Source organism: Musca autumnalis, unplaced genomic scaffold (genome assembly GCF_047663935.1).
Source record: "Musca autumnalis isolate F117 unplaced genomic scaffold, ASM4766393v1 scaffold_5, whole genome shotgun sequence".
Classification (NCBI taxonomy): domain Eukaryota; kingdom Metazoa; phylum Arthropoda; class Insecta; order Diptera; family Muscidae; genus Musca; species Musca autumnalis.
In genome coordinates this window covers 160,614,587-160,902,944 of record NW_027412088.1, presented here as the reverse complement: position 1 = coordinate 160,902,944, position 288,358 = coordinate 160,614,587, and positions in this window count along the sequence as shown.

Sequence of the window (288,358 nt, the reverse complement as noted above, 5' to 3'; positions counted from 1 at the left end):
GGGGCCCACCTGACTAAAATTTTGAAAGTTCATGTTAGCGAAAATTTCTTATTTAGCAAAGACGTAAACCATATTTTAGACTTATATTACTGAAATAATGTTCATTACTGTATTTTAATTAAAATGATGTAAGACTTCTTGGCCAATGTCCCTTGTTTTTGACAATATATCCGAGTTAATATATGTTCAAAACAGTGGATATATTAATAATCGCATATATTTTTGGGTGTATCATTTATCAAATAACTCACAGTGATATCACTTCGGTAAGACCAAAAGAAAGAGTATACAATCGGAAAACCTTAGAAATATCTTAACATTTAATTTTGTTGTTTACATGGAATGTTTAAGACCTTTCCTTTGTTTCCTACATCACAAAAGTTCAAAATCACGGCTTCAACTTTCCACTCCAATTCTATTGAGCAATTTATGGAAGGAAAATGAGATTAGCAGAGAATTGATTTATGCAGAGGGAACGTTGGCATACCATGGCGTTATCCAGTAGTATTTTTATATTTACAGGTATATTTAGGAGCTATATAAATAAAGGGAAAACGCCGAGACACGTGTCTTCTTTTTTGTCTTTTATCACGCTGCCGTGTCAGAATATGGTCAAATTCGCAAATTCAATCGTTGTAATTGTCATAAAGAAACTAATTGTAGTTTTTTCCCTAAGTATATTTTGGTGTCCAATCGTAGATCTTATCGCAAAGAATTTCTGAAGGCTGATAGTGGTTTTCTTGATAGAGAACTAATGCTGAGCAATAGTGAGTATATCCATGATGAAATTCTAGCACCCAATCGCGGGACCATCGTCGGACTTCTCTTATAGAAATTCTGGTTTCCTATCGTGGATCTTCTCATAAGTTGATCAGGAACTAGGAAAACTATGGCAACCTGTCTTGATTTCTTTTAAAATGAAATTCTGGTCTATACATGTATACATTCTTTTAGCAAAAATATATAAGCACAATTTTTCCCAATCTAAATTTTTTATACTCTCAGCCTTAAGTCAAAATGTGCCTCATCGAAATAATGGTTTTAAGGCCAAAAAGTGGAAGAAATCTGTTTCAGAAAATTTGGAGTCGACTTAGCTATGTTCGTCCATCTGGGTGGCTGCCTGGAGAGCACGATAATTCTCGAACAGATCAACCGATTCGGTACAAAATTTGGCCTTCGTGATATTTTGTCCAAATTTTGAACAACTTCGAATATGGACAATATTGATCCACTCTTTTGGGAACCTTCCACAGAGTACATATTTCAAAATTTTCAGAGAAGTTCAGTTTAAGACCTCTATGTATAAATAGTATCTCTCTGTATAATATACCTGTGTAAGCTTACGACTTCAGTAGTAGCTTCACTTCCTTTATGCTACTAATTTAATTATAAGTAAAAATATGAAATAAATAAATTAATAAACAAAAATACCTCTCAGGAAACGCTTTGCTTTTTTGCAACAAGCGTTCTTGGGTCCCCTATTTCTACAGTACAAATTTTTTCAGGGGCAAGTCCATACTTCCAGAGAAAATGGCCCGAAAGCTGTAAAGAACACCTACGGCAATCGTGTGTAGTGGTTGGTGCGCACGGCAACTTTCGAACCGGATACTGCGTTGGTCCAAACTTTATTTATCGCAATATTTCTGCCAGCCTTATATAAAGTTCGAAGATGATGATTTTCGGTCTACTCCTTCTGGTATTTTCACCCCCAAATGTCAAAAATGTTAGCTAAAGCGGTATATGCGATTTTTCTTGAATGGAGCAACAGATTTGGTCCATTTGGATTTAGTAATATTTTGTCCAAGCTTACTTTAGCTCGAAAATGGACCACATTGGGTACATCCCTCACAAATCTTCACAATAGTTGTTTAATACAGTTTAAGGTCTGTTCGAAGAACCTTAGAAATTTTTACTGAAGGTATTTCCTGTGTTTAGAGCGGCATTATGTTTTTCGTGGTCAAGTCCATATTTCCTGAAAAACGCTGAAAATAATACTGTGAAAAACTGAAATGACTGGTGGGCGCAATATCTATTAAGAGGAATGACTCGCGAAACAATATCTACTTCCAAAATAAACAATGTTGGTCCGGTCCATTTCTTCAGGTACCTTCTCCGCAACACTTGTTCATACGTCCGAAAATGGTTACACAATTCTGAGCTTTGGGTTAAGGGATTTTGGTTGTGTAGCCGTTGTTCGATCCGTCCATAGATGAAAGTTTCAGTTCAAACAGGCTCAGTGTATATTCCTGTCCGCAAAGCCGACTGATACTTGTTAAGATTTTGAAGAAGAAGAATCTGTTTCCGACCAGTTTTTTTTTTTAATTTCGTTTGTCGTCACAAAGTCCTTTTCCGAAGAAGGAAAAAGGAACATTTCTAGAAATGTGCATCCATTGAAAGTACTTCCCAAAATACAATTCCATGAGTAAACGACAAAAAACCATGAAGATGAAATTCAATGTAATTACGAAATATTGGAAATAATATGCAATAAATAAAATATAAGCTTTGACCTCAATCTCAATAATATTGATTTTATTATCATTTGAAAAGTCGAACAAAACATAAAGATACGACAGAAAAATCCTTTTTTGTACAATAGGCATTTACTAATTTGTAGCAAGAGACCAGTTTCAAATAATTTCAACGGGCGACACTACGTTGGAACAGAATTATATCATAAACAAGTGGGAAAAGCGTTAAGTTCGGTCGGGCCGAACTTTTTATACCCTCCACCACAAATTTCAGCCATTTCGGTGGATTAATGTGGCCACAACCTTCAAAATACCGAAAATCGGAAGTTACCGTTCTATGGAGGCTATATGATGGCGCGGACCTATACCTACAAATTTCTGGGGGGAAGTTTTATATCCCCAACGAAGACTAAATACCAAATTTCAGCCATCTCGGTGTGATAATGAGGCCAAGACCTTCAAAATACCGAAAATCGGGAGATATCGTCCTATGGGGGCTATATCAAAACGTGGACCTATATAAACATTTTATGGCAGAAATGTTTCTTAGCCTCTGGAAATGCAAAATACAAAGTTACAACCGATTCTGTTGTCAAATGGAACTAATATATTCAAAATATATTAAAATGACGCGTACTTTATATGGTGCGTTATATGGGGGTAATACCAAAACGTGGACCTATATAAACCAACTTTGGTAGGAATGTTTTTTGGCCTCTGGAGACACACAATACCAAATTACAACCAATTCGGTGGTAAAATGGGACAAATATCTTAAAAATTCCTTAAAACGACGACGCGTCACGCGTCATTTTGTATGGGGGCTATACGAAAGCGTGGACCTACATATCCCGCTTTCAATACCAAAAGTCCTACGTACATATAATAGATTTTCCCAAAATTTCATCCACCTACGTCAATCCGTTCGGACGCTAGAGTGATTTCCACAGACGGACAGACGGACGGACATGGCTATATCGATGTAGAATTGCACGCTGATCAAGAATATATATAGTTTGTGGGGTCTACAATGATTATTTCGAGTAGTTACAAACGTAGTGACAAACTTAATATACCCCCATCCTATGGTGGAGGATATAAAAAATATATAGGAACATCGTTGAACACTTCTCCTTAGTTGTGAAACAAAACACATTTTCTCCAAAGTATAAATCGTCAGCGGGAAATCGGAATGTATATGAAAAATGTACCAATATTTAATGCGATTTCTTCCTTGTCCAATAAAATATTCCCATTCACTTTTTGATTAAATTATAAAATGCCCAATTATAAAATGTATTGGACATTTAATTTACTAAAACGCACCAAAAACACTGATTAATTCACTCACTTTACCGTCTTTACTCAACGATTGTATTTAGAAAAATGAAGAAAAAAGAACAAAATAATTCATACCATTTTTTCTTTTCCTCTTCGCTTGCTACGTTGGTTAGCAACAACAAAGCAAAAAACAAACTTTTTTACCTACTCGTCTTCACTTTTGCGTCTTCTATTACATCATACACACAGCTCGTTATTATAAAACATTATAAAAAATCCTCTCTCCACCCATAAAAAATATGTTCTATCATAAAAAATATACTGGTACCCAAACAAATAAAATTGAGATTTGTTACAAAATGTTGCAAACATATATTTGTTTGGACACAAACATATTTCTAACATATATTTTTTGCGTGTATTGACAGATGATTCCCTGCGAAGGCAAACTGTTCCGACATTTCGACCAAAGATTTTGACCTCTCCATTTATGACATTGTAATCGTTTAGAGTAATTTTAATATCATGGTCAGGAAGTCAGTGATGTGATTTCTAGCCAGTTTAGGTAGTGGTATATGTAGGTGCAAATAAGATAGATGTCGACCAATTCAGCTTTTATGTGGCTTATCTATAGCATGACCTTGAGGTGATGTTGTGTCGCAATTAGATCGGCCAATATGTAAAATGGACCTTCTTTTTTAAGAGTCCGCACATTCAGGATGCTAATTGTATATTACTCCCCTGAAATCGATATTAGGGACGTTCTTGATTCGTGTTATTCATTTCCAACTTATAAACGCGTGACTTTTAACGTTATCACAGGTGCCTCGTAGGTGAGATCATCCAAAAAATAATTGGCACTCCAACATTTACTTCTAGACTATCCCTTCTGGTCCGCTGAAGTGCCTTGGCTGTTTATGAATTCGAAACTATCCACTATACCTACTTTGCATTCACTGGTACTCATATGTGATTTTCCATAGGGCCAGGAACGATACATTGAACGCAAATATTTTTAACGTTTCCCTTAATGAACGGTATGCTGAATTCGAACGTCCATGTCTAACGTAAGCTTTAATAACACAACCAATTTAATTTCTTCCACTGTCCAACTTTATGTTTTACGAATTATACGATAGCTTTTTTCTGTGTGGAACCCATTGATTTGTTCGCCCGCTTGTACGGGCTAGTTTCATTTTTATCTTTCTGGCTCTTTGAAACACTTTTGTGGCTCTACATTTCATTGAGGAACTTTACAAAAGAATGAACAAGAGAGAAGAAAGGAAAAAACACATTTCGCTTTTTTGTGAGTTTTTGTGCAGCAGCAGCAACAGTAACTGTTGGAGCTGGTAAAATGCAAAAGTCTGCTAGCAAAACCAAAGCGAATCAGATCAATAAACTATTGGTTTCAATAAAGAAACCAAAAAATGTAGCAACAGAAAAAATGAAAATCAAGAGAAAAAACTACGGAACAACAACTTCTTGGTGAATTGTACAAAAGATTTACTTTCTTATGGGGGTCATATACCAGAGCAATGAAACTATGGGCCGTATGGTATATTTGTGCATGTGTGTTGCACTTTTTATTTCATTTGTACGATTTTCTTTTCGTTTTCTTTTTTTTTTGCCAAGAAAACGAAATTGCTTTATAATTACTGAACGCCACCGAAAGTGCATCGTTTTGGAAATCTTTACTTAGTTCTTCTGCTGGCCAATTTAAAAAGAAATCGTTCCAATGGCAAATAAACCACAAGTCACACAAACCAAAACAAAAAAACATTTTTTTTTTCAAAAAAATCTAAAAAGGAAATTCGTGTGAATTACACGTGAATTTGCAATGTTCTGCTCCTACTTCGTTTTCGGCAATTTCGATTTCGATTGCATTCAAAGTTCTGCAGCAAAAATCACAGCAATTTGTGCACCAATTGTTACACAGGTGGAAATTTATGTTGATGGTAAAAACTGATAATGCCAAAAGCCATTTTTTGTGTGTACTGCTGCACAACTTCCAAATAAATCGCCGTCCCCTCGCATTCATACATCCGTCCATCGAATTGCCACCTTCAACTCCTCATCATTTAAAGAATCTCTTCTTTTTTTTGGTGTGTTTGTTGGCTGCCAACAATGTGTGTTATGTGCTGCATGTGCAATGTTCGGAAAAAAATTGGCAAAATAAACACTTTAAGAATTTCCTCTTAAACAAAATACTAATTAATTCTGCAATAAATCACTTTGTGGATACATTTTTGGACAGCAAATGGGAAATCGAACCAATTTTTTCTTGGTATTTTTAAATAAGTTTCTATTTTTAAATAAGGAGATCTTGACAAGACTCATTGTTGAATTGGAAAGGTAAGGGACAGTTAATGGGGATATATGTAGGCATTTCGTCATGCATTCGAGGTGCAAATAATCCTTCTATAAATATTAGGCAACGACGATAGCGGGTTTTTTTTATAGATATTTTTTCTTATTTTTTGGATAGATACGTAATCGATATCTGTGAACAGACGTGCAAAAATTTCAGTTTTATGAGGGCTTATATAGGTCATAAATATCCACAATGTATGTATATCTTTGCTTGCGAATGTGGCGAAGCCCCAAATACCGCATCAGTGTGCTTATCTATTTACTGTTTTCCCTACTTAAGTTTATTCTCAATATTTTGCTAAAAATACATTTGCCCTGCACATCTGTTCCATTTTATTTTCATTAGTGCCAACGAACACACTTCACTCATCAAATTCTCTTTTCGAACTTTTATTCTGTTTTATTTGAAGAAATGATGTATCATCACTTTTCAGCAATTCGGAAGAAAGATGCCACAAAGACACCTTTTTACAAGAAAATTTACAAACAACAGACGGACGGAAACTTATTTATGGCATGCAACAAAACATGCATGAAAGTACCACATGAAGTATTTAAAGGGGGGCAAATGGGACACAGTGTGTCGATATAGAAAAAGGATTTATGAAAAACAACCTGACATATTTCCCATGATCAGACCTTTCTGCATTTATTCGAAGATAGTTTCTATGAAAAACATATCCTAGGGGTGTTTAGGAGAGAATAAGCATGTGTCCGCTGTCCTGACCATGATAGTCAGGAAGTTTGAAAGTTTGAATGCTAAATCGGAGTTGAAAATATATGTTTTGCCCTGTGGCCGGAGGAAACAGCAAATAATGTTCTGATTTTGGGAGAGAAAACACATCAGAGTAGCGAATATCAATTCGAGAAGTCTCAGTGCGGCAACCAGGTCCCCACAACAGGCGCATCACCTTGAATGTGACATCTATTGCCGACGTAAAAATGCGAAAACGTCGTCATGCATCCAGGATGGATGTAAAAACGTAAAAGCTGTTGTTGTACCAGCCCAACTGCCGTTACAGAATGGACTGAGAATGGGACTCGGTCGTTTAGTACCAAACTTACAAGTTATCAACAGTGTTGTCTGCCAAAATTTTATCGCAATGATATTTTGAACTTTTATTTGTACTCTTTGGCTGTCACTGGGGTGTAATGATATGCACGCCCGCCTTGCACTCTGAAAATCCAAGTTCGATTCCCAGACCAGACAACATCACGTTTTCAACGGATAGGTTGTTCCAGTTTATTTTTCAGGTATATTTTGTCGACTGATTATCAGTTTCTGTGTGTACTCTATTTAAGGAGAAATTCAGAGACATAAATTAGAGAGAGACATAAATATGGGATATCTCAATCAGATACCACAACACACAGTGTTGCCGCGTGGACAAAAATCAAAAAATGTGATGTTTACTTTTACATATCGTCGGTGTCATGCTTAAGTGTTCCATACGCCATTTTTGACTTTTTGAGATACAAGTGGTTTCTACGGTTTTCCGGTATGGTCTTTCTGAATTTCTAGTCGGCTTTCTCCTATCTGCTCTAGTTTCCGAGATATCCACGCCTCGACGGAAAAGCATAAACTTTTTTCAGTTATGAAATTAATATTTTAAAAACTTAGAAGTTTAAAAACACACTTCAAAAATCAGAATTTTAATTTTGGATTTAGAAGTATTTAGTTTATTGAGGCAAATATGGAAATTTTTTTTGTCACTTTGTTCCATTTGATTTACAATATTTCACATTTGTGTCATAAGTGCGGATGTGGAACAAATCGACAAAAATTCGTTTTTTTAGAAAATCTCTATAACTTTTATATTCCAATACATATTCCTTTTAAATTTTTGCATATATTTTCTATATACTATTATTGATATTTCAAGTCAAAAATATAAATATTTGCTTTAGTCAGCTCCACACAGTTGTGACGCAAAACATTAAAATGCGATTATCTCAAAACGGGCAAATGGCGCATGGAACACTTAAGCATGACACCGACGATATGTTTATGTTTTTTTCTTACAGTAAACACATTCGATACAAAGAATCTGAAAGAATTTTGTCGATATGTGCATCCATAATGAAGTTATAGGTCTTTAAATATGAAAAATATTTCCCAGGTAATCTAAGGCGATAATCATATGAAAATTTGACGACATTTAAAATATCATTTTCTGAAAAATTTGTTGATAATACTAAAAGTTTTGGATGGGATTTGTTGAGTGGGCTATAAATATAACGTTTTAGTACAAAAAGTTGACATTAACTGCACATGGGCAATGTACCGTTATCAATAATTCAAAATTTAAATTTGATAAAAAAATTCAAAATTCTTAATATTTAGTAGAGCAGAACTTTTGATTGCCACCTATTGCCACCTTGGCTCCTGTTTTCCGTTAATTGGACATCTCTTCCAAATCAAAATATGTAAAAACATTCTGCCCATCACTGCAACCTTCTGAGATATATCGGTTCAGATTTTATATAGCCACCATATATATCTTTTCCCGATTTTGCTACAACTCGTAAAATTTTGATCGAATAGCCTTCAAATTTAGTATGTGTTATTTTCATAGGCTCCTGAGTAGCTACACCGATTTTTACAACAATCGGATCAGATTTAGATATAGCCCCTATATATATCTTTCCCCGATTTTGCTATAATTCGCTTAATTTTTGATAAATAGCCTTCAAATTTAACATGGGATTCCCCTGTTCATTTTTACCGTTGACCAGGGTTGATGAATGTTTGCACAGGCATATGCCCAAGGAAACATCCCATGTTAAATTTGAAGGCTATTTTTCAAAAATTGGCCGACTTATAGCAAAATCGGTGAAAGATATATATGGAGGCTATATCCAAATCTATACCGATTTTGGCGAAATCAAATAAAAATCGGTAAAACTGAACAGGGGCCTGGGGAATCGTCCCATATTAAATTTGAAGACTATTCATCGAAAATTGAGCGATTTATAGCAAAATCGCGGAAAGATATATATAGGAACTATATCCAACCCTGAACCGATTTTTACGAAAATCGGTGAAACTACTCATTAGCCTAAGAATCGATTAAAATTGACCGAGTTATAGCAAAATCGGGGAAATATATATGGGGGCTATATCCAAATCTGAACCGATATGGACCAAAGTTTATATTTTTCATTCTTGTGCCCTCATAAGTACTTGTGCAAAAATTTATCAACCTAGGTCAACGCCTTCTATTTTTGTCCACATTTGTATGAAAGCGGCAACACTGTGCAACATTGTATACCCTCCACCATAGTATGGAGGGTATATTAAGTTTTTTCTGTTTGTAACACATCGAACTAATCATTTGCGACCATATAAAGTATATATATTCTTGATCAGTATAAAATTCTAAGACGATCTAGCCATTTCCGTCTGTGTGGCTGTCCGTCTGTTGTAATCACTCTAGCGTTCGCAATAATTGAGCTAGAGCGCTATATTTTTGCACCCGAATGTCTTTTTTCCATAGGCCCCATATTAAGGTACCTCCCGATTTTCGGTATTTTGGGGATTTTAGCTACATTTTTGGCCCTGTAATTTCACGTTTTGGGTTCCCAGTGGTCAAAAAATATCTTCACTAAAAACCTTCAACATTGGTCCATGATTTGGTATAGCCCCCATATAGCGGTACCTCCCGATGTTCGGTATTTTGAGGATTTTAGCTACAATGTTTGACCAAACTACCTGTAATTAGACAGTTAAGGTACCTAGTAATCACAAAACATCTCCACCTAAAAGTGTCAACATAGGTCCAGTTTTGGTATAGCCCCCATATAACGGAACCTCCCGATTTTTGGTATTTTGAGGATTTTAGCTAAAATTTTTCATCGAACTACCTGTAATTTGACAGTTGAGGTTCCTAGTTAACACAAAACATCTCCACTAAACACTGTCAACAGAGGACCATGTTTTGGTATAGCCCCGGTATCTCCCGATTTTTGGTATTTTGAGTATTTTAGCAAATATTTTTTACCGAACTACAAAATATCACCTTCAAAAACTGTAAACAGAGGTCCACGTCTAACGTTACCTCCCGATTTTCGGCACCAATAACAATAGGTGTCTATTCTGGCCTGCATCCGACCTCCATGTAAATTTCGGTATCTCCCGATTTTTGTTATTTTGAGTATTTTAGCAAATATTTTTTACCGAACTACAAAATATCACCTTCAAAAACTGTAAACAGAGGTCCACGTCTAACGTTTCCTCCCGATTTTCGGCACCAATAACAATAGGTGTCTATTCTGGCCTGCATCCTACCTCCATATAAAATTTCGTGACGATCGGTCCATTATTGCGGCCTGGAGTTTGATTACAATTTATAATGGACAGACGGACGGACGAACGGACGGACACACATCTCAAAATCGCCTTATCTCGTCGATATATGAAGATTGGTGTACTACATTGGGGGTCTCCGACGAATATTTCTCGGTGTTACATTAATTTTTGCCAGAACAAACTTATAATACCCTTTGCACATAGTGGAATTAATTAAAATTATCCTAAAGCCTTTAGAAATCCTTGTCTGTGCGGAAACTTTTTTTCACAGAATCGAACTTAGAAACCCGATTCGTTATCGTTATTGGGATATAGCACTAATGTACAATTTAGTGCTAAGAGATTTTGTACTCCTAGGGTTGGCCAAGTGCCATGTTTCAGCATTTTCTAGAGGAAACGGTGGGTAAATCCTTACCAATGGCCATGTAGTAAAGGGGCCAATAAGGACCGTTTTTTTGTTTTCCAGTTCCAATCTTATCACGATGAATTTCACTGTACTAAACTGGGGACATAAGAAAGCTTTCTAGGCTTACTGTCCTTCATGTATGTGGTTTAGTAACCTCTGTTGTCCAAACTCTTTACTTCGTTTTCGTAAAAGTAGGGCGTCTACTTCGATCTGAGTTATTGAGAGATCTGAGCCGATGCTGTCGTCCATTGTATAATATGTTTGTCTGACATTTAATCAGCTTAGAATCCTCCACTCTATCTTGCCAACGAAACTCTGTATGAGGTCTCTCCAGACTTTCTGGCCTGTAATCAGCCTTAGGCCGATTTTGTCCTAAGGATCGCTGCTAGTTTTAGCTATGCGTTTTTTTCAGGAATCCCTTTGAGTTCTTCTCAATGCATAACTTAGTCAACCTGAAACCACGATGCGGACATTGTTTTCTCCATCCGGGATCGTTCTCTCTTGGAAGTAGGCGACCTTCGATTTGTGTGATTTAGGCTTTCTTATAAATTCATAAACTTGTCTGCATTATTCCGTTTATGCACTGTACTGTGCCGAAATTAGCAGGAGCAGTGACGGTTTGCGCAGACTGGGCTACAATAAGTGGGGCTAATAACGACTAGACTACTTTAGACACTTTTCAGCTATTCAGATTCTCAATATGACTCCTTAACCACCTTGATCTTAAAAGTGTAAATATATGTCGTTCTTCCCAAAAGTATACAGTGATTAAACCGCCAACTTCCTTGGTTCGCGACCAGATCCCTTAGGTTTTTCAACCGGGCTTGGGACAGGATATGGCGGATTAAAAAAAGCATAGTAGGGTAAGTGCTGTTTTACATAATTACGAAAAAATAACATAACTTTCTGAATTCGAAGTTCGGATTTCCTTCAAGGAACGCTGTTTTCTGACTGTAAGTATTATACTTGACAGTTTGGGTTCGTTTTACGGTTTTGATAGTTTTGTGAGGACCTCACACCCATCATCCAAACCCACGACTTTTAGCGATAGTAATAAAAGCTAAACACTGTTCAGCTAGTTTCCCCCCATATGGTAGATATAATGATGCTGCTACTTCTCATGGTGATGACGACAATGCCATTCATTGTTAGTTGGGTGTTAGATGGCTTTTTGTTATGGTGACATATCGCAGTAATGTCAAAGCCAAATACTTTGGAAGTTTTACTCAAATTTCAAATTAATTTTTTTCTCTTCATGCAACTTTAAAAAAAGCTGAACTTATACGGAGAGAGAAGTGGGTACTAAAATAATAATAAAAGCATGCAACAAGAAAGTGACAGCAGGCAACAGAGCATCATTCTCATCATTGTTGTCATCATTTTACACGAATGCATGCATGAGGATTGTTATTGTAGTTCCCAGGCAACCTGTTGTTGTTGGTGGTGCTCCTGCAGCTACCTTTCTTTATGCGGATCCTCTTAAACATTTGGCATGTGTTGCAAGTACATGCATGTATATTTTTGGAGGGGTTTTTCGTTGCTGTTGTTGTTGTTGTCTACTTTTAAGGTTTATGTCACTGTCATTTTATCAAGCAGGGAGATTTTTGGGGCTTTTTCATTCATTCAACATTTAACTTTAGCTAACTAGATGGCTGGCAGTCTGCGGCTGAGTTTGGAGTTGATGGTTGTTTGGCTGGCGCTGACTTGGCGACTGGATGACTGCGTCACTTGCTGACTGGCAAGTGCATATATTGCCCTTTTGCTAATTCACTTGAAGAGAATGAGAGAGATGGCGACAATGCAAGAGGGAAAGGTATCAGATACCCCAACAAATGCATCATGCCTTGCTGTGTTTTTTATTACTTTTCCTTATTGTTGTTATGGCAATAGCTGATGTTTTCCTGGGTAGATCTTTGGCATTATGCCCAAATACATATTGAATGAGTTGTTTACACCATGCAACAAACAACCAACGTTCAGTTCAACACGGCCATATGATGTTGATATTTGCTGTTTGATACTTTTGCATGCAGCAGCAAACAGTAATAGTAGCTGCCGCCGCAGCAGGGTCTAGCTGTGCAAGTAAAGCCATTGCAGCAACAACGGGATGAAAAAGACAAAAACCTTAATTAATTGGATATTGTGAAATTTATTTTAATGAAGTACATATACAAATGATTACATATGTATGTAGGTACGTATGTGTTTGCGTTCATTTTATGGTGTCATGCATATGCATTAATATGTATGTATGTAAAAACATATGTGTATTATGTATGTAATGATTGTAAATATGTACATATCAATTGCCACATTCCCTCAAAAGCTTTCAACGAGGGGACACGAAATACATACCTGTCCTATTTGGTTTGTTGTTGCTATTTGCTGCATACGACAGCATGTGGTGTTTGCAATATGATATCCGCTAAGGGGCACAGCGAAATTCATTTCAAAAATTTAGTCTAATTAGTTTGGCAAAGAGATGTTATATATATTAGGGTTTATCGTCAATAGTGCTTTGGATTGAGGAAGAGTAATGATCGGTTATTGGAGCAAGCCTCTAAAAAGCAGTCAGTAGCTGAAAATATTATGTAATAATACAGGAAAGATTTTCAAATATCCCTTAAAAAATATGGAAGTCTACTGAAAGTACAAGACAACACAGCTGAAAATTTGGAGCAGTAATAGGCAACAATTTTTTAACTCATTACAAAGTAATAAGTGAAGCCGTCATAGGGTGAGTGTGTGAGTTCGATATTGGCCGTCGAAAAACAATTTTTTTTGTTAACAAAAATATGATGAGTTTTTGATGCAGATATATGCCTGCAAATGTTCATGTTCTGAATTGTGGGGAAGTGAGTTGTTGTCGGATCCACCCAATTATGTTAATTCGTGTATTATTTCGGTTATCAGGTACTGGTTCCTCTGTACCCACACTCAAAACCTGGACTGATTTCGTCCATAAAGAATCAGGAGTCAGGTGGATGGGGTTAGGTGGACAGCTAAATAAATGAAGAGTGTCGTTTGGCCCCGATTCACATGCCGGGCAGGGCCCAATACGAATTGATGCGGCTGCATCATCCGGAGCTTAACTGGGCTAAAACCATACGTGTTTTCAGCTGGCCTTCTTCTACAGCGATGAGTGGGGGGTAGTCCCCAAGTACGCCATTCACACTGTATCTCTGCACTGCCTGCGACACTGTATCAGTGAGAATACAGTCCAAGCCTGCCTAATAGGCTCGTTTTTATAAAGGTTCTTGTTTATACCTTTGGCCTTTTCTCTCTCTCTCTCTAGATCATTAAGATCTCTTCTGATGTACATGGCTGGGGAAGTCTGTCCATTAAATCGTGATATCCATATCTTGCTCACTGCGATAACACCCAGTTGTGCTGATGCACCGGTATAACATTCATCTCGTCATAAAGATGATTCACTGGTGTCATGAGGACACACACACACATCCAGTTGTGCTGAAACAAGTTTTTGATGCAGATATATGCCATAAACATGCTATCGAATGTTACACCCAATACGTTGGGTTGGTTAGTGATCGGATCCAGTACACCATCGACCAATGTGTTCATTGGGAGCCTCATTTCAGACTTCCATGTGGTGAACAGCGTGGCAATGATTTTAGCGGCGGATATTTTATACATATTCCGTGCAACATGCTATTTTAAAACAAGTAAGAACGGCGTTAAGTTTGGCCGGGCCGAACTTGTTATACCCTCCACCATGAGTTGTATTGAAGGAAAATGGAACAATTAATTTAATTTCGTTTATATAGAAGAAGGCGAAAATCGTGGCGTACCGTTCTATGGGGGCTATATCGAAACATGGACCTATACTCACAAATTTCATTCGGAAAGGTTTTCTCGTGGAAAGTTTTATACCCTCAACGAAGACTAAATACCAAATTTCAGCCATTTTGGTGTAGTTTGAAGCCATAACCTTCAAAATACCGAAAATCGGGAGGTACCATTCTATGGGGGCTACATGAAGGCGTGGACCTATACCGATAAATTGAGGGGGGAAGTTTAATACCCCCAACTAAGAGTAAATACCAAATTTCAGCCATTTCGGTGGGTTATTGTAGCCACAACCTTCAAAATATCGAAAATCGGAAGGTACCGCCCTATGGTGGCTATATGAAGGCGGGGACCTGTACCGACAAATTTCTGGTGGAAATTTGTATACCCTTAAGGAGTACTAAATACCAAATTTCAGCCATTTCAGAGGAATATTAATTAAGGCCACAACGCCCAAAATACCTAATATCGGGAGGTACCGTTCTATGGGGCTATATAAAGGCGTGGACGTATACCGATAAATTTCAGGTAGAAAGTTTAGTATACCCAAAGATAACTGCACACCAAATATCAGCCATTTCGGTGGTTATTGTGGCCACAACCTTCATAATACCGAAAATTGGAAGCTACCGTTCAATGGGGACTATATGAAGGCGTGGGCCTATACAGATAAATTCAGGGAGGAAAGTTAATTACCCCCAACGAAGACTAAATATCAAATTTCAGCCATTTCGGTGGGTTATTGTGGCCACAATCTTCAAAATACCGAAAATCGGAAGATACCGCTCTATGATGGCTATATGAAGGCGTGAACCTGTATCGACAAATATTTGGCGGAAATTTGAATACCCTTATGGAAGACTAAATACCAAATTTCAGCCATTTCAGAGGAATATTAAGGGCACAACGTACAAAATACCGAATATCGGGAGGTACCGTTCTATGGGGGGTATATGAAGGCGTGGACCTAACGACAATTTTCAGGTACAAAGTTTAGTATCCCCAAAGAAGACTGCACACCAAATTTCAGCCATTTCGGTGAGATAATGAGGCCACAAGCTTCAAAATACCGAATATCGGGAGGTACCGTTCGATGGGGCTATATGAAGGCGTGGAGGTATACCGATAAATTTCAGGTAGAGGGTTTAGTATACCCAAAGAAGACTGCACACCAAATTTCAGCCATTCCGGTGGTTAGTGTGGCCACAACTTTCATAATACCGAAAACCCGAAGGTACCGTTCCATGGGGGCCATACGAAGGCGTGGACCTATACCAATAAATTCAGGGAGGAAAGTTTAGTATCCCCAAAGAAGACTGCACACCAAATTTCAGCCATTTCTGTGAGATAATGAGGCCACAAGCTTCAAAATACCGAATATCGGGAGGTACCGTTCTATGGGGCTATATGAAGGCGTGGAGGTATACCGATAAATTTCAGGTAGAGAGTTTAGTATACCCAAAGAAGACTGCACACCAAATTTCAGCCATTCCGGTGGTTAGTGTGGCCACAACTTTCATAATACCGAAAACCCGAAGGTACCGTTCCATGGGGGCTATATGGAGGCGTGGACCTATACCCATAAATTCAGGGAGGAAAGTTTAATACCCCAGCGAAGACTAAATACCAAATTTCAGCCATTTCGTTGGGTTATTGTGGCCACAACGTTCAAAATACCGAATATCGGGAGCTACCGTTCTATGGGCTATGGCTATATGAAGGCGTGGACCAATACCAACAAAATTCTGGAAAGTTGTGTACCACCAACGAAGACTAAGTACGACATTTCAAAATACCGAAAATCAGGTGGTACCGCTCTATGGGGGGTATATCAAAACGTTCCCCGATATAGCCCATTTGCAATACCAAACATCCTAGGAGTAATAGAAACTTCTGTACCAAATGATAAAACTCTATCTTTAAATTTGCGAGCTGTATCTTGATTTCAACAGACGGACGGACAGACGGACATTGTTATATCGACTTAGAATTTTACCCTGATCTTGAATATATATACTTTATTGGGTCTCCGATGAATATTTCGATGTGTTACAAACGGAATGACAAATTTAATTATACCCCCCATATTATGGTGGAGGATGAAAAAATGGGTCAGTAGACTGATATGAACCCTTTATTTGGTATAGGCATTTTTTGCTAGGAGTTTGCAGTTTCAACCTAATGTTCCTTACATATATTATTATTACACCAACACCAACCAGCAAACTAAACGAAAAACACGACAATCATGCATGATATAGTAAATTTTAATTATACTTTAATTAAGATAAAGTACCACTGCAGAAGAAAATTTGTACAAAAATTAAACATATTGTAAGCGATGAACTCTGAGATTATATAATTAATGGATTAGTGACGTACGAAATATTTAAAAGTTAATTTCATAAACAAGTGTGGGAACAAAACAGAAAAATATTTTGACAACAACCAATTACGCTATGATCTACTACAGGATTTAAGTTTTGGAGGAAATCAAATCGGACACATACTAAATGTGAATAAAATGTAAAAAAATATATAATATTCAATTTGGAGTAAGTACTTTCTTGGGAAATCCATATCCATTGGCATAAGGTAGTAGTATTTTTTCTTAAGTGTATACCTTTTTTATGGGTGACGTAGGGGATGGAAGATACCAAGCAACGGTCCTGACCGGTTTTAGCATGGCAAAGCCCAGGATTTATCTTGGTCCCTCTTTCATCCCAAGTGGACACTGACCTCCCCGTGGTGTCACCTGGGGAACTGCCTTTAACACCCGTTAAAGGTAGTGAGCTAACATGTGCCGCGCGTTCACCCATAAGAACGTTAAAAACTTGGGTTTGGGCGTCGGTTTAGTAACCCTCCCCTATAAAAAAACAGCCTACTATGAAAAAACGAAAGAAAAGAAAAACAAACCCCTCTAAAGTTGAGGAACCCCGCAAACGTTTTAAGGACCATGATCTGCGAATCTGCACCTGGAATGTTTGCACTCTTTATAGAGAAGGTGCAGTCTTCGTTGGCAGACGTACTTGAAAAGTACAAGACCGATATTACTGCCATACAGGAAATACGATGGATTGGGAAAGGCGTCACAACAACACCTAAAGGTGACGCACTGTATTATATCTGCCATGACGTAAAGCATGAGTTTGGTTGTGGATTCGTAGTTAGTCGAATACTAAAACATCTGGTATCCAGCTTCACCCCAGTGAATGAAAGACTTGCTGCAATTCGAATAAAAGCTATATTCTTCAACATCAGCTTTATTTGCGCTCATGCTCCCACTGAAGAAAAGGACGAACAGACCAAAGATATATTTTATGAGCGCTTAGAAGAAACATATGACCGTTGCCCTGCCCATGACATTAAAATCATTCTAGGCGATTTTAATGCCAAAATTGGAAAGGAGAATATCTTTGGCCCAACAGTCGGGAAATTCAGTCTCCACAGTGAAACATCTGACAATGGTATGAGGCTGATAGACTTTGCAGCTGCAAAAAACATGGTAGTTAGCAGCAACAGATTTCAACATCTCGACATCCATAAGGGCACCCGACTGTCTCCAGATCAGAAAACAAGAAACCAAATTGATCATGTTGTGATAGATGGAAGACATTCATCGAGCGTGTTGGATGTACGATCGTTCCGAGGCGCAAACATTGATTCGGACCACTACCTTGTTGCAGCAAAGTTACGCACCCGCTTAAACGTAGCAAACAAAGTACGAACAGATACAACACGAAAGTTGGACATCGGTAAGCTGCAATTACAACAGATAGCCACAGCATATTCCACTCAACTAGCCCAATTGCTTAATCAAAGCACTCCTCATCACGATAACATATCAGCGCAATGGCAAAGCATTGCCCACTCCATGCAAACAGCCGCAAAATCCATACTTGGATACCAGAGACCTCCGCCAAGAAATCCATGGTATGATGAGGAGTGTCGTGCTGCCACCGAAGAGAAAAATGCGGCATATGCGTAGCGCACGAGAGAGATACAGGGAGAAAAGGAGAGAGGAGAAACGTCTTTTCCGCAGGAAAAAGAGAGAGATGGAAAAGCGGGAGTGTGAAAAAATCGAGATGTACAGGAGCCAGAATGAAGTCCAAAAATTCTACCAAAGAGTCAAGCATCAAACTGATGGCTTTGGAACAGGCACATCCTCCTGTAGAGACCAGCAAGGTAATTTGGTAACTGATACAGATAGTGTACTCAGGATATGGAAAGAACATTTTTCAAATCTGTTGGTATCCAATAGCAGCGAAGACGTCGAAGATACCACAGTCCCAATCCCAGAAGATGGTATTGAATGTTACCGCCCAGCCAACATGAGGTAAAGACAGCAATAAATTGGCTGAAGAATAATAAGGCAGCAGGGGCCGATGGCTTACCAGCCGAGCTGTTCAAAACCGGAGGCGACACGCTGATAAGGTGTATTCATCAGCTAGTTAGCACAATCTGGCAGGAAGAACGAGTACCCGACGATTGGAACCTGAGTATCCTGTGCCCCGTCCACAAGAAGGGAGATAAGACTGTATGCTCTAACTATAGGGGCATAAGTCTACTCCCTATTGCCTACAATATCGTGTCAGGGATATTGTGCGAACGACTAAAGCCTATGGTCAACGAGATAATTGGACCATACCAATGCGGCTTTAGACCTGGCAAGTCCACCATTGACCAGATATTTACCCTGCGGCAAATCCTGGAGAAGACCCAAGAGATGCAGATCGACACCTACCACCTTTTTGTCGATTATAAAGCAGCCTTCGACAGCCCGCTGCGTTCAAAAGTTTTGCCAAGCCATGTCTGAATTTGGTATCCCCGCAAAGCTCATCCGGCTTTGTGAAATGACTTTAACTGACACGAGGTCCTCAGTTAAAATAGGAAAGAACCTCTCCGAAGAGTTTGGTACCAAAAGAGGTTTCAGACAAGGAGACAGCCTTTCGTGTGACCTCTTCAACATCCTGCTAGAAAAGGTTATACGAGAGGCAAACGTCAAAAGAAGTGGCACAATCTACACCAATATTCATATGTTACTTGCTTATGCTGATGATATAGACATCATGGGCCGATCAGTAAAAGAAGTAACTGATACCTTTATAAAGGTCGAAGGAGAATCTGCTAAAGTGGGTCTGGCGGTAAACGGTGAGAAGACCAAGTTGATGGTGTCGACGCGCAATGCATCCATTGAGCTCGGACCGACTGTGGATGTTGGTTCCTATAATATTGAGGTAGTAAAAGACTTCGTCTACCTCGGCACCTCCGTAAACACAACAAACGACATCAGTTGTGAAATAAAAAGAAGAATTGTATTGGCCAACAGATGCTACTTTAGCTTAAGTAAGCGCTTTAAAAACAAAGCCACAACTCGTCAAACAAAAATAACGCTTTACATAACACTGATACTACCCGTGCTGATGTATGGTTCCGAAGCCTGGGTACTAGCGCAAACAGACATGGCAGTGCTTGGTGTGTTTGAGAGAAAAATTCTTCGAAAGATCTACGGACCAATCTGCGTTGACGGCGAATATCGACGTCGCATGAACCACGAGCTGTATCTGCTATACAACGACATCAATATAGTTAAACGTATCGAGATGCAGCGATTGCGTTGGCTAGGCCATATCATAAGAATGAGCGATGACGAACCCGCTAAAAAGGCGTATGAATATATGCCACATGGCGGTGCACGCAGAATTGGCAGGCCAAGGAATAGATGGCGCAAACAAGTGGATGATGAGATGAGTGCAAAGCAACAAATAGAGAGGAATGGAGATCTCTTCTTAGTTCTGCCTATAGAACAAATGTTCTGTAATGGGCCAGCTATGTAAGTAAGTATACCTTTTTTATTCACTTATCCATCTTCAACGAGGTGTTGAAAAGATCATGCGATCACCAGATTTGTACTGATCTCAAAGTAGGTTTTTCCTAGTTTAACTGAGTTAATGCCATCTTGAACTGTCAACTCTGCATTACTGAAACGAAAAAATGAGTACAATTGTAATGTTTTCACCAAAGCGGTCTTTGATCAACTGTAATTATTGTCAGTAATCCGAAGTTCTCATATCTGAAAGCACTTTCATTTATCAAAAGTGTGAGATATTAAACTAAAACTGCAAATGCCAAAAAAATTATTTCTGTTATCTTATATTTTTCAGTAAGCGATTTTGAGGTAGGGTTTGAAACGGTCCTGACCGGCTTTCACATTGCAAAGCCCAGGACTTATCTTAGTCCCTCTCACCACGGGAACTGCCTTTACCACCAGTTGAAGGCAGTGAGCTAAAATGCTCTTTGCGTTCAAGGATAAAAACTTGGGTTGAGCCTACTATGAAAAAAAAAAACAAAGAAGATGGTATTGAATTGGTATTGAATGTATACGCCCGACCAAGATGAGGTAAAAACGGCAATAAATCGGCAGAAGAATAATACGGCAGCAGGAGCCGATGGCTCACCAGCCGAACTGTTCAAAACCGGAGGCGACACGCTGATATAATATATGCATCAGCTAGTTAGCACCATCTGGCAGGAAGAGCACATATCCGACGATTTTAATCTGAGCACGCAGGATCACAGGACGTCCGTCCACACGAGAGGATGTAAGACTGTTTGCTCTAACTAAAGGGGCATAAGTCTTCTTCCTATTGCCTACAAAATAGTGTCAGGGATATTGTGCGAACGTCAACGAAATAATGCGGCTTTAGACCCGGCAAGTCCACCATTGGCCATATATTTAGCCTGCGACAAATCCTAGAGAAGACCCTAGGGATGCAGGTCGACACCTACCATCTTTTTGTCGATATAAAACAGCCTTCGAAAGCCCCTACGTTCAAAGGTATTGCAAGGCATGTCTGAATTTGGTATCCCCGCAAAGCTCATACGGCTTTGTAAAATGACTTTAACTGACACTCGATCTTCAGTTAAAATAGGAAAGAATCTCTCCAAACAGTTTTATACTAAAAGAGGTTTCAGAAAAGGAGACAGCCTTTCGTGTGATCTCTTCATAATACTGTTGGAAAAGGTTATACGAGAGGCAAACGTTAAAACAAATGGCACAATCTACACCAATAGCCACATGTTACTTGCTTATGCTGACGATATAGACATCATAGGACGATCAGTAAAAGAATTGACTGAAGATCGAAGGAGAATCTGCTAAAGTGGATATGGCGGTAAAAGGCGAGAAGACCAAGTTGATGGTGTCGACGCAGAATGCGTCCATAGAGCTCGGACCAACTGTTGAAGTTGGCTCCTATAATTTTGAGGTAGTAAAAGACTTCGTCTACCTCTGCACCACCGTAAACACAACAAACAACATCAGTTGTGAAATAAAAAGAAGAATTATATAGGAAGAAAAAATGAAAAGGCGCGGTATTCCAGAGATCGAAGCAACAAATAGAGAGAATCGGAGATCTTTTCTTAGTTCGGCTTATAGAACAAATGTTCTGTAATGGGCCAGCTAAGTAAGTTTGCGCTTAAATACGTTGTATCTAGAATAGGTATTACAATCATATAAATAACGTTTTATCGTGGAAAGACTCACGATTGAACAATGTTTGCAAATCGTTCAACTTTATAACGAAAATTCGCTTTCATTGAGGAATGTGTTTCCAGCCAAATTTTGTTCAGCGATGAGGCCCATTTCTGGTTTAATAGGTATGTAAACAAGGAAATTAGCCGCATTTGGGTTAAAAGCAAGCTGAAGAGATTCAAGAGGTGTCACTACATCCAGAAAAAACGACGGTTACGTGTGGTTTGTCCGCTGGTAGAACCATCAGCCCATATTTCTTCAAAAATGATGTCGGTGAGAACGTAACCTTAATGACGACAATGAAAGCCGATTATTTGATGCTTAAAAATGAACCTCGTGATCTCGGCTAAATTTTGGTTTCAACAAGACGCCGCTTCTTCCCCACATGACATCAATCAATAAATTTATTAAGAGAACACTGCGATGAGCAGACAGTTTCAGGTGTTGAGACGATCAATTGACCACCAAGATAGTGTGATATTACCCCGTAGACTTTTTCTGTGGGGACATGTAAAGTCAAAAGTGTATGCGGACAACCCAGCTTCAATTCAGGCCTTGGTCAAAAAATTACGCGTATCATTCATCAGTTACCAGTCGAAATGTTCGAACGATTCAGCTAGAATTGGACTCTACGGACAAACAGTCTAAAACGTAGACGTGGCCAACATTTGATAGGCATAAACTTAAAAAAATAAATGCCAAAGAATGTTCTTTCAAATGATAAAAAACATTTCACATTCAGTTAGAATTTTCTGTGTTTTTTTTTTTCTTTAAAAAAGTTAGGAACCTCTAGTTGGATCAGCCTTTATTTGGTCAATTCGTTCTACTTAATAGTTATTTATTAAAGAATTCAAAACAGTCTGTTTGTTTTTTTAGAGCGACATTTGTGGAACTGCATCAGATTTACAGTAGTTGATGCGTTATTTTTTTATTAGTTTCTTTCTGACAAAGTACACACACCCAAAACAATGACCTTCAGTACGATCACACTTTTACCACACAAATCCTCTTTGGGAATCTTGAAATCAATTGCATTTCAAGTACATGTAAAAACAATCGCAAATCATAGTTGTGGGTCATTCAATCATATTTGGAGTTAATGCATTTTTAAATATCCCCCCGTTTTACGGCAATGAAAGGAAATATGAAAGACACAGCAGCCAATCACAATAAAGTCATTTTTCAATTGAAAGCAGCTGAACAATAACACATTTAGCTGGCAGAAAAACTACTGAAAAATGGGTGTATCTTTTAAATGAAATCTAAAGTCATTTCTAATGGTGATTGTTTCCTTTATTTGAGGTTTGATTTTGGTTGTGGTACAGCAAACGGTTGGTGCTGCTGTTGTTGATATTACTGGTGCTGGTGCTGCTGTTAAAGAAACGATATTGTTCGTCATATCAATACAATTTGTGTAACGACGAAATTCCAAATAAAAGTAATGAAAAAAGTAGCCTTTTGCATGTTTTGGTAATCAATCTTTTTTCGGCTTTGTTGTAGCTTTTTTTGTTTGAGTTATACCATGTAAATGAAACGCCAAAACTTGTCTAAGAAGTTGAAACAAAAAAACAACACGCGTGCGCGTATTTCTATTGTACGGAGAGAAAAATAAATTTCAATGGTATCAAACACCAACTCAATAGCGGCCACATGAACAACAACACCAACTGGCAATCAAATGATAACAGCCATAGAAAAAAGCATTTGGCGTTGTCTGAAAACAATTTAAACGGCCTAAAGCCCCACATAGTAGTCTAACATATTTTGTATGCCGCGGCCTGAATGAACAATGAATGAAAACGCAAAGAAAACAAGTTGAGCTGTGCGTTGTATTTATTTTGCTTTTTATTTGGTACCCTATACTTGGCTGCGATGTATAGAAAAAGTTATTTCAGTCAAATTGTGAGGTTCTAGCACGGTACTCCGATGCAACCAGAAATGAAACCGTATAAATTATGCGCTTATATATTGTTTGGTCCCTTAAAGTCGACGAATAAGTAGTTAAATAAAATACATATGTATGTAGTTACTACTTTTAGTAGTCAAAGGTAACTACAGTTGAGTTATAGCGAAAGTCAAGAGACCGACGACGACCGACGGTTGTGAAAGGCGTGAATAAAGTGTAAGATGCTGTATTAGAAATTCAATATAGTAAATACGGAACAATAAGTGCGACCTAACTGTCATAGTGACACTTGACCTATCGAACGCCTTAGATAAAGTCAACAATGCCAAGCTGTTCGAGAATACAGAGAAGACTACTCTCCAGTCGCGTTTGAAGCCATGGCTAATCAACTATATGTGAGGACGCCAGTCGTTTGTGAAATTCAGAAACAAAACCCGAGGAGCGAAACAGGGAATTCGCCGAGGCGGGGTGATATCTCCGGAACAGTATAACCTCTACCTTTCTAAAATTCCATCAACACAACAGGATGTTAATGATGCAGTTACTACTTGTAGTGTTATCACAGTGAACATCCCTGTCACGATTTAGTGGACAGGCCTCTCCCAACCAGGCAGCCGCCTAAATTCGTATTGAGCCCAAAATGATTCCACGATACGTGCTGCATTTGGTTAGCTCCCAAGTAGCTCCACTTACCTGTCTCTTGATTCTTTATGAACGCAACCAGTCCAAGTTGCAGAATTTTTGAGTCTGGATACAGAGGAACCAGCACCTTATATCTGAAATAATACAAGAACGAACATATTTGAGTTGCTAAAACTACAATATGGAATTAACAGAGGACATTAAAGTTTCCCCTTAAGGAAGTGGGCTGCTATGACTGAAAGTGGCAATAGTGAATCAGGTGTGAGGTTAGTTGGATTAGCAGGGCATGCGAAGAGATTTCTTGTGATGTGGGGTAATTAACCACATTTTGAACATGTATATGAGATGTTAGGGTTTAAAAAAAATATACATAGGTAGCTAGTTAGATACCTGGAGATACCAAATCGGATTTGTGATAAGACCGATCTAGGTACAATCTTCTTATCGTCGCTAAATGTGCCAACCAATGCCGAAGTAACCATAAATTCCTCCTGATTTCATAAAATTATTTAAAAACGAAGTTATGACCGTATTCCACGAAGACATTTTATATATGATAATTATTTAAACTTTTTAATATAGACATGTAAATATTATTTTTTTTCGGTTTGCAAAGTATTTGCATATTTTTACAAAAATTTTGCATTTTCTTTAATTGTGAAAATATTTGTTAATACGCCAGATCGGCTTAACCACCCGTGAAACGTAGCGTAATGGTTGGATGCGTGGGACTTCGTTAGACTCCTAATTTGTCAATGTATATCTAAGGTCTAACAGCTCAACTCGAAAGAGAATTAATTAAATTTCACTATAAATGACCTTCGCCTTAATAAGGCAAAAATAAAAAATAATTTCAGCATGAGCCAGGCAGAGATTCGAACCTGGGTCTCCGACAACTGAGTGTCAAGGTTGCCGGCGTCTTAGCGTTCTGAGCCACCATCAACTTGTCAAAACTTTAGTAGACAATAATTGATGATCAAAAACAAATCTTCTGATAAAGAGGAGCAATTACTAATGACGTAGGAATAAAACTTACCATAGTATTTGTGAACATTGATAAATGGGTTTACCAAGCAGGACTATAGGAAAAGTTTGGAGTTTCAATTAACTGACATAATTTCGCATATGCATTTATCTAATGAAGTGCGATATATATACTAGTTTCCAAGCTTTGCCTTCGTCTGCCACAACAACAACATCCTAATACACCTGAAGATCGGCTTTACCACCCGTGAAACGTAGTGTAATGGTTGGATGCGTGGGACTTCGGTAGACTCCTAATTTTTCAATCTATATCTAAGGTCTAACAGCTCAACTCGAAAGAGAATTAATTAAATATCGAGCGATTTTTGTCCCAAATACTTTCGACTTAAATATTGAAAATATTTTTGTAAAAACTCGCGCAATTTTTTTTTATATTATTCTCGCCAGCGCACAGTGCGAAATTTGGGAAGTTTAGTGGAACTTTAAGGGATTTTCAAAGTACATGAAATTAATTAACTTTTATTGAATTCGTTAGCTAAGTACTCCACTGCAAATGGTCCATACTCAGTTTGCCGATTTACTCCACGAAACGACTAAAAAATGCACTTAAAGTTGCACTTTTGTTTAATAATTTTTTTTTTTTTTGTAAGAAATTTATTTTTGATTCATTAAAAAAATGAAGTGGCGCGGACAAATGGTAAGTCAGTATGCAATGATTTATTTTTCTTAATATTTTACAAAACTATTATGATATTTTACACCTTTAAAAAATGCAAAAAACCCTTACTGTTTTCGTGCAATTTTAGTCGGAAAGAAGTGATTTTTTGAAGTTTTCAAAATTATAATTTTTTATTTTCCGTGAACATTTCAAAAGTGAGTTCCGTACATTCACGTGTTAAGATATATATAATCTAAAAGATTAGATTCTCCTCTGTTCGTAAAGCTATAAAACTGCTGCGGTATCGCGCGGTCTTTGGAAATATTCAGGATTTTCTAAAAAGACTTCGGGAATTTCATTCAGTTGCATTTTCCAAAAGTGGAAGGTACCCGCGACAATGAACGCTATTGTTGACTGTGTTTTGAAGAAATGGACTCACTAATTCTAACAATGATAATTTCTGTAAAATTAAGAAACCTCTCGCAGTTTTTCATAGTTTTGACCTCTAAATGTCGGTGATTTACATATAGTGCAACATATTTAGATGCTGCGGTGCAAATACCAAAATACGTTAAAAATTGTAATGCAGTGCAGACCTGAACTTGATCTGAAAGACATTATTAACAAAATTAATGGTACAGACCTCCTGAATGGACCAATAAACATTATAGATACAAATGAAAACAAAAAATATTTACATTTGACTCCTTAATAGATGTGTAGGGTTGGGGGCCTTCACCCAGAAGTGGACCTATGTTGACAGCTTTTGTGTGAGGAGGTTTTTTATTCGCTAACATCTTAAAATTTACATTTGCATCAAAATCGGCTGCAATTTTTGTCTTTATCCTTTAAAATACCCAATATGGGGGAACCCGGCATGTGGGGGCTATTCCAAAACGCGATCCTATATTGAAAATATTTTGTACATAAGTTTTCTATCCGCTGAAAACTCAATATACCAATTTGCATTAAAATCTATTGAAAAATGAACGTAAAACGTAAAAACGGCAGCCACCGTTACATGAGCGCTACAGGAAACCGCGGGTCTATGTGGCCCAATTTGAGCCCCACACTGTCCACTAACATAAGAAACATTTGTGCAAAATTTTAGGAATCTACACCTTTTCCTTTAAAAGTTATTAGTAAAGTTCCGCTAAAGTGCTTATATATCGCACTGTGCAGCGGCGCTTTTCATTTTTAAGAAAGTATTTGAATAATTTACCAACATTTTATATTCTTAAATTGTGTAAATATTTTTGTAAAAAATCGCGAAATTTTATCAAAAACTTTTCATTTCGTTAAATATTGAACATATTTTTGTAAAAAAGCGATCGTTTTTTTGAAAAATATTTTCGCCTGCGCCGCTTTTCTTTTTTCAGAAAGTATTTGCAAATTTTAACAAAAACTTCTTATATTTGGAATAAAAATTGTATTTAAATAATCACTTTAACTTTAAAAACGGACATAAATCCCATTGGGACTTATGTCCGCTATGGGGGATCGGACATAGCTCCCAAAAATTGTTTCAACCTTGTAAAACTTCTCTACAAGTGGAGTCTTAAGACATACTACTCGGACTCGGCTATAAAAAGAATGCCCCGTATAATTGGGCTATTAGGTATATATCAGATAGTGTCAAAGGTTACTTACTTACTATATTATGGGTTATTCGCTTAATATGGCTACCAAGTATGATGGGTCCACCAAAACAATAGCGTGCTGTAGAGTATCAAAAGCAAAATTAAACTGGTCTGGTCTGCACACAATCAAATTGTAGTGTTTTGATTTTGTAATATGTGATTTATTTGACTTATCAATCGGCACTAGACGCACATTTCCCCACAATCCGTACAACTGTTCCATGTTCCAACAAAAACACCAACAAATCAACATTCCATTTGAACGTTATGAGCATGCAAAAGCGAAACAACGAATTCAAACAATAATCATGGATTATTGAACTGTTTTTTGCTTTCTTCAAGAAGCCGATTGTTTTAAATGTAAATGAAGAAAAAACAACAACATTATCCGCATTTTAATTGTAATAGATTCCAATTGGAATTTTTTTATTGTGTTTGTTACAATTTCAATTTTTCGCTTTTCATTACAAGATTATTACTTAAAAGCCACACAAGAGCAATTGCAACAACAACAACAGTTGCACAAGTGGATGTTGTGTGCAGAGGAAAAAATTAAACGAATGGAAACATATGAATATCGGAAGAACCCCCCCTCTTGGCTTATTGATTTGCATTTCCACCTTCTTTTGTGTGGTTCCATTGCCCAAAACGCATTTGAACTTCAATTGTAGTTTGGTAACACTTTTACTTTTTTGCTTATTTTCCGTTGGTAATGATAATACCCTCTCCCCCCTAAATCGTTCAGCTCAACTTTGCTTTCATTTCAATGTTGGATATAATGAAATATTGCCACAAAATCGAAAGTAAATGTTTTTGTTTGTATTTTCTTCGTCCATTTCGTTTTGTGGTCAATTGTTTTTGATATTACTTTTCCATTGATTTGTTTTTTTTTCTATGGTTGCAATTGATTTTCTATTTACCCGACCCAATAAAGGGCAATAGTAAACTGGTCATGGTGCTGCTGCTGCTGAGTGGCCATACTGTTGTCGTCATCGTCGCGCCGTCGTCTACCACAATCCAATGACAGTTGATATGCTATTTTTATGATTTCTTACACCCGTAGTAAATAAATCAAGATTAATGTCACTTGAAGTAGCCCTGGTCATTCAATCACTTGATAGATTGGCTTTAAACGTTCTAAAAGTGGAAAGGTAACCAAACAACCAACCAACCTGGTATTTATGAAATGCTGAACAGTGGTTTATGATCATTGTAAATGAAATAGTTCATATTTTATGGTGAGATAAACAACATTTGAAGTACTCAATGGCGTTGTAATATTTAATAAATCACGATTTCTGAAGTAATGCCAAGAGAAATAATTAAGAATGATAATCAACCAACGAGTACAAATGGAAACTTTTAAAAATATTTAATGAGAAATCTGGATGAAGCATAAACTTGGCTTATACACTAAATACCTTATATCACACAAATTCGTTATATTAGAATGCTGAATTAAATTGTCTATTTTATTGAAGGAAGTTTTCTACATGTGCATAACTTACTCCCTCTCTTGTATGGCTTTATATTCTAACTGAAATGTGTTGTTCCATAAGCCGAACTAAGAACAGATTTCCAAATGTGTTGGCTTACTTACTTAGCTGGCCCATTCCAGAACATTTGTTCCATAGACCGAACTAAGAAAAGGTCTCCAATTCTCTGTTTAGTGCTTCGCTTTCTGGAATACCGCGCCTTGTCATCTCTTCATCCACTTGTATGCGCCATCTATTCTTTGGCTTGCCAATTCTGCCTGCACCGGCATGTGGCCCGATTTTATAAGCCTTTTTAGCGGGTTCATGATCGCTCATTTTTATTATATGGCCTATCCAACGCAATCGCTGCATCTCGATACGTTTAATTAAATTGATGTCGTTGTATAGCAGATACAGCTCGTGGTTCATACGACGTCGATATTCACCGTCAACGCAGATTGGTCGTAGATCTTTCGAAGAATTTTTCTCTCAAACATACCAAGCACTGCCATGTCTGCTTGCGCAAGTACCCAGGCTTCGGAGCCATACATCAGCACGGGTAGTATCAGTGCTTTGTAGAGCGTTATTTTTATTTGACGAGTTCTGGTTTTGTTTTTGAAGTGCTTACTTAGCCAAAGTAGCATCTTTTGGCCAATACAATTCTTCTTTTTATTTTACAACTGATGTCGTTTGTTGTGTTTGCGGCGGTACCGAGGTATACGAAGTCTTTTACTACCTCAAAATTATAAGAACCAACTTCAACAGTTGGTCCGATATAAATGGACGCATTGCGCGTCGACACCATCAACTTGGTCTTCTCGCCGTTTACCGCCAGACCCGCTTTAACAGATTCTCCTTCGACCTTCATAGAGGTTACTTCTTTTACTGATCGTCCCATGATGTCTATATCATCAGCATAAGCAAGTATCATGTGGCTATTGGTGTAGACTGTGCCACTTCTTCTGACGTTAACCTTTTCTAGCAGGATGTTGAAAAGATCACACGAAAGGCTGTCTCCTTGCCTGAAACCTCTTTTGGTACAAAACTCTTCGGAGAGGTTCTTTCCTATTTTAACTAAAGATCTTGTGTCAGTTAGAGTCATTTCACAAAGCCGAATGAGCGGGGATACCAAATTCAGACATGGCTTGGAATACCTTTGAAAGTAGCTGGCTGTAGAAGGCTGCTGGTGTCGAGGTGTCGAGCTGCATCTCTTGAGTCTTCTTTTTGCCGCAGGGTAAATATTTGGTAAATGGTGGACTTGCCAGGTCTAAAGCCGCATTGGTATGATCCAATTATTTCGTTGACCATGGGCTTTAGTCGTTCGCACAATATCCCTGACACTATCTTATAGGCGATAGGGAAAAGACTTATGCCCCTACAGTTGGTACATAAAGTCGTATCTCCTTTCTTATGGACGGGACACAGGATGCTCAGGTTCCAATCGTCGGGTACGCGTTCTTCCTGACAGATGGAGCTAACTAGTTGATGCATACACCTTATCAGCGTGTTGCCTCCGGTTTTAAACAGCTCGGCTGGTAGGCCATCAGCTCCTGCTGCCTTATTTTTCTTCAGCCGGTTTATTGTTGTTTTTACCTAATCTTGGCCGGGTGGTACACATTCAATAACATCTTCTGGGATTGGATCTGTGGTATCTTCGTCGACTTCGCTACTATTGGATACCAACAGTTTGGAAAGATGCTCTTTCCATATCCTTAGCACACTATCTGTATCAGTTACCAAATTACCTTGCTGGTCTCTACAGGAGGACGTACCTGTACCAAAGCCATCAGTTTGATGGTTCACTATTTGGTAGAACTTTCGGTCTTCATTCTGGGTCCTGTACAGGTCGATTTTTTCACACTTCCGTTTTTCCATTTCTCCATTTTTCCTGCGGAAAAGATGTGTCTCCTCCCTCTCTCGTGCGCTACGCGTTGCTACTGATTGTAAAATTGCCCTATATGCCGCATTTTTTCTCTTCAGTAGCAACACGACACTCCTGGTTAAACATGGGTTGCTTGGTTTAGATCTCTGGTATCCAAGTATGGCAACATTTTGCCATTGTGCTGATATGTTATCGAGACGAATGCTTTGATTAAGCAATTGGACGTGTTGAGTGGAATATGCTGTGGCTATCTGTTGTGATTGCAGCGTATCAATGTCCAGCATGAGCGCTAAAAAGCTGGTGTTGAAAAATTTAGCTTTTATCAGAAGTCGTTCATTCACTGGCGCAAATCTAGTAACTCATCCCTTTTTAGAGGGATGAGTTACTAGCCCAACCCAAGTTTTAACGTTCTTGTGGGTGTACGCATGGCACATGTTAGCTCACTACATTTAATGGATGTTAAAGGCAGGTAGCGGTACCTTCTGATGTTAGATATTTCGAGGACAGAACTACTTGTTATTTGTCGTTTGAGGTTCTTAGAACTTATCCCTCAAAAATTATCAACATGGGTTCATGCTTTGGTATAGTCACCACATAACGGTACCTCCTGATTTTCGGTATTCTGAGAATTTTAGCTAAATAGTGGTATCTTGACATTTGAGGTTCCATTGGTCGCAAAATTTCTCCACCTAAAATTTTGGACAGAAAAGGATACTAATTATTCCATTTTAATTCGGAATATGGAATATGGTGCAAGGTATAAAAAGTTCCGCCCGCCCGAACCTAACGATTTTTACTTGTTTCTCTTGCAAATGCGAGATTTTGCGGCAGTTTGAGGAGAGTGGGCTATTCTTTCGCATTGCGCTTCCGCATTATCCTGACCTGGAGAGTCGGTTGTAGCAAGTTCAGCAGAGTAGGCTTGTGTTATCAGTTGTGTTTGCAGCTTTGTGACACACAGCTTCCGTTCTGCGCACTTTTGTTGCAACATTAAGACGATTGTGTGCCATGGCTGGTGCAAGGAAATGGTCTTAATGGATCTTCGCTCCTCGAATCGACCGGTAATCTAGCATATTGGAAAAGTGACGTCCGTCTAGCAGAACATGCGTATGAAACATTCAATTATTTGGGTACAAAAATAGATACATGGACCAAAACAAAAATTTTATCAGATTTTTAAACTACGTTGTAAATAAAAGTCCGATCAGCGAAATTTTATTTAAGGTTTGAGTTTATGACAAGCTTGAAATTTAAAGTGTTGCTGGTATAAAATTTTCCGAATTAAATTTACCTGGAATACGCATTCCGAAAAAGTAAGTTTGACCTTTCAAAACTTTTTAATTTCCGAAAAAGGACGATGCCACAGAGCCAATCCCAGAATATATTGAATGCAAACATCCTAATCAGAATGGGTTGGAAGTTCAGTCATCTCCCTTTCGGTGTTCTGGTGTATCCTGTTTTAAATTATCGGGAACATGATGATTAGTCTTTTGAGTATAGGCAATTAGTAGAACACCGGGAACACTATGCTTGGGTGCAGGAAATTCGTTAATACATGATTGAAATAATCGGGAAATCGAACAGGAACATTAAGTGTGTAGGGCGGGGGTACATACCATCGCACTAACGTGGCATACCGATTTGGAATACCAGCTTATATTAGGTGATAGTTATCGATCTACATCTGTCGACTCTTCCTCAGATTTTGCCGTAAAGGGAATATCTGTCCGATGGTGGATTTAAACAGTTTCATGTTTAACGTTTTGGTATAGTTTTATACATAATTTTAACTCATGTATATCTCGATCTCTTTAAGCTCGTGGTTTTCCATTTCTGTCTTTTCATGCAGAGAAGACGTCCCCTACCTTCTTTTCACTCGATAGCTGTCTCTTCAGTTATGCTTTGCAACTACCCAGCAAAATTTTATGGAAGTGGTTCCATGAGATGCCATGATTTCACTGGATCTTTTGCATTGGTTCAAATGAAGTCGTGAAAGATCCGATATTTTCATCAGCATTTGAACCCATTCGAAGGAAGTCGTGAAAGATCCGATCGTTTCATCAGCATTTGAACAATTTCAAAGGAAGTCGTGATAGATCCGATCTTTTCCTTAGCATTTGAACCCATTCCATCGATCCAATAGAGATGAATTTTGTGTTTTTATTTTTACACATGTATATATTCTTTTATTTATCTAAATATGTAAATTTAAAGCAATGTAAGATTTATTATGCTAGGAAGTCCCAATCATTGAAACCTTGCCTGCTCAAGAGCAAGGGTAGGCATTGTGACTCACAAGAGAGCCCATGAGCTCTAAGTGAGCGTAAATTTGTTATCGCTCACAGCCTGTTGTGAACAACAACAAATTTACGCTCATTGAGAGCACAAGAGAGACCCAAAAATTTTCTCTGCCTCACTCTGCTCTAGAGAACCCTTGTCAACAAGTCCAGTTGTAGATCCCTACAAAACAACAAACATTTCCAAAACGTTGTAAAATAAAATAGTAATCTGCAGTTGGAGTCAATGTCGAAATCTGCACTGCACTGATGGGAAGTAAAATCCTTTTGTAAGATGAATCAAAACCTGCTGCGGAGGAAGTAAACTCTGTTGCGTGCAGCGGCGGTGTTTAGACTGCAACAGCTGGGACGGCCGGAAGTCAAGTTTCTCACTTAAATTTACAACCTGTCGCTTGCCAAACACATCGTTCCCGATGTCTGGAAAATAGGCCAGCTACTGAAGCCCGAAAAGGATGCCAGCAAAGGTGAATCTTACAAACCGATTTCGTTTTTGTCGCCCGTAGCAAAAGGACCCTTGTTCTTCCAGCATCAGAAATAACTTTCCAGTTGCCGATCAATAGCATGGGATCCGTAAGCAGCACAACAACTGCGCTGAAGGCCATATCCACACATATTAGCCGAGGACTCACTCAGAGCAAGCCGTGCTCATAATCTAGAAAAAGAAGTCTAAAGTTACAAGAGAGAACCTCTAGATCAACAAGCCTTTCAACCAGGTTTAAGTAGCATTCACACGAATGCAGTCGCAGATGCAGTAAACAGTTATCGTGTGAATGCGGTCCTTGGAGAACATCCACCATCTATCGCAGCTGAGAAGCGCCAGCTGTCAGGACAAACCAGAGTAGTTTAATGTCAATACGCTCGGGATGGTGCAGCCGTCAAAATTCCTATAGGGCAAGTACTGATGACACCGTGGAAAACATCTGCCCAGCATACAGCACAGGCCCCCACGACACACTGCTCCTTTTCAATTGCCCTACCAATCCTGCTAAGAAACTTAAGTTTGCAGCTTTGTGGTTACAAACCATATAAATAGCGAAATAGCCACATTCTTACGACTGATAGACCCAGAGTCAGATTAAGCAGAAATATGAGAATACAAACATACATATTAACTACTGTTACAATAACGAGAACAAACTGCAATTATAGATGTAAACTTTATGATGATAAATAAATTATAGTTATTTCATTAATTCCTTTGAATTAATAAAATAAAAAAATGAAAATCATTTTTCAATACAGCATTTTCCATTTTCCGAACAAGACGTGAAAATTACATGCCATAGGGTTGGTGAAAATGACATGCCAAAGATTAGTGAAAGTGCTATTCTTGGGAATTGGTTAAGATGGCATGCCAAAGGATTGGTATAGATGCCATGCCAAAGAATTGTTGAAGATGCCATTCCATCGAGTTAGTAAAGATGACATGCTTAGGATCTGAAAATGAATTGCATCTTTTGGGGGTCACGCTCTTGTAAAAAGAATGAGTGAAGATGCTGAAAAAATGACATTCCATTTCACTTGCACCCATTCTTGAATAGCATCTTTGGCATCGAACATTTTGCTGGGTAATTGTAGCGTGAACCTACATGCATATTCTTCTCCTTATAAACAATTCCACATTCCTGTTCATATCATGTTTCTTTGATGGAGGTCTCTGGTATTCCATTACGGATTTTTGCGGCTGTTTGCATGTAATACATTGCCATTGTGCTGATCTATTATCGGGACAAGAAGTGGAGTATACAGAAGTAATGTTGTTGTGGTTTTTTCCGATGTCTAATTTCCTTGTTGTATCTGCTCGTATTTTCGTCTAATCCGGCGCTACAAGGTATTGGTTCAAGTCTGTGTTTGCTGCTGGGATCGAACGAACATCGAAGAGTGTCTCGATCACAACGAATCAATTTGTTTTCGCTAAATTTTGATCGAATGACAGGAATGTGGCTTTATGTAGGTCGTGTTTAAGTTCTGTTAACTACCATGTGATTTGCCAAGACAGCCGGTTCTATGCACCGCAATTACTCTGAGAAATTTTCGATCAGGGGTCGTCACCTTCGTGTTTGAGAATTCTTCACCATGGGAGCAGCAATATTTCCCGAAATCTATCACATGTCAACATCGGTAAGATGTAATGGAGGCACTTCCGAGGCTGCTCCAGTCTTAGCCACCTCCAGTGAGTTGAATACACACCACCAGATTCGTCGTCGGAATACGAGACAATTCACTTGTAAAGGCCTCCGCGGGGATACCAAATTCAGACATTGCTTGGAATACCTTTGAACGTAGCGGGCTGTCGAAGGCTGCTATATAATCGACAAAAATGATTTGCCGCAGGGTAAATATCTGGTCAATGGTGGACTTGCCGCATTGATATGGTCCAATAATATCGTTGACCATGGACTTTAGTCGTTCGCACAATATCCCTGACACTATCTTGTAGGCGATAGGGAGAAGACTTATGCCGCTATAGTTGGAGCTTAAAGTCGTATCTCCTTTCTTATGGACGGGTCACAGAATGCTCAGGTTCCAATCGACGGGTACGCGTTCTTCCTGCCAGATGGAGCTAACTAGCTGATGCATATACCTTATCGGCGTGTCGCCTCCGGTTTTAAACAGCTCGGCTTGTAGGCCATCAGCTCCTGCTGCCTTATTATTCTTCAGCCGGTTTATTGCTGTCTTTACCTCATCTTGGCCGGGTGGTATACATTCAATACCATCTTCTGGGATTGGATCTGTAGTATCTTCGTCGACTTCGCTACTATTGGATACCAACAGTTTGGAAAAATTCTCTATCCATATCCTTAGCACACTATCTGTATCAGTTACAAGATTACCTTGTTGGTCTCTACAGGAGGATGTGCCAGTTCGAAAGCCATCAGTTTGATGTTTCACTCTTTGGTAGAATTTTCGGACTTCATTCTGTCTCCTGTACATCTCGATTTGTTCACACTCCCGCTTTTCCATCTCTCTCTTTTCCCTGCGGAAAAGACGTTTCTCCTCTCTCCTTTTCTCCCGATACCTCTCTCGTGCGCTACGCGTTACTACTGATTGTAAAGTAGCCCTATATGCCGCAGTTTTCTCTTCGGTAGCAGCACGACACTTCTGGTCATACCATGGATTCCTTGGTGGAGGTGTCTGGTATCCAAGTACTGATTTTGCGGCTGTTTGCATGGAGTGGACAATGTTTTGCCATTGTCCTGATATGTTATCGGGACGAGGAGTGCTTTGATTAAGCAGTTGGGTCAGTTGAATGGAATACGCTGTGGCTATCTGTTGTGATTGCAGCTAACCGATGTTCAACTTCCGTGTTGTGTCTGTTCGCACTTTGTTTGCTACGTTTAATATGGTACGTACCTTTGCTGCAACAAGGTAGTGGTCCGAGTCTATGTTTGCACCTCGGAACGATCGTACATACAACACGCTTGATTTTGTTCTTTGATCTGGCGACAGTCAGGTGCCCCGACTGCTGGGCCAAAGATATTCTCCTTTCCAATTTTGGCATTAAAATCGCCTAGTATAATTTTAATGTCATGGGCAGGGCAATGGTCATAAGTTTCTTCTAAGCGCTCGTAAAATATATCTTTGGTCTGTTCGTCCTTTTCTTCAGTGGGAGCATGAGCGCAAATAAAGCTGATGTTGAAGAATTTTGCTTTTAATCGAATTGCAGCGAGTCTTTCATTCACTGGGGTGAAGCTGGAGACCAGATGTTTTAACTTCCGACCAACTACAAATCCGCAACCAAACTCATGCTTTGTGTCATGGCAGCTATAATACAGTGCGTCACCTTTAGGTGTTGCTGTGACGCCTTTCCCGTTCCATCGTATTTCCCTTATGGCAGTAATGTCGGCCTTGTACTTTTCAAGTACATCTGAAAATGCGTAAACTGCACCTTCTCTATAAAGAGTGCGAACATTCCAAGTGCAGATTCACAGACCATGGTCCTTAAAACGTTTGCGGGGTTCGTCAACTTTAGAGGGGTTTGTTTTTCTTTTCTTTTGTTCTTTCATAGTAGGCTGTTTTTTCTAGGGGAGGGTTACTAACCCGACGTCCAAACCCAAGTTTTTAACGTTCTTATGGGTGAACGAGCGGCAGATGTTAGCTCACTACTTTTATAATTGTTCCACAAACATCCCAGGCGGGACAGGGGAGACTTCTCTCATATCAATGAGTGCACCCCGATTCATATTAGCTTAATGATATGGGACCTACTGTTTATCGCCGAGTCCGAACGGCGTGTCTAAGACACCACTTGTAGAGAAGTTGTACAAGGCTGAAATACTCAGAAAATGTCGCCAACATTACTGAGGGGTATTTTGCCACCGTTGAAAAGTGTTTGATGTTGACTGGCCGGGGAATCGAACCCACAACCTTTAGCGTGCAAGGCGGGTGTGCATACCATTGCACCACGGTGGCGCCCAACGGGTGTTAAAGGCAGTTCCCCAGGTGACACCACGGGGAGGTCAGTATCCTCTTGAGATGAAAGAGGGACCAAGATAAATCCTGGGCTTTGCCATGTTAAAGCCGGTCAGGACCGTTCCTTGGTATCTTCCATCCCCTACGTCAAATTTCATTGATACAACGTAATTTTCTTTCAGTGAACCATCTGGTGCTAAGGGGCATCAACGCTCATCAAGAGCTTTGGCATCCCGGCGGTGAACGAAGACGAGGTTAAGGGATGCATGGCAGATATCTCCATTAAGGCATTGGGTCTGATAAATGACTGAGCGCCTCCGTGTTTTGCTGTGTCACTATAAAGAGTCCACTCAATATTTGATTATTGAATCGTTTTTGGGATGGATGAAACTTAATAACGGGGACAATTGTCAGCGGATCAACCAGAGTCCAATTCATTTGAGTATATCGAGATGTTGAAATCTGGTACTGCGGATTATCATGCTACTGACGCACCCCTTGAATAGCAAAAGTTGTGATTTTGAGAATACATCTAAATTGCATCTGAGTTTTTTGTCAACATAAACTTTTGACATAAATTGTAATAGGGCTGCAGTCCTTGAAATAAAGAAAAGTTTCTCATTGTCCCGTTTGGGATGGCCGTGGGAAATACTTTTAGTAGCTGTTGAGGTTATTGCGGAAACGGATTACTCCATCATATCACCACTTATCACTACCATGCCATATAAATGCCAATATCCTATCTGATATCCAATTCTTAAATATGCTACCATTTTCATAATTATTTAAAACCAGGTGCAAATTAGGTAACCATTTCACACTTCCAAGCACCTGATCAACAACTGGGCAATAACATCCCTGCGGTACAGGTATGTTTTGTTGGCTGGTTGACATGTAATAAATTCTTAACGTCTTTGTCTTCTTCTGCTTCAAGTCCGAAAATGCAATGTAATTTTCCATAAAATGTCAAAGTAATTCACAGTCAACATTATTCATTTAAAATTAATCTTCGAATGGGTAAAAGCTTTACATGTTTGCTCAAGGATGGACATTTCCGCTCAAACTAAAAGTATAAAGCGGAACCTAAGAAAGACGACATAGATTGTTTATGTGTGTGTCCGTGTGTATGTGTGTCGCATATGCACAGCTTGGAATAAATACCATACAACAGAGTGGTCGTGCGTTCTTCGTTGGTTGGTTACTGATGCTGTTTCTGTGCTTCTGTCATACCATGGACCTTATTTTATCACTAAAGTCTTAATAAGTCTTATATTTTTGCCATAGCTGGTTCTGTTGCACTCTGTGTGTATATTGTTGTTGTTGCTGTTGCCATTGTTAAATGACAATTTAATTGTTGTTTGTATGTATTTCTGCTTGCATATGTCACTTGCAATGACAAAATAATTTAATTATGTCAACTAAGATTTACCTTGAAGCAGTTCGGCGGCTTGGCTTCTCTTTACTTCAATGCAATGGTTTCTATGGTCATGACTATGATGGGGCCAAGCTAAGCCACCGCCGTTTACCATTAGCACTGTCACCACCATTCTTGGGTCTGGATGTTTGATCATAAAATCCCATAACAACAAGCACAACAATAACAATAATCAAGGCAAATGTCCGGACTGCGTTAAGAATGAGTTTTACTGAAAAAAAAGAAAAATACATCGCCAGCAGCCAACATTAGCCACTTCAGAAATTAACGCTTTTACATAGGTGGAACATATTCTGAGACCCTCGAACTTACTTACATCATTGTAAATGCATCAAGAGCATAATGTTGCATGTCAGTTGGTAGGCAGGCTGGCTAGCTGGTCACATTGATGTATTATATAAATGAATTTTTATTTTCCAGTTGCTAAGTTTCATTTTCAATTTTTTTGCTCCTTTTCCCTCCTCCTCCTCCTGGCTTTATGGGTTTTGCCTTTACAACATTCATTACTTAAGTCAGTTATTTGTTGTTGTTATTGCTCTTTTATTTTCCATCCTTCTTAGAAGTTAAACTTAAATTGTCATGGCATGCAATACACTTTTGTTATGCTCTTAAATGCCGCCACCACCACCACTACAATTAAACAACAACATCAAGGCTTGGTAAAGGGGAGTGGTTTTATAAGTATCGTAGAAAATATATTTGTAAAATCAGCTAAAAAATTTCAGACGGTACATCCCTATTTCGAGTTTTTTGAAATTATTAGCCCCAGGGTTTCGGAGTCGAGGTATTTTTGGCTCGACTCCGACTCCGACTCCAGACGAGTTTTTTTCACGACTCCGACTCCGGGTCGACTCCGAGGGTGAATTCCTGTACCACTAAAAATAAATAAAATGTGCAAACATTTTTAACTTTTTCCTATATTTTGGCCTAGATAGGCTAATGTGTTAGTTTTTCTTTACATATTCATTAGAAAGGGCATTCGTTCGAATACATTCGAAAATAGCAAATTTAGAAAGTTTTTTTTTGAAAATTTTGCCTTTTTAGGCGAAGATCATTTTTAGTGAGCTTAATGATCAATAATGCATCTGAAAAAGGAAAGCCGAGGACTCGAAAGTTTTTGTCGGTTTTCATTTTTTTCACGAGTATATTCTGGACGGAATTCCTCCGCGTGAGAAAATCTTTAAGCTTTCAAATCATAAGGACTACATGAAATAAAAATTATAATCAATTCGAACTGGATGTAACCCAACATTTTAGTGCGCTTAGCCATAAAAGGAGACCCCTAGTTGTAAAGCTCAATAAAAGCCATTTTTCATGATTTTTTCCGAGAAAACTACGTAACTTTTTGCGTGATTTTTTTCTTCATCTGAAAGCGAAAAATATTAGGAAGGTTTGAGACCTACGAAACCCTGTTTTTATTAAAGCATTTTGCGGTGCCAACCAACTCTACCTCGAAAACTGATAAGCCAATTGTCATATATTTTTGTGGTCGATTTCAAGAAAAACACAGTTTATTTGCTGCATACAAAATAAAATAAATTGTTCACATCCAACGCTTATACTATGGCAATATTGTTCCTATAGACTTAAAAAAATTGATCACATATTCTATGCTATGCTATTTATACTAAAATTCAGGACTCACATTTTGAACTTTTGTGTGGAGTGGATAATTTAATTGAAATATTTGTGATATATTGTGTAAACAACCCATCACGTAGGCAGACAGATGTTTTCTGGAACTGAAAAATTAGCACACGAAAAAATTAGCATGAAAATATTCTACAAAAATGTTGGTGGGAAAATTTTATATAGGGTCGGTCCACTAAGACAAGAAATCGATATTGTCATGTTTCCATTGTCCTTTATCACTTTTACCCGATACTTTATCATGAAAACTCTATGGTTATGTATTTCATTGCATTTCGTATATGCTATTGATTGTGTAGATAACTCGGATACACATGAACTATGTCTGTTCCTGGCGGACAGATCCGGTTATTTGAATGTCTACATCTAATGCCCTCATTGAGTACATAAAGAATCCTAGAAGAAAGATTCGCCGTTTGTCAGACTTCTGAGTTATGGCGGGATGAATCTGTCGTTGTCAAACAACGAATTTAATCAGAATTTCATATATAGTTAATAGATTATGCGAAATTTACCGAAATGCATAGAGACCACAATATCTTTAATAGAGGACAAGGATGATTTCTCATATAAAAAAACAGGATGAGAATACCAACATACCTTTGTGAGAAGACCAGTAAGACTTCTGACTAAAGAGCTTTGTCATTGTCATAGAACTTTACTTTTGTTTGCAAAAATTTAATGAATCATTTGAATCAACAAAATAGGGATGAATAGACTACCCTTCAGAGGATAGTAAATATCCTTTGAAGTGTCCTTTAAATTAGTATAAAATACCGTTTGCATATATGTTTTCTTATATTTTTTTTAAATAAATAATGATTTAATAAAAAAATTTTCTTGTTCCAAATGTTCATAGATGATAAAAAACAAAAAAAAAATCGCCGGAGCGCTTTTTAAATAAATCGCGATTCAAGTTGACATTTTTAGGGGTTGTTTAGGTTTTTGCGGTTGTGCTTGGAAACCGCCAGTCGTATAAAAATGGGACTAAAAAATGTTGTAGCTATCAAAATTCTCTACAAGAGTGATCTGTGTGGTATTCTCGTCGGTTTTACCGTTTTTGAGATATAGAAGTTCAAATTGGGACAATTAAAATTCAATTCAATTCTGTATCGCCCCCTTATAAAACAATGTCATGACTGCAAATTCCAAAATTAAACTTATATATCTAAAAAATGGTACAACCTAGAATAAATTACTTAAGCCAGTCTTGTAGAGAATTTTCACAGCTTTAAGATATGCTCAGGTCCCATATCGATAAGACTTGCCGTAGTTAAGCAAAATCGCGAAACCCTAACAAAAAAAACTTAAAATGTAAACTGAGCTTCTTTATCTCAATAATGGTACAGTCTGGGAACAAATCATAAACGTCAATACTCCAGAGAATATTCACAGCTACAACATTTTCTTTAGCTCCATTTCGATTGGACTTGCGGTTTTTAAGCAAAATCGTGAAAACCTAAAAAACACCTAAAAATGTGAATTTTGACCGCGATTTATTTCAAAATCCCTACAGCGATTTTTTTCTTGTTTTTGGATTTTTCTCATCTATGAACATTGCTGTTTCAGAATTCAGAAAAATGTCCCCTGTGTAAGCGTTTTTCATTAAAAGTTAGTTAAGGCGCACCCTTCATGACATTGTTTTCTAAGGGGGCGATACAGAATTGAATTGAATTTTAATTGTCCCAATTTGAACTTCTATATCTCAAAAACGCCAAAACCGAGGAGAATACCATACAGGTCAATCTTATAGAGAATTTTGATAGCTACAACTTTTTTTTAGTTCCATTTTTATAGGACTTGCGGTTTCCAAGCAACATCGCAAAAACCTAAACAACCCCTAAAAATGTCAACTTGAATCGCGATTTATTTAAGAAGCGCTCCGGCGATTTTTTCGTTTTTTGATTTTTCTCATCTACCAACAATGTAGTTTCAAAATCTACAAAAACTTCCCAGGTGTAAGCACCTTCCATTTAAATCTGCTTCAAGAGCACCGTGTGGTATAATTAAATTTGTCATTCCGTTTGTAAGACATCGAAATATTCATCGTAGATCCTATAAAGTATATATATATTCTTGATCAGGGTAAAATTTTAAGTCGATATAACGATGCCCGTCTGTCCGTCCGCCCGTCTGTTGAAATCAAGATACAGCTCGCAATTTTTTATATAGAGCTTTCTAATTTGGTATAAAAGTTTCTGTTACTCCTAAGATGTTTGGTATTGCAAATGGGCTATACCGGTCCACGTTTTGATATAGCTCCCATAGAACGGTACCACCCGATATTCGGTATTTTGAAGGTTTTAACCGAAATGGCTAAAATTTGGTACTTGGCCTTCGTTGGGGGTATAAAACTTTCCCCCAGAAACTTGTCGGTACAGGTCCACGCCTTAGTATAGCCTCCATAGAACGGTACCCCCCTATTTCCGGTATTTTGACGGTGGTGGCCTCAATATTCCACCGAAATGTCTGAAATTTGGTATTTGGCCTTAATTTGGCTTACTAAATGTTCCATACAGTTCCTCGGTATAGGTCCACGCCATAGTATAGCCCCTCTAGAACGGTACCTCCCTATTTCCGGTATTTTGAAGGTTGTGGCCTCAATATTCCACCTAAATGGTTGAAATTTGGTATTTGGTCTTCATTCGTTCCATATGATATGGCTGGAATTTGGTACATAGTCTTCGTTTGGGGTACAAAACTTTTTCCCACGCCTTCATATAGCCCCCTAGAACGGAACCTCCCGAATTTCGGTATTTTGCAGGTTGTGGCCACAGCAACTCATTGAAATGGTTGAAATTTGGTATTTAGTCTTTGTTGGATGTAAAAGCCTTTCTGACTGAAATTCGTCGGTATAGGTCCATGTTTCGAGATAGTGCCCATAGAATGGTACCTCCCGATTTTCGTAATTCTGAAGGTTGTGAAGTCAATATCCCACCGAATGACTGAAATTTGTTATTTAGTCTTCCATGGGGTTATAAAATATTCCAGAAGAGAATTATCAGTATAGGTCCGCGGGTTCCTGTGTCCCCCATAGAATCGTATCTCTTGATTTTCGTTATTTTGAAGGTTTTACCGAAATATAGGAAATTTCGTATTTAGCCTTCTTTGAGTCTAGAATCTTTCCGCCAGAAATTTATAGGTATAGATCGAGATTTTGATATAGCCCCATGGAACGGTACCTCCCGAATTTCGGTATTTTGAAGGTTAGCCACATTGTTATACCGAACTTGCTGAAATTTGGTATTTAGTCTTCTTCATAAAGAAAGGAAAATAATTGTTCCGTTTTACTTCAATACAACTCGTGGTGGTCGGTCTGGCCGAACTTAACGCCGTTCTTACTTGTTTAACTTGCTTTGGTGTCCGTGTAGTTAAAATCTCAATTTTAACAAAGTAACTCAATTTTAACAAAGTTGCGGTTGACCAATCGAACTGAAACTTTGCACTCTTTTCAGATTTGGATGACAATACATGAATATGAAACCAAAACAAATATAGGTCTATTTTTATACCCTATACCACAATGTGGAAAAGGGTATTATAAGTTTGTTTTGGTAAAAATTCACGTAACACCGCGAAATATTCGTCGGAGACCCCCAATGTGGTATACCAATCTTCATATCTCGACGAGATAAAGCGATTTTGTGATGTGTGTCCGTTCGTCCGTCTGTCCATTATAAATTGTAAACACGCTCCAGGCCGCAATTATGGACCGATCGTCACGAAATTTGGTATGGAGGTCGAGTTCAGATCAGAATAGATCCCTATTCTTATTGGTGATGATCGTGAAATATTTAGCGGGTGAAATGGACCAAAAACATAATATTTATCCAATTTTCTAGCGGCTCTGTAGGTCTCAATAATAGTCCGATCAACGCGTAATTTCAAATAAGGTAAGAGTATATCACAAAGGAGAAGCTTGCAATTTAAGATGGCGATCGGATAATATTTAGAGGGTTAAATGGACCAAAACTTTTGTGTGAAAATTGTGAAAATTTTTAATATACAGCTTATATCTTAATTCCTGGAAGTGACATTCCAGACAAGTGAGATATACTTGAAAGTGGAACACTTGACCTTTCAATTGATGCCAATTATGTTGGTATACATGATCAGATAACAGAGTTACAGCCTAATATATTCCGTTATTTGTTTGTAGTGTAATAATAAACTCGCTAGAAGTCGCAATTATACATCAATAGTCACGAAATTTTGCATCGGGTAAGAGTATAGGTCGAAAAAGATGCCTACAATTTTGAATGATGATCTGATATTCTTTAGCAGGTGAAATGGACCATTACTTTTGTATGAAAAATATAAAAATTTTATTTTTGGTCGATATTTTAACTCCTTGAGGACATATATAATGGGTTCTGTGTAGAGAACCACATTTTTATCCCATGCAACATATTGTCTCTCCAAAAGTTTATGTAACACCACCAAATATTCGTCCTAGACCCCTTATTTGGTATGCCAAAGTTCATATCTCGACGAGATAAAGCGATTTAGCGATGTGTGTCCGTCCATTAAAAATTGTAAACAAGCTTAAGGCCGCAATTATGGACCGATTGTTACGAATTTTTTTAAGGAGGTTGGGTTAGGGCCAGAATGGAAATGATTAGTTTTTGGTGATGATCGTGAAATGTTCAGGGGATGAAATGGACCAAAAACAAAATTTTAACCAATTTTGTAGCGGCTCTGTAGGTCAAAATAATAACCCGCAAAATTTTAAACAAAGTTTGAGTTTATGATGAAGAAGAAGCGTAAAAACCAAAGTAAAGATCAGATAATACTAGTACTTAGCGGGTTAAATGGACTGAAACTTTTGTTTGAAATTGGTAAAAATTTCAATAACGTAGCGGTTAAACAACGGAAGTAGTAGTACTACATAAGTGGGTTTCATTACATTTTAGTTTGTGTGAACTAAATTTTCCTTTCCTGGTACAAAAATGTCTTTGTCATACTATATAACTTTTTGGTTTTGGTCATAAGTATTATACATTACATCTCTGATATTTGATAATTAAATTTTCACAATCATTGAAAAGAAGTTCCGTGGAGAGCAATTGTCCAGGGATAGTGGTATAGGGTATCCCATGGTCGGCTCCGTCCGACTATAGACTTTTCTTACTTGTTTCCTATAGCCCCCATATAGCGGTACGTCCTGATTTCAAGTGTTTCAAGGATTTATCTTCATTTTTAGGCCGAATTGGCTGTAACTTTGCATTTGGAGTTCCCAATGGTACGGAAAATTGTGGACATAGGTCCAGGTTTTGGTATAGCCCCTATAAACGGTACCCCCCGATTTCAGGCATTTTAAAGTTTGTATCTACATTTTTGGCCTAAATTGACTGTAACTTGGTTATGGTCAAAGAAATGTCTTTACTAAAAAGTTAAAAATAAAAATAATTTAAAAACAAAATAAGTTACAGTGTTTTATTTATAAATGCACTGAAAACTTCGCTTAGCTACAATATGTTTATTCTTCTTCATGATGGAATCTCTCATATAAAACGCTTGCATTTAAATTAAAAATGGTGGCAAAATTAAACGGCAAGCGTCATGAGAAGAGTATACACATTGAAGCTAAGCGAAAAATTATTTTATAGTTTTCAATGCATTTATAAATAAAACACTGTAACTTAATTTTTTTTTAATTATTTTTATTTAATTATTAGGTACAATGAACGTAATTTTTCATTAATAGGCAATATTAATTCCCGCGACTGGAAACCTTTTCTTGAGAAAAAAATTTCAAAAAGTCATAAATCTAACACCATCGCTTAATAGATATTAGCCACCGTACTGTGTTAACGATTAACGCCTTTAACCTTGGGCTATATTTTGCGAATTTAAAAGAGCCAAATCCCCCACTTTACATATTTACACCTTGCGATAAATTCTATGTTCATTATGCCGTTTGTATTCGGCGATAAAAAGGAAAATTTCCATGACTTCCCAATCCAAAACAAAACTCAAACCACAAATTTTTGGACGCATGCCACCAATATTGTCATTATCCGTGGCTGTTATTTCCTACCACCACTACTAATTCTACTACTGTTCCATTCCCGAATGCAGCAACAATAACAACAACATCACTCATTCATCTGTTTATATGCATTTAACTTGTTTTAATGTAATTTATCAAATGCATTGACATTTTCATGAAGTTTGAGTACATGAAAATGAAAAAATAACAGCAAAGAAGAAAAGAAAAACAACAAGAAACGAAACAAAACTCTAAAGAACTGAGCTGAAACTGAAATAAAATAAAAAATGAAAACAACGAAATGTTTCTCAACCAAAAGTATTACTGGCGGTATTTAGCGTTTCCTTTCATTTATATATAGGACGGACAACATGCCACAAATAACAACATTACCAATTGTCAATAACAAATACAATACGAAGAAAAAACACAAAATAAAACAACAACACTGACTGAAAATATAGTTAACTTTAGAAAATAATAAAACTTTTTTGCTGTTGCACAATGACTGCTGCGGTTGCTGCTGAAAGAAAATTCCAACTAGAAAACAATTACGTTGTGAAAATGAGAGCACATATCGAACGAAGTTTGGTTTCAAAGCAAAAAAGTGTTAGTTGGAAATTGTTAACTCAATTTACTTAATTTGAGCTACATAACAATGTAAAAAAGAAAACGGATTTTTTGCAAGCTATATAACCAGACGTGGGGTGATTTGTTTTAACACACATACTTAGAAGACTGTTAAATGCATTTTCCATTTCCTATACACAGAGATTGACTCATTTTACTAAGCACTTTGCTTATCTAACAGATCACTTTTTTAAATTTTACCCAATCTTAATAAGAGACTTTAACGGAATATTTATGACAGTAGTTATAAATTATAATACATACCGAGTTTGAAGATATTCTCCATATCGTGATTCTATAAACAAAATTTCATTTCATTTTCAAATTACGTTTTCCTCGTTCTCATTTTAACTAATTTAACTTTTTTGGTTACCCCACCTTTAGCTAATTTTACCAGCTTAAGACTTTCGTATAAACGACCCCGTAAGATTCAACGCCATTGTTACTTTTTATATTATATACAAAAATTGTTACACAGTATCTTATTTCATAGGTCTTGTTTTGTAAACCAATTGTCTTCAAGATTTCAACAACAATGTTTCAACTCAATCAAAAACAATAAGCTTTCAAATTAATGCATATTTAAGCCAGTTTAATTCTTTTGGCACTCCTTAGCATTAAAGTAGCATTTTGTGTAAAGTTCATTATTTGCTGTTGTTGTTCTTGTTGTTTGTATGTACATTGTTTAAAATATTTCAGTATAATTACTGAATAGATGAATAGTTTTTCACACTAAATTACCTTTTGTGGTTTTGTTATTCATAATTGTTTTGAACTGCTGTATTCGTATTAAATAATATCAAATTTCTATTTGAAGCGGATGTTATGGTTCTCGAAAATATAAAAGCACAGTGGGATCTATGAAGTAAGGTAAACGTAAATAATGTTGCATTAAAGTGGATTTTTAAAATCTTTGAACAACATAAGGGGACGGCAAGTGATAACTAGACAGCGGAATCCTATACAAATGCATATACGGTTAGGATGGTCGTAGAGAAAATCTGATTAGACAGAAACTCGTTTTATCACAAAATGAAACGAATTAGGCCCAGAAATTTTTGCATATTTTGCATATTTTGACATATTTTTACATATTTGCATAAAATGAGCATATGCAAAAATATATACAAGGATTTGTAGTCTAAAAATCCCACCGAAATGGCTGAAATGTGGTATTAAGTCTTCGTTAGGGGTATGAAACGTTACCCCTGAAATTTCTGGTATTTTGAAGGTTGTGGCCTCAATATAACACCAAAAAGGCTGAAATTTGGTATTTAGTCTTCACTGGCGGTATAAAACTTTCCACCTGAAATTTGTCGGTATAGGTCCACGTCTTTATATAGCCCCAATAGAACGGTACCTCCGGATTTCTGGTATTTAGAAGGTTGTGGCCTCAATATCCCTCCGAAATGGGTGAAATTTGGTATTAATTCTTCATTGAGGGTATAAAACTTTGCACCTGGAATTTGTCGGTATAGGTTCACATCTTCGTATAGCCACCATAGTACGGTACCAAGAGATTTCTGGTATTTTGAAGGTTGTGGCCTCAATATCCCGCCAAAATGGCTGAAATTTTGTATTAAGTCTTCCTTGGAGGTAAACAACTTTCCACCTAAAGTTTGTTGGTTTAGGCTCAGGTCTTCATATAGCCCCCATAGAACGATACCTCCCGATTTTCGGTATTTTGAAGGTTGAGGCTGTGGTCATACATTTCTCTAGTTTATTGACTTGTCTGAAAGATTTTTAAACAGCAAAATTGTACATACATATTATTGAAATCTTTGTTGCATAAGAAAATTTATGCATTTTGCATAGTTTTGCATATGTTACATGTTTCGATTGCCATTGAATCAGAAGCCAAAAAATAGGCCCAGTTCCAAAATTTGACATGAATCGGACCAAAAATAGGGGTTGCATAAAATTCCGCTGTCTAGTGATAACACTGTCCATCTCTCTTTGCTAAGCCTTTGTGAATAGGATAAATGTCGATAAATCTCGTCAGGTTTGCTTTTGTGCCTACACACCCAACTGAGATCATACTTTCCGGTACCTGTAATAATCCATATCTTAATTTATTTACTTACTTACTCATTCTAAAGAGAACGTTTTGTCTATAAGCTGAACTAAAAATACATTTCCAAACGCACCGATCTTTAACTTTTTAACAAAAATAACATTTTCACGAAAATTGTCTAAAGGACACATCGATGAAATCGATGAAAAAATTTCAATTGATTCTTGGGAATCCTACAAAAATTTTTCTAAATCGGACCAGATTTTGATGTAGCTATATATGGTAGGTGTTCCGAAAAATGTGTGTTTTGGGTCACAATAATTTTATATCTTCTCATTTGCAGAATACGTTCACATACATATATTTGATATGTGATGCGAAAGAGACGCTTATTTTATACACTCCACCATAATATGGAGGGAATAATTAAATTTGTCATTCCGTTTGTAACACATCGAAATATTAATCGGAGTGCCCATACACACCGCAGGAATGGTCAAATAAACATGGTTAGACTTTTCCATTTTGGCTTATTTTGTATTTGTTTTACATTGTTGACATCCCAAATGTTAATTCATTAACAGAAATGTGACAATTTGTTTTAAATTACAATTTGTTTTAAAATGTTTACACTAACAATATAAATCGCCTTTAAATTTTTTGTTCAAAAATATAGGATTGTGGAAGAAAAAGGACAATAAAAATATTTTTAGTTGAGTTTAGGACCAAAATTGTCAATATTTTAGTTATTAGTAGCGAATCCAATAGATTTGTAGGCTGTTTGAAAACAAAAAAGGCCTTTGGATGTGGCCACAAACAGGCAGCTATTTTTCCCATAAATTGAGCACTTATTGGGAAATTCGATGGATTTTATAAACAAAACCTTTATTGATTAGAGTTGTTTAACACTCTAGCTGTTACCTAGAACAATACATAATGATTGGTATCCCATAAATTTGTGTATTTTGATCCTTTAGCCAAGTTTTAGCCAGTTTCCATTGGACCTTTTCGTAAGGATCGACCAAAAAAGCGTATCTATAAGGCATTAATTGGATGATTGGCAGATATGAGCCATTTTTCTACACGCTTTGTTTAAAAGCAAACTTTATAGAAATACTTTTGAAGTTGCCCTACGAATATCTTTATTAGGTTTTGAATCGTATAAAACTCAGTTTTCCATGGGAACTAATTTAAATTAAGTATTTTTGAAAGAAAAACGAGAGGTTATGTAGAAAAATATAGTACGGTGTATACCAACCATAGTGTAATCAAAACCGGATCATCACAAAATGGTGTAAAAAAAAGGCTTCAACCGTTCACGCTTTAAAAAATTTTTGAGTAGAAGTGAAATTGATTGTATACCCAAAGTTAACATCCTGAGTACCTCATTATATTATTTTGTCGGGGAATATATGCTTTATAGATGCGGTTTTTTGACCGATCCTTTCATAAAGGATTAATGGAAACTGGCTGAAACTTGGCTCATAAATAAAAATACACTTATTTATGGGATACTAATCATTATATTTTGTTTAAGGTAACAGCCAGAGTGTTAAACAACCCCAGCAAAATTTGAAGGAAGGGGTTCAATGCGATGAAGTGATTTCATGACATCTCTTGCATTGGTTCAAACGAAGCCGTGAAAGATCCGATCTTTTCATTAGCATTTAAACCAATGGAAAGGAAGTCGTGAAAGATCTGATCTTTGTATGAGCATTTGAACCCATGAAAAGGAAGTCGTGAAAGATCCGATCTTTTCATCAGCATTTGGACCCATACCATCGATCCAATAGAGATGAATTTTGTGTTTTTAGTTATACACATTTTTCTAAATATATATAATTAATTAATTACAATAGGCTTGATGTTGTCGGAGACTCGAAATCACAACCAACGTTGTTAAACTCTCGTCGTAATGTTAATGTCATTGCAAAGGGTTGGTGAAAATGACATGCCAAGGCATTGGTGAAAATTACATGTCAAAGCATTGGTGTAAATGACGTGTTTTGGATCCAAAAATGAATAGCATCTTTTGGGGTCCACGCTCATATAAAATTCATCGATGAAGATGCTAAAAAGATGACATGCCAGATCACTTGCACCCATGATTGAATGGCATCTTTGGCATCGAATATTTTGCTGGGACTCTAATCAATAAAGGTTTTGTTTATAAAATCCACTGAATTGCCCAATAAGTGCATAATTTATGGGAAAAATAGCCACAAGGACAATAGCCTGTTTTTAGATACTACCAAAGGACTTGTGTTTTCAAACAAACTTCAAATGTATGGGATTTAGTACTATCAACTAAAATATTTACAGTCTTGGACGTAAATTCAACTAAAAATATTTTTTTGCTCCTTTTTCTTTCACACTCCTATTTTTTTGAACAACATATTTGGAGACGATTTATAGTGTAGGTAAAAACAGTAAATAATTTAAAACAAATTTCCACATTTCTGTTAATGAGTTAACAGTTGGGATGCGCACAACGTTAAATAAATACAAACAAGTAAGCAAATCCTATAGTCGGACGGGGCCGAACATGTGATACCCTACACCACTACACCTGTAATTAACTACTAGCACAGCAAAATTCCTTTATTTAACAAATAAATTTATTGTAAGAAATAACTTTGTCGATTCTACAGTGTCCTAAGGCTCCACATGTAAAGTAGTTGTTCATGGCTACAAATACTCAGGAAATGTCGCCAACATTACTGAGGGGTATTTTGCCACCATTAAAAATTTTATGTTGCCTGGCCGGAAAAATTCATATTCAATTATACTTCAGGAAGCTGTGGGCCAAAATTAATATTAAAAAACTTTAGCGACAGCTACACAGAGCAGATTTTGCAAAAAGTGGCTAAGCGACCCCATGCTGCAATATATGTATAAAAATCCAATTGGACAATTAATGCGCTGAGGCTCCACGTAATTCGCAATAATACCAGAACTTGGAATTTCTCTGTCATGATAGAGACAATTTGTAGCATGGGAGGAAACTGCGGCTCTCTACAAAAAACCCACTATATATTAGGGAGTAGGCCCGTTATCTAGAAGATACATTATCGCAATTTGCATCAGGGGAAGCGTCAGTAGCTCTTTTTTCATATGTAGGCTACTTTGCCGGTATACGAGGGGCACTAAAAAACCTTCAGGCCTAGGCAACACGCAGTGTCTCCTGGTGTTATTTGACATTTTTTTTTGGAAGTTTGACAGTTTTTAGCCTAAGCGTACTCAGGACAGTGTGACATACTACCATGTGTTGTGTTGTTTACTGTGACTTGAAAAAATCACTTTGCCAAAAAATGGAATTTACTTGTGAACATTTTCGTCCTATAATTTTTCTCAAATTTCGGCATGGATAATCACAGCAAGAGTGCATCGATCAAATTAAATCTGTGTATGTTGATAAAGGGCTATCCTATATCACTATGAAAAACTGGCTCAATGAATTCAATCGTGGCCGACACTCGCAAAAAAACGAGGGTCGTGAGGGTCGCCCAAAATCGGCCGTTGTGCCAGAAAAAAATTAATTAAATGAACGGATAATGCAAGATCGCCATGTTATATACCGTGAGATAGAGGCATCCTTGGGTATTTCTTCCTTGTGGATTTGTGGAAAGAAATTGTGTATAAAAGCGATCGCGGTGCTTCAAACGACATTTATAAGATCGTCACAGACAACGAATCTTGGATCCATGCTTAGGAGCCCGAAACAAAACAGGAATTGACCATTTGGGTCTTAGAAAGCGAGCCCAATCCAACGAAAGTTGCTCATGGGAGAAGACCTTCGAAGCAAATGGTCCACTGTTTCTTCGGCAAAATTGACCCTGTGGCGACTATACGGCTTGAGATATGTAGGACAGTTAATTCTGAGTATTACACTACAATATGCTTGAAGTCTCCTTAGAAATTCGTAAAACGAAATAGAGAAGTCGAATGGTTCTGTACCATGACAATGCGAGCTCTCACACATCGATTCGAACCAGCACATCAAGAAAAAAAGTCGTGGTCAACGATTTTCGTCGCCATAAGATGTTGTAAAAGCATTAAAAAACCATGTTTTAGAGGTGTCTCAATTAAGCCACTGAAAACAACCAACACATGGTCGCATGTCAAACTGTCCTAAGTATGCTTAGGCTAACAACTGTCAATCTTTCCAAAAATAAAAAATGTCAAATGAAGCCTGGCGACACTGCGTGTTGCCTAGAACCGAAGGTTTTTTAGAGCCCCTCGTATGCCCCTCAGGAATTAAAATATGGACGAAAATTAAATGTTTATATCTTTCATACAAAAGTAATTGTCAATTCACTCGCTAAATAATATCAGAGCATCTTACTCGACCTAAACTCTTACCTCGTGCAAAATTTCGTGACTATTGAGATATATTTGCGAGCTCTAGCGTCTTTATGATTACACTACAAACAAATAAATAACTGTATATATTAGGCTGTAGCTCTGTTATCTATCCTCGTACATCGACATAATTGGCATCAATGGAAAGGTCGTCCGTCTTCCAAATATAACTCACGTGGGCGAAATGTAATTTTTCAAAAATAAAGATGAAAGAAAGAAGAAGAAGAAATGTATTTTTCAAAAATAAAGATTAAAGTTGCGTATTAAAAATTTTCACAATTTTCACACAAAAGTTGTGGTCCATTTAACCCTCTAAATATTATCTGATCATCATCTCAATTTGCAAGCTTCTTCTTTGTCATATACTCTTACCTTATTTAAAATTTCGAGGCGATCGGGCTATTATTGTGACCTACATAACCACTACAAAATTGGATAAAAATTATGTTTTTGGTCCATTTCACCCGCTAAATATTTCACGATCATCACCAATAACAATAGGTGTCTATTCTGGTCTCAACCCGACCTCGTGACGATCGGTCCATAATTGCGGCCTGGAGTTTGATTGCAATTTATAAAGGACAGACAGACGGACGGACACACATCTCAAAATAGCTTTATCTCGTCGAGATATGAAGATTGGTATACCACATTGGGGGTCTCCGACCAATATTTCGCGGTGTTACATGATTTTTTCCCAAAACAAACTTATAATACCCTTTCCACATAGTGGTGTAGGGTATAAATAGACCAAAATGGAGAAGTTTAACCATGTTTTTTGGACCATTCCCTATGGTGTATGGGCACTCCTATTATTTTGGAGATAACCTATGTCTGGAAGAAATATTACGAAATGAAAAGTTTGCCCTAATCGGTTATTCACGTCGAAACTTATGGTTCGAACCATTTTAGAGACACTGTTTTAACATTTTTTTTGGAAGGTGACCGTAGGAGTTGACGGATATGGCTTATTTTCGAACTTATTATAAGGTTGGACAAACTATTACGAGATTTGGAGCAAATGAGGTTATATCTATGTGGGTATAGTTGACTGATACTTTCTTACTTATTCTCGTTAAGAAAAAAATAATTAGCAGCATCTTCGGAAAATCTACTTGTTGTGACACCGCGATTATTCTTAAAAATCCGCGTTTTGTGTTGCGAGAATCCCTTAAAACATTTTCTTTAGAACATCTTTAAAATATCGATGTTTTTGTTGAAAGGACCCCTGAAAAGATTTTCTTTAAAAATCCACGTTTTTTTGTTGTGAGATTTTCTTTAAAAATCCACGTTTTTTTTTTTGTTGTGAGGTCCCCCGAAAAGATTTTCTTTAAAAATCACGTTTTCTTCTTGCGACTTTCTTTAAAAATTCACGTTTTGTGTTGTGACGACCCCTGAAAAGATTTTCTTTAAAAATCCACGTTTTTTTGTTGTAAGGACACCTGAAAAGATTTTCTTTAAAAATCCACGTTTTTTGTTGTAAGGACACCTAAAAAGATTTTCTTTAAAAATCCACGTTTTTTTGTTGTAAGGACCCCTGAAAAGAATTTCTTTAAAAATCCACGGTTTTTCTTGTAAGGACCCCTGAAAACATTTTCTGTTAAAAGGACACCTGAAAAGATTTTCTTTAAAAATCCACGTTTTTTGTTGTAAGGACACCTGAAAAGATTTTACTTAAAAATCCACGTTTTTTTTTTGAAAAAAATTTTCTTTAAAAATCCAAGTTTTTTTTTGTTGTGAGGACCCCTGAAAAGTTTTTTTTTTTTAAATCCACGTTTTTTGTTGTGAGGACCCTGAATTTTTTTTTTTAAAATCACGTTATCTTCTTGATATTTTCTTTGAAAATCGACGTTTTTTGTTGTGAGGACCCCTGAAAAGATTTAAAAATCCTCGTTTTTTTGTTGTGAGGACCCCTTTCTTCAAAAATAGAAGTTTTTTTGTTGTAAGGACACCTGAAAAGATTTTCTTTAAAAATCCACTTTTTTTGTTGTGAGGACTCCTGAAAAGATTTTCTTTAAAAACTCGCTTTGTTTGTTGTGATGACCCCTGAAAAGAATTTCTTTAAAAATCCACGTTTTTTTGTTGCGAGGACTCCTGAAAAGATTTTCTTTAAAAATTCGCTTTGTTTGTTGTGATGACCCCTGAAAAGAATTTCTTTAAAAATCCACGTTTTTTTGTTGCAAGGACCCCTTAAAAGATTGTTTTTTAAAAATCCCTGTTTTTGTTGTGAGGACCCCTGAAAAGATTTTCTTTAAAAATCCACTTTTTTTGTTGTGAGGTCCTCTGAAAAGATTTTCTTTATAAATTTCCTTTTTTTGTTTTGAGGACCCCTGAAAAGATTTTCTTAAAAAAACACTTTTTATACCCAACACCACTATGTGGGGAGGGTATTATAAGTTGGTTTTGGCCAAAAAGTTTGTAACTTATCGAAATAATGGTCGTAGACCCATACATATATATTCCAAAATATATGTCTCGACGAGCTATGTGTGTCCGCCCGTCTGTCTGGGTGTTTATGAGGGTCCCGGAGGGGAAGAAGCCTATTGATTTTGGTGATGGTCGGATAATATTCAGGGGTCGGAATGGGAAAAAACTTATTTGGAGAAAAAGCCAACATTTTTTTACAAAACGAATATCTCAGCTTCTATAAGAGGTATACCGGAAGCAAAACCTGACAATGAAAGTAGAAAATATCACCTTTCTAAAGATGTGAAGTAAAGTAATGGTCGCTAATGAAACCCGACTTTTCATTTTTGATTATAATGACGAATATTACAGCTTTGGTTGGGGATCTTCCAAAAACAAAGCATGACTATGAAAGCAGAAAATCCCATCTTTACAATCATGGAAAGTAGGTTGGCGTAGGTGGCCAAATAACGGAGATATCGCCATAGTCGGTTATACATCCCATTTTTCCATTTTTTTGTTTATCACGCTACAGGTCGCAATTTTGATCGGATCGTCACGAAATGTTGAGGGTTAATGGGGGTCTCATAGAGGAAGAAGCCTATTTTCGTGATAGTCGGATAATACTCAAGAGTCGGAATGGGCAAAAAAATTATGCGGACAAAAATTCAAAACTTTATTCTTATTTTATTCGTATTCCAAAAGGAAAGCCCGTCAATGGATGAGGAAAATATCACCTTTATTTGAATTGTACTGACGAGTATCTCAGCTTTGGTTGGATGTGTTTCAATAATGAATACATTCTGAACTTTAAAATGTTCTCAATTGCGTTACCAAAATTGGTGAAGTGCTTGTGATGCTGAATATTCCAGTCTCCTATTAATGGAATTTTATTTCCATGTCAGATATTTCTACTTCTGTTGGACATATTCCAAGCAGTGAGCTTGATAGTGAAACTAACCCATCTGAGCTTTAAATCAACACAAAATGTGGCATTTATGGTAAAATATCAGAGTTATTGCAAAATGCGCTAAGCTATCACAATTTTAATGTTTTGAAGTTTTTACTTTAATGGCCTATGCTTGTATTTGGTTTATTGATGACATGTAAAATGATAATCAAGAAGACCAGCAAAGCTTTCAATCAGTACCAAGTAGATGTCGAAAATTGTCAAATATAAAATTAAATATTAATTATTTTGGTTCAGTTCGCCTTAAGACATTTGGCATAAAAGCCACATAGGTGAAAACTTTAGTATCTCCCTAAAGGAAATATTTAGGAGTGAAAAGCTTATGTACATGAGTAGTGGCTCACTTGTTTTGAAAAGATTTTCTTTAAAAATCCACGTCTTATCTTAAGAGGGGTTATGAGGTAATTTTCATTAAAAAATCACGTTTTGAGTACCTAAGATAATTTTTTTTAAATCACGTTCCAAATTTTATGTTGCAAGGGTCCGGACCCTGGGAAATTTTTTTTTTTAAATCCACATTTTAGTTGTGTTAAGCTATTAAAGAATATAACAAATGTACTATGATTCTGCGATATAAAATCCTCGCCATAAAATTGCATCTCCCTTTAGATTGCTCTTCTGCTTCTGACATACATTGTAGTCCATTTGTTTATTACTATTATCGTTATTACAAAGTCTTGTTCTTTTTCCCCCAACTAATTTAGCAAATATTTAACAAGTAATTTAAATGAAATCACAACAAATTTGTTATTGGTGGGCTAAGTCGTACTCTCGGTCATGTTGGCTAAATTACCTTAGCTTGAAACTGCAAACGATATACTAGCCTTCATACAAGAATTAGCCAAGCAAATAACAATTTAAAAATTCTCTTCTTAATAGACATTTCATGGCAACAATTAGCCCCATTTTGAGTGTATTTAGTTAACGATTATTAATGTTTCCCAAGCACACTAACACCACAACCGTCATCACCACCACTAGACGGCCTTAATCGAAAAACCGAGGGAAAATATAACATAAACGAATTCGAATGCGCGGCGGCGTGCAATAGCAAATGATTGTGATCATCATCGCCAGCTACATCTTCAGCAAAATGCAATTGTGGCAACAAAGCTAACTCGATTGCTGCTGCTGCAGCCTTTCCACTTTAATAAGTGAATGTAAACACAAAGTGATCCCTGTTTGCTTCTCTGCATCCTGGCGCTCTATAGTGAGTGCAGCAGTGATTTCTTGTCTAGCGCAACAAACCCTTTACAAGCGACATTTAATACTTTAACTCGATACAAAATCTTTACTGAATGCTTAAACATTTCAACACGATTATCATTTAACTCTTCTTCTTTCTGTTTAGTTTTTTTTTCTTTCTCGTTGAGCTTTATTGAAATGAGTGCTTAGTCGTTTAGACTGCAGCTGGAAAATATTTTTATGTTTAATCTAATCAAACACGCAAAAATTTACGTGTGCTCTTGTGGAAGACGGAAAAAGAAGAAGTTAACAAAATGCCCACCGAAATACTTACATATCAGATTTGTTGTGTTGCAATGTGTTTTGCCTACCAAGTTAAGTCTGTTCTGCTATGATCTTCATAACTTGTCTTAATAACCCAACCAAGTTTCACTTGGGTTAAATTGTAAATAGAACTAAGTGACAGGATCATTAGATTGCAGCATAAAAATGCATGCATGGATTTTTTGCAGAATGGGTTGTAGCGAATCATGAGACCCCCTACAACTAAAATTTATATGTATATAGAATAGAGGTTATATTTTTGGTAGCAATACTGATCTTTATAGGCAGATCCTCAGATGAAATTACTAAATGTCTTCAACCATAAAAATGTCAACTGGTCTAACTGCAGACAGTTCACCAATCACCGCTTCAAGGACGCCTAGTTCTTCACTACGGGATCCACACAAAACGTGTTAATTGGATAGTCGAATTGAGGCATGTCAAATTGACAGTTATTTCACCACCACTTTTGTGAAATCTGTCCTGTGGCCAGTCTGGTCTCCGACCACGCTTCTAGAGATCTAGAGACACAAAGCACCAACAACTTGCACTATATCTTAAAAGGTAGAAAATTGCCAACACCCTTAACTAATGCAGAATGTATTCTGACTTCGAATCCATACACGAAGTCAAGTAACCTTACTATAGCTTAAAGACCCTTTTGCTAACTTCTTTAGATATCTTTACCATCCGCACATTGTTTGTCACAAACCATCCCATTAACATCATATAACAATCTTTTTCTTAAACACTTCATCCATGGAGAGAGTAATCTATATATATTTTTTTGCTTCATTTTTTTCTTCTTATTTGTGACGTCCCCTACTTCATTCAAAGCGCTAAGTGCGTTTATAATGTCTGTTTAGATATAATATTTAAGATAAATATAAAGATCGTGATTCCAATTTAAGCTTGTATACATTTAATCTTTTGCTATAATCCTCATACTGAAAACTGGCAACAATAACAACAACTTAGCGTAGAAAAGTTAGGATGGCAGCTAGGCTGGCTACAACGAAACAAACAACAACAAAAATACAACACAGTGACCATTTGTTACTCACAAGCAAAGAAGATATCCTTCGCGTTACGACGAACTATGGTATGTTTTTTTTTTTGTTTGTCTCAAGTTTAATGCATAAAGCCATGATCTTCACATAACGAGCAAAGAAATATTTGACACTCGAGGAAAAAATGTGGGTTTTAATAAATTTCTCGTCAGAATCGAGCTTAATCGATAAATTTTTTAATTAAATAACAGATATTTTTGCAAGTTAAAACGGAAAGCCGAAGATTCGAACCCACACAATCACCATTATGTGACCTAGTTTCGCTGTTGGTAGCAACTCGTCAGACATATCGGCTGTGGAGTGGATTCTCTGCCATCGAACTTTTCAATTCTTACATGCAATGTGTTTTTTACAGTGATGAGCTTTGACAAAAGCCCCTCGAAATACGCAAAATTGGGTAGTTAGACAAAAAATTTTATACCCCCAACGAAGACTAAATACCAAATTTCAGGCATTTCGGTGTGATGTTAAGGCCACAACCTTCAAAATACCGAAAATCGAGAGGTACCGTTCTATGGGGGCTATATGAAGACGACAAATTTCTGGTGGAAAGTTGTACACCCCCAACGAAGACTAAATACCAAATTTCAGCAATTTCGGTGGAATATTGAAGAAACAATCTTCAAAGTACCGAAAATCGGGAGATACCGTTCGATGGGGGCTATATGAAGACGTGGACTTATACCGACAAATTTCAGGTGGAAAGTTTAATGCCCCCCACGAAGATAAAAAACCAAAATTCAGACATTTCGGTGGGATGTTGAGGCCACAACCTTCAAAATACCGAAAATCGAAAGGTACGTTCTATGGGGGCTATATGAACGTGGACCCATGCTGACAAATTTCAAGTGGAAGGTTTTATACTCTCAACGAAGACTAAAAAATAAATTTCAGTTTTTCGGTGGTATATTGAGGCTAAAACCTTGAAAACACCTTTATTCGGGAAGTACCGTTCTATGTGGGCTATATGAAGACGTGGACCTATACCGACGAAGTTCAGGTGGAAAGATTAATACCCAAAGCGAAGACTAAATATCGAATTTCAGGCATTTCGGTTGGATATTGAGGCTAAAACCTTTATAATACCGTAAATTGGGATATACCGTTGAAGGTTTTCTACTCCAAACGAAGACTTAAAACTAAATTTCAGCTATTTCGGTGGTATATTGAGGCTTAAACCTTGAAAATACCTTAAATCGGGAAGTTCCGTTCTATGTGGGCTATATGAAGACGTGGACCTATACCGACGAAGTTCAGGTGGAAAGATTAATACCCAAAGCGAAGACTAAATATCGAATTTCAAGCATTTCGGTTGGATATTGAGGCTAAAACCTTTATAATACCGTAAATTTGGATATACCGTTCTATATGAAGACGTTGACCTATACCGGGTGCTTTATACTCCCCACCAACGTCTAAGAACCAAATTTCAGTCATTTCGGTGTGATAATGAGGCTTAAACCTTCAAAATACCGAAAATCGGAAGGTAACGTTCTATGGAGGCTATATCAAAATGTGGACCGATATTGGCCATTTTCAATACCATACATTCTAGGAAAAATATAAACATCTGTAATTATAAAAATTGCGAGTTGTATCTTGATTTTAAGAGACTGACAGACAGATGAACATTGCTAATTCGACTTAGAATTTTATGCTGATCAAGAATATAAATACTTTATAGGGTCTTAGACGAATTTTTCGATATGTTACAAACGGAATGACAAACTTAATTACACCCTCCATATTATGGTGGAGGGTATAAAAATTTAGTTTTTTTTGTAGAGTTCGGTAGTATCGGATCTACATAGTTCCTCTACCAGAAAAACGAGATTTCTTATATATCAACTACGAAGATCAGAAAGAGGAAAACGTGTGAAAACTCAAAAAGAACTGTGAATTGAAAGATTAATTTAATTATGTCGGTCTGGGAAGTATTTTTAAGGAAAGAAAAACGAAAATTGTATTAGTGTCGAAATTCTCTGGATTTGTCCAACTCTAGTTATTTTTGCCTTATTAAGGCGAAAGTCATTTATAGTGAATTTTTTATTTAATTAATTAATTCTTTTTCGAGTTGAGCATCCAACCATTACGCATCCCCATTACGCTACATTTCACGGGTGGTTAAGCCGATCTTCAGGCGTATTAGGATGCTGTTTTTGTGGCAACAAAAGGCAAAACATAAGCATGAGCCAGGCTGGGATTCGACCCTGGGTCCCCGACAACTGAGTGTCAAGGTTGCCGGCGTCTTAGCGTTCTGAGTCACCATCAACTTGTCAAAACTCTAGTGGACAATAATTGATGATCAAAAATCTTCTGATATAGAAGAACAATTATTAATGACGTAGGAATAAAACTTACCATAGTATTTGTGAACATTGAAAAAATGGGATTACCAAGCAGGACTATAGGAAAAGTTTGGAGTTTCAATTAACTGGCATAATTTCGCATATGCAGTTATCTAATGAAGTGCGATATATATACTAGTTACCAAGCTTTGTCTTCGTCTGCCACAAAAACAACATCCTAATTCGCCTGAAGATCGGCTTAACCACCCGTGAAACGTAGCGTAATGATTGGATGCGTGGGACTTCGGTAGACTCCTAATTTTTCAATGTATCTCTTGGGTCCTGAAAAGCTCAAATCGAAAGAGAATTAATTAATAAAATAAAATATTTTTTTGTAATATTTACTACACGTCGATGATTATACCCTACACCACTATGTGGGGAGGGTATTATAAGTTGGTTTTGCCCAAAAAGTTTGTAACGCATCGAAATAATGGTCGTAGACCCATACTTATATATACCAAAATGAATGTCTCGACGAGCTGAGTCGATCTGGCTATGTGTGTCCGTCCGTTCGTCTGTCCATCTAAACCTTGTAATCACGCTACAGGTCGCAATTTTGATCATATCGTCACGAAATTTTGGGTGTTGATGGGGGTCCCGGAAGGGAAGTAGCCTATTGATTTTGGTGATGGTTGGATAATATTTAGGGGTCGGAATGAGCTAAAAAGTTATTTGGAGAAAAAGTCTACATTTTATTCCAAAGCAAATATCTCAGCGTCTATCAGGGGTAGAAAATATCACCTTGGAAACGATGTAACGTAGGTTGTCGTAGGTGGTCGCACAACGAAGATATCGCAATAGTCGCTAATAGAACCCAAATTTTCATTTTTGCGATTTTAATAATAATGACGGATATCACACCTTTGGTTGGGGACCTTCTAAAAGCAAAGCCTGGCTATGAAAGTAGAAAATCCCATCTTTACAATGATGCAAACTAGGTTGGCGTAGGTGGCCAAATAACGGATATATCGCAATAGTCGGTAATACATCCCTTTTTTTTTTTTTGTAATCACGCTATAGGTCGCAATTTTGATCGGATCGTCACGAAATGTTGGTGGTTATTGGGGGTCCTACAGAGGAAGAAGTCTATTGATTTTGGTGATGGTCGGATAATATTCAGGGGTCGAAATGGGCAAAAAAGTTATTTGGAGAAAAAGTCTATGTTTTATTTCAAAGCGAATTTCTCCGCTTCTTTAAGGGGTATATCAAAAACAAAACCTGCTAACGAAAGTAGAATTATCACATTTGCAACGATGTAACGTATGTTGTCGTTGGGTTCAAATAACGAAGATATCGCAATAGCCGCTAATAGAACACAACTTTTCATTTTAGCGATTTTAATAATAATGACGAATATCACAGCTTTGGTTGAGGACTTTCCAAAAGCAAAGTCTGACTATGAAAGTAGAAAATCCCACCTTTACAATGATGTAAAGCAGGTTGGCAATACATCCCGTTTTTTAATTGTTTTGTAATCACGCTACACGTCGCAATTTTGATTGGATCGTCACGAAGTTTTGGGTGTTAGTGGGGGTCCCACAGAGGAAAAAATCTATTGATTTTGGTAATGGTCGGATATTATTCAGGGTTGGGAATTTGAAAAAAAAAACTTATTTGAGAAGATGCCAACGTTTTATTTCAAAGCAAATATCTCTCTTCTGTAAGAGGTATATCAAAAGCAAAACCTGGCAAGAAAAGTAGAAAATATCACCTTTACAACGATGTGAAGTAGGTTGTCATAGGTGGTCAAACAACAGAGATATCGCAATAGTCGGTAATGCATCCCTTTTTAATTTTTTGTGCAATCACAATACAGGACGGAATTTTGATCGGATCCTCGAGAAATTTTTAGGGTTGATGGGGGTCTCACAGAGAAAGAAGCCTATTGATAGTTGGCGTACATCCCACTTTTGCATTTTTTATTTAAGTTGTACTGACGATGTATTTCAATGCGTTTCAACAAAATTGACCTGTATTAATGAAGACATTCAGAGCAAAGGCGCTAAGCTATCCCAATTTTAATATTTTGAATTTTACCAGTGAAAAGCTTATGCACGGGAGTAGTGGTGTAGGGTATCACATAGTCGGTCCCGACCCGACTATAGCCTTGGTTCACTTGTTTTGTATTGGCTTTTTCAAATATATTCATAGAGCATGCCAAGGACAATCATTAGGAATATAAATGTTTCAAATTTTTTATAAATGTATTTTTTATTAAATTTTTTTAAAACGTATCTTTGCGTGTGAGTTTTTTTTTGTGCAAAACTGCACATTTATACTTATGTTGTTTTCAATAAAAAAAGAACGGAGGAAAATTTGAAATACATGTCCACACACGACACCGTATATTACAATAAAGACGAATCTTAAGAAGATAAAATGGACCTAATAAAGACATCACATATTGAATATTTGAGTTCTTTGAGCGTTATTGCTTACCCGCCCATTTTTCGGGACTCCATAGGTTGACATAAGTTTTTTTTATATACCCTATGTAATATTAGCATCCATAAGGCGACCTTCCCCATGTGATAAGATCTTATCCCGTAGGCACGTTGTAAACCACTCTTGCCTAGTTTGACAATTTTAAATCCGACAATATTAGATTTTGTAGTTTGGTCCTATGGGTTACTTCCCCCCCAACCCCCCCCCACCCCCATGGCCATCCACATTTTTGATCATGATGGGTTCCACCATAACTTTATGAGTTTAAAGCCTTTAAAGCTTATGATGATTAAAAATGATGGTATTTGATATTAGCAGCTCAAAAGGGAGAGATGTCCATTCCTGACCCCACCCCGCTTGTTTTGTAAGAGATTACGTCTACTTACTTCCCAATAATTTTTACAAAGTTTCGATACTATATATATGTTATCATTCTATAGATATTCGCATAAAATATTAAAACAGACGATATTTTGTATTACCAACTCAAAGGGAGGAGCTGCTACCCCTGACTTGAACCGTTTATTCTGTAAGAGGTGACGTGTACTTACTTCCCACTAAGTTTGACAGAATTTGGAGTTTATATATGTTACCATTCTATAGATTTTCGAAAACAAAATTAAAATAGATGATATCTGATATTAGTAGCTCAAAGGAGAAAACTCTTCCCCTTGACCCCACCGCGCTTATTTTGTAAGACATGACGTGTACTTACTTCCCACTTATTGTGACAACATTTGGAGGCTATATCTGTTATCATTCTATAGATATTCTCATACAAAATCTACACTTTTTGGAGGTACCTCCGATTCTGATGCTATATCTCCAGATCAATGCGGAATTTCAAAAATTAATATAGCCTATTTTCATTTCTGGTGATGCTGTAATATAAAATTTTCGGGAGATCTGTTCAGCGGTTTTTGAGTCTATAAGGCACAAACAAACGTGCAAACAAACATTTTTCTATTTTATAATATAGATGTCGGCTTGTGTTATTTTTATGAATATGTTCGCGATTTACTGCTGCTTATGTTGCTTTAATAAGTTTTTGTGACAATTACTTTAAAAAAGAGCTCACTTACGTAGTTTTGCCAACAAATATATCAGTAACGGTACATTTTTTCAAAAACACAATGGTGATATGGAAAACTCTCACAACGTACAACTACGTGGTACAAATAACTCAAAATTTACATAAGTAGTCTTATGTAGTTTTGTTTGAAAACAAGATAGTTGTTTGGTCTTCTGTAAAGATACACCGAATACTTATGGGTGAATATACGTAGGATAAAAGATTATCTATAAATCAAATATTGATAGAAGTAATTCTGTACATGTGAATGACCAGGTCTATGTAGGGTTAAACGGAGTTCTCTAAAGACGAGATGTAGTCTTTAGAGAACTCCACTCGATTTACCTGTGGTTCATACCGAATTGGCTTTAATACTATACTCGTGTGTTCGCGCTTATTCTTATTTGGGCTTTATCTCCATCTCGTAGTTTAAAAGTAACACCACATATGTTGGATTTGTCAATGATAAAAGAGTAGTTAGCTGAGTTGGATTGGCTGGGAAGGTGTTCTGCGTTAAGCCATTAATCCTGGCCCAAAAGAAATTAAAGAGGTTGCATCAAGCCGATCTTAATTGCACCAAAACGAGACTCCTTTGTCGAGTCAGCTATTGCTCATATCTTGCCACGGATGATGGATGATTTCCGAGGGGCGGTATTCATAGAATTCGCTCTTATAGCGTAAGTGACTGCATCCGTAGGAATATTACTCAAACCAACTTGACATGCCTGTTGATCTACGTTGATCTCTCTTGTTTATGAAAAATTGTTTGCGGCATGCCTGGGTATGGGGTACCTACACACTAGACAGTGATTTGGATGGTTTTGACTATAGCAGTCAAACAGATTATGCGAGAGGCAAACGTCAAAAGAAGTGGCACTATCTACACCAACAGCCACGTGTTACTTGTTTATGCTGGTGATATAGACATCACGGGACGATCAGTAAAAGAAGTAACTGATACCTGTGAAGGTCGAAGGAGAATCTGCTAAAGTGGGTCTGGCTGTAAACGGCGGGAATATCAAGTTGATGGTGTCGACGCGCAATGCGTCCATTGAGCTGTTGAAGTTGGTTCCTGTATTTTTGAGGTAGTAAAAGACTTCGACTACCTCGGCACCGCCGTAAACACAACAAACGACATCAGTTGTGAAATAAAAAGAAGAATTGTATTGACCAAAAGATGCTACTTCGGCTTATGTAAGCAGTTTAAAAACAAAGCCACATCTCGTCAAACAAAAATAACGCTTTACAAAACACTGATACTACCCGTGCTGATGTATGTTTCCGAAGCCTGGGTACTTACGCAAGCGGATAAGGCCGTGATTGGCGTGTTTGAGAGAAAAATTCTTCGAATGATCTACGGACTAATCTCCGTTAACGGTGAATATCGACGTCGCATGAACCACGAGCTATATCTGCTATACAACGTATCGAGATGTAGCGATTGCGTTGGCTAGGCCATATAATAAGAATGAGCGATGATGAGCCCGCTAAAAATGCGTATAAATACGGGCCTCTTGGCGTTGCACGCAGAATTGCCAGGCCACCGAATAGATGGCGCAAAACAAGTTAATGACGAGATGAAAAGGCGCGAAGCAATAAACAGAGGAATGGAGATCTTTTCTTAGTTCGGCCTATGAAACAAATGTTCTGTAATGGGTCAGCTCAGCAAGTCAAACAGATACTGTGCCAACGCACGACAAGTTCATAACATCCTCATTTAAGTAATCCATCGAAGAAATGGGGAAACGCCCTTTTCTAGATCTCAGGGCCAGCGTACGTAAAAATACTTTAAATAACATTTCCAATCGTTTCGTATTTTCCATAGGAACAATACAAAACGAAACACAACCCACGTTGGCCGAGCTCGCTGTTTAGTTTTGTTTACATTCGTGAGTGCAAACAAAACGAAAAGCGAAAAGTACTCAACTCCACAAGAGCAGATAGAAAACGGAATAGTACTAAAAACATGTGAAAAAATCAAAAACGTTTGGTGCTTGATAAAATTCACTGTGGTATGCTGATTGGTGGTTGATAAAATTCACTGTGGTATGCTGATGCTAACTTATAGGGTTGTTAAGCAATCACACGTGTGTGTGTACTGAGTGTGTCATTGACAATACACATGCCAAACGTTTCCCAAAAATACTTTTTGTTTCGGTGGTGAATGAAACAACTCGGCAAAGCGTAGCCGAAGTTACAATTCAGCAATCGTACGGTTTCTATCTTTTTACATTGAAAAGTTTGTGTTTATTTTTTGGGGCATTTTCTTTTAATTTATTTCTGTAAATGACAGCTAGTGGTTAACTCGCAGCTAAGTTTTGTCCTCATGGTAGTTGATAGTGAAGTAGATATAAGATATACTATAAGTATTTCAGATCGCCATTCCTGTTGTATTGTTAAATGTATCCAAATAAATATGGTCTTTGGCAAAAATTGAATTGAAATTGAAAGTTTGTGTTTTTGTTATGGTTGTGAGAATGAAACGATTCAGAGAAGCTGAAAAGTTTGTGGCTTTGTGTGATTGGTACGGGAATCGTTTTGTTTGTTTCCGTTCATTGCTCAGGGCTGCATTCTGGCCAGTTAGCAAGTTCTTCTATTGTGATTTACTTAAATTGTCAAGCCAAACGGGCAAAGCATATCGACGGTATCGCGTTGCAGGTCGTTAAGAAGGTTGTTTTATTTATCTGAAGACCCTGTTCCTACTTCTCAACTTATCACAGATATCTATTGCATGCGCTATAGAATGTGACCCCCAGAGTTTTTGGGTAATTAAAACCATTGTATGGAATTTGAGGAAGAGAATTGAAATTACTGGAAAGCTATTTAAGAAACAAATTGTGGAAATTAATGGCGTTAAAGGAAATGTTGGATTTGTTGAACACGGTGTACCACTCGGAAGTGTATTGGGCCCCTTATTGTTTACAATTTTCCTGAATGATATATCCAATTTGAAACTATATGGGAAACTTATTATGTACGCCAACGATATAGCACTAATTTATCCATATAACCATGAAATGGTATTGAAATGTCAAATGGAACATAATGCTAATGTTATTATGGAATACTGCCGTCTAAATCGACTTGTTATCAACTCAAAACGAAAATCATCCGATTCCGTCCAACAGTCAACGTTTTATATTGAAATTGGGGATGAACCTATTTTTGAAAACCAATCTCTTAAATATTTGGGCATACATTTACAAAACAATTTAACGTGGGATATACATATCGATGATTTAAAAAAGAAAATTTCTCCAGCTATAGGAATTCTACATAAGTTTAGATACAAATACAACGTAAAAACAAAACGTCTTCTATACAACTCTTTAGTCCAGAGTCACCTAAACTACTTGGTACTAGTATACGCCTATAAGAAAACGATTCACTTGAAGTCATTACAAAGATACCAAAACAAATCTCTTAAAATTGTGTTTAACCTGCCTGGTCTATACCCTACTTATGAACTTTATGAGACACAGCGAGAAATATCTTACCCTGTATGGAATTTATTAGATACAACTCCTCACATACATGTACAAAGCCATTAATAATATTGGTCCACAGTAAATTCAGTTCGATGTTAACCAAACATTAATTAATACAAGGAACTCTTCAAACTTACGGATAAAAAGATGCAGATTAGAAGTATCAAAACAGCGTATAGAACACAATGGTTGCTTGCAATTTAACCATGTTCCCAAAGATTTCAACATTTAAAAAAGAATTGAAATCATTTTTATCAAGTGAGGTCGGAATGTTTCTGATGTAATTTCAATATGTTTTCTTTCTTGATTTTTTTATATTTTTTGAAATTTTAAAATAATACCGTTCGTATAAGATTTTGTAAAACAGTTAGCCCCTATAAAGTCTTAAAGACGCTGGGGCAACATAATAAACTGTAATGAATTTTTTATGAATTAAATAAAAATAATAAAAAAAGTCAGAATTATTACCCATCGACCTGCACATTCAGTGGAAATTTCGCCAACGCAGTCCATGTGTGTAAGATCGTGCGCTCATAAAGTCAGATCATATGTATCATTGGTAACATATGTATCATTGATCTTGTTGAGTTGTTCCACGCAAGGAATATGGAAATATCCGCCACTAAGTCAACAGTTACATAGACTTAGTGGCTGACCAGGCAAGTCCACCAGAGGTTAAGATGGGCAGAAAACGGTTGCATTCAACCAGTGTATTACTTACGGTATGACTCCCCAGATTTTGCCAATGAAATTAACATTATAGGTTTCCCACACGCAGAGAAAAAATATGATTCATGCCACCATATTTTGAAACAAAAATATATATTATAGATATATGGTAAGCTCTATCATATTTTAATAATACAATTTTTGAAATATTTTAAAATGGTGTGGTAAGCGCCGAAACATGTTGTGGTTGGCTGTAATAAGTAGTATGTTTATTGGAATTATACTGTACCTTTGTGATTAATTGCCCATTAAAAGATTTTTCTAGATATTTTAAATAAAAGTTTTATTTATTTAAGAAAACTTTGGATATAATAGAATAAATAAGTATAATATATAATACACTTATACTTTATAACATTAAAAAACACTATGCAGTTTTCTCTGTTGTCTCTACGGTTGTTCCATACCTATACCGAAGACATGTTTATGTTAGAGAACATTACGGAACAACAACAGATGTTTATGTTATACATACATTCTTTTTCTTGTTATTTCGATCACTTGCATACGATTTTTATTAATTATTAGTACAAAATGAAATAATGCACACACTTTGCACGAAACATTCGGAGATTCCTTTTATTTAACAAGTGAAAGAAAATGAAACACAACTCAGGCACTGATATCATTTTGTCACTTTTTGATTTTTCTTTCTACACATTTTCATATCTTCATTCACAAATAAATTGTTTTCATTAATACCGTCAACAAATACTCGAACTATTTCATTTTTTGTTTGGAATCTGTTTTTACTAATTTTATACCATTCTATTAAATGAAAATTAAACAAAATTTACAACCTTTTTACTCAGCGACAGAACAACTAATGAGAGAATATGTATTTGCTTTTGGCAGTGAACAGCTGTTGCTAGTTTTTGACACTTCATAAGTCAAAATGAGAAAGTTAAGCAGATTGTGGTTGGATTGCCCATTAGATAATTATGAAAATATTACCATATATCAAGATTTTGTGATTTGTTGTTGTTTTATATGGTGAACAGAATCAAAATTGGCAATATACATTATCGCCTTCAAAATAATATGTGCTCCACAAAAATTATTTGGTGCCAGCCAAAATAAAATTATGCCCACCACCAGTTAAAAAAATATTTTTTCTCTGCGTGCAATCGGAATTGAGTATCGTCTTGCCGGTTTTATTATATGACTTCCTAGGTACTATTTGTTCGGATAGATGATTATGAGGGGAGTTTTGGTAAGGACATCCACAAACTCTCTCTCTCTCTCTCTCTCTCAACTTCTTTCACTATTGTTTTCAAACAGTTTTGAAGCCGCAAAGTATAAATATTTGTAAAAGTATAATCCTGTTATTCGAGTTTTCGATATTGGTGAGGGTTGCGCATAGATATTATTTTAACTTTTAAATTATTTTTAGATAATTTAATAGGTCATCTAAAGATTAAATTGGAATTTCTTCTAGACTTTTTATTCAAATCTGACCGATTGCATGTTAAGAAAGATTGAAGATTCATACTTTAGTCTGGGAAAATAAATTTTTCATTAAAGTGACAATTTTCAAACATATGTACGTATTTTTGAGTGTATACTAGCCATTTGTATGCGCTTACCACACAATCAATACGGCCTTGCCCCAAACGTATATTAGGTCTCATACAGTATCTTTCTGGTAGATTGTGTCGTTGGTGTTGTTGTTGTTTTTGGTTCAGCATCAACAGACCAAAAAGTAACAGCAAAACAGATAACAAACAATATCAGTGGAAAACAAATGATGATCATCATCTCTAGCGTACAGACAAAGCAACATAGTAGGTTTTGGCAGGGCATAACATATGCTATGAGTTACATAGCTAGCTAGCTGTTGCCACCACTCTCTCCCCATGTTGTCTGTTTGGTTGTTAGTGTGGCATATTCTTATGCCAACAAAACTGGCCAGATAGATAGTGAGTTACAAACGTACGATCGATCTAATTAAGCGTAACTTATCGCTGGTCTTCATCTATTTACAAAATATCTTTTATTCCTTTCAATTCGCCTGCCACAACCAGTGAACCAGCAGAGGTTGGCTGGCTAGATATACATTTTCTATAGATTATATGAAATTTTTGAAAGACAAAAAGAAAAAAATAATATTTTTTAAACTGACATCATTTGGAAGGGGTATTGAGGAAACAAAAAAGCTGGAGGAGTTGCTTTGTTTTCCCTCCACAATGGCATCAACGACAGCAGCCGTATCATAAACAGTGGCAACAAACTCCCAGAAAAACCCAAAGAAAAGACTCTTTGTTTTATTGTTTTCCTTGAGATTTTTTTCGAGGGGATTAAACCAACCAGCCAACGTTCCCAACCACAAAAAAGCAGGTTAATTGGGGTGTATTCCGTTAAAATGCTACCTGAAAGTCTATGCTGTACGACCAAAGTGTGATCAATTTCATAATTTAATCATAATTAAGTCAAAGCGTTCACTATTCTGCAGTTTCAAGATTTATTAGACTACGACAAAGAAGAAGATGAAGAGAATTATTGCATTAATCCTCTGTGGGCTGTAGCATTGTTTTTAGAAAAAACACATTTCCATAATTTATCAATAATTTCTAACTGAACTGAAATCAAAACTAAATTATTAGAGAAGTAGTGAAATCTCAAAATGCTACTGCCGTACGCAACTAAGGAGAAGATGGGTATTAAATCAAAGGTATTAAATGTAAATCAATGAATATGGTCTTTTAAGGTATTAAGTTCATTGATTTAGTCAGCTGTTTGGAATTTTATTTAATTATAACATTTTATCAAATTAGGTGTTTACTTTCACAAGGTTATTGTAATATTTACCAAATTATGCTAATCCTTTCCAAGAGAGACCACATCTGGTTTGGGTAATAAAATTCATTATAAATGAACTTTGAAAATTATTTCCTAATTTAAATTGGTTTATGAGACCAGTTTTACGCAAGCCTAATTCGATAAAATTTAATTGCTCTAAATTTGCATTAAGCTTCTTAGGTAGCTGGAATGAAAAGAGCTATAAGACTTGTAGATTACATCACAACTTTGTAACCACACTAATGTTCGCATATTTATGGACTTTTGGGAGTATAATATGAGATTTTTAAAGAAAACTTCGCATGTTTCCAAAAATGAATTTTTAGGAACGTGCGACATAGGCTTTTTCTAGCAGTCTGAAAAATTAGCTGAAAACGTAAAAATATTTGAAAACTGATGGCATCATTATATGGGGGCTGTAACAAAGCGTGGGTATATGTCCATAATTTTTTGTAAAAGTGTGTTTGGATCCTATGTTTTAAATTATAGCTAATTCGGCTAGATAATGTAGATAAGAACGTCCAAATATCTGAAATCGGGTACGCTATATGGGGACTATGTCAGAATGTGATTTAGCTACCTAGGGCCCAAAATACCCAAAATTGACCAAATATGCGTTTTGGATATATATCAAAATCCGATCCGAGTTTCATAAATTTTTGTAGGATTCGTTTTTTAGCTACAACAATGAACTGGTAAAGTTTTTTCATTGATTGAACCATAACTGCGACCTATAGAGGATTTTCGTGAAAATGTATTTTGACCTTATACAAATGACTATGGAAACAAAGATCGCTCAGGTGACACTGGTTAACGTTAACCGATCGCCATAAAATTTCACATATATATTTTTTGGACCAAACGAAAAAAAGGGGTAGGAGTTCAATTTTTTTTTTTTTTGGATCGCCCTAATGTAAATACTCTATAGAGTCGCAAATGATTATTTCAGTGCGTTACAAAGATACATTTTGTGTTTGTACAAACTTTTACAAAATGCTGTTCGATAACAAACCTGTTCAATAAAAAAAAAATGAGAAGCAGTTGCAAGTACTTGCAAGAACTTCGAAATACTTTTTACTTTCGATGTTATCGAACAGACCCGTATTTTTTATTTTATAGTAACAAATTTTTGGAAATGTTAACACGTTTCTCGGTTTTTGTGGGGATCTACTAACCGAATTGCTTGTAGGGACCTCTAAGCAAGTGCTAATAAAATGTAACGACAAATGGATGTAATTCCTTGGATTGCATTCAAATGCGGTTAAAATGTGAGGAATGGAGTACCTTTTTCACGACTCCGTTTTAACTGCATCAAAACTTGCCGTGAAAGAAATAGTCCACATTGCACTACTTCCAATTTATTTTGGTATCTATCTGGTAGAGTGTTATATTTTAAATTACTTAGACCATACTTACTACTTAGACCAGATGCTACTTTTGGCCAAGATTATTGTCCTCTCCTTTTCAAAACTGATATTGTTTGTTTTATTTATGACAGTGCCGAGGTAAATAAAGTCAGTATATACTTCTAAATTGTAATTTTCAACGTCCACAATTAGTCCAAGACTACTGGACGTGGTCTCATCGCAGTTTATCTCCAGACCGAAGATATGCCTATTTGAACTACTGATCTTATGTCAATTCCGCAGGAATACCAAACTCAGACATGGCCTTTGACCTTATTGGGCTGTTCCAGGCGGCTATATAGTCGACGAATAGGTGGTATGTGTCAATCCGTTTTTCATGGTTCTTCTCAAGGTTTTACAGTCGAGGGAAGATTTGGTCAGTTGTAGATTTCCCACGAGTAAAACCGTATTGGTATGACCGATTATTCCATTGTCCATACACGCAGAGAAAAAATATTTTCGCGCTTTTGTTGGAACAAAAATATTTGTTTTGGTTCCAAAATGTATTTGTTTTGTTCAAACATTGTAATCCAAATCCAAAAATACCATCTTTTGTTCCAAACATAGAAAACAAAAAAACTTTCGAATTTCCGCAATATTGTAAAAATCGTTAACAATACCGATTGTAATTTTGTTTACAAAAAGTATTGTCAACCCAGAAAACCAGCCCAGAAATTTTTGATTTGAGTGTATATACTTCTCATATACACTTTTCACATAACTGGATGCCACAAGCATCCACCACAACATAAGGAATAATTAAACAAACACCATAACAAACTCCGGTATAACACCAAACCTCAAAGCACAATGAAGATAGAAGAATGAAACAAAACAGAAACAAATAAAAACAAGAGTCTCATTGTTGGTATACATACACACAAAAACAAAGATAAATACATCATGTCATACAAACAAAACTCACCATAATTGTTTTTTTCAACACGGCATCGAATAGCGAGAGAAGAGAAAAACTTGTCGAAGAAAAGAGAGAACTATTGTCCAGTTGACAAAAACTATTTATGGATTTAACAAAACCCAATTGTTGGAATCACAATACTACATTTGGAATTTAACAATATCTTTACAATACATATTTTGCTCTTCGAATATTGTTGGATCAATCATATTTTTTCTCTGCGTGTAGGCTTCCGCCATTCATATGATAAGCGTCACAGCACTTTATATGTGATGGACATCACATTATAAATATCAGAAAATCGAAAAAAAACTTACTGGCTTATTTTAAAGTATAAATAGCATAGGATATGATGTAAAATTTTCCAGTTGATCGTGACAATATATTATCGTTGGATATCGTTATATTATCGTTGGAAAACAAATTTCTTGTGTTTTTATGTGGGATAGAAACTACGTGTTTTTCTCGTAATAACATTTTGAAACCCTGGCTCGAAATCCTATTTACTTAGATTGCCTATTACAGAACATTTGTCCTATAGCCGAACCAAGAAAAAATGTACATTCCTCTCTGTTTGTTGCTTTGCTTTTTGGAATACCGCGTCTTTCCATCTCTTCCTGCCAGCTCTGCGTGTACCGCCATGTGACATGTATTTATACTAGAGTTGGGCAATATAGTTCCTGGAGCGGATCGATCTTTCTAGTTCCTTTTGCCAAAAGGAACTAGTTCCTTAATATAGTTCCATAGTTCCGAGAGCGATATAGTTCAATGAATCTTTCTCTTTAATCGTTCTGTCTATTTCCTTCGTTCCAAATAGTTCCGAGACCGATATAGTTCAATGAATCTTTCTCGTTCCTCGTTCTTTTTATTACAAACAGTTCCGAGAGTGAAGTACTTTAACGAAACTTTTTTTTGTTTTCATCTTTTGGTGGATGAATTGACAAAAAATAAATAAATTGCATTGGTGTAACGAGTATGTGATTTACGTTTATTTAACAATGTGGCCGAATCTGAATGATGAAGGAACCGATCGTGAAAGATCGAAGTGAGTGTGGAATTAAATAAAGAAAATTAATTATATAAATGAAAGGAATTATATGCACGGCTGGAACTATATGAACTATATAGTTCATAGTTCCAATAGTTCCTTGTCCGGAATAGTTCCTTGGAACTAGTTCGTTCCGGAACTAAACAACTCTAATTTATACGCCTTTTTAGAGGGTTCATCATCGCTCATTATATCATAGCCTAGCCAACGCATTCGTTGTATCTCGATACGTTTAACTATACTGATTTTGTTGTATAGCAGATACAGTTCGTGGTTCATACAACGTCTATATTAACTGTCAACGCAGATTTGCCCGGATATCTCTCGAAAAAATTTTCTCTAAAACGCACCAAGCTCAACATAATCCTTCTTATTTCACATCTGATGTTGTTTGTTGTGTTTATGGATGTGCAAAGGTAGACGAAGTCTTTTCCTACCTCAAAATTATAGGAACCGACTTCCACTGTTGGTACGTTGGACTGTTGGACGCATTGCGCGTCAAAAACAACAAAAACTTGGTCTTCTCGCCGTTTACCGCCAGACCGACTTTAGCAGATTCTCCTTCGACCTTCTTAAAGGTATCAGTTACTTGTTTTACTGATCGGTCCATGATGTCTATATCGTCAGCATAAACAAATAAAATGGGGCTAGCGTAAATTGTGCCATATCTTTTAACATCTGCATCTCGTATAACCTTTTCCAGTAGAATGTTCATAAAGACACACAAAAGGCTGTATCCTCGTCTGAAACCTCTTTTGTTACTACACTTTTCTTATTTTAACTGAGGGCCGAATATCAGTTAATGTAATTTTACAAAGCCGAAAGAGCTTTGCGGGGATATCAAATGCAGACATGGCCTGGAATACGTTTGAACGTAGGGGGCTGTCGAAGGCGACTTTATAATCGACAATAAGGTGGTAGGTGTCGATCTGCATCTCTTGCATCTCTTTGCCAGTTCAAAAGCCGCATTGGTATGACCCAATTATTTCGTTGACCATAGGCTTTAGTCGTTCGCACAATATCCCTGACACTATCTTGTAGGCAAAAGGGAGAAGACTTATACCCCTATAGTTAGAGCATATAGTGTTATTTTCTTTCTTGGGGACTGGGCACAGGAAGCTCAAGTTGCAATCGTCGGGTACTCGTTCTTCCTGCCAGATGGAGCTAATCAGCTGATGGGTAAAACTTTATCAGCTTGTCGCCACCGGTTTTGAACAGCTGGGCTGGTAAAGCTTGTTTATTGCTGTCTTTGAGGTATACATTAAATACCAACTTCTGGGATTGGATCTGTGGTATATTCGTCGTATTCGCTCTTTCCATATTTTGAGCACACTATCTGTATCAGTTACCAAGTTACCTGGTATCTACAGGAGAATGTGCGTGTACCATAGCCATCAGTTTGATTTTTCACTTTTTGGTAGAACTTTCGAACATCATTCTGGCTCCTGTACATCTGGCTTGTTTCACACTCTCGCTTTTCGATTTCTCCTTCTTCCTGCGGAATAGACGTTCCTCCTCTCTCCTTATTTCCCGATACCTCTATCGATCGCTTCGCGTTGGTACTGTTTCTGTCAACTACGGATTTTGCGGGCGTTTGCATGGAGTGGGCAGTACTTTGCCATTATGCTGATATATTATCGGGACAAAGAGCGCTTTGATTAAGCAATTGGGCCAGTTGAATGAAATATGCTGCTCTATATCTTGTGATTGCAGCTCACCGATGCCTTAGTTTCGTGTTGTGTCCGTTCGTACTTTATTTGCTACGGGTACGTACCTTTGCTGCAACAAGGTGGTGGTCAGAGTCTACGTTTGCTCCTCGGAAGGAACGTACATCCAACACGCTTCATAAATGTCTAACATTTATCACAACGTGATCAATTTGATTTCTGATCCGGAGACAAGCAGGTGCGCTTATGAATGTCGAGATGCTTAAATCTGGTGCTGCTATCAGCCTTGGCATTAAAATCGCCTAGAATAATTTTAATGTCATGGGCAGGGCAACGGTCATATGTTTCTTCTAAGCGCTCGTAAAATATATTTGGTCTGTTAGTCCTTTTCTTCCGTGTATGCATTAGCGCAAATAAAGCTGATGTTGAAGAATTTTTCTTTTATTTGAATTGTAGCATGTCTTTCATTAACTTGGGTGAAGCTGGAGACCAGATGTTTTAACCTCCGACCAACTACAAATCCGCAACCAAACTCATCATTTATGTCATGACAGCTATAATACAGTGCGTCTCCTTTAGGTATTGTTGTGACGCCTTTCCCAATCCATCAGTAATCCCGGTCAGTGTCCACTTGAGATGAAAGAGGAACCAAAATAAGTCCTGGGCTTTGCCATGTTAAAGCCGGTCAGGACCGTTGGTTGGTATCTTTCATCCCCTACGTCTTTGCCTGGATCGACAACTAGGATATACAAATCTAGTCCTTTATCCATCGTTTTTATTTTAATTTTTTTTGTCTGTTGTATGACCAGAAAACGTCAGATTTTTAAGCCAAAAATTAAAATTCCACCTAATATTTTTTAAAAAGTCAATCGATGAAGTACTAGAGTCGTACAATATATTCTCGGTCTTTAATTAATTCTCTTTCGAGTTGAGCTGTTAGGCCTTTAGAGATACATTGAAAAATTAGGAGTCTACCGAAGTCCCACGCATCCTACCATTACACTACGTTTCACGGGTGGTAAAGCCGATCTTCAGGTGTATTAGGATGTTGTTGTTATGGCAGACGAAGGCAAAGCTTGGAAACTACTATATATATCGCACTTCATTAGATAAATGTATATGCGAAATTATGTCAGTTAATTGAAACTCCAAACTTTTCCTATAGTCCTGCTTGGTCTGTTCATCTTTTTGTCGGACGGGACAAGGGAGCAGATCAGACCGATGTTAAAAACACGTTGCTCATCAACCGGAGTTAATCTCAAGACGAGATTTTTAAGCCTCCGATTTAATATAAATCCAACTCCTATCTCATGTTTTCTTTACGTATGCCTGTGATCTTTACGTATGCCTGATTCCATTGCACTTCCGTAAGCCGATAATATCAGCTTGGTACTTACCATGTACATTCGCCAGTGTGCAAACTGTACTTACTCTGTAGGGAGTCCGAACACCCCAGATCATGGTCCTTAAAACATTTGCGGGGTCATCAAATTTCGAGGGATTTGTTTTTCTTATTTTTCTTTGTTTTTTTATATTTTTTTTGTCAAGATTCAGTTTAAGGGCATTTCTAAGATCATTTAAAATATTTTTGCAGCTGTTTGTCATCACAGCCTCTATTACGACGGTATAAAACAAAAACTAAAATTGCTAGTGCGCAGGAACTTCCGAAATGAGTAAACAATTTGCTCCATTCTATGCACTTTGTAGTAATTCTATTATCGGTCCACTAGTTCTGTTACCTTACCCACAAATGTTCAAATATTTTGAATTTATTGCAGGCTGTTCGCGGATAAATATTATAGTTTATTTTTGATACTTCTCGCTGTTCTTATAACAACATTATAAAATTGTTCTTAGGACAGTCCATACTTCCAGAGATACTGGATCGATAGTACCAAAACTGCTATAGCTATAAACCATAGTGATGTTACTCTATACCCTTAACCTTATGGCAACTTTAAGTACAAATTCGGTCCGGACAAACTTCACGCTTTGGCTACTTGTTGAATTCATATAGTTATATATTTTAGACACTCTTTAAAATTTAAAATTAAATACCAAATACCAAGAATAAATAAATTATTTTTCATTGATCCGCATGAATAATAAATATTCCTACACATCTTAAACACATACATTTACACCTTGTCTTATTGTTCTAAATTGGCAATTTTGTTTTCTTGCAAATAACTCAAGTGAAAATAAATAAATAAAACTTTAATTGTTTAATTTTCACATACTTTAAAGTCAAATAAGCAGCAGCACCACCACCAGTAGCAACAGCTGGAGATACAGTAATATAATTAAGTCTCAGCATGAGATTGCAATAATCATTGTTCTTAGTAATAATGAAGACATTTCGGGTGAAATTTTTTGGCTATAAAAACTTAAAGGTACTACCAACAATTGTTTGTACACAGCCACAAGTCATTTATATTGACACAATGTTATCGGTAAATTGTTTAGATGAATGTCTTCTTAAGAAATCAACTCAAGGCAAAAAATTGGTAAGTAGCAAATAAACACTTAATTGGACAAATGGAAAATAATGGCCATGATAGCAGGGTGCAGAGTAAGTGATATACTTAGAAAATGTTGTTATACAAAATAACAGGAAATATTCAAAATTACAAACAAATGTAATACAGGGGAGACTACAACAAATGAAAGATCTCATGTTATCTTTTCTTATCGCAATATTTTCCTTTACTATACCAGAACTTGACAATTCATTCTTGTGTCTGTTAAGTTTGTGTGGAGAAGTTATGAACCTCTGTTGCAGAAGTTTTTCTTACTTTTTGTAGTTAATATTTTAGATACTGCTAATATTGCTAACACTTTTTAAGAGGTCTCACTGTATTTTCCAAAAAAGATTTATGTTCTTAATTTTGTTTTATAAGATAAATAATCTTCAAAAGGCCTTACTACAATCATTCAGTAGCTTTTGGTTGTTGAAAATTAAAATTTAAAAATACCAACTCCATCTAACCACAACCCTTGGGCTCTCGCATTTTATTCTTTTTTCCCTGCTGGGACACACACTGTATCTCACAGTTTGTTATTCTGTGTGTAAACATATGTTTATCTACTGAGAGCATTTTTTATTCGGTTGGTATATATATTTTTTTAATTACTTCAACTAAACAACAATTCTTGTGGCATTTTAATTACTTTTACAACATTAAAGTTGAAATCAAAGCAAGCAAACAGAAGAAGCTACAAATAACAAAACAACAACAAAAACATTCAAATTATCACATAGACCAAAAGCATAAGCAAATACATTTCGTTTGTAGTTTCATTCATACATTCATTCATCTATGCCTTGACCATGGTGGCTATCTCTGACATTACAACCATCCATCCATCCGTCATCTGGCTGGCCTTAGTCGTGCATCCTAACCTCCCAAACAAAATTCAATTTCATTTCGAATTGCCATCCATATCATAGTCCCGCCAAGAGTTTGTTGTAAGTTTATTTTACTTATTCATCTCATACATCAACTAAACCATTGAGATCACGACATGAGGCGATTCGACCCACCTATCTACCAATCTATCGAATGTGTGATATGAGTATGTTTAAAATGAAAATAACCGAATCATGCGTAGATTTTTTTCTCCTAAATGCTTTGTTGTTTATTTGGTAATAAAACAAAGTCAAATGGTAAAGTGAGTAAAAGCTAATACTGTTATAGAGGCTTACATTGAGGTCTCATCGGACTCCACATACCCTACACACCTGGAAAGTTCAGTCACTATGGAAGGAATTAAAGATTAGGTTCTATCTCAAAAGTAAGGAGGCAAGCCATGCTAGAGATTTAATCTTGTTGGTTATTTTTTACTGGCTTTTGCGCTTATGTACTCAGTTATATCGTCAGCATATGGTACGATTGCAGATTCTATGATCCGATTTTTATCGGCGAAAATATTGACGTGCTAACAAAAATATATTTAATTTTAAATAGTTTTTGGTTTTGGTGCATACCGGGATGGACAGAAAACCCCGATATATAATAGATGCGATTTCGATATATTTAATTTTAAATAGTTTTGTTGCATACCGAGATGGACAGAAAACACCGATATATAATGTATGCAATTTCGAAATTGATCCTGTTTGAGTGCTTTCAATGATAATGTGACAGTAGACATAATGGCCGCAACACAAATACTTCTCACCACTGTCGTCATACCAGACATCACTACTGTCTCATCAACCGCAACACCCGACACCAATAGCTTTAACGTTTTTCGTACAAAAAGCTTGGCTAGGAACTTACCTCCGTTCTTGTCATTCAGTATAATGTGTACTACCGTTTAACATCTGCGACTTTTATTATATGCGCTTTATTAGCTCGCTTTTGTGAAAGGGCTGGCTAACTATCAAGAATTGGGCTCTTATCGGCCACTAAATCATATATTTTTTATATGATGCCTTTATGTTTCAATTAACATTGCTGTTGCCAATTTTTTCATATTCAATTTCCAAACAAATTTAAATTTTTCTTTTCGCGCTACATCAACGATTTCTGGTACATAGTTTTGTGAAAATATTTATGCGGACAAGAATTATGACTGTTTTATTTATGATTTTAAGAAAAAATATTACAAAAATGCTAGTTGTTTTAATGAACCCAATTCTTACTAGAGTTGTACAATCTAGTTCAATTGAAAGATCTAGTTCAATAGCTCAGCTCTTTAAACTGAACTAGGTCAGTAATCTAGTTCATAGTTCACTGTCCAGTTCAATCATTCGGATCAAAATCGTTCACCGGCTCTTAATCGGTCGTTTGATGAAAACGCATACATACACCAAATACAAACACAAGACTAATATAATTCAACTACTCCATAACAAAAATATTACATTTACATAGTTTTTTTATTGCATTCTTAAATAAAGATTAATTAATTTTAGAAAAAACATCCTTCATTTAGGTGGCAGGCAAAAATCTTATGTTGTGTGTGTAGAAATTGTTATTGCGAAAAAGCTTTGTGCGTGTGTGTTTCTTTTTTATTTTTTTCCTTTTTCTATCCATAAAGTAAACAAACTGATCACATTACGAAGGCATCCCTTAACATAGACGACGCCGTCACATTATGTATTTGTGAACGACATGTTGAACTAGATTGTGAATCGTTCGTTGATCGTACGGTCACCGACTGATTATAGTTCAGTGAACTATAATGAACTATATCGACTGATCTAGTTCATACGCTCTTTTCAATGAATCGTTCAATTGAACTAGTTCGTTCATGAACTATACAACTCTAATTCTTACTACGATCACGAAGTGACCTCAGTCAGTAGATTGTATAATATTTGTAAAATGTTACGGAGTGTTCGAAGAATTTACAACAAATTGAAAAATGTTTAAATGTAACCCAACTTTGTACATAAAAATATGTTTTGAATCAAAACTTCACGGCGAATCTAAATTAACCAAAATTATAATGATTGGTGTCGTAGTTTGGTTGTTATAGCTAAACATATTCGGGACAAAAAATATTTGTTGATTATAAAAATAGTTTTTACATGCAGTTTAGAGTAGGAAACATTAGAAATACTCTAGAGGAGTACTTCTTTTATTTTTCTTGATTCTCCCAAGTAAATGGTCGAATTTTGCTTTATCTCCACATCTTCTTCTATACTTATAAAAGAGTTGAGTAATGATGATTGGCTCACTGATTCACTGACTGACTGATAATCAACGCCCAGGCTAAACGGCTTAAGCTGGAATATTGAAATTATGGTTGAGGGTCACTCTTGGTCAGATGGTGTCAGATAAGGCTAGGTTTTTAGATATTCGAACCAGAAGGGTACGAAAAGTACTAAAAGGTACTAAATATAGTACCATTTGTATTTGGCGAACCGGTAAAGTTATAACTCTGAAATTTTATAATGAGGGTCACTGATGGAATATAGGATAGACGTACAGAACGGTTTTTATACCCTCCACCATAATATGGAAAGTATAATTAAATTTGTTATTCCGTTTCTAACACATCGAAATATTCATCGGAGACCCTATAAAGTATATGAGGAAAAGTCAAAATTTTTTAGTTTCCATGAAGCCAAGGTTTGCACTATTATAATACGCGAACTATTGTAGTTTACCAGTAACTATGACTATTGCTGGATTAATTTAGATGTTTTTGTACAAAGCTCAAAAATTTAGCAAAAAAATTTAATTTACGTGGTAGTTACGACCGCGTAAAGGAAAAAACATAGGTAAAAACACGTTGAAGCTAAACAGGTTTTTTACATTGCTATTCAATTTCTGATTAAACCATTCAAATGACGGACATCTGTCCAAAGTAAAAGTAGGAGAATACAAAATGAAGATTACACTTCTAAAGTATCAATTTCCAAAATTTCGACTGCATCCACCTTTAATGGATGCTGACATTTTGAAGCCGAATTTCAGGTGTTTTTTGTATTTTTATGTAACTGGGACGCGCATTGGGATATTTAGAAAAACCAATTATAGGATTAAAGAACTCGCGATTTCGCATAATCTGATATGTATATTGAGTATGTAGCCCACACAGCAGCAGAGTAATCTATTGCCAAAGGCCAAAATTTAGTGCGATATTTTTTCTAAAAAAACTATTTTTTGGGTACAGTATTTACAATATCGTTTTGAGTGTGCTGGTACCCCGCGATATTTTAGTTTTTCGACGATCCGGATCATATGAATCACAGATCGTAAAAATCCATCTACTAGAACGGCGAAAACAGTAACTGCAAAAATTGAAAAATTTGCGAAAAATGTTTTTCAAAATATCGCTGACTAATTCGCGTTTTATGTGGATCGTTTCCATTTCAACGAAGAAAGTGAATCACCACTCGCGCTTGTGCGAAAACAGCGGTTTGAAAAATTTAGTGGCATGGGAGCTGTATCCGATTTATCCAAAAAATACTGTGTGATGCTACATCCACGGTTCTTGATGGATTTTATTGAAATATGTTTAGATCGATGTATTTTTTCACGGTTGATAGTGAAATCGGATGCGCATAAAAAGTGTATGGTAATATTCAAAAAAGTTTTACAATCGTTGAAGTTGAGGTTCACCATTTAATAAGTCGCGAACTGTTAATATATTTTATAAAATATGAATACATTTATATATATTGAAGTGTTTTAGCCACGATCTCATAATATGGACCATAACAAATAATTTTCGTGGAAGCTGCGCTGGTGGTAATATAAAAAAATGGGAAAAATGTGTTGAAGTTTACAAGTTTTATTGTGTTCTATCTTGATGTCTGGCCAAACCACGGAAAATTCAAACCTATGCTCAAAGAAAGAACTAAAGAATACCCCTTAGGCAATATGGATCTAGTGTATGACTTTTCGATATATACACTGTATCCCCCTAAAATCGATGCTGACATTTTGAAGTTTTGATTTCAGTGTTTTTCGAATTTTTCTTATAATTAGATGGTGCAACTAGATAATAATCGAAACTAGTTTATAGGATTGTAGAACTCGCGATTCCACATCGCTCGATGTAGTTCTCATGAGTGTGCTCCGTACAGCTTCCTAGTAATAGAAGTCCAAAAGCGAAAATTTGGTCCGTAAATTTTCTGAAAAAACCTATTTTTTGGCTTTAAAATTTACAACTGTCGTACAGGTACCCCTGAACCCCGCGTGATTTTAGTTTTTTTACGTGCCGGATCTAATGAGCTCTTCCGCGGTCAAATCCATCCACTAAAACGCCGGATATAGATACCTTGAAAGTAGGAAAATCTGCAAAAATATATTTTGACAATTCCGCGAATTGAACCGCGATTTTCTTTGATTATTTTTACATAAATGTAATCCTTTATACGCGATTATTATATTTGCCAAAAAGGTGTGTCACAAATTACAAAGATTCGGGAGTAATATCCCTATTTATCCCAAAATAGAATGTGGTGGCACATCCGCAGTTCTTGACGAATCTGTCTAAAATAATTTATATTGACGTATTTTTAATAGGGGGCCATTGAAATCGGATGCACCTTATAATCATATGCACATCGCGTAATTTTTGCCCACTTGAAGGTTTTTTGAATAGTAAGATGCAACTGATGGCACACTTTGGCCGCTGAATGAAACATGGGAAAATCCATGCATATTGATAGACATGGACTCCCTGTATCCGAAAAGCACATGCACCCCAACTGATTTCAACGGATTCGCGAATTACACGCCTTTTAATTTTTGTGTTTTTTCTTTGGTTGTAATTTCAATATTACTCTCTACTTCTTATTTCTATAGCTTATCACAGAAAGCAAATATACTTTCACGATGACTAATTACTATTCTCGTAGAAGTTTAAGCAAAATACTTCAGGATTTGGATCGAAATTTAGCGAAATAATAGAATAACTCCCAACATTTATTTTTCAAATTTTTCGTATTTAACCAAAAATATATTTTTGAAATAATTTCCAACAATAAGTTTCCGTTGTTTGTTGTTGCTGTAATATGCAAGTTATAAACGCGATCTTTATAATTTTGGTCTCACATTTTTCTACGCGTTGTCTAGATTCTGTACGTATTTTTAAATTATTTTTTTAGAGATTTTTTAGACTTTGATTTAGAATAAATAAAATTTATTCCAAGATTTCTTCAATATTTTTTGATTTACCGCGAAAATAAAAAAAAAATTTAGCAACTATTTTAGCATCTACGGATAGATATCACATTCTGCTAACGATTCATATATACATGTTCTTATTACAACTCAATAGGAATTTTTAAATATTTTTTCTTTACAAGAGAGTAAAACCGCATATAACTTTTGAGTGCAGCATCCAATTTTGTGAACGCGAACAGATTTGAAACCACGATTTTTTTCTTAACCCATGTACCAAAAATGGCGGATGTGCTCGCCAAAAAAGTTTTTAATTTTTTTTCTATGTAATTGTAAAGGAAATTTGAAATTTACCGTATGCACTTTGTGCAAATTATAAGCATTATACAGTTTTTTGCACACTACGCTGTAGGCGATGCTACATCTTAACCGCCAAATTAAATCCTGGCACATGTGTACAGATTAAAAGAGAAGAATTCTCCGTATTGATAAACCGCATGCGCATCAAGTGATTTTGAGGATTTCGCGATTTACACGCATTTCAAAATGAACATTACCCGATACAGTTTTATTTGAAGATTATACCCCATTCAAAGGAAACCAAAATTTATTATAACGTTGTTCATATCTTCCGCTAGATGTTAGCGTGTACTCGAGAAGTGATTAGAATAAAAAATGTGATTTTTTGCGTGAAATTTAACTGAAATAGGAGAATAACTCCGACATAATTTTACTACATTTTCTTCAACTAACTCACAAAATAAATTTGAAAAAATATTTTCTCTTACAAAAATTTTATAAATTCTCTCAATATTTTTTTTGTTTTTGCTATAATATGCAAACCGCTAAACAGATTTGTATATTTTTGGTTTCATTTGAATCTTCGCGATGTTTAGATTACGTACATATTTTTAAAATATTTTTCCGATGCATAAACAGCTTAATTTTTATTAAAACAATTGGCAAGCCAGCAAATTTTTTTAACTCTTTCTCAATTTCCGCGAAAACTTAAAACTTTTTCACAAATGTTATGTGGCCTCAGTAATCATATATTACGTAGGGAGCCCCTAATTAAGAGAGTTTCTCAATATAATGATTAGAGTCTTTTAAAGATTTTTTTCTTTTTATCAGAATTGAAACCGCCATAACTTTTGCGCGCAACAACCAAAATTAGTATCTCGAACAGATTTAAGAATGGGATTTTTTCCCAATCTATGTACCAAAAATCTTTCATGTAGCTTAAAAAAAATTTTTAATTTTTTTTTTTATGGAAAACTAAAAAATTTTGTCTTTTCTTCATATACATATGTATATTCTTGATCAGGGTAAAACTCTATGTCGATACAACCATGTCTGTCTGTTCGTCCTCACATCCGTCTGTTGAAATCAAGATAATAATAATAATTGTTCCACAAAAATCCCAGATGGGACAAGGGAGACTTCTCTCATATCAATGAGTGCACCCCGATTCATATTAGTTCAATGATATGGGACCTACTGTTTATCGCCGAGTCCGAACTCAGGAAATGTCGCCAACATTACTGAGGGGTATTTTGCCACCGTTGAAAATTGTTTGATGTTGCTTGGCCGGGGAATCGAACCCACGACCTTCACCGTGCAAGGCGGGTGTGCATACCATTGCACCACGGTGGCACCCGTTGAGATCAAAATACAGCTCGCAATTCTTAAGGAATATCTTTGTAATATAATTTAGAAGTTTCTATTACTCCTAGGATGTTTGGTATACTAAGTCTTCGTTGAGGAATAAAACGTTCCCTCAGAAATTTGTCGGTATAGGTCCATGCCATCATATAGCCCCCATGCAACGGTACCCCTGATTTTCGGTATTTTGAAGGCTGTGTCCTCTATATTCCACCGAAAAGGATGAAAATTGGTATTTAGTCTTCATTTGGGATATAAAACTTTCCATATGAAATTTGTTGATATAAGTCCACACCTTCATATAGACCCCATAGAACAGTATCTCCCGGCATTTTGAAGATTGTGGTCACAAAAAACCATCAAAATGGCTCAAATTTGGTATTTAGTCGTTGGAGGCAAAAACCTTTCCGACTGACACTCGTCGTTTTGATATAGCCCCCTTAGAACGGTACCTCCCGAGTTTCGGCATTTTAAAGGTTGTGGCCTCAATACTCCTACGAAATGACTGAAATTTGGTATTTAGTCGTCGTTGGTGGTATAAAAATTTCCCCCAGAAGTTTGTCGGTACAGCTAAACGTCTTCATATAGCCTCCATAGAACGGTACCTCCCGATTATTGGTATTTTGAAGGTTGTGGCCACAACAACCCACCAAAATGGCTGAAATTTGGTATTTAGTCTAACTTTACGACTGAAATTCGAAGGTATAGGTCCACGTTTAGATATAGCCCACAGAGAACGATACCTCCCAATTTTCGTAATTCTGAAGGTTGTGACGTCAATATCTTACCGATATGTCGGAAATTTGATATTTAGTCTTCTTTGAGTCTGAGAACTTTCCGACGTTTTGATATAGCACCATTGAACGGTACCTCCCGAATTTCGGTATTTTAAAGGTTGAACACATTGTCCGTATGTCCGTCGTCCGCTCGTCTGTTGAAATCAGAATACAGCTCGCAATTTTTAAGATAGAGCCATAAATGGTATAGAGGTTTTGTATTTTGTATTTTAAAAAGCTATATCGATTTATGGTTTGATGTAGTCCCCATAGAAGTTGTAGCCTCAATATATCACTTAAATGGCTGAAATTTGGTATTTAGTCTTCGTTGTGGCTGTAAAACTTTCCACCTGAAAGTAGAAAGTTGCGTCCACGCCTTCTTATAGCCACAATAGAACGGTACCCCTATTTTCGGCATTTTGAAGGTTGTGGCTCAATAATATTGTCTGTTGCCAGGAGTTCAAAATCTCAATTCGGAAAATTGTTAATATTGATCCCTGTTTTGCACATTGGGCCCAATGACAGGTTTTTGAGGCAACAAGTCACTGGAAGCAGCTAGAGCTACCAAATTTCGTTCCAATGTTTTTAATGGGCATAAAAGTACTTCTGCAAAATTTGGTAAGAATCGGTTCAGATATAGATATAGTTTTCATGTATATGTTTCATCCGATTTAATCCGATTTTATATTTAAGCCCCACAAAGGTCACAATTTGCATCCGATCGCCTTAAAATTTGATATGGTAAATCCTGTTCAGGTTAGAATCAGGTCCTGAAAATTTGGCTCTGATCGGTTCAGATATATATCTACATATATATAGAAACCTTTTCAGGTATACAATGATGTTCGAAATATAAATCTTCTGAAATGGCTGGACCGAATTTGATGAAATTTTGTTTGTAGATTCATAAGGTCTGAGAATAGATCGTAAGGTACTTTTTATACCGAAAAATGGAGGGGGTGGGGGACCTCCCCCACAACAAGTTTTAGCCAAACGCGAAATCTCAGAGATTATTAGACGCATTGGTATACAAAACAATCGTAATTGTGACCTCTATCATTAATTTATGTTTTGGAAGTAGAAAACCGCGATCGCGTCCGTTATTTGAAAACTTTATAATTACAGGATAAGACCTTGAAATTTAGTACGTGTTTGTAGTACCAGTTATTAAATTTAAAGATCTAGAATATTGAAGATTTCAATGCTTGGTGTAACTCGGATAAGATTACTATAAAATTTGGCGACTTGTGTCATATTGAGCATCGTCCAGTCCCAACCCAATCTAATAAATTAAAATATCCACATTTTTAAGTGTCACGCTATCTGTAAGTAATTTTCTATAAGTATTCGGATCCATACGGACATGAAATTTTTTTACACATATAGTACTCACTATTACCTTCTATCAGATATATATAGTTTCGACAATACGTCGCAATACCGCGAGTTTTATTCCAAAAACTATTTAAACTACAATACGAACTACACAAAAAATACACCACAAGTCTACTTCAAATATTCCTTACCAAATCTAACTTCTTTTATTTCTTAATCAGAATATTAATTTATATACCTTTACACGTTTTATCCATTAAAAAAACTGTTTATTAAATCAGCGGTTTTTAATTGCCGAGCGAAACAAATTTGTTCTTCGTTGGATAAATTTTTATAAAATTTTACAAAGTAACATGCAATATCTTTGACAGCTCGGTATGTGACCACGAAGCGTTGCCAGGTTGAAATGATTTTGTTTCTAAGTGGCTCAAAGTGTTAAGAATCTAATCCCGTTACTAATTTATACAAATATATGACTTCAAAACTAGACTTTTTGCCTCAGAAACCTGCCATTGGGCCCAATGTGTTTTGGAAAGAACTACAATGACGCCCTATACTACACCTGCAATAAAAGAAGGAGCTTAGTACGTTCATAAACGAAAGGAAACTCATTGCTCTTATTCACTTCAATACATAGAGATGGACAGTGGATAAATACCCAATGGGTAAATACCCGGTAAATTGGGTAAATACCCATTTGTGGGTATTTATTTGGGTATTTACTATATTGAATCGTCAATACAACTTCTTACACCCAATTCCAGGGTTTAGGTTGTGAAATCGTTTTAAAATAGAGAGTTTCACAATACTTTAAACATGCGGGTAAATACTTGGGTAAATACCCGAGTTTTTACCAAATGTTGGGTAAAAACTCTATAACTCCCGAACCAATTAACGTAGGGTGCCAAAATTTGTCTGAAATCTTTTTTTATATCAAGTGAACTCCTGCCATTGAAATGGGGTCTCTGGGTACATGTTTTGACAAGCCCCCATAGTACCGTACCTCCCGATTTAAGGTGTTTTTTACTTATTTGCCTTATTTTACAATCTTATTGGCTGTAATTTGGCACAGTGAGTTCTCAATCTGTATAATATATACACGTCAATTGTTTCGGCAGATAAATAGTTTTTACCCAATACTTGGGTGAATACTCGAAATCGGGGTACCCTTATATGGGGGCTATAAGAAAGCGTGGACATCACTTGGCAGATTTTTGCGAGGATATTTTATACACATTGAGAACTCACTGTGCCAAATTACAGCCAAAAAGATTGCAATATTTGGCTAATAGATAAAAAACTCCTTAAATCGGGTGGTACGGTTATATGGGGCTATATCAAAACATGGACCAATAGACCCCATTTTCAATACCAGAAGTTCAGTTGGTTATTTCTTAATTTAAATTTTAAAGTTTAAAACTCAACCCTCTCCTCTATCTCTTCCTATCTGCCAGTCTTACACACATATCTTTAAATGTCAAATTTCTATAGTCTTGCTTATGCCAACTGTAGGGAATCCTTACCAATGTTTTAACATAGTCAGATCTTACAATGTGTGGAATTTAAAACTCCAAATGATTATTCGCATCACAAAACACATTCGTGGGCTAACTTACTACGCGGAGCAACAAACATACTACGTCCGTTTTCTCCTGAAACATGTTAAATGTTCAGTTAAGACTTTACGCAGTACCACCATAGAATGTGGGCACTGATACCAGTCTACTGTCTAGCTGACGACTACGACGATCATTCATCGGAATTGAAGATGCCATTTGTATAGATTTTATTTAATGTTCATTTCCATCTTTGTTTCATTTATGTGGTCAGTATTGGTCTTAGGGCTTAGTGGTTTCTTTTGCCATTATCGTTGTTGTTGGTGCTGTGTGTTACTGTTTGACTGATGTGTTTATCGTGCGCCAGACATTTGGCAAATGATTGTCGATCGCGACCTATTGATCTTAAACGTCAGATTCAATGAATGAATGGTTACGATTTATTTTATTTGTAGTTGTTGTTGGTGGTGTTGCTTTTTTATTGTGGTTTCCTCAATTTTAGTAAGTTGTATTGTTAGTCTGGAAGTAGTTTTGATTGGCCGGCCGGCCAAATGATTGACTGACAATGAATACAATTTCAGGGTCATTTTAAAGGCGTAATTCGTATTTAGTTGATGTAATAAAGTAATTAATGGAATCAATAAAATACGCATTTTAATCTTTTTCTTTGATTTCAAATTAAACGAACAATAGATCAAGAAATAGACAAAAGAGAAACCAAGTTTGCTACATATAAAGAGGAGGCCATAAATTGGAAGCTAATAGCTATTTAGCAAATAGCTATAAAATGTTAGATTCGAGGAAGCTTATTATGGTAGATAAAAGTTTTTAATTCACTTACCTTAGGGACGAGTATTACTTATGTTCATAGGAAAAACTTGAACGCATTCAGAAGAAAAAGACTTTGGGCGATTTCTATATTAGAGTTTAATGTTATCCATTAAAGACCACACCATTGTTACTTTTGAGTTTTTTTATATGAAACGCACTATATTTCGTGGAAGCTATGTTTTCTATTGACCTATGTTCTACCGCGAGAGAATTTGTTGCAAAATCTTGTTTTGTATGCCCTTGTGGATCTACAACTATTTTATTTCAGACTATTTTTTATCCCTTCAGGTTGTAATACAAACATGTATATAATAAAGACATCTATAATTTTTATACTGACCAAAATTAATTAATGATAAGTTATCCAAATTACCTATGCTATGTTTTAAACCAATGTTTTCAGTTCAAAATTAATGATTGTAAAAATGAGATTGATTGTCAATACCATCTAAACCCAATTTCAATTTTTTATTTATTTAAAAACAAATTAATTTTAATATTTTTCATAACACAATATTAAATAATTATTTGTGCAAAACATAGCGTCCGACACAAACTTGTAGTGAAAAGATCTCACATTGACATGCCGGCTACTAGACATGCAATCCACGCATAAGTCTATTATCAAAGACAATTTCTTGCCAATGTTTTAACATTGTTTTGGCCAGCTACTTATTAATCTCTGCCACAAATGGCCAACAACTTTCGCAATAACATACCAAAAGGCAGGTAGGTTAAGAAATAGCAATCGAAAACCAGCTTGACCGCTGTCAGCAATGGACTAATCTGACTTTGTGATATGATAATTATTTTGTTTCTAAGCTTTGCTCTTCAGAAAATCATAAACAGAGGATTTCCATTATCCGCTTAATAAATTTTCCAAATCCCCATGATATTATTGCCGCACACTAAGTTATTAAAGCAACGAACTGCACAGCGATATAAACATAGTCGTAAAGCGTTTCCTCTATGACTGGGTGCGGAAATAAAGTGAATGTGGAAAAGTGTTTTTGCTAAGTTTGTAGAGAAATCGGCAGATACTCTATTTCTATACTACTCAAGCAGAGCGGGAAGGTAGGGTATTTATGGTATGCTATTTGGTATCGAAATCTTATGGGGTCAAAATTGGAATGTTATTCTAATTTAAAATCGTGGAATAGATGAAAACTCATTACAAGATTTGCTAAATCGAGACCAAGGGCACTTGTACTGATGCAACTGCATCCACGGCTTCAAACTTTTTGGTGGGCAGTAATGGGAACTGATGCAGCTCCCTGTATAGTAATTAGCTTGGATAGGTTAAAATTATTGCTCAGGACATGCCACCAGACCATTGTTATACCCTACACCATTATGTGGAACAGGTATTATAAGTTTGTTTTGGTAAAAATGGATGTAACACCGCGAAATATTCGTCGGAGACCCCCAATGTGGTATACCAATTTTCATATCTCGACTAGATAAAGCGATTTTGAGATGTGTGTCCGTCCGTTCGTCTGCCCATTATAAATTGTAATCAAACTCCAGGCCGCAGTTATGGACCGATGGTCACGATATTTTGTATAGAGATCGGGTTCAGGCAGAAAAGATCCCTATTTTTATTGGTGATGATCGTGAAATATTTAGCGGGTGAAATGAACCAAAAACATAATTTTTAGCCAACTTTGTAGCGGCTCTGTAGGTCGCAATAAAAGTCCGATCAAATTTTAAATAAGGTTAGAGTATATGACATAAAAGAAGATTGTAATTTAGGATGGTGATCAGATAATATTTAGGGGGTTAAATGGACCACAACTTTTGTGTGAAAATTTTGAAAAATTTTAGTATACAGCTTAATCTATACTTGGAAGAGGAACGCTTGACCTTTCTATTGATGTCAATATAACCAGTATTTTCGTTTGTAGTGTAATCATAAACACGCTAGAGGTCGCAATTATAGCTCAATAATCACGACCTTTTGCACGAGGTAAGAGTTTAGGTAGAAGAAGATGCCTGGATGATGATCTGATATTATTTAGCGGGTGAAATGGACCACTACTTTTGTATAATAAATAAAAAAAATATTTTAGATCTATATTTTATGTGGAGGGCATATACCGGCCTACTTATGAACTACTGACCTTTCCTCCTGATGCAAATTGCAATAACGTGTCTGCTAGATAACGGGCCTTCTGCTTAATATATAAGCTTTGATCCAGAACTAAAAAGTTTTTACAATTTTTACGACTTTTACACATTTTACTCGAAAAAGCGTTCCCGTACACAAAAAAGTTGTAAAATGATCACTTCTCTTTAAACAAAAATGGCGCTGAATGACGCTCTCTTTAAAAACTTCTTACACGACAAATTTGGGCGAGTAAAAGAATAGTAACATGGTTGCCGGCGTCTGATTGGCTGATAAGCCGACTTTGACATTTGTTCCAGTCTTTTTGACGTATTTTCCATTTTTCCGTTCCCGAACTATTTCAAAAAACTTGTGTGTGAGAACAAATTTTTTGCAGTTCTCTCTTTTACGAGTTTTACCATTAAAAAGTATGGGAACGAAGCTATAATGGGTGTTGTATAGAGAACCACATTTTCCCTTTCCAGTTTTTTTATTACTGCAAATTACAAAGTGCCCTAGCATATTAATTATCCAATTGGATTTTTATACATACATTGCAACATGGGTCGCTTTGCCACCATTTTTCAAAACGATTCCCCAGCCATTCAACTTCAAATTTTCAACGGAAGCAAAATACCCTTCAGTAATGTTGGCGACATTTTCTTAGTATTTCAGCTATGTAAAACTCTACAAGTGGTGTCTTAGGACACGCCGTTCGGACTCGGAGATAAGCTGTTGATGTTGTTGTAGCAGTGCTTGTTATTATGTTTGTATGTTCGTTCTTCTGTTCAATCTGGCTCTGGGTCTATCTCCAGTTCCAGGAAAGTGGTGGGTTCGATGGGATGTAACCACAGATCCACTGGAGTTAGATGAGTAGGTTTGGCTGGGCAGTTGAAAAGGTGTTTTGTGTCGTGCGGGCCCATGCCACATACTGGGCAGATGTCTTGCACGGCGCGGTCGATTTCCGCCCAATAAGAATTTAAAACATTGTTCCACAACATCCCATACGGGACAAGGGGGACTTCTCTCAATAAGAATTTAGGCGACTGCAATATCCCGAGCGTAGTTGAGCCAAAACTACTCTGGTTTGTCGTGGCAGTTGACGCTCCTCAGCTGCAATAGATGGGGGATATATTTCGAGGACTTTATTCACACTATAATTGCTTAAGGCCTTGGCAACTGCATCCGTGTGAATACTATTTAAACTTGCTTGATATGCTTGTTGATCTAGGGGTTCTCTCCTGTATCGTCGGACCTCTCCCTCTAGAGCATGGACATCCTTCCTGATCTGCCTGAATGTGTCGGGCCTACCCACAAGATGGTGAATGGGATGGCTCACACGGTAACATCCAAGCAGGTACTGCAACGAAAGCATCTCATTGTGTTGCTTTACTGGAAGAGTCTTTGCCTCCTCATGTAGATGGTCCACTGAAGATTTGAGGAGGCACCCTGTTTGCTGTTCTCAGGGCGGCATTCTGGCAAGTTTGAATCTTTTTCCAAATCGTATCACATAATCTCGGGGACCAGACTGGCGCCGCATAGCTTACCACAGACCGACCTATCGCGTTATATGTGGTCAACAAGGTTTCTTCATCTGCACCCCAAGTACTGCCGGCTAGGGACTTGAGGACCTTGTTCCTACTTTTCTGTTTGTCACAGATAGCTGTGGCGTGCGCGCACGACGTGAAAGTAGTGTCGAATGTGACCCCTAAAATTTTGGGGCAGTTTGTGGTCGGAATTCTGCTACCGTCGACCACGACATTGAATTCTCTTCCAAACTGCGCTGTCCATGTGGTCAACAGAGTGGCTGTTGATTTTGTGGCGGAAATCTGCATATTCTTTGAATGGAAAAAGGTGGTAAGATCGGTTAAATAGTTGTTCAGTCTCTCACATTTGCCATCAGGATCCGCACCCGACGCCAGGATCGTGCAATCATCCGCATACGTTACGATCTAGATGCCGTTTGGGGGACAAATATGTGTGGTAATGGCGTGCAGCGCAGTTGTCGTGCTGTGCTGCTTACGGAATCCATGCTGATGATCGGCAACTTGATAGCTATTTCTGATACTGGGGAGGACTAAGGCCTCAAGGGTCTTTGCTACGGGCGACAAAAGCGAAAGCGGCTTGTATGATTAACTTTTGCTGGCATCCTTGCCGGGCTTCCGTAGTGGGACCACCCTGCCCATTTTTCAGACTTCGGGAACAATGAGGGTGGATAGCGACAAGTTGAGAACTTTAGTGAGATACTCCACTCCCGGCTCATCCAGCTGCTTCAGCATTACCATGGAGATTCCATCAGGGCCCAACGCGTTGGATGATTCAGCGTTCCTGATGGCATTGGCAACATCATCCATTGTAAACTGTGGTGGTTCCTCCTCGGCATGAAGAGATCTGATGCGACGTAATACTCTTCTCTTCGCCCTGTCACTCTCGGGGTGCTCGACAAACTGTCGATTGAAATAACTTGCGCACCTCTTCGGGTCAGTCAACGTAACGCCGCCAAACGTGACTGAGGTCCTATCTTCCATTCTTCCAGGGTTCGAGAGTGACTTAACCGTTGCCCACAATTCACCTATACCGGCTCCGATGTTGCAACTCTTCAGATGATTTAACCACTTGTTCCGCTTATGCTCGCCGAGCAGCCTGTTAACTTCCAGTGTCAGCTCCCTGACTCTGGGGTCATTGCGGTTGGTTCGGCGAAGCTCATCACGCTCATTTGCTAATCCCGTCGCCTCTGCTGGGAAGTTTGTTCATACTTCGGGTATTCGACCAGCAGGGATATAACGAGCGGCTGCAGCGGTGATGATGTCTCGGAACGTCCTTTCCGAACATCAAAAGGATTGGGCAGTTCTCTGAAGCGGTGATTGGTGAACTCTCGGAAACCCGGCCAATCAGCTTTCTTATGATTGACGAATGTGCGGCGTTCAGAGGTAATGAAATCGGGTGGTCTGCTAATGGAGACAATTATGGGGAGATGGTCTGATCCAAGGGAAATGACGGGTTGCCAAGTAACGTCATTTGTCAGACCAGGTGACACGATGGTTATGTCTGGCGAGCTGTGACACTCTCCTCTAATTTTGGTAGGGGCGTTCTCATTGACCGTTCAAAACGTAGAGCTGTCAATCTGCTCAGCCATCGCTGTATACCGAATACCACATCTCATGATGCGCATTAAAGTCCCCCAAGACCAGACGATTATGACCTTCCAAAAGCGGGCTAATGTTAGGCACGTAATCTGAGATACAGCTATTTCTCGGCGGGATATATACGTTCAGCAACTCTATCTCGACAGTTCCACACCTGACTGCTACCCCCATACATTCCATTTACGCGTAATTAGAGACAGACTCAAGCGAGATAGGTCTGTATTGGACAGACTGGTGCAATAGGAAAGCTAATGCCCCACCTCCACTTCTGGTGCGATCTTTCCTTAGCACATTGTAACCATCACAATTTTGTAAGATTCAATTGTTGTTGAGCTTGTTTTCTTGCACCGCAGCGACCTTGATGTTCTTCCGACTCATGAAATCTACTATTTCCTCGATCTTACATCGGAGTCCATTGCAATTAAATTGCAAAAAGGATGTACTCTGGGATTGGGACAACAGCGGCTGGTGTTAAAGGCTGCGTGTGCGGTTGTTGTCGAGGGGACTGCGGGGGAGTTTCGTAGTCAGACGACGAGGGAGTTTCGTAATCCGACGACGACTCACTGGGGACTGTGTTCACGCAGCATGCAGCAACATAGTCCCTGACGTAGTGACAAACTGAGCACAGATATATTGATCCTGGGTTTTCCTCCGTCCCGGCACGGACCAAAAGAATTCGGAGCAGGCATTTCGGGATATGCTGCTCCCAACACAGAAAAACGAAACAAATACAAATATATGTACACTGAGTTGGCAGCCGCTGGCCGGAATGATGATTTTTTCTTTTTCCGGGTCAATCCGGTACGTGGGATTGGCTGTGGGTACCATATCATTGAGCGAATATGAATCGGGGTACTCTCACACTTGAATATGAGAGAAGTCTTCCTTGTCCCTTCTTAGATGTTTGTGAAACAATTATTATATTATTATTTAAGCTTATACCGTGCCAGAATCCCCAAAGGTATTTCTTACAAAAAGTTTATTTGTTCCTTAAATAAATTTTGATTTGTTGAAAGCTAATTCCCTGGGGTAGTAGTGTAGGGTATCACATGGTCGTCCCCGTCCGACTATAGCCTTGGCTTACTTGTTTTACATAGTTCAGGTAGGAATATAGCGCAATCACACCAAAGTACTTGGCTTCCGTAGAAATATGCAATTGCACACCATCCAGTACTGGTGACATGAAGTCAACAAGATATCTTTTCCTGTTGACTGGTCTGCCCCATGCTAGATTTTTACTAAAGCATTTTGTATTTGGTCTGACAACTTAGACAGAAATTTTCCAACCCCTTTTCCAAAAGTTTCCCAATTCCCTGAGTATACCTACTTGAGGCTATATTGCCGTACAGTTTTAAAACCTGATCTTATGTGGTATTAAATCACTCACATTTTTTTCTTATCACACAATTATTTACCTCAAAATACGCCAACAATAAATAACTGCACGAATCATCTTCCAACGCCTAACTGTAACTTACATCATAATTGTCACAAACATTGTGATGATCCATATATACACCCATAATAAATCTTCAGATAATTCCTATAAAATCGAGAATTAGACATGCCAAACATTTCGCCATGTCGCCTATACCACAACAACAGCAACAGCTAACATCAACAGTGTTTCAAGTTCTAAACTGTTGGGGAGCAAGACATTGTTGCAGAACAGAACATTTATATCACTTGTATTTCGGTCTTGCGATGGCGACCAAATGATTGAAAAGTAGTAACTTCGTATTTACAACAAAGCCTGAAACTAATGCTTAAATCTACATAAATCAATTTTCATTTCCTGCAATTTTTAGACACACTTAAGACATACTCACTCTGCTGCTGCTGCAATCATAAAGCCATAGCTAACAGGCCCAACTCATGGTTAAGTAACACTACTATGAAAACAGCAACAAGAATGAAGAACAGTTCCCCCTTCAAAGTTAATGCAAATCTATTTGGTCTGGTTGGTTCGTTTGTTGCTTGGCCAGCTAGTTGAAGCGTTAAACATGCGCATGCGCATGCTAACTGCTGCTGCTGCAGCCGTTGTAACAACCAACATCAAAACTCTACACAGTTTAGTTTTTGAGTGTTGTATTGCGGAGTGGCTGAGGGTAAGCTGTGATTCTACAATATGCCTCAGTGCATATGAAAACCCACTTATCTAATTGTGATTCCGGGAACTGGTTCTCCTTGATACATTTCTATGTCCATTATTGTTTCATAGCTGCTGATGACGTTGTTGTTATTGTTGCTATTCTTGCCATTATGTCGAACATTCGCTGTTGCTTATATTGTTGTTGTTGCAATGTATACACAACTCATTAGAACTTAATCATAACCTGATGTTTGGCCAAGACTGAAAAAATCAACTCTCAACAACTAGCTTTAGGTCTTAAACGACGCCTGATCAAGCTGGAATACACACACAAACAAACATATTAGACTGTGGCGCGTCGCCTAATATTACCAACCAACTTACAGACCATTCAGAATATAGCATTGTTGTTGCTAAACAAATATAGTTAAAGTTAGTTATTTCTGTGATTTTATGTGTTTGCCTTGGAGGCATTGCAAATTAGTAGCTCGGCTGTATTTAAATGTTACACTTTGTGGTGCATATATTTTTTTGGGATTGGTTCATATCTTTGATATGATGTCTTAAATCTAGAGAAGTGGGTTAGATTAGTGAACTTCGGAGAGATTTGTTTTGCAGTATATGAGCCATACAAGCATTCCAATGTCATTTATGATACAGTCACCAGTGTAACTGGTAGTACTTTTTGAATAATTTGCCAATTCAACGAAGACGAAAGAAATGCATATCGGAATAAAACTATTATTTAATAATGTGATGGTAAGCATGTCCGTTAGGGCGGCACAAACAAGGACAAATGTTTTGTTTTGAAACGCCTACCCCCTAAATTGTTTCCATTTGATCCTAAATTGTATCCATTACGATGATTCCGTGCCCCCAGGTTATCGTTAACCGATCATCGTAAATTTTTGTAAAAATCGTTTTTTAGCCAAAGCAATGAACTGGTAAATTTTTTTCATTGGACCATAAATACGGTCTTTAGAAAAATTCACCTTTGGTCCCATAAAAATTACTATGGAAACAAAGATCGCTCGTACAAATTTGTACAAACTTTTACAAAATGCTGTTCGACAACAAGCTTGTTCAGTAAAAGAGAAATGAGAAGTACTTGCAAGTAGTTGCAAATACTTTTTACTTGCGAAGTAATCGAACAGCTCATAAAATCGGTCCATGCGTTTTCGAGCTTTAGTCGACACCGCAAACGCTTTGTTAAATAAGGGGGAAACCCCTTAATGAGGTGGTCACTGAAAAAGATAAATAACATGTTCGCCTGCAGCTGACATCTTTATACATTTGAAGTACTCACTTCCTACAACTCAAACAGCAATTAGACTTTTATACAAACATTTTCCCACTCCACTAATTTTAAAATTTGAAGAACAAAATTTATGAACTAAGAATTACAAGCTTGAGTAACTGTAAACGCCATATGATTCACAAACAAATGTTTAGTCAAGTATATTACATCCAAAGCACTCTAACAAATCAGTTTTATAAAGACCGTTACTTTAAATATTATAATATTTGTAGATAATAAAAGTTGTTAATTTTGGGAAAATATGTAGAAAAATTCACATTGCCAACAATTATCGGATTTCAACCCCCATACTACTTGACGCATCAATGCCAACATTGAAAATTCTTATAATTGGAATGTTTTCTATCGACTCCTATTAGTATATTTGTACTCCGAGGTACATGGTTTTGATAAGTTTTGGCCGCTGTCGTGACATTGTGCGCCGTGACAACACTTTTCATATTTTTCGGCATGTATATCGGGGATATCAAAGGCCTGTACCTTTCATCTTTACCGTTGTGATGTGACCTCTGCTGTAATTAGACAAGCGAATTAAATTAATGTTCTTTTTAACAAAAGAACTCTTACCTTGTCCCCATTCGAGACGGAGAATACAGTTTAGATCTTGCCACTTGGTCCGCGCACCTTGTTTTTATAAAAATAATGCCTGGGCGAGATATGAAAATCGAGAGGTTACATAATTTTTGAGCATAACGTTGTAGTGTAGGGTATAAAGAAATCTATCAAATACTTACGCTCAAATAAACAAAATTATTAAAATACGTTTTGATAAAGTCATTCTCTATTTCGTCGTTCAATGGCAAAATAACAAATTCCAAGTAATACACATCGTAGGAACACTTCTCTGTTATCCAAAGTTATTCTATTCTGTAGGCCAGTAGTTTACAAAGACAAAACCAGAGTTCGAAAATAAACAGTACACTAACATAGTGTACCGCTCCGAGTACAGTATCACTAAAATATTTTTAGCGTTAGTGTTCCGGAACACAAACACTAAAAAATATTTTAGTGATACTGTTCCGGAGCACAACGATAAACGTAGTGTACCACATTTTGGTACACTAAAAACGTTGGGTACCGCAGTCGGAACACTAAAAATCGTAGTGCTCCGCAGTCGGAGCACTAAAAATCGTAGTGCTCCACAGTCGGAACACTAAAAATCGTAGTGCTCCGCAGTCGGAACACTAAAAATCGTAGTGCTCCGTAGTCGGAGAACTAAAAATCGTAGTGTTCCGCAGTTGGAGCACTAAAAAATCGTTGTGTACCACATGTCGGAACACTAAAAAATAACGTAATAATAATGTACCACACACGAGTTTAAAATGATTTTCGAGTAAAATTAAATATTTATAATTGTTGAGATAATTACAAATTAAGACATAAAAACTCAGATACACCTCTTAAATCCAGGTATGTATACATATTTATTAATAGACATCGGATTTTTGCATGTTTTTTTTATTTATCATCCGATTGGACTCAAACTTTGGATCTAGGCGTTTTAAGGGTAAATTCTTTGATATTTGGGGTCATATCAAAAACATGCAAAAAATATGCAAAAAAATATGCAAAATATATGCAAAAAATATGCAAAAAATATGCCAAAAAATATGCAAAATATGCAAAAAATATGCAAAATATGCAAAAAATATGCAAAATATGCAAAAAAATATGCAGAATATGCAAAAAATATGCAAAATATGCAAACAGATTTTGGCCGAAAATCGTCATAAAAAGTCGTAAAATTGCCATTTAAAGTTGGAAAAACATCAAAAAATTCATAACAGTGTTCCAAACTAAAACTGTTGACCGTTTAACGTCGATTTTTTCAGCAGATTATTATGTTATTGACACCATTTACGACAGTGTGGTGTAGGGTATAAAAATATGGTATCGTAATACCATTTTTTTATTATTAAACTATGTAGAAATAGAATATTTGATAAAATATCAAACGTTCTATGTAAAATTCAATATTTTCTTTGCCATAATTTGTAGCATTGGGCTGGTTATTGTTCAAAGGGAACAAATCGATGTCGGATCTTTTAGGGCGGCACCCGCATAAAGTTTTTAGTTTGGTCAGATTTTAAGTCTGTCAAAGTTTGAGCACAATTGGAATATGTTAACACGTGCCACTGAGGCCTGAAGTTATGAAAATCTAGATTTGTTGGCTATTTATCTACTTCGGTGACCCATTTCTCTGGAATGGTTAAAACTTTTTGTCCATATTAAGCATTAAATTAAAGGCCATTCTGTTCTTAACATTTCTTGCTGAACAACTAACTACGTAAGTATTACTGAAAGCCTTTGTGCGAAAATGGAGTCAATTAAAAAACATCTTCTTCCTTTTTTCAATTTTTGGAATGAAAACAAATGTCTTTTACATTTTGTTCTAATTTAAATTTATTCAAGAGTCAGACATCATATGGTTTTTGAAACTATCTGGGTACAGCTAAGTACTTGAAGAACGTTCTGCTATGTACTTCGCAACTTTCTAGTTGTTTAGCATCCTTTGCGCCTCCTGGAAATTCGGAGTTAATGTTTAATCCCTTGAACAGCACAAATTATGCCAGACCCTTTTCTAGGAATTTCGGCAGTTGCTCTTTTAGAAGTTTGGATCGAATATTTCTGAACAAATTGATTTTTGTCGCCTTTTGGCTCTTTACGGCGTTTTGCACCGTTGGATCAAACAATACCAGGTCAGCAAGTTCAGGACTAAGATACCACAGATTATTAATCATGTTGTTATTTCCTTGTTCTGAAATTTGTGTGTCAATGTTTTCATATTTCAATAGATTTTCAATGAGGTCTATGCCTTGTTTTGATGCTAAACGTATCGTAGAATCTGAAGAACCATCTGTCCCGAAAACAATCAAGCGTGGCTTCAAGAAAATCGTAACTATGAAATTGTCATTGGTGCTGGACCCCTGTAAGGTGTATAGGAACGTTGCTAGTATCATTTTTGCTACAGTTGAAGCTATCGGAGAGGATCCCTACAAATATAAGATCTCTAGAAGCTTTATCCGTGAACAGCGGAGAGTAAACGGTGAAAAATACACGCAACAGCTTCAAGGAAAGAGGCTATTTGCGTGCACTGGCATGGAAAACTATTACCAGATGTTCTCAAAACAGGGAAGAAAAAACGGGTTGCTGTTCTGGTATCACATGGTGGTAAAGAACAACTCCTAGGCGTTCGTGAAACTGACAGTAGCTCATAGGAGAAACAAAAAAACAAATGCCTAGAATAATGGGGTCTCGCCAGCTCGAGCAGATATTAGGTCGAGAGCTTCTGTACCACTGTACAAACTTGTTAGAAAAATTGTTGAGAGGGATTTTTGACTGAAAGTTTTGAAGCACATCCGTACATCAACCAAACATATTTAAGCGATTTCTATAAGAATAGTCGGCGAGTGACAAATCCAAGTTCGAAGTAGGCGAGAGTGTTTTAAAACTACTGCCTAGCTCACTTTCCACGAACAAGCACCTTGCGTTTAAATTGTTCGAGACTTTTTTAACGTCCCCAGAATGTTTTTTAGTGTTATAAGTGAGAGTTTCGGTTATTGATTTTACAAAACGTATAATGAACAAGATAATGTTTATATAGATATAATATAGGATATATTGGGTAAACATTATCAATAGGTTGCAAAGAAATAGAGACAATACATTGAGTTTAAACAAAAAATAGTGAAAACGATATTCAGAAATATTTTTAGGTCCAAAACAAGACCTAAACCGCATTGAAGATTTACTTAATACGAAAGGCGTTCACAAACAAATAAAGGAAATAATAAAATGATAAATCATATGTGGTACCTTAGTCCTGAACTTATTGGTCTGGCATTGTTTGATCTGATAGTGCAAAACACTGTAAAGATCCAAAAGACGACAAAAATCTTAACAAAGCAAATATATAAATTTCTCCAGAAATATTCGATACAAACTTACAAAAATCAACTGCCAAAATTCCTAGAAAAAGGTTTACCAGGCATAATTACAAGTGAGACTTAATTGTTGTTCAAGAGATTAAACTTTAACTCCGAATTTCTTGAAAAAGATCCTGCAACTTGATCACAGAACATCAATTACCAGGAGGGGTAAACAACTTGAAAATTGTGAGCGACATAGCAAGGAGTCGAGTTCATCACCAAGTTCCAAACCCACAAAACCACATTATGTCAGTCCCTTATGTAAATTTAAATATGTATGAACAAAATGTAAGCGTTTGTTATTGAAGCCATACAATCAATGTACAAATTGTAAAAACAAAATTGCATTTGGAAAAGGAAATGTTTGATGGATAGCGAAGCCATTCCACGGCCGATATGTCTGATGAGTCTCTTCGGCTTTCCTTTTTCACTTGCAAACATCATCGGTCTTTAAGCTCGACTCCAACGAGAAATTAATTAAAATTAAAATAAATTTTCGGGTACCTCCCACACAAAATTTCGATTGAGTTCAGTTTAGGACCTGCTCTCGAATCGCTTTGATTTTTGTTGTAACAACTTGTATTCACTGCCCTCCATACGACGGTACAAGTTTTATCAGGGGCACGTCCATACTTCCTGAGAAAATAGCCTGAAAGTTGCAATAAATCCCTATGACACCGTGTGAGGTGTTTGGAGCGCAAGGTAACTCTCGAGCGGATCTGCCGATTCGGTCCAAAATTTGGCCTTCGTAATATTTTGTCCAAACTTAGTTTAAGTTCGAAGAGAAGCCATATCGGTACACTCCTTCAGGTACCTCCCCCACAAAAGTTCAAAAATGTTCGGAAAAATTGCGCGCACAATAACTCTTGAAGATAGTGACCGATGTGGTCTATACATTGCACATTCTACTATATCTACAATATATAGATTATGTTCAAATATGGACTATATTTATCCACTCCTACGGGTACCGCCCCCACAGAATTTTGGAAAGGTTCACTTTAAGACTTCCTCTTGAATCACTTTGATTTTTTTGGAGCAACTTCCTGTCGCTACCTCCATTACGACGGTAAAAGTTTTTTCAGATGCAAGTCCATACTTCTTGAGAAAACAGCCCGAGAAGTGTAAAAAAAACCCTATGTCACCATACGTAGCGGCCGTAAAGCACGATAACTCTCGAACTGTTCAACCGATTTGGACCAAAACTTTTGTCATATTTTGTCCAAACTTAGTTTCTGTTCCAAACTTAGTTTCTGTTCCAAACTTAGTTGGTCCAAACTTAGTTTCAAATGTCCAAAGGGTGCCACAAAATTCTGAAAAGACACTAAATAAATTCGATCTGTTTTATATGATAGTTTCAATTCACATTGGCTGAGGGTATATCTGTGTCGGCAAAGCAAGAAATGTTGTTCAGCAAGAAATGTTAAGAACAGAATGGCTTTAATTGAATGCATAGCTTTAACCGTTCCACATGGGTCGTCTAAGTCGGCAAATAGCAAAAAATCTAGATTTTCATAACTTCGAGGCCCCAGTAGCACGTGTTAACATATTCCAATTGTGCTCAAACTTTGGCAATCTTAAAATCTAACAATAACTGAAAGTTTAGGCGGCTCCCCGGCTAAAAAAAATCCGTCTTCGATTTGTTCCCTTTGAACAATAACCAGCCCAATGCTACAAATTAAGACAAAGAAAATATTGAATTTCACATAGAACGTTTGATATTTTATCAAATATTCTATTTCTACATAGTTTAATAATAAAAAAATGGTATTACGATACCATATTTTTATACCCTGCACCACACTGTCGTAAAAGGTGTCAATAACATAACAATCTGCTGAAAAAATCGACGTTAAAAGGTCAACAGTTTTAGTTTAGAACACTGGTATGTATTTTTTTGATGTTTTTTCCAACTTTAAATGGCAATTTTACGACTTTTATGACGATTTTCGGCCAAAATCTGTTTGCATATTTTGCATATTTTTTGCATATTCTGCATATTTTTTGCATATTTTGCATATTTTTTGCATATTTTGCATATTTTTTGCATATTTTGTGCATATGCAAAATATGCAAATATGCAAAATAAATACAAAATATGACCCTGCCATTTAATTCAGTTTTCTTTGAAACGAATTTTGGTCCAATCAGAATCTTCGTATCTTTAATATTAAAAAATATGCAAATATGCAAAATCCGATGTCTATTTATTAATAACGTTGGGAACTTAACTAAAAAACATGAAAAACATTGATTCGGTTGTTGTACAATGGCGCACTACAAATTGTAGTGTTCTGACTCTAGATACATGAGTTTATTATGATTTGTGAGGAAAATTAAATATTTTATAATTTTTTTTTAATAAATACAAATTAAAAAATAAAGTTTAATAGAACGCGTGAAAAACGCCTGATTTGATTTTTGGACAATGGATCAATAAAAATCGTAGTGTTTGGCTGCAGAGTACTAAAAATCGTAGTGTTCCGACTGGCGGATCACTAAAAATCGTAGTGTTTCGACTGCCGGATCACTAAAAATTATAGTGTTCCGACTGCCGGATCTCTAAAAATCGAAACAATGGAACAATAAAAATCGTAGTGTTCGGCTGCGGAGCACTAAAAATCGTAGTGTTCCGACTGCCGGATCACTAAAAATCGTAGTGTTCCGACTGCCGGATCTCTAAAAATCGAAACAATGGAACAATAAAAATCGTAGTGTTCGGCTGCGGAGCACTAAAAATCGTAGTGTTCCGACTGCCGGATCACTAAAAATTATAGTGTTCCGACTGCCGGATCTCTAAAAATCGAAACAATGGAACAATAAAAATCGTAGTGTTCGGCTGCGGAGCACTAAAATCGTAGTGCTCCGACTGCCGGATCACTAAAAATCGTAGTGCTCCGACTGCCGGATCACTAAAAATTTTAGTGTTCCGACTGTCGGATCTCTAAAAATCGAAAAATACATCTTGTCATATTTTCTACTGACATTCTCAAATTTTGTAACTAACTAATAAACTAAGTACATGGATATAACATGCTCATCTTAATTTGTATTTATTAACTTTTTACTTGACCCAAAAGCCATCAAATATTTAATTTTCCTCATTAATCACAATAAACAGATGATTACCTAAACGTCGAACAGTACAATTTTTACTGCTCCATTGTCCAAAAACCAGTCAGATGTTTTTCACATTTCCTACTAATTTTTCTTTCTTAATTTGTATTTATTAAAAAAAAAACATAAAATACTAAATTTTCCTCACAAATCATAATAAACTCATGTGTGGTACATTACCTTATTGTATTGCACGTGGTACACTACGATTTTTAGTGCTCCATTGTCCAAACACCAAATCAGATGTTTTTCACATTTTCTTTTAATTTTTATTTATTAAAAAAATATATAAAATATTTTATTTCCTCAGAAATCATAATAAATTCATGTATGGTTCATTACCTTATAGTTTCAAAACGTGGTACAATACGATTTTTAGTGCTCCGGCACGACGATTTTTGTGCTTCATTCCACAAAAACTAAATATTGTTTTTTCATAATTTTGACCAAATTTCTCAATGTGTTTAACTAATTTAAACATACATGGATGTAACAGTTTATATTAATTTTTATTTTATCAAATTTAACCAAATATTTAATTTTCCTAAGAAAACATAATACCTTTATTGTTTTTTAGTGTTCCAACACGTGGTGCACTATGATTTTTAGTGATACGGCGGTCGGAACACTACAATTTTTAGTCCTCCGCAGTCGGAGAACTAAAATTTTTAGTGCTCCGCAGTCGGAGCACTACGATTTTTAGTGCTCCTGCAGTCGGAACACTAACATTTTTAGTGCTCCGCAGTCGGAACACTACGATTTTAGTCCTCCGCGGTCGGAGCACTACAATTTTTAGTGCTCCGGCATGCGGTACACTACGATTATCGTTGTGTTCCGGTACAGTATCACTAAAATATTTTTTAGTGTTTGTGTTCCGGAGCGGTACACTATCGTAGTGTACCTATCCACCTTGGTACGGTACAGAACGGTACGGTACGATACCATAGTGTTTATTTTCGAACACTGGACAAAACACAAATTCTCCATGAACTCACTCAGCCACGTAATGTGGTGGTTGTTGCTTTGTTAACCCTACATTTAACATTCTATATTTACAATCACAAACATACATACTCCTACAAGCATTCATCTGGAATAAATGATCATTTGGTCGCTTGATCGTTCGGTCAGCTGTAAGTAACAATGTTACTACCACCAGTCATTGAATGGGAGAGTTGTTGAGACTTATTCTAGCCAACTAGAACTAGACCACAGAGAGGCTGAGGTAATCATATATGTATGGATGGATGGATAGGCAGATAGATGTATGAAGTAAACCAATCAATTGGCCTTGATATATGCCAAACAGCAGCAGTAACCAGTTGGTAATTTGTTTAATACTCGAAAGATTGTTTTCAAATATTGTTGCACAGAAAAAAATTGAATAGAATTTCATGTAAAGAATGATTGAAAAAGAAATTTTCTCCTCACAGATCATCTTACTTACTTAGTAGGCCTTATAAAGCGAACTAAGAGAGATTTCCATTCCTCTCTATTTGATGCGTTGCTTTTTCCAATTTTGAATACCGCGTTCTTCGCGAATTCGCCTTCCACTTGTTCGCTCCATCGAAGCCTTGGCCTCCAGTTCTGCGTGTACTGCCATGCGGCCCGTATTTATACGGCTTTTTAGCGGGTTCATCATCGCTCATTCATATGACATGACCTAGTCAACGCAATCGTTGTATTTCGATAAGTTTGACTTTACTGTAGTTCGATTCTCTAACACATTTCTGGAGTTATCGATAAAAATCGGTAAAATTAAAATGCTTATAATTTGGGTAATTAACGATGTTATTCGGTAAGTTTGCGACCAATAAAAAGTAGTCGTAAATTTCTACCAACAGCACAGTGTTGGCAACTTTTATTTGAACTTTTCATTCATAATTTTGCGTTTTAAAGTTACCGATTTTTGTCGGTAACTCAGAAAATGAGTTAAAGAATCGCACTACTGATGTCGTTGTATAGCAGATACAGCTCTTAGTTCATACACGGAGGTAAAAACCACTCTCTAAAATATGTCCAGAACATATTTTGAAGCAAACATATATATGTTTGCAACAGTCCCAAACATAACATATGTTTGGCTCCTGCCAAACAAATATTTGTTTAGATGAAATATAAATACAAACCCAAAATCCTCAAAAACATACACATACACACATATATAAATGGTGGTGGTTTTTATACCCTCCACTATAATATGGAAAGTATAATTAAATTTGTCATTCCGTTTATAATACATCCAAATATTCATCTAAGACCCTATAAGGTATATACATACGTATATTCTTGATCAGGGTAAAATTCTAATATATATAACAATGTCCGTTTCCCCGTCCGTCTATTGAAATCGAGATACAGCTCGCAATTTTTAAGATTGAGCTTTGTAATTTTGTATAGAAATTTCTATTACTCCAAGATTGGTACTGCAAATGAGCTATATCGGTCTACGTTTTGATATAGCCCCTATAGAGCGGTACCACCAGATTTTCGGTATTTTCAAGGTTTTAGCTTCATATATCACACTGAAAATTGGTACTTTGTCTTCGTTGGGGTATAAAACATTTCCCCGGAATTTTGTCGGTATTGGTCCACGCTTTCATATTGCCCCTATAGAAGTGTATCTCGCGATTCAGTATTCCACTAAAATGGCTGAAATTTAGTATTTAGTCTTCATTGGGGGTATTCAACTTTCCCCTCTAAATTTGTCGGTATAGTCTGTCTTCGTTTTGAAAGTTAGCTACATTGTTTTACCGAAATTTCTGGAATTTGGTATATAGTCTCCTTTATAAACGAGAGGAAACTAATCGTTTAGTTTTACGTCAATAAAACTCGTGGTGGAAGGTATAACAAGTTCGGCCGGGCCGAACTTAACGCCGTTCTTACTTGTTCTTTTATTGAAATGCATAGAATACCGAACACAAAAGCAACAACAGACGTGTAGATACATAAAAAATTCCAAATACTTTTAGAAAAAAAAACAAATAATAACTATTAATTATAAAATATAGGAACATCGTTTAATGCTTCTCATTAGTTGTGAAAAAAACACATTCTCCTCAGAATTGAAATCATCAACGAGAAATCTGCATTTGAAATCAAACCGTCCGACAAATCTCAAAAAACTGCGTTACACATGAACCGGACTACCTCTGAAACTATAGGAAAAATTGAGTAAAATGACACTTAATATTTTTCGTTTTCTCATCCTGTTGACCTTTAAAGGGACTTTCAAATTTTAAAGGATTTTAAATACTTGTACTCATCGCACAATGCTGGTGTTGGTGTCATGTTAAAGAGGAGAATATTGGCTTTATACAATCATTTTCATTTGTTGCATTCAAGGATAACAGGGACATCAAAAATGTCCTTGAAAAATTAAATACTAAAAATCCTTTGAAAACATCATGCAATTTTTTCATAATAATATATGTTATTATCCTTTGTGTAGTGCAACACTTCCCGAAATCTCAATATCCTAGCTTTGTAAGTTATTTTTATACCCTCAGCATTTATGCTAACGAGGGTATATACACTTTCATACGGGTAAAATGTGCCTCATCGAAATAATGGTTTTAGACCCCAAGTATGTTTGGACGAAATGTGTTTCAGACAATTTGGGTTGATTTAGCCATGTCCGTCCGTCTGTCTGTCTGGCTGGAGTGCACGATAACTCTCGAACGGATCAACCGATTCGGTCCGAAATTCGCTTTCGTAATGTTTTACCCAAACCACCCCATCCGGTACCTCCCCCACAAAAGTTCGCAAATGTTCGGAAAAATTTGTGCGCACTATAACCCTTGAAGGGAGTAACCGATTTGACCGATAGCTTGTATATCGTGAAATTTCTACCAGACTTAAATGAGGTTCCAATATGGACTCAATCGGTCCACTCCTTCGGGTATCTCCCACACAGAAGTTCGGAAAAGTTCAGTTTAGGACCTGCCATCTAATCGCTTTGATTTTGTAACAACTTGTATTCGCTTTCCCCCATACGACGGTACAAGTTTCATCAGGGGCAAGTTCATACTTCCTGAGAAAATAGCCTGAAAGGTGCAAAAAACCCTATGACAGCGTGTGTAGTGGTTGAAGCGCAAGATAAATCTCGAACGGATCTGCCAATTAGGTCCAAAATTTGGCTTTCGTAATATTTTGTCCAAAAATAGTTTAAGTTCGAAGATAAACCATATTGGTCCACTCCTTCAGGTACCTCCCTCACAAAAGCTCAAAAATGTTCGGACAAATTGTGCGCTCGATAACTCTTGAAGGGAGTGACCGATGTAATCCATACTCTGCAAATCCTAATATATCTACCAGATATATAGATCAGGTTCGAATATGGACTATATTTGTTTACTCCCTCTGGTACCTCCCACACAAAATGTCGGATAAATTCACTTTAAGACCTACACTCGAATCATTTTGATTTTTTTGAAGCGATTTGCATTCGCTTCCTCTATTACGACGGTAAAAGTTTTTTCAGGGGCATGTCCATATTTCTTAGGAAAACAGCCCGGAAAGTGTAAAAACCCTTATGTCACCATATGTAGCTGACCACGATTACTCTCGAACTATTTTACCAATTTGGTCCAATATTTGGTCTTCGTCATATTTTATCCAAACTTTGATTCATTGGGAGCCACCGTGGTGCAGTGGTTAGCACGTCCGCCTTGCACTCAGAAGGTCTGCGGTTCGAATCCCAGGCCAAGCAATATCAAAATTTTTAACGGTGGCAAAATTCCCCCTCAGTAATGCTGGCGACATTTCCTGAGTATTTAAGCCATGAAAAACTTCTCTACAAGTGGTATCGTAAGACACGCCGTTCGGACTCGGCAATAAAAAGTAGGTCCCATATCATTGAGCCAATATGAATCGGCGTGCACTCATTTATATGAGAGAAGTCTCCCTTGTCCCTTCTGGGATGTTGTGTGTGTGTAGATTCATGGGGCAATACCGGTCCACAACTGCCGGTACTTGTCCCCAATATTTAAAAAATGTCACTAAAATGCTACGACGATATCACAAGGGGCAACCAATTTGGTCCAAACTTTGGATCTCATAATATTTTGTCAAAATTTAGTTTAAGTTCTAAAATGGTCCATATCGGTCCTCCCTAAGGGTACCTCACCCACAAAAGTTCAAAATTTGTGTCTTTGTGCAGTTAATTCCTAATCCACATTTTTGTCGGCAAGTTCAAATGTTCAAAAAGGGCCACAAAATTCTGAAGAGATCCTAAGAATTTTAATTTGCTCTCGCAGACCAAGTTGTAGCTCTTGTCTTAAAAAACTAATTCCGGACACATAAAATCCACCAAACCACATCTTCAAGGTCAAAATCGGTAAGGTAAAATTTCCTTTACAAAATTTCTAATTCTAAAATGTATTGGGCCTTTAGTTTACTAAAAAACACCATTTCATGAAGAAAACACAAAACACTGATTTGTTCACTCACTTTATCGCCTTTACTCAACGACTGCCTTGGAGAAAATGAAGAAAAAATGCAGTCTGTCTTTCTCGCAAAAAGAACAAAAATAATTCATATTATTTTTTTCTCTTCCTCTTCGCTTGCTAGGTTGGTTAACTGTTACAGAAATAATGAATTCTTGTAGATGAATAAATCGCAACCACAACAACAAAGATCGGAACACACGTGCTTGGCACGCATTTCGCATATACACCACCAAAGCAAAAACAAATTTTTTTAACCTCCCGTCGTCGCTTCTACGTCTTCTATTGCACCACATACACTGATCTTTATTATGAAATAAGCGAGAGCCTATTGTTACGCCCTTTGACAAAAATCATCTCTCCACCCATAAAAATATGTTCTAACATAACAAATATGTTGGTACCCAAACAAATAAAATTCAGATATGCTACAAAATGTTGCAAACATATATTTGTTTGTACTCAAACATATATTCGTATGCAACCAGTCCCAAACATATATTTGTTTGGATCCAAACATACATACATATTTCTAACATATTTTTTCTGCGTCTTCGACGTCGATCTTCACGGTCAACGCAGATTGGACCTTAGATCTTTCGAAGAATTTTTCTCGCAAGTACCCATGTTTCTGAACCATACATTAATACGGGCAGTACCAGTGTTTTGTAAACGAGATGAAGCTTTGTTTTTAAACTGATCACTTAATTCAATTCAATTCAATTTTTTTTTATTGAGTCTTTTCGAAAAATATTAATAAGTTCACAATTGCATAAAAAATAATAACTTAAAACTATTACGTGTTGTTTTAATTACAATATGTGAATGTAAAATAATCATTACAGCAACTAGCTTATTTTATAAACTGGGGAAACATGTTAAATAGAAACTGTAATGGTATACCGAGCTTGCTCCCGGCTCTTTCATATCTGATCACTTAAGTCAAAGTAGCATCTGTTGGCCAATACAATTACTTTTCTTATTTTACAATGGAAGTTGTTTGTTGTGTCTGTGGCAGTACCGAGGTAGACGAAGTATTTAACTACCTTCATCCACTACCGATCGACCCACGATGTTTATATCGTCTGCATAAGCAAGAAACATGTGGCTATTGGTGTAAAGTGGGCCATTTCTTTTGACGATTGTATCTTGTATAACTTTTTCCAGCAGGATGTTGCAGAGACAACAATGAAGGCTGTATCCGTGTCTGATACCTTTTTTGGTACTGAACTATTCGGAGAGGTTCTTCTCTATTTTAACTGAGGACCGAGTATCCGTTAAACTCATTTTACAAATGACTGAAATGAAATGTATTTAGTCTTTGTTGGAGATGAAAAAGTGACCAAGATAAATCCTGGTCTTTTCCATGTTTTGCCTTTCATACTCTACATCAGCCTCACCTCACAGATCATCACAAAATATTATAGGAGATTCTGTGTACATTACGAAACTTCTAAAACATTCTTTGGGAGAAGTCTTAAATATTATATGGATATTTTTTATTCAAAGAGTATAGTTCGTTCTAATTTCTTTTCATTGCTCAAAGAATAATATCTTTAAAAACAAAAGGAGTTCCCTCAAATTCTCTAGCTGTCCGTCGACACTTCTAATATTTCGTTAGTTCAACAAATTCATGAAGATCTGCCTTTAATGTTGCTAGTTTTTTGTGCTAGCATTGACCATTGCTTGGTGGTATTGTTTCAGATTTTCGGTTCAGTTTGATTTGGTTTTAACATTTATTCGTTTTGCGGTTCGTTTTATTATTCGAACATTTGTGGCGTTGGTCATAATATTCATACATATGTACATTCATAGACATTCATAAATATATTGGTGGTTCTTTGAATTCTTTGACCATATAACCTCCCTTCTGCCATTTGCAACAGATGGGAATGGCGGCGAATAGCAACGATGATGATGATGACGATGATTAATCAATTTCATTTATAAAATTTTTCTGTTGAATTTCTATGGTTTTTGGTCAGTTTGTGTTGTTGTCTGTGCGGGCTATATGCCATACATTTCTTTCCATATGCTTGCTAGATTGGAGAAAATGTCTGCTTGTTTTTGCTTGCTACGCTGAGAGATGGAATATATGCTAATGTGGAAACCACATTTAAAATGATTAAACCCTTTGGCTATTTGGAAGATCAAACAGCAACAACAAGACACAAAAAATCTACTACGCTATGCCATGTTATGCTGAAAAACTTTGTGAATGCTAAACAAACAACAAATTGAGATTTACAATATTCTGATTTGGGGATCCAATACATCTCCCTGGGCACCCTACAGAGATCATATTTATTGCTGTTTTATTTAATATTGTAAATAAACCTGTAATAAACTTTTACGAAGCCACACAACTTTTTTACCACAAGCAATAATGCAATATCTGTTAAATTACATCCAAGTTATCTCCTTCAAAATACTTGAAATCGAAAAGTGTCATTACGCAAATAGCCAACAACTGATAGAAAATGCTTCAAGAGGATTGAAATCTGAAGATACCTTTCAATGGCGAAGTACTCAAAAACGTGCACTTATGTCCAATTTTTATACCCTACACCACTATGTTTAGAGGTTTGTAACGCATCGAAATAATGGTCGTAGACCCATACATATATATACCAAGATTAATGTCTCGACGAGCTGAGTCGATCTGGCTCTGTGTGTCTGTCTATCCATCTAAACCTTGAAACCTCGCTACAGGTCGCAATTTTAATCCGGTCGTCACCAAATTTTGGGTGTTGATGAAGGTCCCGGAGGGATGGCCGGATAATATTTAGGGGTCGGAGATCGTTTGCGAACATCCCACTTTTCCATGTTTTATTTGAGTTGCACTGACGAATCACTTAAATGCGTTTCAACAAAATTGACCTGTATTAAGTAAGACATTCAGAGCAAAGGCGCTAAGCTATCCCAATTTCAATAGTTTGAATTTTACCAGTCAAAAGCTTATGCACAGAGGTAGTGGTGTAGGGTATCACATAGTCGGCCTGACCCGACTATTGTCTTGGCTCACTCTTTTTTTTTAGAAGTTTTTTAAACCCTTAATATCAAAAAAAAAAAATACAGAATTTAGCCATAATTAATAGCAAAAATTTTATTTGATTGTTTTTAAGTCTGGAGTATTACCCCAATGGCTTAAACGTCATCAATACTTTCTGTTACGGAGAGTAATTTTTTTCAAAACGAACTGACAGTGTTGCAAAATTTTACTGATCGCTACCAATATCATGATTTTATCCCGGCGAAGGGAATTATCAATTGGCTTTTCAGCTTTTTGAAATGATGCAACTTGCCAGGACATATCAACTAAGAATTCATCGAATTCTGTGAGTGGTCTAGAAATAAATGTGCCAAATTATATCGAAATCGGTTCAGATTTGGATATAACTCCCATATACAAATATTTTCGCCCGACTTCCTATTTTATGCACCAAATTCGCTATATATGTCCAATTTCAATGAAATTTGGAATGTGTGACGGAATTTGTTCCAGAAATAAATGTGCCAAATTATGTCGTAACCGATTCAGATTCGAATATAGCTCCCATATATATTTTCGGCCGATTTCCGGTATTTTATGCACCAAAAACCCTATGTATGTTCAATTTCTACGTAATTTAGAATGTGTGACGGAATTTGGTCTAGACATAAATATGCCAAATTATATCAAGATCGGTTCATATTGGAATATAGCTACCTTATATATTTTCGGTCGATTTCATGTTTTTGTTACGTTTGTCCAATTTTAATGAAATTTTGAAAATACTTAGAAGTCATCATTATATATGTACACAAGTACTTATAGTTGGGAAGAAATTGAAGAAGGTTACAGCTATTAAGCTATTAGAGAACACCTTCATATCTCAAATATTAATACGTTAAAATATTTAAAAAAAAGTTAATTTAATTATAATGAAATTTTGAAAATACTTAGAAGTCATCATTATATATGTACACAAGTACTTATAGTTGGGAAGAAATTGAAGAAGGCTACAGCTATTAAATATCATATCTTTGAGAGACTTCTTAAGAATAATGTTTTATTACGATATATCTAAATGATTATTTGACTAAGAATCATCAATACAATTGGGAGTTTTCCTAAGAATAATTTAAGATATCACAATACGATAATATGTATATGACCTGGAAAAAATAAGTCCCATGTATAAACCATAAACTATTCTCAGGGTTCTTAAGGTTCTCAAACCTGGTTGTATTCTTAATTTAAGTCACTAAGTAGATCTAAATCCAATCTGTAGAAATAAAGAGAAATTAATAGTGTGAAAGTATATAACCTACGTAGAAATACTTATAGTCAAAAGAGTGTCACCTCCTGAAACATACAAAAATACCACAGTAGCTCCATAACAGCCCTGAATGGGTAGAGAACACCTTCATATCTCAAATATTAATACGTTAAAATATTAAAAAAAAAGTTAATTTAATTATAGCATTCCATTATATTTTATCTTAGTCGGGGTTGCAAAGCGCACCGGGTTCAACTAGTTCCATAAAGTTCGGTATATTTTAGAGTTCGTTCCGGACGAACTAAATGCTTTTTTACTTGTTTAATATCTATCTATATACATATATAAAAGAGTAGTGAGGTGAGTGACTGATTGACTGACTGATTCATCAGCGCCCAGACGAAACCGCTAAAGCTAGAAAGTTGAAATTTTGGGTGTATGTTGCTGTTGGTGTGTAGGGGTGAGATAAGGCTGGGTTTTTGGAAATTCGACCTAGAAGTGTACGAAAAGTACTAAAAGGTACTAAATATGGTACCCTTTGTGTTAGGCAAACGGTAAGAGCTAGAATTCTGAAATTTGGAATGAGGGCAACTGATGGAGAGCTAGAAAGATGTACCAAAGGGTTTTTAGAAATTCGAACTATAAGTGTACGAAAAGTACAAAAGGTTACTAAATTTAGTACAATTGAGATTTGGGTGAACAGATAGGGCAGTAATCCTGAAATTTGGAATGAAGGTCACTGATGAAGAGTAACGATAAAAGGTTTTTGGAAATTCGAACTATAAGGGTACGAAAAGTACTAAATGGTACTAGATTTAGTACAATTTGGATTTCGGTAAACGGATAGAGATGGAATCCTGAAATTTGAAATGAGAGTCGCTGATGAAGAATAACGATGAAAGGTTTTTGGAAATTCAAACTATAAGGGTACGAAAAGTACTAAATGGTACTAAATTTAGTACAATTTGGATTTGGGTGAACGGATAGAGCTGGAATCCTGAAATTTGAAATGGGAGTTACTAACGGAGAGTAACAAAGAAAGGTTTTTGGAAATTCTACCTATTAGTGTACGAAAAGTACTAAATGGTAATCAATTTAGTACTATTTGGATTTAGGTGAACGGATAGAGCTGGAATCTTGAAATTTGGAATGAGGGTCACTGATGAAGAGAAGCGATGAAAGGTTTTGGAAATTCGAACTATAAGAGTACGAAAAGTACTAAGTGGTACTAAATTTAGTACAATTTGGATTTCGGTGAACGGATTGAGCTGGAATCCTGAAATTTTGAATGAGGGCCACTGATGAAGAGTAACAAGGAAAAGTTTTTGGAAATTCGAACTATATGTGCACGAAAATTACTAAATTTAGTACAATTTGGATTTGGGTGAATGGATAGAGGTGGAATCCTGAAATTTGAAATGAGAGTCGCTGATGAAGAATAACGATTAAAGGTTTTTGGAAATTCCAACTATAAGGGTACGAAAAGTACTAAATGGTACTAAATTTAGTGCAATTTGAATTTGGGTGAACGGATAGAGCTGGAATTCTGAAATTTGGAATGAAGGCCACTGATAAAAAGTAACAATCAAAGATTTTTGGGAAGTCTAACTATTAGTGTACGAAAAGTACTAAATGGTACTAAATGGTACTAAATTTAGTACAATTTGGATTTGGGTGAACGGATTGAGCTGGAATCCTAAACTTTGGAATGAGGGTCACTGGTGGAGAGTAACAAAGAATATTTTTTGGAAATTCGAACTGTAAGTGCACGAAAAGTACTAAATTTAGTACAATTTGGATTTGGGTGAACGATAGAGCTGGAATACTGAAATTTGGAATGAAGGTCACTGATGAAAAGTAACAATGAAAGGTTTTTGGAATGTCGACCTATTAGTGTACGAAAAGTACTAAATGGTACTACATTTAGTACAATTTGGATTTGGGTGAACGGATTGAGATGGAATCCTGAAACGTGGAATGAGGGGTCACCGATGGAGATTAACAAAAGTACTAAATGGTACTAAATTTAGAACAATTTGAACTCGGGTGAACGGATAGAGCTGGAATCCTGAAATTTGGAATAAGGGTCACTGGTGGAGAGTAACAAAGAAAAGTTTTTGGAAAAGTTTTATAAGTGCACGAAAAGTACTAAATTTAGTACAATTTGGATTTGGGTGAACGGATTGAAATTTGGAATGAGGGGTCACTTATGGAGATTAACAAAAGTACTAAGTGGTACTAAATTTAGTACAATTTGGATTCGGGTGAACGGATAGAGCTGGAATCCTGATATTTGGAATGAAGGGTCACTGATGGAGAGTAACAAAGAAAGTTTTTTGGAAATTCGAACTATAAGCGTACGAAAAGTACTAAATATAGTACAATTTGGATTTGAATTAACGAATAGTGCTGACATTTGGAATAAGGGTCACTGATAAAGAGTAAGAAAGGTACACCTTTCGAAAAAGTCCTAAATGGAAGTGAGTTTAATATGATTTGGATTTGGGTGAAGATAGAGCTGGAATCGTGAAACTTGGAATTAAGATTATTGTTAGAATGTAGAATTGAGATATGGAGGTAACTTTAGAAAATCATCAGATTACTGTTGGAGTGTAGGATTGCGGTTACTTTGGAAATTCGTACTTATGAAAAAGTGCTAAATGAAAGTACATTGCTTTCAGCGGATCATATCAAGCTGGAAAAGTGAACTGCGGTCGGGATATATGTTGGGTAAAAGGAAGAAAGCTTTGAAACGTTTAATTATGTGTACGAAAAGTTTGGTAACATGTTGGTATCAAAACCATTTTGGTATTGTGTAAGCTTTAATATCCTCTGAGTATTCAAAGCACTATGCGCCCACGACTTGGCGTAAAAGCAATAAATGATGATGATGATGATTCAAGGTCCAAATGTAAAGAAAACTGGACAGTATAGATTTGTTCTATTTTTAAAAACACTAAGTCGTGGGTACCGTTATATGGGGATATATTCCAACAATTTTACGAACCAATACGGGTTCTTGGCGAAACCGCTGAAGCTAGCACCTTGAATTGTGAAAGTGCGTTATTGTTGTTGTGAAGGGGTGAGATAAAGTTTAGTGTTTGGAAATTCGTATTGGGAGGGAAGTAAGTGAAGGAGTAAAACCAGAAGTCAAGTCCGAAATTTGCAATATTAACGCTGTTGGTGTATGTCTGTGATATGAGGTCGTAGTTTTGGAAATCCGAAATAAAAAATATGGTAGCTGTGTAGGGGTGCTATACGGCAGATATGTTTCTTTGGAATTAGAGGAATTAAATCGATTAAATGTAGGTAATAAAAATAGGTTTTAATTCACCACTTCCACATTAAATATTGTTCATATATATTTTATATCCTTTCCGCACACGAAGTAGCGGGCATTTGCTAGTTTAAATTTAATAAAAGTTATTATAGGCTCGTTGTTGGTTTTTATGCACAGTCATAGGCTGAGGGTATTTAGGAGTAGGCCGAACTGACTGATTCTTTTTTATGCTTTTCTTATAGAGTACTCATAAGTCTGAATTGCCAAAACAATTTTTTGTATTCAAATTTTCATTTATTGATATTTTTCTCAATCCGCAATACAATTTAAATAATTTCCTCACCAAAGTGTTTTTTTTCCTCTCCTTAATATAAGCATCAGGACACACACAATTATTCTGTGGTTAAAGAGTTTAAATCGATGCCAATAATTCGAAAAACATTTGCGTAAATTGATTTCATATTTTTTTGTGTTAAAACCAATGATATGCATTTTTGAATTGCTTATTGAGATTTAACATTTTTGTTAAATATGCTTTCAATAGAGTTTCTAAAATTTTATGTTAAATTTTGTAACATTGTAAATTATAGATATTCAGAGGAGAAATTTTGTAAAATTACAAATATAACCGAAAAAAAAAGAGAAAACTGCTTAAAATGACTGCTAATATTTTGTAAAGATTTGTGCCAAAAATCTGACTCTGGTAGTTGAAGATTGTTTTGGTTTTTTTTTTCATGCTTACCTAGTTTACAGGTTACGGTAGTTATGTCGGTAGGTACATAACATAGCTTCATACATATATTTATTTCTAAAGGAAATTGATTTTAAACTGATGTTTTATGAACCTCTTTCTAAGAGGAACACGCCTTGCAAAATATGTTGCCGGGCTATGTTTCGTGTTGTTGCGACGACGGCTGCTGTCGTTGTTACTAATCTTGTGGCATGCAACAGAACAAATTGAAAATTAGAACTTGTTGTTGGTTGTTTGGTTTTCTTTAACTAACCCGGCACACAGAGTTTCTGTGCCAAGTAGCTGTGGTTTTGGGGCACTTGAAAATAAAATATGTTTTTAAATAAGTTTTTTTTTGCTTATCGTTTTTTGTTATTTTTGTTGTTGTCGTTTTAAAGTTTAAAGGAAACTACAAATATTTACGATTTAAAACTAACTGTTCATAGGAAAATGCCTCAAAGAGGAAAAACGCGGTAATTTTTGTGAAAGGTTTTTATTTTGGTGGGAATAATTTTGCAAACCTTAAACAGCAATTATTATATGGGACTTTTACAAGTGGATTTTTTACACTCCACGGTTATGCTTGTTTGCATAAAGGTGTTCCATAAATATCAACAAAAAGCGTATCTAAAAGATTTTAATCACGCAAGGTTTCGTAATAGTAACTTTTTAGAGAATTTTTATATTTTAGGGTATAAAGGCATATAATTAGACTTCATCATGCTATATATTACTAAGACCTGCGCCTGGCTTCTTGTCCATGAAAATGTGATATGAAAAGTTTTACAATGTCTAAATAAGAATGTCTATATAGCCTACATGATCATTTGTAGATTTCCACGATTTGATATAGTACCCATAGAACGGTGCCTCCCGATTTTTGTCATTTTAAAGAATTAGCTATATAACACTGTGCAGCTTTTAAAGGTAATTTTGTGCAAACAACTTCTATGATTTTATGAAAGGACAGATCCAGTCGATAAGAACCCTATTTGGGGTTTGTGTTGTTAGATCGGGTTTAGATTTATGGCCCATCTAAACTTGGCTAAATATTGACTTGTTAGAGCAAATCGTGGCAACATTTGTGAAACCCATTCGAATCTTGATTAAACCTCTGAAGCAAACTTGTAGATAAGAGCATGATGAAAATTTGGTATCAAAACAATTCTGTTATTTTGTATATTTCGCCCCACATCTTCAAAACTATTACATTTTTCGTTGACATTTCATTGGAGAAAAATATCCGCTGGATTGTAATACACAACTTTTCAGGACATTCCATTCTTATACAATGTCTCTATCACGCTATATCTAGCATATTTATACCCTACACCACCTTGTGGTAAGGGGTATTATGTCTTTGTGCATTAGTTTGTAACATGCAAAAGGAAACGAGATAGACCCATAGTTCCTTTTAGGGATATACATAGAATCACTTTCTGAGTCGATTTACGCATATCCGTCTTTCTGTCCATCTGTCCACCTGACCGTCTGTCCGTCTGTCCATGTATTTTTGTAAACAAAGTACAGGTCGCATTTATTGTCCGATTCGCATGAAAATTGGGGAAGATAGTTTTTTTTGGCCAAAGGACGAACGCTATTTATTTTGGTAAAAATCGGTTCAGATTTGGATATAGCCCCCATATATATCTTCGCCCGATTTAAGGCATTTGGTGCACGAAACACGCTATATATGTCCGATTTCAATGAAATTTGGAATGTGCGACTGTATTTAGTCTAGAAATAAGTGTGCCAAACTATATAGAAATCGGTTCAGATTTGGATATAGCCCCCATATATATTTTCGCCCGATTTAAGGAATTTTGTGCACGAGACATGCTATATATGTCCGATTTCAAGTAAATTTGGAATGTGCGACTGTATTTAGTCTAGAAATAAGTGTACCATATTATATAGAAATCTGTTCAAATTTGGTTATAGCTTCTATATATATATTCTCGGCCGATTTTAGGTATTTGATGCACGAAACGCGCTATATATGTACGATTTTAATAAAATTTGGAATGTTTGCCGGGATTTGGCCTAGAAATAAGTGTGCCAAATTATATCGAAATCGGTTCAGATTTGGATATAGCTCTCATATATGTTTTAGGCAGATTTGAGGTATTTGATGCACGAAACACGCTATATTTGTCCGATTTCAATGAAATTTGGAATGTGTGACGGTGGTTATATATAGTCGGCCACGCCCGACTTTGATCCTTTCCTTACTGGTTTTCAAAGTAAATTTGATAAAAATATGAACAATGCATAGAAAGTATGTTATGAAATACAGCCTAAACAACATGAAATAAGTATTTAAGGATGTTCTGAAGAATTTCCGAGCATATTGTTGGAAAATTTTTGAGAATGGTTACTCTATATGGATGCTCTATATGCAGTTTTGCCTAGTTCTTCAGTTTGACATGTACACGGAGGAAAAAACGACTCTCTAACATATTTGTTTGCAAACAGTCCCAAACATAACATATGTTTGGGTCCTTTTTTGTTGCAAACAAATTATATGTTTGGGTGCAAACAATTACAAACGCAAAAGCCACAAAAAACAAACACATGCACCAGAGGGCGATTTCTAAGAGCAAGGGAGTGTAAATTTCAATGTGAAACACATTGAAATGTATGCTCACTTGCTCTCAGTAAGCGCTCACTGGCTATATCAAACATTTACACACATTTATAAATGGTGGTGGTTTATTGAAAGGTATAGAAAAAAGCAAAAGCAACAACAGACACATAGGTACATACAAATTCCAATGAAATACATAACAGACTTTAATAAAAGAAAAACTGAATTTATAAAAAGTCGCACTTTTAAAAAGAAAAAAAATATATAGAAACATCGTTGAACGCTTCACCATAGTTGTGAAATAAAACAAATGTATCTGGAATCAAATAATTATATAATGTACTAAATAGGTACATCCATATTTCAAATATACATACACTGCGGTTCATCTGAATAGAACCAACCAATATTTGCCTACAAATATCGTTATATCTGGCGATAGGAGAGTAATTGTAAATTATATTTTTGTGGACATGTAGAGTATATAGTAGCCGATATTTTTAATACCAAACATGGTTCACATATGTGTTATAACGGTACTTTTTACTCGCTTTATGAAAAATGTAAAAATATTAGCATGTTTTAGTGGTTCACCAGGATAGAACCAATGCACAAATCCTTTGACAGATGAGAAAAACTTTTACAAAAAAACTACTTATAAGTAAAAATAAAGACCGTAAGTGTTGATTGTCAACAAATATTGTGCAAAAAAATTGTTATAGGGTCTTGTAATTTGATGAAAATCGATGCTTAGAGCTGCAACAAATATTCATATGAAGAAATCGGTAGAAACAATTTATAGAGTCAAAATTTTATACTGCATTATGTTTAAAATTTTCTAGACTGAAATAAAATTACCTTTCCAATCCAAAAATTGATATTTTATCAAAGGAAAGTGAATGCAAATCGATTGATTTGCACTTTTTTAAATTTTTTCCCACTCCAATAATTTTAAAATTTGGTTCACAAAATCAATGTACTAAGTACCAGAGACTTGGGTAGCTGTAAACACCATATGAACACTATTTACTTCCAAACAAAATTAAATCCATGTTTATTACATCCAAAGCAACTTTAAAAATTTAATTTAGAACGATAAATTGCTTTAAATATTAAAATTTTGGAGCATAATAAAAGTTATTAATTTTAGTCAAATAAGGACAAAAATACATATTTCCAACACTTGTTTAGGGGGTCAAAACATTCTACTTGAAATTTGTCTGTATAGGTCCATGTCTTCATATAGCCCCTATAGAACCGTACCTCCCGATTTTTGGTATTTTGAAGGTTCCGCCCTCAATATACCAACGAAATGACTGCAATTTGGTAGTTAGTCTTCGTTGGGGGTATAAAACTTTCCACCTGAAATTTGTCGGAATAGGCCCACGACCTTCATATAGCGTCCATAGAACGGTTCCTCCCGACTTTCGGTATTTTGAAAGTTTTAGCTTCAATATCCCACCGATATAGATGAAAATTGGTACTTAGTATTAGTTGTTGGAGCAAAACTTTCTGTCTGAAATTTGTCGGTATAGGGCCACGTTTTGTTATAGCCCCCATAGAAATGTTCCTCCAGATTTTCGGTATTTTGAAGATTGTGACGTAGGGGATGGAAGATACCAAGGAACGGTCCTGACCGGTTTTAACATGGCAAAGCCCAGGATTTATCTTGGTCCCTCTTTCATCTCACGTGGACACTGACCTCCCCGTGGTGAAGTTCTTCAACATCAGCTTTATTTGCGCTCATGCTCCCACTGAAGATAAGGACGAACTGACCAAAGATATATTTTACGAGCGCTTAGAAGAAACATATGACCGTTGCCCTGCCCATGACATTAAAATCATTCTAGGCGATTTTAATGCCAAAATTGGAAAGGAGAATATCTTTGGCCCAACAGTCGGGAAATTCAGTCTCCACAGTGAAACATCTGACAATGGTATGAGGCTGATAGACTTTGCAGCTGCAAAAAACATGGTAGTTCGCAGTACCAGATTTAATCATCTCGATATTCATAAGGGCACCTGGCTGTCTCCAGATCGAAGAACAAGTAATCAAATTGATCATGTTGTGATAGATGGAAGACATTCATCCAGCGTGTTGGATGTACGATCGTTCCGAGGCGCAAACATTGATTCGGACCACTATCTTGTTGCAGAAAAAGTACGTACCCGTCTAAACGTTGCAAATAAAGCACGAACAGACACAACGCGGAATTTGGACATCGATAGGCTGCAAACACAACAGATAGCCACAGCATATTCCACTCAACTAGCCCAATTGCTTAACGCGAGCACTCCTTGTCCCGATAACATAACAACACAATGGCAAAATATTGCCCACTCCATGCAAACAGCCGCAAAATCCATACTTGGATTCCAGAGACCTCCACAAAGGAATTCATGGTATGACCAGTAGTGTCGTGCTGCTACCGAAGAGAAAAATGCGGCATATAGGGCTACTTTACAATCAGTAGCAACGCGTAGCGCACGAGAGAGATATCGGGAGAAAAGGAGAGAAGAGAAACGTCTTTTCCGCAAGAAAAAGAGAGAAATGGAAAAGCGGGAGTGTGAAAAAATCGAGATGTACAGGGGCCAGAATGAAGTCCTAAATTCTACAAAAGAGTGAAACAAACAGATGGCTTTGGCACAGGAACATCCTCCTGTAGAGACCAGCAAGGTAATCTGTTAACAGATACAGATTGCGCGCTCAGGATATGGAAGGAACATTTCTCCAATCTGCTGGTATCCAATAGTAGCGAAGACGATGATATCACATATCCAACCCCAGAAAATGGTGTAGAATGTATACCGGCCGGCCAAGATGAGGTAAAAACAGCAATCAACCGGCTGAAGAATAATAAAGCAGCAGGAGCCGATGGCGTACCAGCCGAGCTGTTTAAAACCGGAGGCGACGCGCTGATAAGGTGTATGCATCAGCTAGTTAGCACCATCTGGCAGGAAGAATGCGTACCCGACGATTGGAACCTGAGCATCCTATGTCCCGTCCACAAGAAAGGAGATAAGACTGTATGCTCCAACTATAGGGGCATAAGTCTTCTCCTTATAGCCTATAAGATAGTGTCAGGGATATTGTGCGAACGACTAAAGCCAATGGTCAACGAAATAATTGGACCATACCAATGTGGCTTTAGACCTGGCAAGTCCACCATTGACCATATATTTACCCAGCGGCAAATCCTAGAGAAGACCCAAGAGATGCAGATCGACACATATCACCTTTTTGTCGATTATAAAGCAGCATTCGACAGTCCCCTACGATCAAAGGTATTCCATGCAATGTCTGAATTTGGTATCCCCGCAAAGCTCATCCGGCTTTGTAAGATGACTTTAACTGGAAAGAACAAAAATTGGAAAGAACATCTCCGAAGAATTTTGTACCAAAAGAGGTTTCAGACAAGGATACAGCCTTTCGTGTGACCTATCCAACATTTTGCTGGAAAAGGTAATACGAGATGCAAATGTCAAAAGAAATGGCACAAATTACACAAATAGTCACATGTTACTTGCTTATGCTGATGACATAGACATCATGGGATGATCAGTAAAGGAAGTAACTGATACCTTTTGGAAGGTCGAAGCAGAATCTCGAAAGTGGATCTGGCGGTAAACGGCAAAAAGACCAAATTGATGGCGTCGACGCGCAAAGCGTCCATAGAGCTCAGACCAACTGTGGAAGTTGGTACCTACAATTTTGAGGTAGTTAAAGACTTCGTCTACCTCGGCGCTGCCATAAACACAACAAACAACATCAGTTGTGAAATAAGAAGAAGAATTGTAGTGGCCAACAGATGCTACTATGGTTTAAGTAAGAAATTTAAAAACAAAGCCACATCTCGTCAAACAAAAATAACACTATACAAAACGCTGATACTACCCGTGCTAATGTATGGCTCCGAAGCATGGGTACTTGCGCAAGCAGATAAGGCAGTGCTTGGTGTATTTGAGAGGAAAATTCTTCGAAAGATCTACGGGCCGATTTGCGTTGGCGGTGAATATCGACGTCATATGAACCACGAGCTATATAAGCTATACAAAGACATGAATATAGTTAAACGTATCGAGATGCAACGATTGCGTTGGCTAGGCCATATCATAAGAATGAGCTATGATGAACCCGCTAAAAAGGCGTATGAATACATGCCACATGGCGGTGCACGCAGAATCGGCAGGCCTAAAAAAAATTTTTGTAGGACTACTTGTTTAGCCACTACAAAGAACTGGTAAATTATTTTCATCGATTGGACAATAAATGTGGTATATAGAGTGATTTTGTGAAAATTAGCCTTTGGTCCCATACAAATTTGTATAGGGCCAAAGGCGAATTTTAAAGAAATCGCTCTACAGGCCACATTTATTGTCCAAACGATGAAAACAGTTAACCAGTTCTTTGTAGTGGCTAAAAAAGTGGTCCTACAAAAAATTTTGAAAATCGGGTCAGATTTTAATTTTAGCTATATAAAGGGCCCATGGAAACTTTGAGGCCCCAGTAGCAAGTGTTAACATATTGCGATTGAGCTCAAATCTTAATTTTTAACAAAACTAAAAATTTTAGGAGGGTGCCGCACAAAAAAATCCGACATTGATTTTTTAAAACCACTCTAGAATAGGTACACGCCTTTATATAGCGCCCATAAAGGAAGCACCCATATCCACCGAAATAGTTTAAATTTGGTATTTAGTCTTCGTTGGGGCATACAACACCGATTTCGGTGTTTTGAAAGTTTTAGACGCATTATTTAACCGGAATAACTGAATTTTGGTATTTAGTCTTCGCTAAAGGTTTAGTACATTAAGACATTTATACAGATAAAAACCAACCCTTGCAAAACATGAGACAGTGTAGGTTCAAGTTTTGGTATAGCCCTCATATAAGCAGAGTCACCATTTAAGGTTTTTTGAAGATCTTAGTCACATTTTTCTACCGAATCAGTCGTTAATTGGATTTTTGTGTTGCCCAATTTTATATATTTCGAGGGTTTTTTTGCCACATTTTCGAACAGAGATTGCTGTAATTAATATTGTGTATTGCCAGGAGTTCAAGAGCTTAATTCGGAAAATGGTAAATATTGGTCCAAGTTTTGGAAAGAATGGCGCCTCATATGAGCTCTTTTGAAGAGAGTATTATAAGTTGGGATATACTTAGGGTTTTGGGTAGTGAAATCCCGCACCGGGAATTCCCGGGAGTTCTCGGTTTTTTGTCTATGGGATTTTCCCGGGAAACAAAATCATATTCGGGAGATATATTTTTACATTTATCACAATTAACATTGAATGAATGAATAAACTATGCCCGTCTCTTTTAACCGTAGAATTAATATTCGACTTGATTTTACAGAATCAGGAAATTACAAAACAGTTGGAAATAACTTTAATCTACAAAAGTGTTTTCAAGGAAAAGTTATAAGACCCGCGCCAAAAACATGGACTATAACGACGGATTTTTATTAAGAATATTTTCTATTTAAAGTCCCATTTTTAAAAGGTTTTATTTAGCTCACCCCGTTTGTTTTATATATTCTTGGGTCAAATTTAGTAATCCAAATTTCACCCTCTTCCTGTCAACCGATTAATCTCAAATTTTGTATACACTTTGGATTTTGGTGACAATACAATTATGTTTATTCATTACCATTATAAATTCAAGATGGCGGCCGCTACAAAATGGCGGATAACGTAGGTTTTATCACTCCCATCAATATGGGTATCAAATGAAAGGGCTCAACAAGCAGAATACAATATACTATAAAAAATTGAAATCCAAGATGGCGGCCGCTACAAAATGGCGGATAACGTAGGTTTTATCAATCCCATCAATATGGGTATCAAATGAAAGGGCTCAACAAGCAGAATACAAAATACTATAAAAAATTGAAATCCAAGATGGCGGCCGCTATAAAATAGCGGATAACGTAGGTTTTATCAATCCCATCAATATGGGTATCAAATGAAAGGGCTCAACAAGCAGAATACAATATACTATAAAAATTGAAATCCAAGATGGCGGCCGCTACAAAATGGCGGATAACGTAGGTTGTATCAATCCCATCAATATGGGTATCAAATGAAAGGGCTCAACAAGCAGAATACAATATACTATAAAAAATTGAAATCCAAGATGGCGGACGCTACAAAATGGCTAACAACAATTTTTTAACAATCCCTCCAATATGGGTATCAAATAAAAGGGCTTGACAAGAAGAATACAGTGCACTATACAGTACATTTTATACACCCGAAAGCCATACAGTTTCTAGCTAAGTACAATTACGGGACGGCTGAAAGAAGAATGTTGCCTTTAATACTATCATGGGCTTCTACAATACATAAAATGCAGGGCAGCACTGTGGACCACGCAGTCGTATACTTAGGTGCGAAACTGTTTGAAGAAGGTCAAGCCTACGTGGCTCTTAGTAGAGTAAGATCTTTGCAGGGACTACGTATAGAGGAGTTGGACTGCAATAAACTAACGGGCAAGAAACCTTGCAATAATGAAGCACTAAATGAATTAAGCAGAATGCGAAATAAAAACTAAAAACTAGAAAATAAAAATAGGTAAAAAAACTTTTTATGTTAAACATACATTGCAATGTTTAAGATAAATGTACTAAAAACCAAAAAATAATAAAATAGATACAGTCGTGGGAATTATAAACATGTGCATAGACTAGACTAAAATAAAACCGTGGGGCACGTCAATTGTCTACAATCGTTGATTAAAATGTTTGTTTTGTAATGTTACACTATAATTAGGCAGTTGTTCAACCGACAACGATGGACGTGTGATAAGTAGGGCTAGAATGTGGAAACAAGCTAGCAAGCTCGATTATAAGCGAGTTTTAGGGTTTCATAGTGGTGAGCGAGTAGTACTTTGTCGATTAAAGACAAACTACGAGCAGTGAAACACTTCCTCGCCAGGCAGCAGTGTGAATGTCCAACGATAAACTAGTTGAAACATCTCTTTTATTTACATGGAGTGTATAACTATTGGAATTTCCATGAGCAAGAAATAGTAAGTAATTTCCTCACCGTCTGCGGGCCAACTGCCTAACGACGAATTAAACGATTCTTCTATCGCACATTAAGTCGATAATTTGTAGACAATTGACGTGCCCCACGGTTTTATTTTAGTCTAGTCTATGCATATGTTTATAATTCCCACGACTGTATCTATTTTATTATTTTTTGGTTTTTAGTACATTTATCTTAAACATTGCAATGTATGTTTAACATAAAACCGTTTAACTTAAAAAGTTTTTTTACCTATTTTTATTATACCCTCAGTCTCTGTTCCGTCCGACAGGGTGGATTAGTTTAAGTTCGAAGATGGGCCATATCGGTGGCCCACTATTTCAGGTACCTACCTCACAAAAGTTCAACAATTATCGCTAAAATGGTGCGTATGACAACTCTCAAAGGGAGTAACAGAATCGGTCATAATTTTGCATATGGTAATATTAGTTGGGTGCCACCGTGGTGCAATGGTATGCACACCCGCCTTGCACGCTAAAGGTCGTGGGTTCGATTCCCAGGCCAGGCAACATCAAAAAATTTTCAATGGTGGCAAAACACCCCTCAGTGATGCTGGCGACATTTCCTGAGTATTGCAGCCATGAAAAACTTCTCTACAAGTGGTGTCTTAGGACACGCCGTTCGGACTCGGCAATAAACAGTAGGTCCCATATCATTGAGCTAATATGAATCGGGGTGCACTCATTGATATGAGAGATGTCTCCCTTGTCCCATCTGGGATGTTTGTGGAACAATTATTATTATTATACTAGGGGACCCGGCGAACTTCGTCTCGCAGTTTCTTAAGTACAGAACTTGATGGCTTTGGTTCAAACCTATAATACTATTATTGCTATCACCTTGTTCAATGGCAAATATTTCCTTGTTTTGAACTGTTTAGGACGATCTTTGAAGCAGATGCACATTAGACAATTGTACTTTCGACAATTGTCAGTTTGACGAAGAGAGAAGGTACTGAGAGGCAAAGTGTTTATATTTTCCTTGACTCTCTCTCTCTCTCTCCTATAAACTGATAATAGCCGCGAAAAATTAGGCAACTGTAAATCGGGACTAAAATATACTTTTTAAGCAAATAACACGTTTTGCGATGTAAATAAAAATATTTGGTAGCACAGTTGAAACAAAATAATATAATAACGCCCCTATTCGTTTCATCATTTGTATGGTTTTCTGTAATTCTTGTTTACAACACTGAATGCGATATTTCACTCAAGCAATTGAATACGAAGGAAGGAATGCGATCGTAGGAATTTGAAATTAATGCTGAATATAGCGCTTATTAAAATTTGCGTTTTAATCAATTAACATATTGTGAGCAGAGGGATCCGATCGTTATCAGGTAACCACCTTCGTCTGTTTTTTTCTGACTTCTCTGTTTAACGTGATCTCACGAATTCTACTTGCATTGCAAGTTCGGAATTAGATACAATGGCTCTGGTAACACGGACAAATGCGGTAATTGAATTTTGACTGAGACTGTACTATCTAGTACTTGGTACATTGAACTTGTTAGCAGAGCTATTCTATTAGTTGTCGCTCTTTGTGTGTTTCGGATGCTTGAAGACTTGTCACATTAACACGCGACTGTTGTCGATTACTTGGTCACCCTATATTTAATAGCATAGTAAAATTAATATCAAAAACTAATTAACGTTTAATAAGTATTAACCTACTTATGTCGCCCGATAAAGAATATTTGTCAGATAATTAGACCAAAAATCTCCAGTACCTCCGATTTCTTGTTTTTTTTTCTTTCCAATTTTGAATATCGTCCTTTTTCGATGTACACACATACAGTATACCAACATACCAGTGTACATATGTATGTATTTGGCCATTTGTAATTGCCTTCCAGCTCTGCGGGAACTAAACCGATTGAATTCATACTCCTTTTCAGTGGGATAGGTGTAATTTTTTTAGTATCATGACAGGATCTGAACAGTATCAATATATATCTTGTACAGCTTAAATTTTACACCGCATCAATCTTAAGTTGATCTTTCGAAGATGTTTTCACTTACATTTTAAAAGTATACAAATATGCCACAACCTCACTTGTATTAAAATTACCTCGGAGCTCTTGATTTTTCAAATAACCCACCAATTTTGTAGATCAATACTGTGGAAACCAATTTCGGCGTTGTCATCTTCATCTTTTCAATCGGAAGCTGACCAAAACCACCACTAATCGTTACAAACTGTAAGCTAAGCTTATCCTTTTAAAAAATGTTCGCTATTAATTTCCTAAAAAGACGCTTGAAAATTAATGAAAATCGATTTGATTGTGAATAAAAAATTCTATACAACTTTCAAAAATTGACAAAACAGAGGCGTACAATGGACCCTCACAGTTGGTGCATATACAATTTTCACCAAAAACTGTCCAAATGAGTGTCAAGGTATACTCCAAACGCGAAGCTAGATAGAAATTTGTGGAAAAATTGACTTTCTTGAAAAATAATTTTTGCAAATTTTTCGCAAATTTTCGCGATTTTTTTAGGTTTTATCCTTTTCTGCCATGAGACCATTCCGAATTGGTGCGAATTGTCAAAATCTGTTCAGCCGTTCTTGAGTTATAAGCGTAGTAACTAATATCATCCTTTTTTATATATCGACACCTCCAAATAATAGTATGCTAAGTCTAAAAAGTGAGTTTTGCAGGAGAAGCTCTCAATGTGTGGAAATTTTTTTGAACTTCAGTACTATGCTAAGTTAATATTTGCTTATAACTTCTGTTCGGATTGACCGATCATTACCAAAATTTGACAGAATTTAAGTTAAAAGACGTTCGACACCTCCAAATAATAGTTTGCTAATTCTGAACAGTGAGTTTTGCAGGACAAGCTCTAAAAGTTTGGAAATTTCTTTGACCTTTAGTACTATGCTAAGTAAATATTTGTTTATAACTTCTGTTCGGATTGTCCGATTATTACCAAAATTTGACAGAATTTAAGTTAAAGGACGTTAAATATAAAAATGTAAAGAACTTGAAAACATGCTAAGTCGACTTAGCATACTATTGTTTGGAGGCGTCGATATATAGATTATTATAATATTAGTTTCTGGCATAGAACGGGTTCCAATAAGGGCTATATCGAGTCCACTACTGCGTGTACCGCCCACACAAAATTCGGAAAAATCGAAGTTTAAGAGATCCTCTCGGATCGATTTGTAATTTGTTTCAGCGGATTGTCTTCACGGCCCCATTTACGACGATACAAATTTTGTCGGAGGCTAGTCCATACTTCCTGAGATAATGTCTTACAAGCTCCAAGAAACCTTGACGGCAACAATTAAAATGGAAAATTTGCAACATAATTCCCGCATGAAGTTTCTGATAGGTCCAAACTTTGCACATCGTATTATTTCATTTAGGCATGTATCAGGTAGGTAGGTACCAGCCCTTCGGGTACCTCCAACACAAAATTTAGAAAAAGTGCAGTTTATTTCGGATAGTTTTGAAAATTTTTCCAAATAATTCTATTTGAAGGCCTTGTTACGACGGCGGAACTTTTTTGGGAGTGCAAGTCCAGTCTTCCTGAGGTAAAAGCCCAAAATCTCAGAAAAGCCTTTCGGTACCAACCACATTGGGTAGTACGAAGGATAACCGTCGAAGGGAGAAATCTCCCACACCATCCCTTTTAAATATTTGGCAACATGTTTTGTATGCGGCCCTAGTTAAAACGGTACACATTTGTTCGTTTGTTTTCGGGTCAAATCCATACTTCCCACGAAATTGGCTCAAAAACTCAAAAAGCCCGTAGAAACGTCAGAAGTATTGTGTTTGCTTCTTTTCTTTAGGTCCGAGGCTGAGGGTATAAGAATAGAATAAATAAAACATTAGGTTTTCGAGGTCCATAAAATTAATCAATAACTTCATTGTTTGATCCAAATCACTTTCCATCGAGCGATTTCCGTAGCTTTGAATAATGGAAATGGTCAGTGTGGGCAAAATCCGTCAGTAGCTGAGGCGCAAGTTCGAAATCCAATCCATTCTATGAATTTATCCATATTTTTTCGTTTTTAATCGATAGAGCGAAAACGTGTCATCCATTTTTGCGCCCGGAACTTTTTGGAAATATTATATTTAATATAAGTTACTTTGGGAAGATGAAAAAACACGGAAATATTGATTCACTCTCGTATTTTAAAATTTCCCGGCAAATCCCGGGAATAATAAAAACCGGGAAAACCCAAAACCCTAGATATACTACTCCTGCAGTAAGAGGAAGAGCTTAGTACTTTCAAAAACGAAAGGAAAATATTTTTTCTTATTAACCTCAATACAGTTTGTGGTGGACGGTATTGACGATGACGGTATTGGACGATCGAACTTAACGCCTTTCTTACTTGCTTTTTTGCTATTTTTTTGCTAAATTGCTACTTTTTTATTTTATATAAATAAATGTATAAATTTCGGAGAGCCTAATAAGTTTAAATATATATTCCCACGTTCTTCCTCATTTAAAATTCACTTTATAGAATTTGTAGAAAATTTGCCAAACTTCCCAACTGCTAACTTCATATGTCCACTTAATTAAAAATATTAATAGTTATGGCAAACCCCCTAATGGCGACTCTTAGTTCCTTTAATTAATCATATTTAAAAAGCCCCTTAATTACTTTATCACAACTAATTGAAATGTTTATTAATTGATTTGACAAATTTAAAAAAACCCCCCCAACACAAAAGAGTCGAGCCGAGTAACGTTACAGTAGAATTATGAAAATGAAAGAGTAGCAATTTACCGACTAAGTGTTGTTGAACTTTTTTCCTATGAGCGGTGGCATATAATTTGTAAGCATCACCACCAGCATTATTCAATGAATCGATGATGATAGTCACCTTGGATTTGTCTAGCTTAAGTACATAGGAAGGCAGGTATAAAATCCCCATTAACATGTGGTTGTGATTGGAAATCTGATATGTAAGACGTCGTCAGTCATTCATTAGCAAAAGGTAAGCAAAGAAGGGGACAATTTCTATTGCCACAAATGTGGTACGCACCGGAAGCCATTCAAAATGCTAAATGACATTGGGCTTAATATCCAAAGACACACACACACACATCTTGGTGGGTTTGGGTACCTGCATCTACACATAGATTTCAGGTTGATGATATGGTCTGCTTGGAGCTTTATGGGTGAGGTGTGTTACTTAGACATTGGCATTGTCTCTATTTAGTTTTATCACAATCTCAAGATAGAAATTCATCAAGATTTTGCAACACTTTCTACTTCATTACAAGAGCAAGTTAATCAAGTTTGCAACTCCCAGCAGTGTGTGATTATTTGTTTATTGTTTTTCTTGTTTTCAATTCATCTATTTTGCGTTTCTAACTCTTGCTGTTTCTTCTGTAGATGTTATATACAATTGCTTGTTGTTGGCTATGTTTGTATCAGCTATCAAATTATGGGAAATTTATTATTGTTGCACTGCGTTTGTTTGATGCCGAGCGGCTGGCGTTGCATTTATCTCTACCCCCAAAGAAAAAACAAAGTTCAATAAATGACCGACTGACTCTGTTTTGACTGAAAATTTAACTAAATGATTTTACAGCATTTAATCGTTTAAGCTTTGATTTATGTTTATGTAATTGTAGCGACAGTGCTTTTAATGAGATTTTTTGTTGGTTGGTCGGCATCAAAGTGTCTTTTTTTTTGTAGAGCACACATATGAATCAAATTCCCATCGCTTATCTGAAGTTTTCATGTTAACAAATGATTAATTGTTGCTGGCAAAGTCCATGAACATGAATTTTACAAGATTTTTTTGTTTGTTTTAAATCAATGGAATTAGTTTATGTAATTTTCATAGTGAAAGTTTTTAGATTTTCTATTTTGTTTATTTATATTTTGTTTGTAAAAAGCGGAACATAAATCTAGTTTATTAGTTGAAACATAAATTTTAAATTTAACCCATTAATTCTCAATGTAGTACATCGTCAGTAAGGGCAATAATTCTTAACTAGCGATTACAATTATAATTTTTGTTTTAAAACGTGTATGGATGAGGGTTGGGTCACAAAACAAATAGAGAAGGGTAATATTTTTTTTGTTATACCCTCCACCATAGCATGGAGGGTATATTAAGTTTGTTTTTCTGTTTGTAACGCATTGAAGTATTAACTTGCGACCCTATAAAGTATATATATATATATATATTGTTGATCAGGATAAAATTCTGAATCGATCTAGCTATGTCCGTCTTTCAGTCCGTCCGTCTGTTGTAATCACTCTAGCGTCCGCAAAAATTGAGCTAGAGCGCTAGATTTTTGCACCCGAGTATTTTTCTTCCATAGGCAGGCGAAGATGGGCTATATCGCACCATGTTTTGGTATAGCTCCCATACAACGGTACCTCCCGAGTTTCGGTATTTTGAGGGTTTTAAGTACGATTCTTAACGGAACTAGCTGTATTTTGACGATCTGTAGGTATAGCCCCATATAACGGTTCCTCCTGATTCCCGGTACATTAAGGGTTTTAACTACAATTTTAGCCGAACTAGCTATCATTTTCAACATACGTCCCTGTTTAGGTATAGCCCCCATATAACGGTACCTCCAGATTTTAGGTATTTTGAGAATTTTAACTACATGAAATTTCTTTACAAAAAATTTTCAACATAGGTCAATGTTTTGGAATAGCCCCCATATAACCGTACAGCGCGATTTTTGGTATTTTTAGGGTTCAGCTAAAATTTTTAACCGAAAAAACTGTAATTTGACATTTCATATTCGTGTGGGTCACAGAACTAGCTGAAATTTGACGTTTGAGGTTCTTAGGGGTCACAACACATCTTCATCAAAATTGTCAACACAGGTCCATGGTATTTTGAGGATTTTAGCTAAAATGTTGAACCGAACTAGTTGTAATTTGGCGAATGAGGTTCTAAGTGGTCACGAAAGCACTGCATCAAAAATCGTTAACGTACCTACATAGGTCCATGTTTTGGTATAGCCCCCGAAGGTACCTCCCGATTTTCCGTATTTTGAGGGTTTTAGCTGCATTGTTTGGCAGAACTACCCGTAATTTGACGTCTAAGATTCACAGCAGTCACAAAACGTTCTCACTAAAATTTTCAATATAGTTCCACTTTTTGGTATATGCCCCGTTTACGCGTTGTGACGGAAAAAACCGTAATTTGGCGTTTTAAGTTGCATGCAATCACAAAACTTGCCCACAAAAAAAATTTGGGTTATCCGTGGTCGAAAAATTTTTGCACCTAAAATTGTGGGCAGGGAATAAAACAATTTTTTCCACTTTAGTTAAGTGTATTTTATGGTGGAGGGTAAAAAAGTTCGGCCAGGCCGAACTTAACTTACTTGTTTCAAATTAGATTAGATAATTTAGACATTTTGGGTATCCGAGGTCAAAAAAAATGTTGCACCTAAAATTGTGGGAGGTGCAGAAGAATATTCATTATTCCATTTTAGTTAAGAATAGTTTATGGCCCGGCCGAATTTAACGATTTTCTACTTGTTGATGTTGTAGCAACGCAAATATGTTCGATGGTGTATTATTTCAGTTATCATGTTCTGGTTCCTCTGTATCCAGACTCAAAAATTGTGCAACTTCGACTGGTTATGTCCATAAAGAATCAGGAGATAGGTGGGTGTGATTAGTTGGGCAGCCTAAACATGTGTTGGGTATCGTGGCATCAATTTGGGCCTAATACGAAATGAGGCAGCTGAATCGTCCGGATCTTAACTGGGCTAAAACCACTCGTGTTTGCCCTGGCAGCTGACGTTCCCCTGCTGCGATGTATGGAGGGTGATCCCCAATTACGGCATTATCACTGTATATCTGTACAGCCTGCGCAACTACTTCAGTTTGAATGCTATCCAAGCCTGCCTGATTGGCTCGTTGATCTAGGGGTTCCTATTTATATTTTTGGACCTCTCTCTCTAGATCATGAAGATCTGTCATGACGTGCATGGGTGACAGGATTGCTCACTACGATAACACACAAGCTGGTACCTAATCGACAACACATTGTTGTGTTGATGCGCAACTAGAACCTTCGTCTCCTCATGAAGATGGTTTAACCCACATAAAGCCACTGGTCAAAAAAAATGGTTGCAAAAATTTACGTAAATCTCTGGTTTTTTTGAATAACTTTGTGGTGTTTTTTTTTGCATTTTGTTATAGTATTGTCTTTCATCTGTCATTTCATGCTTATAAAGCATCATTTGACCTATGCATTTCCACGCAATTGTCCTTAAATCCAAGCTATTCAAAAAATCGAATTTTTTGTAATTTTCGACTTTTGATGAAAAATTTAAATTTGCGATAAGAAATTTAATCGTAAATGTTAGATTCATATAAAGTCAGGTATTTGTTAGGAATCTAATAAGAGTATTTTCTCACTCAAAAACCAAGGGATTGGCATATAAGAATACACCTATATTACCCTCTAAAGTTTTCTGCACTTTTAAAGGAAGGCCCGATTTCAGGAAAACTATAAGTTCTGGAAAAAAAGTAATTTATTAAAAAAAAAAAAAAACTTAAAAGTCTCAAAAGTCTGGCGCCGCATAGCTTATCACAGACTGTCTATTGCTTTGTAAGAGGTCAACAATATTTCTTTGTCAGCACCCCAAGTGCTGCTGGCCAGCGGCTTGAGGACCATGTTCCTACTGCTGATTTTATCGCAAATAGCTGTGGATTGCGCGGACGACTTATAAGATGCTATCGAGGTAGTTAGTGGTTGGAATCAGTACACCACCAACCAATATGTTCCAAGTGATGAACAGTGTGGCAAGGGATTTAGCGGCGACTTTAGTCAGCTAGGTAGACATTTAACCTTTCACATATGTACGTACATATATCATCGACGATAGGACCCGATACCAAGATCGTACAATAATCCGCATACGATCTCTATGCCGTCTGGAGGGTATGGAATTGCACAAAGCTAGAGGTTAATCAGTTCCGGAGATATCACGCCGCCTTGGAGAACTGCCCGTTTCACTCTACTGGTTTTGGACTTTTTGTTTCTCAATTCCATAAACAACTGGCATCCGCACATATAGTTAATTATCAAACGTCTCAAACACAACTGGAGAGTAATCTTTCCTATATCCTCGAATAGCTTGGCATAGTTGACGGTATCGAAGGCCCACCATGACTGTTCGGTCGCACGGCCTATTCTGGTTCAGTCCTCTACTGATGTGTGTGGATATGGCGTGTAATGCTGTTGTAGTACTATGAATTTTCCGGAATCCATGTTGGTGTTGTGCAACTCGAACGTGGCGACAGGAGAGAAATCGGCCTGTACGATTCACCTCTGGCTGGCATCATTGTCAGGCTTCAGTAACGGGACCACGCTGTCAACTTTCCTGGCAATGGGTGGCTAACGATAGACTAAGGACACTTGTTAAATACTCAACTCCGGGTTCATTCAGTTACTTAAGCATTACCATTGATATTTCGTGTGAGCCTACCATTTTGGATGATTTCGCATTTCGGATGACGACAGCAACATCGCTCACCGTAAATTATGGGGGTACCTCCTCTCCTCAGCTGCAACAGTGATGATGTTCCGAAAAATTTTCTCAGCTACTCTAGGATCTGAGGGAATAGACAACTCTCTCTTTCCCATTGGTCAGAAAAATACGGCGTTCAGAGGTAATAATGTCGAGTGGGCTGTTTACCGAGATGATGATAGGAAGGTGGTCTGAGGTTACGTCATTTATCAGACGAGGTGACACGATGGTTATGTCTGGCGAACTGTGACACTCTCCGCTAATTCTGGTAGTGGCGTCCTCATTGACCATGCAAAACGTAGATAGAGCTATCAATTTGCTCAGCCACCACTATTCCCCTCTGGTCGTTTTCGAGGACAGAATATCACAACACATGATGATCATTAAAGTACCCCAAGATCAGATATTTATCGGCAGGATGTGTACGTTCAGCAACTCTACCTCGGCACCTCCACACCTTACGTGCGTAATCATTAGGGCCAGGCTTAGGCGAGATAGGTCTGTGTTAAACAGACTGGAGCAATAGGAAACCTAATCCCCTACCTCCACTTCTGGTGCGATCCTTCCTCAGTACGTTTTAACCATCCCCAGCAAAAATACTCATTACAAATTGGCCTACTTTCTCATTATTTTAACACGGGCATGTCATAGGGAGTAAGTACTTCTTTTTTGGCACATAAAAGTAAATAAAAAAGTACTTAAATAAGTAGTTACGACTTGAAGTAACCAGGGAGTAACTACTTATTTATCTACTTTTTAGTGACCAAAAAATAAGTACTTACTCCCTATGACATGCCCGTGTTAAAATAATGAGAAAGTATGCCAATTTGTAATGAGTATTTTTGCTGGGTCACAACGCTGCAAACTGCAATTGATGTTGTCGCGACTAAATCATTCTTCCGACTCACGAAATCCACTATTTCCTCGATCTTATCCTGGAGTCCATTGCAATTAATTACAAAAAAATACGCATTTTCAGGGATTGGAGTAACAACGGCTGGTGTTAAGTGCCGAGTGTACGGCTGCAGTTGAGAGGATATGCTTATTGATTACTAGGTTACCCAGTCAAATTATACGTACATCGGCCTTAAAAAATGTAAAAGTAGCTGAAAAATGGGGGGGGGCGGGTGTAGGTTATACATAAACGTGGACCTATGTCCACAATTTTTGGTAAAGAAGTTTCTTGACCACTTCGAACCTTAAATGCTAAAATATAAGCAATTGGACCAGAAAATGTAGCTATAAACGTCAAAATACCTGAAATCGGATGGTACTATTATATGGAGGCTATTCCGAAACGTAGACTTATGTCCACGATTTTTGTTGGAGATGGTTCTTGATTACTAGAAGCTCTAACTGCTAAATTATAGCTAATTCGTGGACCTATGTCCACAATTTTTGGTAAAGAAGTTTCTTGACCACTTCGAACCTTAAATGCTAAAATATAAGCAATTGGACCAGAAAATGTAGCTATAAACGTCAAAATACCTGAAATCGGATGGTACTATTATATGGAGGCTATTCCGAAACGTAGACTTATGTATGTCCACGATTTTTGTTGGAGATGGTTCTTGATTACTAGAAGCTCTAACTGCTAAATTATAGCTAATTCGGCCTTAAAAACATCAAAATAACCGAAATCGGCCGGTACCGTTATATGGGGGCTATACCTAAACGTGCACCTAAGCCCATAATTTTTGGTGGTACCGTTATATGGACACTATTCCAAAGCGTGGACTTCTGTCCATAATTTTTGTTGTAGAAGTTCGTTGAAGCGTCCTATTTTAACTTGTTTGAAAGCTAGAGTGAATAACACAGACTGACGGGCGGACATGTATAGATCGACTCAACATTTTGCTGTGATGAAGAATATATGTATATTAGGGCGGCCCAAAAAAGACAATTTTTTTGAAACTGAAATTTTTGTAGGATTCGTTTTTTAGCCACAACAATAAAATGGTCATTCATCGATTGGACCATAAATGCGGATTTTAGAGAATTTTCGTGAAAATTCTCCTTTGGCCCCATAAAAATTACTATGGGAACAAAGATCCCTCTGGTGGCATGGGTTAACGTTGACCTATCGCCATAGAATTACATATATAAGGTTTTTGGGTCAAATGGAAAAAAATGAGCCGCCCTAATGTATATACTTATAAGGTCAAAAATAATTATTTCAATGCATTACAAACGGTAAAAAAGTTATATACCGTGTGAAATCATGCCATCGCATGGAACCATTTCCAATAAATTTTGCTGGGTATTTATTAATGAATTTTTCCACTTTTAATTGACGACAACACTTCGAGTGCATCATTACAAATTCATTGGTTACACATTATTATGCATTAATAACATTAAATTAGAGTATTTCTTAACATTATGTCTTATGGTTTTCAAACGAAAGCCAAGTCAAAGCAATTGTTTTTAGGCATGTGAAAAAAATACAGTAAAAACGATTGAAGTTTATATTTTTTTGTCTTTGTCTTCTTTATCATCGTCAATTTTCCACAACAAGAAAACTAATACCCTGTAAACTAGAAAACCGCAGGAAAAAGTGAAAACTATTGTGGTAAATATGTTGCTTTTAGTTGTTTGTTTTGTTGTTGCTGTTACTCTTGTTTTTGTTAGCTTAGTTGCTATTGCAACTGCAATTGCCACTACATACGTGTGTATGTAAGTATGTACGGCATATACATTACCTCTGACTGCCTGTTAAGCAATTTAGTTTGCAATTTAAAGGAAGCGGTAAAAAAACGTACGAAACGACAATAAAAAACAACAACAACTGTAATATTGAAGTAAACAATTGAAGTTGTAGATTGTGGTATTTTTAGTATTGGTTTTATTTTGGGATTTTTTTCTCATGGAAGACAGTGGTGGGGAAAGTTTTTTGGCGGAAGGATATTTCGGATGCTGTGAAAAATGCACCTACGTTTAAAAAGGGATAGTAATAAAATGATTTGGGATAAATTTGAGGTTATTTCAAAAGTTTAGGTTCACTCGGCTACCTTAAGGTCCTATAGAGTGTCTCTGTTTCTTCTTCATCTTCGCACAGCCCGCAGTAGTTAGCAATTTCAACATAGATCTGTTTCTGCAGTAACTCCTAATTATCCCTACTGCTAGTTTCAGGTCGGACACTTGCAAAGTAGGGAGGTGGTTCTGTTTTTGAGACGATTGGCAAGTTTGCCTCGGAAAACTTTCCGTTGAGTTCGTTGTGCCAAATCTGGCTAGCCTTATTACTGTAAATTGTTCTAACGCATGAAGTAACATAGGGGTCGCTTCATCGTGTTTTTGATTATAACATCTATGTTGCAATGACCCGTCACCCAACACAAAGTTATGATTGATTTTTGTTCCCCCACGGCTTTCTTGCAATCCAAAACTTGATGATGTAGGTCCTGGCCGATAAGGGGTTCGCTTAATTATCGACGTGATAGTCTACGGTTCAACTATGCCCTTTTTCATATAGCTTATAAGTTCTGAAGCACTTTTGATTGAAAAGTTTTTGGCTTGGAATACACTACAATTTTCATTCAACTTATATGAGAGTTGTAGATTGAGGGTATTGCTATAAAAGCCTGCTCCTGTTTCCACCTTAGAGCCGTCGATGTAAATCTCTATACCATCTATAGATGGAGAGTTCTGTCTCCAGCATCTCTTTGAGGCAATTATATATTTATTGACTGATTTCCTACCAGCTCAGTTTTATATCAGAGCTGAGCCATAAATTTAGCTCCTTGAGCCGAAGTACAGTCTTGGAGTAGCAGATCCAACACTACAAGATCTAGATAATGGATATGCCGATCTTTCGGCGTTCTTTAGTTTTCCGATACAAAGCATTCCACCACATTAGAGCTTCATAGACAAGAATTATAGATGACCTGTGATCAGGTCTTTTAGATGCAATATAAGACTTCTTAAGAGCTTCTACAGGCTGAAAAAGACCTATTGATGTCTTCTTGTGGAAAGAGAAGACCTCTTCAGGTCCTCTAGAGGCAACAGAAAAACTTTTGAGGTCTTTTAGAGTCAACGGAAGACCTGTTGAATGCTTCTAGAGACAAGAAAAGACCTCTTAGGGTCTTCTCGAGGCAACAGAAGGTGCCTTAAGGTCTTCTCGAAACAGCAAAAACCTGTTGAGGCCTTCTAAAGACAACAGAAGAGGTCTTGAAGTCTTCTAGAGACAACAGAAGACGTCTTGAAGTCATCTAGAGACCACAGCAGACGTCTTGAGGACTTTTAGAGTAAAGAGAAGACCAGTTGATGTCTTTTAGAGGCAACAGAAGATTTCTTGGCGTCTTCTTGAGATAATAGAAGACGTCTTGAGATCTTCTAGAGACAACGAAAGACGCTTTTAGATCTTCTAGGGACAACAGAAGAACCTCTGAGGTCTTCTAGAGACAACAGAAGACGTCTTGAAGTCATCTAGAGACAGCAGAAGGTCTTTAGAGGAGAGAGAAGATCAGTCGATTTATTTTAGAGGTAACAGAAGACCTGCTGAGATCTTTTACAGAAATAGAAGACCCCTTGACGGCTTCTTGAGACAATAGAAGACGTCTTGAGTTCTTCTAGAGACAACGGAAGACGTTTTTAGATCTTCTAGGGACAACAGAAGACCCTCTGAGGTCTTCTAGAGATAAGAGAAGACGTCTTGAGGACTTCCAGGGGAAAGAGAAGACATCTTGGGATCTTCTAGAGGCAACAGAAGACCACTTGATGTCTTTTAGAGGCAACACATGGCCTACTCAAGTCTGCTAGAGGCAACAGAGGACATGTTGAAGTCTTTTAGAGGGAACAGAAGCCCTGGTGATGTCGTTTAAATGCATTTAAATGCAAATGAAAACGTCTTTAGTTCTTCTAGAGACAACAGAAACAAGACATCTTCTAGAGGAAAGAGAAGACCTCTTTAGATCTTCTAGGGGCATCGGTAGACCATTTGAAGTCTTTTAGAGACAACAGAAGAAATCTTTTGGTCTTCTAAAGGCAACAGAAGAGGTCTTCTATTGCTTTAAGTATCCTATAGACAACAGTACATGTCTTACAATATCCAGAGACAGCAGAAGATGTCTTGAAGTCATCTAGAGACAATAGAAGGCCTTTTAGAGGAAAGAGAAGGTCAGTTGATGTCCTTTAGAGGCAACTTTACAGTTTCTTGAGACAATAGAAGACGCCTTAAGTTCTTCTAGAGATAACAGAAGACGGATTTCTAGAGGAAAGAGAATAACTCTTGAGGTCTTCTAGATGCAACAGAAGAACTCTTGGGGTATTTTACAGGCAACAGAATGCTTACTGAAATCTGCTAGAGGCAACAGAAGACATGTTGAAGTGGTTTAGAGGGAACTGAAGACCTCGTGAGGTCGTTTAGATGCATCAGTGAACCTCTTGTGTTCTTCTTGAGACAACAGAGGACGTCTTGAGGTCTTCTAGAGGAAAGAGAAGACCTCTTGAGACCATATAGAGGCAATAGAAGACCTTTTGAGGTCTTTTAGAGGTAACAGAAGGCCTATTGAAGTCTGCTAGAGGCAACTGAGGACATGTTGAAGTCTTTTAGAGGGAACAGAAAACGTCTTGAGTTCTTCTAGTGACAACAGAAGCAAGACGTCTTCTAGAGGAAAGAGAAGACCTCTTGAGATCTTCTAGGGGCAACGGAAGACCATTTGAAGTCTTTTAGAGACAACAGAAGAAATCTTTAGGTATCCTATAGACAACAGAACACGTCTTAAAATACCTAGAGACAACAGAAGATGGCTTGAAGTCATCTAGAGACAACAGAAGGTTTTTTAGAGGAAAGAGAAGACCAGGTTATGTCTTTTACAGGAACAGAAGACCTCTTGACGGCCTCTTGAGGCAATAGAAGACGCCTTGAGTTATCCTAGAGTTAACAGAAGACGTCTTGACGATTTCTAGAAGAAAGAGAAGAACTCTTGAGGTCTTCTAGAGGCAACAAAAGACCTGTTGAGGTCTTCTAGAAGCAATAGGAGACATGTTGAAGTCTTTTAGAGGGAACAGAAGACCTCGAGAGGTCGTTTAGATGCATCAGATAACTTCGTGAGTTCTTCTAGAGACAACAGACAACCCCTTGAGGTTTTCTGAAAACAACAGATGGCGAATTGACGCCTTCTAGAGGCAAAAGAAGACCTGTTGAGGTCTTTAATAGGCAAGAGAAGAACTCTTGAGATCTTCTAGAGGCAACAAAAGAACTGTTGAGGCCTTCTAGAGGCAGTAGAAGACATGTTGAAGTCTTTTAGAGGGAACAGAAGACCTCGTGAGGTCATATAGATGCATCAGAAAACCTCTTGAGTTCTTCTAGAGACAACAGACAACCCCTTGAGGTCTTCTGAAAACAACAGATGGCGTATTGAGGCCTTCTAGAGGCAAAGGAAGACCTGTTGAAGTCTTTAAGAGGAAAGAGAAGGCATCTTGAGGTCGGCTAGATGCAACAGATGATTTCTTGAGATCTTCTAAAGACAACAAAGATGTCTTGAGATATTTTAGATTCAACAGAAAACATCTTGATATCATCCAGAGACAACAGAAGACTTCTTGAGGTTTATGATTGACAAGAAAATATCTTTTGAGGTTTTCTATAGACAATAGAATACATCTAGAAGTTTTTACTTGACAGAAGAATATCTCTTAAGGCCTTCTTTACGCAACAGAAGGTCCCTTGAAGTCTTCCATATCTTTTATAGACAATAGAACACCTCTCTAGGTCGAGAGGTCTTCTATAGACACCAGAAGACGTTTTGAGGTCTTCCATAGACAACAAAAGACCTGCTATTGATTTTTTTCTTGCTCGTAAACAGATCCAGCTCTGTTTTCATAGATTCAAGACCAGTTTTGTGTGTTCATCTCGATAATTTGACAAATTGACCAGTTTGGAGGAAGCCCCTTCTATGTCCAGAAAGACTGCTAACATGTAAATTGAGCACATTACATTTCTCTCTATAACGACCTCACTCAGTGATGTTTCTACCGATTTAATTTTGTTGCATGCATGCTGGTTTTAATAGAAAATAAGACAGACTGATCAGTCTATATAGTTGGGAATATATGTCAACATGACTGTGAGGGCGGCTTCAAAAAGTCTTCAGCCTGATATTGTCTTATATTTCATGAACATTTTTCAGTCAAGTAAATCTTCTCCCCAAATGATCTCATTAGATACCTCACTGTATGTCAACATGACTGTGAGGGCGGCTTCAAAAAGTCTTCAGCCTGATATTGTCTTATATTTCATGAACATTTTTCGGTCAAGTAAATCTTCTCCCCAAATGATCTCATTAGATACCTCACTCGGAATTGATCATACATATTTTGTGCCATTATAGAGTTTCACACAAAACATATGATTGCTAAAATAATATATATTTTTAACTATTTACAATAGCCTATTTTGAGGTCAGCAATTTTCCTTCTCTGCGTATGGAACTACACGCAGAGAAAAAATATGTTTGATCCAACAATATTCCAAGAGCAAAATATGTATTGTTAACATATTGTTGGATTCCTCATGTAGTATTGTAAATCCAAAAATAGTTTGTGTCAACTGAACAATATTTCTCTCTTTTCTTCGAAAATTTGTTTTTCTTCTCTCGCTATTCGATGCCGTGTTGAAAAAACAATTTTGGTGAGTTGTGGTGTGTTTGTATGACATGCTGCCTTTACCTTTGTTTTTGTGTGTATGTACTTGTGAGACTCTTGTTTTTATTTGTTTCTGTTTTGTTTCATTCTTCTTTCCTTTTCATGTTTGTTATGGTGTTTAATTATTCCTTATGTTGTGGTGGCTGCTTGTGACTTTTTGTTTGTCTTTGTTGTCAACTAAAGTAGCAAACCATGTATTGCGTTCATCAATGCTCGTAATATTATACGCGATATTTACATCAAAGTTGTGTGGAAAGTGTATATGAGAAGTATATACACTCAAATCAAAAAATTTAGTATCTGGTTTTCAGGGCTGACAATATGTTTTGTAAAAAATTTAGATTATGATTTTTCCTACAATCGGTATTGTTAACGATTTTTACAATATTTCGGAAATTCGAAAGTTGTTTTTGTTTTCTATGTTCGGAACAAAAGATGGTATTTTTGGATTTGGATTACAATATTTGTACAAAACAAACACATTTTTGGAACCAAAATAAATATTTTTGTTCCAAAAAAACCGAAAAATATTTTTTCTCTGCGTGTAGAAAAGTTGAATTACAAAAAAATCGAAATCCCACCTTTCACACTTTTCACCCACTGTACCTTGTTTATGAAATACTAATGGAGTTTTATTTGCCAGCACTTACTGTTTACAAAGTTATACGTCTTTTTTTGGTGAATTGTTACCGTTTTTTCTTTCATCTCTACGATTTATTTGCCTACATTGCTGCAACAAGAAGCAGCAACAGCAGCAGCTTGCGGGAAATGTTGCTATAAAAAATTTAATTAAGTCCCCAAGATATAGAGTAACAATCTCGATGCCTTATGCTAAACTTTAAACATTTGTTGTTTTTTTGGTAACATTCGTTCAGCTTTTTCTTTTGTTTGTTGTCCTGGCTTCTTAATGCCTAGAGAAAAATAAAAGTTACCAAAAAAATCCCATACTTTGAAACTATGGGGATTTGGCACAAAAAGCAAACATAGAAATGTTGAAAACAATAAAAGTGTTTGCAAACATGTTTTACGTTTCTTTTCATTCATACATCTCTACAAATAAACTTTAACAAAAACTTCCAAAAAAACCCATACGAACATATGCAATTTTACTCTTCAAACAAAAGAAAACTAAAAAAAGTCTTTACAAAGTGAATCTGTTCAGGTGAGTGAGGAGGTGTGCAGGAATAATACCCAAGCAACAGATAGTTCAGTGTCTGTCTACTTTGTTAGACGCTGTCTGACAGAGAAAGAGATTTTGTTTTTTTTTTTTTAATTTTTAATGTGGAAATTTCATTTTCTCTGTTTAAATTTTTGAAGGACTCTCATGGATACAGTTACAAACTTTTTAAAAAAAGTATTTGTAAGGTAGCAACCGGATAATTGGAAACAATTTAATACGCAAGTAGAATAATCGTAAACTTTTAAAGAATCATCTTTAAAGGATTTTTAGAAATTTTAAGGAAAATTTTGGAAGATACGGCATTAACATTAATCACAGATTATAGGCTTAAAAGTTTATACCATTTTTCGTAGCCTTCCACCTTCCACAGAAGATATTCACAAACTATTCCTTGTAATAAACCCTCAAAATTATTTACCAATCATCACCACATGTCAACAAATTTAACATCTTAATTTAGTCTCGTATATCCGTTTCTATTAAATAAAGGTGATTTAACACCATGTTATTATCTCACTTTTCGTCCAAATGCCCGTCTTTTTGCTACCATTCACTTTAAACAACGCTTAATATACATAAAATACACATTCCGCACAAAATTAACAATGCACAATAAAATATTTTTATTTCATTCAAAAACGAAATTTATCACCGAACATTTACATATTCACATAAACAGCGAAATAATACAAATTAGCGGCATTATTAACCAAAAATGTGATTTTTATTTTATTTTGCATAATTTCACAAACAATCGACGAAAATTAATTTTATATTGCCCATAATGTTGATTTTATTCGACGATCTCAATGAAACACTTCATATATAACAAGTACAAAAACCAGGGCATGATGAAGTCTGGTCGATTCAAGAGATCTCTACGTTACTATTAAAAGAAGTTTTAAATTGTTAAAATGACGTAGGAGATAACTGATTCCAATAAGGAGACCTGATTGGCTATAACAGTGCAACGATTAGAGGTTATTATTTTTTTGTTTTATTTAAGATTTGTTTCAAAAATATTTCCGCTTGCGGCGCATTTTGTTTAAAGAAATATAAAAACTTCCTATTTTCTCAAATAGTGAAAATATGAACAGGCGACGACGATGATAGTGAATCGTATCATTGTTTTTTTAAGTTAACTTGACTTTAGAATTTTTACATTCCCTGAGGATGCAATTTATACAATTGCGAAATATTGGAAATATAACAAAATATACCAGCAAGGAATGGATCAAAGTCGGTCGTGGCCGAATATATGACACCCTACACTAATGTGAATATATAAAATAATTTTGGAGTTATATCCAAATCTTGACCAATTCGGCCGAGAATATATATGGGAGCTATATCCAAATCTGTACCGATTTCCACCAAAAGCAATAGCGTTCTTACTATGACGAAAAAAGTTATATTCCCCAATTTTCAGCTGAATCGGATTATAAATGCGTCCTGCACTTTGCGAACAAAAATACGAGGACAGACGAACATGTATAAATCGACTCAGAAGGTGATTCTATGTATATCCCTAAAAGGAACTATGCACAAAGATATAATACCCCTTACCACAACCTTTAAATTAAAAAAATAGTATTCACAAACTACAAAATAAGTTATTTTATTTGCCATCTCGTTTTCCATAATTTATTTAGTTATTTCTTCCCTTTTTATCTTGTAATTATTTTAATAACCAAATGTTTGGTTATGTTTTTTTTTTGCCAAGAATTGCAAAGTCCGCCACAAAACATTCGAATTTAAATTGAATTTTGCTTGCAAAAACTTGTAAGTTCTCAGCTGGAATGCCAACTGTTCCGAGGTAAAAATCGATACAGCCACACGCAGAAAAAAACGGCCTCTCTAACATATGTCCCAAACATATTTTGCAGCAAACAAATATATGTTTGCAACAGTCCCAAACATAACATATGTTTGGGCCCTGCAAAGAAATATATGTTTGGGTGCAAACAATTTAAATGTTTGGGTGCAAACAAATACAAACCCAAAAGCCACAAAAAAAACAAAAACATGCACCAGTGGGCGATTACTGAGAGCAAGGGAGCGTAAATTTCAATGTAAAACACTTTGAAATGTATGCTCTCTTGCTCTCAGTAAGACCTCACTTGATATCTCTATAATATACACACAAATGGTGGTGTTTTTGTTTATTGAAAGGCACAACAACAACAGACACATAGGTACACACAAAATTCCAAAGAAATACATAACACACTTTAATAAAAAAAAAACTGATTGAAATAATTTGAAAATAGTCACACTTTTAAAAAGAAAAATATATAGAAACGTAGTTAAACGCTTCTCCTTAGTTGTGAAATAAAACAAATTTTACTCAAAGTTGACATCATCAGTGGGGAATCGGCATCTGGAATCAAATGATTATGTGATAAATAAATATGGATATACCATATTTCAAATATACATATGTATGTAATTACCAATATTAAATGCGATTTCTTCCTTGTCCAATAAAATAATTCCATTCAACTTTTCGATTCAATTATATAATGTACTAGCTGAACCCGGTGCGCTTTGCTGCCCCGACTACGATAAAATATAATGGAATAGCGGAATTATTTTAACGTTTTTAATATTTTAACGAATAAATATAGGAGATATGAAGGCGATATATACCTATTCAGGGTTGTTATGGAGCTACTATGGTATTTTTGTATGTTTCAGGAGGTAACACTCCTCCGAAAGCCTTTCCGCCTATAAGTATTCCTAATGATTTAGATATATCATAATAAAACATAAATCTTAAGAAGTCTCTCAAAGACATTATACTTAATAGCTGTAGCCTTGATCAATTCCTTCCTGACTATAAGTACTTCTGACTGCTAAGTCTTCAAAATTTCATTGAAATGGAACATACGTAACAAAAACATGAAATCGACCTAAAATATATATGAGTAGCTATGTATATTCCTATATGAACCGCTCTCGATATACATAATTTGTCAAATTTATTTTTAGACCAAATCCCGTCTCACATTCACATTTTGTGCATAAAATACAGAAAATCAGCCGAAAATATATATAGGAGCTATATTCTGTCTATTGTCTCATTTATTTCTAGAACGAATTGCGTCACGCTTTCCAAATTTCAGTGAAATTGGACATATGTAGTGTGTCCAAATCTGAACCGGTCTCGATATAATTTGGAACATTTATATTTGGAATAAATTTAGTCAGACATCCCAAATTTCAGAGACATTGGACACATATAGCGTGTTTAGAGCATCAAATACAGAAAATCGGCCTAAAATATAGATAGGAGCAATATCCAAATCTGAAGCGATTTCGATATGATTTGGACCAAATCCCGTTACGCATTCCAAATTTCACCGAAATTGGACATAAATAGCGAGTTTGGTTCATAAAATACAGGAAATCGGCCGAAAATATATACAGGAGCTATATCCAAATCTGAACCGATTTCGATATAATTTGGCACATTTATTTCTAGACCTAGTTCTGTAACACATTCCAAATTTCAGCGACATTGGACATATATAGCGTGCTTGGTGCATAAAATACAGGAAATCGGCCGAAAATATATATGGGAGCTATATTCAAATATGAACCGATCTCTATATAAGTTAGCACATTTATTTCTGGAACAAATATCGTCAGACCCTCCAAATTTCAGCGAAATTGAACATATACAGCGTGTTTGGTGCATAAAATATGGAAAATCGGCCGAAAATATATATTGGAGCTATATCCAAATCTGAACCGTTTTCGATATAATTCGGCACATTTATGCCTAGACCAAATTCCGTTACACATTTCAAATTTCAGCAAAATTGGACATATATAGCGTGCTTGGTGCATAAAATACAGGAAATCGGCGAAAATATATATGGGAGCTATATTCAAATCTGAACCGATCTCTATATAATTAAGCACGTTTATTTCTAGAACAAATTTCGTCAGACCCTCCAAATTTCAGCGAAATTGGACATATATAGCGTGTTTGGTGCATAAAATAAGGAAATCGGCGGAAAATATATGTGTATGGGAGCTATATCCAAATCTGAACCAATCTCAATATAATCTGGCATATTTATTTCTAGAATAAGTTTCGTGAGAAATTCAAAATTTCAGCGAAATTGGACATATGTAGCTTGTTTGGTGCATCAAATAAGGAAGTCGGCCGAAAATATATGTGTATGGGAGCTATATCCAAATCTGAACCGATTTTGATATAATTTGGCACGTTTATTTCCAGACCAAGTTCCGTCATACATTCCAAATTTCATCGAAATTGGACATAAATACCATGTTTGGTACTTAAAATAAGGATTTGGGCCGAAAATATATGTATGTGGGAGCTATACCGAAATCTGAACCGATTTGAATATAATTTGGTAAATTTATTTCTACATCAAATTCCGTCACGCATACGAAATTTGGAGATTGTATCTGTAATAGTTCTAATGATATTTGCATACAAAATCTAAATTTTTTTGAGGTACCTCCGGTTTTGATGCTATATCTCCAGATCAACGCGAAATTTCAAAAAATGAAATAGCCTATTTTCATTCCAGGCCATGTAGCAATGTACCCTAAACATTTCAGTAAGATCTGTTCAGCGGTTTTCGAGTCTATAAGGCACAAACAAACAAACAAACAGACAGACAAACAAATTTCAATTTTATATATATAGATTGGGCATTTAATTTACTATAAACACAATTTCTTTAAGAAAACACAAAACACTGATTTATTCACTCACTTTACCGTCATGACGCTACGCTGGCAACTAAAACACTGAAGAAAGAAACCAGTAAAAAGTCGTTAAGTTCGGTCGGGCCGAACTTTTTATACCCTCCACCATAAAATAGTCTTAACTAAAATGGGATAATTAGGGTCCTATCACAATTTTAGGTGTAACAACTTTTCGACAATGGATAGACTCCTACTGCCTTCCAATATTGCTTAAATTACACTGTGAACACAAATGTTGGGGCAGATATAATTCCTTTTGGAGATGAACGCCCTTGGTGTGTGTATATTAAAAACCCCGAAGGACAGATGCGCCGTGAGTCGAACTTCCGCGTTATGGCGTGATGAAGTTTTTGCAAAGGAACCCTGTAAGCCATCATGAATTAGCATTACACTATGCAACACTGAAAATGCAAACAACTTCTAGTATGCATTTTTTGAAAGTACATATTTAGACTATAAAAACCCTAGTTGGTTTTTGTCCTGTCAGATCCAGTTCGGATTTTATGGCCTCATCTAAACCGGGCTAAATCTACACTTTTTTGCCTTTATCAGGCCTTTATCTCAGAAACGAATAGGAATTTGGCCTTGCTGTCTTTAGCAATATTGTAGCCCTGAACTAGTAGAACTTATCTTTCGAAAAAAACCAAATAAGAAAAACTCAATCTATGGCATCAAAATCTATAAAGTATAGAACATTTTACATAATTGCTGAAATTCTGGTCAGTATCGGCTAAACTATTGGGAGTTGAACCAGGTAACCTTTTGCAAAAATCTTCCAAATAAAGTTCTCAACAATTCTTTAGAACATTCTGAAACTCTAAAATGCTTACTTGATGTTGTTTCAGCGGAATTTTGCATCATATCTTTTACAACACGTATTTCAAACACAGTTCACACCAACAGTTTATTCTCGCATTTCGGATTTCACTACATTATTGACATTTTTATTAAATCGTCGTTGAAAACTGTACTGAAATCAACGGCATAGAGGCAATGTACAACAATGACATGTTCTGAAGAGTTGTGTATTACATTCCTGGGAATATTTTTCCAAAAGAAAATATTCAGAAAAAATTAACGGTTTTGGAGATACGGTGCGAAATGTATAAAAATTGTGTAATTTTTGCATATATTTTGAAATTTGAGGCAATAAATGTAGTTTTTTTAGTTCATTAATTCTCCAAATATGTTATCATTGTCCTTATCTACAAATTTGCTTCAGAGGTCAGAAGAAGATTCGCATTGGTTTCAGAGATATAGCCTCGAATTTCTTTAAAAACTCAATATTTAACAATGTTTAGATGGGGCCATAAATTCCGAGCTGGATCTGACACAACAAAACCAGACTAGGGTTTCTTGTCGTTTGGGTCTGTACTTTCAAAAAATCCTGAGTTCGAATTGTTTGCACAAGATCACCTTAAAAAGGTTGCACAGTGTTATATCTTTGTTTGTTGTTTTTGTAGAGCACTTAAGCAACAGTGTACAAAGATATAACGCTAATTCCTGATGGCCCACAGGGTCTCTAACAAAAATTTCATCACACCATAACGCGGAAGTTCGACTTACGGCGGGTCTGTCCTTCGGGGTTCATAATATACTCACCAAGGCCTTTCTTCCCCAAGAGGAATTTTCCGTTCCCCAGACTTTCACCTCCATTTTGTTGCACAGTGTTATCTAATCTAATCTAAAAAATGTGTTCAGCTAGGTGAAAGGTACCACCTACGGGGTTATATCAAAGAGTCAACCTATCTTTAAGTTTTTTGGCGGACAAGTTTTATAGCTGCAGGGAACTTCAATAGTCAAATTGAGGGTAGTTCCATCAAAACAATGTAGACCCTCAAAAATGGACCCATGTTGACGAATTTTAGTGAAGAAATTTCGTGACCACTGAAAATGCCCGAAAATCGGGAGGTACAGTTATATGGGGGGATATACAAAAACATGGACCTATTGTAGCTAAAATTCTCAAAATGCCGATCATTACAGCTAGTTCGGTTAAAAATTGCAGCTAAAATTCTCAAAATACCGAAAATCGGGAGATACCGTTATATGGGGGCTATTCCAAAACAAAGACCTATGTTGACGATGTTCCGTTGGAGATTTTTTATGAGCACTGAGAACTTCAAATGTCAAATTACAGCTATTTCGGTTAAAAACTGAAGCTAAAATTCTCAAAATACCGAAAATCGGGAGGTACCATTATATGGGGGCTATACCAAAACATGGACCTATGTTGACGATGTTTGGTGGAGATGTTTCATGACCACTGAGAACCTCAAATGGGAAATTACAGCTAGTTCGGTTAAAAATTGTAGCTAAAATTCTCAAAATACCGAAAATCGGGAGGTACCGATATATGGGGGCTATACCAAAACATTGACCTATGTTGACGATGTTTCGTAGAAATGTTTCATGACCACTGAGAACCTCATATGTCAAATCGCAGGTAGTTTGGTTAAAAATTTTAACAAAAATGCTCAAAATACCGAAAATCGGGAGGTACGGTTATAAGGGGGTCATACCAAAACATGGACCTATGTTGACGATGTTTGGTGGAGATGTTTCATGACCACTGAGAACCTCAAATGTCAAATTGCAGATAGTTCTGTTACAAGTTGTGGCTAAAATTCTCAAAATACCGAAAATCGGGAGGTACCGTTACTGGGGGCTATACCAAAACATGGACCTATGTTGACGATGTTTCGTGGAGATATCTCATGACCACTGAGAATCTCAAATGTCAAACTGCAGATAGTTCGGTTACAAATTGTGGCTAAAATTCTCAAAATACCGAAAATCGGGAGGTACCGTTATATGGGGGCTATACCAAAACATGGACCTATGTTGACGATGTTTGATGGAGATATTTCATGACCACTGAGAACCTCAAATGGCAAATTGCAGCTAGTTCGGTTAAAAATTGTAGCTAAAATTCTCAAATACCGAAAATCGGGAGGTACCGATATATCGGGACTATACCAAAACATGGACCTATGTTGACGATGTTTCGTGGAGATGTTTCATGACCACTGAGAACCTCAAATGTCAAATTGCAGATAGTTCGGTTAAAAATTGTGGCTAAAATTTTGTTTTTTTCAAAATAGTCTGGCTTAATCCCATTGTTGTTGTTTTAATATTTTAAAACAACTATTTTATTAGTGGAAAAGATTTGGCATTGCTCGCCAAGGGGTAAGGCAGGGAATACTATAGTTTCGATCCACGCCACTGGATCTCATCAGTTCCCTTGTTTCTTGTTTGTGGATATTCTCCACCGAAGTTATTTTTCAATAACTTCTTCAACAAGAAACTTTGTATACCCAAACATCAATCGTCAGCTCGAAGTATAAAGGTAAGCAAAGAAAAAAGTTCAATGAGAAGTTTTTCCTTGGCAACCTCATACAACTCCGACGAAAGTGTCTGCGAAAACAATTCAAACCTCTTCCACTTGTATGTGTCGTCGAGTTTCGACGAATGCACACACCAAAATTTTCGTACCAGTGTCTTCAATTTGAAGCATTGTGGCGTTTGTGGTACGACGTGTGTTGTTTTTGCTGTAAAGCAGACCAACCAAATTTTGGTGTGTGCATTCGTCGAAACTCGACGACACATACAAGTGGAAGAGGTTTGCATTGTTTTCGCAGACACTTTCGTCGGAGTTGTATGAGGTTGCCAAGGAAAAACTTCTCATTGAACTTTTTTCTTTGCTTACCTTTATACTTCGAGCTGACGATTGATGTTTGGGTATACAAAGTTTCTTGTTGAAGAAGTTATTGAAAAATAACTTCGGTGGAGAATATCCACAAACAAGAAACAAGGGAACTGATGAGATCCAGTGGCGTGGATCGAAACTATAGTATTCCCTGCCTTACCCCTTGGCGAGCAATGCCAAATCTTTTCCACTAATAAAATAGTTGTTTTAAAATATTAAAACAACAACAAGGGGATTAAGCCAGACTATTTTGAAAAAAAACAAAATTGCAAACGCTATCCCAATAAAAAAACGCCACAATGCTTCAAATTGTGGCTAAAATTCTCAAAATACCGAAAATCGGGAGATACCGTTATAAGGGGGCTATACCAAAACATGGACCTATGCCCATATCCTTTGGGATATAAGTTTGTTGATCGCTAGGAACCCTAAGTGCCAAATTATAGCTAATTCGGTCTGCACATGTGGCGAAGAACGTCAAAATACCTCAAATCCGGAGGTACCGTTATATGGGGGCTATACCAAAGAGTGGACCGATATAGCCCACCTTCGAACTTGACCTGCCTATGGAAAAAAGACCCTCGGATGCAAAATTTCAGCACTCTATCTCAATTATTGCGGACGCTAGAGTGATTACAACAGACGGACATGGCTAGATCGTCTTAGAATTTTATCCTGATCAAGAATATATATACTTTATAGGGTCGCAAATGATTAGTTCGATGTGTTACAAACGGAATGACAAACTTAATATACCCTCCATACTATGGTGGAGGGTATAAAAACAAAATAATTCATACCATTTCTTCTTATCCTCTTCGCCTGCTACGTTGGTTAACAACAACAAAACAAGAAACACACGAGTTTGACGCATAGACACATACACACACAACCTTTATCATAAAACAGCATTCCGCAGCCGCGAGAGCACTGTTATTACTCTCGTTGACAAACAACCTCTCTCCACCCATGAATAAGATGTTCTAACATAACAAAATATGTTTTACCCAAACATATCAAATTGAGATATGTTACAAAATGTTGCAAACATATATTTGTTTGCAACAGGTCCCAAACATATATTTGTTTGGATCCAAACATATTTCTAACATAAATTTTTCTGCGTGCACATACGCACCATAGGTCTGTAGCGATTTTTACCTCGAAACAGTTGACAAAAATCACCACAAGCAAGGGGGAAAACCGCTAACTTGGCACCCCTGGTTCTCAGTAACAAAAATCTCCAAAACTCCCAAAAATTTTCTCACAATTTTCTCTCAATTCGGTCTCTTTTACTTTACAAGTTTGTTATCAAACAGCATTTTGTAAAAGTTTGTACAAATTTGTACAAAATTTGGGTTATCAAACAGACCTAATATTTGTATATTTTTACAAACATTTTTATTCTCTCAAGTAGTAGCGCAATTTTTAGCCTGTAGCGCTTTTTCACTTCCCGACACCAATTAGCTTCATAAGCTGACAGTATTTTATTTTTACATGTATACGAATTTAATGTTAGTTTTTAATTTTCTTATACAGTTGACTTAAAATCTTGACTTAGAATCAATAAATTAAATGTTAAAACGGACATAACTCCCATGATTTGCGGAGTTATGTCTGTTGGGAGTTATGTCACGGCACCAAGAATATATATGGGGACTTCTAAGTGAAATCGGACACTTTTTCAAAAAGAGGTTTTTGATTTCCTTTGTTTTTTGCCGTGGTGATGCTCCTCATCAGCAAAACATTTTAGTATACTTTCAGATTTTTTTTACTAACGGCTCCAGAGATATCGCGCCATGAAAAAGTCGAATTCTGTAAAAACGATATGCATAACTTATTTAATATTGGTCCAATTTGAAAAAATCTTTTTTTTGTATTTTTTGTTGTTTTATCTGATATTAAATACAAAATAGAAAACTTTTTGCACAATTGGCTTGGATGCAGTTTTCGCAGCTACAACATGTTCTTTAGCTCCATTTCGATAGGACTTGTGGTTTCCAAGCAAAATCGCAAAAACCTAAAAATGTAAACTTTGACCGCGATTTATTTAAAAATCCCACCAGTGATTTTTTCTTGTGTTTGTATTTTTCTCATCTATGATTACTGCTATTTCAGAATCAGTAAAAACTTTCCAGGTGTGAAAATTCACAGCAGAGCCCGGCTGCCGCGGCTGAGGTTTGAACCTGGGACAACAAGCCGACAATGTTGCTGACGTCTTATCGTTCTAAGCCACTGTCAATCTATCAAACTTCCGAACTCGAAGCCATTACAATTCATGAAAGAAAAACACCTTCGATTGTATATATGTATGTGTGTATTGAAGAATGTTTCTAGGTAGAAGTTGACTGCAAATTTGCAATCAGTTTAGTATATATACAAGTTTTCAAACTCAGCCTTTGTCTAGCACGACGTCTGATATGCCTGACGAGCTAAATTAAACCACCAGCGAAAAGATCGTAGCATATTGGTTGGATGTGTGTGGACTTCGCTAGATATCAGTTTTTCAATACAAATTCCGTAGGTCATGATAGCTCAATTAATTCATATAAATAAAACTTTCACAAGTAAATGATCTTCGTCCTAATAAGACAACAATAAGTAAGCGGTTTTCATTTAAAGTTAGTTAAGATGCACCGTACATAACATTGTTTTATATGGAGACGATACAGTCAGTCCATTGTCCCGATTTGAACTTCTATATCTCAAAAATGATAAAACCTAGGAAAATATCATACCGGACATTCATGTAGAGAATTTTTATTGCTACAACATTTTCTTTAGTCCCATATCCATAGGACATGCGGTTTCCACGCAAAATCGTGAAAATCTAAAAAACCCTAAAAATATGAACTTCGACCGCGATTCTTTTATTTTTCTCATTTATGAACATTGTAGTTTCAGAATCCGCAAAAACTTACCAGGTGTAAGCTCCTTTCATTTAAAGTTGGTTGAAGAGCACCGTGTCCACTCAAGGGCAGCGGACCGACGCGTACTAAGTTTGTATCGACTGTAAGGCTGTATTTAAAGATCAAAGGTTTTAGTTTCCGAATTAAATTTTTGTACACAAAATTCCATCCGAAAATGTAACAGAAAAGCGCAAAATACAGCAAATCAGACGGTATCGTTGTATACGTGCTATATTAAATCCTGGATCTATACCGACAATTCTTAGTATGAGTGTATGTGTTTATATCAAGTAGAATCCTTTTCGTTTGGATAGTGTGGTAAAATCCTTCAAAATAATGAAAATCGGTCGTTCTGTGGGAGATATGTACCCACCATTCGCTGTGAGAATGTTTCATACCCTCAACGGAGACTAAAGGCTAAACTTCAGCTATTTTGGTTAAATAACGTGGCTAAACTCTTCGAAATTGCCAAAAATCGGGTGGCACCTTCTTTTTGTAAGGATGTTTTAAATTGCCAACGAAGACCATTTCTATGGCATAATGCGGGTAGAACATTACCGAAAACATTTTTTCGAAGTTTACACGCAGAGAAAAAAATATGTTTGATCCAACAATATTCCAAGAGCAAAATATGTATTGTTAACATATTGTTGGATTCCTCATGTAGTATTGTAAATCCAAAAATAGTTTGTGTCAACTGAACAATATTTCTCTCTTTTCTTCGAAAATTTGTTTCTCTTCTCTCGCTATTCGATGCCGTGTTGAAAAAACAATTTTGGTGAGTTGTGGTGTGTTTGTATGACATGCTGCCTTTACCTTTGTTTTTGTGTGTATGTACTTGTGAGACTCTTGTTTTTATTTGTTTCTGTTTTGTTTCATTCTTCTTTCCTTTTCATGTTTGTTATGGTGTTTAATTATTCCTTATGTTGTGGTGGGTTCTTGTGGCTTTTTGTTTGTCTTTGTTGTCAGCCAATGCAGCAAACCATGTATTGTGTTCATCAATGATTGCAATATTATACGCGACATTTATATCCAAGTTATGCGAAAAGTGTATATGAGAAGTATATGCACTCAAATCAAAAATTTCTGGGCTGGTTTTCTGTATTGACAATACTTTTTGTAAACAAAATTAGATTATGATAGTTCCTACAATCGGTATTGTTAACGATTTTAACAATATTGCGGAAATTCGAAAGTTGTTTTTGTTTTCTATGTTTGGAACAAAAGATGGTATTTTTGGATTTGGATTACAATGTTTGAACAAAACAAATACATTTTTGGAACCAAAACATATATTTTTGTTCCAACAAAAGCGAAAAATATTTTTTCTCTGCGTGTAGTAGCCCTAACGAAAACCAAATTTCAGAGGATTTTAAGGCTAAAACCTTCAAAATAACGAAAATCGGGAGGTACCTTTCTATGAAGGCTGTATCGAAATGTATATATATCCAATTTGCAATAAAAACTTCTGTACCAAATTGCAGCAGGTTATCCTCGCGGTAACTGTCACAACCGTAATTTATTTACTGACAAGTCCATACTTCCTGATATAATTTCCCAAAAGCTCTACAAAACTTTGCCGGCATCAACTAATATTACTGACGATTTGGCCAAATGGGATGACCGAAACGTTTCACATCGAAAAATTATTTCCAAACGTACATCGCATTCCAATAAAGTATATATCGGACTAGAACTTCGTGTAGCTCCCTCTTAAAATTTCAAAATATTCGCTTAAGTGCTGTTCGACGTTTGTTTTGGTATTATCATCAAATGTAGTTTTGGTCATTCTGATTACAACGATATTATTTTATCGCGGTTTGACATAATGACCCATAAGCTCTAAAAATTTTACGGAGTGACTGAGAATTGCCCAACCATTGGACATGGTAATATTTCTCTTAAACTTAAATGAAGTTCGATATGGACTACATCAGAAAATTCCTTCCGGCACTCCCAAAAATTCAAAATTTTCACTTAAGAGCATCAAGGGCATGCTTTCCGACATAATGATCAAAAAGCTCAAAGAAATCCCACAGCGACCCACCAAAAATCGCTATTTATATTGGTATAGCCCACATATAACGGTTTCGCATACGCAGAAAAATATATGTTAGAAATATTTTTGAATCCAAAAAAATATTTGTTTGGGACTGGTTGCGAACAAATATATGTTTGGATCCAAACAACTTTTTTTTTGTGTCCAAACAAATATTTGTTTGCAACACTTTGTAACATATCTCAATTTTTTTTTCTTTGGGTATCAACATATTTTTTATGGGTGGAGAGAGGATTTTTGTCAAAGAGAGTAACTACAGTGCTCTCGCGGATGCGGAATGCTGTTTTATAACAAAGAGCTGTTTGTATGGTGTAATAGGAGACGCAGAAGCTTTCGCCAAACACGTGTGTTTCGTGCTTTGTTGTTGTTAACCAACGTAGCAAGCGACGAGGGAAAGAGAAAAATTAATTACGTTGTTCTTTTTTCAGTTGTCTAAATACAATCGTTGAGTACATACATATGTTTGTATCTATGTATGTATGTATGTAACATACATATGTTTCTAAATATTTATTTCTTTTTAAAAGTGTAACTTTTTATAAATCATTTCATTCCGTTTTTATTACAGTGTTTTATTTAACTTGCTTTGCTCCGTTTAGTTCAAATCTGGTAACTCATTTTTAACACAGTTGCAGTTGACCAATCGAACTGAAATTTTGCACACTTTTCAGATTTAGATGACAATACATGAATATGAAATTAAAACAAATATTGGTCCGTTTCACAGTGTTTTAACGTGTTTTATTTAAATTACATTTCAAAATCTGGTAACTAAATTTTGACACAGTTGCAGATGACCAATCGAACTGAAACTTTGCACACTTTTCAGATTTGGATGACAATACATGAATATGGGTCCAATTTTTCCTACAGTCCCCATATAGCGGTACCACCCGATTTCAGGTATATTGAGGATTTAATCTTAATTTTTGCCCGAATCAGCTGTCATTTGGCATTTCCAATGATACAAACATTTCCCCACCAAAAATTGTGAACATAGGTCCAGGTTTTGGTATAGCCCCCTTCAGGGACTTACGCAGGATTTCATTTTGGGGGGGCCCACCTTGACGAAAAATTATGAAATTAAAAAATGTTGTGTAGCGTTATATAAAGCTATTTTAAAGGGTTTTTAGTGGATTTTATATGAAATATTGACACAAAGTATATATATAATTTCAATAGAGAGAGTTTACAATATTTTAGATATTACTTTGAAATTTGGAACAGAAAATAATAAAATAGTCTTTGGATGTTTAGAATTGAAATGAACCATATCAGAACACGTTCAGTATAGTCCCCATACAAAAATTCCGCCTGGTATTTTGAAGTTTTTAACCAAATTCTCTAACAGAATTGACGCAATAACTAAAAAACCTTTCAAATGAATATTACACATGTAGGTTTACGTTTAGTGTATCCCAGAATTTTTAACCACAGTAGCTCTTATTTGGCATTTTCGATTCTATTTCAAAGATTTTCTGTAGATCTTCTTTTTTAAAGTACATATCCATATATCACACATTAACTTCAGTCCCATTAAAAAGTTTTGTCTTATTTTTGCCTTATTAAGTTATCAATTGAACACATTTTTACCGCGAGGACTGATTCTGATAAGAAGATCTACCGAAAAACCCTATTGATGTTATTTGTATAACAATAATTAATTTAAATAAATAACTCCAAAAAAAGAATAATTCGAATCCGCGAGTGCAGATTGGACTTGTACCAAGCTATTGTAAGAAAATAATATTCGTTTATGTCATAAAAACACCAAAACTTTACTATTTTACCTTAAGTGATATAGTCCATGCAAGACAAGTAAAAAATTCAGAAAATTTGACTACTAAAAATGTGTAGATTCTTGCAGGTTCTGGAACAGGCATTTAGAAAAAAACAAAAAACATTTTTATCAGGAGTCGGGCGATACCAACTATGATTCATAGGCTCCGAATTCTACTCGCAGTACTGTTTGAGACTACGAAATCCACATTAGATCTCGGAAAATTTTAGCTAAGTCCTGACAAAATAGGTTTAGTGGAAAAACTCCATCAACTGATTTCCCAATGGTTGTTGTTTCGCCTTATTTCTACGATTGTACGATTAGATGTTTGTGAACTCGATAACATTTAAAAGTTTCCAAGGACTATGACTTCCGTCGTCACAGCGGACAGTGCGAAATATGGGCACTTTAGTGGAACTTTACTCATAACGTATGTGGATAAATATGGGCCACATAGGCCTGCGATTTCCTATAGCCCCCACATATCGGTGGTGATATTTAAATGGTGATAGGTACCTATTGCCAACCGAGTTGGGTTTACATTAAAATTTGTCTTCATTGTATAGAAAATATTCTAAAAAACAATTCAGAGCCCCTCCCTTTGGCTCCTTCCGCCAAGAATCCACATACGTTAGTAAAATTTTTTTCGAGATTTTTTATTTTTAGTATTGTGTCATTGATATAACATAAATTTTACAAATTGAACGTTTCGACTGAGGATATGTTTATCTTATTACACGGTTGTGCAAATGAGTATATCACCTAAAAGCATCTGGTGCAACTATGCCTTGTTTAAGGTACTTAACGATGTCCTGAGAAAACTGCTCAGATTTTAAAAAAGCACATTTTTGCGGAACGAATAGTAACCAAACTAAATTAGATATTACAAATCTATAAACGCCAAATAATCAAAAAATTGTCGAGAGTTATAATAGCAACAAAAACTATAGTCAACTAACGTACAATTTGTTTGTATCACTATATTACTTAAGCAAAGCCAGAAGCAATATTTTAAGAAAATAAATATTGTAAAACGAAAGTGCAATTTTAAGTGCATTTCTAGTTGTTTCGCGGGGTAAATAGCAAAACTGAGTAAAGTTCCACTAAAGTTCCCATATTTCGCTCTGTGTAGCGGTGGCAAACTTATGAAAATTCATAACTTTTGTTTTCTCGAAAACAAGTTAAAAAGTATCAGTCGGGTTTGTCGACATAGACATACCCTCAGCCTGTGTGAGTTGAGACTTTAATCTATAGACAGATCGAATACGGGCTTCATAACTAAAATCTTTGTGCTAAAAATTGTGTAGTCAGGGAGTTTCAGAATTTCATAGCCTTTTTTGGACGTATAAACGTTTGGGGGTATAAAAGTTCACGATTGTGGGCGTTGCGAATAAATGCTTATATTGAGCTCATAAATTTGACTTCAATAAGAGCGCAAAAGTTTTGCACTTTTGTGGAGAAGATACCTGAAAGAATGGTCCATTTTGGAAGTGGACCTAATTTTGGAAGTCATTCCTTTTGATAGTTATAGTGTCAAGCCCTCATTTTAGTTGGTCATGGTAAGATTTAGAGCTTTTGAACCGTTATGTCAGTAAGCATGGACTTACCCAAGAAAAATAGAATATTGCTGTAAACAAGACCGCACGCAGTAGCATTGGTCAAAATGTCCAATGGATTCTCGAACAGCCGTTATATTGTACTTATGTTAAAAATTTTGTTAGGGAGGTATCTGAAGATGTTTAAATTTTTTAATTGGTTTTAGAGAAATACTCCACGAAAACACTTGATATATCGTACATTTTGTCCAGTAAACATGTTATTTCATGCACTTCCATTCCGCACAATACTAAACTCGTCATTTTTTGAATACAGAAAGAGTTTAATACCTCAAGACTTTTATTTTCATTACGGAATTCCTCGAGCCTTTATTTTTGATTATGAAATTACATGAGATATAGAAGTAATTCAGATTTTACTGGAAATTTTTATCAAAAAGAGTTTTCAAACAAAAATAGTTCAAATATTTCTTAGACAACTTGTTGATAAAGCACATTTTTAGTACATAAACTTCAGAACAATCTAAGTTTTCTTTTCAAAATTCCAAAAATAAAAATTATTTTAGAAAAAAAACGCAATAATTTTTTAAAGTAGCTCAAAAAATTTTAGTCGAACAAAACATTGCGTACGTCCATGGCCCCCTTATAGCGGTATCACCCGATTTCAAGTATTATGAGGTTTTTATCTCCATTTTGAGGCCGAATTGGCTGTATCTTGGCATTTGGAGTCCCCAAACAGACACTTCTCCACCAAAAATTGTTGACATAGGTCCAGGTTTTGATATAGCCCCCATATAATGGTACCACCCGATTTGAAGTGTTTTAAGGATTTTGTTTTCATATTTAGCAAGAATTGGCTGTAACTTGGCATTTGGAGTCCCCAATGGTACAGAAACTTCCCCACCAAAAATTATGGACATAAGTCCAGGTTTTGGTATAGCCCTTAAAATATATTAGCTTAGCCTCACTAAATATATTCTTTCTCATGATGGAATCTCTCAAATAAAACGCTTGCATTTAAATTATAAATGGTGGCAAAATTAAACGGCAAGCGTTTTATTTGAGAGATTCCATCATGAGAAAGAATATATTTAGTGAGGCTAAGCGACAAATTATTTCTTAGTTTTAAGTGCATTTCTAAATAAAACACTGAAACTTAATTTTTTTAAATTATATTTTATAGTTCAGAATATTTCATGGTGGAGGATGTGAAACGTTCGCCCTTGCCGAACTTAACGATTTTTTGCATGTCTTTTAGGTGTTTTGCTTATTAAAATTATTCTGAAACTACAGTATTTTTTATCTTTTCGGAAGGAAAGAATATTTAGTTTGCTCGACTTTGAAATAACATTGCTTTAAAATGTAATACAACGGAGCTGGTAATCATCTGGCTCAATTATAAATAAAAGGTAATCACTCACTTCAACAGCAACCAAACTGAATCTAAAGATTCGGAAATACATATTATCTGATTCTTTCACATCGTATTGTACAATACTGTTAACCGAATTTCGACTATTGTCTATTTAGCCTTACGCATCGTAAAAGGAAAAAAACTTTAAGTCTTCAAATATAATTTTCTCATTTCGTCTAATTTTTCAAAAAATAAAAAAATATTCTCAATGATATTACAAGCCTATCGTAGAGACAAGATAACAAATAAAAATCTAATCAAACAAATGCTAATCAGTTGTGGGTACAACAAGCCATAGCTTTTGCCGCAGTGTAGGGTATCATCTAATCGATATTAAAAATCAATAACCAGAATTTCTTAAAATAATCCAATAAATTTCAATTTTGGTTGTTTTACTAATTTTAATTATCGAATTGCCATAAATCTTTGACAAAAATTTGTTATCTTTGACACCTGATCTTGTTCAATCATTAGTTATTGAGTTTGAATATGTGGTCAAGGAAGGAGGGTTGGGTTTTGATTGGTTGAATGGCGGCGGCGGTAACTGATGCATCTCCAACCAGCCAACCAACAATGGACAACATGTGTGGCCATAACGGACGTGTGTCCGTCCGTCTGCCAGTCTATCTCTTTAGTTGTTATTTGGTGACAAAAGATCTTTTCATCATGCCATTATCATAATTCAATTTGCGGCGATTAAAGGTTGACATTTTTTGTTTGCTATTCTTATGTAAATTTTATGCCAGAACGAATACGCAAATATTTATTTTAAATCGATTTCATTATTGCGTGTGTGTGTGTGTGCATGTTGATACCAGTGGATGTTTGTCAGTTCGCAACAAATTAGTATTAATTTTTAATGACTCTTAAGCCCGAAGTTTTTAATACTCTTTATGTTTTGGGGCGGTGGATTAACAAATTTGTTTATATTTTTTTTGTTTGGGGTAAAGCTGGGTTATTTCTTGCGCGGAGGTAAAATACCAAAACACACAAAAAACATAAATACATTTGTTTAACATTTAAAACAAGAAAAAAATGCGAGTTTTTTCAATAAAGATAACATTGCCCTGTTATAAATCATCAGTTCGATGTTGCGGGATTTTAATCTAGATTTGTTTGTTAATTTTTTCTGAATATGAGCTTTAACACAGCAAAATAGTGGCTAATAGTTTCAGGGCCCATTGTGACATAATACTGAAATTTATGAGCCATTATATATTCCACAATAGATAGATAGCTAGTTATGTATGTTTGTAGTCCCATCTACTATGTGGATAAATTTATTAATGTTTTTCGTTTGTTCCCACCATAGACAGACAGACAGAATAGACATAAACTTTGATGGCTTATCTTTTATTCTCAATTCTCCGGTCATTCAGAATACATTTTTAATGGCATATTAGTAATATTTTTTCAGGTATAACATTTGAACTACCGAATGTAGAGATTATGATACCGTTTTTTGAGAAATGAAAACATGTCAGATTTAAATAAAAAGATAAATGTTATACAGTGTTTGTTTATGGTTTCCGTAATTAAATTTCATTCTGATATATTGCAAAAAATGCTGGACTAATTTATAACAAAACAAATACAAAATTCAAGGTCATTTAATGTTTGTTATGGGGAATTATGATTAGGTAATAAAGAACACCTGGAGTTCGTTAACTGAATCACTTACGTATTTTATATTGTTTAAAAATATCACCGTTAAAAGTGCTAGACATAGCTATATACTTTCATGAAAGGAAACTTTGCAAACAATTTATAAATTGCTTCTAAAATGGATGAATATTCCTATTCTAATATTCTACAGGGAAATTTGTGACCATTTTAGAATAAACAATGACCTTTTATGCCGCCGATAACAAACTTTGAATTCGGCCGGCCCAAACTTTTTATACCCTCCACCACGAACTGGTGGTAACCTTGTACTGTCAAATGTACAAAGGATGTTTTATACATGATATAATATTTTGTATCGCTAGCGAACTAAATACCAAATTTCAGTCATTTTGGTTAACTAATGACTAAAACCTCCAAAATAGCGAAAATCTGGAGTACTGTTATATGGAGGACTTGTACTGAAAAAAATTCTGTGGGGAGTTTTATAGCACGAATGGAGACCAAAAACCAATTGTTAGTCATTTTTGGTGTGATAATGAGTATACAAACTATAATATAACGAAAATTGGGAGGAACCGTTCTATGGGGGATATATCAAAACATGGACCTGTACCGGCAAATTTCTGGGAGAAAACCTTGTAACCCAACAGAGACTAAATACCAAATTTCAGTAATTTCGGTGTGACGCTAAAACTTTGATAATACGAAAAATCGGAATGGAATCAAAACGTGGACCTGCACTGGCAAATTTCTGGAAGAAGTAAATGCCAAATTTCAACCTTTTCGGTGTTATAATGAGGCTAAAACCTTGAAAATACCAAAAATCAGGGGTACCATTCTATGGGGGCTATATAAAAACGTGAACCGATGTAGCCCACTTTCAACACCAAACATCCTAGGAGGAATAAAAACTTCTGTTCCCTATTATGAAGCTCTATCAAAAATATTCCAAGCTGTATCTTGCTTTCAACAAATAGACGGACGGACAAACGAACGACTTAGAAATTGATGCTGATCAAGAATATATATGGGAATATCTGAGTGAAATCGGACACTTTTTAAAAAAAGTGTTTTTTGATTTCCTTTACTTTTTGACTGTGGTGGTGCTGTGGTGATGATGGCGTAGGGGATGGAAGATACTAAGGAACGGTCCTGACCGGTTTTAACATGGCAAGGCCCAGGATTTATTTTGGTCCCTCTTTCATATCAAGTGGACACTGACCTCCACGTGGTGTCACCTGGGGAACTGCCTTTAACACCCGTTAATGGTAGTGAGCTAACATGTGCCGCGCGTTCACCCATAAGAACGTCAAAAACTTGGGTTTGGGCGTCGGGTTAGTAACCCTCCCCTAGAAAAAACAGCCTACTGTGAAAAAACGAAAGAAAAGAAAAACAAATCCCTCTAAAGTTAACGAACCCCGCAAACGTTTTAAGGACCATGATCTGCGAATCTGCACCTGGAATGTTCGCACTCTTTATAGAGAAGATGCAGTCTTCGCATTGGCAGACGTACTTGAAAAGTACAAGACCGATATTACTGCCATACAGGAAATACGATGGATTGGGAAAGGCGTCACAACAACACCTAAAGGTGACGCACTGTATTATAGCTGCCATGACGTAAAGCATGAGTTTGGTTGCGGATTCGTAGTTAGTCGGAGACTAAAACATCTGGTATCCAGCTTCAACCCAGTGAATGAAAGACTTGCTGCAATTCGAATAAAAGCTAATTTCTTCAACATCAGCTTTATTTGCGCTCATGCTCTCACTGAAGACAAGGACGAACAGACCAAAGATATATTTTACGAGCGCTTAGAAGAAACATATGACAGTTGCCCTGCCCATGACATTATAATCATTTTAGGCGATTTTAATGCCAAAATTGGAAAGGAGAATATCTTCGGCCCAACAGTCGGGAAATTCAGTCTCCACAGTGAAACATCTGACAATGGTATGAGGCTGATAGACTTTGCAGCTGCAAAAAACATGGTAGTTAGCAGTACCAGATTTAATCATCTCGATACTCATAAGGGCACCTGGCTGTCTCCAGATCAAGGAACAAGTAATCAAATTGATCATGTTGTGATAGATGGAAGACATTCATAGAGCGTGTAGGATGTACGGTCGTTCCGAAGCGCAAACATTGATTCGGACCACTACCTTGTTGCAGCTAAGGTACGTACTCGTCTAAACGTTGCAAATAAAGCACGAACAGACACAACGCGGAAGTTGGACATCGATAGGCTGCAAACACAACAGATAGCCACAGCATATTCCACTCAACTAGCCCAATTGCTTAATGAGAGCACTCCTTGTCCCGATAACATAACAACACAATGGCAAGATATTGCCCACTCCATGCAAACAGCCGCAAAATCCATACTTGGATTTCAGAGAAATCCACACAGGAATTCATGGTATGACCAGGAGTGTCGTGCTGCTACCGAAGAGAAAAATGCGGCATATAGAGCTACTTTACAATCAGTAGCAACGCGTAGCGCACGAGAGAGATATCGGGAGAAAAGGAGAGAAGAGAAACGTCTTTTCCGCAAGAAAAAGAGGGAAATGGAAAAGCGGGATTGTGAAAAAATCGAGATGTACAGGAGTCTGAATGAAGCCCGAAATTTCTACCAAAGAGTGAAATATCAAACAGATGGCTTTGGTACAGGCACATCCTCCTGTAGAGACCAGCAAGGTAATCTGATAACATATACAGATAGCGTGCTCAGGATATGGAAGGAGCATTTTCGAATCTGCTGATATTAAATAGTAGCGAAGACGATGATACCACAGATCCAATCCCAGAAGATGGTATAGAATGTATACCACTTGGCCAAGATGAGGTAAAAGCAGCAACAAACCGGCTGAAGAATAATAAAGCAGCAGGATGCCGATGGCTTATCAGCCGAGCTGTTTAAAACCGGAGGCGACGCGCTGATAAGGTGTATGCATTAGCTAGTTAGCACCATCTGGCAGGACGAACGCGTACCCGACGATTGGAACCTGAGCATCCTGTGTCCCGTCCACAAGAAAGGAGATAAGACCGTATGCTCCAACTATAGGGGCATAAGTCTTCTCCCTATTGCCTATAAGATAGTGTCAGGAATATTGTGCGAACGACTAAAGCCAATGGTCAACGAAATAATTGGACCATACCAATGTGGCTTTAGACCTGGCAAGTCCACCATTGACCAGATATTTACCCTGCGGCAAATCCTTGAGAATACCCAAGAGATGCAAATTGAAACATATCACCTTTTTGTCGAATATAAAGCAGCTTTCGACAGTCCCCTCCGATCAAAATTATTCCATGCAATGTCTGAATTTGGTATCCCCGCAAAGTTCATCCGGCTTTGTAAGATGACTTTAACTGACACTAGGTCATCAGTTAAAATTGGAAAGAACCTCTCCGAACCGTTTAGTACCAAAAGAAGTTTCAGACAAGGAGACAGCCTATCGTGTGACCTATTCAACATTTTGCTGGGAAAGGTAATACGAGATGCAAATGTCAAAAGAAATGGCACGATCTACACCAATAGTCACATGTTACTTGCTTATGCTGATGACATAGACATCATAGGACGATCAGTAAAGGAAGTAACTGATACCTTTAAGAAGGTCGAAGAAGAATCTGCGAAAGTGGGTCTGGCGGTAAACGGCGAAAAGACCAAATTGATGGTGTCGACGCGCAAAGCGTCCATAGAGCTGGGACCAACTGTGGAATTTGGTACCTATAATTTTGAGGTAGTTAAAGACTTCGTCTACCTCGGCACTGCCATAAACACAACAAACAACATCAGTTGTGAAATAAGAAGACTTGTATTGTCCAACAGATGCTACTATGGTTTAAATAAGCAATTTAAAAACAAAGTCACATCTTGTCAAACAAAAATAACACTATACAAAACGCTGATACTGCCCGTGCTAATGTATGGATCCGAAGCATGTCTATATAACAAATGTTCTGTAATAGGCCAGCTAAGTAAGTAAGATGCTGCTCATCAGCAAAACGTTTTAGTATATTTAATTCTTGTAAAATAATTCAGATTAATTTCAATTTTTGCGCAAAAAAAATAATTTTTTTCCAATGATTTTACTCTTCGATTTTTTGTATTGAACTACGATTAGTTAAAAAAAGGTTTAAGTCCAATTTGGTACCGGGAGTCGTATAATTACTATTTTTTCTTAATTTTTGAAATTTGTCATTAAAATTTTGTCTTTAAACCAGGGTGAAATATTTGTAGTTTTACAAAAAATAAAATAAATAAATAAAAATTAAATTTTTTAATATTTGTTTTATTTAGGAATTTATTTTAAACATTTTAAAAACTTAGTAATTTTTTGATTTTGCCAATAGATTTGACTCGGAACTCCCCATATACTTTATAGGGTCTCCGACAAATATTTCGATGTGTTACAAACGGAATGACAAAAATAATTATATTCTACATAATATGGTGGAGGGTATAAAAACTAAGTAAAAATATTATTAAAGAGTTCTTCGCCCGCTTATGTTAACAATTCTGAAGACATTTTGCCTAAATAATATGTAAGGTTTTGCGTAAATTCATTCCAATACCGCCCTGTCTGTCAAAATGGACCTTAAAACATCGAGGAGGATTAATGGCATATATTTCTCTCGAATGTTCACTTTATCTCTTGGAAGTTGTCTCAAAGGAATTCCTTTTATGATATTTAATCGCATTTGGGCGGCAGAATGCACAACAGTACTAAATTTGTGAAACATTCATATATTATTGAATTTTTATATATTTTCACAATTTTGTCATTAAAGGCAATTTTTTCTCAATAAATATAATTTTCATGTACTTGCCTACAATTTTGCTGTAGAGTACAGAGCAATATTCGATTAAGTTTCAGTGAAATAACCTTGGCTTTTTTCAAAAAGGAAATAATAAACCATTGTGACCATAAAATCCATACTAGATCTGTCAATAGAAGTTGCTTGCACATAACTGCCATAATAATGTTTCACAATGTAATTAGTAAAATTTAAATTAAACAAGTAAAAAGTCGCCCTCCACCATAATAAATATATTCTTAACTTAAATGGTATAATTACTTTCCTTTCCTGTCCAAAATTGTAGGTGCAAACATTTTTCGACCACGGATACCCCAAATGCCTACATTGTCTAATCAAATCTAAAAAATGTATTCAAGCTGGTGGTACCTTTATATGGGGGCAATATCAAAGTGTGGACCTATGTTGACAATTCTTGGTGGAAAAGTTGTTTGAACTCCAAATGTCAAATTACGCCAGTTCAAAATACCGAATATCAAGAAGTACCGTTATATACCAAGAAATTGACCTATTTTGACGATTTATCGTAAAGATGTCTTGAGAGGTCTATAAAATGTAAGGTTAAGCCAGAAATCGGAATGAAACATAAAAAAAAAACTTGGTGGCTTCAACCCATTGTTACCCATTTTTCTACATTGGTGCCAACACAGCTTCCACGTAAATTAATTTTAATGGTCCACATTATGGGACCCCTCCTAAACACTTCATTTTAAAGAATTTCAGTCATGCTCTATATATGTAGCAGTGTTAACATTTCGCGAATTCTGAGAGGGTGAAACTCGGATCATTGATTGTTAAACATTTTTGATTTTTACCATATACAGTTTATAGGGTCGTAAATGGTTATTTCAACGCGTTACACAAAAAACTTAATACACCCTCCATAATATGATGGAGGTTAAAAAAAGGAAGCAATAAACTCATATTTTTCGCACAAAATATCTGTTATTTTGGGCAATTTTGGACCATTTTTGACCTTCAACGAATCAATTCCCTTATAATTCTTAAAATATAATTGTTCGCAGGTTCACATTTAAAATATTTTTGTTCTTCCAATACTTTTCTCCAGTAAACTCTTCACTCAGCCAAATATCACATTTAAATTGTGAACTCCACCCCAACGATTTGAAAATTAGCATAAATTTATATTTTGGCTTATAAAAACAAATAATGCTAAAAACAAAAATGTTGGCAACTGCATTTACGCTTTAAAAGCTTGAAAAAAGTTTTTTTTTATAGAAAAAATCCCAATGCTGGTAGAAGACGCAAAGCCATGCGATGCAACAAGCCACACACGCACTCTTGGCAGAAAGTTTAGAAGATATGAAAAATAACAAAAAATACGGCTAAAGCTAAATGCCATAAATTACGATTTTGTGTTTTTTTGGTTATTATGATTTTATGAAACCACGTGTGTGTGTGCGTATGCACATTTTTTAATATGAACCCTAATTCCCTCATCGTTTCAAATCGAACTGAATAGTCATCGAAAAACGTAAGCAATCCAAGCAAGAAACAAATAATTCCGACAGTTAAGCAAAATTATCACAAGACAAAACAACAATAACAAGGAAAAAAAAAGTTTACTAATTTCATATTTGTTGCATGAATGTGTTGCTTTTGTTGTCTTTATTGTATTTAGTGTTGTGATTTAGGTACCTTTGAAAGAATCATGTGTACACGCAGAGAAAAAAATATGATTGATCCAACAATATTCGAAGAGCAAAATATGTATTGTAAAGATATTGTTAAATTCCAAATATAGTATTGTGATTCCAACAATTGGGTTTTGTTAAATCCAAAAATAGTTTTTGTCAACTGGACAATAGTTCTCTCTTTTCTTCGACAATTTTTTCTCTTCTCTCGCTATTCGATGCCGTGTTGAAAAAAACAATTATGGTGAGTTTTGTTTGTATGACATGATGCCTTTATCTTTGTTTTTGTGTGTATGTATACCAACAATGAGACTCTTGTTTTTGTTTGTTTCTGTTTTGTTTCATTCTACTATCTTCATTGTGTTTTGAGGTTTGGTGTTATACGGGAGTTTGTTATGGTGTTTAATTATTCCTTATGTTGTGGTGGGTGCTTGTGGCAAACCATGTATTGTGTTCATCAATGATTGCAATATTATACGCGACATTTATATCCAAGTTATGTGAAATCAAAAATTTCTGGGCTGGTTTTCTGGGTTGACAATACTTTTTGTAAACAAAATTAGATTATGATAGTTCCTACAATCGGTATTGTTAACGATTTTTACAATATTGCGGTAATTCGAAAGTTGTTTTTGTTTTCTATGTTTGGAACAAAATATGGTATTTTTGGATTTGAATTACAATGTTTGAACAAAACAAATACATTTTTGTAACCAAAACAGATATTTTTGTTCCAACAAAAGCGAAAAATATTTTTTCTCTGCGTGTAGAGAAGGCATGGACTTAATAGAGTTGAAGATGCAGAATTCGATAACGTAGCTTTTTGTCTTCTACAGGGAAGAAAGCTATGGTTCTCATAGAATGGCAGATAATATTTTTTAGTTTGAATAGCACACAAGCAGAAAAATATAAAATTTATATCGATAAAAATATAATATGTTTGGATCCACACAAACATTTTGTAGAATATCTCAATTTTATTTATTTGAGTACCACCATATTTGAACATATTTTTTATGGGTGGAGAGAGGATTTTTGACAACGAGCGTAAAAACAGGGCTCTCGCTTATTTTATAATAAATATATGTGTGGCCAAACGCTTGTGTTTCGTTCTTTGGTGGTTTTGCGATTTATTCTTCCACAAGCAGTCTTTTTTTGTGTAGCTACAAGCGGTCACGCAACATCAAACAATTTTCAACGGTGGCAAAATACCCCTCAGTAATGTTGGCGACATTTCCTGAGTATTTCAGCCATGTAAAACTTCTCTACAAGTGGTGTCTTAAGACACGCCGTTCGGACTCGGCTATAACCGTAGGTCCCATATGAATCGGGGTGCGCTCATTGATATGAGAGAAGTCTCCCTTGTCCCATCTGGGATGTTTGTGGAAAAATTATATATATGTATGCGTCCGTTGTTGCTTTTGTGTTTGGTATTTCTAAGCATTTCAATAAAAGAAGCAAACACCACCATTCATAAATGCGTGTGTATGATTTTTCTGGCTTTTGGGTTTTTATTTCCATTCGTCCAAACAAATATTTGTTTGCACCCAAACAACTATTTTTTTGCACCCAAACATATATTTGTTTGCAGGACCCAAATAAATGTTATGTTAGGGATCTTTTTACATCCGTGTACCTACTATAGATACGTTTGCCTGGATCAAATTAGACCCCAGACCATAGTTGTGCTCCGTTTTCCATAAAAGGAATTACTTACTTACTTACTTAGCTAGCCCATTACAGAAAATTTGTTCCATAGGCCGAACTAAGAAAAGATCTCCAATTCTCTCTATTTGTTGCTTCACACTCTGGAATACGGCGAATTTTCAACTCTTCATCCACTAGTTTGCTCCATCTATTCCTTGACCTGTCAATTCTGCGAGTACCGCCAAGCGGTTCGTATTTATACGCCTTTTTAGCGGGTTCATCTTCGCCCATTCTTATGATATGGCCTACCCACCGCAATCGCTGCATCTCGATACGTTTAACTATATTGATGTCGTTGTACAGCAGATACAGCTCGTGGTTCATGCGACGTCGATATTCGCCGTCAACGCAGATTGGTCCGTAGATCTTTCGAAGAATTTTGCTCTCAAACACACCAAGCACTGCAGCGAGTCTTTCATTCACTGGGGAGAAGCTGGAGACCAGATGTTTTATCCTCCGACCAACTACAAATGCGCAACCAAACTCATGCTTTGTGTCATGGCAGCTATAATACAGTGCGTCACCTTTAGGTCTTGTTGTGACGCCTTTCCAATTCCATCGTATTTCCTGTATGGCAGTAATGTCGGCCTTGTACTTTTCAAGAACATCTGCCAATGCGTAAACTGCACCTTCTCTATAAAGAGTGCGAACATTTCAGGTGCAGATTCGCATATCATGGTCCTTAAAACGTTTGCGGGAGTCGTCAACTTTTGAGGGATTTGTTTTTCTTTTGTTTTTTCATAAAAGGCTGCTTTTTCTACCATCTCCAAATATGGTGATTTCTGTTCATGGGTTGCTCGGGATTTGTGTGCAAGATTGTAAGGACGCATAACTAAAATATCATATGCAAACAAGAGTAGTTACAACTCAACTACTTTCCAGATAACAAAGTGGGCTATTTGCCTCATAATCATTCTTATATGATCATTGATTCTTAGATGTTTTAATTCCCAGAAGTGTTTATCTTTAGTAAGCGGTTTTCCTTATTTAAACTAAATCTGCTTTGATCTGTTGTTACTAGTAATCAAACCAACTTCTTTACACAAAAATCTTCATATGGCATCTCTAAGAATGCAACAAACAACATAACAAATGCCACAACAGCCACAGACAGCATCGGCAACAGCAGCATCGGAAATATTAACAACAATCCTAACAAAAACGAAATTTATAACTGTGTCTGATCATAGCAATTAGTCTGAATTTGATTTTATTGCCCGCATATTGCACATATTTGTTGCGGTTTAAAAGCGTAAACGGTTTGGCCGCATGCTCACATATACAGACATACATATGTACAGAAGTATGTATTTATGAGCATTCATTTGTACATCGTAGTCTGTCTGGCTGACGGGCTTTTGTTATTTGTTATTTCTTTTAGATACATTTTTGTTTCTTTGTATCAGCTTTTAGAGCAGCTACAGTTTTGTTTCTTATTGAGTTGTGGACATACAATATCAACTTTGCCACATTTATATTAGCTAATGGTCATAACTTCAGATGGACGGTTTCGGTAAGACTCATGGTTTGTTTGTACATTTTTTGAAATCGTTTCTTTTAAATCTTAATCATTTTTACACGTACATTTGTAGGTATGTGTGTGTAGATATGCTGCTTTACTCTATCACTGCTACCACCTAATGCATAACTAAATAGCTAGCTCCATAAATTATGATTAGTTGCGTTGTATCGGATTAAGTATATTGTTAGAGATTTTAATTCGAAGCATAATTTTAAAAGGAATTTTCTGAAATTAGAGATTAGGGTTGAATGATGGGTTTTGAAGGATCCTCGTAATCCGATAACTAATGCAAAAGTGTACACACATATTTCAAAACAGCTACTGCCAGGATGGATAATTTTTAGATAGATATGAGTCAGATAGCACCGACGTAGTCAGGGGGGGGGCCCGGGCCCCCCCCGAAATGATTTTCGTTCCCATAGGATATTAGCTTATGCTACACATTTTTTTAATTATTGAGTAAAATTTTAAACTGTTTTATATTTCTCAAGTTATATGTAAAGTATTTGGAGGAAGTATTACAGAGAATTATTTAACTACCAACATATTTAAAAGTTCAACATATTTAAAAGTATAAAAATAATGAACACTTTAGGCTTATTGGGCAATTTCCTGCATAGTTGTTGTTAAGTTCTAAGGTGTTGTTTAAGCGTTTAATCGTAATTTTAGGCTGACTGTAAGTGTTACTGAGTTCAGAACAAGATGTTTATTTGTATTTATTAAACGTTTGTAGCATATTACGTCCAATACTTTGGCTTATAAACAAAATTTAGAAAAAACATTCTTGCGATCTTTTGTTTTTGACATTTTTGATAAGAGCACTAAGTATATAGTCTCTAACACGTTTTTGTATTGAACTATTTTGAACATCATAACAATTACAAATTCTTTATTATGTTTGAAATTTGCAAAAAAAAAACACTATATCAACCATTTTTTATGATATAAATTCTATTCCACCGCAGTGTCGTCCGTTGAGATTATTTGAAATCTGGTCTTTTCCGACAAATTAGTATATGTCTACTGTACAAAAAAGGATTTTTCTGTCGTATTTTTATGGTTTGTTCGACCTTTCGAATGTTAATAAAATCAACATTTATGAGATTGAGGTCAATGTTTATTTATTGCATATTATTTCCAATATTTCGAAATTACATTGAATTTCATCTTCAGGGATTTTTCTGTCGATATCTTGTTGAATTGTATTTTGGGAAGTACTTTCAATGGATTCATATTTCTAGAATTGTTCCTTTTTCCTTTTCTTCGGCAAAGGACTTTATAACTACAAACGAAATAAAAAAACTGATCGGATACAGATTCAGATTCGTCAAAATCTCAACAAGTATCAGCCGGCTTTGCGGACTGGAATATACCCTGAGCCTGTGTGAACTGAAACTTTAATCTATGGACAGATCGAATAGCGGCTACACAACCAAAATCCTTTAACCCAAACCTATGTATTAGGAGATTTTCCGAATTGTGTAGCAATTTTCGGACGTATGAACTCAAAATATGGATTTTATCATTGATCACAAATGTTACGGAGGAGGTACCTGATGAAATGGTCCGAACGACATAGTTCATTTTGGAAGTAGATCTTATTTTGGGAGTCATTCCTTTTAAAAGATATTGCGCCCACCAGTCATTTCAGTGCGTCCCAGTATAATTTTCAGTTTTTTTTTTTCAGGAAATATGCACTTGCACACGAAAACATAATACCGCTCTAAACACAAGGAATACCGTCAGTGAAAATTTCTAAGGATCCTCGAACAGACCTTAAACTGCATTAAACAACTATTTTGAAGGTTTGTTGTGAAGTATCCAGTATGGTCCATTTTCGGGCTGAAACTAAGCTTGGACAAAATATTACTAAAACCAAACTTTGAAACAAATCTGTTGATCCGTTCAAGAAAAATCGCACATACCACTGAAGCTAAAATTCTTGAAATTTGGGGGGTAATACCAGGAGTAGTAGACCGAAATAGTCCTCTAAGCAATGTTTGGACCAACGCAGTATCCGGTTCGAAAGTTGTCATGAGCACCAGCCACTACACATGATGGCCGTAGGTGTCCCCTACAGCTTTCAGTCCATTTTCTATGGAAGTATGGAGCAAAGCGTTTCCAGAGAGGTATTTTTATTTATTGATTTCATATTTTTACTTATAACTAAATTATTAGCATTAAGGAAGTGAAGCCATGACTACTGAGGTCTTAAGCTTACACAGTTATATTTACTATTTATCCAGAGAGGTCTTAAACTGCACTTCTCTGAAATTTTTGAAATACTCTGTGTAAGGTTATCGAAAAAGTGGATAACGCCATGATATCCGAACGTTCCCTCTGCATAAATCAATTCTCTACTAATCCCATTTTCCTCCATAAATTACTCAATAAAATTGAAGTGGAAAATTGAAGCCGTGATTATACCCTACACCACTATGTGGTAAGTGTATTATAAGTTTGTTTGGGTAAAAATTTATGTAACACCGCGAAATATTTGTCGGAGACCCCCGTGTCTCCTAGATAACGGGCCTACTGATTAATATATAATGGGTTTTGTGTAGAGAACCACATTTTCCCATTCCCAGTTTTTGCATTACATGGTGCCCTAACATTTTAATTGTCCAATTGGATTTTTATATATACATTGCAGCATGGGTCGCTTTGCCTTCTTTTTTCAAAACGATTCCCCAGACAGGCAAAATCAAATTTTCAACGGTGGCAAGATATCAATCAGTAAGGTTTGCGACATTTTCTGAGTATTTCAGTCATGCAAAACTTCTGTACAAGTGGTGTCTTAGGACACGGAGTTCGGACTCGGAGATAAACTGTGGGTCCCATATTATTGAGCGAATATGAATCGGGGTACACTCACTCATTGATATGAGAGAAGTCTACATTGTCCCTTCTGGGATGTTTGTGAAACAATTATTATGTTATTATTTAAAAAGTTTAATTGTTCCATAAAGAAATTTTGATATGTGGAAAGCTAATTCCCAGGGAAAATGTGTAGGGTATCACGTGGTCGGCCCCGTCCGACTATAGCCTTGGCTTACTTGTTTTTAACTTTTGTGAAGTAGGAAACAAAGGAAAGGTCCTCAACGTTCTATGTAAACAACAAAATTAAATGTTAAGATATTTCTAGGGGTTTCCGATTGTATAATCTTTCTTTTGGTCTTACCGAAGTGATATCACTGAATTACATAACATTCACTGTAGTTGTGAGTTATTTGATAAATGATACACCTAAAAGTACATGCGATCATTAATATGTTGTTTTGAACATATATTAACTCTGATATATTGTCAAAAAGATCTGAAAACAAGCGGAAATTGACCAAGAAATCATACGTCATTATACCCTCAACATTTATGCTAACGAGGGTATATACACTTTCATACGGGCAAAATGTGCCTCATCGAAACCATTAGACCCCAAATATGTTTGAACGAAATGTGTTTCAGACAATTTGGAGTCGATTTAGCCATGTCTGTCCGTCTGTCTGGCTGGCTGGAGCGCACGATAACTCTCGAACGATCAACCGATTCGTTCCGAAATTTGGCTTTCGTAATATTTTGTCCAAACTTAGTTTTAGTTCGAAGACCGCACTTTGGATGCGCCCAACGACAAAAATCAAAAAATTCATGTCGTCGTTTTAAAATCTTCAAAATGCAAATAGCTTCAAAACATTCAAAATTTTTCGAAACTCAGCTTATTTTTTCCATTTTTCGCGGTACTTAAGGAGAAAACGCCTCACAAACATGACTAATTTTGAGGAAAAAAATGTATTTAAAAATGAGAAAAAATGGTTATATTCTAACCGAATTTATGAAACAAAGGACTATTTTTAACGCCTTAACTTAAGTTGAATCATTTAGTAAATTGCCTAAGCTTCAATTTTCTAGTTATGAAAATTCCTCTAAATTGCAAGGGTTGCCAAATATTTTGGTTATAATATTGGTAAAAATGAAATTATTTAATATAGATGTATGGATTTCCTTAAACTTTTAGTCACTTTCCACAAATTCGCACAAATGGTCAATAGTACCAAATTGAAGCTTAGCTCCTGTAGATTTCAAAACTGTATAGACTCTTTGCGGAAATTTGCGGTTTTGGAAGTTATGGCCAAAAGTTTAACTTCATTTTTTAGCTGCTGAATTAATATTTTTTGATTTTTTAAAATTATTTTTGTTATCCTTTATTATATTTATGTTCAAAATAATGTTTTTGTGCTATTAGTGATTTCTTTTAACATGGTAACTTGGAGAAGCTCTGAAAACTCGCGATTGAAAAATAAAATGTTTTGAGGGTATACACTTTAATAAATATTTTTTTGTTTTGGACACCCTAATGTTGCAACATGTCAAAACGTGGAAATTTTCCCCGCACTGAGAACCACAAATACGTTATTATAGGTAATTCTGCAGAAAATAGGAGATTAAATCTTATAATGTACAGAAAAATATATGATAACCCTATGGAAGCTGTGGCCAAAAGTGGACCAATGTCACATTTATTTATAAAATCCTGTTCTAAACTCTGACTTAACTATTAAAGCCTAATCCGTTTAGAATTTGCTAAATATCTGTAAAATACATAAAATCGACATATCATATATGGGGGTATAGCAAATCATGGACCAATGTTGACAGTTTCTCGCAGAGTGGTTTACTATGGAATAACAACGCCTAGCACCGAATTACAGCGAATTCGGTTAAACAATATGTTGGCTACAGTAAAATACTTGAATTCAGAATGACTCGCTACATGGGAACCACGCGAAATTTTGGACCTAGGACTCCAATATTTCTGTTAGAGTGTTTCTAGCCCCCGAGGACAAAGTGTTAAAAATTTCAGTTCGATATATCATCTTGAAGTATTTTTGTCACACCTTCCCATGTAAGTGCCACCACTGTGGACCGGTACCTCCCCCACACATGTTCGAAAATGTTCGGAAAATTTGTGCGCACGATAACACTTGAAGGGAGTAACCGATTTAGTTTATACTATGCACATCGTAATATAGGTACCATATATAGATTAGGTTTGAATATGGACTATATTTGTCAACTCCTTCGGGTACCTCCAACACAAAATTTCGGATAAGTTCACTTTAAGACCTACTCTCGAATTACATTGATTTTTGTTGAAGCAACTTGCATTCGCTGTCTAAATTACGACACCAAAAGTTTTTTTCAGGGGCAGGTCGAAAATTGAAAAAAAAAACCCTATGGCACCATATGTAGTGGTTCGTCCACACCTTGGATATCGTAATATTTTTTCGAATATTAGATGAAATTCGAAGGTGGTGCTCATAGGTCCCCTACTTCCGGTACCACCCGCACAAAAATTTGAAAATCGATTTGGTCCAAACTTTGGATCTCTAAATATTGTCGAAACTTAGTTTATGTTCAAATTTGGACCCTATCTGTCCAATTCTTGGGCTACGACCCACACAAATGTTTAAAATTTTTGTATGGTTAAGGGTCCGTTCGAGCATCCCTTGGATATTTTTACCAATGGTTTTCCTAAAGGCCCTTTGTACAGCGATTTTATATTTTTCGTAGGCTAGTATGGTAAAAAAAGCCCTATGTATCGATATCCCCGCAAATTTTGGAGCTTTAATGCTATCCATATTTTTGTCGGTTTATACGACCAAAATTTTGAAAACCCCCCCTCAACACATAAGTTTTTTTTTTACGAAAAAAAGTATTTCAATCCACACAGGCTGAGGGTATATCTCTGTCGGCAAAGCCGACTTATAATTTTTTACTTGTTTTAATAAAAAAATAGTAATGAAAATTACTTCATCAATAATATAAGTATAAAATAAGGTTTACATCATTGCTAAATAAGAAATTTTCGCTAACATGAACTTTCAAAATTTTGGCCAGGTGGGCCCCCCCCGAAATGAAATCCTGGCTACGTCCCTGTCAGATAGTATTCAGAATATGTAAGGCTCAGAACTACTACAATGGGTCAATGGGTGATAAACAAACACTCATTATACACAGCTTCCCATAAAAATGTACAAGCGAAATCAATTATAACGATGTTTAAGGGACCCCCAACGAAGACTAACACCAAATTTCAGCAATTTTAGTTAGATAATGTGGCTATAACCTTCAAAATACTGAAAATCGAGAGATACCGTTCTATGGAGGCTATATTAGAACGTAGTTATTTTCACGGAAAATCAAAAATATTGAAGAAATCTTGGAATAAATTTTATTTATTCTAAATCAGAGTCCAAAAAATCTATAAAAAAAAAAAACAATTTAAAAATACATACAGAATCTAGACAACGCGTAGAAAAATGTGAGACCAAAATTATAAAGATCGCGTTTATAACTTGCATATTACAGCAACAACAAAGAACGGAAACATATTGTTGGAAATTATTCCAAAAATATATTTTTGGTTAAATACGAAAAATTTGAAATATAAATGTTGGGAGTTATTCTATTATTTCGCTAAATTTCGATCCAAATCCTGAAGTATTTTGCTTAAACTTCTACGAGAAAAGTAATTAGTCATCGTGAAAGTATATTTGCTTTCTGTGATAAGCAATAGAAATAAGAAGAAGAAAGTAATATTGAAATTACAATCAAAGAAAAAACATAGAAGTTAAAAACCGAATAATTCGCGAATTGGTTTAAATCGGTTGAGGTGCATGTGCTTTTCGGATACAGGGAGTCCATGTCTATCAATATGCACGGATTTTCCCATGTTTCATTCAGCGGCCAAAGTGTGCCATCAGTTGCATTTTACTTTCAAAAAACCTTCAAGTGGGCAAAAATTACGCGATGTGCATATGATTATAAGGTGCATCCGATTTCAATGGCCCCCTATTAAAAATACGTCAATATAATTTTTTTAGACAGATTCGTCAAGAACTGCGGATGTGCCACCGCATTCTATTTAAGGATAAATAGGGATATTACTCCTGAATCTTTGTAATTTGTGACACACCTTTTTGGCAAATATTATAATCGCGTACAAAGGATTACATTTATGCAAAAATAATCGAAAAAATCGCGGTTCAATTCGCGGAATTGTCAAAATATATTTTTGCAGATTTTTGCGGAAGAGCTCATTAGATCCGGCACGTAAAAAAACCAAAATCACGCGGGGTTCAGGGGTACCTGTACGACAGTTGTAAATTTTAAAGCCAAAAAATAGGTTTTTTTCAGAAAATTTACGCACCAAATTTTCGCCTTTGGACTCCTATTACTAGGAAGCTGTATGGAGCACAGTCATGAGATATACATCGAACGACGTGAAATCGCGAGCTCTACAATCCTATAAACTAGTTTGGATTATTATCTAGTTGCACCCTCTAATTATAAGAAAAATTCGAAAAACACTGAAATCAAAACTTCAAAATTTCAGCATCGATTTTAGGGGGATGCAGTGTATATATCCAAAATTCATAAACTAGAACCATGTTGCCCAAGGGGTATTGTTTAGTTCTTTCTTTGAGCACAGGTTTGAATTTTGCGTGGTTTGGCCAGAAATCAAAAAAGAACACAAAAAAACATGTTTACTTCAACACATTTTTCCCATTTTTTTATATTACCACCAACGCAGCTTCCACGAAAATTATTTCCTATGGTCCATATTATGAGATCGTGGCTAAAACACTTCAATTAATATAAATATATTCATATTTTATAAAATATATTAACAGTTCGCGACTTATTAAATGGTGAACCTCAACTTCAACGATTGAAAAACTTTTTTGAATATTACCATATCTCTAACGAAGACTACCGAATTTTACCCGTTCCTCCACGACAATGCGGTTAAACCGAAAATCAGCGGTACCGTTCTATTGGACTAGATCAATAAACAATTTCTGGAGATAAATTTTGTAGCCCCAGTGAAGACAAAATACCATTTTGGTAAGATAAAATAGGGAAAATCGGGAGGTACGTTTCTATGAGTGATATATCACAACGTGGAAATATACTGACGAATTATTGGGGGAAAGCTTTGTAGCCCCAAAGAAGACCAAATATACTTTTCCTGACATTTCGGTAAGGTAATGTGGCTAAAACTTTCAAAATACCGAAAATCGGGAGGTAGGCTATTTCAAACTGTGGACCTATACTGACAAATTTCTGAGCGAAAGTTAAGAAGCCCTAATGAAGACAAAAGGACATATTTCAGCTATTTGCTTATGATAGTGTGGCTAAAACTGTCAAAATACAGAAAATCGGGAGGTACAGTTTTATGGGGACTATATCAAAACATGGACCTATGTATACTGACAAATTTCTGATGGAAAGTTTTGCATACCCAACGAAGACCAAATTTAAGTCATTTCGGTGCGATATTGAGACCACAACCTTCAAAATAAGGAAAATCGTTAACATAATGTGGCTAAAACCTTCAAAATGTCGAAAATCGGAAAGTACCATTCTAAGGGGGCTATATGAAGACGTGGACCTTTTATTGTTTTTTGATTTTTCTCACCTATGAACATTGTAGTTTCAGAATCCTCAAAAACTTCCCAGGTGTAAGCACCTTCCATTTAAAGTTGCTTCAAGAGCACCGTGATATAGATGTGGTCCGATACGACATGAAAATGTGGACCTATGAAAATGTGGAAAGTTTTGTATCACCTACGAAGACTAAATACCAAATTTCAGTCATTTCGGTGTGATATTGAGGCCACAACCTTCAAAATACCGATAATCGAGAGGTGCTGTTCTATAAGCGCTGTATTAAAATGTGAACCATTTTCAATACCAGACATCCTAGAAGTAACAGAAACTTCTATACCAAATTATACAGCTCTATTTTAAATATTGTGAGCTGCATCTTAATTTCAACTGACAGACGGAAGGACAAACGGACATGGTTATATCGACTTAACAACCCGTTGGACACCTGAGTCTGTCCAGGCCTTTTCCATTTTATTTTGCATTTTAAACTGGGTTACAATAAAACTATCGATCTGAGATTCCTGATAGCTTAATTAAATTTTCTTACCTTTCCAATGAAAAGATGAAAGTAAAAAGGATCAACAGAAAAGGAGTTATAAGGACTTTTTGACATACATATCACTAGACATCGGATTTTTTCATGTTTTTTATTTCTCATCCTATTGGACTCAAATTTTGGATCTAGGCGTTTTAAGGGTTAACTTTTCGATATCATATCAAAAATATGCAAAAAATATGCGAAAAATATGCAAAAAATATGCAAAAAATATGCCAAAAAATATGCAAAATATGCAAAAAATATGCAAAAAATATGCAAAATATGCAAAAAATATGCAAAATATGCAAAAAATATGCAGAATATGCAAAAAATATGCAAAATATGCAAACAGTTTTTGGCCGAAAATCGTCATAAAAGTCGTAAATTTTACAATTAAAGTAGGAAAAAATCATCAAAAAAACTTTAAAGTGTCCTAAATGAAGACTGTTGGCCATTTAACGTCGATTTTTTAGCAGATTATTATGTTATTGATACCTCTTACGACGGTGTGATGTAGGATATATGGTATTGTAATACTATTTTTTATTGTTAAACTATGCAAAAATATAAAATTTGATAAAATATCAATCATTTCATGTAAATTCAATATTTTCTTTGTCTTAATTTGTAGCTTTAGGCTGGTTTTAACTCAAAGGGAAGAAATCGATGTCGAATTTTTTTAGACGGGGTTGCCGCATAAACTTTTTACTCAGATTAGATTTTAGATAGATTTAAGATTAAGATTGCCAATTGAGCAGCATTGGAATAAGTTAGCACGTGCTACTGGAGCCTCCAAGTTATGAACATCTCGTCTCTCTCGGCGACCCATATCTGTGGAACGGTTAAAGCTATTTGCCCGTTGTATGCATTAAATTAAAGACCATTCTGTGTATTTTATATTCAAAAACAAATAGCGTAAGTATTACTGAACTCGAGATAGAAAGCCAATGTCCCGATTAACGTGACTAGGGCGAAAATGGAGCCTATCTGGGTATAGCCGACTACTTGGAGAACGCATTGTTTTAGTTGTTCGTCCTTTGTAATTAATTGGTTGTAATCTGTGCTGAGCTCGACTCGGAGTTAATGTGACTTTTTTATGAATTTCGAACAGTTGTTCTTTTGTAAGTTTGGGCCGAATATTTTAAGATTTTTGTCGCCATTTGACACTTTACGGTGTTTTGCACTGTCGGATCAAACAATACCAAGACAACAAGTTCAGGACTAAGATACCAAAGGTGATTTATAATTTTTTTATTTCCTTTTTCTGTCTATGTTTTCGTATTTCAATAGATTTTCAATGAGGTCTATGTCTTCTTTTGATGCTAAACGCTTCGTAGAATCTGTAGAACCATCTGTCCCGAAAATAATCAAGCGCGGCTTCAACAAGAACTCTTAACCATGAAATTGTCATTGCTGCTGGATCCCTGTAAAGTGTCCTATAGGAACGTTAGTCGTATCATTTTATCTACAGTAGAAGGTCTCGGAGAGGACCCCAACAAATATAAGTTCTTTAGAAGCTTTATCCGTTTATTCCGGAGAATAAACAGTGAAAAAACTCGCAACAACTTCAAGGAAGATACCCCAAAACAAGGCTATTTGCGTGCACTGGTATGAAAAACTATTACCAGGTATTCCCAAAACAGTGCAGAAAGAACGGGTTGCTGTTCTGGTATCATCTGGTATGAGGTTAAAGAACAACTCCTGGGCGTTCCTGAAACTGACGGTAGCTCAGGGGAGAAACAAGACTTAGCAGTGTAGGAATGCCTAGAATAATGGGGTCTTACCAGCTTGAGCAGATGTTAAGTCGAGAGCTTCTGTACCTGCGTACAGACTTATAAGAAGTATTGTTGAGAGGGATTTTTGACTGCAAGTTTGGCAGCACATCCGGACATCAACCAAACATATTCACGCGATTTCTATAAGAATAGTCTGCGATTGACAAATCCAAGTTCGATGTAGGCGAGAACGTTTTAAAACTACTTCTCAGCTGACTTCCCAAGAACAAGAGGTCGTAGAAGCACTTTGTGTTATCATCTTTCGAGCCTGGTTTAACGCGCCCAGAACGTTTTTTATTTTGTTTATTTATTTTGTATCAAACGACAACAACTGAGTGTTATAAATGAGAGTGTGGGTTATTGATTTTACAAAATGTATAATTAACAAGATAATGTTTATGTAGATATAATATTGGATGGATTGGGTAAACATAATCAATAGGTTGAAAAGGATTAGAGACAATAGATTGAGTTTAATACAACAAATAGTGAAAACGAAATTCAGAAATATTTTTAGGTCCAAAAAAGACCAAACCCGCATTGAAGATTTATTGAAATACGAAACAAATATCAGATAAAGGAAATAACAAAATGATAAAACATCTGTGGTATCTTAGTCCTGAACTTGTTGGCCTGATCTGATAGGTCAAATAGGACAAAAATCTTAACAAAGCAAGCAGAAGAATATGGATAAAACTAAACTAACAAAAGAACGACTGACGAAATTTCCAGAAAAAGTGTCTAAGAGATTAAGCATTAACTCCGAATTTCTTGAAAAAGATCCTGCAACTTGACCGCAGACAATCAATTACCAGGAAGGGTAAAGGATGTTAAACAACTTGAAAGTTGTGAACGACATAGCAGAGCAAGGAGTCGAGTTCATTACCAAGTAGTCATCTTTACCCAGATGTCTCCAAAATCACATTATGTCAGTCCCTTAAATAAATTTAAATATGAACAAAATGTAAAAGACATTTGTTTTCATTCCCAAAAATTGATAATATGGGAAGAAATAAAAAATAATTCAAAAAATTAAGTTACAATGTTTCATTTATAAAAGCACTTCAAACAAGAACATAATTTTGAATGATGGATTCTCTCAAATAAAACGCTTGCCGTTTAATATTGCCACAATTTTTAATTCAAATACAAGCGTTTTATTTGAGAGATTTAATCATTAAAAATTATATTCTAGTTTTAAGTGAAATTAGAAATAAAACACTTTAACTTATTTTTTTAAATATTTTTTATTTTTAACTTTTCAGCATTCAATTTTTTGACCACTGGGAACCTCATAACAAAATTATAGCCAATTTAGGCCGAACATGTAGATAAAAACTTTAAAATATCTGAAGTCGTGTTGTACCGTTATATAGGGGCTATACCAAAACCTTGACCTGAGTCCAACATTTTTAGTGAGGAAGTTTCTGTACCATTGGGAACCCCAAATGACAAGTTATAGCCAATTCGGCCTAAAAATTTAAACACAATCCTTAAAATACTTTAAATCGGGTGGTACCGCTATATGGGGGCTCTAAGAAAAAATGGACCCATATTGGTTTTGGTTTCATATTCATGTATTGTCATCCAAGTCTGAAAAGTGTGCAAAGTTTTAGTTCGATTGGTCAACTACAACTGTGTGGAAAATAAGTTACTAGATTTGCACTAAACAGCAACAAAGCATCCTAAATAAAAGACTGTAAAAAGGTTTTTTTCACAATAGACTCCATTTTCACGCTGAGGCGTTTTCGGGACATTGGCATTATTATCTTGAATTCAGTACTACTTACGTATTTTGTTGTTCGGCATGAAATATTAAGAATAGTATGGCTTTAATTTAATGCATAACACGGGCAAATAGTTTTAACCGTTTCATAGATATGGGTAGCTGAAGTCGTCAAATAGCCAAAAAATCGAGATTTTTATAACTACGAGGCCCCTGTGGCATGTGTTAACATATTCCAATTGTGCTCAAACTTTAACAATCTTAAAATCTAACCAAACTAAACACTTTAGGGGAGTGCCGCATAAAAAATCCGACATCGACGTTTTCCCTTTGAGTTAAAACCAGACTAATGCAACAAATTAAGACAAAGAAAATGTTGAATTTTAAATAAAATATTTGACAATTTAACAAATTTTATATTTTTTAATAGGTTAATAATAAAAAAAATGGTATTACAATATACGTATAACCATATTTTTATATCCACATTGTGGTAAGGGGTCTCAATAGCATAATAAGCGACGTTAAACGGCCAACAATTTTAATTTAGGACACTTTGATGATTTTTCCCAACTTTAATTGTCAATTTTACGACTTTTATGACGATTTTCGGCCAAAAACTGTTTGCATATTTTGCATATTTTTTGCATATTCTGCATATTTTTTGCATATTTTGCATATTTTTTTTGCATATTTTGCATATTTTTTTTTGCATATTTTGCATATTTTTTTTGCATATTTTGCATATTTTTTGCATATTTTGTGCATATGCAAAATATGCAAATATGCAAAATAAATACAAAATATGACCTTGCCATTGAATTTAGATTTCTTTGAAACGAATTTTGGTCCAATCAGAATCTTCGTATCTTTATTATTAAAAAATATGCAAATATGCAAAATCCGATGTCTACATATCACCTTCGTAACACATGAGCCTGGCCAGACCCGCCCCATTTTTTTTATTGAAAAACTTCGCAATTTTTTCCTAAAATATTAATTTTTCCTACATTAGCTGACAAAATGAATACCCTTTTATGAAATTTGTCCCATTTCATCCCATCCGTGTATTCAAAATTGCACATAAAAGGTCGCAAAAGTAAAAGATGGTTTGAAATCAGTGAAGGTAGCCTAAAAAATTTCTCAATCCCGCGACGGCCGGTTCTATGCACCGGATTGACTCGGAGGAATCTTCGACCAGGGGCCGTCACCTCAACAATTATGTGTTTGTTTTCGTGTATTTTTTTCACCATGGGAGCGGCAATTTATCCCGGAATGCCTGCTCCGAGCTCTTCTGGTCCGTGCCGGGATAGAAATGAACCCCGGGCCAGTATGGATCTGTTCCGTTTGCCAGATCCGCATCCACCACATGTCAACAATGGTGAGATGTAATGGATGTATGGAATGGGTGCATTTTCGTGGGTGCTCTGGCCTTAGTAGCACCCGGGATTACAGCGACAGGTATGTTGCTGCTTGCTGCGTCAGCGCATCACCCAGTGCGTCTTCTACGTCGTCGTCTGACTCTTCGTCGTCGTCGGAATGCGAGACGCCCCCGCAGTCTCCCCAACAACAAATGCAGCATCTAACACCACATGTTGTTGTTCAACGGCCCGGAAATGCATCATTCCTGCAATTCAATTGCAACGGTCTCCGCAATAAGGTCAGTGAAATTGTGGACTTTATGAGTCGGAAAAACATCATGGTCGCCGGGATCCAGGAAACAAAGCTCACCGCCACCTGTAGCTTACGTTGTGATGGTTACAACGTTTTGCGGAAGGATCGCACAAGAAGCGGAGGAGGAGGACTTGCCTTCCTAATACACCAGTCTGTCCAGTACAGACCTATCTCGCTTGAGCTTGGCTCTAGTGACCCATACATGGAGTGTATGGGGGTAGTAGTAAAGTGTGGAACTGCCGAGGTAGAGCTGCTTAATGTGTACATACCGCCGATGAATAGCTGTGCCCGACGTTATATGCCCAATATTAGTTTGCTTTTAGAGGGCGATAACCGTCTGGTGCTAGGGGACTTCAATGCTCATCATCAGCTTTGGCACTCCGTCCTAGGTAATGACCAGCGGGGTACAGCGCTGGCAGAGCAAATCGATAGCTCCACGTTTTGCGCGGTGAATGAAGACGCTCCTACGAGGATTAGAGGAAACTGCCACAGCTCGCCAGATATCACCATTGTGGCACCAGGTCTGATAAATGACATATCCTGGCAATCCGTCATTTCCCTTAGTTCGGACCACCTCCCTATCATCGTCTCCGTAAACAGACCACCCGACTTCATAACCTCTGAATGCCGTACTTTCCTGAACCATGGGAAAACTGATTGGCAAGGTTTCAGAGAATTTACCAATCACCGCTTCAGTCAATTGCCCACCCCCTCAGATGCTCGGGTAGCTGAGAGAACTTTCCGAAACATCATCACTAAAGCAGCCGCTCGCTACATACCTGCTGGTCGAATACCCGAAATAAGACCAAATTTCCCAGCACAGGCGACGGGACTAGCAAATGAACGTGATGAGCTTCGTCGTACGAACCCCGAAGACCCAAGAGTTAGAGAACTTACTCTTGAAGTCAACAGGCTAGTGGACGAACATAAACGGAAAAAGTGGCTAGACCATTTGAAGCAATAACATTGGTGCAGGAATAAGTAAATTGTGGGCAACGGTTAAATCACTCTCGAGTCCGGAAAAGAAGGATGGCAGAACGGCTGTTACTTTCAACGGCGTGACAGTAACTGACCCAAAGAGGTGCGCGAGTTATTTTAACCGGCAGTTCATAGAGCACCCCGAGAGTAATAGGGCGAAGAGAAGTGTGCTACGCCGTATAAGAAGAGCTCTTCCAGCCGAGGAGGTACCACCACAATTTACGATGAGCGATGTTGCAGATGCCACCCGAAACGCTAAATCATCCAAAGCGTTGGGCCCGCACCGAATATCGATGGTAATGCTTAAGCAGCTGGATGAACCTGGAGTTGAGTATTTAACAAGTGTTCTCAACCTATCGTTAGCCACCCATGTTGTACCGGATGCCTGGAAAGTTGGCAGGGTGGTCCCGCTACTGAAGCCTGGCAAGGATGCCAGCAGAGGTGAATCGTACAGGCCAATTTCACTCCTGTCGCCAGTAGCAAAGATCCTAGAGGCGCTACTCCTCCCCACGATGAGAAGGTGTTTTCCAGTTGCCCAACATCAACATGGATTTCGGAAAATGCATAGTACTACAACAGCATTAGACGCCATATCCACACATATCAGTAGAGGACTGAACCAGAAAAGGCCGTGCGACCGAACAGTCATGGTGGCTCTTGACCTATCGAAGGCCTTCGATACCGTCAACCATGCCAAGCTGTTCGAGGATATAGAGAAAACTAATCTCCAGCCATGTTTGAAACGTTGGGTAATCAACTATATGTGTGGACGCCAGTCGTTTGTAGAATTCAGAAACAATAAGTGCAAAACCCGTAGAGTGAAACAGGGAGTTCCCCAAGGAGGGGTGATATCTCCGGAACTGTTTAACCTCTACCTTTCTGAAATTCCACACCCTACAGACGGCATAGATATCGTGATGTATGCGGATGATTGTACGATCTTGGCGTCGGGTCCTATCGTCGATGACATATGTGATAGGTTAAATGTCTACATAGCTGACCTAGTGCAGTTCTTCCATCTGAGGGATATGAAAATATCCGCCGTTAAATCCACAGCCACGCTGTTCACCACATGGACGGCTGAGATGAGGCTCCCACTGAACATATTGGTCGATGGTGCACTGATTCCGACCACTAACTACCCTAAAATACTGGGTGTAACGTTCGATAGCATGTTCAAGTCGTCCGCGCATGCCACAGCTATTTGCAATAAGATCAGAAGTAGCAACAAGGTTCTCAAGTCGCTGGCCGGCAGCACTTGGGGTGCTGATAAAGAAACCTTGTTGACCACCTACAATGCAATATGCCGGTCTGTGGTAAGCTATGCGGCGCCAGCGTGGTCCGCAAAGGCTAGCGCTTCGCAGTGGAAGAAGATTCAAACCTGCCAGAATGCTGCCCTGAGGACTGCAACAGGGTGCCTCCTCATGACACCAGTGGACCATCTTCATGAGGAGGCGAAGGTTTTACCGGTGCGTCAGCACAATAAGATGTTGTCGATGCAGTACCTGCTTGAATGTTACCGCAGTGAGCATCCCTGTCACGATTTAACGGTCAGGCTCCCCCCACCCAGGCACGTCAGGAGAGACCTTCATGATCTAGAGGAGAGGTCCAAAGGTATAAAAGAGAATCGCTAGATCAACGAGCCTATCAGGCAGGCTTGAATCGCATTCACACCAACATGGTTGCGCAAGCAGTACGAAGATACAGTGTGAATGCCGTACTTGGAAACCATCCCCCATCCATCGCAGCAGAAGAACGACAGCTGCCAAGGCAAACACGAGTGGTTTTAGCTCAGTTAAGATTCGGACGATGCAGCCGCCTCAATTCGTATTGGGCCAGAATTGACGCCACGATACCCAACATATGCCCAGCATGTGGATTGGGACCACACGATACTCTGCGTTTATTCAACTGCCCAGCTAACCCCACTCACCTGTCTCCTCATTCTTTATGGACGCAACCAGTCCAGGTTGCAGAATTCTTGAGTCTGGATACAGAGGAACTTGATAACTGAAATAATGCACGAACGAACATATATGCGTTGCTACAACAATAACAACAACAAAAAATCTCTTGCTAATAGCGTTAGACGTTTTTTCAGACAATTATACATATAACTGGACTATTAAAATCAATAACTCAGCTTTTTTCTCTTTTTATGTGGTGAATTGGTTCAAATATAAGATTCTCCATATAATTTAGAAGATAATCCCTAGGGTATATGCTTTCAGTTACCTTTTGCTTTCATCGTTATTGCACTGCAATAAGCTGTAAACTTATAAAATAGACACTCTTCATTCTGAATTATACCCAAGAACAAAATATAGTGCTCTAAAATAGAATAGAAATATGATTTTTGAGCATAGAGACAAGAAAAATAAAAATTTTACCTTATTGGTATATTCAGGTTTTTACTAACTTATTATTAATAAAATTTATAGCTTTTTTGTATGTTTTTGGTGAAGTAAGGATTATGTATTTTAGATTTGGATCCTTTAAATATAATCTACAACTTTTTATATGAAAATATTAATTAGGTTTACTAAGAAATATAAGTAATTATATGGGTCTGGCAAGACTCATGTGTTACGAATGTGACAAACATTATAGGTGTCCAACGAAGGGTTGAAAGTTTATGCTGCTCCAGAGCACGAATATTTTATAGGTTCTATGACGAATATTTCGATATGTTGCAAACAGAATGACAAATATAATTATACCCTTCATAGGGTATTAAAAAGTGTCAACATAAGTCCATGTTTAGGTGCAAGGGGGTCTACATCTCTGGATGTATGATAATGAACCTAAATATGCACATATTCAGTACAGCGTTTAAGGCCGCCCCCTCTACAGTTATCACAACTGAATCACCTCGCTTTATAGTAATTAGGTAAGGCAGCTCCGAAATATTGCTCAGCGCATGCCATAGGATAACACTGTGCAACATTTTTAAGGTGATCTTGTGCAAACAATTCGAACTGAGGATTTTTTGAAAGTACAGAACCAAACGACAAGAAACCCTAGTTGGGTTTTGTTGTGTCAGATCCAGCTCGGATTTTATGGCCCCATCTAAATATGGTTAAATATTGAGTTTTTAAAGAAACTCGGGGCTATATCTCTGAAACCAATGCGAATCTTCTTTTGACCTGTGAAGCAAATTTGTAGATAAGGACAAGAACAAACTAATTGGAGAAATAATGAACTCGAAAAACTAGATTTATTACCTCAAATTCAAAATATATGTAAAAATTCCACAATTTTTATACATTTCGCACCGTATCTCCAAAACCGTTAATTTTATCTGAATATTCCCTGGAATGTAATACACAACCCTTCAGAAAATGTCATTGTTGTAAAATCCCTCTATGCCGTTGTTTTCAGTACATTTTTCAACGACGAATAAATAAAAATGTCAATAATGTAGTGAAATGTGAAATGCGAGAATAAACTGTTGGTGTGAACTGTGTTTGAAATACGTGTTGTAAAAGATATGATGCAAAATACCGCTGAAACAACATGACGTAAGCATTTTAGAGTTTCAGAATGTTCTAAAGAATTGTTGAAACCATTATTTGGAAAATTTTTGCAAAAGGTTACTTGGTTCAACTCCCAATAGTTTAACAGATACTGACCAGAATTTCAGCAATTATGTAAAATTTTCTATATTTTATAGGGCATATGGAGTTTTTTATGTGGTTTTTTCAAAAGATAAGTTCGACTAGTTTATGGCTACAATACTGCTAAAGACAGCAAGGCCAAATTCCGATTCATTTGAGATAAAGGTTTGATAAATGCAAAAAAGTGTAGATTTAGCCCGGTTTAGATGAGGCCATAAAATCCGAACTGGATCTGACAGGACAAAACCCTACTAGAGTTTTTGTAGTCTAAATATGTACTTTCAAAAAATGCATACTAGAAGATGTTTGCATTTTCTGTGTTGCATAGTGTAATACATACAATTGCTCTATACAACCAACGTATTACATGTGCTCTGAGACCCGAACTTTTGCCTATGGAGGTCTCACAGGAATATATTGCAATCAAGCCACTCTTCGTGCATTGGAGCACCACATCCTTATATTTCGCCTCTGTAGAATGATAAAACACTATCTTGTAATGACGACTGTGCAAGGAAGATAAATCCTTTAACATCCTGAAATTGTAGTTTGTCCACCCGAGTACACGTTTATCTTGTCAGATGGTTCCAACTTATTGATGTATACAGCATAATGGTGTGTCTTCCACGGTTTTGAAAAATTCAGCTGGTACGCAGTTGGGGCCTACGTACATACATATGTCCCTATAACATCCACCAAGGAACAAGGGAGACTGGCTCAATGATATGCGGCTTACTTTTTATCACCGAGTCCGAAAGGCGTGTCTTACGACAGTGCTTGTTGAGAAGTTCTTCATGGCTGAAATACTCAGTAAATACAAGCACGATTTACACCACCGAAAATTAAGATGTTTTGGTCAGGGATTGAACCACAGACCATCTAAGTGCAAGGTGGTGCTTACCACCGCACCACGGTAGCTGCCAGTGGGCTCCTACTGCCTAATTATTCTTCAGTACGCTTATTGTTATCTTGACCTCTTTTTAACTGGACCACATGCCATTTTCGTTCAGAATCTGGCTGCACCAAAGCCACTTGTTTGATGTAAAATGAAAGAAATTTTCGAAATTAAATTTTTCTCTCGATTTCATGGCTTTTACTGGGTTACTAACTCATCGCCTACACCCACACCCAAGCCTTAAAAAGTTCTTTGAAGTGAATGTGGGATTGTATGTTCTGGGAGTGACAATCGGACATTTGCTTCTCAGTATATAACCTAATTGTTCGCACCAATGACAGAAGAGAAGCCGTCCTTATAGAAGAATGCAATATTTTCTTGTAGAAAAAAAGAATGACTACACTGTGCAACATTTTTAAGGTGATCTTGTGCAAACAATTCGAACTGTGGATTTTTTGAAAGTACAGACCCCAATAACAAGAAACCTTAGTTGGGTTTTGTTGTGTCAGATCCAGCTTGGATTTTATGGCCCCATCTAAACTTAGTTAAATATTGAGTTTTTAAAGAAATTCGGGGCTATATCTCTGAAACCAATGCGAATCTTCTTCTGACCTCTGAAGCAAATTTGTAGATAAGGACAAGGACAACATATTTGAAGAAATAATGGTCTCGAAAAACTACATTTATTGCCTCAAATTTCAATATATATGCAAAAATGCCACAATTTTTATACATTTCGCACCGTATCTCCAAAACCGTTAATTTTTTCTGAATATTTTCTTTTGGAAAACTATTCTCTGGAATGTAATCCACAACTCTTCAGAACATGTCATGTTGTAAAATGCCTCTATGCCGTTGTTTTCAGTACATTTTTCAACTACGATTTAATAAAAATTTCAATAATGTAGTGAAATCCGAAATGAGAGAATAAACTGTTGGTGTGAACTGTGTTTGAAATACGTGTTGTAAAAGATATGATGCAAAAAACCGCTAAAACAACATGAAGTAAACATTTTAGAGTTTCAGAATGTTCTAAAGAATTGTTGAGAACTTTATTTGGAAGATTTTTACAAAAGGTTACTTGGTTCAACTCCCAATAGTTTAGCCGATACTGCCCAGAATTTCAGCAACTATGTAAAATTTTCTATATTTTATAGTTTAGCCGCCCAATAGTTTAGCCGATACTGCCCAGAATTTCAGCAACTATGTAAAATTTTCTATATATTATAGATTTTGATGCCTTAAATGCAGTTTTTTTTATGTGGTTTTTACAAAAGATAATTTCTACTAATTTAGGGCTAAAATATTGCTAAAGACAGCAAGGCCAAATTCCTATTCGTTTCTGAGATAAAGGCCTGATAAATGCAAAAAAGTGTAGATTTAGCCCGGTTTAGATGATGCCATAAAATCCGAACTGGATCTGACAGAACAAAACCCTAGTAGGGTTTTTGTAGTCTAAATATGTACTTTCAAAAAATGCATACTAGAAGTTATTTGCGTGCTATTTAAAGGGAACCAGGTTTGTGGAATTGCATTATTTAAGTAAAAAATAATGGAAATGCAGTTGTCTTTTAAAGAAATTACATATATCTCTCTCTCAAATGTGTGTTGCGATTATTAAGAATTACATTTAAGTATGAGAACTCGAAATGGAACCAACATTTTTCATAAATTTTGAATTTTTCATTCATTCCACGTTGCTGATAAAAGCAACGACATAAAATTGAACTACAGAAAAAAGGTTCAAATTTGTTTCCGATAATTTACGTTCGGGCATTTACTCCTCTTTCTTAACATTGCTGTGATACTGCTATGAGAGCTGTGTATTATTAAAAGAGTTCGAATATTTTTCGGTATAAATTAAGAATTATAGCTTTGGCATGCAAATTTTTCACCAACTCCTTCGCCATTTGCCTGACCTCCCTCATTCTCTTGCCATGGCATTCACATTCGCAAATGAACAAAAGAATCCGTACGCTGTAGAATATTACAATACAGAACGCATGCAAACGTTCTTCGTCTACGTTTTTTTGCTTTGTCTGCAGTCATCCCATAAATTGTTCAGTTAACAGAACTATGGAGAACAACAAAAACAACAACAAGATGAAAAATCTTTTAAAAAATATTAATTTCAGTTATTGAGTATTTGGGATTGTTATTTGCCATTTTTTCACTACGATTTTTTTTTGCATTTCCGAATGTGTGTTGGTGCGAGTGTGCGTTTGTTGCTGTATGACTTTTGGATGGTCATTCAGACACTGTTTGGACTGGTGTGGTGTGGCGTGGCATGAATGGTAACCCAATAATTTGGTTTCGTGTGCGGTGTGTGTGATGAAATTTTAAAAGAGTATTAATTTTGAATGTTTAAAAATGATTTAAGCACATTTTATAACTGCAGACAGGTTTTTATTAGTTGGAGGTTGCAACTGGTAAACGTTGTGGCAGCGATTCATGTCTGATTCATGGAATGATTATTTCAACAATATTTCGATTCGTTCATATCGATGGTGTTCAGCGTAATTCACGTAATGCAACGGTTAGCAAAAAAGGGTATCAGGTTGGTATTGCCCACATATAGCCTGAGGGTTAGAAAATGATGATTATTCCATAAATACTACTAAATGTTCGGTTTGTATTAAATATGGGTTTGAGCGGAAAAGGTTTTTGCTTTTTTTATAAAGGTATTTGGAGATAGAAATGTCTACAAAAATGTTTTAAGGTAACCAAAAAAAGTAACTTCCAGTGAATACAATTATTTGCCAAGAAACCTAACTTCTGTAATATTATAATGATCGTCCGGTTTTTAGGATGTATTTACCAGCGTCCATCTGAGGATAAATCTGTTAACCTTTAACGTTTGGGATTATACATAAATTGTATTGCTGTGTGAAATTAGTTCCACAGGTGGAGTGTTCACACAAACATCCCCAAAGGGACAAGGTAGACTTCTTTTATATCATTAAGTGCACCTCGCTTCATATTAGCTCTCTGATGGCCCGAGTCCGAACTGCGTGTCTAATGATTCCACTTTTAGGGAAGTTTAACATGGCTGGAATATTTGGGAAATGCTGTCTACATTAGGGATATTTTTGCCACCATTGTTATATGGCTTGAGAATTGAACCCCATCATTCAGTGTTCAAATTTGAATTGATGATTGGAATGTGTTTACCACTCTTGATTGAGTGTGATATGCACAATACGAAAGAGGAACCCGTCAGTTTAGTTTAAAGCTTGAAAGTGCTCGAGTACTTCGAAGAGATCCAACGTCTCTTGAGAAAAGGACAATGACTGCTGGTTAGGTGTAAGACAGACTAGAATTTATAATCACCAAAGAGACTTTGTCTAGTTTTGTTTAGCAATGGACATAGTAGTTGATCGATGGTCTCTGTCTGCTTCTCATCCTCACATAGCCAGAAGTTATCGACATTGTAACGACAACCCATCAAGAATTTCTGGATCAGCCATAGCAGTGGCCCGTGGTGACCCCTACAGCAATTCTAATCTGGGCCTTAGTAAGTAGAAGTTAGGAATTCTACTACCCGATATAATCCTCGAGACTCTGCAACAGGACTTGTTTTACGATTCGCAAACAATTATATCCGTATAGAAGTGTCGAATTTGGTAATGAAGTGACATAATGGGGAATGTCGAGATTGTTCAATTGTAATGTTGGGAGATTGTGATCTCAATGTCTCGGGATCGAATAGAAAGATCATTCTGTACCCTCCTAGCAGTTATTTGCACATGTTCCAAACCTTGAACACAAACACCACTGCCTGCCTCTCATAACCTATTAAGTTGACTTGAATGATTCAACTTATATAATCGCCCTTTAATGTTGGATCCATCTGTACGATGGCCAGGCTTTGTGGAAGTAGTTGAAGTATTCTTTCATGTGTCCAGTCATACTCGTTTGGGATCAAGATCTTAACCGCTCTGAAGTTGAGTATTGGTGAGAGACAATCTGATGAGAAGGCCTAGGCCAGCGATCTACTGCGGACACCTGCTGAGAGCAAAAGAGCAAAAATTTCAATGTAAAATGCTTGAATGTTACGTTTTTTTGCTCTCAGCATGCGCTCGCTAGCCTAGGCTTAGTTGGAGAGGATCGAAGCGACTAGCTCCGCATCTTCATCTACCTGAGCCTAAAAGTGCTTCTGGCTGCGATATTTTCAACTTGAGTATTCAGAGGTTTGATATGCAGCATTGGGTTTATCGCAGCCTGTAGAGAACTCTTCGCAGAGCCGGTGATGAGGACCGAAGTTGCACTCTGTACATACGCAGTTTTCTTTCCTGCTGCTTTCACTTGGGGCCACCATGCAAGACATTAATATTCATATTATAAATTCAATGTATGTATGTCCTGAGGTCTTAACCCCCAAATTTTACCTATTGGGTTCTTACAGGCGAAGAGTGCGATAAAGCATTTCTTTCGGAAGAATCTTCGACAAACGGCCATCACCTCAACTTGTGTTTGTATTTACAAATATTTTTTCACCATGGGATCACGGAAAGCCTGTCCGAGCTCTTTGGGTCCGTGTCGGGATAGAGAAGCACTATATGTCAACATGGGTTAGATGTAATATATGTGGGTATTGGTGGTCTTCGTCACCTCTATGACTTGTACGCTAAGAGTTATGGAGCTGCTTGCTGCGCCAAATATCTCCCAGCGAGTCTCCAACTCTATCGTTGACTTCAGCGTCTTAGTTGGAATATAAAACACTCCCGCAGTATTCAGCGGCCCGAAAATGCATCATTCTTGCACTTCACTTGGTCTCCGAAACAAGGTCAGCGAAATCGTAGATTTTATGAGTTGGAGGACCATCATGGTATGCTGAACAAGACGCTCCTGCGGGGTAAGAGGAAATTACCAGAGCTCGCCAGACATCATCATTGTGGCACCAGGTCTGATAAATAACGTATCCTGCAAACCCGTTATTTCCCTTGGCTCAGACCACCTTCCGTCTCTGTTAACAGACCACCCGACTTCATAACCTATGATAGTGTACTTTTATAAACCATGGAAAAGCTGATTGACAAGGGTTCAGAGAATTTACCAATAACCGCTTATCTTGGTCCCTCATCCATCTGAAGTGGACACTGACCTCCCCGTGGTGTCACCTGGGGTGCTGCCTTTAACGCCCGTTAAAGGTAGTGAGCTAACATGTGCCGCGCGTAACAGCCACCTTTGCATAAATTGAAAAAGAGTCTGCCAAAGTGGGTCTGGCAGTCAACGGCGATAAAACGAAGTGTATGCTGTCAACACGCAAGTCGTCCAGTAAACTCGGACCAACTGTGGATGTTGATAATTATAAATTTGAGATAGCAAATGACTTTATCTACCTCGGCACCGCCATAAATAAAACCAACAATATAAGCCTTGAAATAAAGAGAATAATAATATCGGCCAACAGATGCTACTTTGGTCTAAATAAACAGTTTAAAAGCAAAACCACCTCTCGTCAAACAAAACTTACACTTTACCGGACACTGATACTACCCGTTCTTATATATGGATCTGAAGCATTGGTACTTGCGAAAGCAGATGAGACAGAACTTGGTGTGTTTGAGAGAAAAATTCTTCCAAAGATTTATGGAGCAATATGCGTTGAAGGTGAATACCGACGTCGTATGAACCACGAGCTATACCACCCGACCGACCTCGATATAGTAAAACGTATCGAACTACAACGATTGCGTTGGCTTGGCCATGTTAGCAGGATGGATAAAGATGCCCCGCCAAAAAGGCATTTGAATACGAGCCACTCGACGGTATACGCCGGAAGAGGAATTCCATGAGATACGACTGAAATTTCGATTCGTGTGGCGTCTTGAATGAAAATATCCTCCCAGTGAGAAAAGTTTCCTCTCAATCGTTGGGATTCCAATCCCTGTTGAGGTAGGGTTACCAGCCCAAAGGATGTGCTAATGTACATCAGTTGCGGAAACGTAAAAAATATGGTGACTTCAAGTTGCTTGAGTTCCTTGCGGACACCAGTGGTGTCTGCGGTGAGTCACACAACTTGACAAAAGTCGAGAAGCCGACGGGAGGGACGCCAACGAACCAGCCAAAAAAGTCTCACCTAGTATGACTGCTTCGTCTACACTGGTCACTGATGAGGAAACTCCGACATTGCAGAGAACTGGTCACTAAAACACCGTAGGCTGCTGACAAGTTCAGCCATTCTGAGTTTAGCTAGAAAGAATAAAGGAGGTGGTGCTGCAAGGAGTCAAATGGCTGGAGCGAAGGATGGACAATCAACCTCAATGCTGGCTAGTGGCTCGAAATTCCCAAGAGGCGAGTGGGAAGAGATTGCTACTTTCTGAGGGCCCATATGGTAGAGCTGGCAAATTATCGATAGTCGGACTATCGTTTTGATCACTGTCGCAAAGCTTTGTTTATATCGTCAGTGCGACAATTACTCGACTTCCAAGAAGACAGAGAGGAAATTTGAACTGTAATGACCGACAAAGGTAGGCACTGGCGTAAATATTCTCTCGTGTTGATTAAAAAGGTCCGGGAGTAATTTAAACCAAAGCGATGATCAATGAGGAACATCGGGTACTTATAAAAGATCGTCTGAGGACAATGGGAACCTGTGACGCTGTGGACGATTGCAAGACTGGCTTTGGAATAGCAACGATCTTCAAAGGTGCCGTGGTTATCAATTGACTGAATGGGGAATCTGAGAATGTCTCTTCTCCTTAAATAAAGGCCAATACATATTCGAAGAGGGAACGTTGACAAAAGTCTTCTCATAAAACAAAAGATTTTTTTGTTGCGGGAGATTAGAAGGCCTTCTTCTGAAAGACTTAAAGAGGAAGAACATAAGACGGTCTTCCTAGAGAAGAGCATAAGTTCTTATAGAGGGCCAGAAGATATTTTTATATATGACCAGATGGCCTCCTTATATAGAAATCAGGGACGAGCGCATCATCGTTCTTAGGTGTAAACGCATAAAGTGTGGCATCTTAGTCCATCACCTTTATTTTTCAAATGTTGATGAAACTACATATTTTTTCTTCATTCTAATATTCATTATATATTCAAGGTGTTAAAACATACTGCATTCAGCATTTCACGCCATTATCTTGACCGCAAGCCGTCTTAACATAATTATCTGCATATTATTCAAATTCATAAAATATTTCATATCGACTTTTTGTGTTCAAATATCACATGCATAACTCATGCACCTGATATCGCCGTTCTTTACGTAGTTTTGCACTTGATAATTGACATTTGCGCAATGCTCCCCTTTTTATTTTGCAATAAACATACACATATCTTTGGTAGTAGCTATGATGCACCTCTACTTCTTCTTTTTCTTCGGTTTTTCAAATCTCATATGAATGCCTCAGTTACACTTCATTTCCTCTTATTTTGAACGACATAACAACCACAAGACAAAATTATCTCATTTATATTGTCAAAGAAGAAAAACAAAACGGCAACTGTTGCATGGGCCAGCTAGTCATCCAGCGAACCCATCACAGCGAACCCAGCCTGACGGCACTTGTGTGTTACTCTGAAGCATACCACAGGTTGGCGGCAATGGATGAAGGAAAATTAAGGGAATAAAACAAAAATAATTCCACTCACTCACTAACTCGTTGCTGCTGCTGCTGCCGCTTAAAAACCAGTGAGCGGCGCGTGTTTTCTTGAAAAAGATCGTTAAGTACTTTATCATAACGTAAGAACATGTTTTTCGTCCTTTTTATCCATCCTTGTTATGTTCATATCTTTCCACTATTTTAACTACTGTCCATCTTCGGTTTAGTCTTTGTTGTTAGCAGCCATTTGCCGCATCCGCGGCTGTCGTTTTAGTTGATGTCTTGCTGTTGTTGCTGTTCTTGTTGTTATTGTCATGTTGCATAGTAGCATAGTTCGTAGTTTTATTATTAGTGCTGTTGTTGTTGTTGGCCTCTATAAAACGTCATTTATTGTTCCACATCCAATTAAGCATTTTGATACATTTGCTTCCATTAACTTTTATCCCTATGTGACACAGGGGTAAGCAACAATTCAAAGTGGAAAATATTTAGTTAAGGAAGAAGGGTAAGGTAAATATAATTTTCAGCGAAATGTCATGAAGGACATATTCCGGGCTTCTCTAAGAAATCTTCGTGGTATACGTTTTTGGGATTTGTCCATTTTTTAAAGAAGGCCTACTTTCCATCTAAGCAGCCAATCTGCTCTACTTATAGAAGGCCTACAAACATGTCCTTCTGCTATTCTTTCTTCCAATTCAATAACTTGAGTAACCTTAAAACCACTGTTCCCTCTTTGACTTTGACTCACTTTCTAGTTTTTCTCATCTTCCTGTATCTTTTTTTGTTTTCATTTGTTGTTTAGTGTCACTTTTTGTTCAGCTCTACGAGCCTATAAGACAATTTTCTTAAGTTTCTGTCCACAGAAGTTTTTCATCTTCTTTTAAATGCTGTTTTGTTTTTGTTTTGTAATCTTTAGTTTATTGCGTTGCCTTGTTGTTGTACTTTTCTCATTTTGTTGTTTAAGTGAAGAAGTTCTATGGTGGTGTTTTTGTAATACTCATTCGCTTTTTCTAAATTTTTTTTATGTCCAGGTTTAGTTTCGTTTTTAGTGTTGCTTTTTTACAGCAAAGATGTTCGCTGTTTTGCAGTTTCATTTCTTAAGTTGTCAAGTTTAGACAAAGTAGTTTGCAAATAAGTCGTCTTTTAATGATTTAATGCATCCATGGCCGTTTTTTCTTATTTCAACTCCATTAGCTATAATTGTTGTTGTTATTTTCTGTTTCCTTTGCAGATGGTTTTTTAGCTGGTTCCGATTTTCTTTATTTTAAGTGGAACATTTAAATTAATCTTTAAATAATTGAATCAACTGGCAAGTTGTTTTTTGTGTAGCAACAAAATCTACAGCATTCGACGCCATTGCCATTCCATCTTGAGGTTACAAATCTAACCCTACAGTGTCCCGTAATAATTGCCTCAATTTTAGTTATCCTTAACTTATGGAGTGAGAGAAATGGGAATGGTTCTACGTTGTTTTCTCTCTTGCTTGCGTCTATCTATATATGTATATTATCTCGCCGTTCAGAGTAGAAATACTTTAAGCCCAAATGTCTTTGCTTGAAATAATTGCTGAGGACGAGTTAAATCTGATAGAGGTGGGTATAGAATCGTTTGTGCATTCTCGTCGCCAGATTCAAGCTGAGTATAAGGCCTTCGCATGTCCGAACTGTGAAACTTGCCACGTTTCTGACTCTCGAAGTCTACAACCCGTCTTCGCAGCTTACAACTTTGCCAGGATATCTAGATACTCGAGTCCAGAATTTCTTTGAAAGTATCCTCAGAGGTGCTTCTGATGGTTCCAATGATCAGGATTGACTTAGCTTTCGCTCAATTGCTACTTTGGACAGTAGTACCTTATTCCAATGCGCTTGCCGCAAGACAAGTTCAACAAAGATAAGTTAAGATGGACAGAAACACGGTTACGTAGAACCAATAGATTTCGTGCAAAAGTGGGGTGTAACAAGGCCTTTCTTTGTCCACTCTTCATTATTCCTCTTCCAGGCCTTTCGGTGGCCCAGGATTGTAGAGAGGCATTTAGCTTCGAGAGAAAGCTCTAGTGCAGCTCCATCCAGTACTTGTGGCATAGTACCAGTTCCATCAGTAACCTTTCCATTGCCTTCAACAGAAAGGGAAACTAATTGGTCTATGGTCTTTAGGTAATGTCTTCCTCTTTTTTAAAGAATTTTTAGAGCAGCCAAAGAGGGCCATAAGCGTGGATTTTTAAAGAATTTTTACAGTAGCCAAAGAGGATCATAAGCGTGGATTTTTAAAGAATTTTTACAATAGCCAACGAAGACCATAAGCTTGGAATTTTTAAAGATTTTTTTACAGTAGCCAAAGAGGACCTTAAGCGTGGATTTTTAAAGAATTTTTACAATAGCCAACGAAGACCATAAGCTTGGAATTTTTATAGATTTTTTAAAGTAGGCAAAGAGGATCATAAGCGTGAAATTTTTAAAGAATTTTTACAATAACCAAAGAGGACCATAAGAGTGGAATTTTCAAGAATTTTTACAGTAGCCAAGGAAGACCATAAGCATAGATTATTTTAAAGAATTTTTACAGTAGCCAAGAGGACCATAAGCGTGGAATTTTTACAGTGACCAACGAGGACCATAAACGTGGAATTTTAATGAATTTTTACAGTGGCCAAAGAGTAGCCAAAGAGGGCCATGAGCGTGAAATTTTTCAAGAATTTTTACAGTAGCCAAGGAAGATCATAAGCATGGATTTTTAAAGATTTTTTAAAGTAGCCAAAGAGGACCACATGCGTGAAATTTTTAAAGAATTTTTACAGTGTTCAAAAGGAACCATAAGCGTGGAATTTTCAGACAATTATTACAATGGCCAAAGATGACCATAAGCGTGGAATTTTTAAAGAATTTTTTACAGTAGCCAAAGAGGACCATAAGCGTGATTTTTTTTTAAATTTTTACAGAAGCTAAAGAGGACCATAAGCGTTGGAATTTTTAAAGAATTTTTACAGTAGCCAAAGAGGACCATGAGCGTGAAATGTTTTTTAAAGATTTTTACAGTAGCCAAGGAGGGCCATAAGCGTATCATTTTTAAAGAATTTTTACAGTTGCAAAGAGGACCATAATTGTGGAATTTTTAAAGAATTTTTCAAGTTGCAAAGAGGACCATAAGTGTGGAATTTTTAAAGAATTTTTACAGTATTCAAAGAGGACCATAAGCGTGGAAATTTTAAAGAATTTTTATAGCAGCCAAAGAGGACCATAAGCGTGGATTTCTAAAGAATTTCTACAGCAGCAAAGAGAACCATAAGCATGGAGTTTTAAAGATTTTTACAGCAGCCAAAGAGGACCATAAGCGTGGATTTTTTAAAGAATTTTTCCATAAGCGTGGAATTTTTCAAGAATTTTACAGTTGGCAAAGAGGACCAGTGTGGAATTTTTAAATAATTTTTACAGTTGCAAAGAGTACCATAATTGTGGAATTTTTAAAGAATTTTTACATTTGCAAAGAGTACCAGAAGTGTGGAATTTTTAAAGAATTTTTATAGCAGCCAAGGAGGACCATAATCGTGGAATTTTTAAAGAATTTTTACAGTAGCCAAAGAGGGCCATAATCGTGGAATTTTTAAGAATTTTTACAGTAGCCAAAGAGGACCATGAGCGTGACATTTTTGTTTTTTTAAGATTTTTATAGTAGCCAAAGAGGACCATGAGCGTGATATTTTTTTTTAAGATTTTTACAGTAGTCAAAGAGGGCCATAAGCGTTTTTAAAGAATTTTTACAGTAGCCAAAGAGAAAGCGTGGAATTAGCCAAAGAGGAAGCGTGGAATTAGCCAAACAGGAAGCGTGGAATTTTTAAAGAATTTTTACGGTAGCCAAAGGGGAAGCGTGGAATTTTTAAAGAATTTTTCCAGTAGCCAAAGAGAAAGCGTGGAATTTTTAAAGAATTTTTAGAGTAGGCAAAGGGGAATTTTTGAAGAGGACCATAAGCGTGAAGTTAGCCAAAGAGGAAGCGTAAAATTTTTAAAGAATTTTTATAGCAGCCAAAGAGGACCATAAGCGTGGATTTTTAATGAATTTCTACTGCAGCCAAAGAGAACCATAAGCGTGGATTTTTATAGATTTTTTACAGTAGGCAAACAGGATCATAAGAGTGGAATATTTATAGAATTTTTAGAGTGGCCAAAGAGGACAATAAGCGTGGAATTTTTATAGATTTTTTACAGTAGGCAAACAGGATCATAAGCGTGGAATTTTTAAAGAATTTTTACAGCAGCCAAAGAGGACCATAAGCGTGGAATTTTAAAGAATTTTTACAGCAGCCAAAAAAGGCCATAAGCGTGGAATTTTTAAAGAATTTTTACAGTGGCCAACGAAGATCATAAGCATGAATTTTTAAAGATTTTTTACAGTAGCCAAAGAGGACCATAGGCGTGAAATTTTTAAAGAATTTTTACAGTGTCAAAGAGAACCATAAGCGTGGAATTTTTAAAGAATTTTTACAGTGGCCAAAGATGACCATAAGCGTGGAATTTTTAAAGATTTTTTACAGTAGCCAAAGAGGATCATAAGCGTGAAATTTTTAAAGATTTTTTACAGTAGCCAAAGAGGACCATAAGCATGGCATTTTTAAAGAATGTTTACAGTAGCCAAAAAGGACAATAATCGTAGAATTTTTAAAGAATTTTTACAGTGGCCAAAGAGAACAATAAGCTTGGAATTTTTACAGTAGCCAAGGAGAACCATAAGCTTGGAATTTTTATAAATTTTTTTACAGTAGGCAAACAGGATCATAAGCGTGGAATTTTTAAAGATTTTTTACAGCAGCCAAAGAGGACCATAAGCGTGGAATTTTTTACAGTAGCCAAGGAGGACCATAAGCTTGGAAGTTTTATAGATTTTTTACAGTAGGCAAACGTGGAATATTTATAGAATTTTTACAGCAGCCAAAGAGGACCATATTCGTGGATTTTTAAAGAATTTTTACAGCAGCCAAAGAGGTCCTTAAGCGTGGATTTTTGAAGAATTTTTACAGTAGCCAAAGAGGACCATAAGCATGAAATTTTTAAAGAATTTTTACAGTAGCCATAAGCATGGAATTTTTAAATATTTTTTACAGTAGCCAAGGAGGACCATAAGCGTGGAATTTTTATAGAATGTTTACAGTAGCTAAAAAGGACCATAAGCGTGGACTTTTTAAAGAATTTTTACAGTAGCCAAAGAGGACCATAAGCGTGGAATTTTTAAAGATTTTTTAAAGTAGCCAAGGAGGACCATAACCTTGGAATTTTTTGTAGATTTTTAAAGTAGGCAAAGAGCGTGGAATTTTTAAAGAATTTTTACAGTCGCCAAAGAGGACCATAGCCAAAGAGAACCATACGCGTGGAATTTTAAAGAATTTTTACAGCAGACAAAGGGGATCATAAGCATGGATTTTTTTAAGAATTTTTCCAATAGCCAAAGAGGACCATAAGCGTGGATTTTTTAAAGAATTTTTGAAATAGCCAAAGAGGACCATAAGCGTAGATTTTTTTTAAGAATTTTTGCAATAGCCAAAGAGTTGCATAAGCGTGGATTTTTTTAAGAATTTTTCCAATAGCCAAAGTGGACCATAAGCGTGGATTTTTTTAAGAATTTTTGCAATAGCCAAAGAGCACCATAAGCGTGAATTTTTTTAAGAATTTTTGCAATAGCCAAAGAGCACCACAAACGTGTATTTTTTTAAGAATTTTTGCAATAGCCAAAGAGCACCACAAACGTGTATTTTTTTAAGAATTTTTGCAATAGCCAAAGAGCACCATAAGCATGGAATTTTTAAAGAATTTTTGCAATAGCCAAAGAGAACCATAAGCGTGGAATTTTTAAAGAATTTTTACAGCAGCCAATGAAGGCCATAAGCGTGGAATTTTTAAAGAATTTTTACAGTGGCCAACGAAGATCATAAGCATGAATTTTTAAAGATTTTTTACAGTAGCCAAAAAGGACCATAGGCGTGAAATTTTTAAAGAATTTTTACAGTGTCAAAGAGAACCATAAGCGTGGAATTTTTAAAGCATTTTTACAGCAGCCAATGAAGGCCATAAGCGTGGAATTTTTAAAGAATTTTTACAGTGGCCAACGAAGATCATAAGCATGAATTTTTAAAGATTTTTTACAGTAGCCAAAGAGGACCATAGGCGTGAAATTTTTAAAGAATTTTTACAGTGTCAAAGAGAACCATAAGCGTGGAATTTTTAAAGAATTTTTACAGTGGCCAAAGATGACCATAAGCGTGGAATTTTTAAAGATTTTTTACAGTAGCCAAAGAGGATCATAAGCGTGAAATTTTTAAAGATTTTTTACAGTAGCCAAAGAGGACCATAAGCATGGCATTTTTAAAGAATGTTTACAGTAGCCAAAAAGGACAATAATCGTAGAATTTTTAAAGAATTTTTACAGTGGCCAAAAAAGAACAATAAGCTTGGAATTTTTATAGATTTTTTACAGTAGGCAAACAGGATCATAAGCGTGGAATATTTATAGAATTTTTACAGTGGCCAAAGAGGACAATAAGCGTGGAATTTTTATAGATTTTTTACAGTAGGCAAACAGGATCATAACCGTGGAATTTTTAAAGAATTTTTACAGCAGCCAAAGAGGACCATAAGCGTGGAATTTTAAAGAATTTTTACAGCAGCCAAGAGGTCCTTAAGCGTGGATTTTTGAAGAATTTTAACAGTAGCCAAAGAGGACCATAAGCATGAAATTTTTAAAGAATTTTTACAGTAGCCATTAGCATGGAATTTTTAAATATTTTGTACAGTAGCCAAGGCGTGGAATTTTTACAGTAGGTAAAAAGGACCATAAGCGTGGACTTTTTAAAGAATTTTTACAGTAGCCAAAGAGGACCATAAGCGTGGAATTTTTAAAGATTATTTACAGTAGCCAAGGAGGACCATAAGCTTGGAATTTTTTGTAGATTTTTAAAGTACGCAAAGAGCGTGGAATTTTTAAAGAATTTTTACAGTAGCCAAAGAGGATCATTAGCGTGGGATTTTTAAAGATTTTTTACAGTAGCCAAAGAGGGCCATAAGCGTAAAATTTTTCAAGAATTTTTACAGTAGTCAAGGAAGACCATAAGCATCGATTTTTTAAAGAGTTTTTACAGTAGCCAAAGAGGATCATAAGCGTGGAATTTTTAAAGAATTTGTACAGAAAGGTGATGTGTTATCTCTTTTTATAAAAATCTCCGTCCGTATTGTTAACACCTACAGCTACATTCTGAAGCAGGTCTGGTATTATATCATCTGGTCGCGGCGATTTGTAAGTCTGAAAGCCTTTCAGCGCCCTTTGAAGTCTTGGGAAGCTGATTAGTCTAATTATCAGCAATTCATCCTATTCAGTGCGCGATCCACGCATCCTTTGAAATGAATCTTTGATAGTAGATCCAGAGTCTTAAATCCGGCGTTAGTCCATGAACCGTAGCTGCAAGCCAGAAGAGTTTTATTAACTCCATCCACAGCTTTCTTAACTTTTTCCATGGTATATTGATTATTGTTTTCACGGAAGCATATCCTTTCTAATCCTAATACCTCTCATCCATCTTTTCATCCGAAGACCGGCGTTCTGCTTCTCGACTTCCCCACGGGATCTCAGCAAGAGGTACGGACGCCAGATTACTGTCTTCCCAATAAACTCCTATAAACTCCCTGCATAAGGAAATTCCCAGATAACGACGGGTCTGACTGACCTGGTCGTGCTTTATTCTGAACCACAGCGTATAATAAGTGGGTGTCCGTTAGATGACCCTCGTTTAGCAATTAATGACTATCACTGGTACACCCACTGGGGTCAGTATTTTCAACGATCATAATCCTCAGATTGTTCAGTATCAACCGTCGCACAGCCTTGTCTGCATGCTTTGAATTAGACGAACTTCCTACTGACCGTGCCAACAGTATTACTGCGAAGAAGCACTAACAGGATTTTTCTCTCTTTAGTAGTTATTTTCTCACTAGCCTTCCTCATAGTAGGAGCACACGAAACAGGCGAATGGACCGCCTATGACAGAGTCGATTTCTTCGTCGCAGGCTGATGTTTCTCAGACGACCTAACGACAACAGATAATGGTTTCGTCTTGGTATAGACTAGACATGATCACAACGACTACCAGGTATTAAAATTTCAAGACGATCCGAGAATTTAACTTAAACTTTATTGAAATGGAGCTCGAACGTATAAGGAGGGGTGGACCGATATCCATATTCGAAACTAATCTATGTATGGAAGAAATATTACTATGTGCAAAGTTTGGACCAATTTGATTTCTCCGTTCGAAAAATTTAGCTTTTGTTAACACCGAAGCAGTGAACCGATATATGGATGAACATAATATTACGATAATATTAAACATAATATTACGATGGGCAAAGATTGTCGTGGGCACCAGCCCGAAGGACGGACAGACCTAAATCGACACTAAATTATCGGAAATAGTTTTCTTCCAAACATAGGAATCCAAAACAAATATTTCGATTAGGCACATCTTCGATCGCACCGTAGTGTGTATATCCTCGCGGAGCAGTAGAAAAACACAATAATGAAAAAAAAAAATCCAAAACGATCGTGCATACTTTATTATCGTTAGTTTTCACCATGTCTTGTTGTTGTTCGACAATTTGGTTAAGTATTGCTCGGTTTGTGGTTGGTTGAATCACTTCTGGGATCCAAACAAAAATATTTCAACCTTATTCATGACTAAAGCAAAAAAAGAGTGAGCGGCAAAACGTTTGTACATCATTAGCACAACTAATGGATGTACACTTATTCATACTTTCATGGCGTTCACAACAGAGAACTGCCGCCGCCGCTCACTATGTTGTTCTAAGTGTCGAAGACTATGCATTTTCATATTGGCAACAGTTGCAGCAGTTATCCTCTTTAGCACTGTTGTCTTGAATTATTTAGTATGTTATTCCTTTTTGTTCCCTCCATCTACTTTATTATTAGCATGGTGGCGTTCTAGTACGAAGTAGATCTCCTCATAGTTATTTACCACCGCTATTTTAGTTGTTATTCTCCTCGGTAATAGTTGTAGTTTTTTATTATTTGTTGCTGTTACCGCTGCTGTTGCTGCTGCTGTCCGTAGTGCTGGTGATGATGAGTTGTGCCATTACGAATGGTTTGTAACTTCTACTTCGTGTTGACTGCGTTCCAAACGTTTATGGTTATGGTATCTTGGCCATTCATGGGACTCTTCTTGGGTTTGTATTTCTGTGTGTCTGTCCATCTTTATGTTTGTTACAACTTTAAATTGCATTTGTTATATTCGTATTCGTTTAAGATGAAATTAAAAAAAAAAAAAACGAACGGCCGTCTAAAAGTTGTACAACATAAATTTAAATAAAGCTTAAATATCACGTAAATTGCTTATTTAAAACGCTGTAACCTTTCTTGGCCTAGCCATTTTACATTTGAAAATTGTGTTAACAATTTTTATATGTATGTGCAAAGTTGTGCAGTCATATAAAGGTACCCTACAATTCAAAGCTGAAGCTATTATTGAAGGACTTTATTTTGAGTCTAATTATGAAAATCTGGACCTCGCCAGATTTATTTAAAACCAGATAACTCCCAATGGGAACTACCAATGCCCTTTCTAAAAGAAAAGGTGCTTCTATATTCCCATCTGAAAGAAAGGGTGCTTCTATAGGACTCTTCTGAAAGAAAGGGGACTTCTATAGGCCTTTTCTTCAAAAGGCCTTTTTTAAAGAAATGGAGCTTCTATAGGTCCTTTCCTTTCATGAAGAACGGCTGCTTCAATAGGCCCTCTCTTAAAGAAAGGGTGCTTCTAAAGGCTCTTTCTTAAAAAATGCTGTTTGTATAAGCCCTTTTCTTAAAGAAAGGGTGCATCTGTGGGCCTTCCTGAAAGAAAGGGTGATTCTCTATGTCATTTCGGAGAGAGGGATTCTCTATACCATTTCTGAAAGAAAGTGTGCCTCTATATGTAATTTCTGAAAGAATAGGTGCCTCTATAGGCCTTTTCTGAAATATTGTGCGCCTCTACCGGCCCATTCTGAAAGAAAAGTAGCCTCTATATGGTCTTCTTGAAAGAAGGCGAACTTCTATAGGCAGTTTATGAAACAAAGGCTGCTTCTGTATGCCCTTTCTGAAAAAGGATGATTTTAAAGTACCCTTCTGAATGAGAGGATGCCAACGAAATGTTAAGCTTGAGTCAATCCAAAACGTGCACAGCAGGAAAGGAACTTCCTCAATGCTAGTGGAATGGATTGATAAGATGCTGAAAAATAGGATTATCAATTCGGGTATAGGAAGGAGTTCCGTGAGGAAATCTGTTAACAGTGGTACAACGCAGGGTGGGGTTCTTTTACTTCCACTCTGGATTCTGATGATAAACACAATTCTTCTATGTTGCGATCACCTGAAAACTAAGGTTATGGCTTATGTTAAAGAGTTAATAAGTGGTAAATTCTTACCAACCTTGGCTAAGCTTATGCAAAGTGATGTGGTACAAATGTCAAGCTAGGTCCATGAAAATGGTCTGAAGTCAACCCGGTGAATACGGAAATCGTACTATTACACATAAATTCTATCCTCCAGTTTTAGACCGAACCAAATTCGTCGGTATAACACTTGATGGCTTAGAATTGATATGAAAAAGAATTCCAAGGAGCTGACGACAAAAGGCAGAAGTACTCCAGCGAGAACTCCATTGGAAAAAGTTGTATGTTGCAGTGTTCTTACCGCTGCTCTGGCTTCTGGTGATAAGCGAAATTCTCTGTGTTTCCCTCAGCTTAAACCTAAGGTTATAGCTCATGATGATGCTACAGAACTAATAAGTGGGAAATTCGTACCAACCTTACCTAAGCTTATGCAAAGTAATATGGTACAAATGTCAAGCTGGTCCCATGACAATGGTTTTAAGGTCAACCCGAAGAAGACGGAAATCCTACTATTCAACAGAAAAAGCAAAATTCCTGAATTCTATCCACCAGTTTTATACCGACCTAAATTCGTCCGTATAATACCCCAGCAAAATGTTCGGTGCCAAAGATGTCATTCAATCATGGGTGCAAGTGAGCTGGCATGTCATCTTTTTAGCATCTTCATCGATGAATTTTATATGAGCGTGGACCCCAAAAGATGCTATTCATTTTTGGATCCAAATCATGTCATTTACACCAATGCTTTGACATGTCATTTTCACCAATGCTTTGGCATGTCATTTCCACCAATGCTTTGGCATGTCATTTTCACCAACCCTTTGCAATGACAAAATCTTTACGACGAGAATTTTAACAACGTTGATTGTGATTTTGAGTCCCCGACACCATCAAGCCTATTGAAAATAAATTCCATTGGAAAAATTTGGGCGCTCAGACCCAAGCCAGGGTAGTATGTAACAGAGTTTCTGCCCATCGTAACATGTCTGGTGACAAACACTTGGGAATAAGGACTACTGTCAAAACTATCAAGGGTGCAAAGGTCAGCATCAATTCTGAATTTTAAAGCAATCAAAGGCAACCCTCTGGCTGGATATTCTAGTGCAAGAACGGAGGACAAGGACGGTTTTCAGGCTCCGAGAGTCTGGTTACTGGCGGGTTTCACATTTCGGATATGGGAATATCTTAACCTTAATTGATACTCAGCTTAAATCCCACAACAGGGATCGCTCAAGCGATTATATTCCCACCTCTTCCATGCTTGATTCATTCTCAGTAACTTTTGGAACATTTTCGCTGACAACTATTGCGAACGGCAGCGGATTTTTTACTTCATGTGCAATTCAGAAGCAGAGAGCAAAACACAGTAGAGTGAAACAACGAGTTCCCCAAGATGGGGAACAGGCGGCGCTGACATCATTACATATGCGGATGACTATACTATCATGTCGTCATCTGTTACCCTTCTTAATGCCATTTATGAAAAGCAAAACTCATATTTGTTTGATCTTGCCACCTTTTTCCGCACGAGGATTATGCGAATATCCGTCACTAATTCTATGGCCACTCTGTTCGCCACATGCACTGTGGAGATTTGCACAGAGTTGAATGTCCTGACCGACCGCTAACTACCCCCAGGTTTTTGGGGGTAACATGCGACAGCATGTTCACGTCGTTCGCGAATGCCACGGCCAGAGATGTAGGAACAAGGCCCTAAAGTTCCAATCACAGTTTGGTTGAGAGGAGAGATATTAATGATCTATAAAGAATGAGGTACAACGAAATAAGAAATAACCCCTAAATCAACAAGACCATCAAGCAGGTTTGAATTGCATTCACAAAGAAGCAATCGTAGATGCCATAAACAAATATTGTGTGAAGGCGATCCTCGAAGTACATTTCCCTAGCTAGTGTAGCTCAAGAAAGTCAGCTGCCACGACAAACCAGAGTAGTTTTGGACCAACATCGTTTGTGATACTGCATCTGTTTAAATTCCTACAGGGATTGATGACACCGTGCAAAATATCTGCCTACCCAGTATGCGGTACAGATTCCTTGCAGCTGCCCTGCCAAACCTACTCAACTAACTCGAAGCAGCCACATTTTCATACCTGGAAATAGAGCCAGAACCGGTTCATTTTGTATTCCAGAGACCTTGAGCATACCTTCGGTCTCGAGTTTGCAGCCGTACCCCTTGGAGTATACCGCCTTTTTGGTGAGGTGACGGATTTCTTCCTTTCCCACCTTCACCAGCTGCAATTAACAAACTTCTCTGTGTTAAACAGCTGGTACATTAAGAGGCCCCCATAGGCTTACTGCTGATAATGTTTGTTGAACCGCGCCCTTGGAGGATGTTATCGAACAACTTGTCTTTGATAACTTTTTCAATGTCTACCTGATGATCCTTGTGCAGCCTTGCAGACCCTCTACTGGTATCGATCACCGCAAAGCGCAGCTCGTCCGTGTAATGATTTTTGGCTACCTTGGCATAAGTAGGTGGTGGCTTTGCCACAGTCTCCGCGCCCATCATCCTATTCTGGATAGTCCTAGAATTCGTTTCTGAGCGCTCGGTAATTTCAGAAGATTCTGCGGTCGGACTCACTCTCTTCATTTCAGAGCTCACCATGTCACCCTTTGTTAAATGATACTTGGGACAGTCTCCTCCGCATGGGTCTTGACGAGATTTAATATGGGACATTTTAAGGTGGGAAGCTCTTTTTCTAGCGGTGTTAGGAGATCTTATCCTCTTCTCAGCTTACGAAAAATTGGAGGGAGTATTGTTGACATCCTTTGGAGCATCCAGCTGTTCAGTTTTGTGATACTCTCGCTTACTTTAACTACCATATTGTGGATATTCTCATTTTAGGGGTTTTCCACAAAGGTGGTGTTTATGTTGCTATTGCTGTCGGATTCGGAGTCAGGGTCGCACCTCTCTGATAGTTGGGTCACATTAAATCTCCCCTAAGCGTCCCTGTCTCATCCTCTCTTTTTGATTTAGGTTGTGTGCTTATAGCCGTACCTTCGACTACAGATGCCATGGTACCCAAATCTGTGCGAAATGTTTGCTCACGATCGCTTGATGACGATGAGTTGTGACTCCGAGGCAGATCACTGGGTTACTTAGGCCCCGTACCGTGAGTTTTATTTCCTTTCCAGCTTCTGCAGTTGTTTCTTGTTTTAGGGGAACACCCCAGTAGTTATTCTTTTGTCCGCGGGAAATTGAAGGTTTCCAGAGGTAGGTGATCGTACCCTCTACCGCAGATTGGTCATGTCACCTCTTTAAGGGCAGATTAGTATTTGTTACAACATAAACTATTCACGGTGCTCTTGAAACAATTTTAAATGGAAGGTGATTACACCTCGGAAGTTTTTACGGATTCTGAAACTACAATGTTTATAGATGAGAAAAATCAAAAAACAAAAAAATCGCCGGAGCGCTATTTAAATAAATCGCGATTTAAGTTAACATTTTTAGGGGTTGTTTAGGTTTTCACGATTTCGCTTAGAAACCGCAAATCCTATCAATATGGGACTAAAGAAAATGTTGTAGCTATAAAAATTATCTACAAGATTGACCTTAATGGTATTCTCGTCGGTTTTACCGTTTTTGAGATATAGAAGTTCAATATGGGACAGTTCAAATTCAATTCAATTCTGTATCGCCCCCTTATAAAACAATGTCATGACTGTAAATTCCCAATTTAAGCTTATATATCTAAAAAATGTTACAACTTAGGATAAGTTACTTATGCCAGTCTTATAGAGAATTTTCACGGCTTTAAGATTTTCTCAGGTCCCATATCGATAAGACTTACCGTATTCAAGAAAAATCGCGAAACCCTAACAAAAAAACCTAAACATTTAAACTGAGCTTCTTTATCTCAAAAATGGTATGGGCTGGGAACAAATGATAAACGTCAACCTGTAGAGAATTTTCACAGCTACAACATTTTCTTTAGCTCCATTTCGATTGGACTTGCGGTTTCCAAGCAAAATCGTGAAAACCTAAAAAACACCTAAAAATGTGAGTTTTGAACGCGATTTATTTAAAAATCCCTACAGCGATTTTTTCTTGTTTTTGGATTTTTCTCATCTATGAAGACTGCTGTTTTAGAATTCACAAAAACTTTCCCTGTGTAAGCGGTTTTCATCAAAACTCAGTTAAGGCGCACCCTTCATGACATTGTTTTATAAGGGGGCGATACAGTCAGTGCATTGTCCCAATTTGAACTTCTATATCTCAAAAATGGTAAAAACTACGAAAATACCATAAAGGTCGATCTTGTAGACAATTTTCATAGCTACAACACTTACTTCAGTTACATTCAGATACGACTTGCGGTTTCTAAGCAAAATCATGAAAACCTAAACAACCCCTAAAAATGTCAACTTAAATCGCGATTTATTTAAAAAGCGCTCCGGCGATTTTTTTGTTTTTTGATTTTTCTCATCTATAAATTTTTGATTTTTCTCATCTATGAACATTGCAGTCTCAGAATCCGCAAAAACTTCCAAGGTGTAAGCACCTTCCATTTAAAATTGTTTCAAGAGCACCGTGTATTGCGAAAATCAATTAAGCAAATACTCAATTAAATTTAATGATAGCTGCAGCGTCTTTCATGCAAAGATTCTTGCCATCAAGGAAGCAGCACAATTGGCGAAATGACTTGAAATCAACCTTACAAGACCGGTGACTCTATATATCAGTCATGGACCATTAACTCTTAAGCTATCCTTGACTGAAGAATGGTTCTGTGTGGTATACAAAATATCGATAAACCTTGCGATAAAAGCAATCTGGTCTGTGGTCTCGCAACGTAGAACTTGGTCTCGCATTCTCCCACTAGATAAATTAGGGATGAAAATTACTGTGGGACTTTTACGGGTCACTGTAGGCTTAGATCTCTAACGACTTTGTCTTCAATTCAACAACAAATATCCATGGGATATTCTGATTATCATCAATGACAAGCAGAATGGACCAAGTGAAGCTATCCCTATACTATTAGATGACTGCGCATCCTAAATAACCCGAATCTAACCTAACCTTCTCTCAGATCTTTCTCGTTCTTCAGGAAATCTTAACCTCTTTAGAGTTTTCACGACACATTTTGCTAAAGTTTAAGTCAAGATTGACATTTTCCCCAACCCTAAACAGACGACAGCGTTAATTTGCATTAAAATCTGCATTTTATTTTATTCTGACATACGACTGTTTCTGCATTTACGAAACAGCTGTTTGCTGGCAAACAACTGTTGTTGTTTGCAATGCAAATTATGCCTCAGGGCATGAATATGCTCTCTCTTACATGAATATGGGCTCTTGGGCTCACAGTATTGCCATATTGAAATACCTAAATCCACGTTTTGGTATAGTCCCCAATAATAGTAGACGGCTTCGCATTCTTAGAGGATTCAGAGGTTTCTGAGCATATTTTGCTAAAGTCAAAGTCATGCTAAATTTTTTCCTTAGTTCCTCAGTCTCCTTCTCGAAACAAAGGCAGTCACGGTTATCGCTGGAGGAAGACCTAGATTCATAGGATTCACAACAAAACCATACAGTACAGCGTTATGTAGTATCTGGACCGTAACCTGATTGCGTTACTGACTTTTTTCATGTCCTCAGATAATACAAGATCCCCATCAGATGATCGATATGTAGAGTGTTTAAAATATTGAAAACCATACAAAGTTTTAGTTCTGCTAATAATTTCCCCCAACCTTTTTAGTTATTATTTGCCAAATCGTTAGATCCCCTGTTTTTTTAGAGCATTTACAACTTATCAACTTCTTTTGCTTTGCATTTATTCCTTAGGATTTTTGTTACTTCTACTGTACCCTTTCATCGACATACATACACACATTCATAGCCTATTGTAACTTTAGTACTCCATTTCATCATCACCATCTTCATCATATGGCTGGCTGAATGGTCGGACGGCCGGACATTTTCTGATTTTGTACGATTTTGTAGCTTCTTGTTGCACTGCTGTTTAAAACTACTGGCATTCTAGCCAAGTTTTTAACATGGTTTCGGTCAAGATTTACACAAAAAAAAAACTAGACAAAAAACTACTGCAAGCATATGCATCATCATAGCAGGGAACGGTGTAGCGAACATAAGTTCTTCTTCTTCATCTTAGTCATTTTGGTCGTTTACACGATGTTCTTTTGTGATTTTGACAAATGTTAAACATGTCTACTTGTATTGAAATCACTTTTTGCTCAGTATTTTGGCATTGCAAGCAGTTAGTCGTTGCCGCCGCCACCACCGCCACTACCATCAGCACCACTGCTACAGAATTGAAATAATTCTCAGGGTATGATAAATGTTTAAATACTTAACAAACATGTTGATCATTTCCGTGAACATCAAATGAAAAGTCATTCGAATGGTTGCTTGTTGGCTTGGCTTGCTAACTGACTGACTGGCTGGTTGGCTTTTTGCATCAGATTTTTTATTATTATTTTTGGGAGGCGGGCTTCGTTTAAGTTATAATTGTAAAATAGAAATTCTTGAGTATTTCTTGTTCTTGATTAAAGGAGAGGTCAGCAATTAACCAGCACAAAAAGAGTAAACAGCAAAATATGACTAAGAACATTTTATGGAAATTTATTACCTCATGGAATTTTTAATATTCTGCCATGAGCCTTTAAATGACACAACACACACCAAGGTCAGGCATTAAGAATTGGTCCCATAATATTTTGTAGACTATTAGATCAAAACGTTTATTTTTTAAAGAATGTTTTTCAACGACTGTGGGGGTTTGAGGCTTCGAAACTCCCGTAAAAACAAGTCGCAACATCCGCTTTTGTTAAGGTTGGCTTAATTTCCAGATTATTTATATACGTTTGTAAATTAACATAAAGTTCCTTTCCTCCGTAAATCAATAACAGGTTCGATTTCGGATTTACGTTTCAAAAACGAAGTATTTACCTCGAAGCTATAGCCCTCTTTACAATAGTTCTGAGGATGCGCATCCATCTAATAGTATAGTGACTGCTTCATTCGGAGAACTTTTGGTCCATTATGTTCTTAGTGGATATGTTTGGAGATGATGGGTTTGATGATGAGAGAGTTTTTTTATAGATATAGCTTGTTGTATTGGAGACAGTTTCCGGAATATTTCTGCCTTGTTAATCGATGCTTTGTGCTGGAAATAAATGGTGAGAAGTAAATTGAGTGATAAAGGGGTGTTTATACAAGCCATCAATGTCATATGATCCGAAATAAAAACATTCCATATCTGCCCATACAGACAATGTGGAGACGTAATTTCACTACATTTCTGCTGGTATGGACGCAGAAAGTAAATGGCGTAAGAAATATCCCCAATATTGCACACATTAGCTGCTGTATAACGATAGAAAATTTCAGGTCATGTGATATTGATGGCTAGTGTAAACACCCCTTAAGTACTGATGTGAAGTTAAGAATATCTATCTCGTATCTACCCAATAGTCAGTGTCGGTGTGAGTAGATGTTCGACCCTCTCTATCTCTTCTGCATCTTTACATAATCTACAGTAGTAGATTCCTCTGTCATCCCATCTTGACCTAACCCTACAGTGATCCGTAATAAGCCATAGAGTGAGAGATGGGAAGTTGTTCTACCTTGGGAGATTACAGGCCAAATTGCTTTGGATGTGCTGCATCCAAGTTTGATAAGAGATCTGCGATGTGCCCTCTCGTAGTTTTTTCTTTATTTAAGCATTTAGAGATTACAATACTTAAACTAATGCTACGACTAGTCGCCTGGACTAACTAGTGAATTATTTGTGACTTTAATTTGTATTTATTTATTTTAAGCAGACTTCGTTTATACAGTAAATTAAGTTTGCCGGGAGAATCGATTATGTGCATGTTTTCTACGTTGAGAATTGACAGAATTAAGTTGTGAATTGCGATGGACGTGAAGTTTCTGCTGGTGTTTTTTGGCTTGACGCGTATTTCATCCTTTACTGAAGGAACTGCTAGGTCCCTTTTAGAGGTCGCTATCTCTTATGTATCATGGAGCATTGACAATATTCTGCAGTACTTTTTTTGGAATTTGTGAATTTGATTTATTACACTGTTTTTTGCACATTCCCAAATTTTAATTCCATATAACCATACAGGTTTTAGAATCTGGTTATATACATATAAGAATTTTGCTTTGAATTGATAGTTTGGAGTTTCTTCCAATTAGCCAGTTAATTGTCGAATGTTTTAATTCTTCTTTTCACTTAAACATGTTCCATCCACTTTAATTTGGCATCTAGAGTAATACCTAGATATTTTGCTGACTTATATATGGGGACTTTGATGTTGTCAATGTATATCTCTATGTGTACTATGCTTTTGTTTGTGAAGTATACGACGTTGGACTTTTGACTGTTTAGAGTTATCTTCCATTTCATTGTCCACACCACTATATTATTAAGAGATGATTGAAGATTTGTTGCTGATTCTTCTGCAGTTTTCCCTGTCGAGAGTATCACTGTGTCATCTGCAAATGTTCCAAATGTGCATTTTCGGTCGATTGGCATATCCATCGTAAACAGCAAATATAGTACTGGGCCCAATATGCTGCCCTGTGGTACTCCGGACTTAATCGGATAGAGCTTCGAATATTCATCATTTTCTTTTACACGGAAGTATCTGCCTGATATATATGATATCAGGATTTCACAGAGAGGTGTTGGAAGACAGAATTTCAATTTCGTAACAAAACTCACAAAGTTTAACGTTATTTCGTATATCACACAAAACCTTTCTGTAATCAAGGATAGTTATAGAGTTTATGGCCCATAACTTGAGGGTCAACTGACTATCGACATATGTATATTAGGGGTATAACCAAAAAATACCACACCAGTACCATGTGCGGAATATTGTCCTGATAACGAAAACGAAAAAGTTTCCACACCGACTGCGATTACTAAAGTCCTTTTGATATATTTTCTATTTAAACATTTAAATTTGCTTTGTTTGAATAAATATTTATAGAAAACAAATACAATTCTCACAGGCAAATTAATTAAAAACAGTTTGTAACTTTCGCGAATTCGTTGCAAATGACCACATATTCTATTGTCCGATAGGTACAATAAATATAAACATGTAATTCGCGAGTTTATAAAGAAAAACAAAAAATTTCAATATTGTCAAAGGTGGAGTAAATGCACTGAAATATCGCGATTTGATAACTAATTGGTCCAGAATGGTTCCACATTGATTTTCAATTAGATTAAAACTATTAATAAGTTAATACGAAAAGCGTATATGCCATTATAACAAATAAAACAAGTAAGCAAAGGCTATAGTCGGACACGGCCGACCATACGATACCCTACACCACTACCCTGCGAACTAGCCTTCAGCAAATCAAAATTTCTTTTGGACAAATGAGGCGCTCAGCGCCAAAACAAAGTTATTGTAAGAACTAACTTGGTGGAGTCTGCCACCTTATCACATCAAGTTTAAACAACAATATAATAATTGTTCCACAAACATCCCAGAAGGGACAGGGTGTGCCCCACGATCCATATTACATCAATGATATGGGGCCTACAGTTTATCGCCGAGTCCGAAAGGCGTGTCTTAAGACACTACCTGTAGAGAAGTTTTACATGGCTCAGCTACTCAGAAAATGTGGCCAACTTTACTGAGGGGTATTTTGCCATCGTTGGAAATTTGATGTTGGCTGGCCTGGAATAGAACCCATAATTAGAAACGGAGATACTTTATGATTTTTTTTTTTTTTGGTATTGATCATATTAAATGTATAGGAACTCTATTCTTTAAAAATCAGAATATGGGTTATCATGAACGGCAATTCCCCGTGAATTTTTTCACTTTCTCGCTTAAGTTGCAACGGCGGAAAAACAAAACTCAGGGGGAAAATTTCATTCATGATAGCCCCCAATATGTAAAATTTCTATGTTATGACATTTCTAATAGGGTGCCAGTGTGGTTCATTGGTATCAAGTTTTCAACGGTGGCAAAATACCTCTCAGTAATGTTGGCGACATTTCCTGAGTATCTCAGTCATGAAAAACTTCCCTACATGTGGTGTCTTAGGACACGCCGTTCGGACTCAGCGATAAACAGTAGGTTCCAAATCATTAGACAGCGGAATTCTATGCAAATGCATATATGGTTAGGAATGTCGTAGAGGTAATTTGATTAGACAGAAACTCGTTTTATAACAAAATAGAACGAATTAGTCTGGACCTAATTTTTTGCATATTTTCACATATTTGCATAAAATGAACATATGAAAAACCATATGCAATGACTTGTGGTCTAAATATCCCACCGAATTGGCTGAAATTTTGTATTAAGTCTTCGTTGGGGGTATACAATTTTCGACCTGAAATTTATCGGTATAGGTCCACGTCTTCATATAGCTCCCATAGAACAGTACCTCCCGATATCCGGTATTTTGAATGTTGTGGCCTCAATATCCCACTGAAATGGCTGACATTTTGTATTAAGTCTTCGTTGGGGGTATAAAACATTCCAATCGAAATTTGTCGGTATAGGTCCACGTCTTCATATAGCTCCCATAGAACAGTACCTTCCGATTTTCTGTATTTTGAAGGTTATGGTCTCCATATCCCTCCAAAATGGCTGAAATTTGTTATTAAATCTTCGTTGGGGGTTTTTAAGTTTCCACCTGAAATTTATCGGCATAGGTCTAGGCCTTCAGATAGCTCCTCATTTTCGATATTTGTCTGAAGAGAATTTTAAACAGAAAAAATGTACACATTAACATTTTAGAAGATATTTTTGAAATATTTATTGCATACGAAAATATTTAAAATAAAAAAATTTTGCATATGCAAAAAATAATATTTGCATATGCATAATTTATTCATTTTGCATATTTTTGCATATGTGATACATTTCGATTGGAATTTAATCAGAAGCAAAAATATGCCCAGTCCTCGTTGATATGAGAGAAGGCTCCCTTGCCCCCTGCTGGGATGTTTGTGGAACAATTATACATTATACATTTCTAATAAATATTCTTAAATTGGAAATTTGGACAAGTAATACGCTAGGGCTCCACGCAATTTGTAAAAAACTGGGAATTTATCTGTCATGATAGAGACAATTTGTAGCATGCGAGGAAGATGTGGTTCTCTTCACAAACTCATTATATATTAGGCAGTAGGTCCGTTATCAAGCACGCATATTATTGCAATTTTCATCAGAGGAAAGGTCAGTAGTTATTTTTGCACATATTAGCAACTTTGCCGGTTTATGCCCTCCAGGAATTCTAATATGGACCAAAAATAAAATGTTTTTATTTTTCATACAAAAGTAATGGTCCATTTCACCCGCTAAATAATATCAGATCATCATCCAAAATTTTAGACATATTTTTCGACCTTAACCCTTACCTCATGCAAAATTTCGTGACTATTGAGCTTTATTTGCGACCGATAATGTGCTTATGATTACACTACAACCAAAAAACTGGATATATTAGGCTGTAACTCTGTTATCTGACCGCTTAAACCAACATAATTGGCATCAATGGAAAGGGCAAGAGTTGGCTTTCCAAATATTATTTACGTGGGCGGAATGTGTCTTCCAGGAATAAAGATATTACCGGTATATTAAAAATTTTCACACAAAAGTTGTGTTGTGGTCTGAGGTGGTGATCAGATGATGTTTAGAAGGTTACATCATCTGATCACCACCTCAAATTGCAAGCATCTTCTTTGTCATATACTGTTATCTTTTTTAGAATTTTCGAGGCGATCGGGCTATAATGGCGACCAACAGAGCAGCTACAAAATCGGATAAAAATTAAGTTTTTGTCCATTTCACCCGTTAAATATTTCACGATCATCACCAATAAGAATAGGTGTCTATTCTGGTCTGAACCCGATCGTGACGATCCGTCCATAATTGCGGCCTGGTGTTTGATTACAATTTATAATAGACGGACTGACGGACCGAAGGACGGACGGACACACATCTCAAAATCGCTTTATCTCGCCGAGGTATGAAGACTGGTAAACCAAATTAGGGGTCTCCGACGAATATTTCGCGGTGTTACATTATTTTTTTTTTTTCAAAACAAACTTATAATACTGGAAAGGGTAGTGGTCAAAGATTTAAATACATAAAGATTGGAAAACTCAATTGTTAACATTTGTCATTAGATGGAGTTAAGCTCTGTTGTTACGATATCATAACAACATTCTGTTAAGTAGTTAACGATTTCAGGCGTTTTTAACCGCCAAATTCATATTCAATTGAGTCCAACTTTATACTTCCTACAATTTGTATAAGCCGAATTGCGCTTTAATGGGGTTTTTATCATTAACATACCCCTGTTGTTGGTAAAATGTTTATATACTTTGTTTCATAAAGATTTGTGCATTATGCATCTTTTCCAGTCTTTACAGTTCTATGTCTCTGTAGTGGTGCAGGGTATAATTAAATAATGCATTACTGAACTTCAATGCATTTGGTGCCGAAACTTTTTTCGCGATAGAGAAAAAATGACACCGTAATTCACAGTAGTTTTTCATGCTCTACACGGCTATGCGGTGCTATTTTTGATATTTGCAAAAATTGCAAAAAAGTTATAACCCTAATATATATTGCCACAGGTCCTGTAAGACTGGTTCAAGTCCTCTATCCAATTCTGCTGCATTCCAGATGGCAAGAATCTTTGCATGAAAGATCTATCATTAAGCTTAAATGAGAGTTTAGTTAACCGATTTTCGCAAAAGCTGTTGTTGTAACGGTATATGAGGGTGTTTGTCAGTCCCGAGGGTTTTTTTTCACTGTCATCTCTCCTACCGGTGGAGTGAAATCACTTTGTGGCATGAGCAGTCTGGGTTAGAGGGGTACTATTACAATAGCTGTTGTTGTAACGGTATATGAGGGTGCTTGTCAGTCCCGAGGGTTTTGTCACTGTCAACTCTCCTACCGGTGGAGTGAAATCACTTTATGGCATGAGCAGTCTGGGGTAGATTGGTACGATTACCTAGCTCTGGAAAACCTGAATTTCCCTAAGACTACAGGGGTGTTGCCCCAAAGCGAAGATGTAGGAAGAAAAAAAATAAATAAAAGAAACTATGCAGTGCCTAAATAACCCAGTACTGGCAGGTAACAGTAATCGGCCTACGAGTCACACCTTGTCGTCATCAAGCGATCGTGAGCAACTATCTTCCACAGATGTGGGTACCATCGCCTCTGTGGTCAAAGGTACTGTACCAAGCACACACCCTAAGAGAAACAAGTAGGAAAACACAGGGAATCATAGAGAGAAATTTAACTTGACACACCTATAAGAAACTGGGAGCGACCCTGACTCCAAATCCGATAGCCACAGAAAAATAAACACCACCGTTGTGAAAAACCCCAATAAATGTCCACTAGATGGTAGATGAAGTAAGAGAGTATCGATACCACGAAAATGGATGCTTCAAGGATTATCAGCAATACTCCTTACTCTTTCTCGGAAGCAGCGAAGAGGATAAGATCTCTTGAGGAACAGAAAACCTCTAAACCATGGGAACATGCTGTCGAATGTTACACCTAGAATCTTATTGGTCGGAATTCTATTACCACCGATCAGGACATAAAACTCTGTGCTCTACTCAGTCGTGCATGTGACGTGGGGGATGTATACTTAGTGGGGGATATTTGCATATTCCTCGTGCGGAAAAAGGTGGCAAGGTCGAACAAACAGGAGTTCAGCCTTTACAAATGAGATTAGGGAAGGTACCCGATCCCAAGATTGTACTATCATCCGCATACGACCGCCATTGTGGAAAACCTCATTAAAGAGGAAGACGGTAAATAAAGTAAGCGAGAGTATCGCAAAACTTACAGCGAAAAGGGTGCAGAGGTCAGGGACTAAGAAGAAAAAGAGATTCTCACCTTCAAATGTCCAGAGTAAACTCGTCAATACCCACGTGGAGGAGACTGTCCCAAGTATCCTTTGAGAGATAGTGACAAGATGAGCACGGGCATGAAGAGTGTGAGCCCGACCTTCTGAAATTATCGGGCCTCAGAAAGGAAGTCTAGGAGTTTCCAGAAGAAGAAGATGGCCGCGGAGACCGGAGCGGAGCCGCATCTATATAACATGAGACGAGCTGATGCTGATGTATGTGGTGATCGACACCAGTAGAGGGTGTAGGAGGCTACACAAGGATCATAAGGCAGACATTGAAAAAATGATCAACGATAAGCTGTTGCATTATCAGCTGTAAGTTAAGGGGGACCGCTCAATGTACCACTTGGGCTCACAAGCAAATTCTGCAGCTCTTGTGGGGGTAGTCAGCAGTATAGCAAAACCTTAGGAAGGTGCTAAATTGAAGCTGATGAGAAAATACGAAATCAATCACCTGATCAAAACGGCGGTATACGTCAAGGGGTAATGGCTGCAAACTCGAGACGGGACGAATGCTAGAGATCTTTAAGATACAAAATGAGAGGACTCTGGCTCTATTTTCAGGTCTAGAAATATGGTTGCTTTGATGGGTTCCATAAAGCTACTGGAGTCAACTAGGTTTGGCGGGGCAGTTGAAAAGGATCCGTGCGCATGCTGGGAAGATGTGGTGCATGGTGTCATCAACCTTTGCTCTGTCGGAGTTTAGACGACTACACTATCCCAGCCAGTGTATTACCTTTCTTTTTCTGCTTTTCGATGTTTCATGTCCAGCAATGGTCCAGAATGGTACAAAGGTTCCAAGCTTCAAGAGAAAGTTCTAAAATTGGTGGCGGCAAATCATGAAGTTTGGGTTTCTGGTAAATGTTAAGAGTTCCGTCTTGCCTCCGGGTGGACTAAATAACCATTTTCATGGGACCAGATTGACTGTTGTATCTGACAGGTTTGGTAAAAATTTACCACTTATCAGCACTACATCATCAGCATAAGCGATCACCATAGTTTTCAGCTGGTTGAAGCATGCAAAAATTTCATTAACCATCGAAAGCCAGAGTAGATGTGAGAGAACCCAACCTGCGGTGTACCCTTGTTGCCAGATTTCCTCATGGAACTCTCTCCCATGTGTGAATTGTTATTCCTGCTTTTCAAGGTCTATTGTCTTTAAGCAGAGTGTGCCTCGGCATTGCCGCTTTGCGAATGTGGGTCACAAACGCAGACAGGCATTAAAAATCTGCGCCAGGATTGTTAACACCTGTTCCTCTACATTCTGAGGTATTGCTGGAATTAGAACTGAACGCAGTTAAACGCCCATTGAAGTTTAGCGAGCCTAGTTAATTTGTCTATCAGTTCGGATTTGATTATGACTTAATGTAGGCAGGTCACCATCAATGTCCTCGCAACCAAAAGGTAAACCGTTGATAGTACAATCAGAGCCTCTAGTCCAGAGTCCAAGAACCGTCGCTCCGCTTAGTCCTTCCTATGAATTTGTGATACTTAGATAGTATTTTGCGGAACGTGGCCACTTGCTTCATTTACTCTCTCTGTAGACTCACTAAAACTGACCCAAGACCTACGATTTGCTTTCTTGATTTCACTTTGGTACTTACTGAAATTAATCTTGTAGGCGTCCCAATCTATACTGAGTTCCGCCTTACTTTATTGGCTTTGTTATATGATTTCCTAGCTGTTTACGAAGACTAACTAACTGATTGTTCCACCAAACCGGTTGAGATTGCTTTCCCAGGTAGGTGATTTGATAATAGTCATCATAGCAAGTCAGGAGAGCATTTGTTAAGGAATATACAGCTACCTCGACTTCCTCAACTGTGTGCAAACTGTTGTTTTCATACAATTTTGAAGCAACCAGCTCTCTGAATTCACCCCTGCATTCTGAACTGTGTACTAAAGAAAAAATTATGACTCTTTTTAGTGATATCTAAGGTCGATAGAGTTTGCAAAGTTAAGCTCTTGCTGCCTCCGTTCAACTGATGCTTCGGAGATATTTAGAAACATAACCTATCTAATTTTAGTGGAGGAGATATAACGGCTGTAAGTATGGAAGACAGCTCTCATAGCGCCAATATACTCTAATCTGCTTAAATGCCCTACGAACACCCCGACCCATCCGACCAATATGTGGAGAGGTTGCTAAAAGAAATTAGGAGTACAAGCATCATTATCACGGGATTTGCCTCCAATAACTATCGCTTGGACAGGAAATTTTATATTTAAATATAATTTTTGACAGGGGAAGTCATTGACCTCATTCTTATTAACAAGAGCCAAAAAAATCCTTGGAAACTGAGTGGCACAAATGTAATCAGCTCTCTGTTTCTTAACTGAAAAAGTTGAAATCCATATATCCAGGCAAAGAAGTCGAAGGCACAGTAAATTACGAGAAATATAGAGAGAATTTCTTAAGAAGTTTATCAACATTCAAATTAAATTTTTATTTAATTTAAATAATAACAGCATCAATGCTGCTAAAGTATTAAAAATAATTTTTGAAAGAATATCTTTCCTATTTATCTTCGTTAGTCACCGCATGAGTGATCTACTTGAGATTGAAATCAATTTTCCATCAATACCTTGCCTATCTTTCTTTCATAAATGTCTTTTACGTCATCTTGCCTGGACTTGCTTCCCTCATCGGTTTAATTCATTTGTTTACCTTTCTGTTATCTGGCAATTCAATTTTATAACTGTCAATCTGGCTAGAGAGAAAAACCAATCCTTCTGTCATATCTTTGACGTCTGTGTCATGAAACCAGCTGGAGAAAAAAACGCTAGGTTAACCCAACCTTTTTTTGATTCCTCCTGATTTTCTAAAAGAAAAAAAAAACAACAACGACGTTACACACTTGCCCACTCCAACAGCAGAGGTCACATTTCAGAAATTGTTTCTTGGTTTTTTGGTATGTCATTGACATTTACCGCAAAACATTTTCACATTTGCCACAAAAACAAAATACCTACTACAAAATAAGAAAAGCACACACACAATGTCTCCAAGGAAATACGTATAAGAACCAAAAACTCTTGAAGCGCACTTGAGAGCGAGCACACACACTTCACAGAAAAAAAGCCACACCACAACTTAATAATTTTGTTTTTAAGGAAAAGAACGATGATGACGATGACGACAATAACTACCTCAAAGATGAGGAAAACAATACAATGCCAAATGGTCATACCCCACCAGCGTTGCAGTCACCAAAACTAGCAACAATGACAGTCATAAAAAATCCAAGTTTCTTCATGGACCAAGCCCCCATTTTCATATGATGACTTTTTTGGGGGTGAGCGAGCAATCAGCCAAATAAATGAGCAAAGCAAAAAATAAACTAAACTAAACGCAAAACAACTAAACTTCAAAAATACTTCAATAACAATGATGAGGATGTTGATAGTGTGGCAATGGCATCATGTTTAACCACCATCACCACCAGCATATCGCGTTGCAGTACCGGCAAATTAACAAAAAATTTAGTAAATAAGTTAATAAATAAACGATGGGAGTATGAAATAAGGTAGGGAAGAGTTTGACTTAATGGGTTAATCGTTCAACTGGGGATAATTTACAGTTCGAGATATGTGGAACACTTTTTCAAATTGGGCTATACCAGTCACCACCTTCTAGGACCTCCAATGGTTCTCTTAAGTGTAGTTTATGGGTTGTCGTTTTGAAATTCTTAGGACATGTAATAGTTGTGGTCCCGATTATAATAGCTTTCATATATTATATTCATGATTATATAAAATCTTAATTATAAGGTGATTCGCCGAAAATTTTAACATAAAAAATTATTTCAAAATTTTAATTTATCAGAATTATGGGCAATTTTAATTTAAGTCACTGTAAGCAGATATATAATTGAAAAAAAAAACTTTAGAGCCACATGAGATAACCACACCGACATAACATTTGTTATACCCTACACCACTATGTGGTGTAACACCGCGAAATATTCGTCGGAGACCCCCAATGTCGTATACCAATCTTCATATCTCGGCGAGATAAAGCGATTTTGAGATGTGTGTCCGTCCGTCCGTCCGTGTGTCCGTCTGTCCATTATAAATTGTAATCAAACTCCAGGCCGCAATTATGGACCGATCGTCACGAAATTTGGTATGGAGGTCGGTTTCACATCAGAATAGATCGCTATTTTAATTGGTGATGATCGTAAAATATTTAGCAGGTGTAATGGACCAAAAACATATCTTTTATCCGATTTTGTAGATGCTCTGTAGGTCGCAATAATAGTCCGATCGGCTCGAATTTTAAATAAGGTAAGAGTATATTACAAAGATGAAGCTTGCAATTTGAGATGGCGATAAGATAATATTTAGAGGGTTAAATGGACCAAAACTTTTGTGTGAAGTTTGTGAAAAATTTTAATATACAGCTTATATCTTTATTCCTGGAGGATATATTCCGGGCAAGTAAGCTTGGAAGACGATCTCCTGACCTTTCCATTGATATCAATTATGTTGATTTACGTGCTCAGATAACAGAGTTACAGCCTAATATATCCAGTTATTTGTTTGAAATGTAATCAGAAACACGCTTGAGGTCGCAATTATAGCTCAATAGCCACGTAATTTTGCACGATGTTGACGAATTTGAATTCGAATCGTCTTAGTGAAACAGGCCATAACACATTAGCCTATATAGGCCAAAATATAGGAAAAAATTACACTTTTGTGTACATTTGATTCATTTTTAGTGGTATAGGAATCACTCTCGGAGTCGACCCGGAGTCGGAGTCGTGAAAAAAATTCGCCTGGAGTCGGAGTCGAGGTATTTTTGGCTGGTTGATACAGTGTCAATTTGAAGGTGAGACGATGAGACCACAACAAAACAAAACATTGTTCCACAACATCCCATACGGGACAAGGGAGACTTCTCTCATATCAATGCGTGCACCCCGATTCATATTTAGCTCAAATGATATGGGACCTACTGTTTATCGCCGAGTCCAAACGGCGTGTCTTATCGTACATGTATCTTAAGTGATGTACCTGTACAGTATGAAAAAACTACATCACGAACGAAAATATGTAAAAATTCTTGAAATGTTTTTTTTTTTTTTTTTTTTTGTAACTGTCAGTGATATTGCGCCTTGAAAAAGTAGAATTCTGTAAAAACTATATCCAAAGAAATAGTCATATCTTTTTAATATTAGTCCAATTTGAAAAAAGTAAAATTTACCAAAAAAAAAAAAAAAATATCCGATTTTGTAGTTGCTATTTTTGTCGCAAAATGGTCCGATCGGCAAAATTTTAAATAAGCTTTGAGTTTATGACAGAGAAGAATCTAGCAATGTGTTATATATTTGTTCGTGACAGATTTATTTATGGAAGACGTTCTCGCGACCTTTCCGAAGATACCAATTGTGTTGATGACAAATGTTTGCACGAGGAAGATGCCAATAATTTTGGATAATGATCGGAAGTGATTTATTTATGGAAGACGTTCTCGCGACCTTTCCGAAGATACCAATTGTGTTGATGACAAATGTTTGCACGAGGAAGATGCCAATAATTTTGGATAATGATCGGAAAGTATTTAACGGATGATAGTATTTTCCCACAAATGCTATCATCCAAATTTAATTTTTGGTCCATACTTTAATGTGTAGGGGACATATTCCGTCAATATGCGAAAATGAAACTTGAAAACCAGCTCTTGACCTCTCCCTTGATGAAAATTATATCAATGCAGCGCACACTGGTCGAAATCATTGATCTAGCGGCGCGAAAGTAAAAAAATCGAAGTATAAAATTGCGAAATGTTTTCCATTGTATCGATTACAGACACTTTGCAGACAAAGATTTTATTTTTTCATTTTTGTTGTTGTAAATATTCACTCAGTTATTTACTATCAAATACAAGAGTTATTGCTACATCAGAATTTAAAAAAAATTTTGAAAAAAATTAACTTCATATTTGTTTAAAAGTTAAATAAATTCGTAATGAAACTGGACAAGATTTTTTTTAATTAATAGCAGAGGGTGCGATTTAAATTATAAAAATTAGTTTGGGGTCTGGAGGTACTTAGTTATATAGGAATACATTTTCAAAAAATTCAATTTTTTAGTATTTTTATGGGTTGTACGCGCATGTTACTAGAGTGCATCTTGTAAACTTGCCCGAACTTGGTTCGATTATTTTTTGGGGAATGAAATTGGACTCTCTGGATACGGAATAACCACATTAGGGCTGCAAATATTTGCAAATCTTTTGATGACTGCACTTTTAAAATAAGGGGTTTTGCATGAAATTCATAAAAATTTAGCTGCGCATTTGTATAGGAGCTAAATCAAAATATAGACCTATCTTGCTAAATATGTTATTAAATATGGAATAACAAGTAAAAATTCAACGATTCGGGGGTACCCTAAAAGGGGCTACATCGAAACATAAATCCGTATTGAAAATGTTTTGCAAGAAGATTTTATACGCAGTGAGAACACGGAATGCAAAATTACAGCCAAGTTGGTTTAAAAATGTGATCATGATATTCAAAATACCTTAAATTGGGAGGTACGGTTACATGGGGGCTATATCAAAACGTGCACCTATGTCCATAATTTTTGGTGGAAATATTTTGTGACCACTATTAACCCTAAGTACCAAATTACAGCTAATTAGCTACGAAATTGTGGCTTAAATCCTCAAAATACCAAAAATCGGAAGGTACCGTTGTATGGGGGCTATACCAAAAAAGCCGATATTGTTCATATTTGGCCCATTATTACCCACAGGTACAAGCTGAGTTTGTGCAAAATTTCAGTGACGTATCTCAATTCGTTTGCAAGTTATTAATTTCGCGCCGCTAGACCAGTACTTTCGACCACCGTGCAGCGGTGAGAAAACTGAACTCCTATATAACATATGCATAAGTGAGTTCCTTTATTGTTTTGATTTGTTCTATACAAACTACATTTACCTTCCATGCTACATTATGTCGCGATCATCATAGAGAGTTTGCCAAATTATGAACTCCCAGTTTTTAAATTGATGTAAATTACAACGATGTACGGAGTCTTGAAGTATTTCTGCTACCTTTTGCTCAAAAGTAATGTAACAACTCGAAATATTGGTTGTTTTTCATTGGTCAATTCAGTAAAAATCAGCGGAAGCTATTTCTAAAAGTCTTTAAATATTGTTTCCTTTTTAATATTTTCAGATTGTCCATTATAAAATAATGAAACTAACAACTTACAGTGCCCGGCATAATTATTTTGACAAAATCTACATTGGTCTTAAAAGGCATATAATTATTGTCAGCATTCATAAAACGGGATATTAACAGCTTAGGGGTTTTCTTTGAGCTCTCAGCTAAATAAAAATTAATGGATCAACGAAATTCCAGAAAAATATCTGTTTAGGTAGGCGAATGTTTAAATAGGGAGGCAAAAGCAAAACGGCATAAGTATTTTGACACGTTATAATTATGTTAATTTTGGTACTTAATCGTACCTTTTGGTACCAAAATCAATTGCTTTAGCTGAATTATTAACATTTAAGTAAAAACATACTTGACAGTACTAGATTTTAAATTAAAATAGGGAATGCTGGTGTCAAAAGTTGTAACGAAATTTAAAACTACAGTTTCGGAGATAAATGTAAGTAATGATCAGATATTGTTGCAGTTGTCTGTTTATTTTGTAAGGAATAAATATCAAAATACTAAAAGCGCTGTAAATATGCACGAAAATGTGAAATTACAGAAGTTGCTCTCCGCTAAATAAAGCAGAATTACAAATCTAATCTTACGTATGCACACAAATCCTCATCTTCTGAGCAATTTAGATGTCAAAACAAGTTCTCTGTTAAGACTAGAACCTCTAGACATTAGAACAAATATTAATTTGAAGTCATATTTTGATATTCCACTCGGTTGATAAGACATAGATACAAAAATTTTCAATTAGATTTTCAATAAAAATCATTTACCCCACCACAATCATTGTGGCAGAGCATATTGTGGACTGATAAAAATCTATTTGAACATAATTCATCTTAAAATACCCTTTCCTGTGAGATTGAGTCAAAAAACCACAAAAAGTTGGGTATCTTTGTGAAATTAACGTACTTGTGATGCTATTTCCGTACCCAAATGCCGACAGGCATCAGAATAGTCTGATCCACCGTTTAAAATACTGCGATATTTAATTTTTATCGTTATTGCTGTGGACTATAATGAATATTTTGGCATTTTGAACGATCTTTCATAACAACATGGTAGTAAACTGATCGAAGTGGTATATATTCATTGGCAGAACACTGCTACTATGGTTAGGCTGGATTTTGTGGAGCACGTTTGGAGCGTATTTCGGTTCAAACTTAAAGAAATTTCCTTCAAATATCACATTTTCAAGAGAAAAAAAATTCATACTCTAATAAAAAGGTCAAAATCCGCAAAATATTCCGAGATAATGGGAAAAAGTCATCGAAAATATTGTTTAATATTAAACCTCGTGATTATCCCTATATCCTTGAAATATAGATCCGTAAATGGGTCCATAATGGTACAGGTGTGTGTGAAATACAGTATAGTCTCGATAATCCGGACACCACGTGTTTCGGCGATGTCCGGATTTTCGAATTGTCCGGATCATTATTAAGGGACTTTTACTATATAATAACCTGACATATAAGGTAAACGAATTCATATTAAGCAAATATCATGGGTTGCGACCATTTTAAGACCGAGAGCAGCTTTCCTGGCTACCAAATTTACTTTTTATATTCCTCCATCGTAAGGTGACACTTGCTAAGTATTTTTGTCACTTAAAACTTCCTTACAACTGGTGTATATTAATTCAAAGTTATTTTAAGGATATAAACTTTGTAGTCCATGTACATATAATGATTTCCTTTTTCCATGGGACACGAGCCTCTTATGACTCGCGATAGAACTACAGAATTCATATGCACTCATCTCATTATGGAGAATATTTAGCGATTTCTATGAACATCACCAAATGACTTCATCTCGTCGACGCACACTGGTCCCAACCTGCGACAAAAATCGAAAAATCCATATCAGCAAACCTCTGCGACAATTCAGCAAATTGTCTCTAAACATATTATATTTTAATATTCCAGCACTGTTTAATTTATAACGGTATTTAACAAAACAGAAGAAGTTGACATTTACGTATGCTCTCTTAAAAACTTTAAAAACATCAGTAAGGTTGTGACTTCTTACAAGGCAAGTAACTCAAAATTGAAAGGATAAAATAATTTTTTTCGAAATGGAAGTTTAAGTACAAGGTTTTCTAATTACTTTTACATACAAATTTGTACACATTATTCGCATAAAATGTGCTGGGAATCACATTTTTATAAATCTTTTTTGTGTATATATTTTTTTCAAGTCCTAAAAATTAAAGTTAAGTTTTACTAACTTCGCCATCCTTCGCCGCTCTCCAAATTTTTTGAAGAATGTTCGAAATGGTGTAAAATTTAGCAAAAATTTGGTTCCAGCTGCATATATTTGCATTTCCGTGTGTGACATTAAAAATACTGACGATGCCTCTGGTCGTTTCAGTGCATATGCCGTATTACTGTGTTCTCAGTTTCTTCTTTGTTTTGTGTTTTAATTGTTTCTTTTGGTTTTTTTCTTTAAGGATTTAGACATTTTTGTTTTGAGATCTACTTTTGAGTGTATTTTTTTTTTTAATTTTGTATATTTTTGATATATGTATGATGCTACATATAATATGAAAAACAAGTAAAAATGTTCGGTCGTACCAAACTTTACTATATCCCCTACCATGAAATATTCTGACTTCAAATGGAATAATTTGTTTCCTTTCCTGTCCACGATACCAGTCGGAGACGCTTTTTGGCCACTAAGAACTCCAAATAGCAAATTACAACCAATTCGAACCGAAAATGTAGATAAAAACCTCAAAATAACTGAAATAGGGAGGTACAGCAATATGAGAGCTACACCGAAACCTGGACCTAAGACCACAATTTTTGGAAATCGGGTGGTACCGCTACATGGGGGCTATGGAAAAAATGATGATTGATGATTTTTTGGATAAAGTATTTTTTACTTATTTTTAGCATATACTGAAAAAATCAGATTGATCCGACGATTATACATATTTTTGTCGCACCTTCCCATACACGTGGGACCACTGAAACAAAAAGAGATGTTTTTTATATTAATGTTTCAGCTTACGAATAAGATAAAATGGAATTCTAGTCTTTTGCTTGCATAATTACGAGAATGCAATACAACAATCCTTAGTCGTCGGTGATTTTGAAAGATGAAAGAAAGGAAATAAAGGGGGCCATACGATTTTTGTTTGTTTATTGAATCTATGGTATCTACTCGTTTCCTCGTTTAGTTATAGATCCCAATAAAAACTAATCTATTAAACACGACGCTTTAAATGATTTAAACATTTCTACATAAAATGTCCTTGGAATACATTACATGGCCCAAGTGACTTTCTCACTAACTGGAGGCCGAATGAACTAATTCCTTCAGAGGAAAAGAAAACGCATCATTGATCTTTCTGGGAACTAGGCTACCCAACATTAGGTTTCAAATACTGGTGCTATCATAACCAGGCGTCATGGTTGAGCGATGAGAAAATCATTTGACAGATTCAGATAGTTAATTCCATATTGACTGTATAACGGAATCAACACTGCCTAGGCAGAAAGCCGAGATTTGGACCGAAAACTTTGAAAAGCTTAATTTTTCTCATTTATACACCAATTGCTATTGCTAAGAACGAAAACGTCAATGAAATAAATAAGAATCTAATACTCAAAATAGGAAAAAAATTTTGGTGTCCGGATTATCGAGGTAAGAAAAATGTGTGATGTCCGGATTACAGAGTCTACAATGTAAAAAATTCTAGTGTCCGTATTACCGCGTTGTCCGGATTAACGAGTGTCCGGATTATCAAGACTATACTGTATGTTATTTTTACCGTAACTAATAATAACCAAAAATATAAATAAGAAATTTTTAATTGTTGAGGTCTAAAAATCACTAGAACAATTTTGTCAAAATACTTATGCCACGCAGTGAAATTTTATTTCCATTACAAAAGTGCAAGGGTATATTTGAATTCATGGTAGAATAAGAAAAGGTAGCAGCAATACACAGCTGACTGAACTGGGTTGTAACGTTAGTGTCAAATTTCATATGACATTTTATAAATTTATTTATATTTCGATGTACATTAGGGACATATATTTTTTGAGAAAAAAATATATTATTCGGAAAAAAACATTTCCCAGAAAGACTTCTTCATATCAATGATATGTAACCTCCTCCAAGTTCGAACGATAAGCCGCGCATTAAATCCCCGCTTGTAGAGGCGATACAACGTTTGTTAATATGTGAGGTATTTTGTTAAAATTTAAAAAAATAAAACCCTAATAAACATGTGCTTCTTTGATTTCTAAAACAAAACATTGAAACAGCTTCTCCTTTTTCTATGAATTTCCAGCGACCCCAAACTTGCAAGAATTCTACTTTCTGCGAGAATTTATGCATTTAGTGGAATGATGTGGAAACATAAAAATTGAAAATGTAACGAATTTTCATTCATGTTTTCCAAAATATTCAACCAAATGTGAAAAATTAATAATTTTTTAAATTCCAATAATTTATAGACATTTCCTTGTTTTGTTTACAAATACAACTGGCAGTAACGTTACGAACAAAAACAAATTCCTTTGTGGTTGTTGTTCGAGTTGTATTTGTTGTAGTATTAACTTTACCTTATATTTGTTCTACCATGATTTGAATTGTTTAATTTTATTACTAATTTTAAGTACTCTAGTAAAGGATTAGCCAGAATATTTATACCCTACACCACTATGTGGAAAGGGTATTATAAGTTTGTTTTGGAAAAAAATCATGTAACACCGCGAAATATTCGTCGGAGACCCCCAATGTGGTATACCAATCTTCATATCTCGGCGAGATAAACCGATTTTGAGATGTGTGTCCGTCCGTGTGTCCGTCTGTCCATTATAAATTGTAATCAAACTCCAGGCCGCAATTATGGACCGATCGTCACGAAATTTGGTATGGAGGTCGGTTTCACATCAGAATAGACCGCTATTTTAATTGGTGATGATCGTGAAATATTTAGCGGTTGAAATGGACCAAAAACATAATTTTTAACCGATTTTGTAGCTGCTCTGTAGGTCGCAATAATTGCCCGATGTCCTCGAAAATTCGAACAAGGTAACAGTATATGACAAAGAAGATGCTTGCAATTTGAGATGGTGATCGGATGATGTTTAGAGGGTTAAATGGACCATAACTTTTGTGTGAAAATTTTGAAAATTTTTAATATACCGGTTATATCTTTATTCCTTGAGGACACATTCCACCCACGTAAATAATATTTGGAAGACCAACTCTTGCCCTTTTCATTGATGCCAATTATATTGATTTACGCGGTCAGATAACAGAGTTACAGCCTAATATATCCAGTTTTTTGCTTGAAGTGTAATCATAAGCACACTGGAGGTCACAATTATAGCTCAATAGTCACGAAATTTTGCACAAGGTAAGCGTTTAGGTCGAAGAAGATGCCTACAATTTTGGATGATGATCCGATATTATTTAGCGGGTGAAATGGACAATTACTTTTGTATGAAAAATATACAAATTCTATTTTTGATCCATATTTTTATTCCTGGATGGCATATACCGGCAAAATAGCCTACATACGGAAAAATAAATACTGATATTTCCCCTGATGCAAATTGCAATAATGTGTATGCTAGATAACGGGCCTACTGCCTAATATATAATGGGTTTTGTGTAGAGAACCACAATTTCCTCTCGTACTAAAAATTGTTTCAATCATGACAGAGAAATTTTCAGTTCAGTTATCCAATTGAACTTTTATACAAATATTGCAGAATGGGGTCGCTTCGCCACCTATTTTATACCCTCAGCCTTTAGGTTAATACAAAATATACAAAATACGACCAAAGATGTGCCCATCGAAAAAATGGTTTTAGACCCCAAGTACGTTTGGACAAAATTAGTTTCAAACAGTATGGAGTTGATTTAGCCCTGTCCGATCATCTGTCTCTCTTATTGTCTAGCTGGTTGCTCCGCATGATAACTCCCGAACGATCTACCGATTCGAACCAAATTTTGCACTTCGTAATTTTTTGCCCAAACTTAGTTTAATTTCGAATATGGGCTATGTCGGTTCACTCCTTCGGGCACATCCCCCACAAAAGTTCAAAAGTTTTCTGAAAAATTGTGTGAACGATAACTCTCGAAGCGCGAAATCGATTTGGTCCAAATTTCCATATATTATTATTCCTTCCAGACATATATCGTGTAAAACTATATCGGTCCACACCTTTGAGTACCTCCCACACAAAGTTTGGAAAAGTGAAATTTAAGAGTCCTATCGAATCGTTTTGATTTTTTCAGCAGATTTTCCTTGCAACCCCCTTTGCGATGGTACAATTGCAAGGGCAAGTCCATACCTCCAGAGATTATAGCCGAAAAGGTCCAAGAAACCCTGAAAAACAAACAAGGAAAGTAGCTAAAATGGCAAATCCGCAAGATAACTCGCAAGGGGATTTTCTGATTGGTCCAAACTTCGCACATCCTATTATTTCATGCAGTAATGTATCAGGTTGGAATATGACTATATCGGTCCCGTACTTTGAGTTCCTCCTACACAAAATTTGGGAAAAGTGCAGTTTGAGGACCTGTCTCGGATCTATTTGAACTTTTTGAAGAAGGTTATTTTCACGGTACCTATTGTAAATGTAAATTTTTCCGGAGTAAGTCCATACTTCCTGAGATAATGGTCCAAAATTTTCAAAAAATTATTCTTAAACTTTTTCAGTTTTTCAGTTAGCTTACTACAATTGATTTGGTATAACCTTACATTCCGATACCTACAAAATACAAAATATGTATATTTTGTATACGGCATAATTATTGTGTTTGTTTTTGGTCAGATGGTAAATCACAGCTAGCGGAGCGGACTTATACTATATTACTTGGTGTGTAATTTAATATGAATTATTTGAATTCCTATTCATTATTAGTTATTTCTATCGGCATAAAATATGTATATAACCACAATGAACTATTTTGGAAATGGCCTGAAAATCACAAAACTGCGTGCATTACCAAGCATATGTGAGGACGATAGATCTTCAATAAACCCACAATCAATGTGAAATTTCCCAATTTTGGCATATTGTTTAGAAATGTATAATTTATATAATTCTTCCAAAAATATCCCAGTAGGGACAAGGGAGGCTTATATTATACCAATGGATTCATGTTATGTCATTGATATGTGACGTATTTTTTATCGTTGAATCCGAAAGGAAGTTTTTCGTGGCTGAAATACTCAGGAAATATCGGCAGCATTACAAAGGCGTATTATGCCACTGTTGAAAACTTGATGTGGCGAGGCGTGGGAATCATACCCGGACATTCAGCGTGCAAAGTGGTTGCACATAGCTAGTTCCTAGAAGTTGTGGTGTAGGGTATCACATGGTCGGCCCCGTCCGACTATAGCCTTTGCTTACTTGTTTAAACTTTATGTGATAAGGTGGCAGACTCCACAAAGTTATTTCTTACAATAAGTTTATATTATATGTATGTCCAAAAGGAATTTTGATTTGCTGAAAGCTAATTCGCAGGGTAGTGGTGTAGGGTATCGTGTGGTCGGCCCTGTCCGACTATAGCCTTAGCTTACTTGTTTTTCATGTTTTTGTAGAAGTCTAATACGGTAAAAAACCAAACATATAATTTTTCCAAACATGTCAAAATAATTATGCCGGGCACTGCATGTTTCCAATAATGACAGCGTATGTATGTGCTATATCTCTGGTATGTTATTATGTGCATGCAGAAAAATATATACATATTAGAGTGGGGCGATTTGAACACCATCACGGGCGCCTGGAGTTTCTGATTCCTGGGAATGTACTGAGCAAAAAAGTCAACTAGACCATATGTCTGCGGTGAAAATCGAGCCCCCGGATTTTGACTTGAAGTTTTTTTTCAAGGATTTTTGGATATTTTGGCATATAACAACCAAACCACTGAGATTTTCGATCCAACACAAAGACAACAATTGTAGCCAAGACAATAATAAAGAACTCTCTAGTACATCGCAAAAGCATTGGAACGTTGGTAGTTATGGCATCGAGAAGGTGCACATTTTTCGGAAAATATCGATAAACGACACTGTGCTACAAAATGGAACTCAAAGTCAGGGGGTGGAAAATTTCTTTTGGAGATGAAAGCCCTTGGTGAGTGTACTGAGAACCCAAAAGGAAGTTTTCACCATAGGTCAAGTTTCCGAGATATTGCGTGATTAATGGTTTAATTTTGGTCGCTTAATTTGTGATCAAATAGCTTTATATCTCTCTAAAGCGTTATTGTAGCTTCATTTTGACATTACATGTCTTCAGTCAAATCGAATGGTGAATCTTTTTGTAGAATATTTCATCCTTCTAACTCAATTCCTTTCATGTCCTTTTCGTCCTTTATTTTTTGAACCGTAGTAAAAGTACCACAAGGCGAGATTTTACAGCATCCAAATATTCTACAAAAATGTTGTTCAGAAGATTTTAGTTACGGTTCTCATTGATGACCAATCGATATTTCCCCGTTTTCATGGTCCTTTTTGACATTTTACCGGTTTTTGTTCAGAAAACTATGTTTTGTTTTTATGTATATTCGTTATTGGTCTGTGGTGCTTCTGAAATACGTACCATAAATAGCTCTTGTAATGACGAACACGTTAATAACAAATTTTATTGGATGACAGATCCGGTTATATAAATTTTTGAACCGGATATTTTAATATTAAAACCGATTTTGGAACCGGTTTAGATTAGAAAGCTAATAAAATGGTCAATCAAATGACAGCAAGTAGCTGATTACAACAAAAAAACCGCGTTCTTAAACCGATTTTGATGTAAAATATCACTGGGTTCTTTTTGGCGATGAAAGTCGATTAAGATAATATTATAAATTTGGAAAGGCAGTTATGTCATAGGTCAAACTTCTGAGTTATGGCGAGATGAATTTGTGTTATGTTGTTTTTTTTTATCATGCACTTAAAGTTCATCAAGAATGAATTAATTTCGCCATAACTCAGAAGTTTGAACCACGTCAATAACTGTCCTTATCATTTTCATTTTTCCATAGCGCAAAATTATAAAATGTTATATTTCTTATTTTTCCTACATTTTATCCAAAACTATGATGTTTTTTGTTTTGTTCAATATTTATTTTGAAAAGCTTCGTAACCGACAAATTTGTAATCAGCTACTTGCTGTCATTTGATTGACCACTTTATTAGCTTTCTAATGATATACATATTCGGTTAATCGGTTACTTAAAACCGGTTCCAAAATCGGTTTTAATATCAGAATATCCGGTTCAAAAATTTAGAAAACCGGATCTGTCCTCCAATAAAATTTGTTATTAACGTGTTCGTCATTACAAGAGCTATTTATGGTACGTATTTCAGAAGCACCACAGACCAATAACGAATATACATAAAAACAAAACATAGTTTTCTGAACAAAAACCGGTAAAATGTCAAAAAGGACCATGAAAACGGGGAAATATCGATTGGTCATCAATGAGAACCGTAACTAAAATCTTCTGAACAACATTTTTGTAGAATATTTGGATGCTGTAAAATCTCGCCTTGTGGTACTTTTACTACGGTTCAAAAAATAAAGGACGAAAAGGACATGAAAGGAATTGAGTTAGAAGGATGAAATATTCTACAAAAAGATTCACCATTCGATTTGACTGAAGACATGTAATGTCAAAATGAAGCTACAATAACGCTTTAGAGAGATATAAAGCTATTTGATCACAAATTAAGCGACCAAAATTAAACCATTAATCACGCAATATCTCGGAAACTTGACCTATGGTGAAAACTTCCTTTTGGGTTCTCAGTACACTCACCAAGGGCTTTCATCTCCAAAAGAAATTTTCCACCCCCTGACTTTGAGTTCCATTTTGTAGCACAGTGTCGTTTATCGATATTTTCCGAAAAATGTGCACCTTCTCGATGCCATAACTACCTGAAGGAGCGTTCCAATGCTTTTGCGATGTACTAGAGAGTTCTTTATTATTGTCTTGGCTACAATTGTTGTCTTTGTGTTGGATCGAAAATCTCAGTGGTTTGGTTGTTATATGCCAAAATATCCAAAAATCCTTGAAAAAAAAAACTTCAAGTCAAAATCCGGGGGCTCGATTTTCACCGTAGACATATGGTCTAGTTGACTTTTTTGCTCAGTACAATCCCAAGAATCAGAATCTCCAGGCGCCCGATAACACTTTTGTCCTTCCATACAAATCGCCCCGGCCTAATACATATTTCTATTTGTTCGTGTCCAAACAAATATATGTTTGCAACATTTTGATCTCAATTTTATTTGTTTGGGTACCAATATATTTTATGTTAGAATATATTCTTTATGGGTGGAGATAGGATTTTTGTCAAAGAGAGTAACAACAGGGCTCTCGCGGATGCGGAATGCTGTTTTATAACAAAGAGTTGTGTGTATGGTGTAATAGGAGACGCAGAAGCTTTGGTCAAACACGTGTGTTTCGTGCTTTGTTGTTGTTATCCAACGTAGCAATCGAAGAGGACAAGAAAAAAATTAATTATGTTGTTCTTCTTTTCAGTTGTCTAAATAAAATCGTTGAGTAAAGGAGGGAATGTGAGTGAATAAATCAGTTTTTGTGTTTTCTTAAAGAAATGATGTTTTTTAGTAAATTAAATGCCCAATACATTTTATAATTGGACATTTTATAATTGAATCAAAAAGGTGAATGGAAATATTTTGTTGGACAAGGAATAAATCGCATTTATATTAGTAATTACATCAATACATTTTTCATATACATACATATGTATATTTGAAATATGGATGTACCTATTTATTACATTTATAATCATTTAATTTCAGATGCCGATTTCCCACTGATGATTGCAACTTTGAGGAAAATATGTTTTATTTCACAACTAAGGAGAAGCGTTCATCGATGTTTCTATATATTTATTTCTTTTTAAAAGTGTAACTTTTTATAAATTATTTCATTCCGTATTTTCTTTTATTAAAGTCTGTTATGTATTTCTTTGGTTTTTTTTAAGTACCTATGTGTTTGGTGTTGCTTATTTTTACGCGTTTCAATAAACAACCACCATTATTTATAAAAGTGGGTATATGTTACAGATATCCAGTGAGCGCTTATTGAGAGCAAGTGAGCATACATTTCAATGTGTTATACATTGAAATTTAGGTTCCCTTGTATCCAGTAAGCGCCCACCGGTGCATGTGTTTGTTTTTTGTGGCTTTTGGGTTTGTATTTCTTTTTACCCAAACATATAATTTCTTTGCACCCAAACACATATTTGTTTGCAGGACCCAAGCATATGTTATGTTTGGGACTGCTTGCAAACAAATATATGTTTGCTGCAAAATAGGTTTGGGACATATGTGAGAGAGGCCGTTTTTTCTGTGTATATATATGTACATACATATATACAGTTTGTATATGACCGGACGGCTAAAATACGTCGCAATCATACCGAAGAAATTCCGTGGAAAACTAGTGCCCACAGGTAGTGGAGTAGGGTATCACATGGTCGGCCCTGTCCGAATATAACCCTCTCTTACTTGTTGTTATAAATCGTAGTTTAATACAAAAAATTAAAAAAAAAAAACCAAGAAATATACTAAAATATTTTGCTGATGAGCAGCATCACCGCAGCAAAAAATAGAGTAAACCAAAAACCACTTTTTGTAAAAGTTTCCGATTTCACTCAGAAATCCCCATATACTTTATAGTGTCCCCAATGATTATTTCTTAAATTTACTAACGGAAAAACAAACTTAATATACCCTGCATACTATGGTGCAGGATATACAAATGAACAACATTTCTCGAGCATATAAGGCTTTAGTAATACCTAGCACGCCATTCCATGCAACTAATAATATCCGTACACAAACTTCTGGTATTGAGGTCCCAAAATTTTACTTCACTTAGATAAGCCAATCAGTTTCATTAAACTAACAATCCATAATAGTGTTCATTATAACCTTGTATGTGCATATTTTCAATCTTTCATATAAAATCAAAACGAATAAATGCAAAGCAAGTGTTAGGATACTTCATTACCATATCAGGAATAGTATTTGAAAGTATGTATACGATTTCTCCATAAATAATACACTCACCTCATAATTATAACAGAAAACTAGACAGGCTATTAATAGTTTAAGGAAAACTTGGTGAAATGTATGTGTTATTGTTGTTGCTGTTGTTGCACACAGCACAACGCCACAAAATTGTTGTTGAATGAAGCCAAATTTAAGCAAGATGGAAAAAAATGAGGAGAAAAAAGCATTACTTTAAACCTCAACATTGCAAAGGCCAAACACCACAAAACAACAACAACAGCAAACAACATGTTTGGAAAAACGGCCACAAATTTTTGCTTATTAATGATGATCATTGTCAAGGCACATGTGTCTCTATGCCGTTCATTGTCGGCAATGACGATGGTGGTTCTCGTATGAATTTCTTCTATGATCTCCTCCTTCCTACTCCTCCACAATGGCACACTCTATGAAAATAAACCGCAACATTTAGCAAAGCAGCTAGTCAGACGTTTTGCCATTAAGTCATGAATAGAATACCGGCATGGACGGAATGTAACCAGCTAAAATGTACGATACCACCACCACCAGCTTCAATGCGTTGGCGTTAAGCACATAAGTCCACAAAACTTCCAACAGACACACAAACACACATTTGCACTCTATGCGAAAAATTACAATAAGCGAATTTTTTAAGAGTTTCCGCCCGCTGTGTTTAACAGTCAAAACGTGTTGTATGGCTGAACTTGTCCACATACTTGTAAGCAGCTAAGCTGGCTGGCAATAGCATTTTGTTGTTTGTCTTTTTAGATGGCTGAAAAAAAAATCGCAACAATAGCTCGCCGAAACAGAATGTGCAATGATATTTAAGAAGAATATCAACACATAACAGCCACACAACAACAACAAACAAATCACATTACAACAACAACGAAGAACAACAAATAGATTGTCTCATATTAGGCATGTTGCCACACGACTTTACAAGTGATCGTCCAACACCAACCATACAATGTGATATCCCCTTATCATGCACCCACCCACATGTTTTGGGTTTCTTTTGCTTTTAGGATTGTCCGAAATGATGGTGAGATGGATAGTTAAGGGAAAGAAGTTTAAGATTTTAAATATCTGTTTGGAGAGATTTAAATAACGTCGGATTAAATTGGTCCAGCGATGTCGGTTTAATATAACAAAAGTAAAGTAACATGGGGAACCTTCACCTGTTATTTTCCGACTCCCAGATACCTTACATTCCTTTCGAAGAACTGCACATTAAAAATGTTTTCGCCAGTTGCATATTAAAATTTATTGAAATCATTTATTTGATGACGTTTTTTATTGTCCTGCTTTACATCTGCTACACCACCATATATTTATTTGTGGCATGATTTCGATTTCTGAATGAGGCGTTACATATGCCGTACCTCATTATGACATACACCTTGTATTTTGACTTGTGGAAGTGTTGTACCTGTTGTTGTCTTTTTTGGTTCTGTTACTTGTTATTACCGTTGCCGTTGTCACAACAACACATCCCAGAAAATCTCTCAATAATTATGTTCGAAAAGCCTTAAGTACTTGTTAACAAGTTTGATATCTAGACGATTTACATGTTGTTTGTGGATATTTTTTTCTCCTTCACTTTTTATTTGCGAATATATGGCAGACAAGCATTTGGCAATAAGAAGAAAATACAAGAGAACACAAATTTCGACGGAAATTTCTCCTGGGTTGGGCGGTTTAATTTTCAACAGTTAGCTGTCAAGGAACACGCAGAGAAGAAATATTGTTGAAGGAATCAAATTTTTAGTGTATTGTAAATAGTGTATTGTAAATAAGTAAAAATATGTATTGTTGGCGCAATCGATATTTAGGAAACCAAGTTCAGCAACAACTGCAGCTTACTGCATTGTGACTGTTACAACGTGCTGGCCAACGATCGGACCATAAGTGGAGGTGGGCATTAGCATTTCTATAGCAGCATTCTGTTTAATACAGACCTATCTCACTTGAGACTGGTTTTAATGACTCGTACATGTTCCAAGCACTGAAAATGCATATTTTTGCAATTTAATTCCAATGGACTCAGAGGTAAGATCAAGCGTATAGTGGTTTTCACGAGTCGGAAGAAGCTGATGGTTAAAATGTACTAAAGAAGGATCGCACCAGAAGTGGAGGTTGGGTATTAGCTTTCCTATTGCACCTGTCTGTTCAATACAGACCTATGTCGCTTGAGCCTACATGGAATGTAGTCAGGCGAGGAACTGTCGAGCTAGAGTTCCTAAACGTAAACATCCCAACGATAAATAGCTGTACTCCAGTTTCTATACCAAACATTATCTTAACTTTTGGATGGTCACAACCGTCTGGTCCTGGGGGACTTTATTGCTCTTCATGACTTGTGGTATTCGGCCCTCGGAAACAGCCAGAGTATAGTGACGGCTGACCAGATTGATAGCTATGAGGACGCCCCTACCAGAATTAGCGCGGAGTGTCGCAGTTCTCGAGACATAACTATCGTGTCACCTGTTTTGGCATACGCAGTCATCAGGTAACCCGTCGTATTTCTGGGGTCAGACCAGCTCCCTATAATTCTCTCCATCAGTAAGCCGCCCTATTTCATCACCTCTGAACGCCACACTTTCATCAATCGTGGGAAAGCTAATTGGCCTACTTTCAGAGAGACCACTGATAAAGGACGTTCCGAGACTTCACTGCTGCAGCCGTTCACATTATACCAGCTGGTCGAATACCAAATTTCCCAGCACAGGCGACGGGATTAGGTAATGAGCGTGATGAACATCATCGTACCAACGTCGTCGCTCTCGAACTCTGGAAAAACGGAAGATCGAACCTCAGTCACGTTTGGCGATGTTACGCTGACTGATCCGAAAAGCTGCGCAAGTTATTTTAAATGACAGATTGTCGAGCACGCCGGAAATGACAGGGCGAAGAGGAGAGTACTTTGATCTTCCTGTCGAGGATGAACCACCACAATTTATAATGGGTGATGTTGCGAATATCATCAGGAACGCTAGGTAATTCAAAGTGTTGGGCCCTGATGAAATCTCCATGGTAATGCAAGTCTGCAAAATGGACAAGGTGGCCCAACTACTAACTAGGCGTTTACACCAGACAGTTTGTCTTCAAACACAACTCTGATTTACTAACACATACATACATTTTTCGGCTGTCTCCCAGTTGTCCATCATTTTTCAAAGACAGTCGGGTTAACAAATTTTCGACATGTTTGTTAAAATAAGTGAGATAATAATGGAAATGTGTTGAAAACAAAGGAACATGAACAAAAACAAAATATGTGAACGGAAAACAAAAATAAATCGTTAATTTTCATTCATAATTTCACAACTGTTTTAGCAGTTGTCGGGACGCCCACGTCACACAGGCAAGTTTTGGGATTTTGACAATCAATACATGAAATCAACTGTCCTGTCATATGTAAACGCAGGGTAGAGCCAGGCAAAGATGCCAGCTAAGGTGAATCGTACAGACCGATTTGGCTGTTGTCGCCTGTAGCAAATAACCTTGTTGCCGATTATCGGCTTCGGTCCTGTAAGCGGCACAACAACTCCACATATATTAGGCGAACACTCAGCCAGAGCAAGCCGTGTGATAGAACAGTGATGGTGGCGCTCATCTTATCAAAAGCCTTTGATACTGTCAAGCACTTCACCCTGTTTGAGGACATCGAGCAGACTACACTCCTGCCAAGTTTTAAACATTGGATAATCAATTATCGTACGTGGAATTCAGGAACAAGAATCCCAAGCCCTTAGAGTGAAACAAGGAGTTACCGAAAATGGCGTGGTATTTCCGGAACTCTACATCTCCTGTATTCCACCCCCCCTGACGGCATTGAGATCGTAACGTATGCGGATGATTGTAGGATCTTGGCGTCAGGTACCTCCCAGATTTCACTTGTAAAAGGAAAATCTTTCCTCATTTTTTCCACGCGGGAAATATGCAAATATCAGCCACTAAATCTACTCTGCACTCTTTTCACCACGTGAACTGCAAGGTCTCACCACTTTTCTCGTCATCTGCGCATCCCACAGCTATCTGCGACAACCTGAGTTGTAGGAACAAGGTCCTCAATTCTCTAGCCGGCATTATATGGTCTGTAGATAAAGAAACTTTGTTGACCAGATGTAACGCGATAGGTCGGTCTGTGGTAAGCTATGCGGCGCATGTGTGGTCCGAGCATAAAAGAGCAACGAGATGGAAGATAATTCAAACTTGTCAGAATGCCGTCCTGTGAACTGCAACTGGATGCCTCCTCATGTCTTCAGTGGACCATCTACTTTGAGAGACAAAGATTCTTCTAGTAAAACAAGACAATGACATACATTCGTTGCAGGGTGGTCATATCGTACTATATGGTGGATAGGACCCTCACCCAGGCATGTCTGGACGAATCTTCGTGATCTAGAGAGAGAGGTACAACGTTCCATGAGAGAATCCCTAGATTAACAAGCCTATCAATAATGCGCAGAGAGTGTGCGGACTATGAAAGGAATAGTGAGGGCTGTACTTCGGGTGTGGGTGGCTTTAAATTAAAATTTTTATCCAGCAGAGCACTACTGATCGGGCCGGGTCGAACTTTTTATACCCTCCACCATAAAATACATATTAGTTAGTTTTCCTTCCTGTCCACAATTTTAAGTGGAGATATTTTGTGATCACGGAAATCCAAATGCCTAAATAAGGTCAGAAAATGTATTTCTTCAACTGGGCGCCGGCTTTTTATGGGTTACATACCCTGATCGGTGAAAATTTTAGCCAAACCCCTCAAAATACCGAAAATCGTTAGGTACCCTTATATGGGAGCTATACCGAAACATGGATCTATGTTGAACATTTCTGGTGGAGATGTTTCGTGACCACTAGGATCTCAAATGTTAAATTCTAGGTAGTCCGGTCCAAATATTTAGTTAAAATTCTCAAAATACCGAAAGTCGGGAGGTACCGTTATGCGGGGCTATACCTAGACGTGGACCGTTGTTGACAATTTTTTGTGTAAATGTTTTTTTTTTAGCAAAAACTGTAGCTAAAACCGTCGAAATACCGAAAATCGGGAGGTACTGGTATATAGGAATATATCAAAACATGGACCCATCTTCGAACTTGACCTGCCTATGGAACAAAGACACTCGGGGCAAAAAATATAGCGTTCTAGCTCAATTATTGAGGACGCTAGAGTGATTACAACAGATGGACATGGCTATATCGACTGAGGATTTTAACCCTATCAAGAATATACATATATGTATCTATATTTGGCCGGGGCGATTTGTATGGAAGGAAAAAAACCTTAATGGGCCCTTCGCGTTTCTGATTCCTGGGATTGAACTGAGCAAAGAAAGTCTACTAGAGCATAGGTCTACGGTGAAAATCGAGCCTCCCGATTTTGACTTTAAGTTTTTTATCGACGTTTTTTAGACATTTTGGCATATAACAGCCAAACCGTTGAGATTTTCGATCCATTCAGTTATAGTTTTTTTGTGGGGGTTCTCAGATTTAAACCACTATAACATAGCCATTTGTTAATCGATTTAAAAAAATAATAACTAGTTCGTAGGATATTATTCGCCCCTTAGAAGGAAGAAGGATCAATAGAAATCCGTTGTGAAAAAAAGAAGATATGCCCGTTGAAATTTGAAAATGTAAGAAACCCAGATTTTCACTACTTTTACCGTTATAAAAAAATAAAACAAAGAGACCCAAACGAACTTAAGTAATTGAACGCTTGAATAGTTTTCTGGTCAACTTTTGCAGCACAGTGCCATTTATCATTTTTTAAAAGTTTGCACCTTCTCAAGGCCAAAACTGCATGAAGGAGCTTTGTATTTGGCGAACCGATAGAGCAGGATAGATGTACCAAAGGGTTTTGGATATTCGAAATATAAGTAATATACGCACTAAAATTTACTAAATTTGGTACCAATTCGTATTTTGTGACGGATAAAGCTTAAAGGTTTAAACTTGGAGTGAGAATCAAGGTTAACAACTACGGTTGACATAAGAAGGTGGTTTTGGAAAGGTGTACACATGTGTACGAAAAGTACTAAGTGGTACTAAATTTGGTGCAATTAGGATTTGAGCGACAGAATAGAGCTAGAATAATGAAATTTTGAATTGAGGTTACTACTGGAGTGAAAAATGGAAGTAGTTTCGAAAATTCGTACTTATGAGTACAAAAACTACTAAATGTGGTACAATTTGTATTTAGGTAAACGGATGGAGCTGGAATCCTGAAATGAGATAAGAAAGAAATCTCGGAAATTATTGATTATGTTGTAATAAATTTGATAACGGTGTTTATAGGTAGGGTTAACATATGTATGTGGTTGTGGAAATACGTACCAAAAGTATACGAAAAGTAGTGTATGGTACTCAATTTTTATTTGAAATAAGGGTGAGTGTAGGTGTGTAACGTTGGTATATGGAGGTTGTTTAAGAAATACGTTCCATAAATCGTTCTTAATTTTGTATTTGGTGTTGGGGCAGAACTCAAATGCGGGGGAACAGATAGAGCTGGCAATTAGAAGGCAATGAGGGAGTAAATTTTGTACCATTTGTAAATGCGTACAAATTCTGAAATTTGGTATTTTACATTTTTCTACATGTAGGGGTAAAACTGTAAAATTTGGGATAAGATCCTGGGTTTAAAAAATTGTATTGAATATTATACCATTGGTTTTATGTGAACGCAAAGGTGGTTTTTATTCCACTATGCAACACGAAAATTATTAACCATATTCTGATACCGCAGCGTGATACAAGACCAAACATAAGAATACACGAGTCCCGGCGTTTTTTCCTATCACTTCCACTGTCCCGGTTATGGCCCCCAAAGACCTGATGCCTTGATGTCAAAAGAGATCATTTTATCAGGTTCATATCTTCTACACCGCAGAGAATTTTAATTTACTCGTTCAAGCAAAGTTGTAGCTTTCGACTTAAAGAATAATAAGTGCGAACACATAAAATGCATTCAACTTCATCTTCAAGGTCAAACTCGTCAAGGTCAAATTTCCCCTATAATTTTTTCTAGGATTTTAGGCTACAGCTATCATACCGATAAGAATTGAAGTAAACAACATCTGCATAAATGTACCTTAGGTCTCAATAAACAACTTTCTAGAACATACGAACTCTGTTGAAACGGTTCTTAATGACCAAAATAGCAATGCAATTGCGATGTTTACCTTCTTTTATCAGTTTCTGCTCCATAGATACTAAACCGTTGAAATTCAAGAAAAGAATTAACAACATTAATGTTGCAAAAATATCAGCAAACAACTTTCTGGAACATAAAAACTGTCTATGAACGCTCCTTAATGGTGAAAATAGCTAAAAACTTTTGAAAATATTCGATGTTTGTACTTTTTTTCCAATCTTGTTCCTTAGATACTAAACCGTCCAATATTTAAGGATATCGTCAACTACAAAAATTTACCTAAGATTACAATGAACAACTTTTTTCTACACACAGAAAAATGGCCTATCTAACATATGTCCAACACATATTTTCCAGCAAACATATATTTGTTTGCAAGCAGTTCCAAACATAACATATGTTTGGGTCCTGCAAACAAATATATGTTTGGGTGCAAACAAATTATATGTTTGGGTGCAAACAAATACAAACCCAAAAGCAAAAAAAAACAACACATGCACCAGTGGGCGCTTTCTGAGAGCAAGGGAGCGTAAATGTCAATGTGAAACACATTGAAATGTATGCTCACTTGCTCTCAGCAAGCGCTCACTGGCTATTTCTAACATGTAAACACATTTATAAATGGTGGTGTTTTTAATTGAAGGACATAGAAAAAAGGCAAAACAACAAAGACACATAGGTACATACAAACTTTCAAAGAAGTATATAACACACTTTAATAAAAGAAATAACTTATAAAACGTCGCACTTTTAAAAAGAAAAAATTATATAGAAACATCGTTGAACGCTTCTCCTTAGTTGTGAAATAAGACACATTTTCTTCAAAGTTGAAATCATCAGCGGGAAATCGGCATCTGGAATTAAATGATTATATAATGTAATAAATAGGTACATCCATATTTCAAATATACATATGTATGTATATGAAAAATGTATTGATGTAATTACCAATATTAAATGCGATTTCTTCCTTGTCCAATAAAATATTTCCATTGACCTTTTTGATTCAATTATAAAATGTGTTGGACATTTAATTTACTTAAAAGCACAATTTCTTTAAAAAAATACAAAACACTGATTTATTCACTCACTTTACCGTCTTTACTTAACGATGTTCTCTAGAACACTGATGAAAAAAGACCAACATAATTAATACCATTTTTTTACTCTTCGCTTGCTACTTTGGTTAACAACAAAGCACGAAACACACGCGTTTAACGCATTCACATCACAAAACGTCTGCGTCTCCTATTACACCATGCACACAGCTCTTTATTATAAACCAGCATTCCGCAGCTGCGAGAGCCCTGTTGTTACTCTCTTTGACAAAAATCCTCTCCACCCATAAAAAATATGTTCTAACATAAAAAATATGTTGGTACTCAAACATATAAAATTGAGATATGTTACAAAATGTTGCAAACATATATTTGTTTGGACACAAACAAATTATGTTTGGATCCAAACACATATTTGTTTGCAAACAGTCCCAAACAAATATTTGTTTGGATCCAAACATATTTCTTACATATATTTTTTTGCGTGTAGGAGTGATTGTTTAAGCTGAAATTCACAAACAATTAATTTATTTTTAACGTTTCCCCCTGCTCAGGTCTGGAAATAACAAACTGTTCAAAACTCAAGGAAATTTGAAAGGTTTGTTATTTACTGACCTGAACAGGAAATAATGATTTAAAATGATCGAATTTTGAGCTTGAAGGACTGTTTCTAGTATATTCATATGTTTTAGGAAGTTGTTTATTGAAATCTTAAGTAAATTTTTGTGGTTGATTGAAAGTTCGTAGAAAGTTCGTATGTTCCAGAAAGTTGTTTACTGATATCTTTGCTACATTTTCAACGGTTTAGTATCTATGGAGCAGAAATCGAGAAAAGAGGATAAAAATCGCAATTGTGTTGCTATTGTGGCCATTAAGAACCGTTTCTACAGAGTTCATATGTTCTAGAAAGTTATTTATTGAGACCTAAGGTACATTTGGAGGTGGTTGTCTGCTTCTGTAGCCTAAAATCCGAGAAAAACTTTTAAGAGAAATTTGACCTTGACGATTTTGACCTTGAAGATGAGGTTGAATAGATCTTATGTGTTGACAAATATTATTCTTTAAGACGAGAGCTACAAATTTGCCACCACGAGTAAACCCAAATTCTCAGCCATTTAGAAGATATGAGCCCTACAAAAAGATGCCTTTTGACATCAATGCCTCAGGCTTTTGTGGTCCCATAACCGCGAATGTTGAAGTGATAGGAAAAATCGCCGGGACACGGGTCTTCTTATTTTTGGTCTTCTATTACGCTGCGGTGTCAGAATATGGTTAATAAACCATGACTGAAAAATGACACACAGTGTTCTTTAACAAAATTGTGTTTTAATTCTTAACACTTTAGAAAGTTAATTTGGAAACGTATTAAAAAAATTGTTGTTGTTTTTTATTTCCTCTCCCCATACGAAGTGGCGGGCACTTTGCTAGTACTTTGTATAGTGCCAAATGATTATTTCAATGCGTTATGAACGGAAAAACAAACTTATTATACCCTCCATACTATGGTGGAGGGTATAATAAATATAAACTTATATTAATAGTACCACAAAGGCTTAAAACACACCGTCCGAGTATCCTCTGTTTTTTGACCACGAGAATATTATATGAGAAATATCTGGTGTAGTTGAAATCGTTCACCATTTCCATGGCGGTGGTTAACTAACTGTTTAATGTTTTGCCGCAGTCTACAATCAGAGTGTGGCAACGGAATATTCTGGACACCACAAGGAATTCTGACATCGCTTTGCTCCAAAAGCTAAGAATTTGTGGTTTAATGGTTTATTTACTGGTTAGTTTTGAGAGAAGCATCCACAGCAAGAGAGGCTACATCAGATGAAAGTAAGTCAACAATACATTGTTCGCGGATTGTTGTTTTTATTATTATCGCTTAGGTATGTAATTCAGACCTTATGGTCATATCATTTACCATCAAAAGCAGCCAGCATCGACATCATTTTATGTTGTCAGCAGCATCAGGACTCCGAAGTCATCTGCAAACGTCCCTTTACGACAACCACTTATGATGGGTGCTTCCTGGTGGATGGATGGTTGGTTGGTTAATCACGTGTCCCCGCATATCTTCGACACAACCACAAAAGGAATGCACAAGGAATATAAAACAGAGCATGCATTTTTTGGCAGCTTTCGATTGTAGTGTTAAGATATATTTAAGCTTAAAGTGTATTAACGATAATGAGTTTTTGCTAACTTTGCTTACAGCTGCCGCTTTAGTTAACAACACACATATGATGACTAGACATCGGATTTTGCATATTTGCATATTTTTTATTAATAAAGATACGAAAATTCTGATTGGACCAAAATTCGTTTTGAAGAAAACTGAATGCAATGACAGGCTCATATTTTTTATTTTTTTGCATATTTGCATATTTTGCATATGCACAAAATATGCAAAAAATATGCAAAATATGCAAAAAATATGCAAAATATGCAAAAAATATGCAAAATATGCAAAAAATATGCAAAATATGCAAGTAATTTTTTTGACAAAAATCATCAAATTAAATTTGGAAAGTCATCAAAAAGTGTTCTATATTAAGTTTATTGCCGTTAAACGTCGATTTCTTAGCAGATTATCATGTTATTAGTTATTATTCCGCCACAGCAATAAATCTGGACTAAAAGACTTAGAAAATTCCCTATAACATAGCCTTCTTATTACAACATAAGTTGCTTTCTAATACAAATTTGTTCAAAAACTCAATCAGAAATGTCAAAATGTATGTATCCAAATATGTTGATAGGTTCTGCTAGGCCAAAATTGTCTGACAGAATAACAAATGAGCTAGAAATTAAGACTAAGGAAATATTGAATATTACATACAATCTTTCATATTTAATTAAAAACATATAACAAATATATACGGTGCCATCATGAATATTTCCCTCTGAATTTTCCACACGGAAAATAATTTTTAAAAGTGAAATTCTTTTAAAATCAATATTTGTTAAAAGTTGAAAAGTACTAGATTCGCTTCATTATGGCGTATACTAGTCGAATCGACAAAAATATTCCCTTTTTGAGCATAAATACGGAAATAAAAAATTGTGAAATTGGGGAAAGGAAACAAATTCTGCACGGAATTTTTATTCATGATTGCACTGATAACTATATTTTAATACCCTAAGGGTATTATGTCTTAGTGAATGAGTTTGCAACATGCAAAATGAAACGAAATAGACCCACAGTTCCTTTTGATGATCTGCATAGATTCGCACTTATCCATCTCGCCATGTCTTTTTGAAAATAAAGCACAGGTCACATTTATAGACCACTTCGCCTAAAAATTGGGGATTTTTTGGCCCTAGGGCGATCCCTATTTTGGTAAGAATTGATTCAGATTTGGATATTGCTCCCATATATACAGTTGATTCGCGATAATCCCTACACCACAGGTTTCGGCGGTGTCCGAATTATCAAAATGTTCGGATTAACGAATTGTAAGGAAAATAAATTATTTTATATGATTAAATCACTCGTGGAAGTTATATAATAATACTTTTTTAAATTGTAACTGCTAATTACGAACACTTAAATGAAAGTACTCTACGTGTAAAAACTAGTGAGATTTTTCTACTCGAAAATCCGGAAAAAGAAAAAGCCAATCAGATTGTGAAAGTAGTGCTAGAAATATGGCGTTTTTAAAGTTTACATCAGGATGTAAGCAAACCTAGAGACAGATGCATAATTTCATCGTTTTGTAAATTAATATTCCTTAAAATCTTTGCCTTTTAGGTGTATAGTGCATTTGGCAACTTTAATGACAATATTGCGCGAATATTTTTCTTAATATATTTATTTATATCCTATACAACAAGACTAATGGGTCATGAAAGGTTTGTCCTTGTACTCGATAATTTTTACTAAATGTTGCTGAAACAATTTTTTTACCAAGTTCTCCATTAAATAACTGTCAAAATTCAAAGCATTGGTAATAATTAGTACAAATTATCGAGTACACGGACAGGTATAAATTAACCAATTGTGTATACAAAAGGGTTATGACTTTTCGACTGTGTTATCAAAATAGTTTTCCTGTAGCAGGAATGAATGAACTATATAGCATACCAAATACTTTTCTAGCAGAAATATGTGAGTGGTTTTGCCATTTTAAAGACAATTCCAAGGTTTTTGATTTATTTTACCACTACCACTCTATTGTGTGGTTTTTCTAAGTGATGTCATATTGCACTAATCATTGGACGTTCTTCATTTTTCTTATTATTCATCGTGGATGGGTATAACAATAATGCATTACTTTTCGCCGAGGAGTGAACATTTTCCAATTCTGCATTATGCGTACAATATAGACCGAAATTATAAAATTAGTATTTTAGTATTTTTAGTGCATTAAACTAAAACCATGTCATCAATATTAAAGCGGCAGTTAGAGCATTTTTCCAAAGAAGCTTTTTGACCATAAAGAACAAAAATTGCCAATTTATGTCTGTATAAACTGAATAAAGGACTAAACACTATAAATATATTTAAATCAAATATGTGGATATTCAAAACGTATACTTCTAATTATAGTTATATTCCAGAACCTGGAATCGTAAATGGTACTTTAGTACTTTTTCCCATTTTTCGCTAAAAAACGAACCCTTTTTCCAAAAACTAGAACAAATTGCGCTTTTATCTAAACAAAAATAGCGATGACTAACTCTAGCTCCTTTGTTTTTCTGCTAGACAATTTTGGCCGATTAGAAACTATCACCATATTTGGACACGTTGATTTTGACATTTCTGATTGAGTTTTTGAAATTTTTCCATTATCTATCTACATTTGTATAGGAAGCAAATTATGTTGTAATAGGAATGCTGGGTTATTTGACATTTTCTTACCTTGTGAAAACTGATTTAAGTCTTGTTAGGCTAGATTTATTGCTGTGGCGGAATATCTGGAGAGTCTCAATAACATAATAATCTGCAAAAAATTATGTTAAACGTCAAAAAACTTAATTTAGAATGCTTTTTTGATGATTTTCCAAGTTTAATTGACGATTTTTGTCAAAAAAACACTTGCATATTTAGCATATTTTTTGCATATTTTTTGCATATATTTTGCATATTTTTTGCATATATTTTGCATATTTTTTGCATATTTTTTGCATATTTTTGATATGACCCCAAATATCGAAAAATTGACCCTCAAAACGCCTAGATCCAAAATTTGAGTCCAATCGGATAAGAAATAAAAAACATGCTAAAATCCGATGTCTAATGATGACTAACTGTATGTTTTGTTTTCGTTACTTTCTTAGGGCTTATCTCTTTTTGGGTGGTTGTTTAGTGAGCTTGTAGTTAACTTAGCATGTAGGAAGGCTGGCTGGCAGGCAGGCTGACTGACTTGTAGGTAGGTTGATACCAATAATATTTTTGGTAGTTAAGATGACGACTTTTGCTATCAAGATTAAAATGCGGTCAAAGCAGTACTTATTTTTCGGTTTGATTTCTTTGGTTCTCTCCAAAAAAACATTTTTTTGGTTTAACAAGAAAATTAACATAAATTTTATTTTAATATCCATCAGAAATTTATCTTTAAATTTCTATCTTCGAGCAGAATAACAGCGCATTCTTCAGTTGTTGTTGTTGCTGTTGTTTGGGGGTTAAATTTTTTTAATTTTATTACTGCTGTTGATTGGATGCAGTTTAAAGAAATCATCATTCTCATTTTCCCGGCCTTAATAATCATCATCAGCATCAGCACCATAGTCGGTTGGTTGGTCGTCATCATCAGCGCTCATAATGAACGCCCAGCCAACGTAATTCACAAACAGATCCATCATTTTACTGTTAAAAACAATACTGACCGCGTCTGGTCTGGTCATTGGTTTATTGCGTGAGTGTAACCATTAGCAATTAATTAATTAATTTAAGAAAAAATCTTGTCGTTTTTAAACTTTTGGTTGAAATTTCTATTGAATTCATTAACTCATTAATAATCATCCACAACATAAAAAATGTCCCCAAGATGTTGGGTGTATTGTTGGCTTGCTGTTTCAATATGTAGGTAGGTAAATACAACCTTTTTTAGTATCACAACAAACAAATTTGTTGTCATTTGACAAGATTTTCGTAGAAATTCCAGTAGTTTGAAGTGTCAGTTTGAAAAAGTGTTTTCTCACTGCCATTAAAGTGAATTAACAAATGACAGAGACCATGCTGTCATGATAATTCATATTTTATGTTTGAATGGCTAGGTTTAGTTCAATAAAATGGAAAGTGAAACCTGTTGGGAGGAATATAAATCAATAAATGGTATTATGGAATTTCATTATAGACAAAGAAATGTTTATATAATTCACTAGTTTATATGTAGTGAAAGGACAGTGGATGATATTTCCATATTAGAAGGCCAAATGAAGATTGATGCAGAGTACAAATATTTAATTTGTTCCGATACTTAAATCTTTCCAAAGTCCAAGCTCTCCCACTTGAGAATCTCATACGTCAAATTACAGGTACTACACAAATCGTAGCTCGGTTAAAAAAGTTATCTAAAACCCTTAAAATACCGAACACCGGCAGTTACCCTAATATGGGAGCTATAGCGAAACATGGGCCTATGTTGAACATTTTTGGAGCAGTAGTTTTGTGACTACTGGGAACCTGAAACGTCAAATTGATGGAACCAAAACATGGACCTATGTAGAGAATTTTTGGTGGAGTAACCTTGTGACTCTCAAAGGGGCTCAGACGTTCCATCAGGAGGGGTAAATCCTAGCCTTTGCTTGGAAGCACCTCAAAAAATTAGTCATTAAGTAATGCAGAAATTGTACTACTTCTGTAAATGTAACGCATCCCTCCCCATCCTCAATATGCTAAATGACTATATTATATTGTCGTCTGATACACCTTATCATTTGCCCCTGGTATTTGAAGAAAATTGACTCGATAAAATCTACATGAGTTTTGAAGTAAAATTTTTGATGAAAAATGATCTCCATTTATACTGCCCTCTCGACGATGTCTGCCCCGAATAACATAACCGATCTTTATGTTCTGAAGTTTGTATTGTTTGTATGTATGTATGTATTGTTTAGGATTTGTCGCCATTTAGTTTTAGCCCCTATACGTTGAAACAGCCTTTCGATCGCTTCGACCATCAGCCTTTTAAACGCTACCAGCACACCATGTGCATATGACAACCATGTCACTGAGGAAGATAAAAGAAGAAGTTGTACCAGCTTTCCTTAGGTCTAAGTCCCGGCCTATACAAGTGATTAGTAATAATTTACTCTCATCCCAGCGAGGAATCTGATCGTTTGCTCCTCCTGCATAACCATTATTAGAGCTACAGAAGGAATTAAACTCCCCAGGGACCTGGTTAACACGCCCACCTGAAAATCTATCATTCGGTCCACACATGACCTGCGAAGAACTCTGCATATAAATTGCTAAGGTATCTGCTTTGACGCTATCGTCAATCAATGTTAGCCCTTAGCTGTAAATTGAAGGATTAACAGGTTCTTTCATTCAAAAGCCCGCTACACGTTTGACTTTTCCAAAAGTTTTGCCATCCCTGCTCAAAGAAACGGATGAAATCTTATCATCTCCAGGAACCCTAAATTTTCAAAACGTTGGGCCAAAGCGGATTGAACCTCCATGGTAATGCTGAAACAGCTGAATGAGTCGGGAGTCAAGTATCTCAGCAAAGTTCTCAAACTGTCGCTAGCCACCACAACTTTCCCGAAGTCTGGAAAATGGGCTAGGATGCCTACTGAAGCCAGCCAAGGATGCCTGAAAAGGTGAATTTCGTACAGACTGATTTCGCTTTTGTCGTCCGTAGCTACCCTCCGGCCAAGTTTTAAATGTTTAATAATTAAGAAGTCCAAATCCCGTAGGAAGGTTTTGTGATATTTCCGTATTTGTTCAACTACTTCTCCTGTATTCCACCCACTCCAAACGACATCGATAACGTAACGTATTCTGATGATTGTGCGATGTTGGCGTCAGGTACATGTCATTAGTCATAGGCTAAACACCTATTTGACTGATCAAATATCCGCCATTACAAGTACGGTCACTCTGTACCATACATAGACTGCAGAGGTGAGCACTGAGCTGAATGTCATAGTCGATGGTAGCAGAATTCCGAAAACTAACTACCCCAAATATCTAGAGGTCACATTCGGCAGCATGTTTTTGTCGTCCGCTAATGCCTTAGCTAACTGCGATAAGCAGGGATGTAGTAACAAAGTCCCCAAGTCCCTAGCCGGCAGTAGTGGGTTGCAGATAAAGAAACCTTGCAGATAAAGAATCGCGATAGGTCGATTCGCAACGTGATGGAAAAATATTCAAGCTTGCCAGAATTCTGCACTGAAAACTACAATACGGTGGAGACAAAAGTTCTTCCACTACAGCAATGGCATGCTCTCGTTGCAGTGTCATTCCAATCACCATATGGGAGATAGGACACACACAACAGAACAGATTAGTATTCGGGCTGGTACAACTGTCTAAATTCATATAGGGGAAAGATTGATTGCACCGTGCACCAAAACATCTACCCAGCATGTGGCACAATACCGCACGACATACTGCACACTGCAACTGTACCATTGAAGCAGACCCATTCCTATAACAGGAAATAGATTAAGCAGAAAAATGAACTTATGCTGTTATAACAGCAACTTTCAAAAGCGGCAAAGTTGAGGAAGCAATGGACAAAGTATCGGCAGTAACCCACAGCAGTCGATTCATTAGGAAATCCAAATGCACCTGAAGTATATGAGGACGTTGGAAAAAGTATCCTCATTATGCTACAAGGGAACTTTTTATTAACACAATTCCCATGTCGAAAGCAGTAGTTAGCTCTTTTGAAAACCCGACTTCGGGAACATTCTGTTTAATTGGAATGGTGGATCCGAAGAAAATAATACACTCGAAACCTTAGAAGACAGAGAAGTTGTCGTCACCATCAGACCCACCTCCACTTTAAAAGTGGATCTAAAAGTATTTAAACAGCTGTCCTCTTTAAAAGGCTCTATGACCGTTTTCTGGGCTACTTTTCTATATGGCCTCCTAAATCACTACCAGTAGCAGTGAAGAGGATGAAGTCTTCTGTGCCACAAAAAATCACAATTGTCGTCGCTGGTTCATCTGCCTGTATCGTATGCTTCGAGGACGATCATGAATAGGGAAAGAATCATCACTGGAGGTACTATGGACAGATAAATGTGCAGTATGACTGGACTACTCTCCTATACGGCCTCCTAAGTCAATACCAGTTGCCGCGAAGAAGATGAGGTCTTCTGTGCAACAAGAAATCACAATTGTCGTCGCTGGTTCATCTGTCCACTAGAGATACTATGGTCAGATACATGTGCAGTATTCCACGATGGCATTGTGTGTCTAACCCGAAGCAAGACGACCAAGCTGTTGGTTCCGGATAATGTGAAAGTAGCGACCACCGACAAAGCTGAAATCAAAGATCTGTAAGACGGTGCAAACGAAAGTATACGGGGTATGGTTAAATCTGACAATGTCGATCTATTTCAAGCCCGGAAGCCGTTTGGGAATCAGCAGCCTGATGCATAGAAATCGACACTGTCGCAGTCAGCCCATCTGTCAGTATCACACTCTTCTGCGACAATTAAGATTAGTGGGAAGATCTCCAGTGGAGAGACTAAAGCAAAGCTGCTTTTAACTATTCCTAGTTACAACGATATGGGTACCTCTGGGGGGAAACCGATACTTCCTGACTTAGTGACCCTATAAACAAGTATCAGTAGACTTTGCCGACCGCGATATAATCTCAGCATGTGACATAAAAAAGTCAAACCCAATATAAGTCTCATCCTATATTGAACTTTTTCCGACAGAAATTTGACTTTTTCCCATTTTTGTGAACTTTTTTGAGAAGTGTGAACATTCCGAAAAAATATAGATCTTTGGGAATTTTCGGGTAGTATGTTGACAATTGGGAGCCACTCTGAAGGTCTGCGGTGACGTCGTAAGACACGCCGTTCTGACTCGGTGATAAAAAGTATCATTGAGCCAATTTGAATCAGAGTGGACTCATCGATATAAGAGAGGTTTCCCTTTTCCCATCTGGTATGTTGTGGTAACATACATATGCATGAATGTATGTATGTTGATAATTGTGGACGTTGAATAAATGTGCACCAGTATATTTTATAGGGATATTTCCTCTCCATACAAGCAGAAAAGTATATGTTAGAAATATGTTTGGATCCAAACAAATATTAGTTTGGGACTGGTTGCAAACAAATGTATGTTTGAATCCAAACATAATTTTTTGTGTCCAAACAAATATATGTTTGCAACATTTTGTAACATATCTCAATTTTATTTGTTTGGGTACCAACATATTTTCTATGTTAGAACATATTTTTTATGGGTGGAGAGAGGATTTTTGTTAAAGAGAGTAACAATAGGCCTCTCGCGTCTACGGAATGCTATTTTAAAATAAAGAGCTGTGTGCATGGTGTAATAAGAGACGCAGAAGCTTTGTTTTATTCACAACTAAGGAGAAGGAAAAGGAGGAGGAGGAGAAGGAGATGTTTCAATATATTTTTTTGTTTTTAAAAGTGTGACTTTTTATAAATTATTTCATTCAATTTTTCTTTTATTAAAGTCTGTTATGTATTTCTTTGCAATTTTTTTATGTACCTATATGACTGTTAACAGTCATTAACAATTGTTGCTTTTGTGTGGTATTTCTATGCCTTCCAATAAACCACCACCATTTATAAATGTGTGTATATGTTAGATATAGCCAGTGAGCGCTTACTGAGACCAAGTGAGCATACATTTCAAAGTGTTTTACATTCTCAGTAAGCGCCCACTGACGCATCCGTTTTTTTGTGGCTTTTGGGTTTGTGTTTGTTTGCACATAAACATATAATTTGTTTGCACACAAACATATATTTGTTTGCAGGATCCAAACATATGTTTGGGACATATGTTAGACATGTCTTTTGTCTTTATCCGAACTACAGCTGACTCAATTGAAAATTTGGCTACCTGTAACTAAACAAAAATATTGTCCAATCTGCAACTAATTCGGTTGCAAAAAGTAACAAAGATATCCAAATTACCTAAATCAGCAGATACCGTTATATGATAGCTCTACGAAAACTTTAATTTTTGTCAACTATTTTTGGGTTTAAAATCCAACAGCCACAAACAAAAATGACTAATGGATACTATGACTCTCAATGGGAGCATGCGGTTTAGTCCACACTTTAAATCTTATTTTACGAGGAAAGAAGTACGAAAGTTTTGAAAACACTTTAATAATACAAATAAAACAAGTAAAAAAGGGTTAAGTTCGGCCGGGCCAAACTTTTCATACCCTCCACCATAAAATATTCTGAACTATAATGGAATAATTAGTTTTCATTCCTGTCCCCAAGTTTAAGTGGGTACGTTAAAATGTCAGATAATGTACATAAAATGTTTTATTCGGTAGGCCCTTTTTCATGGTGCCTATATCTATGTATGTTGACAAGTTTTGGTGGGCTAGAAATTGGGAGGAACCGTTATATAGAGGTTATAATAAAACATGGACCTATGTCAACAGTTTTTCATGGGAGCCTTTAATGTCAAATAAGTCCTAATTCGGTTAAAAATTGTAGCTAGGATCCTCAAAATACTGAGAATCGGTACATAAGGTGGGAACTTCAAATGTCATTAACAGCTAGTTCGGAGGTATGTGGGCTATACGAAAATATGAACATAAATGAACAATTTTTGTTGGCTTTTAAATTTCAAATTACAGAAAGTTTGTCCAAAAAATAAAACTAAGGTACGGAAAATCGGGAAGTTTGTTTTGGGGCTATACCAAAACATGGATCTACGTTCTGTTAAACATTTTAAGTAAAATCCTCAAAGTACCGAAAATCGGTAAGTATCGTTATATTGGGGCTATGTTGAAAATTGTTGATGCAGATGTGTGGTGACCACTACAACCTTCAAATGTCAAATTACAGTTAGTTCGGTTAAAAATGTTAGCCAATTACTGAAAATTGGGAGGCACCGTTATATGGGAGCTATATCCGAACATGAACCTATGTTGACAATTTTTTATGGAGAGGTGCTGTGACCACTAAGAACTTCAAATGTCAAATTACTGCTAGTTCGGTTTAATATTGTAGCTAAAATCATCAAATTACTGAAAATCGGGAGGTACTTTTATATGGGAGCTTTATCAATACATAGACCTTTCTTGACAATTTTTGGTGGAGAGATGTGGTGACCACTAAAAATTTCAAATGTCAAATGTTCAAATTACAGATAATTCGGTTAAAACTTGTAGGTAAAATTCTCAAAATACCGAAAATCCGTTATATGGGGATACCGAAATTCGTTATACCGAGGTACCGTTATATGAGGCTATACCAAAACATGGACCTACACTAAGAACCCTAAATATCAAATTATAGCTAATTCGATCTAGAAATGCGACTTAAATCGTCAAAATACCTGAAATCGGGCGGTAATGTTATATGGGGGCTATTCCAAAACATTTATCTATGTCCACTAGTTTTGTTATATAAGTTTACTGACAATTAAGAACCCTAAATGTCAATTTATAGCTAAATCGGTCTGAAAATGTAGCCACAAACTTCAAAATGACGTAAATCGGGGGGTACCATTACATGGGGGCTATACCAAAAGGTGGACCTATGTCCACAATTGTTGTTATATAAGTTTATTAACATTTAAGAACCCTAAATGTCAAATTATAGCTAAATCGGTCTGAAAATGTAGCAAAAAACGTCAAAATACCGAAAAACGGGAGGTACCGTTATATGGGGCTATACCAAAACATGGACCTATGTTCATAATCTTTTCGAATATAAGTTTTTTTGTCACTAAGAACCCTATATATCAAATTATAGTTAATTCGGTCTAGAAATGTGACTTAAAACGTCAAAATACCTGAAATCGGGCGGTAACGTTATATGGGGGCTATTCCAAAACATGGAGCTATGTCCACTAGTTATAGAAGTTTATTGACATTTAAGAACCCTAAATGTCAAATTATAGCTACATCGCACTGTGGTTTAGCTTGTATGGGAGAGAGCGACAAAAATATTTATAATCAAGATATCGATCTGAAAATTTTACCGTAAACTCGTAGTGACTAGAAGGATTAACTGGTAACAAGTATCAACAATATAAGGCATAGAATATTCTTACTAGGAGGTTAAACACATGGACCAAGGGCGTGCCAGATTATATTAGATGTAAACAATGTCCTATATTTCTCAAACCGGGAATATCTGGAAACTAAGATGTTTTATGAGACGTTTAGTTAGCGAGGATGGGTTGGCATCTATTAAAATAAATACTAGCTGCAGGATTTCTGGATTATGAGAGTTCCCAGATCGACTAAAAATGCACCAGGGCATATAAACAGTAAACAAGACCATACAGGTGGTCCTGCATGTCAATACAACCATTCTTCGTTGTTTAGTTTTCCGTGTGGAGCTTAAATCTACGGCAGGCCGCGTTTTTACTTTGAACGGCAGATAATTCATGCTTCAAAAATAATGGTGTATTTTATAGCAAGCCAATTTGCATGATGTTTATATTTTTTTTTGTCCTCTCGTTGTGTATCCAAATTTTTGAAATTCCTTTGCAGAGAAATAAAATGAAATCATATCCCGCAACATCCACCTGAAGATTTGCTATAATTTCTTCGAATACTGTCCGTCCCATGCTGACATTGACAAAGTTTTTTGAACGCCATATTTAAAAAAACATACACATTTGAAAACACAAATTCATACTGTAATCCTAAAAACATCATTTTTTATAAAATAAGATCGAAACAAGTAAGAACGGCACTAAGTTCGGCCGGGCCGAACTTGTTATACCCTCCACCACAAGTTGTATTGAAGTAAAATGGAATAATAAGTTTCCTTTCGTGTATGAAGAAGACTTAATACTAAATTTCAGCAATTTCGGTAAAACAATGTGAGGCACCATTCTATGGGGGCTATTTCAAAACGTCGATCTATACCGACAAATTTCTGACGGAAACTTTTTAGGCTCAAAGAAGACTAAATACCAAATTTCCTATATTTCGGTAAGAGAATGTGGCTAAAACTTAAAAAATACCGAAAATCAAGAAGTACGCTTCTATGGGGATATAGGAAGACGTGGACCTATACTGATAATACTCTTCTGGAATATTTTATAACTCTTGGAAGACGAAATAACGAATTTCAGCCATTTCGGTTGGATATTGACGTCACAATCTTCAGTATTACGAAAATCGGGAGGTACCGTTCTATGCGGGCTATATCGAAACGTGGACCTATACCGACGAATTTTAGTTAGAAATGGGGCAATATGAAAGCGTGGACCTGTACAGACATATTTCTGGCGAACAGTTTTATATCACATTGAAGACTTAATACCAAATTTCAGCCATTTTGGTGGAATATTGAAGACACAACCTTCAAAATACGAAAAATCTGGAGGTACCTTTCTATGGGGGCTATATGAAGGCGTGGACCTATACCGACAAATTTAAAGGGGAAGTTTGAGTACCCCAACGAAGTCTAAATACCAAATTTCAGCCATTTCTGTGAAATATTGAGGCCACAACGTTCAAAATACCGAAAATCGGGAGGTACCGTTCTATGGGGGCTATATGAATGCATGGACCGATACCGACAAAGTTCTGGGGGAAAGTTTTATACCACCAACGTAGGCTAAGTACCAAAGTACCATTTCGGTGTGATAATGAATTCGGTGTGATAATGAATCTAAAACCTTCAAAATACCGAAAATCTGGAGGTACCGTTCTATGGGGCTATATGAAGGTGTGGACCGATACCGACAAAATTCTGGGGGGAAAGTTTTATACCACCAACGTAGACTAAGTACAAAATTTCAGCCATTTCGGTGTGATAATGAATCTAAAACCTTCAAAATACCGAAAATCGGGAGGTACCGTTCTATGGGGGCTATATGAAGGTGTGTACCGATACCGACAAAATTCTGGGGGAAAGTTTAATACCCCTAAAGAAGACTACGTACCAAAATTCAGCCATTTTGGTAGGATAATGAAGCTAAAACCTTAAAAATACCGAAAATCGGGAGGTACCGTTCTATGGGGGCTATATAAAGGTGTGGACCGATACCGACAAAATTCTGGGGGGAAGTTTTATACCCCTAAAGAAGACTACGTACCAAATTTCAGCCATTTTGGTAGGATAATGAAGCTAAATCCTTAAAAATACCGAAAATCGGGAGGTACCGTTCTATGGGGGCTATATCAAAACGTGGACCGATATATCCCATTTTCAATACCAACCATCCTGCAAGTAATATAAACTTCTGTACCAAATTTTGACTCTCTATCTTTAAAATTGCGAGCTGTATCTTGATTTCAACAGACAGATAGACGGACGGACTACCAGGCGGAAGGACGGACGGACAGACGGACATGGTCAAAACGACATAGAATTTTATGCTGATCAATAATATATATACTTTATAGGGTCTCCGACGAATATTTCGATGTGTTACAAACGGAATGACAAATTTAATTATACCCTCCATATGGTGGAGGGTATAAAAAATGCAAGACAACAACACCGATTGCTTGATAACGCCCAAAAACTCATTCACAAAACTTCGAGTATACTCAGTATAATGAAAACTGTATACCGCTCGGCAACTTTCGGCAGACGAGATAATTTATTTCTAATTCTGGACACTTCCACGAACATTTAAATAAAAATAACGTGAGGATCCGCGAGGATCCAAGGTACTAAAAGTCTATTTCTTTTCACAATATTAAATAAAAAACACTCACAAAAATACATTTCAAAAGAGATCAAATTTACAACAAAATAAAGATACAACTTTATGATGTTATCAATTAAAAACATTAACAATACCATTAACTTTAACATCCATTTCTTACTATAGTAATTTTACACATTACTTTTTTGTGATATCACTTTTAACTTGTCACAACGTCAATGGAAATTTCAATGTCTCAATTTCTTCAAATGGAAATGCTCACTTCTGCGGCTCTGCTGTAGCAAGTACCGTTAGAAGTTGGAAAAAGAAAGCCGAAATACTAAAATTGGATGTGTCTACGATATATTTGAATAGTTACAATCATAATTTGTAGACATCGATTTTTGTATTTTTGTCGCGGCCTGGGACCACAGTGCATCGGTCTGAAAATGTAGCTAAAAACTTCAAAATGCCGTAAATCGGGGGTTACCGTTATATGGGGGCTATACCAAAACGTGGACCTGTGTCCACAACTTTTGTTATATAAGTTTATTGACACTTATGAACCCTAAATGTCAAATTATAGCTAAATCGGTCTGAAAATGTAGCTAAAAACGTCAAAATACCGTAAATCGGGGGGTACCGTTATATGGGGGCTATACCAAAACGTGGACCAATATAGCCCATCATCGAACTTGACCTGCCTGCAAACAAAAGACGCATTTTCCCAAAATTTTAGCGTCCTATCTCCATTTTTGTGGATGCTAGAGTGATTAGCACAGACGGACGGACGGACTGACGGACACGCTGATCAAGAATATATATACTTTATAGGGTCGCAAATGAGTATTTCAATGCGTTACAAACTGAAAAACAAACTTAATATACCCTCCATACTATGGTGGAGGGTGTAAAAATGGTAGCCGGTTTAGGATCTGGTAGAACTCATTTAAAGGTACCACACGATTAAATTTTGTTTTCAGGATCGGGGCTACATAATTCACCCGAATTGGTTGTTATCCCACAGTTCTAATTCTTAGGTAGTAGAAAAACTTCTCAGCAAAAATTTTTCCTATAAGTAATGGCTTTGATATTGCCCCGTGTTGCCGTACCACCCGATATAAGTTATTTTGAATGTCTTGGTCACATTTTCCAACTGAATGGACAGTATTTTTGCGTTCCGTATTCTCATTTGAAATTTTCTTTCAAAAACTTTTAAATGTGGAGCTTTTTTTTTTTTGATAACGTTAACAAATTTTGCTACAGTTTGACATTTAAACGTCAGCGAGAAATCGGATTTATCGGAAGATAGGCAAATAACCGTATCGTATTTAATTCACAAAAATAATTGGCCCAAACACGAATATCATGAAAACATTTCGCAATTTTATGGGTTACTTTGTTGGCTTTTGCAACGCTAGTTCAGAGATTTTGACCGTTGTGTACAACGGTTCAGTTAAACATAAAAATAGTCCAAATCAAGTAGAACTTGCAAAGCTACTCGAGTATTTTCTCAATTATTTGTAAAACTAAAAAAAACTATCCAAGCAGCTGTTTAAATGCATTTATTATCATAAAATGCGTTAAAGAAATTATAATGAGCACCGTTATCAGACCAGCTGTACCGTTTTTCACATTTTTTTCTTTTCCAGCTCGCTTACCAATCGGTCGGTCATAAATAAATGCGTGTTTCCAATTGCCCTACTAATTAATTATCAATCGATTAAAATCATTTGATTTAAATCGTTGCCGTTTGGTGGGCAATAATTTTTCCATTTAAAAATCTCTTTGTGGTAAAAGAAAACAAACAAAAAATAAATTTCTTATCAGCAACATTCGTCGATGATGCTGCTGATGATGATGATGGCGGAGAAGCCTCTTTTTCCGTTGCGTAGCTAGTTATCTTTCTTCATGCAGACATGCACACAGAACGCCAATATCAACTGATACCGATTTGGAAAACGTAAAAGAATTTCAAATATAATTTTATTCTTTTCGTTTTTTTCGTTTTGAAGAGATAAAGAAACGACCAATTCTATGCGATGCGCTATGCTAATGTAAAAAGCAAATCGCTGCGCTATTGTATATCGATTTGTTGGATATCATTAGTGAAGTTAAATGACCAGAGGCTATGTGTTGTTGATGATGCATGTTGTTGCATGTTATTAAGGAACGTAAAAGTTTATAAATTGAAAATTGATTTCAAAACTGAAAACTAAAGATAATTTTTAATGAAGTACGTTATCGTTTAAACGCAAGTTTAGATGCGTCTTTACGTTAGAGGGAAAATAGAGAACGCATTATTTACTACACTTTTTATTTGAGAAAAATAAAAACTGCAGCACGAAAGTTTTGTTATCACAGCCATGAATGTGCCGCCGTTCATTGATGTCAATCAGTTATATCGCATTACAATTGCTTGGGTGATATACCGCTAAGCCACCTAAGGCTAAATCAGAACGTTTGTTATGGAAGTCGAAGTAATGATATAAGAGCGTCTCGATATTTGCGATGCATACACATGATTCATATGACAGCAAACAGAAAAATAAAGAAAATCTTTTTAAGGTTCTAGATCAGAATTCCGAACTCTATGAAGAGAAATTGCTGTTTATGAAATGGCGTATATTCCTGAATAATGCAAATCTGATTAATAAATGCAAAACCATATTTCATAGTGTTTCAGAATATTTTTCTGCGAATGTTGAAGCAGCCAATATACAAAAAGTCGCAATTATGAAAACAACATAAGCGGAAAGCTAGTGCCAGGGTTATAATAATTTCTTACTTGATGTTAATATCGAAATTGGTGAGGCAAAAAATGAGGCTTTTGTCAATAAAATCGAATTCTGTGTAGCTGAGCGCGTTAGCAGATCGCTTTACTTCGCAGATGACCAAGTGAAGGTTGATATCTCAAAGTGTGGCGTCCAAACGTAGAAAATCTATATTCACTTATTTCTATGGTTTAATACGTTCAGTACGGGACCATCAATGGTCACAACATGAGATGTGGGGTATCGGTACATTAATCTGGTCGAAGTGCAGTTGTGGTGGTACATAATCACTAATAACCCCCGATCCCATTGGATGTTGTTGTAACAGTATATTTACTATATGTTTGTAAGTAAGTTTTTCTGCTTAATCTGGCTCTGGATCTATCTCCAGTTCTAGGAATGTGGCTGCTTCGATGGGTTATAACCACAAAGCTACTGGCATTAGTTGAATAGATTCCGCAGGGCAGTTGAAAAGGTGCAGTGTATCGTGTGGGCCTTTACCACACGCTGGGCAGATGTTTTGCACGGTGTGAACGATCCATTGTCCTATAGGAAATTAGACGGCTGCGCCATACCGAACGTAGTTGCGCTAAAACTACTCTGGTTTGTCCTGGCAGTCGACTCTCCTCAGCTGCGATAGATGGGGGATGTCGTCCGAGGATCGCAATCACACTATTTATTGTTTATGGTATCTGCGACTGCATCTGAGTGAATGTTATTTAAGCTACTTGATACGCTTGTTGTTGCGGGGGTTCTTTCTTGTAACGCTTGTCCTATCTCTCCATATCATGAAGATCCTTCCTAACATGCCTGGGGGTCCTATACATCATATGGTGATTAGAATGGTCCTCACGATAACAGCATGTCATTGTGTTGCGGTACTGGAAGAATCTTTGTCTCCTCATGTAGATGACCAATTGATGACATTTGGATTTACCCTGTTTAAGTTCTTAGGGCGGCATTCTGACACGTTTTAATGTTTTTCCATCGCGTTGCACATATATTTGAGGACCACAGACCGACCTATATGTGTAGTCAACAAGGTTTCTTTATCTGTACCCCAAGTGCTGGCGGCTGGCGGCTAGGGACTTGAGGACCTTGTTCCTTCTTCTCAGTGTGTCTCAGATTGAACATGCTGTCGAATATGACCCATAGAATCTAAGGGTAGGTGGTTTTCAAAATTCTGTTACCATCGATCATGACATTAAACTTAGTGCTCACCTCTGCAGTCCATGTGGTAATCAGAATGGCCGTAAATTTAGTGGCGGATATTTGTATATTCCTCGCGTGGAAATAGGTGGTAAGATTAATCCGTTAAACAGTTCCGGCGATATCACCCCACTTTGGGGAACTCCCTGTTTCACACTGCGTCCACGCATATAATACATTAACTACGTTTCAAACTTGGTCTACGCTTTGCCTTCCCAATGTCCTCAAACGGCGTGGAGTGCTCAGCAGTATCAAAGGCTTTTGATCAGGCGAGAGCCACTAACACGGTCCTGTAGCACGGCGGGCTCTGGTTGATTCCTCCACTAATGTGTCTGGAGATGGCGTGCAGCGGTGTTTCCGTGCTGGGCTACTTAGGGCACCCATATAGGTGATCGGCAACTGGATAGCGTTTCTGACGATGGAGAGCACTAAAGGTTCAAGACTGCTTGCTACGGGCGACAAATTTAAATCGGTCTGTACGATTCACCTTGTCTGGCATCATTTCCTGGCTTCAGTAACGGGACTACCCTTCTATTTTTCTCACTTTGGGAACGATGTGGCTAGCGACAGGTTGAGAACTTTGGTAACAGATATCACCCCATCTTGGGGAACTCCCACCATCACTGTCTTATCGCACGGTGTGCTCTGGTTGTTTCCTTCACTAATGTGTCTGGAGACGGCGTGCAGCGCTGTTGTCGTGCTGTGCTACTTACGGCACCCATGTAGATGATCTGCAACTGTATAGCTTTTTCTGACGCTGGAGAGGAATAAAGCCTCAAGAGTCTTTGCTGCGGGCGACAAAATTGAAGTCGGCCTGTACGTTTCACCTTGTCTGGCATCCTTTGCTGGCTTCAGTAACAGGACTATTCTTCTATTTTCCTGACTTCGCGAACGATGTGGCTAGCGCCAGGTTGAGAACTTTGGTAAGATAATCGAATCCCAGCTCATCATCCTGCACCAATGCTTTGGAACAGTCAGCGTAACGTCGCTAAAAGTGCCTGAGGTCCTATCTTCCTTTATTCCCGGGTTCGAGAGTGACTTAACCATCGTCCATAATTCACTTATTCCGGCTTCAATGTTGCAACTCTTCAAATGATTTAAACACTTGCTCCGCTTAGACTCACCAACCAACCTGTTAGCTCTCTGACACTAGGGTTGGCACGACGAAGCTTATCACGCTCATTTGATAGTTTTCTAGTCTCTTCTGGGAATTTTGGCCTCTATTCGGGTCTTTCACCAGCAGGTATATCGCGAGCCGAAGCAGCGAAAAAGATGTATTGGAACACCCTCTCTGCTATGTTATGGGTTGAGCAGATCTATGAAACGGTGATTAGTGAACTCTCTGAAACTGCCCAATTAGCTTTCACATGATTCATGACTTAAGAGTAACCACGGGTTGCCAGATGACGTAATTTGTCACGCCCGGTGACACGATCGTTATATCTAGCGAACCGTGACACTCTCCTCTAAATCTGGTAGGTGCTTCCTCATTGTCCCTGCTAAAGTCAGTCAGTACTATACCCTTCTGGTCATTTCCGATAACCGAATGCCATAACTTATGATGGCAACTTAAGTCCCCCAAGGCCAGACGGTTATGACCTTCCAAAAGCGGTTTATATTAGGCCTATAACCTGGAGTGCAGGTATTTATCGGCGGGAAGTTTACGTTAACAAAGATCAAGAGAGATAGTCTGTACTAAACAGACTGGTTCATTAGGAAAGCTAATTCCCCACCTCCACTTATGGTGCGATCGTTCATCAGTATTTTATAACCCATAACAACGCTGTAAGCTGCTCCGTGATATTCTTCAGACTCATGAAATCCACTATTTCCTTGATCTTACTTCGGAGTCCATTGCAATTAAATTGCAAAAGGATGTATTTTCAGGGAATGAAACAGCAATGGTTGGAGTTAAGTGCGGCATGTCCGGCTTCTGTTGGGGGGACTGCGGTGATGTCTCGTATTCCGACGGCAACCACTTACAGGGGACTGTGTTGAAGCAACATTCATATTGGTCCTTTGTTTTCCTCCGTCCAAGTTATCCGGAGTAGGCATTCCGGGATATGCGGCGCACAACACAGAGAAATTATACAAATACAAACATACATATGTACACTAGGGTTATAAACAAACAAGGAACAATAAATTTCCCTTCGTTTATGAAAGTACTAAGCTCTTTCTCTACGTTAAGACTTATTCCTTGATCAATCCCACGCCAGCTGTGATTTTCGTTCCGGATTGACCCGAAACCAAAAGTTATTCGGCATCAAACCTATGCTGCTACAGCAACAACAACTTTATATTGATATCTTTCTGTTTGTAGGTTTTCTATCCTTGAGATTCCTAAACAGTAAATTACAGGAATTTTTGCCTCGAAATACATATAATTGGACAATACCGGTGGGGACTAGACTAAAACTCGAATATATGAATATGGACAGTTTTGGCGAGTAAGTTTTCTATCTTCTGGGACCACAAAATTCCAATTAACAAAATAGCTTATATCGGGTGGTATCATAATGGGGTCTATACCACAACGTGGACTGATTTCTAGCGAGGAATTTTTTGTACCTGTTATAATGTTTTTTATCCATAGAGAAGACTATATACAAAATTTCTGTCATGTCTGTGGAATAATGGGACATAAACTTTCAATATCCAGAAAACTGGGAGTTGCGTTATATGGGGGCTATATAAAGACTTGGATCTTTAACGAGATATTTCTGAGGGAAAGTTTTTTACCCCCAACGAAGACTAAATACAAAATTTCAGCCATTTCGGTGGGATATTGAGGCATAACCCTCAAAATAACGAAAATCGGGAGGTACCGTTCTACTGGGCGTATATGAAAACATAGGTTTATAATTAGAGGTGGACCTATACCGAAAAATTTCATGTGGGAAATTTAGTACCGCCAGCGAAGACTAAATACCACATTTCAGCCATTTCGGTGCGATATTGAGGATACAACCTTCAAAATACCGAAAATATGGCGGTACAGTTCTATGGTGGCTATATCAAAACGTGGACAGATATAACCCATTTTCAATACCAAACATCCTAGGAGTTATAGAAACTTCTGTACCAAACTATGAAGCTCTGGCTTAAATATTTCGAGCTGTATCTTGACTTCGACAGACTGGCGGACGGACATCGTTACTTCGTCTTAGAATTTTATGCTGATTAAGATAATTCGTCGTAATATATCGATGTCTTACAAACAGAATGACAAATATTATTACACCCTCCATATTATGATGGAGGCTATTAAAAATACCACGCCAGTACCAAGTGGGGAATATTGTCCTGATGACGAAAACGCTTGAAGATGAAAAAAAGTTCCTACGCGAAAGCGATTTCAAAAGGCCAGCGCCATGGGATGATGTAAAATAAGTAGTTTTGCCTTGTAATAGTATAAAAATACAAACTTTTTATACCCTCCACCATAGTATGTAGGGTTTAATAATATTAATTTGCGACCCTATAAAGTATATATATTCCTGATCAGGGTAAAATTCTGAGTCGATCTATGCATGTTCGTCCGTCTGTGGTAATCACTCTAGAATCTACAAAAATGGAAATAGAAAGCTGAAATTTTGGAAAAATGCGCCTTTTGTTTGCAGGCAGGTTCGATGTAGGGCTATATCGGTCCACGTTTTGGTATAGCCCCCATATAACGGTACCCCCGATTTCCGGTATTTTGACGTTTTTAGTCATTAGCTATAATTAGCTATAATTTGACTTTTCGGGTTCCTAGTGACGACAAAACTTATATTCAAAAAATTATGGACATAGGTCCATGTTTTGGTATAGCCCCCATATAACGGTACCGCCCGGTTCCTAGTGACCACAAAACTTATATTCAAAAAATTATGGACATAGGTCCATGTTTTGGTATAACCCCCATATAACGGTACCTCCCGATTTTCGGTATTTGGAAAAATTTACCTAAAATCTTTAACCGAACTAGCTGTAATTTGACATTCGAAGTTCTTAGTGGTCACTACACCTTTCCACCAAAAATTGTCAACATAGGTCCATGTTTGGATATAGCTCGCATATAACGGTACCTCCCGATTTTCGGTATTTTGAGGATTTTACCTACAATTTTTAACGCAACTAACTGTAATGTGACATTTGAGGTACTGAGTGGCCACCATACCTCTGCACCAAAAATTGTCTACATTTGAATATAGCCCCTATATAGCGGTACCTCCCGATTTTCAACCTCTCCACTTAAAATTGTCAACATATTTAGGTCCATGTTTTGGTATAGCCCCCATATAACGGTACCTCCCGAATTTCGGTATTTTATGGACTTTAGCTACAAGTTTTAACCGAACTAGCTAGAATTTGTCCTACATTTTTTAACCGAACTAACACTAATTTGACATTTGAGATTCCCAGTGGTCACAAAATTTCTCCATCAAAAACTGCCAACATAGGTCCATGTTTTGTTATAACCAGGGTTTCGGAGTCGGAGTCTACGAGTCGGAGTCGAGCAATTTTGCTGGAGTCGGAGTCGGAGTCTGAGTCGAAAAAAATAACTCGACTCCGACTCCGGGCAAAATTTTTTTCTACGTTATAGATATATAACCTTAAATTTGGAACAAGAACACTTCTTTAAAATGATTATTTATTTAAAAAGAAAGGTATAAGAAAATATGTATGCAAATTATATATTATGCTAAGTTAAAGGACAATTCACAGGATATATATTATCCTCTGAAGTGTAGTCTATTCAGCCCTATTTTGTTTATCCAATTGATTCTTCACATTTTTGCAAACAATAGTAAAGTTCTATCAATCGAATTAAGATTGGACCTTTAACCTCTTTCGTCAGAAGTCTTACTGGTCTTCTCACAAAGGTCTATTGGTATTCTCATCATGTTTTTTATGAGAAGTCATCATTGTCTTCTATTAAAGACATTGTGGTCTCTATGGGAAATCTTACTGAATAAACTGTGACACAAAATGGAAGTTAAGATCTGGGGAAGGAAAATTCCTTTTGGGAATGAAAGCCCCAATTGATCCCATAGCTGAAATTTCTGAGTCATGACATAATGATGTTTTTGATTGACCCTCATCAATCATTGAGAAAATAGCTTTTGTAATATACCTTTTTATTCCTATTGAAACCGCATCTGTAAAATACTTTATTCCTTATATAAACTGTTAATTAACAGCATAAACTCAATGTTAATAACATTTACATCAATTACAAGCTCACATCTTTAATTTTGTCTTTCTGACTGTGAGCTAAAATTAGAATGATCAAAGCGTTCTGTATCCATATGTATAGAACATAAGCGCTTAATGCTTCAGTCACCCTAAATTCGTAGTAAATATTCCCTCAAATTACATCGGCTTAGGATAGCCCAGTGGGAGAACTCCTGATTTGCATTCTTAAGGTCCACGGTTCAAACCTCAGCACAGGTAATTTTTTTCTTTTTTTTTTGAATCAGTTTTATGTTTTTTTTTTGCTGGCAAGATCATTTTTTTGAAAACAAAAAAATTAATGTTGATAGTAAAAGGAATATTCCAGATCCAAATCGACATGAAGTTAATGATGACTCATGAAATATTACCAAATGGCTATAACAAAAACAAACTAAATTCGAATAGTTAATTCACCGGGTTTCTAGTGGATAGCATACGCAAATACCAGGAGAACAGCTACGCACCGCAGTGCCTAAATAATATTCATGCACAACCTTATTCTTTTTCTTTTGTACATGCTGACTACTACCCAATACGTCTGGCCAGCAGATTGGTTTAATCATAGTTTGACCTACCATATCCTCACTTAGCGTAGGGGAAGGGATGAAGAATGCATGTAACGTTATTTTTGTAGCTTCGATCGTTTAGTAGTGTGGATGCTGTAAAATCTCCACTCACATTAGTTATTAGTGGTGAATTTTTGGCTAGATCTCTTTTGAGGGTTTGCTGTGTGATGACTGATAATAAACTGTTCTTTCTTATTCGTCATTTTGATCAAATCAACACGTAGAAAACTTCTTTCTTGCTGTGAAATAGTATTCAACATTGCAAAGTACAGAAACTGTACAGTTCTTAACTTCGATATATAAAATACTAAAAAAATATAACAAAACTCTGTGAAATTATAGAAGTTACAAGATAAAATCTCCTTTAAATTAATTAAGATTACCTAATATTCTGAAAAGAGGTAAATATTTTGTAATTGACGATTGTGAAAAGGCCAAGAAACCAAGAGGCATGTGTTCTTGTTTTTTTTTTATTTGATAGAACCAACATTTCCATCAGCCAGAGAGAGAGACAAGTTGGTCAGAGGACCGAAGTTCCTCCCTAAATATCGAATTTGCATGAAATTTGTGGTTATCCATAAAAGGTGGCATTGCGAATTTTGCAAAACCTGCAGTCTTGCTTATTAGAAGTCATTGAATTCGCAACCACCATCTATAACCTCAACTCCTAGCGAAGATTAACGTGTTTGGAAACTTTTACAAGACAATCAGCAAACACCTTTCACCAATTTATTCAAACAGGTGTAATTCATCTAACACCCCAAGAGTTATCTACTCCCGTCCCGGACTCTTTTCCAGTAATTTTTGTCAGCAAGTACTTGTGAGCACCTGGCGTATCAACCGCAACTAAGAAACCAGCGTGGTAGCATAAGAATATTGCATAGTTTTTTTTTAAGAAATCCTTGCGTAAAATAATCAACATAGCAAAGGTTACAACTTTATATATTCAAGCCAGATTTGTGCATTTCAGTGGAATATTTAAGAAGAATCTAAAATACCATCTGTCATCGTCATCCTGAAATTACGTAAAATTTTACATAAAACCATACCATTGAGCATACCCTGATCATCGAGGCCTCGGCGACAGCAGCATTCTCAACAAAAATTGGTAAGTCAGAAACGGAACGTATTAATTTGTATTCCATTTCCTGATATTTAGCACACATTTTGCTTGAATTTGTTCTGCTTTAAATTGAAACCTTTGCCATTGCTTTTCTTTTCCTCCTTTTTTTAACTTAAAACAAAATCGTATGTGCATTAATATATGAAAGAAAAAAAAAAAACAATAATTTAGAATTCACTACTCAAAAATCACCGAACTTAATGTTCTTTAGGTCTTAACGTGAAATATTCCCTTGAATCTTTAAACTACATTCATATATGTATACATAGCTAGATAATCACAAAAAACAGTATCTTACATGAATTTTAAAAAGTAAAACAAATAAATACATACTGACAAAACGTCGACGAAAAGAAAAAAAAAAAACGAAAAATTGTATTAACATGCAATAATAATCTCAATCAAATTATATTCTCATTATTTTCGTCCATGTTTAATCGTTAAATCTTGTCAAACCATATTGGTTAACCAACGCATTCAATTATTTTTATCTGAACTATTTCATTCCTGTGAATAAACGTCGAGGAAAATAATACTAAAATGTAAGGAAAATTCCGTAAAAATCGGTCAATAAGAATTCCATAAAATATTCCATAATTCATTTTAACATATTTCATTATGGTATTATAAATTTCACTTAGAATTATTTTCTTCCTCGTTTAACCTTTACAGTTTGTTAAACCTTATCGGTTCACCCAAAACCTCCGTTTACATTATTAACTAGATCACTTGTGGATAATTTAAGTTTTATTATATTGTTAAATTTCTTTATTTCATTGCGAACATGTTTGATGTTCGATCAGTTATGTCTATTGTTAACAGTTGAATTTTTGCTTGTGAGTTAACAGAATTTATTAATAAAGCCCATGTATCTACATGAATTAAACATGAATGCGTAAGCGAGTTGTCTGTTCTTACAGGGGAATGTAGAGTTGAAATGTAATTAACAGATTTAATTTTTGGGATCTTATTAACAGTGTCAGGCCATAAGATCATGGAAGGGATAGGGTAAAGAGGCATTGGGGTAAAAACATCAACCCCCTTTATATTTTTATATGAGGTATTGTGATTAATATTTTAGTTATTTCTTTTCTCTTGTATTATTCATACTGTCCATCCATTCGGGTTTTGATTTTTTTTTTTATGGTTGGAAGAGGTCCATTAGAGTAGTATCAGGTAATCCAAAATTTTCATATTATGGGAGTCTATAATAAAAAAATATATTTATGTAATGATTGTAGTAGTTGGTGTTTAGGGGGACAAGAACCCACCCCAACCCGACTGTTGCTAGTATTAATGGCTCCCACTGTCTCTGCTAAACGCATAAACTGAACGAAATCTAACAGCTATCCCTACAATCATAGCTTCAAAGGAAGGTTAGCGAATCATTGAACTCAACTGAAGCAAATTTTTAAATAACGACCCTTTTGAACACTACATAAAATGGCGCCCAACGTGGGGCAAGAATTCGTTGATTTTATCAATCTTTTCTTGTTCCAAAATTTTTTAGTTTACTAGCTAATCTGTTAAATTTCAAACAAATTGAAGTTTTGAAGATACCTGGAAAAAAATTTCAACTCTTTCAAGAATATTTATAAAGCTTCTCTCTGGAACCTCGTTATCCTGATTGTGTCGGAATATATGACCGAGAGCTAGTTTTACGACTATCGCTTGGGGACTTGGAGTATTCGGCAGGATTCTTCCTCACTTCAAAGTAGATGTTTAATCGGTGGTAAGAGAAGGGTAGATCGTTGAGGTATCAACATCCTGATTTTGGTGGAATTATTTTATTAGTGCACTTCGTTGCCTTTTAGAGTCCCTAAATGTCAGTTCGGAAAGGAAATGAGTATGTTGGTTTACGAACACTATTTTTTCTGCTACCCAACGAAACTTCTACACCATAGCCCAGACTTGTTTCCTCTATTAATCACAATTTTAACTCAATACATTACACTATAACATTTTCAAATCTCGAAATTCCCCACAATGTAAGAACTTTAATTTATGGAAAATTTTATAAACTTTCATAAAAACACATATCCACTTTAAACAAAATTTTGAATATTGACATTATTTTTACTATAAAAAACATATGTTTGCAAAATGACCCAGAGAACTCCTCCAGCGTCAATAGCTTCAGAGCTTGGAGCACAATCTCTCAATTTAATTCAAAACGAACACCAATGTTGTATTTGTGAGCAAGTCATGTTATATGCCAGCCAAGAGTGCTATACAATTTCTACCTGTGGTCACGTTTTTCATAGGCAATGTGTAGAACAGTATATGTCATCCTCTGCAGAGTGTCCGTATTGCAAAATCCCTTGCAAACTCTCTAATTTACAAAAATTTAATCCGGGTGGAAGCACTTCATTACTCAATGATTCAGAAGAGCAGAGTAAGAATTCTAGCAATCCATCTCATTCAGAAGAGAAAAGTAAGAATTCTAGCAATCCTTCTCGTCGGGGAAAACCGCGTGGAGCTATGTCCTTTCGTCCGACTACCAGAAGTTTAAGTAAAAGTTTGTTTAATAACAATTTACTAGACCTTGAGTTACCAGCTTCCCCATTGCAACAAAATAGCCATAAACCAATCCAACAGGCCAATGATTCAGAACCAGCTCAAAAACCTGTTAAAGTCGATTATTCAAAAATTAATAGAATGATAGAAAGTAATATTAGTAAAATTTTACAAAATATGAACTTATCGTCTGTCCCACAACCAAATCTACAGTCGCCAAATCTCAGACCAGCAAATGCTCAGATTCCCGGAAGTAATCAGAGTATTCCCCCAATTCCTGGTTATCCTTTTAATATTCCAACCTATTCTAACTTTGATTCCACAATGCGTCCAGAGAAAATTACAGCCATTGTGCAAAATTGGAACGTAAAGTTCGATGGGTCAAGTTCCGGTCTAACGGTAGAAGAGTTTCTCTACCGAATTAAGTCTCTGACAGCCGAACATTTCGACAACAATTTCAACATCATTTGTAAACATCTTCCCGTTCTACTGAGTGGTAAAGCAAGAGAGTGGTATTGGAGATACCACAAGCAAGTGGACTCCATT